Source organism: Dendrobates tinctorius, unplaced genomic scaffold (assembly GCF_039654945.1).
Source record: "Dendrobates tinctorius isolate UK_male_01 unplaced genomic scaffold, ASM3965494v1 ptg000230l, whole genome shotgun sequence".
NCBI classification, from domain to species: Eukaryota; Metazoa; Chordata; class Amphibia; order Anura; family Dendrobatidae; genus Dendrobates; species Dendrobates tinctorius.
In genome coordinates, this window is record NW_027361897.1 from 5,844,663 (window position 1) to 6,133,020 (window position 288,358).

The 288,358-nt window shown below is 44.8% G+C and overlaps 1 protein-coding gene across 8 annotated transcripts; it reads left to right on the forward strand.

Annotated features, from left to right (window-relative positions):
• The first annotated feature begins 4,481 nt into the window (after window positions 1–4,481).
• LOC141059692 (solute carrier family 2, facilitated glucose transporter member 9-like) lies at window positions 4,482–203,313 on the forward strand. 8 transcript variants are annotated; one of them, XM_073555800.1, is made up of 13 exons: window positions 4,482–4,606; window positions 4,726–4,790; window positions 36,912–37,010; window positions 80,204–80,364; window positions 84,066–84,190; window positions 86,852–86,997; window positions 95,071–95,203; window positions 145,390–145,577; window positions 156,656–156,766; window positions 173,403–173,504; window positions 175,289–175,364; window positions 201,143–201,270; window positions 202,872–203,313. In XM_073555800.1, exons 2-13 carry the CDS (start codon window positions 4,746–4,748, stop codon window positions 203,106–203,108), a joined length of 1,551 nt encoding a protein of 516 aa, XP_073411901.1. In that variant the 5' UTR covers window positions 4,482–4,606; window positions 4,726–4,745; the 3' UTR covers window positions 203,109–203,313. The 8 variants fall into 8 exon arrangements, with proteins under 8 accessions (XP_073411901.1, XP_073411903.1, XP_073411907.1 ...); XM_073555801.1 differs by adding an exon at window positions 20,276–20,349 and having other exon boundaries at window positions 4,595–4,790; XM_073555802.1 differs by lacking the exon at window positions 36,912–37,010.
• The last annotated feature ends 85,045 nt before the right edge of the window (window positions 203,314–288,358 follow it).

Sequence of the window (288,358 nt, forward strand, 5' to 3'; positions counted from 1 at the left end):
CAGCAAATCGCAGCATGCTCCGATTTTTTTCTCAGTCCGATTTCGGCTGAGAAAAAACAAAAATGCAAATGAGATGTCACACATTGCCTAACATTGGTCAGAGTGCAATCTGATTTTTAATCAGATTGCACTCATCCGATTTTCGCACCAGTGAGTATGAGCCCTAAGTGTGCAAATTGCATGTGTGCTGGGGGGAGGGGAAGGCGCTGAATCGCGTTCTTGCCCCAGGTGCCAGAGGGCATAGATACACCTCTGGCAGCACTTGCAGTTTTGAACTTGCGATGAGACAAAAAAACACTGCTAGCGGCATTTTTTTTCCGTTGCTGCATTTGCCGAATTGTGGCAAAACCGCAAGTGCCGCACATGTCCGCAAGTTCCATAGGGAATGAATGAGGCCGAACGCAGTGCTGCCGTAAGTGATTTGGTTCGCGGCAGATGCGGAAAAACTGCAGGATTCTGCGGCGAATGGCAAAAATCGCTGATGTGAAAGTAACCTATGTCACTGCTGACATTGTCTGCATTAGTCATACTCGCCAATGGGGGGAGGCAGCACGAAAAGTGCCTAGGGCAGCATAAACTCTAAATACGGCCCTGCGCACGGTTCAATGAACACAGGCGGAATCACCTGCGTTCAGAAGCCAGCAGTGCTTTGGACGCAGCGAACATGTGCTGTGTCCAAAACGCTGCTGATTACTGACCATGGGAACGTAGCCTTAAAGCAAACTGGTGGAACCACTTCAGACTTCTGAACGCAAGTCAAAATTGGTGCATTACCTTGATAAGCTGTGTTCACTGCTTGTCAAAGGGTCCCGGACTCTTGTTATCAGGATCGCTGGTGCATCGCTAAATGGTCGCTAGTGAGCTGCCAAACAGGCAGATCTCACCAGCGACGCAGTAGCGATCCAGCGATGCTCGGCGGTCACTCCTCCCTGTCAGACGGCAGCGATGATGACCACTTCCGCCTGCGTCCATGTGTCGCTAGTCTGACCCAGCGGGATGCCAAAGAGAAGAAAATGGCCCAGGACGTTTGAGCACGATCAGCAATATCCAGCGGGGGAGCCGGTCGGAGGTAAGTGTCACATGTAGAGAGATCGCTAGTGATATTGCTGTTGCGCCACAAAATCGGTGATGCTTTAGCGATATCGCTAGCGATCTCGCTAGCGATCTCGCTATGTGTAAAAGGCCCTAAAGTTTTTCCAGAGCAAACACCTGCTGATTTATGCTCTCTGCTGGGTCAATACTTCCCTGGAAAAATTATAGCTCACAATATGTGGTGATGCAAAAACTATTTTTACAATAAAAAGCGTCTTTTAGCGTCTGACAGCCGCCAAACATAAAAACCGCCATAAATAGTAAATCAAACCCCCCGTTATCACCCCCTTAGTTAGGGAAAAATAATAAAACTAAAAGAAAATGTATTTATTTCCATTTTCCCATTAGGGTTAGGGGTGTGTTGGGGTTAGGGTTGGAGTTATAATTGGGGGGTTTCCACTGTTTGGGCACATCAGGTGCTCTCCAAAGGCAACATGGCGTCTGATCTCAATTGCAGCCAATTCTGCATTGAAAAAGTCAAATGGTGCTCCTTCACTTCCAAGCTCTGCCATGCGCCCAAACAGTGGTTTACCACCACATATGGGGTATCACCCTACTCAGGACAAATTACAAAACATCTTTTGGGGTCCAATTTCTCCTGTTACCCTTAGGAAAATAAAAAATTGGGGGCAAAAATAACATTTTTGCGGAAAAAAATGATTTTTTTATTTTCATGCCCAGGCGTTATAAACTTCTGTGAAGCACTTGGGGGTTCAAAGTGCTCACCACACATCTAGATAAGTTCCGTTGGGGGGTCTAGTTTCCAAAATGGGGTCACTTGTGGGGAGTTTCAATAGTTTAGGTACATCAGGGGCTCTCCAAACGCACATGACACCCGCAGACCAATCCATCAAAGTCTGCATTCCAAAACGTCACTACTTCCCTTCCGAGCCCCGACGTGTGCCCATACAGTAGTTTTCTCCCACATATGAGGTATCAGCGTACTCAGGACAAATTGGAAAACAACTTCTGGGGTCCAATTTCTCCTGTTACCCTTGGGAAAATAAAAAAAATTAGAGACTAATTGATCATGTTTGTGGAAAAAATACGATTTTTTTTATTTTCATGCCTGGGCATTATAAACTTCTGTGAAGCCCTTGGGGGTTCAAAGTGCTCACCACACATCTAGATAAGTTCCTCAGGGGGTCTAGTTTCCAAAATGGGGTCATTTGGGGGGGTTTCCACTGTTTAGGTACATTAGGGGCTCTCCAAAGGCAACATGACACCCGCAGACAATTCCATCAAAGTCTGCATTCCAAAACGTCACTACTTCCCTTCCGAGCCCCGACGTGTCCCCATACAGTAGTTTTCTCCCACATATGGGGTGTCAGCGTACTCAGGACAAATTGGACAACAACTTTTGGGGTCCAATTTCTCCTGTTACTCTTGGGAAAATAAAAAAATGGGGACTAAAAGATGATGTTTGTGGAAAAAATACGTTTTTTTTATTTTCACGCCCAGGCGTTATAAACTTCTGTGAAGCACTGGGGGGTTCAAAGTGCTCACCACACATCTAGATAAGTTCCTTGGGGGGTCTAGTTTCCAAAATGGTGTCATTTGTGGGGGGTTTCTACTGTTTTGGTACATCAGGGGCTTTCCAAACGCGACATGGTGTCCGATCTCAATTCCAGCCAAAAACGTCAAATGGTGCTGCTTCCCTTCCGAGCTCTGCCATGCGCCCAAATAGTGGTTTACCCCCACATGTAGGGTATCAGCGCACTCAGGACAAATTGCACAATAACTTTTAGGGTCCTGTTACCCTTGGAAAAATAAAAATTGGGGGTGAAAAGATCATTTTTGTGGAAAAAATATGATTTTTTAATTGTACCGCTGTACGTTATAAACTTCTGTGAAGCCCTTGTGGGTTCAAAGTTCTCACCACATATCTAGATAAGTTCCTTGGGGGGGTCTAGTTTCCAAAATGGGGTCACTTGGGGGGGTTTCCACTGTTTAGGTACATCAGGGGCTGTCCAAACGCGACATGGCGTCCGATCTGAATTCCAGCCAATTTTGCATTGAAAAAGTCAAACGGCGCTCCTTCCCTACTGAGGTCTGCCATGCGCCGAAACAGTGGTTCCCCCCCCACATATCAGGTATCAGTGTACTCAGGACAAATTGCACAATAACTTTTGCAGTCCAATTTCTCCTGTTACCCTTGGTAAAATAAAGAAAATTGAATCTGAAGTATTTTTTTTGTGAAAAAAAGTTAAATGTTCATTTTTTTTTTAAAAAATATTCAAAAAATTCCTGTGATGCACCTAAAGGGTTAATAAACTCCTTGAATGTGGTTTTGAGCACCTTAAGGGGTGCAGTTTTTAGAATGGTGTCACTTTTGGGTATTTTCTATCATATAGACCCCTCAAAGTGGCTTCAAATGTGATGTGGTCCCTAAAAATAAAATGGTGTTGCAAAAATGAGAAATCGCTGGTCAATTTTTAACCCTTATAACTTCCTAACAAAAAAAAATTTTAGTTCCAAAATTGTGCTGATGCAAAGTAAACATGTGGGAAATGTTATTTATTAAGTTTTTTGTGTGCCGTATCGCTGTGATTTAAGGGCATAAAAATTCAAAGTTGGAAAATTGCAAAATTTTCACCAAATTTCTGTTTTTTTCACAAAGAAACGCAAGTTATTTGAATGCAATTTTACCACTAGCATGAAGTACAATATGTCACGAGAAAACATTGTCAGAATCACCGGGATCCATGGAATCGTTTCAGAGTTATGACCTCATAAAGGGACAGTGGTCAGAATTGTAAAAATTGGCCCGGGAGTTAACGTGCAAACCACCCTTGGTAGTGAAGGGGTTAAATCCGCAGCATGTCAATTCTTTCTGTGGATTCCGCAGCGGTTTGCCACCTGTTCCATTGTCCAGGTGTCAATCCGCAGAGGAAAACCGCAGGTCACTTTACCTGCAAATTCGCACTCAGCCTAATACAGCCGTCTGACTGCACCTTTAAAACCAATGTGCCAGTATACGTGGCCAATTTTCCCATGTGGTCCGATGGTCTATATGGGAAAAAAAAAAAAGAATTGGCGTGTGCACTACTTTGGTCCGTTAGATGAAGCAGAATAAACGCATGCAACGAAATGCTGCTTCGGCGCATGTAGCCACTCACATCCACAATTTGCAGTCGGCACTGGCTCGGTTTTCAGTACGGCTGTCTGAACTCCATTTTTAAATACTCCTATTCTCTTTGGCCTGCAATAACAGCTCTAGTTGACATTGGATAGCATTCATACTCACTCATGAGAGACATTTACGTAAAATTTCTTTATCTTTGACCATCTACTTTAAGCTCCACGTGGAATAACACCATCAGGTACCCTTACATGTGATCCTTCCCGGTATGTTATGTGCAGCCTCCAGTTTAGCCAAAGAAGGAAAAAACAAAACTTCAGTCTGACAAATTGATTCCCATTTCCTCTTTAGAAAAAAAAGAAGCTAACTCATGTGAGCCCTGCTTTTCTCCACAGCTTTCCAATCTGATGAAGACAGGCTATTAATGAGGAGGTGAATGCAGCCACAGTTACCAGCACATGTGCCTTTTTAGTTGCTTTATTTTTTTTTTCTTTTTGGGAAATTGTAAAGTTTAATTTAAGGATATATATATATTTTTTATTCCCAAAAAGTGACAATTTATTCATTGTAAATGGATAACCACAAGAAAGCCTTCGTTGCACAGCATATAGCCGGGGTAAGTCCTCCTAATCCTGCTGAGCGGCACAGTCTGTGCAGATTGTATAATGTGAATGGGTTTATTATTGTCACCGGTGTATTACCGCCTTGTGTTAATGCCTTTATGTATAATAGGATCGCATGAATGGTCATTTTATGTAGCTGTCGCATTTTTCTCCTATTTGACTTGAAATAACCCTGAACATTGTACTTTTTATTGCGACTCGTCGGTGTCGCATGAATATTTGTAATATGGCAATATCGGAGGTAATAAAATTGAAATACTGCATACAATTGTGATTGTATATTGTAGAAAAAAAAAAAAATTCCAACACTTTTGGATTTTTTTTTCCGCCATTGTGATCTAACAAAATAATGCTAGTTGCTCACTGCACGCTCAGCGTTCCTGCAATTTTTTTTTCTGCGGCCAAAACTTTCATGCATAACAGTATATAAAACATTGCATATAAAACACAGCGTTTTGCTACTTTTTTTTAGGTGGATTATATGTGTGATTTCTCTGTTGTACAGGTTAATAAAGTTAGTTTTTATTCACTAAAAATAAGCTTCATAGACGCAGCCCGTGTTATGCGTGCGGCTTTGCACTTTGCTTCCTATTGGTGAAGGAACGCTGAACGAACTGATATGATGCAGATTTTCAAAAACGCTGCAGTTTTCCAATTCAGTATGGGAAAAAAAAGATGTGCCTGAGAATTTTGAAATCACACAGATTTTGCAGGTAAAAAAAGCTTCTTTCCTGCAGAAAAAAAGAGCAAAAAAAAAGCCACCTGCGAACATAGCCATATATACTGTAACATTGCCTTGGGCGACCATTGTCCGAACCTTGCACTTTCCTACAAAGATGCCCACTGCAAAGAAAACATGCTATGCAGATGAAGTCAAAGTGTAAACCTCATAGACCTCCTATGATAGCGGCTTTCTGTACAGGCGCATAACATGGACATGCGCTGTAGTACAGTCTGCTTGTGAGTTTCCTTAGGCTAGTTTCACACTAGCGTATGGAGGAACTGCGGAGGCATGAGGACTTCTTCCGTGAAGCTCCTGTCAGCTCCGCCTCCGTCGGCATGCGTACCCTATCTTTAACATTAGGTACACAGGCCGTGCCGATGTATGCGGATGCCTCCGCATGCGTTGTTTTGACGGTGCGGCGACCGCACCAAAATGTAACATGTTGCGTTCGGTGCAGGTCGCCGCACCGTCAAAACGACGCGTGCAGATGCATCTGCATACATCGGCACGGCCTGTGTACCTAATGCTAAAGATAAGGTACACAGGCCGCATGCCGACGGAGGCTGAGCTGACCGGAGGAGGTGCAGCCATGAGCAGAGCTTCACAGAGGAAGTCAGCATCCCTCCGCAGCTCCTCCATACGCTAGTGTGAAACCAGCCTTATATATCAATATAAACTGTGTCCTAGGATAATCAGGTTACTCCTTATTCACTAGTACGTAGCCATATCATCTGGTTTCTTTAACCTTTCTGGAACGCCATTTTTTTCCTATTGAATTCAATGTGGCATCGAGAGTTTTTATTTATTTTTTTGCAAATGCTGCATGTTGTACCATGGTATCACAGTTTTGAGCTGCATCACAACTCAAAATCTGATCATAGCCCAATAGTATCAATATTGTCTAACAGCCGAGAAAAAGGTGGGCATGTGCCCATATCAATAAAACGGGTCTATATGTGTGTATAAGGTTTGTATACAATATTCTGCGGCTACAAATATTAGTCACTTATGAATGCATCTGAAAGCCACGAACCATAGATTTGAATCTTTTCCTAATCTCCGGATGAAGTTTTTAAAGCAATTACTTGCAGCATGTGGATGTTGTCAGTGCCACAGTACATCATGTTGTTCCTTAATACCATGCATGTGATGTGTAAGGAGAATAACTCCATAATAAGTGACAGTGTGGCCAAAATATATTCAAGCATATTCCAATTCTCTATAAATAGAACTTACTGTATGAATGAAGAGTTCTACAACTTTCTTATATACCGGACTTTGTGTTTCAGTAATTCACCATATTCAACATAGCTGTTTGCTGTCAATGAATGAGGATACTCCTCATGTTAATAATCACTGGTAAAACACATGTACATAATTTGTTCTGATCTCAGCTGAGAAGTGCATAGAATTGTATTTTGGACCGATTCTAACTTTTATTTTTCCTGGGATGAAACTTCAAATGGCACCCCTCCCGGAAGTACATAATAAATCTCAGTGAACAAATGCAATGCTGTCATTGTTCATTACTTTTATGGCATTAATTCATTATTATTTATTGAATCTGTGGTCATCTGATTGCTTATATTATATCAAATTATTGGAGTATACTGTATAAAACAAATGAAAGAATAAATCACCAGAACCACTGTCAATATAAGAATACAGAACTAGAGTTACCATCAGTACATTAACAAATGATCAGCACCACCATCATTACAGGAATATGTCACCAGTACTACAGTCAGTACATGAATACAGAACCAATCAACTGAAATGTCAAGTCTGCTCCGCATTATACATTTTATTACATGAACTTATAACAATAACTCCCAGTATGTTGTTAACAATGGTAAGGAGATACTGGAAGTTTTTTTTTTTAACAGCCATCATCAGACTAAGCACCATACAGAAACAACAGTACTCATGAGACTCGGGCAATATCACAAATAATCATTTATCACCAGTTACCCTACATTGACATTTTCTCTGATTGGAGTCTATTCAATCCCTTTTTTCTCCATCTGGTTCAGATGCCAAGACGACTTTGAAGATCCAGAGTCTTTGCAAACTTTCCATGTCTCTTTTTCTGCACATCCCAACATGGTGCCCTTAAAAAATAATGGTGTCATTATAATGCCCCTAATAAACATATCTTCCCTATGCTGAGCTTTTGAATAATAATTGCCCCTCACTGTGCTTCCTGCACAAAAATTTGGCTCTCACATTGCTCAACTTATTGGGCACAGCCTATAACCTCCTCACTGTCCATCCTTGTGAACTATTTCCTTCACACTGTCCACTCTTACGTACCATAGCCACTACACTGTTCACCCTTCATGTTGTCCCCTCTCCACTGTTTCACTCCACAATGTCCATATCTCCACACTGCCCCTCACATTGCCCCTTCCTGTCTGACCCCATCTTCCGTATGCTCCTTGTCTATACTGTGCCCCTTTTCTATACTAAAAACCTATCGAGATGGACTTTAATATAAGTTGGTGTGTAAGCATATGTTCACACTGGCCACTAAACAGACAAAACCCAAGACAAAAGCAAAATGAGCAAATACACTGCAGTAAATAAAATAGGTTACTTGGTTAACATATTTGTGATTAAAAAAAAAGAAAAACTGTAAAAACTATCCCACCACATCAAGGTGACCCTATTTGGGACAGTCCTAACCTCTAATATTAAAACCTTATCATTTGTCAAGTGACCTGCATGTGGATCAGGGTTGAGGAGGACTGAATCCGCCTAGTGGACACGCAGCCATGGGGAACCACATGAATAAAATGTCCAGCTCAAAGAAAAGGCAGGCCGCACCTTTTGTATGCACTAGGTGCAAACAAACAAAAAACCTGAAGAGATGAACTGGAATATAAGTTGGTGTGTAAGCACATGGTCACAATGGCCACTAAACATACAAAACCCAAAACAAAAGCAGAATGAGCAAATACCCTGCAGTAAATAAATAGCAGTAATGCATGAAAAAATTATAAGGTACTCTGTTAACATATTTTTGATAAAAAAAAAATCGGAAAAGCCATTCCACCATGTCACGGTGACCCCATTTAGGATGGTCCTAACATCTAATAATAAAACCTTACCATTTTGTCAAGTGACATGCATGTGGATGAGGGCTGAGAAGGACTGAACCTGGCATATGGACACACCTTTTCTATACTACCTCTTTGCTATTTTTCCCCAAATATAGTATTTCTTACTCTCAATTTGTAAAATAAAAACAGTCTAGACTATGTTATGCATAACATAGAAAATACATAGATTGATACATTGCATTGTGTAAGGGACTTTAAAGGTGTTGTCTACTTTTATTTTAAAAATAATGACCGGGACATAATTTTGTGGCATTTACTAATATAGAAATATTACAGGTTTTCCTCTTCTTGGTGCAGCCGTCCTCAGAGTCTGTACAGCTCTCCTGTTCTTAAAATGGTTGCTGAGGGAGAAGCATGTGACCAGACCTGTCCATCAGCCTCCTAAAATTGAAATACAGCTTCCCCTCAGTGTTTTTTTGAAGTGGAGGAAACTGTTGACCGTTCTGGTACACGTGCTCCTCCACCATTTTGAAAATAAGACAACTGTATAGTCTAGTCTACCTGAACTAACAAGAGCAGGAGGAGAACGTGTAATACTTATATACTCTCCTCTGCATTCAAATTGCTACACTAAAAAGAAAAGAAGAATTAAAAAAATTTGGGCCTAGATTGATGGCTCTTCCAAAATATCTATCATCCAAAGAAACTACGGAAGCATATAGCCATAAGTTACTATCATTTTATTAGGGTCAATACAAAAGACACAAAACACAAACAGATATGAGATAAAAGGAGATGAATATCCAATTAAACACCACAAGGTATATATGCACATAGACTAGATCAGCAAGACAAGTCCCTATAGAATATAAAGTAAGATACAAGAGTAGCTCCGTACTGGAGCAAAGATTGTTCCTGAGAAATTGGCCATTTATTTCCCCTAGGGAGGTATTAATTCCCAGGCATTAATGCACTGCAGCAATTATCAGCATTTCAATGTTGCTCTAGTCTATGTGTGAACTATATTTGCCCTATCCACCCATTCTAGGTGGAAATATGTAAGACTATACTATTTGGGCCTTATGTTGGCGTGATTTGGCATTATTTACTATCATTCTGTGAATCATCATGATATGCTATGTTTCACAGGTGACATGCATGGTGTTAGCAATGTATGTATCATTTTTATAGTGCATATATACCTTGTGGTGTTAAATTGGATATTCATCTCCTTTTATCTCATATCTGTTTGTGTTTTGTGTCTTTTGTATTGACCCTAATAAAATGATAGTAACTTATGGCTATATGCTTCTGTAGTCTCTTTGGATACTAAAAAGAAAAAGTTGTGGAATTATGATAATCACAGTGTGGATAGACATTTCATTGATATGCAAATGATGAAAAAAAAATTGAAACAATTTTCAAAACATTGAAAAATTATTTAATATCAAGTATGAGCTCCATGTGCAGAATTCCCCGCACTTATAAACCTTGGCTGCTATCAATGAGGTTATTAATGGCTGTCTGAGGAATATTCTGCTATACTGTACTTGGGTATGCAAATATTCAAGAACTCCTTGTTGCTAGCTTTGCAATTGGCAACCAATGACATCCTAGCTGTGCCTGATTGGAGACAAGTCTGGAGATGCTGCATATCATAGTAGCACATTGAGGCCTCCTAGGCTGCTCACTGTAGCATGAGTAACATATAGCCTGGCAATGTCATGTGGAAAAACATCGCCTAGGTTCCTTTTTAGAAAGGGCAGTAACACTGATTCTACACCTGAACCAACCTGGTGCTCAGCTGTTACTGTACCTGCAATGAAGACTAGAGGGGTCCATCTACCGTACATTATACCAACCCACATCATAATCTCATGAACAAAACCGGTGTGATGTTTGCTCATGAAAGCCACTTCATGGCATTGCTGATATAGTAGCTAGACCAATATCCGGCTATCATTGCATCAAAGAGAAAACGGTACTCTTCTCTGAAAATGACAGACCTCCATTTCTGTCTTGCTCTGCACCATTATAGCCTTTGATAGCTGTGATGTGACGTTAATGGAGCACCTGTATGTGGACGTCGGTCTCGTAGCCCAATGTCCAGATGCCTTCTAATTTTTTGTGCAGATGAAACAGAGGCCAGGGGGCTAGTCATGGCTGACAGTGGCAGTACTGGCACAGCCTGGCTCCCAGCCATGTTAACACATTGTTGTCCATTCCACACTGCCGGGGTTCCTTTTCTTTTAGCACCACACAATGATAGTCAGAGTCCAAGTTCATTTTCAGCAAAACAACTTTACTCAGCTCATCCAGTTTAGTCACAGAAACAGCACAAGATTCTTTGCAGAATATAACCACACAGTTCCCTGTACTGTCCCTCACTTCTCCAGAAATATCACATTTCCGTACCGTATCCGCTGGTACCGCAGCTTCCTGACTGGTCAGACTAACCCGCTTCAGGAGTTCCCCGCCCGCTTCCCTCTCCGAAGGTGAAGTTGAAGGATGGCTCTTCCATTCCTTTCCAGGCTTTAGGCCTCGGACGTTAAGGGTTGTCCTCACAAAGTTAGCTGCTACCATTCTTATGCTGCCCTGATATTCCTCCACCACCGTGTGATTGTCAGCTCTTAGGCCCTGGACCGCTGGGCTCCTCTGCTTAAAAGTTCCCCCAGACACGACTGTCCTGTCCTTGCTCCCGGCTCACACTAACTCCAGGAAGCTCCCCCAACTACTCTTTCTTAGCCCCTCCTAAGCGGCAAATCCAATTGGTCTATATTCCCAGTGCATTCTGGGATAAGTGAAGAGTCTCCGTGAGCTCAAAGAACACTGGATTTTGGTCGTTGCAGCTGAAAGGAGGACATTGGTAAGCCAGGGGAGGAGTTCTGAGGAGACAATTAGCATATTCACAGTGCATTCTGGGATAAGTGAAGAGTCTCCGCGAGCTCAAAGAACACTGGATTTTGGCTATTGCAGCTGAAAGGAGGACATAGGTAATCCGAATTTTGGCACGATTTTCACCGCTTTGATATCTCAAACAGTAAGAACATGGAAGCGGCCAGTAGCCATTTGGTGAGCTGCATTTCTTGCTACATGTTCACAGACTTACCAGCGGAAAAGCCAAACTTCACATGCCTGAAATGCAAGCTTGTGTCCCTGTTGGAGGAAAAGTTGCAAAATCCAGAAGAGAGGTTAGCTACATTGAAAATCATTAAGGAAGGTGAAGAGTTCTTAGACAGAACAGAATTATCTCTTTATGTTACAGTAAGAGAAGAAATTCGAAAAAACAGAGAAATGGAAACATGTGACCCAGAGAAGCAGGAGGATCAAGAGACAGTCAGCCCCCATACTGCTCAGGAACCAGTACCAGGATCTCACACAGGAGAATGATGAAGAAATACATCAGGAGAAGACTTTACCCACAAAGAAATGCCTTGTACGCCCTCAGAATCCTCCTGGATGGAGAAAGAAAAATTTGTGAAGAAGAAACAGAGAATGGTGGTCATGGGGGATTCCCTGTTGAAAGAAACAGACGCCACTATCTGCAGACCGGATATAACCTCAAAAGAAATGTGCTGTCTTCCAGGTGCAAAAATTAATGATGTGTCTGACAGGATATCAGGACTCTTCAGACATACAGATGACTACCCATTCCTGCTACTACATGTGGGGACAAATGACACCGCAAGAAACGACCTGGAAACCATCTGCAGTGACTTTGAAAACTTAGGTAAGAAAGTGAAAGAACTGGAAGCGCAGGTGGTCTTCTCTTCCATCCTCACAGTGGATGGCCATGGAACAAGGAGGTGGAATAAGATTCTGCAGGTGAACAACTGACTAAATCTGCAAAATTGTTGCATATTCCCCCCCCCCCCATCAGTAAGGATGAAATACGCTGCCAAGAATTGACATTTTGCAGATTTTAATCTGCTGCAAGTCTGCAACGAAAAATAAACAGTGTGTGCATGAGACTTCAGGGATCTCATTCACTTCGCTTGTATTGTAAACCATGCATATTTTCCACAACAAATCTGTGTGGGAAAAAGCAGCAAAAATGCAACGTCTGCACAGTCTTCAAATGAATTGGGGGAGAGTCTGAGTGACTGAAATTTATACTTATTGAGTGGCGGAGATTATAGTAAATAGGGGGCACAGCGCTGGCTAATAAGTTTATATGTTGAATAGTTTGTGGCTAATATATATTATCATCTATACTCGTGTATAAGTCGACCTGAGTATAAGCCAAGGCACCTGATTTTGCCACGAAAAACTGGAAAAATGTATTGACTCGACTATAAGCCAGGAATGCATTGTCCCCTAAGGCCGGGATCACATTTGTGAGAAACTCGCACCTCAATATCCGGCACTGCCGCCGGCACTCGGGAACGGAGTGTGCAGCTGCATGGAAATACATGCAGCCGCACACTCCAGTCCCAAGTGTCGGCGGCAGTGCTGAATATTGGGGTGCGAGACTCATGCGAGTTTCTCGCAAGTGTGATTCCGGCGTAAGCCCTATTCTGGTATGCATGGCTCCTCATCCCTGTCCTAGTATGAATGACTTCTTATCCCCATCCTTGTATTCATGGCTCCTTATCCTTATACTGGTATGCATGGTGCCTCATCCCTATCCTTGTATGCATGTCCCCTCCCCTTTAGAAAAGCATAAAACAAAAAAAACTCCTACTTAGATTCCCTCGCAGCATCTTGTTGTTCCGCAGTTGAGCAGCTCCTGCAGCCGAGCGATCACTTGTCCCTGCTCATAGCTCCGAATCATCCCGAATTCAGTGAGACAGTCCCATTTTTGCCCTACCCACCCACTGTCCCGCCCAGGATTCTATTTTTCCACACTGCAGGGAGATAAGCCGCACGCCCCCCATGCACCCCATCCTCGCCCTCCCAGAGACCCGGCGCAGGCCCTCACAGCCTGCAATGATGTCGCTAGGCTGTGTTCTCTTCTGTGCGCACAGGACCTGTGGTAAGGTCACAGGAGGGAGGTGTCTACAGGACTCTGCTGTGCTGGTTGTCATTATGCTGGGTGAGAGAAGTTTCTGTGTGGGGTCAGGAGGGGTTTACAGGGTGGATGAAGTAGAGCTGTGTGTACGAGGTGTACGGAGCAGAGATGTGTGTGTATGAGGTGTACGGAGCAGAGCCATGTGTGTACGAGGAGTACGGAGCGGAGCAGTGTGTACAAGGTGTACAGAGCAGAGCCATGTGTGTACGAGGTGTATGGAGCGGAGCCGTGTGTGTACGAGGTGTACGGAGCAGAGCCCTGTGTGTACGAGGTGTAAGGAGTGGAACCGTGTGTGTACGAGGTGTACGGAGCTGAGCCCTGTGTGTACAAGGTGTACGAAGTGGAGCCCTGTGTGTATGAGGTGTACGAAACGGAGCCCTGTGTGTATGAAGTGTACAGAGCTGAGCCATGTGTGTACGGCGCGGAGCAGAGCCTTGTGTGTATGGGGTGTACGGAGTGGAGCTGCGAGTGTATGGAGCAGAGCCACGTGTGTATGAGGTGTACGGAGCGGAACCGCGTATGTACGAGGTGTATGGAGCAAATCTGCATGTGTACAAGGTTAATGGAGTGGAGCCATGTGTGTACAAGGTGTACAGAGCGTGGCCGTGTGTGTACGAGGCATACAAAGCGGAACCGTGTGTGTATGAGGTTTGCGGAGCCATGCGTGTACAAGGTGTAAGGTGGGGAGCATTCATATCTCCCAACCGTCCCGGATCCAGCAGGGCAGGCCCGATTTTGAGTCTACCTAACTGCCCCGGCCGGGAGGCTACTTTTCCCGCGGACACAGGAATACACACCAGAGCCCCGAGGAGCACTTTAAAATTGACATATGACGTTCCACCGGAAGTGACGTGCTAGAAGCTGATCAGAAATTAGGTAATTTCGGGAGAAGATTGTGACGGAACCATGGATGCCCTTCAGGGAATGCTTCAGATCCATCACCGTGTCCTCCTCCGAAAGGCAGACAGCGGGATCGCCTTGGACTCGGGGATGTTGGCCATGTGAGCGGATCATGATATGTCCTGCATCAGGAGGCTCAAGGTGGCCATTACAATGGGAGCTGGGCTGCTATAGTATCTTTATAGAATCTTTCTTTCTCGCTCTTCTTTCTTTCCCCTCTGTCTTTCTCTCTAATCTTTCTCCTTCCTTTCTCTCTTCTCCCTCCTCTTTCTTTCTCTCCATCCGTTCTTTCCTCTCTTTCTCTCTCCGTTTTCATTCTTTCCCCTTTTTTTCTCTCTCTGTTCTTACTCTCTCTCTGTTCTCTTTCTTTAGCCTCTTTCTTTCTCTCAGTTCTCTCTCTGCTCTCTTTCTTTCCCCACTTTCTTTCTCTCTATTCTCTATCTGTGTTCTTTCTCTGTTATTTCTTTCCCATCTTTCTCTCTGTTCTTTCTCTGTTTCTTTGTTTCTTTCCCCTCTTTCTTTCTCTAATATTTTTTCTCTCTCTGTTCCTTCTTTCTCTCTCTGTTCTCTTTCCTTCTTTCTCTGTTCTCTTTCATCCCCCTCTTTCTTTCTCTCTGTTCTCTCTCTGCTCTTTCTTTCTCTCTTTCTTTTGCTCCCTGTTCTTTCCCATCTTTATCTCTATTTCTCTGTTCTTCCTTTCCCTCTGTCTTATTTCTTTCCTCTCTGTCTTATTTCTTTCCTCTCTTTCTTTCTCTCCCTCTCTGTTCTTTCTTTCCCCTATTTCTTTTTTTCTCTCTCTCTGTTCTTTTTTTCTGTCCCTTCTTTCTTTCTCTGTTCTTTCTCTGTTTTTCTGTCCCCTCTTTCTTTCTTTTTCTTTCTTTCTCCTCTTTTTCTCTCTGCTCTTTCTTTACCCTCTTTCTTTCTCTTTCTCTCTGTTCTCTCTCTCTCTGTTCTTCCTTTCTTTCTCTGTTCTCTTTCTTTCCCATCTTTCTTTTTTCTCTCTCTCTGTTCTTTTTCTATCTTCTTTCTTTCTCTCTGTTCTTTATTTCCCCTCTTTCTTTCTCTCTGCTCTTTCTCTGTTTCTTTCCTTCCCCTCTTTATTTCTTTCTCTCTGGTCTTTCTTTCCACTTTTTCTTTATCTCTGTTCTTTTTTTGTCTGTTTTTTCTTTGCCCTCTCTTTCTCTCTCTTTCTCTCTCCCTCTCCTTTCTTTCCCCTCTTTCTTTTTTTCTCTCTCTCTGTTCTTTTTTCTGTCCCCTCTTTCTCTCTCTGTTCTTTCTTTCCCATCTTTCTCTCGCTTTGATCTTTTGTCACAAAGTGACTGGCCCTGTGTAACATGACCCAGCAATCAGTCGGTCACCAAATAGCAAACAAGGGAACACCGGGGACACAATTACAATGGTGGGCCCTTTGATAGGGAACGGGGAACTGGACACCTCCTGAACTCTCCTGAGGCTGTGCCCTGGTCTATCCTGACGTCCCTATATGGCTTCTTTCAACCCGTCGCCGAGCAGGATACCTTAGCCCTCACTTGCCCTGCACTGATCCCTCAGTATTGAATTGGCTAGTGCGGACACTGGTCCCACCGCTGCACTAATACAACACCAAGGAAAAATATAACAAAACATGGTAAGACAAACTACACTTAGCTTTCTCTGCTGCAATGCACCACACAGCAGAGTAAGGCAACAGATCACAGCATTCGGCTGAAGCACCACTGCACCAGAAAGCTCCTGTCTTCAGCTTGGTTGGTCTCCAAAGAGGAAGTGTATCACCAACAGTCAGCTGATGCACCAGGTGACCTTTTAAAGGAGGGTGGGAGTAGTCACCACCTGCATCAGCAAATTGACCAGCCATGTAATTACACCAGCGGCCACCGGGGGAAAAACGGATATTAACCCCAGATGGCCTGAAAGGAAAAAAAGTTTATATATGAGAATCCTAGATCTGACACAGATCCAAAAATGGATCGAGACAGTACCCCTCAATGAGCGGCTTATGAACCCTCAACACTGCACCTCACCAGAAAACAACCTACAATGAGGACGCCTCCATCCACCAGAGTTCACCTTGGCAGTCACCTGACTCTCATGTTTATGGAAAATGTGGACTAATGGAGGTGACAACGTATGCTCTGGAGGCGCCACAAATCTCCTGAGCGCCGAACTGGGGAATGAGTTGTGTACGGGCATTACTGGAGGTGACTCCAGCAAGTAAGTCCCCGGGCCGAGAATGGACGACACCCGATACGGCCCGATCACCCAAGAACTCCAGACCCCAGCAGCACACTTCCACGGGATGTTTTTGGTGGACACCCATACGTACTCATTCACACACAGGTCCGGACCCGAACATTTATTGCCATGTACACATTTGCCACAAGATGATGAATTCTTCACAGAACCGACAACAGAGGCGTCCCCCTGTCTCGTCACCCTCACAGCCCCACCATGCTCAGAAGGAACAACCATCTTCCTCTGACCCTTCCTCCAACGAGGACTCTGACACTCAGGGTTAACATGTGGTGAGGGTTGCGACTTGCCCCTACTCTTTGGCAGCACCTCTGCTGCCCCCACAGGAGAAGAAGGGGATGGTTATAGAATGATGGCAGAGACAGTAGCCCCTGGGCAGCAGCCCTCACACAACTGATCTTAGCTGACTATTTCCCTAGATCGCCACTCTATGACTGGGTTGTGTCTTTTCAACCAAGGGAGGCCTAAAATGATAGGTGATGGCATTCCCCCCAAGACGTAGCATGACAAGGACTCTTCATGATAAGTTACTAAATGCAGATGTATATCATCCATGACTTGGGTCAACCTCCCCTGGCTAAGTGGGACAGTCAATGGCCTGGATGCTTACGTGTTTGGCTAGCGTCCTACACCTCAGGCCATGGGTCTGGACAAAGAGAGCATCCACCAGATTGACTCCTGCTCCACAAGCACCGGTAGTCCCTCAGTTTCTCCACCAAGCACCACTTCCACAGACATGGAGGGGAAGAAATGGAGGAAATATACACTCCCTGGTCGCCTCCCTCCACATGACCAGGGGGACGCGGCTTCTTAGCTGGTACAGATGATTTGGTGTGCGCCGGGCAGACGCCGATGAAATGACCAGTCTGCCAACAGTAAAAACATGCCCCCACACCACGGTGAACCGCAGGCAACCCCGTTTGAGAACCAACTACTAGCACCTACATGGGTTTGTCCATCTGCACTGGTGTGTCCTCCTCCCTAACAAGGACTACAGGGGGCACATTTGGTGTATGCCTCTCCCTGAGGCATCTATCTACCCAGATGGCAAGGGACATGGTAGCCTCCAATGACCTGGGGGCAGCGTACTGCACCAAAGTATCCTGCAACCTTGGGGACAGACCCTTCACAAAATGACACCTAAGGGCAGGGTCATTCCACTGTCCGTCAGTGGTCCACCTCAAACTCTGAGCAGTACTCCTCAACCAGCCAGCCCCCCTGCTTGATTTTATGGAGTCGGGTTTCCGCCAGGGAGACGCCATCAGGATCTCCATACACCAGCGCCAGAGCCACAAAAAAAACCATCCACCGACCGTAAAGATGGCAAATCGGTCAGCAGGGAGAAGGCCCAGGATTGGAGATCACCCTTGAGAAGGGAGACAATAATCCCCACATGCTGTTCCTCACTCCCTGATGAACGGGAGTGGAGCCTGGAGTACAATTTACAGGCCTCCTAAAAAACAGAAATTTATCTCTCCCTCCAGAAAACCTGTCAGCGAGAGATATCTTGGGTTCTGGTTGAGACTGCACCTGAGCCGAGACCCAGAACCCCGCCAACTGCTGAAGTTGCTGCACCACCTCACCCCGCAGAACCTTAAGCTCATCAGTGAGGGTCTGAAGCAGTTGGACAAAGGCCTGCATTTGGGCCATGGCTCACCAGAAAAAAAAAAATGTGTCGGTTGGTGATAATGCAATCGGTCGGTCACCAAACAAGGGAACACCGGGACACAATTACAACAGTGGGCCCTGCGATAGGGAATGGGGAACTGGACACCTCCTGCACTCTCCTGAGGCTGTGCCCTGGTCTATCCTGACATCCCTATACAGCTTCTTTCAAACCGTTGCTGAGCAGGATACCTTAGCCCTCACTTGCTATGCACCAATCCTCTCTCTGTTTCTTTTCTTCCCCTCTTTATTTCTTTCTCTCTGGTCTTTCTTTCCACTTTTTCTTTATCTCTGTTCTTTTTTTGTCTGTTTTTTCTTTGCCCTCTCTTTCTCTCTCCCTCTCCTTTCATTCCCCTCTTTCTTTTTTTCTCTCTCTCTGTTCTTTTTTCTGTCCCCTCTTTCTCTCTCTGTTCTTTCTTTCCCATCTTTCTCTCGCTTTGATCTTTTGTCACAAAGTGACTGGCCCTGTGTAACATGACCCAGCAATCAGTCGGTCACCAAATAGCAAACAAGGGAACACCGGGGACACAATTACAATGGTGGGCCCTTTGATAGGGAACGGGGAACTGGACACCTCCTGAACTCTCCTGAGGCTGTGCCCTGGTCTATCCTGACGCCCCTATACGGCTTCTTTCAATCCGTTGCCGAGCAGGATACCTTAGCCTTCACTTGCCCTGCACCGATCCCTCAGTATTGAATTGGCTAGTGCGGACAGTGGTCCCACCACTGCACTAATACAACACCAAGGAAAGATATAACAAAACAAGGTAAAACAAATTACACTTAGCTTTCTCTGCTGCAATGCACCACACAGCAGAGTAAGGCACCCGATCACAGCATTCGGCTGAAGCACCACTGCACCAGAAAGCTCCTGTCTTCAGCTTGGTTGGTCTCCAAAGAGGAAGTGTATCACCAATATTCAGCTGATGCATCAGGTGACCTTTTAAAGGAGGTTGGGAGTGGTCACCACCTGCATCAGCAAATTGACCAGCCATGTAATTACACCAGTGGCCACCGGGGGGAAAAACTGATATTAACCCCTGATGGCCTGAAAAGTTTTTCCTTTTCCGTTTATATATGAGAATCCTAGATCTGACAGATCCAAAATGGATCGTGACATCTTTCTTTCTTTCCCCTCTTTCTTTCTCTCTCTCTGTTCTTTGTTTCCACTCTTTCATTCTCTCTGTACTTTCTTTCTGTCCCTTCTTTCTGTCTCTCTGTTCTTTCTTTTCCCCCTTTCTTTCTCTCTGTTCTTTCTCTCCCTCTCTGTTCTTTCTTTCTTGCCCTCTTTCTTTTTTTCCTCTCTGTTCTTTTTTCTGTCCCCTCTTTTTCTCTCTGTTCTCTCTGTTTCTTTCTTTGTTTCCCCTCTCCCTCTGTTCTCTTTCTTTCCCCTTTTCTTTCTCTCTCTGTTCTTGTTTTCTGTCCCCTCTTTCTTTCTCTTTGTTCTTTCTTTCTCTGTTTCTTTCTTTCCCCTCATTCTCTCTCTTAGTTTTCTTTCATTTTGTTGTTTTTCTCTTTCTTTCCCCTCTTTCTTTCTCTGTGTTTTCTCTCTCTGCTTTCTCTCTCTTTTCCTCAGTACCAGTCAGTGTGCCAACAGTACCAGCCACCGTGCACATAATGCCAACAGTACCAGCCATTGTGCACATAATGCCAGCCACTGTGCCCTCAGTACCAGTCAGTTAGATCAGCAGTGCTAAATGGGTGCTGTTGGGGCGTGGACATGGGTGTGACTAGTTGTGTAATGGGTGTGGTCGGGGTGTGTCCATAAATTTGCTGCCGCACACGCCGCAGCCTTTGTCCCTCTTTCCCTTCTTCAAAAGTTGGGAGGTATGATTAAGGTAATGAATATTCACCTCTCTCCACTAGACTGGGACTTGTGATCGCCTGACCGCAGGAGCTGCTGGCACTGGAACAAGATGCTGCAAGGGTGCACAGGGAAGGTAAGTAGGAGTTTTGTTTTTTAACAGCTGCTGGAAGCCAGCGGCAGTGGCTATAAGAGAAATTAATATTCATTGCCAGTGCAGTGAATATTCATTTCTCTTTAGCAGTTGGCACAGTTACAGCTGCAGGGATTGTCAGTATGCTGCTAGAAAAAAACGAGCAGCAAACTGACACTTCACATGGCTACAGGAATGTAGCCTTATTATGTATAGCACAGTCCCTTATTATATAGTGTACAATCTTTTTATATATAGCGTCATCTCTTAGTATATAGAGCACATTCTTTTAATAGATTCCTCTGTCCTTAATTGCATAATTTCCTCTTTTATTATGTATAACACTGTCCCTTATTAAGCAGCATCCTTTCTAGTTATGCATGTTTTCATCCTTTATTATATAGCATCCTCTGTTGTTAGCCTCCTCCAACAGAAAAAAAGCTTTATCATGCTCCATCAGCAATCATTTCAGTTTATATCTAACAAAAGAGGACAATATGAAATAAAGACCAGGGCACTATAAATAACAATGCTGTACATAACGAGAGGGCACTGTATAATAAGAGACAGTGTTACACATAACAAGAGAGGGCACTGTATAATAAGGGACTGTGCTGTGTATAACAAGAGAGGGTACTGTGTAATAAGAGATGTTACACATAACAAGAGAGAGGACTGTGTAATAACGGGCAGCAACATACAGAATGAGGAGACTACATTATATATGTATATATCTGTACATTGGTAGCCTTAAAACGAGGGGGGCGCAAACACATTTCTTGCACAAGGGCCCTAAATCGTCTGTGTCCACCCCTGCTTTCAGGGGTCTTCCCCATGCTGTTCTCCTTGCATTCAGCACTTTTTCCATCCAGTTCAACATTTTCACCTCTGGCTACTTCAGAGAAAGAAGTAAGAATCTCCACTTGTCTACCAGCTAATATCCTCTGACTTTGGCTATGGAGGGTACTTCAGGTAGCATGCACTGAAAGCGCTAAATTCATACTAAACTATTTTTTACTGGCAATGTACTGTAATCTAACACCTGGGAGACTTGTTGAATATGTCTTGGACTGATGGCTATAACAGGTTCCCCTCTCATTTACTGCCTGTCACACAACAACATAGCACTGTTCTGCTGGCTGATATAAAAAATACTGTTCCTTGGTATTTCATTTTCTTCTGTGGATAATGTGTTTTGCTTTTTTCATCATCATCTAGTAAAGAGATTCACATTCTATATCATTGGGTGATCAGACAATCCCCTCACACAGGATCTCTGTTACACAACTTACATCATGGACCCCACCAGCATACTAGCAGCTGCGCCCACAATGAATTATGCACGTCACTGGTCTAAACTTGTGTAATTAAACAGCAGTCATTATGGAACAGTATAAGTGCTTTGTTATGTACTAAACTATGTTTACAGCTCCACCTTGGTCTAAAATGTTTTATGAACATATCCTTTGCCAAAAATGGAAACAAAAAGGAAAGGAAGTTGAAAAATGTTTGTGAAAAATGTTTTTTTGTCAACTCTACTTGGGTCAACGACAGAAGTTGCAAAGGTCAAATGCAGCTAGAAGCACATCACACAGAAAATGTTCACATGGGTAAAAATTATTTTTCATCAGCAGTATATGTAGTCCCTACGCGCAGGGGTGCACCTACCATGAGGCAGGTTGAGCACTCTGCCTCAGGAGGCGGTGCCTCCCTGAAGAGAGGGGGTGGCAGATTCTCCTCTCCTGCATCTGCTTGGGTTGCTCATATATTGCTGTTCTGTGCACCCAGGATCTGTGCTGAGGACACAGTAGGGGAGGAGTCAAGTGTCACATGATCATGGGCTCTGCAGGACTTTGCTGTGCTGGTTGTCATGGTGCTGGAGAGGGGAAGTTTATGTGTGGGGTCAGGAGGGGTTTACAGGGTGGATGTAGCAGAGCTGTGTGTGTATGAGGTGTACGGAGCAGAGCTGTGTGTGTACATGGTGTACAGAGTGGAGCCATGTGTGTACGTGGTGTGCTAAGTGGAGTCGTGTGTGTACGAGGTGTACATAGCGGAGCCGTGTGTGTACGAGGCATACAAAGTGTAACAGTGTGTGTATGAGGTGTGCGGAGCCGTGCGTGTACGAGGTCGGTGTATGGTGGGGAGCAGTCATACCTCCCAACCATCAGCTCAGTCCCAATTTTGAGAGTCTGCCCCGCTGTCCCGGCCAGAAGCTTACTTTTCCCATGGACACAGGTGTACATGGCGGATCCCCAAGGAGCACTTTAAAACTCCCACGTTACGTTCCACCAGAATTGATGTGCTGGAAGCTGACCGGAAACGTGGTAATTTCGGGAGGAGATTGTGACGGAACCATGGAAGCACTTCAGGGAATGCTTCAGATCCATCACCGTGTCCTCCGACAACAGCGCCTTCAAATCGGGGATGCCGGCCATGTGAGTGGATCATGAAATGTCCTGCACCAGGAGTCTCCGGTGGGCACTACAATGGGAGCTGGGCTGCTATAGTATCTTTATAAAATCTTTCTTTCTTTGTTTCTTTCTCTGTTCTTTCTTTCCCTCTCTAATCTTTCTCTCTCTGTTCTTTCTTTCCCCTCTTTTTCTCTCTCTGTTCTTTCTTTCACAGTCTGTTCTTTTTTCTTTCCCCTCTTTCTCTGTTCTTCCTCTCTCTGTGCTTTCTTTCTCGCTCTTTTCTTTCTTTCCCCACTTTCTGCTCTCTGTTCTTTCTTTTCCTCTGTACCAGTCAGTGTGCCCATAGTACCAGCCACTGTTCCCTCAGTACCAGTCAGTGTGATCAGCAGTGCTAAATGGGTTCTATTGGGGCGTGCATATGGGTGTGACTAGTTGCAAAATGGGTGTGGTCAGGGGCATGGCCAAAAATTTGCAGCGGGGCAGAATGGAGCACGGGGCCAGAATGGAGAACGGGGGGCAGAATGGAGCACGAAGGGTCAGAATGAAGCACGGATGGGGCAGAATGGAGCACGGGGCAGGATCATGGGTAAAGATGGAGACAGATGGGACAGAATAATGGGGCAGGATGGATACGATGGAGACCGATGGGGCAAGATCATGGGGAAGGATGGATATGATGGAGACAGATGGGGCAGGATCATGGGACATCACATGGGGGTAGCATGGATACTCATGAAGGTAGGAAGGGAGAATCCTCTCTCTCTCCTCTAATATTAGCTATCCCTCCTAGCTTTGTGTCATCAGCAAATGTAATCAATTTACCCTCAATTCCTTCATCTAAATCATTGATAAAGTTGTTGAACAATACAGGGCCCAGGACAGAGCCCTGTGGTACCCCACTTGAGACATTCTTCCAACTGGATGTGCAGCCATTTATGACCACTCTTTGGGTCCGATCACTAAGCCAGTTATGAATCCACCTAACAGTTGCCTTGTGTCCATTCCATACTTAGTCATTTTTTCAATAAGGATTGTGTGAGATACTTTGTAAAATGCTTTGCTGAAGTCAAGATATACTATATCTACAGCATTTCCCTGATTCACCCAGTCAGTGATTCTGTAATAGAACGATATTAAATTAGTCTGATATGACTTATTAGTTACAAACCCACGCTGACTCTGATTATTGACTTCATTCTTATCCAGGTACTTACGTACATGTTGTTTAATAATTTGTTCAAAGATCTTTCCTGATATAGAAGTCAGACTCACAGGCCTATAGTTCCCTGGGTCCACCTTCTTGGCCTTTTTGAAGATAGGAACATTTGCTCTTCCCAAGTCTTATGGGACTTCTGTTCTCCAAGAGTTTTCAGATTATGGAGAGTGGTTAGAAAATGTATTTTGCTATCTCCTTCAGTACTCTGGGGTGTAATTAATGTGGACCTGGAAAATTGAATTCATTTAAGTTAGCTAAGCGTTTCCTCACAATCTGTTTATAGATATCCTGGATTCTTCTATTCCTTTAATAGGAATGTGGGAATCAGTTGATGTTACATTTCCTTTCTGAGAGAAAACAGGTGCAAAATAGAAATTTACAAGTTCAACCTTCTCAACATCCTTTCTTACCATTTCATCATTTTCATCCTGTAAAAATTCTATAGCATCTTTGACTTTTCTTTTACTTTTGACATATCCCCAAAATCCTTTTTTATTGCTTTTGACATCTTTCAAGCCTTAATTCATTGTCAGCTTTAGGATAACTTGATTCGTGCCCTGCAGGTTCTGCAGACAGCATTATATTCTTCTTCACATATGCCTCCCTCTTTCCATTTGATAAACATTTCTTTCTCCCTTTTTAGCATGTGTTTAAGTTCTGTGCTCATCCATCCTGGTTTACTTAAATGCTTCATATTGTTCCCTCTTTTTGGAACTGTTAACGATTGTGCTTTGAGAATCTCATTTTTCAAGATTCCCATCCTTCCTGGACATTTTTGTCCTTAAAGATATCCAGCCATTGGATCCCTCCAATTCTTTTCTGAGTCCCTTAAAATCTGGGTTTCTGAAATCTAACCTTGAAGTCTGAGTCTTCACAGGTCTTCCTCCTCTAGTTATCCAGAATTCTAAAATAGCATGGTCGCTGTCTCCTAAGGTCCCAGCCACTCTTACCTCCTCAACCATTTCCTCCCTGTTTAAAGGGATTAGATCCAAGGTAGCAGATCCCCTTTTTTTCTCACCTACCTTTTAGAAGATAAAATTGTCTGCAAGAGAGGATAAGAATTTCCTTGACCTATTAGTTTGCCTGAGAGAGATTCCCAACAAATGTCTGGATAGTTGAAATCTTCCATGACCTCCATGTTATTTTTTGGAGAACTTGGCAATTTGATGCATAAAGAGTTCATCCATATATTCAGCTTGCACAAGCGGCCTGTAGTAAATGCCTACAATGGTGTCCTTTCCATTGTTCTCATCTTGAATTCTTACCCAGTTTCCACAGAACTCCCAGTCTCTGAAGCTTCAATCTCTGTGCAGATATAACATACAATGCGACACCTCCTCCTCGTATGTCAAGTCTGTTTCTTGCAAATAAGTTGTATTCTTCTAGCCTTGTATTCCAATCATGTGTATCATCCCACCAAATTTCAGTGATTCCAATTACATAATATTTCTTCTCCTGTGTTAGTAGTTCCAATTCTCCTTGTTTGTTGCCCATGCTTTGTGCATTTGTATAAAAACATTTCAGTTTGTGACTGGTTTCCCTTTCTCCAATATTTTTATTATTTAGATTTTTTGCCTTTGTTCTTCCTTTCCAATTCTAATAGCAGAGTTCTCAATAGTATTTGTCAGGTGTATGGCTTTTTCTGGCCTTTTGCTTTCCTTCCCACATTGTTCTAGTTTAAAGCTCTCCTGATGAGTGTAGCAAGGCGACTTCCAAATACATGGTTTTCCAGTCTTCGTAAGGTGCACCCCATCTTTAGCAAGTAGTCCATCGTATAGGTAATTCACTCAGTGATCCAGAAATCTAAATCCTTGCTGACAGCACCCATCGACGTAGTCATAGAATCATAGAATCATAGAATCATAGAATCGTAGAGTTGGAAGGGACCTCCTGGGCCATCTGGTCCAACCCCCTGCTCAAAGCAGGATTCGCTAAATCATCCCAGTCAGATGTCTGTCCAGCCTCTGTTTGAAGACTTCCATTGGAGGAGAACTCACCACTTCTCGTGGCAGCCTGTTCCACTCATTGATCACTCTAACTGTCAAAAAGTTTTTTCTAATATCTAATCTGTGTCTCTTCCCATTCAGTTTCATCCCATTGCTTCTAGTCTTTCCTTGTGCAAATGAGAATAAAGTTGATCCTTCTACAATGTGACAGCCCTTTAGATATTTGTAGACAGCTATTAAGTCTCCTCTCAGTCTTCTCTTTTGCAAACTAAACATTCCCAAATCCTGCAACCTTTCCTCATAAGACAGGGTTTGCAGACCGGTCACCATTCTGGTCGCTCTTTTCTGAACTTGCTCCAGTTTGTTGATGTCTTTTTTAAAATGTGGTGCCCAAAACTGGACACAATATTCCAGATGAGGTCTGACCAAAGAGGAGTAGAGGGAAATAATGACTTCACGTGATCTAGACTGTATGCTTCTGTTAATACATCCTAGAATTGCATTTGCCTTTTTTGCTGCTGCATCACACTGTTGACTCATATTCAGTCTGTGATCTATTAGTATACCCAAGTCTTTTTCACATGTGCTGTCACTTAGCCCTATTCCTCCCATTCTATATATGCTTTTTTCATTTTTATTGCCCAGATGTAGTACTTTGCATTTCTCCCTGTTAAAAACCATTCTGTTAGTTGCTGCCCACTTCTCCAGTTTATTTAAATCTTTTTGAATCCTCTCTCTCTCTTCTCTAGTATTAGCTATCCCTCCTAGCTTTGTGTCATCAGCAAATTTAATCAGTTTACCCTCAATTCCTTCATCTAAATCGTTGATAAAGATGTTGAACAATACAGGGCCCAGGACAGAGCCCTGTGGTACCCCACTTGAGACATTCTTCCAACTGGATGTGCAGCCATTTACGACCACTCTTTGGGTCCGATCACTAAGCCAGTTATTAATCCACCTAACAGTTGCCTTGTCCATTCCATACTTAGTCATTTTTTCAATAAGGATTGTATGAGAGACTTTGTCAAATGCTTTGCTGAAGTCAAGATATACTATATCTACAGCATTTCCTTGATCCACCCAATCAGTGATACCGTCATAGAAGGAAATTAAGTTAGTCTGACATGACTTATTAGTTAGAAACCCATGCTGACTCTGTTTAATCACTTCATTCTTATCCAGGTATTGACATACATGTTGTTTAATAATTTGTTCAAAGATCTTTCCTGGTATAGAAGTCAGACTCACCGGCCTATAGTTGCCTGGGTCCACCTTCTTCCCCTTTTTGAAGATAGGAACAACATTTGCTCTTCTCCAGTCTTCTGGCACTTCTCCTGTTCTCCAAGAATTTTCAAAGATTATGGAGAGGGGTTCAAAAATTTCTTCTGCTATCTCCTTCAGTACTCTGGGGTGTAATTCATCTGGACCTGGAGACTTGAATTCATTTAGGTTAGCTAAGTGTTTCCTCACTATCTTTCTGTTTATAGATATCCTGGATTCTTCTATTCCCTTAATAGGACAGTGAATAACAGTTGATGTTGCATTTCCTTTCTGAGAGAAAACAGATGCAAAATAGGAATTTAAAAGTTCAGCCTTCTCAACATCCTGTCTTACCATTTCATCATTTTCATCCTGTAAAAATCCTATAGCATCTTTGACTTTTCTTTTACTTTTGACATATCCCCAAAATCCTTTATTATTGCTTTTGACATCTCTTGCAAGCCTCAGTTCATTTTCAGCTTTAGCTAATCTGAGTTGTGCCCTGCAGGTTCTGCAGACAGCATTATATTCTTCTTTAGATATGCCTCCCTCTTTCCATTTTATAAACATTTTTTTCTTCCTTTTTAGCATGTGCTTAAGTTCTGTGTTCATCCATCCTGGTTTCCTTAAATGCTTCCTATTCTTCCCTCTTTTCGGAATTGTTAACAACTGTGCTTTGAGAATTTCATTTTTCAAGATTTCCCATCCTTCCTGGACATTTTTGTCTTTAAGGATATCCAGCCATTGGATCCCTCCAATTCTCTTTCTGAATCCCTTAAAATCTGCCTTTCTGAAATCTAACCTTGACGTCTGAGTCTTCACAGGTCTTCCACCTCTAGTTATCCAAAATTCTAAAATAGCATGGTCGCTACCTCCTAGGGTCCCAGCCACTTTTACCTCCTCAACCATTTCCTCCCTGTTTATAAGGATTAGATCCAAGGTAGCAGTTCCCCTTGTTTTCTCCCCTACCTTTTGGAAGATAAAGTTGTCAGCAAGAGAGGATAAGAATTTCCTTGACCTGTTAGTTTTGCCTGAGAGAGATTCCCAACAAATGTCTGGATAGTTGAAATCTCCCATGACAACTATGTCATATTTTTTGGAGAACTTGGCCATCTGATGCATAAAGAGTTCATCTATATCTTCGGCTTGCACAGGCGGCCTGTAGTAAATGCCTACAATGGTGTCCTTTCCATTGTTCTGTCCTTGTATTCTTACCCAAACAGTTTCCACAGAACTCCCAGTCTCTGAAGCTTCAATCTCTGTGCAGATATACGCGTTTCGAACATACAATGCGACACCCCCTCCTCGTTTATCAAGTCTATTTCTTGCAAATAAGTTGTATCCTTCTAGTCTTGTATTCCAATCATGTGTATTGTCCCACCAAGTTTCAGTGATTCCAATTACATCATATTTCTTTTCCTGTGTTAGTAGTTCCAATTCTCCTTGTTTGTTGCCCATGCTTTGTGCATTAGTATAGAAACATTTTAGTTTGTGATTGGTTTCTCTTTCTCCAATATTTTTATTAATTAGATTCTTTCGTCTTTGTTCTTCCTTTCCACTTCTAATAGCAGAGTTCTCAATAGCATTTGTCAGGTGTATGGCTTTTTCTGGTCTTTTGCTTCCCTTCCCATGTTGTTCTAGTTTAAAGCTCTCCTTACAAGTGTAGCAAGGCGACTTCCAAATACATGCTTTCCAGTCTTCGTAAGGTGCACCCCATCTCTAGCAAGTAGTCCATCGTATAAGTAGTTCACTCCGTGATCCAGAAATCCAAATCGTTGCTGACGGCACCATCGACGTAGCCAGTTGTTCACCTGCAGAATCTTATTCCACCTCCTTGTTCCATGGCCATCCACTGGGAGGATGGAAGAGAAGACCACCTGCGCTCCCAGTTCTTTCACTTTCTTGCCTAAGTCTTCAAAGTCTCTGCAGATGGTTTCCAGGTCCTTTCTTGCGGTGTCATTTGTCCCCACATGTAGTAGCAGGAATGGGTAGTCATCTGTAGGTCTGAAGAGTCCTGATATCCTGTCAGACACATCTTTAATTTTTGCACCTGGAAGACAGCACATTTCTCTTGAAGTTATATCCGGTCTGCAGATAGCAGCCTCTGTTCCTCTCAGCAGGGAATCCCCCATGACCACCACTCTCCGTTTCTTCTTCACAACATTTTTCTTTCTCCATCCAGGAGGACTCTGAGGGCGTACAAGGTTGCTGTTTGTTGGCAAAGTCTTATCCTGATGTATTTCTTCATCGTTTTCCTGCGTGAGAGCCTGGTACAGGTTTCTGAGCAGTATGGGTGCTGACTGCCTCCTGATCCTCCTGCTTCTCTGGGTCACATGTCTCCATTCCTCTGTTTCTTCAGGTGCACTTCGAATTTCTTCTCTTTCTGTAACATGAAGAGATAATTCTGCTCTGTCCAAGAACTCTTCACCTTCCTTAATGATCTTCAACGTAGCTAACCTCTCTTCGAGATTTTGCAACTTTTCCTCCAACAGGGACACAAGCTTGCATTTGTGGCATGTGAAGTTTGGCTTTTCCACTGGTAAATCTGTGAACATGTAGCAAGAAATGCAGCTCACCAAATGGCTCCTGGCCTCTTCCATCTTGAGATTTCTTAAAAACGATGAAAGATGAGCCAAACTTCGCGCGCCTATCGGCGTGCGGTTTTTCCGATTTCCTCTTTTCAGCTGCAACCGCCAAAACCCAGTGATCGTTGAGCTCGCGGAGACTCTTCACTTATCCCAGAAGGCACTGGGAATATGCAAATGATCTCCTCAAGACTCTTCCCCTATAAAAAAAACATGGTAAAAACTCATATTTTATGGAGCAATTTACAGAAGAATTTTCTGCTACAAATCCTGAACAAGTGCACATAGCCTCCCTCTCTGTCCTGTGTCCAACCCCCCATATACAAATTCATTATAAGTCCCTGATAACATCTTCTCCCACACCCTAATTAATTATGATGCTATCAGGACCTTCCATTGAATGGGGGGGGGGAATGCTATCAAGTACTTGCCAAAATGGGGACCTGGGACCCCACCTGCATGGTCTGATGTATGGGCCTTTGTAGCGTTTTAGATCCTATAAAGACATGTGTTTACCCACATGTAATGACATTCCTCATCCTTACCAATAAGGGTATGTTTCCACAGTCAGCATTGCATGAGGATTTGCTCAGGATTTGATGCACGTAAAATCTGCACCAAATCTGCACCTGAGGTCACTGGCAGGTCACCTGTGTTTTTGATGCGTTTTTTTGTAAGCTAAATAAAGATATATTATTTAACAAAAAAAAAGATTTGTGATGTCATTTCTAGTCCAACCTCCTCTTTAACATTTGTCCAACCCACACTCCATTACACACACAGATAGACAGATAGATATGGGATAGATAGATCTATAGATCTATCTATCTATAGATACATAGATATATCTATACATGGTAAGAGATAGATCGATTTTTTTTTTTTTTTTTTTTTTTTTTTTTTTTTTTCCCCCCATTTATATTTTGCGTTGGAAAACCACATTACTCAGGAAGCATTGCACCCAAAATCTGCTCAAGTTTGTGCTGCTGTCTGTTTTTTCTATTTAGATAGATCGATAGCTATATCTACAGTTGTGGCCAAAAGTATTGGCCACAATACTGCAATTGGCCGCAATTCTGTCAGATAATACTCAGTTTCTTCCTGAAAATGATTGCAAACACAAATTCTTTGGTATTATTATCTTCATTTAATTTGCCTTAAATTAAAAAACACAAAAGAATTGTCCTAAAGCCAAATTGGATATAATTCCACACCAAACATAAAAAAGAGGGTGGACAAAAGTATTGGCACTGTTCGAAAAATCATGTGATGCTTCTCTAATTTGTGTAATTAACAGCACCTGTAACATACCTGTGGCACCTAACAAGTGTTGGCAATAACGAAATCACACTTGCAGCCAGTTGACATGGATTAAAGTTGACTCAACCTCTGTCCTGTGTCCTTGTGTGTACCACATTGAGCATGGAGAAAAGAAAGAAGACCAAAGAACTGTCTGAGGACTTGAGAAACCAAATTGTGAGGAAGCATGAGCAATCTCAAGGCTACAAGTCCATCTCCAAAGACCTGAATGTTCCTGTGTCTACCGTGCGCAGTGTCATCAAGAAGTTTAAAGCCCATGGCACTGTGGCTAACCTCCCTAGATGTGGACGGAAAAGAAAAATTGACAAGAGATTTCAATGCAAGATTGTGCGGATGTTGGATAAAGAACCTCGACTAACATCCCAACAAGTTCAAGCTGCCCTGCAGTCCGAGAGTACAACAGTGTCAACCCGTACTATCCGTCGGTGTCTAAATGAAAAGGGACTGTATGGAAGGAGACCCAGGAAGACCCCACTTCTTACCCCGACACATAAAAAAGCCAGGCTGGAGTTTGCCAAAATTTACCTGAAAAAGCCTAAAACGTTTTGGAAGAATGTTCTCTGGTCAGATGAAGCAAAAGTAGAGCTTTTTGGGCAAAGGCATCAGCATAGAATTTACAGGAGAAAAAAAGAGGCATTCAAAGAAAAGAACACGGTCCCTACAGTCAAACATGGCAGAGGTTCCCTGATGTTTTGGGGTTGCTTTGCTGCCTCTGGCACTGGACTGCTTGACCGTGTGCATGGCATTATGAAGTCTGAAGACTACCAACAAATTTTGCAGCATAATGTAGGGCCCAGTGTGAGAAAGCTGGGTCTCCCTCAGAGGTCATGGGTCTTCCAGCAGGACAATGACCCAAAACACACTTCAAAAAGCACTAGAAAATGGTTTGAGAGAAAGCACTGGAGACTTCTAAGGTGGCCAGCAATGAGTCCAGACCTGAATCCCATAGAACACCTGTGGAGAGATCTAAAAATGGCAGTTTGGAGAAGGCACCCTTCAAATATCAGGGACCTGGAGCAGTTTGCCAAAGAAGAATGGTCTAAAATTCCAGCAGAGCATTGTAAGAAACTCATTGATGGTTACCGGAAGCGGTTGGTCGCAGTTATTTTGGCTAAAGGTTGTGGAACCAAGTATTAGGCTGAGGGTGCCAATACTTTTGTCTTGCCCATTTTTGGAGTTTTGTGTGAAATGATCATTGTTTTTGCTTTTTACTTCATTCTCTTTTGTGTTTTTTCATTTAAGACAAATGAAGATAATACCAAAGAATTTGTGTTTGCAATCATTTTCAGGAAGAAACTGAGTATTATCTGACAGAATTGTAGGGGTGTCAATACTTTTGGCCACAACTGTATAGATACATAGATCTATCTATAGATCTAAAAATTTGTGTGTTAGGCCGGGGTCACACTTTACGAGAAACTCGCATGAGTCTCGCACCTTAATACCTGACACTGCCGCCGGCACTCGGACCAGAGCGTGCGACTGCATAGAATTACATGCAGCTGCATGCTCCTGTCTGAGTGCCAGCAGCAGTGCCGAGTATTGACATGCTAGACTCGTATAAGTTTCTTGCATCTCTCATCCCGGCCTAACATGTGATGTCCTTTCCTTTTTTTTTTTTTAATAATTTTTTTAAAAAAGTGACGTGGGCTCCCGCGCAATGTTCTGCGCCAGAGAGGCAAATCCCCCCCCCCAAAAAAAAAAAAAATTACGTGGGATCCCCCTATATTTTATAGCCAGAAAGGCTATGCAGACAGCTGTGGGCTGATATTCATAGCCAAGAGAGGGTCCATGGATATTGGACCCCCCGTGGCTCCAAATACCAGTTTTCAGCAACCCCAGAAATGGCGCATCTCTAAGATGCGCCAATTCTGGCACTTAGCTTCTCTCTTCCCACTGTCGTGTTGTGGTGGCATATGGGTAATAATGATTTAATGTCTCCTTTGATGTAAGGTGAAATTAAGTCCGGTTTATAATGGAGAGGTGTCAATAAGACACCTATCCATTATTAATCCTACAGTTAAAGGGTTAAACAAAAGACACAGCCAGAAAAAAGTATTTTAATATTTTAATGAAATAAAATACAACACAGTTTTCCATTTTTTAATGTACTCCCAAATTCAAGCGAAGCCCTTGATCACCTGAAATAAAATAAAATAACAAACCAACACAAATACTCCCTGTCCGACGTAGTCCTTAATCACGAGTGTCGCACGACAAGTCCAGCTCTGCTATATCTGGATGCATGACATCCAGATATAGAAGAGCTTGTAGATGACCGCTGGAGATGGCGGTCACCTACACTGTGTACGTGACTGTAGATAACCCTCGGTCACGTACACGGCAGTTCTAGCGATAAGCTAAGTTATCGCGAGAACTGCAGTGGATGGGAACTTACGGCGGCGGGACAGGTAAGACATTATTTTAATTAGTAGACATGCGTAGTAAGCTGCGTTTACGCAGTTACTAAGTATGTGACTAATCATCATGCGTCACCACATCGTAAACAGACATGCTGCGCTCTGGAAAAACAAGCCGCATGTCCGCTTACGTGGGTCTGCCACCTGCATCTTTTAACGCACAGTGGAGACAGGATTTCATGAAATCCCCTCCACTGTGCTGTAACATCTGGACACTGCGGATTTGACGCTGTGGCTGTACACAGCGTCAAACCCACAGCGCTTCCTGACCATGGAAACATACCCTTAAATGATGCAGATTGTTCAACGCTTAAATACAAGGTAACTTATCCTTGCCTCTAGATGAGCAAAGAACTGAAAAAACAGCCTTGCAACAACACTGCCCCAAATTGTAAGGCTCTATTCACACATAGTTTTGCAATGTCCCAAAATTGTACTGTATATGCCTTTTTAAGATGTATCAGAGCTGTCAGCTAACCCATTACCCTCTCACCGGGTAGTAACTGTGTTTGGATGTGTCTTTGTATTTCTACAAATAAATGATTGAGCCGCCCCTGTGTCATCTCTGGGGCTTCCGACCTTATGCAACAAGTCTGCAGTCACTCTATGTAAATATAAACGTAAATTAGCCTTGTCATCCAAGAAATTGTCCAGCCTGCGCAGTAGTTCAATTAAATCTGTCACTAAAAATATAAGGAATGTCTATGGCATGTCATGTAAATATTACTTAATCCATTGCCAAGATACAACGTAACTAACTGTACGTCATGATTGGGTAGGGATTCTTGCAAATTGACGTACTATTATGTCATGGCTGTCATGCGGGCACATAAGCTGTGCCTGCATGATTGCCACCAGGAGCTCTGCTTAAGTGATAGACAATCTTCAGCTTTCTAATCTTCTAAAAGCACCAATCGATAATGATTACAGCATTTGGTGGCAAGGAGATGGCGGGGGCTCCATCTACCATCTGATCAGCACCTCCATCTCCCACCTGATCGGCACCTCTGCAACGTGAGCGTGGACTGTCAATAATAGTCATGACAGCTGGTGGTCAAATAATGATTGAGCTTGCCAGCTATGGTGACCTCTTAAACCATGCCAGGAGCATTGTCTAAGACTCTAAGAGGCTTCTGTCAGAGTAACACTATTGGCGAACTCAGGAGAAATTGCTTAACAAATTAGTTGACCCATTTTCTTCTAATAGCCCTTCTAAAATTAAAAAGTTGAGACTAAAACAACATTTCAGTTTAAAAAAAAAATAACTTTTCATTTCCACAACCCAATTTTAACCTATTCTTGGAATCAGCTTAGGTTTTAACATGCTCAGTATACCCCTAGATGAATTCCTCAAGAAGTGTAGCTTCCAAAATGGGGACACTTGTGGGTGGTTTCTGCTGTTTGTCTCCTCAGTGGCTGTTCAAATGCAACATGGTGCCCTTCTATTCGTGCCAAATCTACACTCAAGAGGTCAAATAGTGCTCCTTTTCTTCAGATCCCTGCCGTGCACCCAAACAATAGTTTTACTCCAGATATGGGGAATCTGCGAACTCTGGAGAATTTGCACAACATATTTGGTGTTTCATTTTCTTCTGACACCCATGTGAAGATGAAAAATTTAGAGCAACATTTTAGTGAAAAACATCATTTTTCATTATTTTCTTTCACTTTGCTATTTTTCCTGTGAAGCGCCTGAAGGGTTAACAAACTTCATGAATGCAATTTTTTTTTTAATAACTATTTTAAAATTCAAAGGCTGCAAATTTTTCAAAATTTGTTACATTTTCAATATTTTCATAAAAAAACGCTAATCATATAGACTTTACTATCACGAATTACAATGTGTCACTAAAAACAATCTCAATATCGCAGGAATAAAAAGGATCATTCCCGAGTTATTACAACGTAAAGTGACCCTTCAGAAATGAAAAATTGACCTGGTCAGGAAGGTGAAAACAGGCTGTTGCATGAAAGGGCTAAAGTTGTCTGAGACTTTTACATCGATTGACTATATTTAGGTTAGGTCAACAATATCTGTCTGGCAGAGGTGCTGGGCGTTGAACCCCCACCAATCAGATGTTCGTTGGTCTGGAGGGATGTGCTGAATTGTGCTGCACAGCACAGCTCCATCAACTGCATAGTGATCACTGCCAGGTACTGCATGTTCTGTCTTATTACACGTTCTCACAGTGTGCAATCTGACATATAGCATAAACCTTCTCAGTCTTCCAACATAAGCAAACTGTTCTCTGTAGTCTAACTTGTTTATTGGTCAACAGACGGAGTTCTAGAATCAGAATGTATGAATGTAGATGGATGGTAAAACTACAAGAATACAAATAACAAGTATAAGTATTGTGCTTAGAATCTCGCATAACTGTTATAACTTTTACAATTAACTGTGAAAGCCCACAGCAAGGTGGTCATTGAATATGTGAACACATGACCTAGTAACAAACATCAGCTGATATATTAACAGCTCTGAATACACAATACCAAAGAACAGGGTTCCCTTACTAGATATAATTTATCAAGGATAATGCAGTTTTAGTAACATAAACCAGGAGAAAGTTTTACAGAACTCTTCTGCTTGACTGCTTCTAACAAAATGACAGCTTCACCAGAACCTCCTTACCCCAAATGCATTGGTTTCTCCCATAATGCAATTGACATCTGTAAAGAAAAACAACATAATACACTTAATGTAATACAATTAAACATCACCAGACACTGCTATTACCACATTAGACATTACTAACAGAGTGTTACAGCTTAATATAGTGACAATAGTAGTTTTAACAGTCTTTTCCCCTAATGAGCATAACACTACACATCTGTCCACTACTAATTCGAATATGGGGTGGATGTGCAGTACCCGGCCATGGCCATTATTCCATTGATGTAGTTTCGCAACTCTACACATCTGGCTGCTACCGACAACAGGAACAGCTATTTGGTGGGAATACCTAGTATTACAGCCCTATTGATCAGATATTGTTGACCTAAGCCAAAGATAGGCAATCAATATAATAGTCCTGGACAATCGCTTTAAACTCTGTTTTTATAAAAACCATAGGTTATATACTTGTGCAAAATGTTTGTACTGAAGATGGGTGATGACCTTAACTATATGTACATGGCACATCAGTAGATGAAGGGTATGACTGTAATGGGCATGACAGATGTTAAAGAACCTGACGACATAAAGAGATAACCTTTATGGATCCTTCCTTCTGCTAATTGTGGGAGATTTTATTGTGACATCAGCAAATATTTCAGGATGTTCTGACCTATGTTTCTTTCTCCAACCAATGGGATGTTGTATGATAATGCTGTATGAAACACCACCATTTTTCTTATTTCCCATCTCTTCTGCCCTTTTAATTATCACTGTTTTATTGCTATAGCACCTGACGTTTCCATTGTTGGCCGTCTCCCTGCTCTCCTCTTTTGGGTCATCTATGCTGTATGGCTATAACTTAGCAGTAGTGAATACTCCATCAGAGGTAAGAGGAAATATTAATGAGCTATTATACCTGAAGCCTTGTTTACAAGCAGTATATATACACTTACACAACCATGTTGTATTTCTTTAATGTGTTTATTGGAGAGCTCTTTACTAGGGATGAGCGATCCCGTACTGAAAAGTTCGGCATCCTCACCTAGCTGTCTGGTACCGAACCCCTTTTTATTGTATTCCAGTTTCCTGTCTAGATTCATGGATGTCATTGGTTTATAAAGGCTGGATCACATGTGCTGCCACCATTATGCTCTCATTAGTGTAGGGATAGGATGCAGCTGGAGTGAGGAACAGTTAGGGACTGCGCACTCTGTAAAAAAAAAAAAGCGCTGTGTGTACTCGATACCCATATCTGTGGTAGTACTGTGCTTAACTCCTTCCTGACCTGTGACACAATGTATACGTCATTAAACTCTGTACCTTCCCAACCTGTGACGCAACTTATGCATCATGGCGGGATCGCGTTCCTGTGGGTCGGGTCACCAGGGTCACTTAAATGTCACCCTACCTGCAGGTACATGAGGACCTGTAGTTGACCCCGGGGGGGTGGTTTTGCCCTACTGTGGCTACGATTGCTCTGGTGACCTCTGTGTCACCCCCCCCAGATCTGATTGGAGCTAGCGTCCATGTGACGCTCTCCAATCAGATGTGGAGGGGCGGAGTGAACTATGGCTGCCCTCGCTCTTCAGCCTCATCCCATCTGTGGAAGCTGAAGAGCGAGGTCCCTGCCTGTTGCCCTGCCGCCGCCACCAACTGACAAACGCGATCTGCTACTGCCACCGATCACTCCGCTGCCATCCAGTATTCGCTTCCCTCTGCTGCTCTCCGCTCCCCCGCCTCCTGATTCCACCCCTGACCTCCTCTCCCTCCCCCCGCTTCGGTGATCACCCCCTTACCCCAGTGATCACCACCCCTGCTGCTGCTGCCAGCTCCTCCATCTCTTCAGCCCCCTCCTAATTTTCCGTTCAAAAAATCAAATGGTGCTCCTTCCCTTCCAAGCCCTGCCTTGCACCCAAACAGTAGTTTATGAGGTATCCGTGTACTCAGGAGAAATTGCCCAGGCTCTGTTTAATTGTGCACCTGTGTCTGGGCCTGTTTCACCCTTCATCTGTGGTTGCTGGTTAGGCAGTGTGAAGTTTGGACCTGATATGTCTATGTCTGGACCTGGTCAATCTTTATTTGCGCTCGCCCTTTCTGGTGCCATGGGAGTGATTCAGAAACGCTTTAGGTACATTTTGCATTTAATGTGGTCTTGCTATTAATACATTTAGGAGGCCGTAATGGCACAACGAATATAAAAAAACGGAGAGAGGGACTGCCCCATGTGAGAATGCCTTGGCGTGGCAGGGTGGCTCAAAGAATTGATCAATTATTTGCTAAATGTCTCATTTTTGAAGTACAGTTAGAAATCAATATGTGCATTTATGTATTTGCGTTCTGAGCATAGGCAGTGCTGACTTCTCTCTCTTTTTTATTTAACAAATTTTAGGATCCATTTTATCCTGTTGCCCATGTGAAAATGAAAAAAAATGAGGCTAAAAGAACATTTTTGTTGGAAAAATTAAAATGTCCATTTTCTCCTTCCACGTTGCTTTAGTTCCTGTGAAGCACCTGAAGGGTTAATAATCTTCTTGAATGTAGTTTTGAGTAGCTTGAGGGGTGCAGTTTTTGGAATGGTGTCACTTTTGGGTGTTTTCTGTCATGTAGGCCCCTCAAAGGGACTTCAAATGTGGTATTGTAAATTTTGCTGGAAAAAATGAGAAATTGCTGATAAACTTTGAACCCTTTTATAACTTCCCAACAAAATTTTTTTTCCCAAAATTGTGCTGATGTAAAGTAGACATGTGGGAAATGTTATTTATTAACCATTTTGTGCCACATAACTCTCTGGTTTAACAGAATAAAAATTCAAAATTTGAAAATTGCAAAATGTTTAAAATTTTTGCCAAATTTCTGATTTTTTTTTCACAAATAAACTCAAAAATTATAGACCCAAATTTACCACTAACATGAAGCCCAATATGTCACGAAAAAAACATTTTCAGAATTGCTAGAATCCGTTGAAGCGTTCCTGAGTTATTGCCTCATAAAGGGACACTGGTCAGAATTGCCAAAAATGGCCTGGTCATTAAGGTCAAAATATCAACTTAAAAAAATATCCATTGCCAATCGGATATACCTCTCAGGCCTAGAACTACAATCTAAAAACTGAATCTCAAAATATAAGACTGCTAATGACTTTAGATAGGTCAACAGTAAATTTCATGCTTAAATATCATATAAATAAAGTAGAGATATACCACAAACGAGAGAGGATATATAAACAATAACAAATTTTATTGCACATATATTACAGACAAAACTTGTATAAGGTATATACAGTGAGGTAGATAGAATTTAGCAGCTAAAAGATAATGGCATAAAGATAGTTGGAGACACGGGCGTCCCTGCACACATCCAGGATCATGTCACAAGGTACTTATTTCTATATACATTAGCTCTTCTGACGCCATTATCATATGCCTTATATTGACCCATGTAGCCACTAGCCAGGTTTAATCTGATATCCTACAACCTTATTCTTAGGTTATAGGTCCTGCTCCAGAGTATCTTTAGATATTACTAGGACTATTTACCTGACTATTAATCGGGACTAGTCACTATTTGTCCATTCCTTTTGCCCTAGTATTTTCTGGGGTCCCTTTTTTATTTCTGAATTGACCTAATGTACAAATTAGGCTCATGGTCTTTTTTATTATCTCCCTAGTTCTGTGCAGACTTCAGCTCTGAGACACCTTTATTCTGTCTGGCACTATATTTAATATCTTTCTATTATGCCAATATCTTTTAGCTGCTAAATTCTATCTACCTCACTGTATATACCTTATATAAGTTTTGTCTATAATATATGAGCAATAAAATTTGTTATTGTTTCTATATCCTCTCTCTTTTGTGGTATATCTCTACTTTTATTTATATGATATTTAAGCATGAAATGTACTGATGACCTATCTAAAGTCATTAGCAATCTTATATTTCTCTCTCACCCATGACAGCACCACGGAGAGAAGGGATCCGCCCTTCAGGGACAGGAACCTACAGATAAAAAGGGCGGTACCTCTACTCCGCCTTCAGTTGGGTTCCTGTCCCTGACGGAGGGACCCACAGTACGGCGTACCTGTCCATCCAAGGAGTCCGGGGCCGGCCTGTCCGGTAATCGGCAGCGGGGAGGCCCCTGTCGCGGCAGGTGCGGTGCCCGAAGCTGCCACCGCTGGGGACGATGTGGGCTGCCGGGTGAGCGGGGGGGAGAGACGCCGGAGTCGCCGCTCCGGAAAGGAGATCGGGGCTCAGCAGGACCCGGTGGAGCGTGGGCAGCGCCATGGTACGGAAAGTACCAAGATGGCCGCTGCCCCGGAAGTAAAGAGCGACTTCCGGGTCCCGGTACCAGGCGCATGCGCAGGAGCGCGCTCCACGACCAGCGCGTGCAGGGGGAGCGGTGACATCACGGGGTGGTAAATTTAAAAAGGGTGAGGCGCAGAAACTCCTGGCTGGAAGCGATCATGATAATGGAGGATAGCAACCAGCAACAGGAGCAGCATGCCAGGTAGCAGCTGAAGCAGCAGCAGCACCACCAACACCACCACCGATAAAAGGAACGAAACTTAGAGCGCCGTTCCAGCAGTCACTCCACGCGGCGTAGTACGTCAGCGGCAAGGAGCAAAACGCCACCAGGAGATCCGCCTATACAGGACCTGACTCCGTCTCCCGAACCGGTACCTGCAGCCGCGCACCTTTTTGGGGTAAGTGATCTTCGTGAATGTCACCCTTGTAATACAATTCCTCTCCCTTATTAGGGAAAGAAGAAGGCAAAAAAAGAAGAACAGGGAATGTCCCACTTGCACTAAACCCCTACCTGTATCATGGGAGAAAAAACTATGCGAGTCCTGTACGAAAGAAATTGTTTGTCAGGAGACTCCGGATTTCGCATCTGACCTAAGGGCCGCAATTAAATCAGATGTCCATAGCGCCCTCGAATCCCTTAAACATAAGGATAAAACGAGGAAAAAAGACACGGTAGAAACCTCCCAGTCAGACACTTCCACATCGGGAGAAATCTTGTCTAAATCCTCAGAATCCGGCTCCTCATCCTCAGGCGAGGAAACAGGAGGACGCCATTGTTTTCCCCTAGAAGAGGTAGACAAACTAGTGAAAGCTGTAAGGTCTACCATGGGGGTATTGGACCCGAGGCCGGATAAAACAGTCCAGGACATAATGTTCGGGGGACTAGGCCAAAAAAAAAGGAGAGTTTTTCCGCTTAACGAAATTATCAAGGGTCTAATCAAAAAAGAATGGGATAAGCCAGACAGGAAAAATACTACGGTCCCTTCCCTTAAAAGGAAATATCCCTTTGAGGAGGAGGCATCCCGTCTTGGGATAGAGCCCCGAAACTCGATGTAGCAGTCGCTAAGGCCTCAAAGAAATTCGCCCTTCCCTTTGAGGACATGGGCACCCTCAGGGACCCCCTAGATAAAAAGGTGGAGTCAGCAGGCGGTAACCTCAGACCAGCGATAGCGGCGACATGTACCTCAAGAGCCCTAATGGTATGGGTGGACCAACTTGAGAAACAGCTGAGGGAAGGGACACCTAGAGATAAAATCTTAGATTCTATCCCAGTAATAAGGGGAGCGGCTGCATTCCTAGCGGACTCATCGGCCGATTCAGTCAGGCTATCGTCCAAAACAGCAGCACTTTCAAACGCGGCCCGAAGGACATTATGGCTTAAAAGTTGGCCAGGGGACCTACAGACCAAAATGAAATTATGCTCAATCCCCTGTGAAGGGAAATTGCTTTTTGGGGAAATGTTAGATGACATCCTCCAGAAAGCAGGGGACAAGAAAAAAGGATTCCCAAATCTAGGGCCAGCGGCATTTAAGAGGCCCTTTCGGAATAAGAGGTTTTTTCAGAGAAGACCACCAAGGGAACAAAAGTGGGATGACAAAAGAAGAGAGAGAGGCTTTTTCTTTAATAACTCTCCCCGGGACAAAAAGCCCTCCAAGTGACAGTACGCCCAGGGTGGGGGGAAGGTTATCCTTTTTCTTTCCAGCCTGGAGGAGAATTTCAACAAACCCATGGATAATAAACCTAATCCAGGAGGGCCTAAGAATAGACTTTCTCTCTCTCCCGCCTCAAAAATATGTAACAACGCCGCTGAGATCCAGTATGCGAGAACAGGAAGCGCTAGAAAGCGAGGTCCTAGGCCTAGTAAAAAGAGGAGTCCTCCAGGAGGTTCCCCTGCAGGATATGGGCAGGGGGTTCTACTGCCCCCTTTTTCTAGTGACCAAACCGGACGGCACCTTTCGAACAATCATAAATCTGAGAAAGCTAAACAAATACGTCAAGAATCAGAGCTTCAAAATGGAGTCGATCAAATCTACCACCAAAGTCCTGTTCCCAAACTGCTACATGACGGTGTTGGACCTCAGCGACGCTTATTATCACGTCCCTATCCACAAAGACTCCAGGAAATATCTAAGGTTAGCCGTCTCAATAAAGGGCAAGGTGAAAGAATTCCAGTACAGAGCCCTGCCGTTCGGAATATCGATAGCCCCGCAAGTATTCACCAAAATAGTAGCGGAAATTATGGCTCCTATAAGGGAACAAGATATAATAATAATCCCGTATCTAGACGATTTCCTAATAGCAGGCAGCTCGGCTCAAAAATGCAGGGAACAGAGAGACAGGGTGATGAACACTCTACAAGACCTGGGCTGGCTTCTAAATCTAAAAAAAATCAAGATTAGAGCCCAGCAGGGTACAAGAATTCTTGGGCCTAACACTAGACTCAAACATTCAGGAGTGTCGCCTCCCAGACCCCAAAAAGGAGAAGATCGCTCAAATTACAACAAGAGCAATCCAAAATCCCTCCATGACACTAAGGAAGGCTATGTTACTGTTGGGTTCCCTATCCGCCTGCCTGCCAGCAGTTCAATGGGCTCAGTTACACACAAGAGATCTCCAGTGGGATGTATTGGCCAACCAGGCAGTAATAGGGGGACACCTAGAGGGTCGCAATAACCCTAAATTCAAGCACTATTCATTCCCTAGCTTGGTGGGAAAACCAGGAGAATCTGTCCAAAGGGATCCCCTGGGCAACAAAGATAACACACATAGTGACAACGGATGCCAGTCCCACAGGATTGGGAGCGCACATGAACAACGAGGTGACTCAGAGCGTATGGGGAAATCAAGAACTAAAAGCCTCCTCAAATCAAAAAGAGCTTCTAGCAGTAGGCTATGCCCTAACACACTTCCTACCCCCACTCCAGAATCACCATGTCCGCATTCTTTCGGACAATCGAGTCACAGTGGCCTATATAAATCACCTGGGGGGAACCAGGTCCCGAGCCCTATTGGACACATCCACCAAAATCCTCAAACTGGCGGAGGCAAACCTGCTATCTCTGACAGCCCTACACATCCGCGGTACAGAGAATCAAAGGGCAGACTTTCTGAGCCGCACCCAATTACGACAGGGGGAATGGGTACTAAAGCGGTCCATTTTTCGGCAGATTGTAAAAATGTGGGGGACCCCAGACATAGATCTGTTTGCCGACTTCAAAAACAAAAAAGTAGATGCCTTCTGCTCCCTAGATCCCAGGGGGAATCCTCTAACTCTGGACGCGTTTATGCTCCCATGGACACAGAGTCTGAGGCTAGTTTCACACTAGCGCTTTTGAGCGCAGCGACGGCCTGCGCACGGCCGTCGCTAAGCCCCGCCCCCTGCTGCTCCTCTGCCGGTAGCTCCGCCTACCGGCGCATGACGCTGCATGCGTCCTGCGTCCCCTATCTTTATCACTGGGGGGCGCAGGCCGTGCGCAGTATGCGTTTGGTGGCGCATGCATCTTTTTGACGGTGTGCCGACCTGCGCCAAACGCAACCTGCTGCAGTTTGGTTGCTCTTGGCGCACCGTCAAAAAGGCGCATGCGCTGCCAAATGCATACTGCGCACGGCCTGCGCCCCCAGTGATAAAGATAGGGGACGCATGCAGCGTCATGCGCCGGTAGGCGGAGCTACCGGCGGAGGCGTGGCAGGGGCGGGGCTTAGCGGCGGCCGTGCGCAGGCCGTCGCTGCGCTCAAAAGCGCTAGTGTGAAACTAGCCTGACATATGCCTTTCCCCCAATCATGCTCATTCCAGCGGTCCTAAAGAAAGTCCGGGAGAACAGGGCAAGAATGATACTGATAGCCCCCTTCTGGCCCAAAAGAACCTGGTTTTCCTGGCTAAGAATGCTCTCAGTAACCGACCCATGGATCCTACCGGATCTCCCAGACCTGCTATCGCAGGGCCCAGTGCTACATCCTCAGGCACCGAACCTCCATTTAACAGCATGGAATTTGAAAGGGCACTGATGAGGGACAGGGGATTTTCAGAGAACCTGATAACTACACTACAAAAAAGTAGGAAATCGGTTACCATGAGAGCTTACGGCAGAACATGGAAAAAATTTCTATCCACCTCTAGGGCAAAGGTTCAGGACAGGGTTCAGATTGATAAGATCCTAGAATTTCTACAAAAGGGCCTAGAACAGGGTCTGGCGGTCAACACATTAAAAGTACAAATAGCGGCGTTAGGCGCCCTCTATAACCATGATGTGGCAGGTGACCCCTGGGTAGCACGGTTTATTAAAGCCACAACCAGGTCTAGGCCAATAGCCAGTCAAAGATTACCGTCATGGGACCTGAATCTTGTACTTTCAACACTGACAGGCCCTCCGTTTGAACCAATTCACTCGGCACCCCTAAAAATCCTATCACTTAAAACTGTTCTTCTGGTGGCACTAACATCAGCCCGAAGAGTGAGCGATATTCAAGCCTTGTCAGCAGGGTCTCCTTTTACAAAAATTCTAGGGGATAGAGTCATCCTAATACCTGACCCAGCCTATTTACCTAAAGTGTCATCACATTTCCACAGGTCCCAGGAGGTAGTCCTTCATTCTGCCCAAATCCAAAAAATAAGGGGGAAGAAAAATTCCACACTTTAGATGTTAAAAGGTGCCTAGTGCAGTACTTAGAGGCCACCAAAAAATGTAGGAAGGAAGGTTCTCTCTTTGTGTGTTTCCAGGGTCCTCGGAAGGGGCTCAAAGCATCCAAGAGTACCCTGGCAAGGTGGATAAGGGATGCGATTGCCCTGGCATATTCATCCAGCGGGAATAGCATCCCAGAGGGGCTGAGAGCTCATTCCACAAGGGCAATGGCAATCTCATGGGCTGAAAAATCTGAGGTATCAATAGAACAAATCTGTAAGGCGGACACCTGGTCATCACCTTCGACCTTTTTTAGGCACTATAGATTAGATCTAGCCTCTACATCTGACCTGACCTTCGGGAGAAGGGTCCTTCAGGCGGTGGTCCCTCCCTAAGCTACCAATCTCTGAAATTCTCTCTGTGGTGCTGTCATGGGTGAGAGAGAATAGCTTAGTTACTCACCGATAACGGTGTTTCTCTGAACCCATGACAGCACCCGCTTATTGCCCTCCCCTTCACGAGTATGGTGAGCACATTTTTACTGTTAGTAGAGTGTTTCCGTTTAGGCACGGTGCTTTGATAAGTAAGCAGTATTATAATATTGTGTATATATTTCTGTTGTCTAACTAACCTGGAGACCCTCTGATGCTCTGTAACCAACTGAAGGCGGAGGAGAGGTACCGCCCTTTTTATCTGTAGGTTCCTGTCCCTGAAGGGCGGATCCCCTCTCTCCTTGGTGCTGTCATGGGTTCCGAGAAACACCATTATCGGTGAGTAACTAAGCTATTTGAGAGTCAGTTTTTTGGTTGTAGGTCAAAAAAGGCTGGGTGGTGAAGGGGTTAAAGCCACTCTACAACTCCCCCCAACTGTGGGAGTACTGTCCTTTTAAGCAGCTACATGTATTCTGCAAACCATATCTGTGGGAGTACTGTCTTTTAAGCCTCTATGTCTCTTCTCCATCCCCATGCCTGTGCGAGTACTGTCCTTTAAGCCGCTGTGTATACTTTAAACAACTCCACGTGTGGAAGTACTGTCCTTTAAGCCATTGTGTGTACTCTGGACCCCCCCTCCTGTGGGAGTACTGTCCTTTAAGCTGCTTTGTGTACTCTGCACCCACCGCCTATGGGAGTACAGTTAATTAAAGACACTGTGTGTACTCTACACCCCCTGCCTGTGGGAGTATTGCCCTTTAAGCCACTGTGTGTACTCCTCCTATATCTGTGGAAGTACTGTCCTTTAAGCCGCTGTGTGTACTCTGCACCCCCCGCCTGTGGGAGTACTGCCATTTAATCTGCAGTGTGTACTCTGCACCACCCGCCTGTGGGAGTACTGTTAATTTAAGGTGCTTTGTATTTTCTAGAAGTCTGAGAATTAAATAATTGGCATTAGCCATCTCATTGCCATTAGTAGGCAAAATAAATAACTTTTCAGGACCTCTGTGTGTTTTCCAGTAGTTTTGTAAACCAATATACCATATTTTTCAGACTATAAGACCCACTTTTCTCCCAAAATTTTTTTGGGAAAATCGGGGGTGCATCTTATGGTTCGAATGCAGGCTTACCGGGGGGTTAGAATCATAGAATCGGAAGGGACCTCCTGGGCCATCTGGTCCAACCCCCTGCTCAAAGCAGGATTCACTAAATCATTCCAGACAGATGTCTGTCCAGCCTCCGTTTGAAGACTTCTATTGAAGGAGAGCTCACCACGTCTCATGGCAGCCTGTTCCACTCATTGATCACCCTAACTATCAAAAAGTTTTTTCTAATATCTAATCTGTGCCTCCTCCCATTCAGTTTCATCCCATTGCTTCTAGTCTTTTCTTGTGCAAATGAGAATAAAGATGATCCTTCTACAATGTGACAGCCCTTGAGATATTTGTAGACAGCTATTAAGTCTCCTCTCAGTCTTCTCTTTTGCAAGCTAAACATTCCCAAATTCTGCAACCTTTCCTCATAAGACATGGTTTGCCGACCGGTCACCATTCTGGTCGCTCTTTCTGAACTTGCTCCAGTTTGTTGATGTCTTTTTTTAAAATGTGGCGCCAAAAACTGGACACAGTATTCCAGATGAGGTCTGACCAAAGAGGAGTAGAGGGCAATAATGACTTCACGTGATCTAGACTGTATGCTTCTGTTAATACATCCTAGAATTGCATTTGCCTTTTTTGCTGCTGCATCACACTGTTGACTCATATTCAGTCTGTGATCTATTAGTATACCCAAGTCTTTTTCACATGTGCTGCTGCTTAGCCCTATTCCTCCCATTCTGTATATGCTTTTTACATTTTTATTGCCCAGATGTAGTACTTTGCATTTTTCCATGTTAAAAACCATTCTGTTAGTTGCTGCCCACTGCTCCAGTTTATTTATATCTTTTTGAATCCTGTCTCTCTCTTCTCTAGTATTAGCTATCCCTCCAAGCTTTGTGTCATCAGCAAATTTAATCAGTTTACCCTCAATTCCTTCATCTAAATCATTGGTAAAGATGTTGAACAATACAGGGCCCAGGACAGAGCCCTGTGGTACCCCACTTGAGACATTCTTCCAACTGGATGTGCAGCCATTTACGACCACTCTTTGGGTCGGATCACTAAGCCATTTATGAATCCACCTAACAGTTGCCTTGTCCATTCCATACTTTTTGTCCATTTTTTCAATAAGGATTGTGTGAGATACTTTGTCAAATGCTTTGATGAAGTCAAGATATACTATATCTACAGCATTTCCCTGATCCACCCAGTCAGTGATTCTGTCATAGAAGGAAATTAAGTTAGTCTGACATGACTTATTATTTGCAAACCCATGCTGACTCTGTTTAATCACTTCATTCTTTTCCAGGTACTTACATACTGTACATGCTGTTTAATAATTTGTTCAAAGATCTTTCCTGGTATAGAAGTGAGACTCACTGGCCTATAGTTGCCTGGTTCCACCTTCTTCCCCTTTTTGAAGATAGGAACAACATTTGCTCTTCTCCAGTCTTCTGGGTTGTGGCAGTCATGGAGCAGGGTCCCTTCCCCAGGGAGTTGGCATAGGCAGAAGTGTGGTGATGCTGTGGCCCGGTGTCGGCGGTGAGCAGAGCAGATTACATCATTGGTTTCCTGGCGGCCATCTTGCTGAAGCTGTAGCTGCCGGAGACAGCGCGTGCAGATTGGGATCTTGACCCAGCTGAGATCTCAATCTGCGCACTTGATGCCTTCAGCGGCCATTTTCTTGAGACTGTGGGCTCCGGTGGCTCACCGTCCAAATACAACGCCTTCCTCTAGTTCACGCAGGCAATAGGACATTGTGTGTCCCTTTGGAGGCCTGAATACTGCTGCATGAATGGTGATGTCACAAGATGTTGAAAAGGTGTTAGATTGGATGGCTGAGTGAAAGTGTCTCCAGTTCCCTCACATTAGCTTCCACCTGGTCCAATGCAGAAAGTGTACAGCTGGTACCTGGGGACCATGGCCACCCGGGTTCTACCTCACCCCCTTGCATGTCAGTCAAGCAGTCTGAGCCCCAAGTCGTGCAGCAGTCTCTGCTGCTTTTTTATGTCTCCGCTGGCTGGGGTTCCGTGGCCTATCCACCTGCCTCTGCTCCTGAAGTGAAAGAGGCTGGGTGCAATGATACTCAACCACTTGTTACGTTAGAGAATGAGTACATAGGTGGGCTAGTGAACATGGTCAGTGGACAACCGCAACACATGGCAACTGAGTTTCGTCATCTGACAACTGCAGCGTCTTTATGCAATGTACAGACTGGCAAGGAGGGCAGGGTTGAGGAGTTGGTGGATGATGATGAGGTCCTAGACATGGCGCAATGGCCATCATAGGGATGTGTGTAGTTCAGAGGAAGAGGAGGTGGCCACGTTACTACAAGAGCACCACAAAAAAGGGAGCAGAGTGCAAAGGCACAGTGGGCAGCCCCTAGCGAGTACAACTGTTGCTACTGCCCACCGTGCTACTGATATTAGCACACCAAAGACCGCTCAAAAGAGATTCCTGGCTTTGCATATCTTCAGGGAATGTGCTGAAGACAAGTGAAAGCTGCTTTCAGTCTGTGCCATCAGAACCTGAAGTGAGGCATAAATGTTCTGAACTTGAGCACCACTTGTATGATTAGGCATTTGAATTCCAAGCATAAGGGGCAGTGGAGTGCACACCTTAAAAAGCATGTAAGATCTGTGCCTCTTCCTGCTGCCTCTACTGCTGCGGTCTCAGCCTCTTCCTCCCGCTCGCGATCAACAGGAACACCTGCCTCCCCGCAAAGAGAGGATGTGACTGCATCACCACCACCACAAGTGTCACCGAACATTTCCACACCATCCCATAAAAGTGTTCAGCTTTCCATCCTCCAAATCCTTGAGATAGAGATGATGCCAACCTAGCCATGATCCTGAATGATAACATTTCCTAATTACTGGCCTTTGAAATGCTGCCATTCCATCTGGCGGAGACAGACACTTTTAATATGGCCAGCGCTGATTACACCATCATGAGCATTACTACACCAGTTATATTAAATCAAACAATATTCCGGACTAACATAATTTCTATTGATGGAAAAAAGTGAAGAGATCCAGAAAAAATATCTTTAAAATAATCAATTTATTAATAATATATTAAAAACAGAGAAAAATGCCCAAAAGGAGGCGCAAAATACCCTACAGCAATCTTATATGAAACAGGCATAATGATAATAAGGCACCTAATTACCCCAACAAAAATCACACAAATGCAGATATTGCACAATATAAGGGGTTTATAAAAGTTGTAAATAATTCACAACAATCCTCAAAAAGGTGTGCTATATATAAATGGTTAAATACCTAAATAGGTCTAAATCTAAGATTCCTACTGTAGGCGGCACAATGCATGTAAATGGTGAAATATAGCGGCAACATGACGGTGACGTCTAAGTCCTCATATTAATCTACCTAAATGAACCGCTCCAAAATAGACTTAATTAAAGATAGTATAGCCAAAATTGTATGCCTTAAATAACAATAGCTGATCACTGTAAGTTCAAATAGATGTGGGCGCCGCAGCCTCCTCCACCTCCACCAAATTGATTATTTTAAAGATATTTTTTCTGGATCTCTTCACTTTTTTCCGGCAATACATATTATGTTAGTCCGGAATATTGTTTGATTTAATATGTTTAAGAAGTGCCAGAATATTATTCTCATTGGACAATACTAGTTTAAATACACCAGTATATAACTGCGTACTGGAATAAACAATTCAGGCCATGATGGATGGTGTAGTGGCACAGGAGGAAGAGGAGCAGGAGGTGGCGGAGCAGAGCTAATTCACTCTATTATCAGGCCTGTAGTCCACACATGGCTCAGAGCGTGGGTTATTGTGCCAACATCGGCCGGGTACCCAATTGTACAGCCAGGGAAGAGTTTGGGATGACGATGATTATAATGATGATGATGATGAGGAGGAGGTGCGACAACCATGTTCACAGCAGGGTGGCACTCAGGTTAGCTTACGGACATCACTGGAGCATGGCTGGGGGATTCAAAGAACCCAGACTAAATACCTCCCACCGAGGACAGCTTGTCATTGTCTCTGGGCAGCCTGGAACACATGAGCCAATACATTTTGCAGTGCCTGCAGAATGACCACCGAGTTGACGTGTTTTTACTAGTGCAGATTACTGGGTGGGAAAACTGATGGATCCCCACTACAAGGAGAAGATACCATCATTATTTCCATCATTGGAGAGGTGATTGCAAAATGCGTGAATACAAGCACACACTGGTAGAAAAACTACTCATGGCTTTACCACCTGACAGCAGGGGCTCAGTGGAACAACAAGGGAAAGGCAGACTAGGAAGTCGCCAACGCAGCTGGGGCAGTGCCAGCACCTCGGAAGGCAGAGATAGCATGGCCGAAATGTGGTAAGACTTTATGAACACGCCACAACATCCGGCACCACCATCTGACATGGTTTGTATTACATGAGACAGCATTACAACAACATGGTGGAAGAGTACATGTCCACACATCTTTGCAACACCTACTAGGGCTGTGGGGCACTCGGTCCGGGTCGGTCAGTTCTTCAGGGGCTGTCACGGCAGCGGTGGCCCTGGGCGTGCAATAAAATGATAAAGGGAGAAGTTTATGGGGAAATATATTTGTGACGCCACCCGTGGTGTTCAGCAATGAAGGTGATAGCCAACGCTGCAAAAGAAAACCACTGGGGCTGTTGGTGATGCAGCGGAGTTGTTACTGCTAGCCAAGGGCAGAGCTAGGCCCCAGGGAAGTTATAGGTGTTAGAGATGATGATGGTGATTGTGGTGCAAGGCAGGTGATGCAGTAAATAAATCCAAGGTGCAGTTTCCACACTTTTACTCACAGTTCTGATGTTACAATCCCCAGCTGGGGTGCTGTGTCCTCAGGGTCAGTGGTCCAGCCAGCTCTCAGGTAATTTGGGGTACACCGTGTCAGAACCCCCTTCAGATATTCCTTCTCTGGCCGTCTCACTGCGCTGGCTCCCTCCTCTCCTGCCGTGCACCTTCACATATAGTGTCCCAAGCCAGCCGCCCTGGATCCTGTCGGAGGACATACCCTAGGTCCCCTTGTTCCTATATGGCTGCCTTTTCAGCGATTGTGTGTGGATGTGGCTGCATATACTGCAGCCTCCGGTTAGCTAGCTGAGTCCTCAGTTTCTCCACTAGCCTTGGGCCGGTCCCCTACTGTGACGTGGTCCTTCCACCTGACTACAGTCAGCGTGGATTCGGGCACCATGGGTGGATTTCTTACTTCCCGTGCCCCTAGTACCCCTTCTTTCTCTCTTTTCTCTCGTGCTGCGCTAGTCAAGGGACGTGCTCCTCTCTCCTTCCGTCCCCAGCACCAACTGTCTTCTCTTCCTGACTCCTCCTCCAACTGACTCCTATTACCATGACAACTCTCCACTCCCAACTGACAGCTTTCTCTCCAGCTGTCCTACCCTTATCTACTTCCTCCACCCACACCCTCTACCTAGTTCCTCCCTGGCCTAAAAGGATCTGTTGTTGGATGCTAATGTGTGGGTACTGGGTAGTGTCCCCTCCTTACCCAAGAGTGGGGTACCACATCTCTGGCTAAGGTGCAGTACCTCTGTGGTGACTGGACCCTCAGGGGCGCCACATCTCCACGTATTAACAGATGGCTCTGCCCCATTTAACTTGTTGGTCTCCAAACTGGACACATGGCCTGAGCTTTCCCTTTATCCTTTAAAGGTGCTGGTCTGCCCTGCAGCAAGTGTACTGTCGAAATGACTGGTTAGCATGATAGGAGTTGTCATCACATCAACCTGTCTGCATCCAACGTGGGGAAGCTAACATTCCTTAAAATGGACCAGGCGTGGATCCCACGGGACTTGTCCATACCTTTGGATGACTAGACAACTTTAACAGCTGCACCCAATCAATATTCAACTCTGTTTGCCATTTGTTTCATTTGGGGGCTTCCTCCCCAAATAAAACCCCACAAAACTGTTTTGGCTACCTCCTCCTCCGCCTCTTCCACCTGTATCGCCACGTCCACCTCCTCCACTTGGACCTGTTCCACCTGGTTCAAGATTCTTATTTTTTATTTCTATTCTGCTTAGCATAGGGACAGGAAGCAGCTGTAATGAGGGACAGTATTAGGTTTTGCGTGTGTGCAGTTATAAAAAAAAAACAACTGTGTACTCTGCACCCGTGTCTGTGATAGTACCTTGCGTAACTAAAAGTTTTTATAATCTTCAATTGAGTTGGTGGGAATATGTGGGGAAATTTATTATTAGCTTCAGTTGCGAAGTGGTTAATTGGATTGACTACTGCCTTCCTTGGATGTGGTACACGTTTATCAGGTTGCCTCTCCGGAAAAGAAATCTGATTCTCCATTACACGTGTGTACTGTGCAACCCCACCTGTGACTGGTTTGAGATTGGATGGCTGAGAGTGCCTCCAGTTCCTTCACTTTGTGTTCCACCGGGTCCCCTATTAATCATGGCCCCGGTTCGAACAAACAAAAAACTAGAAGCAGAGTAAAATTCCATTATCCCTAGCCTGCTTTGAACAATAACTTTTTCAAAGGAAACTCTTAAGGCAATAGCATTGGAGAGACATCCCTAGGCAAAGTGACTGGGACTGACAGTAGCAATCCTTGCGGCTACCGCCATCTGTATACAGAATCAAATTATGAGCTTTTTTTTTTTTTTACTGTGGCTGCTTTACTGTACACTACTTAAGATAAAAGTTTGGCTCTGTGGGTGAAAGTTGTAAGCTAATAATGTAGGGGTATTCTGCCTTATGCTCTGTGAATGAAATTTGTAAGCAGAGAATGTAGGGGTACTCTGCCCCTTGCTCTATGGGTGAAATGGGTGAAATTTGTAAGCTGTTAATGTAGGGTTACTGTGCCCCATACTTTGTGGGTGAAATTTTTAACTGGACTGTAAGTAGCTAGCCTCAGTCTCTGTGGGGGCACTGTTAAAATTTTTGTGTTATTCATTTACTTCCTATTTTACCATGATTGCTCTGGTGACAGAAGCACTTTAAGTAATTTCCCTATTGACATCTGTTTGCAGGGCAATTGTGGAGAGCCCCCTAGGGCCGGGGGTTACTTGGTAATGGGCCGGTGTCTCAAGGGGGATGTGTCACAGCGGCAGTGACCCGGTCCGTGGCCCTGGGCATCCAATAATTGGGGCAATATTTACAAGGGAGATAACAGTTTGTTATAAAGTGTTCGTGACACCACCTGTGGTATCTGGTCAGAGGTGACCAACGCTGCAGGATAGATCCTCTGGGACTGATGTTGTGATGCAGCAGAGTTGGAATAGCTCTCCACAGGCAGAGCTTTTGTCCCAGGGTGGTAGTGATAGAAGAGATGTATGTTTGGTGGTGGTAGATGTAGCAGTGCTGAGCAGGTGTTGCAGAAAGAATTGAGAGGACACACCTGAGTGCAGTTCCAAAGCTTTATTCACAATTCTCAAGAGCCGGCAATACCCGCTTGATGCTGCGTCCTCCAGGTGAGCAGTTCAGTAAACTCCCAGGCAGATGGAGAACACCTTTCCAGAACTCCTTTCAGTGTGTTCCTTTCCTGGCCGTCTCCCTGTGCTCATTTTCTCCCTCCTTCCTGCATCTTCACAAACAGTGTGCCAAGCCAGCAGACTCGGATCTTGGCGGGAATAACCTCTAGGACCCAGGATCCTATGTGTCTGCCTTTTCAGCGAATAATTGTGGATTTAGCTGCAGCACTTGCAATGTTTGGAGACTCTGGTTTATCTAGCGGAGTCCGTTGTCCACTCCACTAGTTTTAGGGCCAGTCCCTATATTGCGACCTGATCCCTCCACCTGACGTCAGCCGGTGTGAAATGAGCCCCAAAGACAGTATGGTCACTGTACCGTGCCTCTAGGATCCCTTCCCTCTTCAGGGAGCTTCCTTCAAACTTTTTCCTTCCCAGCAGCTCCTCTGACCAGGAGCTGCTTCACACACATCCTTCCACTTCCTCCCCTCAGGGCGGACTCCCCCCTAACTAAGCTCTATTCTCCTGCGCTCATCCTACTAGCTCCACCCACCTCCCAACACCCTTTAACACCCTGACAGGGTTGAGATCACCCTCCTGTAGGGTACATCCAGATGCCCTGCTGCTATAGGGTGTGTGTTGGGTGCAGGTGTTAGAGTACTGTCAGGTGCCTCCATCTTACCTGGGAAGTGGGGTACCACATCTCTGGTTGAGGTGCAGTACCTCGGTGGCAACTGAAACCTCAGGGGCACCACAATTGTCATGCTCTTACTCCCATTAACTTCATTTTGCAGCCCCTAATCCCTGACAATGACTATTTTACAGCCATTTTGAAGCACCGAATTTCGGGTCCCCATACACTTCTATTGGGTTGAGGGCCACAGTCAAGTTTGGACCCGAACCAAACTTTTTACTGTATGTTCTTTGAACCTGGCAAACCTGAGCATCCATGTGTTCGCTCATCTCTACCCTGTATCAGAGAACATCAGTACAGTCTAACATGGTGCCTCTTACTTGACCAAATATTTTGATTTTGTTCTCTTTTTTTTTTCCCCCTCATACAGGCCATAAAATGCCTGCATATTTATAGTCAACAGCTAAAATTCTGGCTGTCTTCAGTCACCACTAGGGGGAGTTTAGGAGCTTACTGCATACTGTTATATTATTGAGTATAACAGTATACAGTATCTCATTATCTCACTAATATAGCAATTATTAGCATGCTGTAGCTTCTAAGCTCTCTCTAATGGTATGTTCTAAGATACAGTAGCTCTCAAGTTCCCTCTAGTGGTGATTGAAGTTGTGCCTAAGCTCTCTCTAGTGGTGTATGCTACCATGCAGTAGCTTCTAAGCTCCCTGCTTGTGTATACTTGTATGCATTAGCTCCCAGGCTTTCTAGTGGTGAAAACTGGGATGCAGTAGCTTCTATGCTCCCTCTAGTGGTGTACACTAGCATGCAGTAGCTTCTATGCTCCCTCTAGTGGTGTACACACACATTAGCATACAGTAGCTTCTATGCTCCCTCTAGTGGTGTACACACATTAGCATACAGTAGCTTCTATGTTCACTCCAGTGGTGTACACACACACACACACACACACACACACACACACACACACACACACACACAGTAGCATGCAGTATCTGCTATGCTCCCTCTAACGGTGAATACTGGCATTTATTAGCTCCCATGCAGCCTATAGTGGTGTATACTACTGTGCATTAGCTTCTATGCTCCCTCTAGTGGTGTACACTAGCATGCATTTGCTTCTATGCTCCCTCTAGTGGTGTACACTAGCATGCAGTAGCTTCTATGCTCCCTCTAGTGGTGTACACTAGCATGCATTAGCTTCTATGCTCCCTCTAGTGGTGTATACTAGTATGAAGTAGCTTCTATGCTCCCTCTAGTGGTGTACATTAGCATGCAGTAGCTCCTATGCTCCCTCTAGTGGTGTACACTAGCATGCAGTAGCTTTTATGCTCCCTTTAGTGGTGTACACAAACACTAGCATGCAGTAGCTGCTATGCTCCCTCTAACAGTGAATACTAGCATTTACTAGCTCCCATGCTGCCTCTAGTGGTGTATACTACTGTGCATTAGCTTCTATGCTCCCTCTAGTGGTGTACAGTAGCATGCAGTAGCTCATAAGCTCTCTCCAGTGGTATATGTTAATGTGTAGTAGTTCTTATGCTCCCTTTTATGGTATTTACTAGAATGCAGTAGCTCCTATACCCTCTAGGGGTGCACACACATACTAGCATGTGGTAGATCCTATGCCCCCTCTAGTGTTTTACAGTAACCTGCAGTAGCTCTTAATCTCTCTCCAGTAGTGTGCAGTAGCTGCTAGGGTTCCTACCATGGTGTATACTAGTGAGCTGTAGCTACTGTGCTCCCTCTTGTGAAGGCTGCACAAATCTGTAAGACTGACATTACGACTAATAAACCCTATTGGTGTTAAAAGTTAGACATGAACTTAACCCCTTAGCGACCGCCGATACGCCTTTTAACGGCGGTAATTAAGTTTACATAAACCACAGCGCCGCTAATTCACGGCGCTGTGGAGAAAGTGACTAGCTCTCCCCAGTGACGGATTTTCTCTGGGGTCTCAGCAGCCGGGGGTAGCCGAGACCCCAGAGAACATGAATCGGTCGGTTTTTACCGACCCCGCTTTTGCGATCGCCGTTATTAACCCTATAACGGCGTCCGCAAAAAAAAGCCGATTTTGCATTAAATTTCTCTTTCCTCTGATGTGATCGCACATCAGAGGAGAGAGAACTAGGGTCCCCGATTCCCCCCCCAGTACCTCTCCATGGTCCAGGGTCCCCTCCCGGTGGTCCCGCTTCCCGCTGGCGTCCTCCGGTGGGCGCCGCCATCTTGGATCTGGAAGAAAATGGTGGGCACATGCGCAGTGTGCCCGCCGGGAATCTGCCGTCTCCGGCTGGCAGATTCCATTCGTTCATTTTGATCACTATGATAAACTTTCATAGTGATCAAAATAAAAAAATAGTACATAACCCCCCCCATTTATCACCCCCTTAGTTAGGCCAACATAACGAAATAAAGAAATTTTTTTTTTTTTTTCAGTTTTCCATTAGGGTTAGGGCTAGGGCTAGGGTTAGGGTTAGGGCTAGAGTTAGAATTAGGGTTAGGGCGAACTAGGATTAGGGTTAGAATTATGATTTGGGATTAGGGTTGGGATTAGGGGTGTGTTGGGGTTAGGGTTGGAGCAAGAATTGAGGGGTTTCCACTATTTACCAACTTTGGGGGGTCTAAAAATTGGGGTCTAAAAAATCACTTTTGTGGAAATAAAAAAGACTTTATTTTCACTGCTCTGCGTTTATAAACTTCTGTGAAGTGATTGGGGGTTCAAAAAGCTCACCACACATCTAGATAAGCTCCATGGGGGGTCTAATTTCCAAAATGGGGTCACTTGTGGGGGGTTTCCACTGGTTAAGGCCATCAGGGGCTCTGCAAACGCAACATGATGCCCGCAGACCATTCCATCAAAGTCTGCATTACAAAATGGCACTCCTTCCCTTCCAAGCTCTCCCATGCGCCCAAACAGTGGTTCCCCTCCACATATGGGGTATCAGCATACTCAGGACAAATCACACAACAACTGTGGGGGTATGATTTCTCCTGTTACCCTTGTAAAAATAAAAATTTGGGGGCAAAAAGATCATTATAGTGGAAAAAAAAAAGGATTTTTTATTTTCACGGCTCTGCGTTATAAACTTCTGTGAAGCCCTAGAAGGTTCAAAGTGCTCACCACACATCTAGATAAGTTCCTTAAGGGGTCTAGTTTCCAAAATGGGGTCACTTGTTGGAGGTTTCCACTGTTTAGGCACATTAATGGCTCTCCGAACGCAACATGGCATCCAATCTCAATTCCAGCCAATTCTGCGTTGAAAAAGTCAAATGGTGCTCCATCCCTTGCGAGAGCTCTGCCGTGTGCTGAAAAAGTGGTTTACCCCCACATATGGGGTATCGGCGTATTCAGGAGAAATTGTTCAACAACTTTTTTGGTTGATTTTCTCTTTTAACACTTGTGAAAATAAAAAAAATTGGTTCTGAAGTTAATTTTTTGCAAAAAAAGTTAAATGTTAATTTTTTCCTTCCACATTGCTTTAGTTCCTGTGAAGCACGTAAAGGGTTAATAAACTTCTTGGATATGGTTTTGAGCACCTTGAGGGGTCTAGTTTTTAGAATGGTGCCACTTTTGGGTTTTTTCTGTCATATACACCCCTCAAAATGACTTTAAATATGATGTAGTCCCTAAAAAAATGGTTTTGTAAATTTTAGTTGTAAAAATGAGAAATCACTGGTAAAATTTTAACCCTTATAACTTCCTAATAAAAAAAAATTTTGCTTCCAAAATTGTGCTGATGTAAAGTAGACATGTGGGAAATGTTATTTATTAAGAAATTTGTGTGACACATCTCTCTGATTTAAGGGCATAAAAATTTAAAGTTTTAAAATTTTCGCCATATTTCCAGTTTTTTCATAAATAAGCACAAGACTTATTGAAGAAATTTTACCACTAACATGAAGTACAATATGTCACGAAAAAACATTCTCAGAATCAGCGGGATCCATTAAAGCGTTCCAGAGTTATAACCTCATAAATTGACAGTGGTCAGAATTATAAAAATTGGCCCGGTCATTAAGCTGCAAACTGACGCTGTCGCTAAGGGGTTAGTTAACCCCTTAACCCCCAAAGGTGGTTTGCACGTTCATGACCGGGCCAATTTTTACAATTCTGACCACTGTCCCTTTATGAGGTAATAACTCTGGAACGCTTCCATGGATCCTGGTGATTCTGACACACTTTTCTCGTGACATATTGTACTTCATGCTAGTGGTAAAATTTCATTCATATAACTTGCGTTTATTTGTGAAAAAAATGGAAATTTGGCAAAAATTTAGAAAATTTCGCAATTTTCCAACTTTGAATTTTTATGCCCTTAAATCACAGAGATACGGCACACAAAAAACTTAATAAGTAACATTTCCCACATGTTTACTTTACATCAGCATAATTTAGGAACTCAAATTTTTTTTTCTTAGGAAGTTATAAGGGTTAAAAGTTGACCAGCGATTTCTCATTTTTGCAACATTTTATTTTTACGGACCGCATCACATTTGAAGCCACTTTGAGGGGTCTATATGATAGAAAATACCCAAAAGTGACACCATTCTAAAAACTGCACCCCTTAAGGTGCTCAAAACCACATTCAAGAAGTTTATTAACCCTTCAGTTGCTTTACAGGAATTTTTTGAATATTTAAAAAAAAAAATGAACATTTAACTTTTATTCACAAAAAAAATACTTCAGGTTCAATTTTTTTTATTTTACCAAGGGTAATAGGAGAAGTTGTACTGCAAAAGTTATTGTGCAGTTTGTCCTGAGTACGCTGATACCTGATATGTGGGGGGAACCACTGTTTCGGCGCATGGCAGAGCTCAGAAGGGAAGGAGCGCCATTTGACTTTTTCAATGCAAAATTGGCTAGAATTCAGATCGGACACCATGTCACATTTGGAGAGCCCCTGATGTACCTAAACAGTGGAAACCCCCCACAAGTGACCCCATTTTGGAAACTAGACCCCCCAAGGAACTTATCTAGATATGTGGTGAGAACTTTGAACCAACAAGGGCTTCACAGAAGTTTATAACGTACAGTGGTACAATTAAAAAATCACATTTTTTCCACAAAAATGATCTTTTCACCCCCAATTTTTATTTTCCCAAGGGTAACAGGACCCTAAAAGTTATTGTGCAATTTCTCCTGAGTACGCTGATACCCCATATGTGGGTGTAAACGACTATTTGGGCGCATGGCAGAGCTCAGAAGGGAAGCAGCGCCATTTGACTTTTTTGGCTGGAATAGAGATCGGACACCATGTCACAATTGGAAAACCCCTGATGTACCAAAACAGTGGAAACACCCCACAAATGACACCATTTTGGAAACTAGACCCCCCCCCAAGGAAATGATCTAGATGTGTGGTGAGAACTTTGAAACCCAAGGGCTTCACAGAAGTTTATAACGCCCAGGCGTGAAAATAAAAAAATCGGATTTTTTCCACAAACATGATCTTTAAGTCACCAATTTTTTTATTTTCCCAAGGGTACCAGGAGATATTGGAGCCCAAAAGTTGTTGTTCAATTTGTCCTGAGTACGCTGACACCCCATATGTGGGAGAAAACTACTGTATGGGCACACGTCGGGGCTCGGAAGGGAAGTAGGGACGTTTTGGAATGCAGACTTTGATGGAATGGTCTGCAGGTGTCATGTTGCTTTTGGAGAGCCACTGAGATACCTAAACAGTGGAAACCCCCCATAAGTGACACCATTTTGGAAACTAGACCCCTAAGGAACTTATCTAGATGTGTGGTGAGTAGAGTTGAGCGAAACGGGTCGAAAAAATTCAAAAGTCGCCGACTTTTGGCAAAGTCGGGTTTCATGAAACGAAACCCGACCCTAGGATGATCAATGTGATGACCTAGGCACGGGTCACCACCATCTTTCAGAAGGGCATGCAAGTGATTGGCTTGCTTTGGTGGGCGTCACAGGGGGTATAAAAGGGCGTGCACGCTGACCGCCATCTTACTTCTGCCGATCTTAGTATAGGGAGAGGTTGCTGCTGATTCTGTAGGTTGAGCGTTAGGCAGGGAAGAAGCCAAAAATCTGCTTCTGCTGCTAGCGATTTGGCCTGCACAACACACAAGTCACTGTGTGTGCAGTGCAAGGGGAGGCTATATTGTGGTGTATCAGTGGTGTTGGTTGTTGGGCTGCCTTTTAAGGCTTCCTGACACGCTGGCATTGCTGTTTACCCACTGCTCCGCAAACTGCTTTTTTAAAAGCAATCCAATCTCCCTTATCCTCTAGTCACTTTTGTCACAGCTGTGCCATCGAGCCTGTCACATAGCGCTCAGATATCAGTGGGCCTCACACAATCCACAAGTGTCCAGTGTCCAAAAGTGTGCGCAGAGATTCAAAATCTCCATTATCCTCTCGTCACTTTGGTCACAGGCAGCTGTGCCATCGAGCCTGTCACATAGCGCTCAGATATCAGTGGGCCTCACACAATCCACAAGTGTCCAGTGTCCAAAAGTGTGCGCAGAGATTCAAAATCTCCATTATCCTCTCGTCACTTTGGTCACAGCTGTGCCATCGAGCCTGTCACATAGCGCTCAGATATCAGTGGGCCTCACACAATCCACAAGTGTCCAGTGTCCAAAAGTGTGCGCAGAGATTCAAAATCTCCATTATCCTCTCGTCACTTTTGTCACAGGCAGCTGTGCCATCGAGCGTGTCACATAGCGCTCAGATATCAGTGGGCCTCACACAATCCACAAGTGTCCAGTGTCCAAAAGTGTGCGCAGAGATTCAAAATCTCCATTATCCTCTCGTCACTTTGGTCACAGGCAGCTGTGCCATCGAGCGTGTCACATAGCGCTCAGATATCAGTGGGCCTCACACAATCCACAAGTGTCCAGTGTCCAAAAGTGTGCGCAGAGATTCAAAATCTCCATTATCCTCTCGTCACTTTGGTCACAGGCAGCTGTGCCATCGAGCATGTCACATAGCGCTCAGATATCAGTGGGCCTCACACAATCCACAAGTGTCCAGTGTCCAAAAGTGTGCGCAGAGATTCAAAATCTCCATTATACTCTCGTCACTTTGGTCACAGGCAGCTGTGCCATCGAGCGTGTCACATAGCGCTCAGATATCAGTGGGCCTCACACAATCCACAAGTGTCCAGTGTCCAAAAGTGTGCGCAGAGATTCAAAATCTCCATTATCCTCTCGTCACTTTGGTCACAGGCAGCTGTGCCATCGAGCGTGTCACATAGCACTCAGATATCAGTGGGCCTCACACAATCCACAAGTGTCCAGTGTCCAAAAGTGTGCGCAGAGATTCAAAATCTCCATTATCCTCTCGTCACTTTGGTCACAGGCAGCTGTGCCATCGAGCCTGTCACATAGCGCTCAGATATCAGTGGGCCTCACACAATCCACAAGTGTCCAGTGTCCAAAAGTGTGCGCAGAGATTCAAAATCTCCATTATCCTCTCGTCACTTTGGTCACAGGCAGCTGTGCCATCGAGCGTGTCACATAGCACTCAGATATCAGTGGGCCTCACACAATCCACAAGTGTCCAGTGTCCAAAAGTGTGCGCAGAGATTCAAAATCTCCATTATCCTCTCGTCACTTTGGTCACAGGCAGCTGTGCCATCGAGCCTGTCACATAGCGCTCAGATATCAGTGGGCCTCACACAATCCAAAAGTGTCCACTGTCCACAAGTGTGTGCAGAAATTCTAAATCTCCCCTGTCCTATAGACACCTTGTACCTTGTTTTACATTACTATATAGTTTGTTGGATTTTGTCTACATTTCTACCAAAAATGAGGAAGGCTGGTGGAAGAGGCCGTGGAATTGGGCGGGGGTTGGCAGCTGGTAATGATGGTGTTGGTGGTGAATCTGATGGTAGTGGCAAGAGCAAAATAGGACCGAATGCAGGATGTGCTGACCCTGCGTCATCGTCTGGCTACATAAGGCCTCGAACGCTTAGTTTTCTAGGAGTTGGCAAACCGCTTTTAAAGGCAGAGCATCAGGAAAAAGTTTTGTCTTACATTGCTGACTCAGCCTCCAGCTCTATCGCCTCCTCTTCTTCAGTTGTAAAAAGTAAAAGCACTGAGTCGTCATTGGAGGCTCATGTTCATGAACCACACCTTTCCTTGTGTCCTTCACCCCAACCAAGATTGAAGGATGACGCAGGCCATACTACTGATTACTCCATGTAGCTGTTTTCACATACCATGCCTGGATTATCAAGTCAAATGGTGAATTACCCAGGCCAAGATGAATCTGACATGGAGTGCACTGATGCACAGCCGCTGATGGATGATTCTGCTGGTACATTCACTCAGAGCACTACATTGTCCTCGCAGTGTACAGAGCCAGATTCTGACCCTGATGAGACTCAGGTGCCCCTTCCCGCACACTATACCACCATACACGGTGACACAGAGAAAGGTGCACATGACATAGAAGAGGAGGTGATGGATGACCCAGTTGTTGACCCAGATTGGCATCCATTGGGGGAAGAGGGTGCTGCTTCCAATAGCTCAGATGAGGAGCATCCACAGCAGACATCGACATCGCAACAGCTGTTATCTGGCAGGCCCGGAGCACTCCAAAGACAGGTTCCAAACATCAAAAGAGTTGCTGGACAGCTTGTCCAGAGGGTCAAAAGATCACAGCGTGCTAGGCCGCAAAATGTCTGCCAAAGTAGGAAGAGTGCAGTGTGGCACTTTTTTGAACAAAATCCTCATGATCAGGCCAAGGTTATCTGTAAGAAGTGCGCAAAGACCTTTAGCCGAGGGAAAAATCTGAAAAATTTGAATACCAGTTGCATGCTTAGACATTTAACCAGCATGCACTTGCAAGCGTGGACACAACACCAAACCTCAAGTGCCACATGTGCAACTGATCACAACGAAGGTAGTCAGCAACGCTACATTGTTTCCCCCACTGTAAGCCCACCGGTTAGCACAGCAGCAAATGTTGAGGTGTCGTTGCAAGACCACAGCAGTCAGGGAATCCCACTGTTATATCAACGAAAGACTGATTCTAGGCCATCAGAAAGAACACCAACTCCATCACCATCATCAACCCTCTCTCAGTCCGCCCTGTCCACCGCTACTTCCACCATATGCAGCTCTCAAGTCCAGCTCACCCTCCCAGACACTATGAGTAGGTCAAGAAAGTACTCAGTCTCTCATCCGCGTACACTGGGTTTGAACGCCCACATTGCCAAACTAATCTCGTTTGAGATGATGCCCTTTCGGTTGGTGGAAAGCACAGCTTTCCGCGAACTCATGGCCTATGCAGTACCACGCTATGACCTACCCAGTCGCCACTTCTTCTCTCGCAAAGCCATCCCAGCCCTCCACCATCATGTGAAAGACCGCATTGTCCATGCACTCAAGCAGTCAGTGAGCGGAAAGGTGCATCTCACAACTGATGCATGGTCCAGTCGGCATGGCCAGGGCCGTTACGTGTCCATCACTGCGCACTGGGTTAATGTGGTGGATGCAGGGTCCACAGGGGACAGCGGTGGTGGGACAGTGCTGCCTAGCCCACGGTATAGGAAACAGTTGGCTGTAGGCGTTCGACCCTCCTCCTCCTCCAGAAGCGAAAGCTCGTCCACAGAGCGCAGTCGTACGAGCACTCCATCTGCAGCTGCCACTGTTGCACACGATGTGTCCCCCTATCGAGCAGCTAGTGGAAAGCGTCAGCAGGCTGTGTTGCAGATGATGTGTTTGGGCGACAGACACACCGCCGAGGTGCTGGCCGAGTACTTGAAGCGACAAACTGAGTCATGGCTGGGCAGTGTACATCTTGAGGCAGGCAAGGTAGTTAGTGATAACGGCCGTAATTTTGTGGCAGCCATAGCCCTTTCAAAACTCAGCCACATACCTTGCTTGGCTCACACCTTGAACCTGGTGGTGCAGTGCTTCCTCAATAATTATCCGGAGTTAACAGCCCTGCTCCAGAAGGTGCGAAGACTGTGCGCGCACATCCGCCGGTCGCCTGTACACTCCGTTCGTATGCAGAAGCTGCAGCGATTGCTCCACCTTCCCAACCACCGCCTCAATATCGACATTGCAACAAGGTGGAACTCCACCCTGCACATGGTGGAGCGGCTGTGCGAGCAGAGGCAGGCCATAATGCATTTGTGGGAGGATACACGGCCAGGCACTTTGAGAGCAGACATGGAGTTGACAGGCGTGCAGTGGTCGAAGCTGAAAGACCTTTGTAAAGTCCTTCAGTGTTTTGAGGAATGCACACGGCTGGTAAGCGCAGACGACGCCATCCTAAGCATGAGCATCCCACTTATGCGTCTGCTCATGCAAACTTTGACGCACCTTAAGGAGCAGGCGTCTGCAGCCAATGTTGATGAGGAGGAAGAGGAGGAGGGAATCCTTGATGACATTCAGCCATTGTCTGCTCAGGGACCTCTCCTGGACGAGGTGGAGGAAGAAGAGGAGGAGGTGGAGGATGATGGGGATGATTACTTAGGGGAGGAGGATGCATCTCGTGGGGCAAGTGAAAATGTTGGCGTGGCAAGGTCTGGTACAGGGTTTGTGCGTGACTGGAGGGATGTGGATTTGCCAGAAAGTGCTCCTCCACCCAGCACTCGCAGTGCATCATTGACACCGGGAACATTGGCCCACATGTCAGATTATGCCTTGCGGATCCTAAAAAGGGACCCCCGCATTGCCAAAATGATGAACGATGACGACTACTGGTTGGCCAGCATCCTGGATCCACGCTATAAAGGCAAATTACAAAACATCATGCCACAGGAGAACCTTGACCTAATATTGGCTAATAAACAAGCAACTCTGGTAAATCGGTTGCTTGAGGCATTCCCAGCACACAGCAGCGGTGATGGTTCTCACATGAGCCGTACGGGCCGGGGGCAGCTTGGCAGAGGTGTTCGTGGTGCACACAGCAGAAGTGGCGTTGGAGACAGGGGTTTCATGATAATGTTGTGGACTGATTTTTCAAATACCGCTCACACAACTGGTAATACTGCATCGATGGAAAGTGACAGGAGACAGCAGTTGTCAACTATGGTTACAAACTACTTTTCCTCCCATATCGATGTTCTCCCACACAGGTCATTCCCCTTTGACTATTGGGCCGCTAAACTGGACACCTGGCCTGAATTGGCCCAATATGCCTTGCTGCAAGTGTGCTATCGGAAAGAGTCTTCAGTGCAGCTGGATCAATCCTGACAGAAAAAAGGACCCGTCTGTCAACCCAAAATGTGGATGATCTAACCTTCATTAAAATGAACCACGCATGGGTTTCCAAGGATTTTGTCCCACCTTCCCCTGATGACACATAGGGTGACAGAAAAATGGCTTGCTTTGGTCCACCTCTTCCTGGTACTTCACCTATTTCGCCTTTTGCATCAGCTGAATGTCCAACATCAACATATGCCACTTTCTAAAACTCCCTAACTGTGCTGCCCCCCCCCCATGGCCGGGGTCACCACCTACCGCACGACACCGTGTGAGTGCCGTTGCCCTGGACAGGTGGGTAGGCCGACTCTTGGGCGCGGGCACTGGCACAGGGTCCCTCATAGTGCAATCAAGTGTCTCTGACGGTGGTGGTGCACACCCGCCGTCAGACACACCGCTGTACTATGAGGGGCCCAGTGCCAGTACCGACGCCCACGAGTGGGCCCCCCTTGCTTGGGCAGGGCCCCAGCATTTGCAATCTTTACCTCTCCCTGCTCCTCCGCTGTGTAATCTGGGCCGTCAAATCCATACTGTGCCTGACACCGTCTGAGCCTGCCTCCTGAGACATATATTTTGAATGTGTACGCTATCCATACATGTTATCCGGGGATACGGTACCCTTTCTAACCTTTGTGCAATCCATACTGTGCCTGACACCGTCTGAGCCTGCCTCCTGAGACATATATTTTGAATGTGTACGCTATCCATACATGTTATCCAGGGATACGGTACCCTTTCTAACCTTTGTGCAATCACGTGCAATCCATACTGGGCCTAACACCGTCTGAGCCTGCCTCCTGAGACATATATTTTGAATGTGTACGCTATCCATACATGTTATCCGGGGATACGGTACCCTTTCTAACCTTTGTGCAATCACGTGCAATCCATACTGGGCCTAACACCGTCTGAGCCTGCCTCCTGAGACATATATTTTGAATGTGTACGCTATCCATACATGTTATCCGGGGATACGGTACCCTTTCTAACCTTTGTGCAATCACGTGCAATCCATACTGTGCCTGACACCGTCTGAGCCTGCCTCCTGAGACATATATTTTGATTGTGTACGCTATCCATACATGTTATCCAGGGATACGGTACCCTTTCTAACCTTTGTGCAATCACGTGCAATCCATACTGGGCGTGAGAACGGCTGGCGAGCTGTTAAGCAAGCTACAGCACCTGTCCAGACAAGTACAGGGATTCCCTAGCGAGGACACTTATTTGATTGTTTTCAATGTTGGGACAGCAATTTTTGGGGAGCACTATACTCTGGAGAATGATAGATGGGGCCCACCATACACTGGAACATTCCAAAGGTGGACATCAGACACTGGAGCAGCATTTACAGGGCCCATTATACACTAGAGCATTAGAAATGGGGCCCATTATGTTTGGAGCATTATTTGGGCCCATAAGACAGTGGAGCTTCATCCATGGGGACCAACATATACTGTAGCATTATGTGGAGCTCATCATATACTGTTTCAAACATTATATGGGACCAATGATTCTGTATGGAGAAATAGATGGGCCTCGTCATGAGATGTAAAAAGTGAGGTATTTTTCATTGTACTATACCGCTATTTATCTGCCGTATCGGAGCATGATGAGTTGTGGTATGTGTTAAAGGGGCGCTCTTTCGCCCAGGGCACATGAAAACCTGCAGCCAGCCCTCCCCCCCCCACAACTTTAGCCAAATAACCCCCATTTTTCAGTGCGTAACTTGTATTATGAAGTTAATTAAGGTTGACAAGCTTAAGTAAGAAGAATTGATGCTTTTGGCATTCAAATGGGCACTGTAGGTGTGTTTCCTGTCCTCCTCTCACTGCCGACTTTTATTCCCCATTGACTTACATTGGGTTTCGTGTTTCGGGACGACCCCGACTTTTCCCTATAATCGGACGATCTTGCTCGACCCGACTTTTGGAAAAGTCGGGTTTCACGAAACGAAACGCGACCCTAAAAAACCAAAAGTCGCTCAACTCTAGTGGTGAGCACTTTGAACCCCCAAGGGCTTCACAGAAGTTTATAACGCCCGGGCGTGAAAATAAAAAAAACATTTTTTTCCACAAAAATGATATTTTTGCCCCCAATTTTTTATTTTCCTAAGGGTAACAGGAGAAATTGGACCCCAAAAGTTGTTTTGCAATTTGTCCTGAGTAGGCTGATACCCTATATGTGGGGGTAAAACACTGTTTGGGCGCATGGCAGAGCTTTGAAGGGAAGGAGCACCATTTGACTTTTTCAACGTAGAATTGGCTGGAATTGAGATCAGACGCCATGTTGTGTTTGGGGAGCACCTGATGTGCCCAAACAGTGTAAACCCCCCAATTCTAACTCCAACCCTAACCCCAACACACCCCTAACCCTCATCTCAGCCCTAACCCTAACCCTAGCCCTAAGGCCTGTTTCACACATCAGTTTTTTGGCACCGGACCGTTGTTTTAACGGATCCGTCGAAGGAAGAATTTTAAAGGAACCGCTGCCTGAGGGGAGAGAGAGAGAGAGAATTTTTTTCAACCGCCAGAACAGGGTTTAGGGTTAAATTTGCCCGAAAAAACGTTGCATTGTCCGTCCAGACATGTCGGCGGATGCCAAAATTTTGGAGGATCCGCAAAAAAACAGATCCAACGGATGGCCATCCATCAAGATCCACCGGTAATGCAACTCAATGGGAAAAAAAACGGATCCGCCAAGCAAAATGGCGGATCCGTTTTTTTTTTTGCAAAACGGCGGATCTTGACTGATTTGAAAAAACTGATGTGTGAAACAGGCCTAACCCTAATGGGAAAATGGAAATAAATACATTTTTTTTATTTTACTATTTTTCCCTAACTAAGAGGGTGATAATGGGGGGTTTGATTTACTATTTATGGCGGTTTTTATGTTTGGCAGCTGTCGCACGCTAAAAGACGCTTTTTATTGTAAAAAGTTTTTGCATCACCACATATTGAGAGCTATAATTTTTCCATATTTTGACCCACTGAGTCATGTGAGGTCTTATTTTTTGCGGGACGAGTTGAGGCTTTTATTGGTATCATGTTCGGGCATGTGACATCTTTTGATCGCTTTTTATTCCCATTTTTGGGACGCAGAATGAACAAAAACCAGCATTTCAAGAATTTCTTTTGGGGGGTGCGCTTACACCGTTTCGCGTGCGGTGAAATTGATAAAGCCCTTTCATTCTTCGGGTCAGTACGGTTACAGCGATACCTCATTTAGGTCTTTTTTTATGTTTATGCAATGAAAACAATTTTATATAAAAAATAATTAATTTTGCATCGTTTTATTCTGCGAGCTATAACTTTTTTATTTTTTCACTGATGATGCTGTATGGCAGCTCGTTTTTTGCGGGACAAGATGACGTTTTCAGCGGTACCATGGATATTTATATGTATATTTTTGATTGCGCGTTATTGCACTTTTTGTTCGGCGGTATGATAATAAATCACTATTTTTTGCTTCGTTTTTATTTTTTAAGGGGTTCACTAAAGGGGTTAACTAATGGGACAGTTTTATAGGGCGGGTCGTTACAGACGCGGCGATACCAAATATGTGTACTTTTATTGTTTTTTTTTTTTTTTTATTTCCAAAAAATGAATTTATTAGGGAATATTTTTTTTTTTTTAATTTTATTTAGCGATTTTTTTTTTTTTTTTTTTTTTATTTTTTTTTTACTTTATTACATTGTCCTAGGTGGGACATCACTGTCCTGTGACAGATCAGCGATCTGTCACAGGCATTAAAGCAGACTTCCTCATGCCTGCGCTTTGCAGGCACTGAGGAAGCCTGCTTCCTGCAGGCCCCAGAAGGTCCCCGTCGCCAGCTTGGATTCGGGGGACCTGCAGGGATGGAGCCCCCCGCAGCAGCGCTGCACATTGTGCTGCTGTGGGGGGCTCAGGGAAGGACGGAGGGAGCCCCCTCCCTGCCGATGCTTCCCTTTAACCCCCGGTACACCGCGATCGTGTTTGATCGCGGTGTGCAAGGGGTTAATGTGTCAGGGGCGGTCCGTGACCGCCCCTGACACATTGTGCCGGGTGTCAGCTGTGATAATCAGCTGACACCTGGCCGCGATCAGCAGCGCTCACCACATGGGCGCCGCTGATCGCTGTGATGAACTATCCCGTCCCTGGGAATTAAGTCCCAGGGCACATGGACGGGATAGTACGTCACGTGACAGAAAGGGGTTAAAAGAAAAAAAAAGCTTCTACCTCAGCAATGTTTTCATTTTGCTTTACCTGAAGCATATTCTAAGGCCGGAGTCACACACAACGTATAAAAAATCGTTCCATTTTTCACGAACCAGAATCGCACAAATGTTTCATGAACAGTGATCCCGTATGTCATCCGATTGTCATGTGAGGATGCGATTTTCTCGTATGTAGCATCCGTGTGACATCTAGGTCGCCCTCCCAGGGCTGTGGGGTACTCGGTACCGGGCCCGATGAACCTCAATGGGAGATGTCACGGCAGCTGGGACCCGGCCCGTGGCCCTGGGTGCCCATTGTAACGAAGGGGAAATGTTCAGTGTGAATGAATAAGTCGTGACGCCACCTGTGGTGTTCGGCAATGAAGATGTTAAGCCGACGCTGCAGACAGATCCTCTGGGAGAGATGGTGTGGTGCAGTAATGATGTTATAGCCCTCCACAGGCAGGGCTGTAGTCCCAGGGCAGAGTAGGTGAAGTGACACTTAGATGGTGTAGTGTCGGGCGCAGGGGATGTAGCAGTGCCGGGCAGGTTAACGCAGGAATAAGTGGAAGACACCAGGGCATGTAGTTCCAAAGCTTTACTCACAGTCTGTTGTGGCACAAGAGCCCGCATCCGTGCCGTGTCCTCCAGGTGAGGAGCTCAGCCAACTTCCAGGCAAGATGAAGTACTCCTTTCCAACACTCCGCCAACATATGTGACTTTTCTGAACATCTCCCTTTTGCGCCTATAGTGAAGTACTCGGAGTACTGAGTTACACTTGAGTTCCTCCTGTCAGATGTTCCTATGAACTCTACTTGTACGGCAGACAGCTGTAGCCTGCTTCGGGGACTCCTTGCTACCAAGTCCCAGCTCACTATTGTTGCTGTTGTGCCCCCAAGTCTGGTGTGGGAATAAAGCGGTGACAAGTTCTATTCCTCCGGTGTCTGCTGCAGGACCATTAGTATCCATACAACCTCGGGGACCGGACCCCGACCTTGCGCTGTGAACTTGAGAAGGGTCCTGCTCTAACCCTAATCCTTAGTCCTCCTCTCCTTATGTTCCATACTAATCCTTCCTTCTTATGGAGAGAGTCAGGCTTTCCTTCAATGTCTCTTTCCTGTTCCAGCGGACCCAGGTCACTGAGGTCGGCTGCAGCACTTCCTTCATCCATCCCACTCAGAGGATCTTCACTCCTCCTCTCACTCTGTCAGACTGACAGAATCCTAAACTCTTCCCGCTCTTTTGATGCAAAACCTAAACTCCACCCGCCTCCCAGCGCGCTTCGTGTTCCAAGAAGGGAGCCACCAAAGGGTGCTTTGCTACACTACTATGTTGTGTGGGATGCAGTTGTTGGAGTGTGGTCAGGTGTCTACACCTTACCTGGATGGTGGGGTACCACACCTCAAGAGGAGGTGCAGTACCTCTGTGGCGACTGAACCCTCAGGGGCGCCACACATCCGTATGGCATCCGTATGATGAAATTTTCTCGACAGCTTGCAAAATGGACAAATAATGGAGCCCAATTACAAGTTAAAACACAAACGAAAGAATAGATATATACACAGAGAATACATAGATATATATATATATATATATATATATATCTATCTATCTATACACATACATGTCATTGAGACAACATATATATATATATACTGCTCAAAAAAAATAAAGGGAACACTAAACAATACAATGTATTGTTTAGTGTTCCTTTAATTTTATGGGCAGTATATATATTTACAGTTCATAGAGTTCTACATAGCATAATAACCGCTAAATCAATTGCCGGCTTCTGTAAAATCAATACAAAACCCGACATGAAATGACACGACGCTGCATGCAGATCTGCTGGGACTGATGGTAGGGTGCAGCAAGGGTGTAAAAGCTCCCCACAGGTGAAGCTATAGTCCCAGGGCAGTGTAGAGGTGGATGGCACGGTGATGTAGCAGTGCCGTAAGGGTAGGAAGCAGGCAAGACACAGCGGGTGCAATTTCTGTACCTTTACTTGATAATTGCAGTCCAGGGTCCTGATTACAGATGGTAATGGAGCAGGTTAGCCTGGAAGCAACTCAGGTAATTTTCTCTCAGCAGACGGGCTGTGCAGTCTCCTTCCCTAGCGCTTTTTTGAATGAAGTACTCCAAGTACAGAGTTACACTGAAGTTCCTCCTGTCAGATGTTCCCAAGAACCTTACTTGCACGGCAGAGAGCTGTAGCCTCTCTCGGGGACTCCTCGCTCTTGAGTCCTGGCTCACTATCCAAGCTGCTGTTGTGCTTCAAGTCTTAGATGGGAGTAGGGCATTTACAGCCTCCTACTCCTCTGGTATTTGTTGTAGGATCGTTAGTATCCGTACAACCGTGGAGACCAGGCTCCAGTTCATGTGCTCACTGTGAGGGAGCTCTCCTTTCCCAGCTCAACCTCCCAGCTTCTCTCTTCACGTCTGCACACTTCACCCTCCGCAGACTAACTGACCACTCTTTCCTCCTGGCCCTCAGAGAGCACTCCTCCCCCCTAATCCTGGTTCAGAGTTCCCCCTGCTGGCCTGGAGTGGAACTGTGTTGCATGTATGGATTGACTGCAAGAGAGACCCATCATTGCCTCCAAGCCTGGCATTACCCTCCCCAGGAGGAAGGCAAAGCCACTGTGGCGGCCATACACCTGGGGGCGCCACATTTACATTAAAGTTCTGGATCATTCAGTGTCCATGATCTCCACAGTTCACTAAGAAAAACGCTGCCAATTAAACTGGGTAGCAAAACTGGAAAACATCATGATAACAAAAAAAAAATAGAAAAACAAGCACAATGGTGCAAATACCCTCCTGGGTAACAAAGTTAGTTATCTTTAGTGTTGGTGGGCCCCTCCTGGGGTACTGGAAGCTGATGACTTGGGCTGCTTCCAGGGAAAAACTTGTGAGCATCCTCTTCCTGTTTACTGTCGACAAATTGCAGGTATTTTTTTTCTCCTGGAGTGAGGTTGGCATCTGCCTGTATAGGTAGCACATCAACTGCTGCTGGTGGTATTTCTGCTGCCAGTGACTCTGCAGGAGTTGCAGCTGGTACCGAAAGATATGGCTCCTCAATTTCAGGTGGTACCACAGTTAGCGGTGCTGCTGCCCTGGTTTTCGGCCTAATGTCTGGTGGTCGCTTATAGGGTGAAACGCGAGGATCGTGAATCTCTGGAAGGGGGAACCCATGATGCATAGTAACACCCATCAGCTGCTCAGACTGCTCTGCTGAGATCAGAAGATGTCGAATGGGGCGCGCCTGCTCCAGCCTTACTCTTTTCAGCAGGGACTTTTTCCATTTCCCCATCGCAGTCAGCTTAGTGCTTTTAAATTGAGAGCACAGCTCATCTAATTGTCCCATGTGGAGTTCAAGCATGCCGGCCTCAGTACCCGAAAACTCAAGAGACAACCTGTTGGGAGGGGTGGTAGTCATACCTGGAGCCTCCCGGCGGTGTACGACGTTCACCAGCGCTGCTGGACCCAAGGTCGGGGATGATGGTGGGGTAGATGGCGGCTCCGGATCCGCAGGGGTCTCCGGTGGGACCTGTGCAGCCGCGACAGGTCCAGGTTGGGGCTCAGCTTCCTCCGCTCCGGCTCCCAGGTCTTCAGGGAGCTCCTCCCGACAGGCCGCGCTCTGCGCTGCTGGCAGCATGCAGGTGGACACAGGCTCACAATGGTGAGGGTACCGGACATGGAGGTACCGATGGTGTGGGCCCCCCCGGGCGTGCTGCCAGTTCAACATCCAGAGCGCCTCCTGCCTCAGCCGTAAACGGTTTGTCAGCTGGGTGATCTCAGCCTCCAGCTGCTGGTGGTCCATCTTGGAAGTCGGATTGGAGCCTTCAGCCATTGCGCCGGGGAGGTTCAGCTCAACCTCCTTGCGCTCTTCGGGCCTCCCTCCTTCTTCTATCATGGCGTTCTCTCCTTCTTCTTCCTGTCTAGACTCTTTTCCCGCCACCGGCTCTCGCTCCTCCTTCTGGGGGCGGCGTCTTCTTCCTACTCCTCCATACCAGACCAGTATACGAACCCCCCGGGGGGTGGGCCATGTTGTAGTTGCATAGACGTTCAGGCAGGGGAGGCCCAGGACAGTTCGCGGTCTTTTCTTAGGACCACCCATATTGTCACGCCCCCTTCTTCTCCGCGCCGGCGGCCATTTTTAGAGACCATTTTACAGTCTATTAATTTGGTTATTCTGCACATTCTCAGCAATGTTTAAGTAGAATAGATCTTAGGCACACAGAACCTGGTGGCACCGGGCTTCGTCGTCCTGTTCGTGACGCCAAAGTTGGGTCGCCCTCCCAGGGCTGTGGGGTGCTCGGTACCGGGCCCGATGAACCTCAATGGGAGATGTCAGGGCAGCTGGGACCCAGCCCGTGGCCCTGGGCGCCCATTGTAACAAAGGGGAAATGTTCAGTGTGAATGAATAAGTCGTGACGCCACCTGTGGTGTTCGGCAATGAAGATGTTAAGCTGACGCTGCAGACAGATCCTCTGGGACAGATGGTGTGGTGCAGCAATGATGTTATAGCCCTCCACAGGCAGGGCTGTAGTCCCAGGGCAGAGTAGGTGTAGTGTCGGGCGTAGGGGATGTAACAGTGCCGGGCAGGTTGACGCAGGAATAAGTGGAAGACACCAGGGCATGTAGTTCCAAAGCTTTACTCACAGTCTGTTGTGGCACAAGAGCCCACATCCGTGCCGTGTCCTCCAAGTGAGGAGCTCAGCCAACTTCCAGGCAAGATGAAGTACTCCTTTCCAACACTCCACCAACATATGTGCCTTTTCTGAACATCTCCCTTTTGCGCCTATAGTGAAGTACTCTGAGTACTGAGTTACACTGGAGTTCGTCCTGTCAGATGTTCCTATGAACTCTACTTATACGGCAGACAGCTGTAGCCTGCTTCGGGGACTCCTTGCTACCAAGTCCCAGCTCACTATCATTGCTGTTGTGCCCCCAAGTCTGGTGTGGGAATAAAGCGGTGACAACTTCTATTCCTCCGGTGTCTGCTGCAGGACCATTAGTATCCATACAACCTCAGGGACCGGACCCTGGCCTTGCGCTGTGAACTTGAGAAGGGTTCTGCTCTAACCCTAATCCTTAGTCCTCCTCTCCTTATGTTCCATACTAATCCTTCTTTCTTATGGAGAGAGTCAGGCTTTCCTTCAATTTCTCTTTCCTGTGCCAGCGGACCCAGGTCACTGAGGTCGGTTGCAGCACTTCCTTCATCCATCCCACTCAGGGGATCTTCACTCTTCCTCTCACTCTGTCAGACTGACTGAATCCTAAACTCTTCCCGCTCTTTTGATGCAAAACCTAAACTCCACCCGCCTCCCAGCACGCTTGGTGTTCCAAGCAGGGAGCCACCAAAGAGTGCTTTGCTACACTACTATGTTGTGTGGGATGCAGTTGTTGGAGTGTGGTCGGGTGTCTACACCTTACCTGGATGGTGGGGTACCACACCTCAAGAGGAGGTGCAGTACCTCTGTGGCGACTGAACCCTCAGGGGCGCCACACATCCGTATGGCATCCGTATGATGATATTTTCTCGACAGCTTGCAAAATGGACAAATAATGGAGCCCAATTACAAGTTAAAACACAAACGAAAGAGTAGATATATACACAGAGAATACATATATATATATATATATATATATATATATATATATATCTATACACATACATACATGTCATTGAGACAACATATATATATATACTGCTCAAAAAAAATAAAGGGAACACTAAACAATACAATGTATTGTTTAAAGTCCTTTAATTTTATGGGCAGTATATATATTTACAGTTCATAGAGTTCTACATAGCATAATAACCGCTAAATCAATTGCCGGCTTCTGTAAAATCAATACAAAACCCGACATGAAATGACACATGGCTTACATACAGTAAACCATTTCATTTAGTTTTTTTATGTCTTTGATTAATAATTAGATTAGGGTATGTGTGTAAAATTTTGGACATGTATGTGTTAAATTAACGGGTAAATTCGTTGAAAAAAATTGCGTGGGCTCCCGCAGTAATTTCTTCGCCAGAGAGGGAAAGCCAGTGAGTGAGGGCAGATATTAACAGCCTAGAGAGGGACCATTGTTTTTGCCCCCCCCCCGACTAAAAGAATCTGCCTCCAGACACCCCAGAAAAGGCGCATCTATAAGATGCACCTTTTGTGGCACTTAGCCTCTCTATTCCCATTGCCTATAGCGGTGGCTCATGGGTTAAGACATATAACAAACTAAATTAAATGAAATGGTTTACCGTATGTAAACTATATGTCATTTCATGTCGGGTTTTGTAATAATTTTACAGAAGCCGGCAATTGATTTAGCGGCTATTATGCTATGTAGAACTCTATGAAATATATATATATATACACTCACTGGCCACTTTATTAGGTACACCTGTCCAACTGTGTGTTAAGACTTAATTTCTAATCAGCCAATCACATGGCGGCAACTCAGTGCATTTAGGCATGTAGACATGGTCAAGACAATCTCCTGCAGTTCAAACCGAGCATCAGTATGGGGAAGAAAGGTGATTTGAGTGCCTTTGAACGTGGCATGATTGTTGGTGCCAGAAGGGCTGGTCTGAGAATTTCAGAAACTGCTGATCTACTGGGATTTTCACGCACAACCATCTCTAGGGTTTACAGAGAATGGTCTGAAAAAGAAAAAAAATCCAGTGAGCGGCAGTTCTGTGGCCGGAAATGCCATGTTGATGCCAGAGGTCAGAGGAGAATGGGCAGACTGGTTCGAGCTGATAGAAAGGCAACAGTGACTCAAATTGCCACCCGTTACAACCAAGGTAGGCAGAAGAGCATCTCTGAACGCACAGTGCGTCGAACTTTGAGGCAGATGGGCTACAGCAGCAGAAGACCACACTGGGTACCACTCCTCTCAGCTAAGAACAGGAAACTGAGGCTACAATTTGCACAAGCTCATCGAAATTGGACAGTAGAAGATTGGAAAAACGTTGCCTGGTCTGATGAGTCTCGATTTCTGCTGCGACATTCAGATGGTAGGGTCAGAATTTGGCGTAAACAACATGAAAGCATGGATCCATCCTGCCTTGTATCAACGGTTCAGGCTGGTGGTGGTGGTGTCATGGTGTGGGGAATTTTTTCTGGGCACTCTTTGGGCCCCTTGGTACCAATTGAGCATCGTTGCAACGCCACAGCCTACCTGAGTATTGTTGCTGACCATGTCCATCCCTTTATGACCACAATGTACCCAACATCTGATGGCTACTTTCAGCAGGATAATGCGCCATGTCATAAAGCTCGAATCATCTCAGATTGGTTTCTTGAACATGACAATGAGTTTACTGTACTCAAATGGCCTCCTCAGTCACCAGATCTCAATCCAATAGAGCATCTTTGGGATGTGGTGGAACGGGAGATTCGCATCAGGGATGTGCAGCTGACAAATCTGCGCCAACTGTGTGATGCCATCATGTCAATATGGTCCAAAATCTCTGAGGAGTGCTTCCAGCACCTTGTTGAATCTCTGCCACGAAGAATTGAGGCAGTTCTGAAGGCAAAAGGGGGTCCAACCCCTTACTAGCATGGTGTACCTAATAAAGTGGCCAGTGAGTGTATATATATACTGTGTGTGTGTGTGTGTGTGTGTGTGTGTGTGTGTGTGTGTGTGTGTATATATATATATATATATATATATATATTAGCTGAAGAGCCCGGCGCTGCCCGGGCATAGTAACTAACTGTGGTTAGTTGTAGCAAATTATAATTATCCTCCATCCCATAGTCCCGTGCCTATATACCCATCACACATCCTCCATCCCATAGTCCCATGCCCATATACCCATCATACATCCTCCATCCCATAGTCCCATGCCCATACACCCATCATACGTATTTGCATCCCATAGTTGAGTGCCCATATACCCATCATACATATCCGCCATCCCATAGGCCCGTGCCCATATACCCATCATACATATCCTCCATCCCATAGTCCAGTGCCCATATACCCATCACACATCCTCCATCCCATAGTCCCATTCCCATATACCCATCATACATATTCTCCATCCCATAGTCCCATGCCCATATACCCATCATACATATTCGCCATCCCATAGTCGAGTGCCCATATACCCATCACACATCCTTCATCTGATAGTCCCAAGCCCATATACCCATCATACATATCCTCCATCCCATAGTCCCGTGCCCATATACCCATCATACATATCCGCCATCCCATAGTCCCGTGCCCATATACATATCCGCCATCCCATAGTCCCATGTCCATATACCCGTCATACATATCCTCCATCCCACAGTCCAGTGCCCATATACCCATCACACATCCTCCATCCCATAGTCAGCCATTATGACATCATAATGAGTGGCGGCGGGGCTTGCGACCTTTGATGACATCAGCGTCGCCATGGCAACCATTGTGACATCATAATGAGGGGCGGGGCTTGATACACACACACTGCTTCCCCAGTATGCAAATAGGGGCATTGTGACATCACAATGAGGGGCGGGGCTTGACGCGCACACACACTTTTTCCCCCAGTATGTAGATAGGGGCAAAATTGTTTGGTGAATTGGAACGCGCCGGGTTAAAATTTCGCCTCACAACATAGCTTAGGACGCTCTCGGGTTCCAGACGTGTGACTGTGCCAAATTTTGTGGCTGTAGCTGTGACGGTGCGGATGCCTATCCTGGACATACACATACACACACACACGCACACATACATACACATATACATACACACTTTGAGCTTTATGTATTAGATGTGTCTATATCTATTCTTTCTATTCTTTATTTAACATGTCAGTGTGATTTTACTGTATCGTAAAGTGAGTTGCCAGCTTTTGTTAAAGGACGCCGATGCGTATTTCTCGCAAAAGGGTCCGTGTGTAATCTGATTTTTTTCTCGCACCGATAGAATTGCATTGACGGATGATGGGAGCTGCCCCATAGATTAACATTGGTCCGAGTGCTATGCGATTTTTTTCTCACACAGCACTCGTCCATATTTCTCGCTAGTGTTACTCCGGCCTAATACAGATAACTGAAGAGCACTTACAGGGAATGCTTCATGCAAAATACCAGCTTATTCTGGGGATTACGTTTAACCTATGTCATGTGTTTTAACCTGATTGTAAAGAATGTAGTCAAATATAATCAGTGTCGGTCAGGATCCCTGCCGTTTCCTGATCACGCAGTGTAACAACCCTGCTGGCATCACTGCATGGCCTCCCATCCCCGCACTCCAATTTACTCACTGCTTCAGGTCATGCGGTGATTTCTGTCTGCTGCCAGCTCCATGCGCTATGCCTCTTGTTTTCCTGCTTTCTGTCTTCATGTTTCCTGACTGTGTGTATAGGGGGGAGGCGCCTGAACTCTCTACTTCTTATGCAGTCAGGGTGCACCGGTCTAAGATGTCCCTGACCAATCACCTGGAGCCCTTTACTATATAGGGTAATCACACCCGCTAACCCTTGCCTGTGCAATGTCTCTACCCAGTTAGCTCCTTGCTACTGAGGAAGCCAGGCCCTGTCCTTTGTCTTGCCTTCCTTGAGAGGCTTTACTCCTAGCTTTTCTTGTACACTCTGAGTGCCCACTAGGAGGCTTATATCCTGGTCCCTGTCTTGTCCTAGCCTTGTCTGAGTAATTGCCTGTTACTTCTCTGCTTGCCCTCCAGGAGGCTGAATATCCTGGTTCCTGTATCCTTTGGTCCCTGTACATTGTCTCATACTGTTTCCCTGTCTGAACTCTGCCTTACCTCTGCCTGTCAGTCTCCTTGTCTGTGGTTCCTTCCCTGCTGTGTCTTTCCCTGTGTCCTCCCTGTCTTACCTTGCACTCTTGCAAGCTCCGCCTACCTGGCACTCTTGCAAGCTCCGCTTACCTGGCACTCTTGCAAGCTCCGCCTACCTGGCACTCTTGCAAGTTGACACGCGGCCACTCTCACATTGTTGCTCATCATGTGTTTTACACACATCTAAGTAGAGCGCTTTTGAGCAGCAGATCCTCACGTGTATTGTCTATTGCCTCCATATCTTATTACAGTCTAGTATACTAAATATTGCTTGTTATAAAACATCTCTTAATCAGGTGATGAATTTGACTCTTATACCTTAACATTAGCTGATTCATTGTGTTCCAGCACATTAAAGCTTTTTACAATAACACCTGGCTCGAAAGATACGGAGAATCTCTTCCATCAAGCTCATTAACCATTTTATATTCCTTGACTGTGTCGATATTTGCAATTGGTGGCATGTTGGGGTCGCTCCTTGTTGGTGTTCTGGTCTCCAGATTTGGACGGTAAGATTTTCCTTCCACTTTCTGCCATGTTTCTTTATACCTTTGTCGGAGTGGTCCCAAAATTGGTCTATATTCTATATTGGCTCATGGCTGATCTATTGATGTTTCCCAATGTTTAGGTCAAGATTTAGCAGGGACCCTTTGCAGACCCCACTGCCTACTGACAATGGGAAGACTAATGCTTAAGGGTCGATTTAATGTTTTCCTCTTCTATCTTCTTTTTTACTTTTCTGTCAAGCAGGCCATATGAATGTTTTTTTGTTTGATTTTTTTTTTGCGAACAAGTTATTTTGATTTGCACCATTAATTTTACAATATAATGTCCTGACAAACTGGAAATAAATTCCAATTCCACCATTATTCGTTTTTTCAAATACTGCAGTGCCAAATTTGTGTGCTTTTATATTATTTTAGCAGCTTTAAAAAAAATTCTGCAATAGGTAAATTTAAAAAAAAAAAATGAATCCCATAAATTAATTTTGGTTTGTGTTGTCATTTTCCCAAGTCCATATCTTATTTTTATTTTAGCATCGATATAGCTGTGTGAGGGCTTGTTTTTTTTCTGTGCTGACCTGTATTTTTAATAGTACTATTTTGGGGTACAAATAGGTTTTCATTGCTTTTTCTTGGAGGAGGTGCAGTGAGTAAAAAAACAGCATTCCCACCCCCCGTTAGGATATGTGCACACGTTGCGGATTCTGGTGTAGATCCGCAGCGGATTTGACCCTGCGGATCCGCAGCAGATTCCGCTGCGGTGTACAGTACCATTTTAACCAATAGAATCTAAAAAATGCTGTGCACGTGCTGCAGAAAATTCCACGCAGATTTGCTGCGCTTTATTTTCTGCAGCATGTCAATTCTTTGTACAGATTCCGCTGCGTTTTTACACCTCTTCCATTATAGGAATCCGCAGGTGTAAAAACGCAGGTGAAATCCGCACAAAATCTGCAGAAAATCCGCAGGAAATCTGCACTAAATCCGCAGGTAAAACGCAGGTCATTTTACCTGCAGATTTAGCAAAATCTGCACAGAAAAATACGCAATGGAATCTGCAACGTGTGCACACACCTTTAAGATATTTACCTTACAGGATAGAAAAATATATATTTAAACAGATCAGACTTCAGACTTTAACAAACATGGGAATATTAAATATATTTTATTAAATTTATTTTAACTAAATAAGGGTGATTTTACATTTTACATTTTTGCTTTATTTTTCCTTTTATTTTTTAAAACTTTTATTTTCCTTTTGAGTGTATTTTTTTTTGTTGAGGTTCTGACTGTTTAATTACTTGTACTATAGTGTAATGCTCCTTGGCTTCGTATGCATACCAAAATGGTATTTTCATTGACTTTCAGCAGTCTACTTAGCTGCAGTTGGCACCACACAATCACGTCAAGGGGGGTAAAAAAAAAAAGTTCCACAGGGATCAAGCCTCTTAAATGCTGTAAATCTTTGACAAAAGTATTTAACTGGTTAAGCAACAGCGATTAGAGCTAGCTCTGATTGCTGCTGCTAGAGACAGGTGTTGGCTGTATAATACAGCAGGCACCTGTCATGTATGGAGAGAGTTCAGCTGTTGAGCCCAATGCATACACCCACACTCCTTCCATGACGTAATACTATATCGTTGAGAAGGAGGAGTTTACATGGAGTCTCTGCTGGAACCCTCAGAAATCACCTGATATTTGGGGGGAAACAATCAGTAAGTGTCTTCATTTTCTTGTAGCACCTCCGCAGGAGTATTTGAGTATTACACTGTCCATTCAAATCAATGGGCTTTGTGTAAAATACAGGACAGGTCATCTAAAATCAGGTATATTCTTAGTAATCACGTTCCTCAAGAAATGTGAGGAGCCTCAGAAGAGGTCTCCCTATTTTAACTCCGAAATCCTTAATAAAAGACATGAAAATAGGTTTTCTAAAAAGAACAACCCCTTAAACGCATATAATATTTGCAATATGTTCCCTTTTGTTAGAGTCCCAACTCTTTAAAGTGTATTTGCATAGGTTGGCTCCAGTCTCTGTTCACAGAAGGGTTAACTAAATGGTGGAAAGAAAAAGCCACTTTATCCTTTATCTCCATAGGATTTATTTGTGGTTTGCCATTTCCTGCACAGGACTGATTACATATAACCAATTAATATCCATGGGATAGCAAAGTTGCTCAGAATGCATAGCCTTGCTCTGTATATGATGGGAACATATTGTGACTACCGGAGCAGAATATAGTTTACTTCGAACCTCATCCAAGGCTGCCTGCTATCTTCCATTCCAGATTAACCACTTTCTCACACTATTAACCCAGGCCTCTTCATTTACATAATGGTTTCTGTTAATGGCAAGAGGTTGCACTCGTAGATAATAACAGTTTATACGGCTTTATCATCTGGCTTTGTTTGTGTTTTATTACCATATTATTGTCAGGTGTCATTTTTTTTCCCCTCATATGTAAAGTAATATAATTTCAAGCCATTGCCATTCATAAAATGTATAAGTAGTTGAGGTCTGATTAAATGTGAAAGCTTGTACAGAACTGTGCGGACATACTGTACCTCCATGTGCTTTTGATTTTATATGCAGGTTTTTTCTGTCCCATTCCAGTAGTTCAACAGGAATAATATCTCCATGTTCCATTAGATGTGGTATTATGGAGATATTCTCTCCTAGTACTGTTGCTTCTGTAGTACAGGGGCCGACTGGAGGTGGTCCCTTTCAGCTGCGGAACAGATGGGAGACAAGACACCGAAATCCATTCAATCAGGTCCAAACTTTATTGGGTGTCCTCTTGACATCCACAGCAGACACAACAGCTTCTGCTCCCTGGCCTGGGTACCTGTCACCTTCCTTCTGCGTCTGTTCGACAAGACCCCAGGGTTCCTTCACTGTGGCTGCCGTTAGGCCCACGGCGCTTCCCCCATCTAAGTCTGCCTGCTGCAACACCTATTCACTCTTCGGTGTCCAGCCGTCCTGTACCCCGACCTCCGTTAGTTACTGCCGTCCCGTACTGCATCTGTCCTCCCAGGGTCACCCCCTTCGAGTCACCGTCTCTTTCTCTTCTGTCTTTCCTGAGCTTCTCCTTCCTCTATCCTCTCCTGAGCTCTTCCCACTTCTCTCTTCCTCCTGGGTGTCTGCCCACCCCTGGGACTCTCATTCCTTATATCTCCTCCTTCTGGAAATCACCTTCTCAGTCCCGTAACTCCGCCCACCAAGACTATGCAGTTTCCCTTGCCTTTGGCTTGCTGTTAAGTTCTTCTCTCACTACTCTATAAAAAACTCGGTACTACACCATCTTTCACTAATTCGAGCTGTTGTCCCACACATCTCCATACAAGTCAGAATAAAGCATTGTATACATCATCTCTTTCACATTTCCCTCTTTATCAGACATGTCCATAAGTCAGTCCACCCCCTACACTTAATTTAAGGCAGTAGACATAATTTTATGCATATTAGTGGTTACCTTTAGCTAATGGGATTCCACTAAGCTTCCATCAGCAATATTCATACTTTTATTCATTTCATACCTACATGATATGCAGTTTGCAGACTAATGCAAGCATCTACAAAATTAGCATTATAAATATGAGCACAAACTTCTTTTGTCAATCCCAGATAAAGTATAAGATAACACAATTTTTCTACAGGTCCATGACTATTTTTTCCAGTGTCCAAACATCTCTTTAATGACTTGCAGAAAAGGAACGGTGATCAAAAGCTCTCCATTGGTTTTCACTGCTGGTGCATTGATGGGATTCAGTCGTATAGCAGGGTCTCCCGAAATGGTGATTTTGGGAAGATTCATCACTGGTATTCACTCAGGTAAGTTTAGAGAACAATCTACTGACAAAGCCATTGAAAAATTACTAAAAATTAAATTTTAAACTTTAGTTCACAAACATATTGTACTTGCTATTACACTGACTCTGTTAGATCTTTTATCTGAGGGCAGAATAAAATAGAACGGGACATACTGTGCTTCAGGATTTGTAAATCTCCTCTGATTTGTGTAACGCAGGTGGGTGTGGACTCACTGCGCCACGAGTGGGTTTACTTAGCAGGGCATAACCAAATGACTATTGGGTATTCACTAAAGCCTCTGGTGAGGATTGGCTTTGCCGCTGGTAGTCACCAGGTAGCACTCCTGGGCAATACATGGGTCTGTAGCAGCTGACCAGATGGTCATAAGCACAGTTATAAGGTACACAGGGGCGAGGCAGAGGCGTAGTCAAATGGTCCGAGGTCAGAGCAGGCAGCACAGGATTATTAATAAACGTAGTCGAGGTCAGGAATGGAGAGGTCAAACAGGACGCGTAAACAAGCTGGGTCAGTAACAGTAAGCGAAATAAGGAGGAACACCGGAACCGGTGCTAACAGTATAGGAACCAATGTTCGGGCGGGGAGTGGTAGACAGAGCTGCCTAATAAAGGCCCTGCTAGCATGGTATAGACCGGTGAACCTAATCTCTGTTGGATCTAGCAGGGTTAAATTCCTGCAGAGACTGGCCATGCCCCTCTAAGGCTAATTGAATGTCACAAGCAGAAATAGCAGTGCAGCATGGGGCAGACTAGTGGAATGGCCTCAGAAACCGCACGGTGCACAAAGGAATCATACAAGTTACCGCCGTGACAATTTCGTTTAGTATTTTCATGTACAGTTGAAACAAGAAGTTTACATACATTATATAAAAAGAAACATCTGTATGTTTTTCTCAATATCTGACATGAAATCAGAATAAACCTTTCCCGTTTTGGGTCAATTAGGATTACCATAATTATTGAATGCCAGAAAAATGAGAGGGAGAGACTGTTGTATTACTTACTGCAAAGTTAAAAGTTGATATACACTAAGATTACTATGCCTTTAAACAATTCTGGACTGCCCATATGAAGTCATGTGCTTGGATGCTTCTGTTTTTTTGGCAACACCTGAGCTGATTAGAGACACACCTGTGGATGTATTTTAATGCACACCTGAAACACACTGCTTCTTTGGGAAAGTCTAAAGAAATCAGCCAAGATATCAGGAAGAGAATTGTGGACTTGCAAAAGTCTGGCTCATCCTTGGGTACAATTTCAAGATACCTGAAGATGCCTCGTTCATCTGTACAAACAATTATAAGCAAGGACAAACAAGATGGGAATGTCCAGCCATCATATCGCTCAGGAAGGAGATGGGTTCTGTGTCCCAGAGATTAACATGCTTTGGTCCGAAATGTGCAGATCAACCCAACGACAAAAGCAAAAGACCTTGTGAAGATAATGCTGGAAGCTGATAAGTGTGTCAATATCCACAGTGAAACGAGTACTGTATCAACATGAGCTGAAAAGCCACTCTGCCAGGAACAAGCCATTACTCCAAAAGAAACATAAAAAAGCCAGATTAATGTTTGCAAATGCACACAGGAACAAAGACCTTAATTTTTGGAGACGTGCTGTGGTCTGATGAAGCTAAAATTTAACTTCTGGGCATAATGACCATCGTTCCGTTTGGAGGAAAATGGAGAAGCTTGAAAGCCTAAGAACACCATCCCAATTGTGAAACTAGAGGGTGGCAGCATCATGTTGTGGGGTTGTTTTGCTGCAGGAGGGACTGGGGCACTTCACAAAATAGATGGCGTTAGGAGAAAAGAAGATTACATGGCAATACTGAAGCAACATCTCAAGACATCGGTCAGGAAGTTAAAGCTTGGACGGAAATGGGTCTTCCAAATGGCCAATGACCAGAAGTATACTGCCAAAATGGTAACAAAGTGGTTTAAAGATGACAAAGTCAATTTTTTGGAGTGGCCATCACAGAGCCCTGATCTCAATCCTATTGAAAATTTATGGGCAAAGCTGAAAAGGCCGATGCGAGCAAGGCGACCCACAAACCTGGATCACTTAAACCAGTTTTGTCAGGAGGAATGGGCCCAAATTCTGACCAACTATTGTGAGAAGCCTGTGGAAAGAATTCCCAAACATTTGACTCAAGTCATTCAGTTTAAGGGCAATGGTACCAAATACTAATGAAATTTATGTAAACTTTTGACTTTGCAGTACATAGGGAAAGCCTGGGAGTCCTGCTTCCTCCGCCAACACATATGGAAAGCCTGAGATTTCTGCTTCCTCTGCCCACACATGAGGAAAGCTTGAGAGTCCTGCATACCAGCCAACACATAGAGAATGCTTGGAAGTTCTGTGTCTCCTGCTCACACATAGAGAAAGCTTGGATGTCCTTGTTCTCCTGCCCACACATAGTGAATACCTGGGAATCATGCTTTCCTCTGCCCACACACGTTTTTTCACATCATGTTTGTTGTCTTCATATTTTGTAGTAAAGGATCTAATGTTATTGTATTGTGTGAAATCTATTTATATAGACTGCAGCTGTAGTCCTTCAAAAAGTCAGTCCAGCTTTTTGTTTTGGCTTGGTCTATGTTGTAAATAATACTAAAACCACGGTCATTCTTATAATTTATTAGATATCTGAATTTTGCTATAGGTATTTCTCTCAGTGTGGTTCCCATGTATTTGGGAGAAATTTCACCAAAGAATTTACGAGGCTTCTTGGGCTTAATGCCAAGTCTTTTTATTTGCCTTGGAGTATTTACTGCACAAGTGCTTGGCCTTCCGGAGCTACTGGGTCAGGTCAGTATTGTATAAATGGTGACAATTATGCAGGAAAAAAACTTTCTAGAAAAAATTGACTGAAAAACATTTTTATGTGTTTGTTGGGTTTAATTCAAGATGGGACTTCTTTTTGAAAGCCTTTGAAAAAAATACATGGTCAAAGTTTACTACCATATATACCAGTTATAAAAATAGCCATTTTAAAGGTAACCTATCCGCATGTTTTTATAACCTAATCAGAGTGTAGCATGATATAGGGACAGAGACCCTGATTCCAGGGATGTATCACGTAGTTTACTGGATGCAGCAGTTGTGATAGAACCTGTTATGCACGTAACTCACTCATACACTGGTATGGATCATACACGGGGGACCGAGGGTGAGGAAACTTAAAACACGTGCACAAAGAGAAAATAAGGAGAATGAGGAGAAAAATAAATTAAATTAGAATAATCTCCCACTAATCTAACTGAGGAGAAAGGAAAGGTGCTGGGAAGGCAGACAAACATACACACAAAAGAGTCATAAATGTTTTTTTCCTAGCAGAGAAAATCACTTTGCTGAAGAGCTGGAACTCCTTAGCACTAATCCATTAGAAGTATAGCCAGCAAGGGAGTGTAGTGAGCACAACCCCCATCTGTGGACGTTGGGCACTCAGACCATCCTCATGGAGTCGGTTTCTAACCATTTGTGCAGACACATGCACATTTGTGGCCTGCTGGAGGTCATTTTGCAGGGCTCTGGCAGTGATCAAGGGGTGTGTCTCATAGGATATAATGAGACTGTTGTTTAGTCACATGATCTCTGTGTTGGAAGGTACAGGAAGAGGACAGGTTTCCTGAAAAGCACATGGTGGAAATCATGCACCTGCAGAGTCTGTGACGGCTTCTGCGTTGGAGAAGCTACGGTCCTTCTGTGGATCTGGAACTGAAGGGGTTAAGCTTGTAGAGAAAGTCATTGTAGGGGTCAGTGATCCCAGTAGAGCAGCTTTCCTGGAAGTCAGGACTGACAAGAAGTCAGCGTGTGGAGCCTAGCTCCTGGAAGGTAACCTCTGACAAGGGGGTTGTATGAAAGGCAGACTGGTGTTTCTACTATTGGAACAGACTGATGGTCATAACAGGTTCCTTTGATGTAAAGAAATGGACTATACTTTACGCGGTTTATGCTGTCTAAATAAACCAAATAGACTGCTTAAATGTAAAACCGTTCCTGTGTGCTTTAATCCTGCTGCTAAGTGAGTGGCCCCCAACACATTCAGTGAGCGCTATCTCACAAGAGATAGATAGTGATATAGATAGATATCAATCCAGAATGTGATCGGAGAACCAAAACGAGACAATGGGAAGCACCTGAGAGGTGCAAACCCAGAAATGAAAAATAAAGCCAATATCCCAGTAATGACACATCTCTAGAATCAGAGTATCTGCCCCTACATCATGCTGCTCTCAGATTATATAGCAAAAACTTGCTGACAGACTTTTTAAGCCTTTCTAAAAGGTACAAGCCCCTGTCGCTTAATTTTCAAGGTAAATGTGTTCCCTAATATTTAAGTAATTTTCATTTTGGGAAGCAAAAATATTTTTTATAGCATTCTCTCCCAATTTTATTTATCTATGTATTCTTTTAGGCATGTGGACATCATAGTGTAGAAGTAGGTTTGCAGTTACCTTACCTTAGAGGACTATAAAAGCCATACATAAGAGATAAATGTCAGCTAACAGCTATTTTTCCATTCTACATGACGGCACCACGAGAGAGGGGATCCGCCCTACGAGGACAGGAAACCTTCAAGATAAAAGGGGGCGGCTCCTCTCTCCGCATCAGTTGGTTTCCTGTCCTCGACGGGGAACCCTCAAGATGAAAGCCTCTTTGAAGATTCCGAAGAAGAGGATGCCTGGACCTGGGTCGGGTGATTAATGGCAGGCATGGGTTTGCTACACCCGACGCCGGGTACCGGTAGTCGCCTCGGGGGCCATATATACCTATGTCCCCCCTGAGCGAAGGCATGGCCACAGCCGGTGGGGCAGATGCCCAGGCGAAGCGGGGTACCTTGGCAGTGGACCCTCCAAGATGTCAGCACACAAAGAAGGTCCAGGAAGGCCACTTATAGTGTTCCCTCCCTGTTGACATACAGTGGCCATGCAGCCCAGGAGACACATCGGTGCCCGGGCAGAGAGCTCCTCGGAGGCCACAGACGGTGTACCCTCCCTGTTGGAGACCAGACACCGGACCCCGCAGCGGAAAATCCCGAGATCTGTAATTCTACAAGCAGGAAGAACAGCGAGGAGTGAGAGTATACCTGCAGTCAGGTCAGGAAGGGATCCATCGCGCAGGTAAGGGGTGTCTGGGGGCCCGAAACAAGCAGGGCCCAAGCGCTCACCCGGCCCGGGTTCGTATGGCCGCACCGGGAGAGGCGCGCGTTGGGAGCGCGCATGATGGCCGATGAACCGGAAGTGGTGCGGCGACCCGGAAGTAGAGCGGCGCGCACAGCACCGCGGGGCCTGGAAGAGGCAGAAGGTGTGCACGGTCCCGGGGGGGGCACGCAGAGGCATGACGCGCGCGCGTCCACACAGCAAGCGGGGCAGGTGCGAGACCAGGTGGTCTAAAAAAAAAAAAAAAAGGGGTGCTATTTAAGATCGCCAGAAAAGGCGAGCAGGCGTCACAGCACCAATTTGGAGTGGAAGTGACTGATTGCAGCCATAAGCAGCATAATGGAGAGCCCTTCGCCAGAGCATGTGCAACCGCGCCAGGAAGCAAAGGAGAGGCGGTCGTGCTCAGAGGAGAAAGCAAAGACACGCCGCAGCAGTAGTGTGAGCCACTCGGGCAGCGCACGGGCGGGTCGTCACCGCAGGAAAGAGGGGTCCATAGTCTCGTTGGGAGACAGTGAAAGGACCAGCCAACCTCCAGATCCGGTACCCGTTCTATGAAGCGTCCGAGTGGTGAGTGAACTTCGAGAAAGTCCAGTAATCTAATGTCTGTTCTCTTTCTCTTTTTCTCCTCTCTTTCCCTCTCCTCCTCCTCTTACATACATTGGCGGGTGGAGTATAGGAGGTCCCTAAGAAATGTAGGGGAAAGTCAAAAAATAAAGAATGTGCTTTATGTAAAAATCCCGTAGAAGCAGCCTGGAACAAAAAGTTATGCCAGGAGTGCATTAACAAGACCATAGCGGAGGAGACACCCTCATTTTCGGATAGTCTGGGGTCCATAATTCAGACAGAAGTTTCCAAGTCAGTAAGGGCATTACAAGCTGTAGATACAGAGAGGAAAACTAAGAGATCAAGCCCCTCAGGGGTCTCTCAACAAGACTCTACAGGGTCAGAGGACGACTCAAATAAGTCGCAGTATTCAGGAAGTAGCTCGGACGGGGAAGATACGTTTCCAGTAGAAACTACGGATGAACTCATTAAAGCAGTTAGATCTACCATGGGGCTAGTAGAAGAGCGGACAAAAAAGACAGCCCAAGATCTCATGTTCAGTGGACTGCAAAAGAAAAAACGTAAGACCTTCCCTGTTAATGAGCAACTAAAAGCACTCATAAAACGCGAATGGGAAAAGCCAGAAAGGAAGTCCCAGATAACGAATTCCCTGAAGAGGAGATACCCCTTTGAGGAAGAGGCATCTTCATCCTGGGATAGGGCCCCTAAAATTGATGTAGCAATATCAAAGGTCGCCAGAAAATCTTCCCTACCCTTTGAGGACCTGGGGTTTCTAAAAGAGCCGCTGGACCGAAAGGCGGACAATTGCCTTAAGGCAGCCTGGGAAACCTCGGCTGGCGCACTAAGGCCCGTCATCGCAGCCACTTGTGTGGCTAGGTCCCTAAAGATATGGACAGACAACTTGGAGGATCAATTAGAACAAGGAGTTCCCAGAGAGACGATTCTGGAATCATTGCCGGCTATTAGAGCGGCGGCGGACTTTCTCGCAGAGGCATCAGCAGATTCGGCCAGACTAGCGTCAAAGTCAGCAGCCTTAACCAATGTAGGACGGCGTGCGGTATGGCTTAAATGCTGGCCGGGGGACACCCAGGCAAAAATGAAACTTTGCTCTCTACCTTGTGAAGGAAGTTTCTTATTCGGTCCGGCATTGGATGAAGTGTTGGAAAAAGCGAGTGATACAAAAAAGAATTTTCCGAAACAACCATTTCAAGCCTTTCGGCGCTCCTTTCAGAGGGGCCGAAAATTCAGAAGGCAACAATTTAAAGATCGTGACAGAAACAATTCTGACAAGCGATACAGAGGAGGAAGAGGCTTCTATTTCAGCAAGCCCCCTAGAGAAGCCAAAAAACCCGCCCAGTGACGGTCCTTCTCAGGTGGGGGGAAGGCTCTCTCACTTCCTCCCAGCCTGGGAAAGGATCTCATCCAGCACCTGGATCCGACAGATAGTAGGGTCAGGTCTGGAGTTAAAATTCCACCACTGGCCACCACAGAAATTCATTCAAACTCCGGTACAATCATCTCAGGAAAGACAAAAGAGTTTGGAAGAGGAGGTATTATCGCTTGTACAAAAACTCGTACTGGAAGAAGTTCCAGAAAAAGAAAAGAAGGAAGGCTTTTACTCCCCACTATTTCTGATAAAGAAACCAGACGATTCCTGGAGGACAATTGTAAATCTAAAAGGCCTCAACAAGTATCTAGTAGTCCCATCATTCAAGATGGAGACGATAAGATCTACAGTGAAACTCCTCTTCCCTCGGTGTTACATGTCGGTCCTGGATCTCAAGGATGCTTACTATCATGTCCCGATCCGGCAGCAAGACCGCAAATATCTCAGGGTGGCAGTCCACATAAAATCTCAGTGGCATCACTTTCAGTACAAGGCTCTGCCCTTTGGGGTAGCAACAGCCCCCCGAGTCTTCACGAAATTAATTGCGGAGGTCACGGCACATCTCAGAGAAAAAGATGCTCTAGTAATACCATATCTGGACGACTTCTTGATAGTGGGGAAAGATTTCGCTCACTGTCAGGGACAAGTCAAGATAGTGATAGAGACTCTTCAGACTCTGGGTTGGCAACTGAACTTCAAAAAATCCAGGTTGGAGCCAACGATGGTCCAGAATTTTTTGGGCCTAACAATAGACTCGGTAATACAGGAGTTTCGCCTCCCAGAGGAGAAAGAAGAGAAAATCAAAAACCTAATCAGAACAACATTAGGAAAGCCAACAATGACTCTGAGGAAAGCCATGTCAGTGTTGGGGTCCCTAACCTCCTGCATACCAGCAGTAAAATGGGCTCAATTTCACACAAGGGAGCTTCAGTGGTACGTGTTACAAAGCGATCTGACGATTCAAGGGCAGTTAGAACAGAAGCTCACCATCCCGGATCCTGTACTCCAGTCACTAAAATGGTGGTTACAGATAGAGTCCTCTCCGAGGGGAGTACCATGGACATATACAGCCTCCAGAGTAGTCACGACAGATGCCAGTCCCTGGGGCTGGGGAGCCCATCTAGACACCCTATGGCTCCAAGATCCTTGGGCTCAGGGGGAAAAAGATCTATCCTCAAACGAGTGGGAACTACTAGCCATCGAAAGAGCGCTGGAAGGATTACTTACACACCTGAGAGGACATCATGTGAAAGTCCTATCGGACAATCGGACAGCAGTCGCATACGTGAACCATCAGGGGGGCACCCGTTCTCGGTCGTTAATGGAAATAGCAAGAAGAATCCTGACTCTGGCGGAACATCAGTTTCTCTCATTATCGGCCCTGCATATCCGAGGCGCAGACAACCTGAAGGCAGACTTTCTGAGCAGGAACCACTTAAAGCAAGGCGAATGGTGCCTAAAAGGGTCCATTTTTCAACAAATTGTGCAGAGGTGGGGAAAACCCATAATAGATCTCTTCGCCTCAAAAACCAACAGAAAAGTTCAAAAATTCTGCTCCCTAAGGCCAGCAGACATGCCACTGGCGGTAGACGCCTTCAGAATGAAATGGACATCAGGTCTCCTGTACGCCTTCCCTCCGATATGCCTTATTCCATTAGTCCTGAAGAAGATCAGGGAGGATCAAGCCAGAGTAATTATGATAGCTCCCTTTTGGCCAAAAAGGCTGTGGTTCTATTGGCTAAGAGTGATGTCAGTGACAGACCCATGGGTGCTCCCAGAGGACCACGACCTCCTAACACAGGGTCCCTTCAATCACCCTCCGAATTCCAGGCTGCATTTGACAGCCTGGAATTTGAAAGGTCACTGTTAGAGAAGAAAGGCTTTTCAGCAAGGTTGATTGCCACCCTAATCAGTAGCAGAAAGCCAGTGACTACAAAAATATACGGGAGAATATGGAGAAAATTTTTGTCCACCTCAGGCCCAATACAGGAGGGGGAAGTACCTGTGAGGGCAGTGCTAGAGTTTCTACAAAGGGGTTTAGACTTGGGCTTAGCGGTCAGCACCCTGAAAGTACACGTTTTAGCCCTGGGAGCATTATTCAACTATGACCTGGCAAGCGATAGATGGGTCGCCAGATTTATCCGGGCCTGTACTAGAGCTGACTCTGTCCCATCTCCTAAACCTCCTCCCTGGGATCTAAATTTAGTCCTATCATCCCTAACGGAAAGTCCATTTGAACCAATAAACGCAACATCAGATAAAGTGTTAACTTTAAAAACAGCCTTGTTAGTGGCACTCAAATCGGCACGTAGGGTTGGGGACTTACACGCAGACCCGCCATACACTCAGGTTATGGACGATAGAGTCGTGTTAAGATTAGATCCAGCATACCTCCCTAAGGTAGTGTCGAAATTCCACAGAGCTCAGGAAATAATCTTGCCATCCTTTTGTCCTAACCCCGGTAACAAAAAGGAAGAGAGATTACATTGCTTAGACGTTAGGAGATGTATCCTACAGTATTTAGAGGTGACAAAACCATGGAGGAAACAGAGGGCCTTATTTGTCTCATATCAGGGGGCAAGGAAAGGCCTTAAAGCCTCTAAGCAAACTATAGCTAGATGGGTGAGAGAAGCCATCATACTAGCATATAGTAGTGCAGGCAGGGCTGTTCCAGAGGGCCTAAAAGCCCACTCCACGAGGGCCATGGCAATGTCCTGGGCGGAGAGAGCGGACGCCTCCATCGACCAAATCTGTAAGGCGGCCACTTGGTCCTCTCCATCTACCTTTTTCAGACATTACAGATTAGACCTATCTGCTGCCTCTGATCTCACATTTGGGAGAAGAGTGTTACAGGCAGTAATCCCCCCCTAAAGAGAATACAAATCTCTGTAACTCTCTCGTGGTGCCGTCATGTAGAATGGAAAAACACGGGTATTACGTACCTGGTAATGTGTTTTTTCATGAGACATGACGGCACCCTTATATTCCCGCCCTATTTTGATCACGTCATTAGTTGGGTGTTTCGTTAGTATTATACACTCCCTTGGTGTTGGAAATTTAGCAGTGTAAAATATGTATTAATTATGTGTGCACTAACCTGCGGAGTTCCTCTCGTGCTCTGTAAAACAACTGATGCGGAGAGAGGAGCCGCCCCCTTTTATCTTGAAGGTTTCCTGTCCTCGTAGGGCGGATCCCCTCTCTCGTGGTGCCGTCATGTCTCATGAAAAAACACATTACCAGGTACGTAATACCCGTGTTTTTCACCCCAACTGCTCCATATAAATAAATGCCGGACTGAATGACTTTCATCTAATGTGTTAGGAAGGTTTAGAAGGATTATCCAATTTAAGAAAGCCTCTGTCACTTGTGCAGTAGATTATTTTAAATGAAAACAGACTCTTTTATTCACCCTCCCCTGGTCCAACACTGAGCCTCCATGGCTGCTCCCAGTATCTGTTTAATATCTGCAGTAGTGATGCCACGTCGACAGCGCTGCAGCCAATAACCGAGAGCAGCGGCTCATGCCAACAAATCGGGCATATCAAGTAGCCCATAGCTTCTTTCCTTGCTCTGATAAAATCTACCTCTGTATAATTTTTTATTGCCCAATTATTGCCCATTCCACTTTGGTGGCAATTACAGGAGCCTTGGGTCTGAAACTTACTTGACATGTGCAGGGATCGTTTATTCAGAAAGTATATGACGGAATACAATGGCTAATGTGCTAATACTTTCCGTCATTCTCATTACATTTACATCTATTCACAGGATGAGTACTGGCCTCTGTTTCTCTCCTTGATTGTGGTGCCAACGTTGATTCAGGTCTCCATGTTGCCTTTTTTTCCAGAAAGTCCACGCTACCTGCTTATAGATAAGAGCAATGTTCATGCTACTATAGATGGTGAGTAATATCATGTTATAAAAAAAGTGGAAAACTAAAAAATTACAGTTTAAGCAAATTAATATTATTAAATATAGAATACAATGAAAATGATTGGAGAGTGCAGGAGAGTGTTGTGGGCATGCTCTGTAGCATGTGCAGAAGTCACTGTGCAGGGAGAGGGAGGAAGAGAACAGTGGCTGTCATTGCTCTAAGCTTTGAACATACAGTGGGGAAAAAAAGTATTTAGTCAGTCAGCAATAGTGCAAGTTCCACCACTTAAAAAGATGAGAGGCGTCTGTAATTTACATCATAGGTAGACCTCAACTATGGGAGACAAACTGAGAAAAAAAAATCCAGAAAATCACATTGTCTGTTTTTTTTTCATTTTATTTGCATATTATGGTGGAAAATAAGTATTTGGTCAGAAACAAGCAATCAAGATTTCTGGCTCTCACAGACCTGTAACTTCTTCTTTAAGAGTCTCCTCTTTCCTCCACTCATTACCTGTAGTAATGGCACCTGTTTAAACTTGTTATCAGTATAAAAAGACACCTGTGCACACCCTCAAACAGTCTGACTCCAAACTCCACTATGGTGAAGACCAAAGAGCTGTCAAAGGACACCAGAAACAAAATTGTAGCCCTGCACCAGGCTGGGAAGACTGAATCTGCAATAGCCAACCAGCTTGGAGTGAAGAAATCAACTGTGGGAGCAATAATTAGAAAATGGAAGACATACAAGACCACTGATAATCTCCCTCAATCTGGTGCTCCACGCAAAATCCCACCCCGTGGGGTCAGAATGATCACAAGAACGGTGAGCAAAAATCCCAGAACCACGCGGGGGGACCTAGTGAATGAACTGCAGAGAGCTGGGACCAATGTAACAAGGCCTACCATAAGTAACACACTACGCCACCATGGACTCAGATCCTGCAGTGCCAGACGTGTCCCACTGCTTAAGCCTGTACATGTCCGGGCCCGTCTGAAGTTTGCTAGAGAGCATTTGGATGATCCAGAGGAGTTTTGGGAGAATGTCCTATGGTCTGATGAAACCAAACTGGAACTGTTTGGTAGAAACACAACTTGTCGTGTTTGGAGGAAAAAGAATACTGAGTTGCATCCATCAAACACCATACCTACTGTAAAGCATGGTGGTGGAAACATCATGCTTTGGGGCTGTTTCTCTGCAAAGGGGCCAGGACGACTGATCCGGGTACATGAAATAATGAATGGGGCCATGTATCGTGAGATTTTGAGTGCAAACCTCCTTCCATCAGCAAGGGCATTGAAGATGAAACGTGGCTGGGTCTTTCAACATGACAATGATCCAAAGCACACCGCCAGGGCAATGAAGGAGTGGCTTCGTAAGAAGCATTTCAAGGTCCTGGAGTGGCCTAGCCAGTCTCCAGATCTCAACCCTATAGAAAACCTTTGGAGGGAGTTGAAAGTCCGTGTTGCCAAGCGAAAAGCCAAAAACATCACTGCTCTAGAGGAGATCTGCATGGAGGAATGGGCCAACATACCAACAACAGTGTGTGGCAACCTTGTGAAGACTTACAGAAAACGTTTGACCTCTGTCATTGCCAACAAAGGATATATCACAAAGTATTGAGATGAAATTTTGTTTCTGACCAAATACTTATTTTCCACCATAATATGCAAATAAAATGAAAAAAAAACAGACAATGTGATTTTCTGGATTTTTTTTTCTCAGTTTGTCTCCCATAGTTGAGGTCTATCTATGATGTAAATTACAGACGCCTCTCATCTTTTTAAGTGGTGGAACTTGCACTATTGCTGACTGACTAAATACTTTTTTGCCCCACTGTAAGTTCATAGATACATTCACAGAAAACATTGGAAAATGAGCTATTTTTCAGACAAAGGTTTCTTATTGACTTGTACAGGAGAGTGTTGTGGGCATGCTCTGTAGCCTGTGCAGAAGCCACTGTGCAGGGAGAGGGAGGAAGAGAACAGTGGCTGTCATTGCTCTAAGCTTTGAACATAAGTTCATAGATACATTCACAGAAAACATTGGAATATCAGTTGTTTTTCAGACAAAGGTTTCTTATTGACTTGTACAGGAGAGTGTTGTGGGCATGCTCTGTAGCCTGTGCAGAAGCCACTGTGCAGGGACAAGGAGAAAGAGAACAGTGGCTGTCATTTATTGTCACCTGGTAATGCTGTGGGGTTTTATTACACTCCAGCTTTATAGTAAATGTGTTAATTAGAAGTGTAATCTTACCTGTGATGTTAAGATGACTACTGAGAAATTATCTCTATAGAATAGGAAGTGTCAGCATCTTGTAAGGGTACCGTTACACCTAGCGACTCACCAGCGATCCCGACCAGCGATATGACGCGGTCAGATCGCTGGTGAATCGCTGGGTGGTCGCTAGTGAGCTGCCACTCAGGCAGATCTCACCAGCGACATCGCTGGGGACGGGGTCGCTACTTACCTGTCAGACGCGGCGATCCTGCGTCCTCCCGCCCGGCTCCACGCGTCGCTCGTCGTCACAGCAGGAAGCGCCGCAGGAAGTGACCGACGAGAAATGATCCAGCAGCTTCTCGCGCGATCAGCGATAACCAGCGGGGGAGCCGGTCGGAGGTAAGTATCACATGCAGCGATATCGCTAGCAATATCGCTGTAACGTCACAAAATCGGTGACTTTACAGCGATATTGCTAGCGATATCGCAGTGTGTAACGGGGGCTTAAGGCTCAGCCAGTGACACTTCAGGGTTGTTATTTTTTTTAATTGTAATTAACATGAAAAATTAAACAAAATGATTGAAAGGATTCATTAATTTCTATGAGAGACTGGTGTGGGCATGCTATGTGTTGTGCAAATGTCACTGCTGGGACGAGAAGAGTTGAGTTGTCTTTTAGGCTATGTGCCCACATTAGCGTTTTTAAACACTCAGGAAACGGGTCTCCTTCCCAGACAATGCGTGTTTTTTCCCCGCGCGATTTTTGCCCGTTTTTTGCGCAAAAAACGCGCGTTTTGATGTGTTTTTTCCGCGCACTTTTTGGACTATAGGAAATAGCCAAAAACGCGGACCTAAGCGGAAATTAATGAACATGCTGCGGTTTTTTTTACCGCTAAGCGTTTCCTTAGCTGTAAAACACGCATCCATTGGCACAAAAAGGCCAAAAAGCATTAAAGTGAATGGGATGCTTCTTTTAAGCGTTTTTGATGCGGTTTGACCCCGAAAAACGCATCAAAAATGCTTAAAAAAACGCAACGTGGGCACACAGCCTAAATCTGTGTTTACTGTTCACAAGGTAAAAAGGATCCGCAGATGAAATAGGCTGGTTTTATTCCAACTTATTGTAGATAGAGTATGCAAAATGTAAAAATGACTCTTACATTTCATTCAGAGCATGACTACTGTATCCATGAATCTGTCCCTGACACCATCCGCCTCGTCCTTTTGTCAGAACTTCCATTGTAGAATTGCTGATGCTTGTTTCATGCTCTTAGGAAGATGAATGGATGATACCACTTGTAGTCGTGTCTGTCACATTCATTGCTTCCCCCGGGTTAAAGAAGATACCTGTGAATCTCTTCACTCTCACTCTTCTCTCTGTCTGTTTGTTGGATTGCCCAGTACACACAAAGCAATGATCATTTGCTATTGAGACAACACTGTTGGCTATTAAAATGACTCATAATCACGAGTCCGAAAGTGCGAGACAAATGGAAGAGGAGGGGTGTTCTGCTCTCGTCTCCACCATTAGGCTACTTTCACACATCAGGTTTTCGGCGTCAGGCGCGATCCGGCGTCGTGCCGGAGCGCCGGATCCGGCAAATATTTCGTAAAACCGGATGTGACGGATCCGTTTTTCTGCCGGATCCGTCTTGTTCTTGACAGACAAAACCGGATCCATCTCATCCGGTTAATCCGGTTTTTGTTCCGTTTTTTGACGGATTACGCCGGATCCGGTTTTTAAAATTGACCCTTGTGGCCTTCCGAACGGGATTGGCTACTGAAAAACTATATATAGCGTGTTCCTACAGCCCTTCTTTGACAGGTTGTAGAGGAGAAAGTGCAGGTTGGAGAGAAGAGCAAGTTACTGGCGAAGATGGATGTTGTGATTGGAAATATTTTGAAGAATTTGGCGGATTTTACAGCGGAGGCGAATCGTTTGAGGGTGATTGTTCTGGAGAAGGAGAGAGCGAGACAGCAGCGCATCAGGCATCGTAGACGACGTTTGTGGATCCACCCCATCACAGCCAAGAGAATGACGCGTGGGGTCTATTCTACACTCTGCATGGACCTTAGACGAAACCCGGATAAATTTTTTGGATATGTTCGGATGAAAATGGAGAATTTTGATTACTTGGTGGAGCGCATTGCACACCTCATAAGAAAAGCAGACACCTATTGCCGCTTCTCTGTTTCACCCGCAGAGCGTCTGATGGTGACTTTAAGGTAAGCCACATTTATTGGATGTGCTCGCATCAGAGCACACTTTCACTGCAATCTTGTAGGTGGTAGTTTGTATCTCCAAGTGTTATAGCTGAGTTTTGGTATGTAATGCTGTGATTTTAAACTAATTGATTGTTTTTTAATTCCCCACAGATTTCTTGCAACTGGAGAATCCCTTTCGTCACTGCATTTCCAGTACAGACTCGGGATTTCCACCATATCTGGAATAGTGAAGTACACATGCCGTGCACTGTGGGACTCCTTAGCTGAAGAGTTTTTACCGAGCCCACAACAGAGAGGTGGATTGAAATTTCAGAAAAGTTTCAACAGATATGTCAGTTTCCGAACTGCTTGCGCGCTGTGGACGGGAAACATATCCGCATTGTAAAGCCAGCCGGATCGGGATCGGAATATTTCAATTACAAGAAATATTTTTCCATTGTCCTCATGGCCATCGCTGACGCGGAATACAAATTTATTGCTGTTGATATTGGGGCCTATGGCCGCTCCAATGACTCTCAAGTTTTCAAACTGTCTGCCATGGGGCGTAAACTGTATGGAAACACCTTCCAGTTCCCACCCCCTAGACCGCTGCCGCAAACATCTGGTCCACCTATGCCATTTATCTGTGTAGGGGATGAAGCCTTCCAGCTGTCAGAACACCTTTTGAAACCGTACTCTAGCAGAGGATTGACAAGAACAAAACGCATTTTTAATTACCGCCTCACAAGAGCAAGAAGAATGGTTGAATGTACCTTTTGGTATTCTGACAGCCAAATGGCGGGTCCTATTGACTGCGATCAACCTCAAGACAGAAACTGTGGACGAGGTGATCAAAGCGTGCGTGGTACTCCACAATTTTGTTATCTGCAAGGAACCCATTTCCATTGAGGACACCTCTGAAGAAACCACCTTGCAAGATTACCATGACATTACCACTAGAAGTTCTGTGACGGTTTCAGTAATGAGGGACAATTTTGCACTATACTTTGTCACCTCAAGGCAGAGTACACTGGCAGCATGACAGAGTGTGAAAGATTTGTGCCCTTAACCAAACTTGTGTACCTTCTGTACCAACAGTATATACCTTTGCCAACCAAAGTTGGCTATCTTGTCATGGTCTCTATTTTTAGCTTTAGGCCACAGGTGTGTACCTGGTTGTGTTTTATGCAAAGTATTTCACCTTGTAACAAAAGTTGTGTACATTGTTAGGAAATCACCAACAATAAACACAACTTTTTAGGTGAAATACTTTGCTTCAAACACAACCAGGAACACAACTGTGGCAAAAAGCTAAAATTTACCCACAGTTATATACCTGGTTTTGAATACCTTTTTACTGCTGGGTAGGAGATAGCATTTCCATGCGCTCCACAACAGACCTGAAAAAGGTGTGGTTTGGCGAAGATCTTGCTTCTGAATGCATGGTTTGCAGAAGTGTCTTCACCTCCAGAATGCTGGAGTTGATCTGCTGAAAGCCTGCGGAGATTTGCTCTGACAAGACTTTTAGACAGTTCTGGAAAGATGCATTCAGATGCAAGAACTCTGGCGCATAAGTCTTTTCCTGACCCCTCTGCCGCTGCCGCCCAGTACCCGCAGGTGTACTAGAGGTGGCAGGGGCAGAAGGGTGGGGTAAAGGGAAAGCGATCTCCTCACCAGCAGCTTCATGTAATGTAGGCAGCCACGATGCTCCTGTGCTGGTTGATGGGACAGATGGGTCGAATGTGTGGGAAGGCTGGGAAGGTGCAGATGTACCGGGGCGGTCGAAGTGTCCCTCGGTGCCGGTCTCCTCAGGGATCGCCTCAGAAGGGTCCAATCGTGCAGGCTCCCGAGTGCTGCTCACCGTGCTGTGGAATAAAGAGAAAAAAAAACAATTAAAATAGTGACATGGTATGGCCCTGGCTGAAAAAAAGTTAAATAGAAACATTTTTTTTCACATGTGCTGTGTAATATTTACCTTCTGGTGACCATTGTTTCCCGGAGGAACGACAGGGCTTGTGCGTACTTGTACTTGCTCCTGCGTCCTCCAGATCCACTCGGGGCCCGCATCTCTTTATTGAACTCCTTCTTGAAACGATCCCTCACAGACCGCCACCGCTTCACAATTCTGTCCCCTGAAACGAGAAAGGAGTGGTTAGTATACAACATCAGTGTTTCCCAAACTCCAGTCCTCATGGTCCCCAGGGGTCATGTTTTCAGGATTTCCATAGTAAATGGAAATCCTGAACACATGATCCGTGGGGACCACGAGGACTGGAGTTCGGGAAACACTGGTTTACATCAAGCAACCGGTACTGTATATACTTACGCTCTTTAATCTGGGCCCGAGCATCGAGGTCCTCCCAGCGGTCCATAAGGAGCGAACAGATTTCCTCCCAGAGTCGTCGGGTAACGATCAGGTCAGCATGGCAGCGGTCAGCCATATTCCATAGCAGCTCCCTTTCTCTGACGAGATTGATGAGGTGGTCCACATCAATCCCTCCATCCTCACCGTCAGAGTCGGGAGCACGCTGTGAAGGCTGTTAAAGAAAAAGACAAAAATAACATAATTAGCCTCCACAAAAGAAATGAAATAAAAAGTGCCAAAAAACAAAGCAAAAATATTTATACTTACACGCTGGTGACCGCCGCGTTGCTGTCGCCGACGACCCTGGGAGGCACTACGAGGACCTCTTGGCCGAGCACCAGATTGGGAAGACTAGAGAAGAAAACAAAAAATGTTATGTCTTTGGATGTAGGCATTTGTTTGCTGTGTGTGGTCTGCAGAACATTGTTTTCTATGTGTTGTGTGTAGTGTGATGTTGTGTTTCTGCGTTTGATGCAAAAAACTTACCAATTGTGAGCCCACTCCAGGTGTCTGTCCACCCCTTCCTTCTTCTTCTGGGAGCTCCTCTTCATATTGTGATTCCTGTTTTGAAATAAAAGGCAATGAATAGACATATATTACAGAGATGATGGATTTTGGAAATAAAAACTTACCGTCAAACGCTGACGATGCGAGGGAGGGCTCCCAGAAGATGATGTGCTGTCTTCCTGCTGGCCACACTCCATGCCTGTGGGTGGTGTTACTGCTGCTGCCAGTGCTGCCACTGTTGCTGCTGCTGCATCTCTTGGGCGGCTGTTGAATAAAGAGAAACAAAGGGCCAATGAATATCTTGATATTCCATGGCCCTAGTTTGGAGGAATGGGGGATTTGATAATTACCATCTCTCATCTGCTGCTGGACTCCCCTCCTGTTCAGCATGCTGCTCCATTTGGGGTGGTGGTGGTGCTGATGGTGCTGCTGCAGTGGTCTCCTGCCTTCTCCTGCGCCTGGTTCCTGTCTTGGGTGGCATGTTGGGTGTGGCTGAGGGTCCCACTGTCATGCTTTTATATATGTGTCTTGTGGGCAGAGCTACTGAGCATGCTCAGACCAAAAAAACCGGATCCAGCGCATTGCGGTGCTCATAGGCTTTTATTGTGTGAAAAAGCCAGACGCACCGGATCCGGCGTGTCCGGCTTTTTCGCCGGAGACAAAAAACGTTACAGTAGCCGTTTTTTCCAGACGCCGGATTGCGACACATTGCCGGATCCGGTGAAAACCGGATGAAACGCATGGCCATCCGGCGCGATCCGGCGCAAATGCAAGTCAATGGGGGGGAAACCGGATCCGGCATTGCATTTCGCCGGATCCGGTTTTTGTCAAAAGCGCCGGATCGCGCCTGACGGCAAAAACCTAATGTGTGAAAGAGGCCTTAATGGTTAGTTGGTCCTCCAAGAAAATAACTGCAAAAGTTATAACTTTTTTTTTCTCCTTTTAAAACTATAATACTCTGGCCACTAAGTGATTTAGAACAGTATTTATCAGTTTTAAATATTAAATAGTGATGAGCGAACGTTCTCGGTTAAGGCGTTATCTGAGCATGCTCCTGTGCTAACCGAGTGTCTTCGGCGTGCTTGAATAATAAGTTTGAGGCCCGGCGGCTGCATGTCTCACGGCTGTTTGACAGCCACGACACATGCAGGGATTGCCGAACAGCTGAGAGACATGCAGCCACGGGGATTCAAACATATTATTCGAGCACGCCAGTGTCACTCGGTTACCACCCGAGCATGCTCATAAAACACCTTATCTGAGTACGTTCACTCAACACTACTATTCACCCCTTAATATCTGTTGACATACATTTTCATCATAGGCCTCATGCGGGTTGTAAGGAGTGGGGTCAGGTACTGAGCTAGCTCAATATCATACAGATGCCAACGATGTTGCCAGCTTCAACAGTGATTGACAGCAGCATTTAAATCGCTTCTTTACTGGTGTCTGCACGTGCCGGTTTTCATAATTCCCGCCGTGAATAAAGGGCTAATGGGTTACCTTAGCAACTATGGGTCTGCTGAGGCCACCATGGCTGCCTTCTTCGTACTTTTAAAAAGCCAAGTAGCATTGCAGTATATAGCATGAGTGATCAAACGATCGCAAGTTCAAATCTTTGCCCTACTGCGCACAGAGCATAAAACATCACTGCGCAAATGCCAAACAATGTCATTCTGGCAGCATGGAGAAAGACCATGAGGGCAAAGGCTTCCGGTACATTGGAGCCGGAGTCATGTTGCTTGGCGCTTTCCCAGTGATGTTTTAAGTTACGCCCGCAGTAGGCGAGAGAAAAGTGCGCCTGCACGGGCCTGTGAGGCTAGTATGTAGGTGGGTCGCCCTCCCAGGGCTGTGGGGTACTCGGTACCGGGCCGGTGTCAGTGGAATGTGTCAAGGCAGCTGTGACCTGGTCCGTGGCGCTGCGTGCCCAAATCAATGGTGATTTGTGATATAGTTTATGCGATAGTTCGTGACGCCACCTGTGGTGTTTGGCAAGCAAGATGTTAAGCCAACGCTGCGTGCAGATCCTCTGGGGCTGATGGTGTGTTGCAGCATAGATGGTGTAGCTCCCCACAGGTGAAGCTGTAACCCCAGGGCAGTGTATAGGCGCAGGCGGTGTGAGGAATGCTCGTACCCAGATGTAGCAGTGCTGACGGTGTTGGCGCACAAATGAATGGAAGACACCAGGGCTTGCAGTTCCAAAGCTTTACTCACAGTTCGTGGTACACACTGGTGCCTGCCTCCGTGCTGTGTCCTCCGGGGTAGAGACTCAATCAACCTCCCGGGCAAGTCAGGATTCTCCTCTCCAACACCCCACCAACATGTACCTCTCCTGAACGACTCCTCTATTGCGCCTTTTATTGTGAAGAGCTCCAGTACCGTGGTACTCTGAAGTTCCTCCTGTCAGATGTTCCTAACAACTCTACTTGTATGACAGACAGCTGTAGCCTCTCTCGGGGACTCCCTTCTCTGGAGTCCTGGCTCTCTATTCAGTTGCTGTTGTGCCCCAAGTCTTGAATGGGAGTAGTGCATTTACAGCCAACTGCTCCACCGGTGTCTGCTGCAGAACCATAAGTGTCCATACAACCTTGGGGACTGGGCCCCGACCTTGCGCTGAGAACCTATAGGCAGGGTTCCTCTTCCAACCCACAACTCCTCTCTGTTCTCCTACTCCTTCGTTCCGCGCTGTTCCTTCTCTCTCTTATGGAAGCTTAAGTTGCAGTTCTACGTCTTTCTCCTTCTGTTCCTCTCCCATGCCAGCTGGCTCAGATCACTGAGGCAGCTGCAGCACTCCTTCTTCTCTCTCGGACCCGTCCTCAGACTCTCCTGACAGACTGTCCTTCTCCCACCTGACCTCCCGTCAGACTGAACTGAGACTGACCTGTAATTCTAAACCTTCCCAACCTTTTATATGGATCTCCACTCCACCCACCTCCCAGCACATCTTGTGTTACAAAGCAAGGACCCACGAAAGGTGCTCTGCCACCCTTAAAGCATGAAGCCGCAATGTGGTCAGTGCTGAACTGTCCTGTGTGTGGGATGCAGGTGTTGGAGTGTGGAAAGGAGTTCCCAACTTACCTAGGTGGTGAGGCACTACACCTTAGGAGAAGGTGCAGTACCTCTGTGGCGACTGAGCCTCAGGGGTGCCACATACCCCCCCCGTTAAACACATCACGTCCGCGGGCTGCAAGACAACAAAGGAGACAGCAAAGAAACATACAAAAATTTTGTAATGCATAACAAACTTTTCTTATACTAATCTTCCTAGTATAGGAGGTACTCATCTTGAACGTTGCAAACAATTCTATCTTAAATTCTATCTAAAATTTTTAATTCTAAGTGCAATTCTCAATTCAAAGTGCTATTCTCTGCAACATATTTTTCTTTATCATTTTACTCTCTTTCCCTAGATGCAAAACACTGACCGCAAATACCTGGTTCGCCATCTGTCACTTTCAATTCTTTATTCATATCACTCATCTCTATATCAGACATTCCTAATTCTTCTATAAAAGCCATTTCTCAGTTACTAATACTCTTATAAAACACATTGTCAACTACTTCACAGTAAAACATTCACCAATTATTCTTGTAAGTGCTGGACACCGCTCCCAGCCGGGATTTCTTGCAGTGTCTTTTGAGGTAGACATCATCTTCGAAAAGTGTCTTCACAAAGTGTCTCTATGTAAAACATTATCTTCACAAAGGGTCTTTATATAAAACATTATCTTCGCAAAGGGTCTTTATATGTAAAACCAAGAGAGGGCACCTAAAGAGGTGCAACTATTTACAGGTAAGAGTTTTTGGATCACTCCAAGTCCATGATCACTAGTTCACATTTGAAGAACACTGCCATTGCAAAAACTAGGCAACAAAAGTGCTACCAGAAAAACAAAAACATGATGAACAATAGAAAAAACATCAAAAGGCACAACTGGTGCAAAAAAACCCTCCTGGGTAACGAGATTTTGGAAAGTTTTCTAATTGTGGTCCCCTCCTGGGGTTCTGGAAGCTAAACTGGAACTGCTACCAGACGTGGTATCATCGTCCTGCTGATTACTTGCTAAAGGGCCTTGAAGCTGTGGCAAATGGAACCCATGATGTATCTCAATGCCCATCAACCTTTCCTCCTCGATAGGTGGTTCCACTGTCCTGGTACGAGGTCTAGCTCCTAGGGCTTCTGCAGCTTGTCGGCGTTGGCAGGCAACTACCTGGGAACTTGGCATTGAAGGAATCCCGAGATCCCCGTCCCAAAACGATCCAGATCCCCCTCTTTCCTGTAGATGTTGGATCGGGCAGGCCGGCTCCAACCGTACCCCTAGCAGCAGGGTCCACCTCCTCCCCATCAACCCATTAGGAAGGCCGGGATATATACCTGGGAGTTCCCAGCGGTGCGGCCTGTGCTCCGGTGCAGGCGTGGGGGCAACGGGCGCTGCCTGGGGAGACACAGGGGACGGCGGTGGAGCCCATGGCAGCTCTGGTTCCGCAGGGGTCGCTGGCGGGACCTGCGCAGCCGCGACAGATCAGGGCAGGAGCTTCTCTTCCTCCGCTTCAGCTCCCTGGGCTGTATACAACTCCTCCGGTATTAGCGGCAAAGAGGGGACAGTATACGCTGCCGATGGCATGGCAGCAGCTCCAAGCTCCGCAAGGTCTGCCAGGAAAAGATCCGGTGCAGCAGCGGCAGGTACCGGTGTAGGCCCCTCCGGGGTGCGCTGCAAGTTCAATGTCCATAGCGCTTCTCGCCTCAGTCGCAGGTGGCGCGTCAGCTGGATAATCTCGTCCTCCAGCTGTTGGTGATTCATCCCTGAGATCGGGTCGGAGCCTTCAGCCATGGCGCCGGGGAGATCTGTTACCCGCACTCAGCAGGCCTCCTTCCCTCACTCTCCAAAATGGCGTTCTGGCATTCTTCTTCCTGCCTCGGCCCCTTTCCCGCCACTGGTTTCTTCTGCCCCTCCTTCCGGGGGTGGCGTCTTCTTCCAGCGCCTCCATACCAAGCCAGTATACGAGCCCCTTGGGGGGTGGGCCATGTATCTGTCACATAGTAATTCAGGCAGGAAAGGCCCAATACTCTTCGCGGTCTTTTCCTAGGACCTCCCATCTCTTCACGCCCTTCTTCTCTGCGCCAGCGGCCATTTCTAATGTCCATTTTACAGTCTATTAAATCAGATCTACACATTTTCAAAAGTATAACATTTCACAAATTTCAGGCACACAGAACCCGATGGCATCGGGTCTCGTCATCCTATTCGTGACGCCAAGTTGGGTCGCCCTCCCAGGGCTGTGGGGTACTCGGTACCGGGCAGGTGTCAGTGGGATGTGTCACGGCAGCTGTGACCCGGTCCGTGGCCCTGGGCGACCAAATCAATGGTGGTTTGTGATATAGTTTATGTGATAGTTCGTGACACCACCTGTGGTGTTTGGCAAGCAAGATGTTAAGCCAACGCTACGTGCAGATCCTCTGGGGCTGATGGTGTGTTGCAGCATAGATGGTGTAGCTCCCCACAGGTGAAGCTGTAACCCCAGGGCAGTGTATAGGCGCAGGCGGTGTGAGGAATATTGGTACCCAGATTTAGCAGTGCTGACGGTGTTGGCGCACAAATGAATGGAAGACACCAGGGCTTGCAGTTCCAAAGCTTTACTCACAGTTTGTGGTACACACTGGTGCCTGCCTCCGTGCCGTGTCCTCCGGGGTAGAGACTCAATCAACCTCCCGGGCAAGTTAGGATTCTCTTCTCCAACACCCCACCAACATGTACCTCTCCTGAGCGACTCCTCTATTGCGCCTTTTAGTGTGAAGAGCTCCAGTACCGTGGTACTCTGAAATTCCTCCTGTCAGATGTTCCTAACAACTCTACTTGTATGACAGACAGCTGTAGCCTCTCTCGGGGACTCCCTTCTCTGGAGTCCTGGCTCTCTATTCAGTTGCTGTTGTGCCCCAAGTCTTGGATGGGAGTAGTGCATTTACAGCCAACTACTCCACCGGTGTCTGCAGAACCATAAGTGTCCATACAACATCGGGGACCGGGCCCCGGCCTTGCGCTGAGAACCTATAGGCAGGGTTCCTCTTCCAACCCACAACTCCTCTCTGTACTCCTACTCCTTCATTCCGCGCTGTTCCTTCTCTCTCTTATGGAAGCTTAGGTTGCAGTTCTACGTCTTTCTCCTTCTGTTCCTTTCCCATGCCAGCTGGCTCAGATCACTGAGGCAGCTGCAGCACTCCTCCTTCTATCTCGGACCCGTCCTCAGACTCTCCTGACTGACTGTCCTTCTCCCGCCTGACCTTCCGTCCTTCTCCCGCCTGACCTTCCGTCAGACTGACCTCTCAGACTGAACTGAGACTGACCTGTAATTCTAAACCTTCCCAACCTTTTATATGGATCTCCACTCCACCCACCTCCCAGCACATCTCGTGTTACGAAGCAAGGACCCACGAAAGGTGCTCTGCCACCCTCTAAGCATGAAGCCGCAATGTGGTCAGTGCTGAACTATCCTGTGTGTGGGATGCAGGTGTTGGAGTGTGGAAAGGAGTTCCCAACTTACCTAGGTGGTGGGGCACTACACCTTAGGAGAAGGTGCAGTACCTCTGTGGCGACTGAGCCTCAGGGGCGCCACATAGGCACGACATCACGTTTGGCTATGCAGATGACACAGGACCCGTCATCCACATCAATCAAAGCTGGAGAACGGCGATTAGAAGCAGACATGAGGCACAGACTACACAGCGAGGACGCCCAGTGGACCAGACCATTTTCATTTACATACAGTTCAGGAGCAATAGAAATTACATTTTCTTTAGTCACCCCCCACAACAGCACCACACGAGGAGATACTCCCCACTATAATAGGGACAGGAAACACAGAGGTCAAATAGCACCTGCCCCACTCTTCCAGTTTCCAGTGTTTTTTCCTGTCCCTATGGGGCATGAGGAGGTCCTCCTGCGGTGCTCTGTTGCTGTGACACTGCTTTCACATACGAGAAAGTTTTCGACTTCTTACATCCCTAGGGTGGCTAATAAACAATCAGAAATCTGAACTGATCCCTTCCACCAAGAAATTCTTCTAAGGGATACTGTTAGATTTGCAGGACCAGATGTCTTGGCTGCTGAAAGAAAAACAAATCCAGATACGATCCAATAAAGCAACTTTGCAAGATCAGAGGAAAATATCACTGAGATTCGCAATGTCAGCCCTAGGTTCCATGACTTTGTACATCCCGGCAGTAGCTTGGGCTCAGGTCCACACAAGAAGCTTACAAACTCACATCTTAACTTGCTGGGACGGTACCCTGGGATCTCTAAGCAGAACTATCCATTTTCCAGGACAAGTAAAACCCTCACACAGCTAGTGACTCAATCCAAGAAACTTGAACAGAAGAGTAGCCTGGGATCAGAATCCCCTATCAACGTCACAACAGACACCAGCATAATAGGATGGGGAGCCAGCGTTTCCCATGCCTCATTCCAAGGGATATGGCCTCAAGACAAGTCTTTGCTCTTCCAATTTTAGAGAGTTGGAAAAGGAAGCGCTAAAAAGCTGCGGTAAAACTCAGACAATATGACCACAGTTACTCATCTACGCCACCAAGGAAGCACGAGACACGAAAGCCTTAAAGTAATTTAGGCAGGATGTTTGCTTGGTCAGATTGACATGTGCTCTCCCTGTCTGCATTTCATCTAAAACAGGGGTGGGGAACCTTTTATCTGCGAACGGCCATTTAGAATTTTATAATAGCATTCAGGGTCCGTATAAAAATATTATCTTAAAAATTAACAAACTATTTTAATTCAAAGACTTAATTAAATTGCAGCTCCCCACAAACACAATATAGTGCAGGCACAGTTCCCCAAACACACAGTATAGTGTAGCTCCTCTACCACACAGTATGGTGTAGCTCCTCCACCACACAGTATAGTGTAGCTCCTCCACCACACAGTATAGTGTAGCTCCTCCACCACACAGTATAGTGCAGCTCCCACAACACACAGTATAGTGCAGCTCCCCAAACACACAGTATAGTGCAGCTCCACCACACACAGTACAGTGCAGCTCTCCCCAACACACAGTACAGTGCAGCTCCCCACCAACACACAGTATAGTGCAGACACACACACACACAATACTCAACCCTCCTCCTTGTTCCCCACTCTACTCCGGTCTCATTGGCTCCACTACTGGTACATCAGTGTGGCGCACGGTGAAGTGACGTCATTGCGTGCCCACTGAGTCACAAGCAGAGGGGGAGTGATGGGAGAGGGAGCATCTGACGCTCTCTCCTCCATCACTGCTTTCAACTGCCGATAAGTTGAATGAGCGATGGGGGCGCTGCTGGGCCACAGAGCAGCCGTCCACTCGCACCTCTGCTGAATTAAACATCCCGAGGCCAATAACGGGCAAAGTGGCTGCGGCCGCAGCAGATAATATCGTGGGCTATATACAGCCCGTGGGCCGGACGTTCTCCACCCCTGATCTAAAAGGTTCCACCATCATTCAGGCATATTTTCTTAGCAGAGAAATGATACACACAGGGTAGTGGAGCATAGTTATGGAAACATTTTGGATGCTAACAAGAAAATGGGGTCTCCCAGAAGTGGACCTGTTTGCTACCCAGAAAGCAAAAGCTGGCAAATATTTCTCTCTAGACCCAAACGATATTTGCCTAGCAGTAGATGCTTTTTATCACCGCTGTGACTTCAAACTGGTGTATGATTTCCCTCTGATTCCTCTCCTGCTAAGAACATTGCAGATAATTAGGAGGGACAAAACAAAAACAATTCTATTGGCACCTCATTGGTTGAGGAAAAGCTGGTTCGTTACCGTGAACAGTTTAAAGATAGATCGTCCCCTGGTTCTTCCATAAACAAGCAACCTTCTCCACCAAGGGCTGATTTATCACCCAGATCCTCAAGCCTTACAGCTTGCGGTCTGGTTTCTGAGTCCGTCATCCTAAGGGCTAGGGATCTCTGGGATAAAGTGATAAATATGCTTAAGAGAATCAGGAAGCCAGTAACCAACTCCATTTAACAAAATATGGAAAACCTTCATATCCTGAAAAGGCTCAGATCCTTGATTTCTTTTTTTTGCAGAGTGGACTGGAGAAGGGTCTAAAGGCTAGCACTTTAAAGGTCCAAGTTTCAGCCCTCAGCTCATAGTTCGATCAAAGTCTAGCAGACCATCCCAGGGTGAGAAGGCTTATGATCGCAGCCTCTCGTTTACAACCATGAGTTTGCAATTTGCTGCCATCCTGGAACCTAAACGTGGCTCTCAAAGGTCTCACAATACCCCCATTTGAGCCTATAGATGTTATAGATTTGGATAAATTGTCCTGAAAAGCAGTCTTTCTGGTGGCAATCACGACAGCAAAGAGAGTGGGTGAACAGCAGGCCCTCTCAAACAGAGAACCATACTTAAGAACTCTAAATGATAGAATTATTTTTCTCCTGGATCCATCTTTTTACCTAAGGTGACTTTGGAGTTCCATTTGTGCAATTAAATCGTGTTACCCTCTTCTTGTCAAAACCTGTCAAATAGTAAAGAAATTAAATTCCATACCCTAGATGAACGAAGATTTCTCCTTCACTATATTCAAAGATCAAAATCCTGGAGGAAGGACCAAAACATCTTCATATAACATTATGGACATAAGTAAGAGAAAAAAGGCTTCAAAGGACATGATTGCATATTAGATAAAGAAGGCAATATGTGGAGCTAACAAAAAACAAAAATTGGTACTTCTATAAAAGTTAACGGCATACTCTACTAGAGCTGCATCGGTCTCATGGGCTGAAAGGGCAAGCGCCTCCATCGGGAAGATCTGCAGAGCCAATGCCTCTTCCTTGGTCCATACCTTTTCAAAACATTACAGGCTAGATCAGATGTCTAATACTGCTTTGGCCTTTGGGAGGAAAGTTCTCCAGGTCATTGTACCTCCCTACACTAATTATTCTTTGGCATTTCTCCTGTTGTGCTGTAGTGGAGTGTGATTAAGAAAAAATAGAATTAGACTTGCCGATAATTCAATCTCTAGGAACCCTCCACAACAACATGGGTAATCACACCCTACTATTTTGTTGTATCATTTGTTTGTTGTAAGTAAATTTTGAAGCATTCATAGTGGTGTGGTCATTTATAAAATCAATGGAGACAGAAAGTAGGGGTTGGACTATTTAAACTCTTCGTGTTTCCTGTTGTGGAGGGTTCCTAGAAATTGAATTACTGGTAAGTCTAATTCTATTTTTTGGGGTCCAGAGATGATAGACACATTTGTGGAATGCAGGCACAGGAGCAGATAAAGGTGGTATTTTTTCAGAGACTCAAACTTGTTCCCTTTGAGATTTGACATTGAAATACCCAAATTATCTGACATTTGGAAAAAACGAAGTTATGTAGGACAGCAATTAAAATTAGCAAAATTTAGTATAACCTCAGCAGTGAATCTAGGGAATAACGTCTCCGATATTCTGGGGGCTCGCTCGGAGCTGTTGTCAGTCAGTTTTATTCTCTGCTATTTTGCAATCATGGCCTCTCCAGATTGGGCTATTTTGCAGTTTCTAAATTGGGAGCACTGTGCCATGATATCGCTGTATCGCACTCCCACAAGACTTCTGAGCTATAAAGTCTGCCATCTGTCAGGCCCCAGGTGCTTTTAGCTTCACCGCTGGTAGGCATTGCCAGTTTTTATTTTTGGTACAGATGGTAAACAGACAATTTTTTATTGTGGTTAATAAGATTGTAGTTATAGGACCAAATGATTTTTCTGAGATATACCTGCTCACAGGATAAGGCTTAAGGAGGCAGCAACTTGAGGAATAAAACTGATGCTTGTCTATAAAAGTCCAGCATGAGAATCATAGAACTTAAAATATTAACCAGATTTCTGTATAACTATAGTTACCAATTCACTACAAATTGGCACCTATGGTACTATAACTTAAACTTACTGAGTCCTGATGCAGCATATGTAGTAATTATCATATCATTGAATGATAGTCAGGTTGGGTGGCTCAGTGGTTAGCAATTTTTTGTTGCAGCATTGAGGCCCTGGATTTTAATCCAACCATAGAGAACACCTGCACAGAGTTTGCATGTTCTTCTGTGTTTGAGAGTGTTTGTTACGGATACCATAGTTACCCCACAAACTTCCATTATACCGTATATAAAAAAATTATTCCAGTAATTGCATTTTTTTGCGATAGAACCGTAAATGCATACTTATTGTTACTATGCATACCAAGTTAAACTTAAACTTTACTTCTTGTACCTTTTTTGTGCTTTTCTTGTCATTTGTCTGCCCCCTTGTGCATCCAGCTTCACAAAACTGAATGGGCGATCCTATTCTTGCACTTCTAAAACTACATTATCCAGCAGCACCCTGCTGTTCCTCAGTGCCGTAGCCCCCTCGCTCATTCTCCTTCGTTTTAGTGGCTAGCCTCACCACTCTGAGACCGAGTACTTTACAGGATCAAACAGTGCACATAAGCATAGCGTGTATTGTAAAGGTAGAATACATTCAATTGAAGTGCAGGAGGCACAAAATGGCTATGCAGGCAGCCAGCTGGGAGACACTGTACTGTGCATGATGGACCAGGAGCAATGGAAGTACAACAAGACAGTTCCAATGGCAACTGGGGGATAAATGGAGCCTTGAGGAACCTTTTTGGGGGTGATATGTACAAAACAGGACAGATTTAAAAATTAGTTTCAAATGAGTAAATATAACTGTACATTATTACAAGACCACATTGTTATTTTGGAAATAATCCTTTAAACCTGTCACCAAGTTTTTCCCACATAAAGTATGGCTAGCACCTGCAAGTCCTTTGTGACCGCATTATAAAATGCTGAATATACAGTATGTCCCCAATTTGCTCTCCATAATAAAAAATGCTGTTACATAGGGCTTATAGGTGCTGGCCCTACTTTATATTGGAAAAACTTAGTGAAAGGTTCCCTTTAAGAGATTAATTGGCTGCCCATGAAATTGACTCTAGTGCACGCATGTACATATTTAAAATAGGAAAAGTAGATGGTCCCTGTCCCCAATATATCTCACAATGTGAAGAATGAAAATCTTTGTGGAATATATTGGTGCCAGATAATCTATGGGTAAAAATGATATCTCTTACACCTTCTGTAGTTACTTATCTTACTAAACCCCCTAGTCTTGTACCCAGTACTCCTCACTTAGGTAAGAAGCTGCAGTACATATCACTAATATTAAAATGTCATGGTACAGTAAAGAGTTAGCCTTTAGATTCCCTGGAGTCTTTTAATTATGTTCCCACAATGAGCTTTTGGTGCGTTTTTGTAACGGCGGCGGTTGTGCCCGCCGCCGTTCCCCCAGCACCGGGTCCCCCCGCGGCTGCTACTTACCCGGCCCGTCGCATGCCGCCGCCTCCTCCTCTCTTCAGCTCACGCGCGCCTCCCCTTTCCTCCTGCTCACGCGTGCCTCGCCTCCCTGGTCTCCCGATGGCTGCTGGCCCACACATACGCATTAGGTCGCGGGCGCGCGGCCGTCGGGTTGTTTAAGCCTGCGGTGGGCGGCGACTGATTAGCAGTCAGCCAATCGCCTGCCAGCAGGGGATATATCAGGCGTCTCCCATAAGGGGAGGACGCCTGATTATTGTGTGTGCCTACCTGCTCTAATTTGGCCACCTATAGCTTGTCTATAGGTCTTCCTTGTCTTGTGCACTTCCTAGTCCCAGTCTTGCTGTCCCTGCTACTGTTGTTGTCCTGTCTCCCTGCCCGTCCTCTGTCCTGTCTGTCCGGGTGCCACTGCCTACGTCCCCCGGTACCCTGTCTCTGTTCCATCCTCCAGTGTCTGCTCAGTTCCCTGTCCTGTACTCCTGCCACTGTCCGTCAGTCGTCCGTGCTTTCTCCTCTCTCCTCCTGCACGGAGTCCCGTCCCTTGGTAAACCTCTAAAGCCTGTAGTCATTCCAGTCCCTCGAGCCGCCCCTCTAGGTTCCAGCTGTCGCGGTGTCTGACCCCTCCGTGGACCTGCCCCTAACGGTTCCTGTATAGGGTCGGCTCCACCTGGTGCGCTCATCCCGGGGGCCTCAGTTCCGCGACCCAGAGGGTCCACTCTCGGACGCAGTCCATACCCCTGAAGCGTCACAGTTTTTGAGGCTGCCTAATTCTGCAGTCTCAAAAATGCAGCATCTTACAATTCCATCAAAATGGATGGGATTCATAGAAATCTCCTTTCCATTTTGCTTTTATTTTACTCATCGTGAACTGACCTACGGTGCGTCTATCAAATCTGCAACATGTAAATTTCTCTTGTGGGTACGCTGAGTTTTCTGTGCAGATTTCCTCCGTAGACTTAAATTAGATGCAGATAAAAAACGCACATGCATTTTAGTGCATTTCTGCAGAGGAAACCCATCAAAAACACGTGATCAAAAAGATGAATATACAGGGGGGGGCTTGTGTCTGGAACATGTAGGACGCAGGTTCAGGGAGCTCTGAGGAAAAACCTCCCAATCCGACCTACAAATCAACTAAAATCAGACATCCAGCCTTCAAACCTTATGAAACAGGCTCCTCTCTGCAGGAAGAACATTTTGGTGCTAAAACCAGTCACCTAGTCCCACTAGAAGGGAGAATACATTTTGAGGCCTACCTCACTAAGCCTCACTTTACGGCCTGGGACTTTCTTAATCTAACAGTCCAGACTGCTGGAGCCGAAGACTCTCCTCTCCAGAGCCTCATCCCCGCTCAGGCGACACTCAGGACCCCGCTCATGAAAGCCCGCTCCGGATAACTTTACAGGGACCATTTAGCTGCCAAGGTGACCGACCGATAACCAACGCAGCCTACTAGGCCTCTGCAGCCTACAACCTAGACTGATTCAGCTTGTGGCGACCTTCCAGGTGGTGAGAATCAGCGACGCAAGCAGCAGGGAGTTTGGACACCTGGATACCGTGAGTGGAATCTCCCGTACTGTCTCCGCAGTCTACCGCTCCTCCCCTCCCTCCTACAACTAATTGACCCGGAGCGCCGCGCCACTTCAATCATCCGGGAACAGAGAGAGGGATGAGACGCCAGAGCCACGGCCAAGATCACAGCCGCCATCCAGGCTAAGAACGCAGCGGAAACTTCAGCGTCGCTGGTAGTGACCGGCATCTGTAGAAAGATAAGCCCCACCGCCGGTTAGTTATAGCCTGCCCCACTGCTCCTGCGGCCCCTAACCGGCGGCTCGTCCCCCTCGCCGCATTTAGGAGAGCGCCTTCCTCTTGCCTGCTCAACCGGTGATGAGCTGAAGATAGCCGCCGGTGGTACCCTCGGTAAAGCTCCTGCAACGCTCGGCCATCCTTAAGATCAGAGAACCGCGACTCCCCTCTGTAATCGGCGCCACAACTGGCCTCATATATCACACATAGTGTCACTGGAGGGTGACAGGAGCGGGCGCCCTGGATTGCCAGTCGCGGCCGTCGGCTTGCTGAGGCTCTGATACTCTGTACCGGACAATCCTCACCGCTACATAAATAGAGCAGAGAAGGGACGGACCACGTCACTGCTGAACAATCTAACAAGCTCAGTGTGCCTGAAACTACACTCTGAGAACCAGTGGTTCTGCGCCCCCCCTCCCCCCTCCTCTCCTGGGCTCTGCCCATACAAAAGGGTCACAAGGATAATCCATAAACCCTGGAGAGAATAAAGTAAACTTATTAGCTCTGTCCGTCCCTATTAACCAAAACGGAAACGCAGGGAAACTTGCTGAGCTGGACTGCTTCTAACCTCCCTGAGCCTCTTCCCCCTTCTACTATTAAGGGAGCATTTACTCTATCAGTGGAAGACACCTACCCACTCCTATCTGTTACTTTAGGTATATTCCACTGTAATACTCTCTGCAGGTTTGGCAGAATATATAAAAATCTCTCAAGATGAGCAATCAAAAAATAAAAGGAAAAAACGCCCTATCTAAGTCTCAGAATACTTGAAGTTCTGAGAGATCATTTGGTTACCATCGGCAATCAAGGGACCAAACAAATGCCATCAGTCCGTTCAAATCACGATCTCCACTGAGAAAGTCCCCGCTCACTAGACTCATATAAAGAATCACAACACTCTTCTAACTATAACGCACGAACAAAAATACCAGGAAACACATCTTCTCCTGACAAAATGGATTCTACCCCAAACAACAAAAGGAGAATCCCAGGGTCCTGGGGTGAAAAATTCGACTCTTCTAGAGAAAACTCCGAAGCTGAAGATAATGATGTTTCCACAGACACTTCCCCAAATATAAGCCCCGCCAAAAATAAAATGAAAATAGGCGCATCCAGACCCACTAAGGGATCAGACACCCCGAACCTTTCACACACAATCGTCAAGGCAAAAGAAACCAGTTCTGACTTTGAAGCCATCATGATCAACCTGCTAAACAAAAACACAGCATCGAGATGGATGCCAAACTGGAAAAACAGAGCAGATTGATCAAGGCTGACATTGACATGTCCTTTCAAAAATATTTTGATAAAATAGATAAGCAACTAACCAGCCATGAAGAAAGGATCAACAAACCAGAACGGAGATCTTCAATTACTTATGACGAACTAGGTCGCTTGTCTTCAGATGTCCACAAACTTAGAGTGAAATTGGCACATCTTGAGGATAGAGGACGCCGCAATAATATAAAAATCTGGGGAATCCCTGAGAGCATTGCTCAGACGACTTGACAAGCCATATTCAAGGCATCTTCCGCTAAGCCTTGCCAGATCTGAATGAACCGGACCTAGCCATTGATAGGGCCCACAGGCTTCCGAGACCACCAAAGATTCCTACAGATTTACCAAGAGATACTATCCTCATGATACATTTTTTTAAAGCAAAGGAGACGATCATGAATTATCTAAAAACCCATGGTTCCTTCCCAGAACCTCATAAGGACTTAAAAGTGTTCCCGGATTTCTCCAAGGATACCCTCGAGGCAAGGAAGCCCTTCGGCAAAATTACTGCAGCCCTTCGCAACAGAAATATCCCCTATAAGTGGGGTTACCCCAAAAAACTCTTGGCCCTTCATAAAGGGAGAACAATTCCAATATTCCACCCGGAAGATGGAATTGATTTAATCAGATCGCTTGGTGGAGTTTCATCTCACAATGGTAAATGAGCCTAAACTTAAACTTGTTTACCTACCTTATTGGCAGGCTCTTCGATCACCACCACAGTTTCGAGGTTTTTCCTCATATTCCCAACGGCATGGAATACTCCCAGTTGTAAGAGGCAGTCCTCTTAAAGCAGACTTCCTGAACAGTTTCTTGTAGTGTTTAATGTTCAATTCTATATCCATTTGTTGAAAGTTGACACTTTCTTTATCCTATAGTCCATATTTCTGCAAAATTGTTTGTCTTCTTAGGTTTACCTTGAAGGTTTTAGGCTTTTGGTGGGCCTTGATGAGTTACATTTCTTGTATAATTTAACATATTCCACTGGTTAACTCATTACTCACACCAATTTGCTAACATGAGTCTTACACTTGTTTCTTATAACATTAGGGGCTTGAACAGCGCACAAAAAAGGCACACCCTTTGGAGAGAACTCTTAAATGCCAAAACGGACATAGCCTGTATACAGGAGACGAAATTCCTGGCAGGCAATCATCCCTATTTCACACATCAGAATTTTCCTCATGTGTTCGAGGCTTGTGGTCCCAAAAAAAAGGCAGGAGTAATGACTATCATCAGTGGATCTACCCCTTTCGAAGCTATGGAAGAATACAGGGACGAAGGAGGTAGATTCCACATACTAGTGTGTAAATTCAATGGTATAGAATGTACTCTAGTAAATGTTTATGCCCCCAACAGAAACCAAACCAGATTTTTGTCCAAGCTCATGAGGAAAGTATCAGAGATAAAGAGAGGAACTCTACTACTGCTAGGGGATTTTAATATCACCCCAGACAGTTCCCTAGACTCTCCTTCCAACAAAAAACCTTCCTCTGGCAACTTAAATCTATGGCTGGACAAAAACGAGTTGTTCGACTCCTTCAGGTGTCTAAACTCAAATTCTAAAGAATATACACATTTCTCCACTGTTCATCAATCCGCCTCAAGAATTGACTTAATCATAACAGACATTTTTTCCCTCACTAAGATCACAAAAGTTTCCATTGGGCACAGATCAATTTCGGACTATTCCCCGGTCTTTGGAGAATTATCCCTAGGTCTCCCCCTGAAAAGAGCCGGTTTGTGGAAATGCAGTTCATATGTACTACACGATCCCATCAACAAAGCCACCTTGAAAACTGCTATCGACAATTTTTTTGCTGAAAACAAATCTGAAGCCACAAATCCAGCCCTGAACTGGTGCGCCCATAAGACGGTCATCAGAGGCGTTCTCATTGGTATGTCCTCTAAACTGAAAAAGGAAAAAAGGGGAAAAATAGTGAAAATCCAATCTTCCATACGTAAACTAGAGAACTCCCTCTTGGGTCTGGCACTCTCTTCCCCACAAAAGCAATCAGAACTAACCCAACTAAGACAAGAGTTGAGATCCATCCTCTATTCCCCATACGAGGCAGCTTTGAGTACCTCGAAATATAAATTATACGCTTCTATTAATAAACCGACACGGTACATGGCAAATCGTATCAGACACAGAAGAATCTATAATAAAATAAACAGAATTAAAACTCTTAACGGCGCTTCTAAACTCTCCCATCCACAGGAGATAGCAAATGAGTTTGCCAAATATTATAACAAACTCTATAATTTGAAACCTGCCCCCTCTTCCCTACTGCTTAATCCTAACGATGTTAACAAATACCTTTCAGAAATAGACTTACCCTCGCTGAATGAAGACGACCTTATAAATATGTCAGCACCATTTACCCCCTTAGAAATAGCTGGAGCTATAAAAGAGTTAAATATACACAAATCCCCGGGACCAGATGGGTTCACCAATGCCTACTATAAGGCTTTTGGCGATACCCTATCACAACACTTGGCTGAGACATTCAAGTACACTTCAAAAAAAGGTTATTTCCCCCCGGAGATGCTAGAGGCGGCAATTACGCTTATTCCAAAACAAAACGGAGACCCCGAATTTTTAGACAGTTTCCGCCCTATATCATTATTAAATACGGACGGCAAATTATTCTCTAAGATTCTGGCCAACAGGCTCAGTCTTCTATTGCCAAAATTAATTAAAAACGACCAGATGGGTTTTACGTAGGGGAGACAGCCGGCCCATGCCACCAGGAGGGTAATTGGCTCCATTAAATTGGCCAATATGACAAAAACGCCAATAGTTCTGATATAAGTAGACGCAGAGAAAGCGTTTGACTGCCTGAACTGGTGTTATCTAAAATATACTCTAAAAAAATTTGGCTTCAATGAAGCTCTGACCACTACCTTTATGGCACTTTATTCAGGCCCTAAGGCAAAAATTATATGCAATAACCATATTTCAGAGACTTTTGCTGTCTCCAATGGCACTCGGCAAAGCTGCCCCCTTTCCCCCCTACTATTCAACATGGCCATGGAGCCATTAGCAGAACATTTACGGCAAAATCCTAATATAACAGGTCTTACCACCCATACCCATCAGCATAATTTAAGCTTATTTGCTGATGACTTAATACTCACCCTTACAAGGCCAGAGCTCTCCACTCCTGAAGCCCTCAGAGAAATTGATAGATTTTCAACTCTCTCCAACCTCAAAATAAATCACCAAAAATCAAACATTCTTCCACTTCATGTACAAAACGAACAAATCACAGCCATCAAAACTGTAACCACACTGATTTGGTGCGAAAAGGAATTCACCTATTTAGGCGTAATCATTAATAAAGACCTATCGGAAGCAGTCAAATCCAACGTTAAAAAAATGGAAGATTTAATACTTAAGGACAGCAGAACCTTCAAAGACAAGGACTTGACCTGGTGGGGGAGGAATCTCATGGTAAAATTTTTCACTTTGCCAAAAATTCTGTATATTCTGAGATTTTTACCTCTACCCATTCCCACCATATATCTCATGAACATCCAATCACAAATAAATTCAATTATTTGGGGAAAAAAAAGATCAAGGACTGACACCAGGTCCTTGTATAAGAAAAAATCCCACAGGGGAATTAGCTTTCCCAACCTCAATGCACACTACCTCACCCTCCTACTAAAGCACAGTTTGTCTTGGCTTTCTAACTCACTGGACCCAGCTTGGCTTGACCTTGAAACTGCTATTAATAATGCCAAACCCCCCAAATTGTTAATACTGGACAATATAATCCATAGGCACCAGACCCAGCAAAAATATCCCGTCTTCCAAGCAATAACCACTGCCTGGCAAAAAATCTCAAAACCAGCTAAAAAAATTTTAAAGACAAAAATACTGCAAAAAATCCCTCTATCCTTATCATATACAATTATTGGTCATACAATCCCCCTATTTGGACAGATTTGAATATCAACAAGTTAGAAGATATCTTCAACGGAAAAGAGTTCTTAAGCTTCAGCTCCCTCAAAAGTAAGTACAACATCCCTTCGTCACTGTTTATGGATTTCTTGATCCTAAAAAACAACTTAAAGCTGTTTCTGAATAAGAAACCCACCTTCTCTGAGACCTCTTTGAAACTGTTATGTAACTGCGGACATCCAAGATTTTGGAGCCATAGTTTTTTATATGACAGTTTCAATTGCAACTCAACTTTAAAAAAAAAAAAAACCCTTATGTGCTCAACTGGGAAAAAACTCTCAATCGCACATTCTCCACAGAAGACTGGGAAGATTCCCTCTCTCTAACCTACAAATCCACTTTATCCATGTCATTGCAGGAGGCGCACTATAAAGTGTCCTCCCGCTGGTATTATACCCCGGCCAGAATGGCCCACTTTGGCTCGTCTAACTCAGCACAGTGTTGGAGAAACTGTGGACAAAAGGGGCACATATTTCACATATTTTGGAGTTGCCCAATAGCACATTCCTTCTGGACTCAGGTTTTTTCTATTCTAAGTAAACTTGTCGGCACAACTATGACTTTAAACCCACAATCTGCACTTCTTTCCTTAGACATTGAAGGATGGGAACCCTCTTTAAGATCACTTTTTCTACACAGCTGCATGGTAGCAAAAAGCTCCTTTGCGTACCATTGGAAAGGGCCTACACTTCCTAACTCAAATGATATTGTGCAATTAGTTTCTCGCCATCGTTCCCATGAACTAAAGTTTGCTCTGTCTAACAATCAGTTCGAATCATTTTATAATAAATGGCAAAAATGGGAACAAGTCTTCCCATTCCCCATTACTTAAACATTATCATATTAGGTTTCAGACCTCTTTGCTTACTAGACTTAATTCTCTCCAGAGACACGTCAGTGCCATATTGTAACATCTATTTTATTCTAAGCTTTATAATGCTCTACTGATTCGCCACTGTGTATTATTTTGTAATATTATTATTTTCTTCACTGCGTTTCACTCTGCAATGCTTTAGTTTTACCCTTGCATTACAATTTAGGTTATAATGTTGATTATATTTACTATCCTAGTGTTGCATCCCTTGTCAACTGATACATATTCCAGAATTCCCTGTTATCCCTCGCCTCCCCTCCCCCCCTCCTCCTTCCCTGCCTTATACCTCCCCTGTTTAAAGTTTAAAACAATAAAATCTTTGGAAAAGAAAAAGATAAATATACAGGGTGGGCCATTTATATGGATACTTCTAAATAAAATGGGAATGGTTGGTGATATCAACTTCCTGTTTGTGGAACATTAGTACATGGGAGAGGGGAAACTTTTCAAGATGAGTGGTGACCATGGCGGCCATTTTGAAGATGGCCCTTTTGAATCCAACTTTATTTTTTCCAATGGGAAGAGGGTCATGTGACACATCAAACTTATTCAGAATTTCACAAGAAAAACAATGGTGTGCTTGGTTTTAACATAACTTTATTCTTTCATGAGTTATTTACAAGTTTATGACCACTTATAAAATGTGTTCAAAGTGCTGCCCATTGTGTTGGATTGTCAATGCAACCCTCTTTTTATAAGTTGGTGAATGTTTTTCCCAGCAATATGCGCTCCTGAAGGATGATGATGGAACTTGATATTTAGATTCAAGGATAATTTTTATTTTTAATTAAAAATAGAATACAACCGGTTTCGACTGCTAAGAGTCTTCCTCAGGTATAATGTCAAGAAATATTGCTGGGAAAAACATTCACCAAGTGTTACTACCTATGAAAGCACTGTCCAGTGCTCTCACTAGTTCCCATATCTTTGCAGGAAACTGAATGGAAAGAGGAATGGAGTGATCCAGGGATTGGATCTAATAATAATAATAATAATAATAATAATAATAATCTTTATTTATATAGCGCCAACATATTCCGCAGCGCTTTACAGTTGAACAGTTTCAAACACAACAGTCATAAGTAACAACATTAACAATACAATAATTAAAGCGAAATAAGACGACCCTGCTCGTGGAGCTTACAATCTACAATGAGGTGGGGGGGATACAAAGCACAGGTTTGTATTTACAATGTATTTACAATTTACAATTTACAATTTACAATTGTATTTACAATGACGGTCCAGCCATCTTCAGGGGGTGGGGGTTAGATGGAGATAGTGAATGGGCTACACACACACAAACATGACTTTGATTAATGAATGTGATAGGCCGCTCTGAACAAATGTGTTTTGAGCGAGCGCCTAAAACTATGCAAATTGTGGATGGTCCTAATATTTTGGGGTAGAGCATTCCAGAGGATTGGCGCAGCACGGGAGAAGTCTTGGAGTCGGGAGTGGGAGGTACGGATTAGGGCAGAGGTTAGTCGAAAGTCATTTGCAGAGCGCAGAGCGCTCTACATGGATCTACATGCAGTATCTCAAGACACCAAATAGGTGAGTGTATTCACACTGAGTATATACCTTTGATAATTAACTACTACACTTAGAAGCTTGCGCTTCCCATTTTTCTCCCTATAATCCCCTCCTCTTTTTATAAGTGGTCATAAAGGAGACACAAGGACTCGACCCATTAAAACCTGGGAAGAAATGGCGGAGTTTCAAGCCCGGCTGCCTTTGGAGTTGCAGCACATGCAGGATCGGCAGACGACGCAGACATCCTCTGTGGAGAAGGCCTCTCCACGTCCTTTGGAGGTGGAACATCGAGGGGAACCATCGGCACAACGTCAGGCAGAGAAACCCTGTAGACTGGAACCTTTGTTGTTAGTTTAGCAGAGATTGGAGCTGGCGTCTGCCCTAGAGGAACCGCTGCCAGAAGCTGAAGACGAGCTGGAGCTATATCTTCCAGCTGAAGACACAGCCACAGAGGGTTCCAACGTTCCCGCGTCCAACGTCTCTGCTTCTGAGTGGGTGAGTGCACCTCAACCTCTAACCCCAGAGGGATGGTCCATACATCGGGACCCTGTCTCAGAGGCCGTCGTCCGGCCATGCGTCTCTGTTGGGGGGGGCCTACGTCTCAACCCCGTCCCTCAGAGGCCCGGCCTGGCTCGTCCCTGGGTGCCTCTCATTTTCTCCCTTCATCGGAGGGCCCTTTTCCTACTACTGAGCAGGCTGCCTGGAATGAGAACGTAATTAAGCAGAAGAAAAAATGGGAGAGGGAGATCTGGGCCAAATTGCGCCAACCTGGAGGGGGCGCTCTGGCCAGTCGACGCACCTATGGCTGGCTAATGGGGATATGGTTTCATCAAGGAAGATGGAACTGGCGCTAAAATCTACATCGACACAGCATCAGTAAAGTTTGGCAAACCCCTGCATGAAGGGGATTATGTTTCATGTAATTTTTTAAAGAGGACTGCCCTCGGGAGTATTTTGCAGTGACAGTCTCCCTCTGCAATGAGGATGACCTGGGACTTGGCCCGGACCCGGAACAGGCTTGTTCACCAATGGATACTCAGTCCACTGCTATGGCTTTGTGGCAGCCAACTACTTCTGCGGCTGCGGAGCTGTCTGCGACCAAAAACCGAGCATGGGATTCAGCCACGTTCACAGCGACACAAGAAACCCGACGCTGAGCCGTTTGAACTGAACTGTTAAAAAAATGTGTGTTGCGCACATTGTGCCATTCTGATAAGAAATTATGGAACTGTTCCGCGTCCCTGCAAGCAAGAAAGCCTAAAAAGGAAACACCCTAAAGGAGGGGTGAAATGCGGCTGGACGGCCTGAAGTGAACTGTGGTTATTTGTGTTTTTTTTTTCCCCTCATTTTTGTTGCACCCGATGTGCCCCTTCTGCTGGAAAGCAGGGGACTACCTTTTACCAAGAGACTGATATTGTAAATTTATGCAGTCTGGTTTCCTCGGGACCTTGCTCTCCTTAAGGGAAAGGGGAGCCCATCTTAGACTTTTGGGCCAAAGTGTAGGTCCTAACTTGTAAATATCATAACTCCTGGAGGACTTTGAGCAAGGGTAACATTTCTGCAACACGGACTGAGCTGCGTCGTGACTCATAATGAGTCACTTTTATAATTGAAGGACTACTGCTTGTTGCCTCCCTGCATGGAGTAAATAATGTATATATTAAAGTTTACTTAAAGGGAATCCGTCACCTCATTTTTGGCCTATGAGATGCGGCCACCACCATCAGGGGCTTATCTACAGCATTCTGTAATGGTGTGGCTAAGCCCCCCGATGTAACCTGAAAGATAAGAAAAATGAGTTAGATTATACTCACCCTGGGGGTCCGGTCCGATGGGTGTCGCGGTCCGGTCCGGCACCTCCCATCTTCTAGCGATGACCTCCTCTTTCTTACTTCTGCCGTGGCTCCTGCGCAGGCGTATTTTATCTGCCCTGTTGAGGGTAGAGTAAAGTAGTATGCGCAGGCGCCGGACCTCTCTGACCTTTCCCGGCGCCTGTGCACTGCAGTACTCTGCTCTGCCCTCAACAGGGCAGATATAGTATGCCTGCACAGGAGCTGCGGCAGAAGTAAGAAGGAGGAAGTCATCACTAGAAGATGGGAGGCGCCGGACCGCGACACCCATCGGACTGGACTGCACCCCCGGGTGAGTATAATCTAACTCATTTTTCTTATCTTTCAGGTTATATTGGTTGCTTACCTACAGCACTACAGGATGCTGTAGATAAGCCCCTGATGGCGGTGGCCATATCTCATAGGCCAAAAATGAGGTGACAGATTCCCTTTAAAGTTTTGTTCAGGGATTACCAAGTTAAAGGGAAGAGGGAATGTAAGGGAATGGAAAATGTTATTGTTTCTTCTTTCACATTTAGTACCGGTACTGCTACACGTTCATGTGTATTACCACTTTTGTGTGTCACGTAAGTACTGCTACACTATTTTGTGTATTACCTTAAGAGATAAAAATGTAATATATGATCCAGTGTGTAGAAATTCAGGGAAAGCGTAGTTTTTAGGATTGGCCAATAGATGGGCATTTTAGTGCCCACATTTCTTAGACAAGATATAATGTAAGTATATGGTTAATTGTAGGAGTGACTGCTGTGTGGTAAGCTAGTTGCGTAGTGAAAGGATAAGTCAGAGGGCTAGGGACGCCCGAACAGTCCACATAGACTATAGGCCCAGGGCATCACAGCAGTCACGCAACTAGAAGAAGAGGGAACTTCAGCCATCCATGGTTACATTACAAGAAAGCAGCGGGTTAGTACAGTTTGGAAAAGCCAGAATGTGGCAACTCGTTGTCTGGGCAAAAACACTTGGAACCGGGGCAAAACGGTCAAGGGACCCCACGGAAGCAGTGAGAATGTATAGTAAGAATGTGGTACAAGCGCAGAAGGCAGAACAGAAGGAGAGCACTCTGTTGTGAATTCTCTTTCTGGGCTCCCTCTGGTGGTTACTGAAGGTAGTGGAGCTGGTCAGATTGACAGAGGTGTTGCGAGTTCTCTTTCTGGGCTCCCTCTGGTGGTTACTGGAGGTAGAGGAGCTGGTCAGATTGACATTGGCTTGCCACTTGATAATGATGATGACGATTGGAGATCTGGGGTTTCTGACTGGAGTGTTTAAGACAGCTAACTTTATTCAATCCCTGCTGGTGATTTTCTTCCTGTGCCTTCTGAGGGCTGATGTCTCCTGCTCTGTTCCTGCATGGTTCAGCTAAGTGGTTCATTTGCTAATCTTTTTGCATTTGATCTGGTTTGTGTATCTCTGCTTTGTGCGTGTCAGCTTGTTCCTGCTGGGGCTGTGCTGGATCACCACCCATATGTTACTGCTTGTGTCAGTTTGTTTTGTCCCCTGTTATATTGGTCTCTTTTTGATTTGCTTTCAGTATATACCAGAGTGCTGATATAGTGGGGGCGAAGTCATGTGACTTCAGTGTTTTTGTGCATCAGACGTGTTGGATTTTTCAGGGTTTTTGCATGTCCTGTCTAGTCAGTTTGGGCCCCATCATTTGCTCAGTCTATTTTACTGCCTGCGTTTGTGGTTTCATCTTGTCTCACCGACAATATATGTTTGGAGGCTATCTATTCCTTTGGGGTCTGCTCCGGGGCAGTTTAGATTTCTCCTTTCTTGCTTTAGGCTGAGTTAGCTCTCCGGCTGTGACGAGGCATTTAGGGCATCGTAGGTACGCTCCACAGCTACTGCTAGTTGTGTGGATAGGATCAGGGGTCTGCAATCCGCTTAGTTACCATCCTCTCTGGTTTTCTGGTTGCTTAGCCTGGTCCTGCTATCCTCCTCGGTGACTCATTCATAACAGTACTCTCTTTCAGTGACTTTATACTTCGAGATTAATGATCTTGAATCTGGGGTGAAACAGACCGAGTGAAGCATACCTGTGGTTTAGCTGCGCAGAGAAATCACTGAGGACCCGTCAAGGATGGTCCGACCAGGGCCCGCACTTTGTGATCAAGAGAGTAATGCAGTGAAAGAAAACGAACGTTGTTTTGTAAAGCCCACTGTAAGGAATGTGAAGTCTCTGAATGTGCTGTGTAACGAAACCTGTAAAGATGTTATTGTTGAAGTTGATTTGGACTGTGTCTCAATTAGTGTAATTTCGCCAGAGAGGGTCCCCCGTGACTTAGGGAAGATCCTGAAGTTGTCGGACCGTGAGACACAGGTATGCTGACCATTGGACATTACTTTTCTGTGAGGGGAGGCCAGGACACTAAATCTCATGTGTCCACGGCTACGACTATGGTCCTGGCCGAACCTTACACTGATGTTATAAAGTAAGGTATTCTAATTTACTGAGATAATGACTTTTGGGTTTTCATTGGCTGTAAGCCATAATCATCAACATTAACAAAAATGAAAACTTGAAATAGATCACTCTGTGTGTAGTGACTCTACATAATATATGAATTTCACTTTTTGTATTGAAGAACTGAAATAAATTAACTTTTTGATGATATTCTAATTTTGTGAGAAGCACTTGTAAAATTCTTTGAAGCACCTGTGGGTTCAAGGTTCTCACGACACATTTAGATAGATTCCTTGAGGGTTCTAGTTTCGAAAACAGGGTCAGCTGTGGGATTCTTCCACTGTGCATTGCCTCTTATTGCATTATATTGCAATGTTGAGGCGTCCAAATAAACGGAATTCTGTCGTTTTTTTTTTTTTCTCGTTATTCTGTGTATCAATTGTATTAATTTATTTTATATTTTGATAGATTTAAATGTAGCCAATGCAGAGATACCAAAAATGCATATTTTCCATATTTTTCATGGGGCTAAGCGGGGTGATTTGCACTTTTTTTCCCCACATTTTATTGCATTTAATAGTCCAATTAGGAAAGTTGTACCTGCGATTGACAGATTGTTTGTGCTATATGTAGCAGTGCATCAGCAATTCTACTAACAGTGGATTGTGAAAGTATTCATACCTTTGGCTTTTTACCTATTTTGTTACATTACAGCCTGTGTTTAAGTATTTTTGTAATCTGATTTGTGTGTGATGCATCAGCACTAAATAGTCTAATTTGGTGAAGTGAAGTGAGAAAAATATAGGCATAAATTTAATTTATAAGCTCAAATAACTAAAAATTGCCATGTGCATATGTATTCACCCCTTTTGCTATGAATCTCCTAAAAGTTTCTGGTGCCTGCAATTACCTTCATAAGTCACATACTTAGTGAAAGAAAGTCCAACTGTGTGCAGTCTAAGCATCACATGGTCTATCAGTATATACACACCTTTTCTGAAAGGCCACAGAGGCTACAACACCATTAACCCCTTAAGCCCCAAGGGTGGTTTGCACGTTCATGACCGGGCCAATTTTTACAATTCTGACCACTGTCCCTTTATGAGGTTATAACTCTGAAACGCTTCCATGGATCTAGGTGATTCTGACATTGTTTTCTCGTGACATATTGTACTTCATGTTAGTGGTAAAATTTCATTCATATAACTTGCATTTATTTGTGAAAAAAACGGAAATTTGGCGAAAATTTTGCAATTTTCCAAATTTGAATTTTTATGCCCTTAAATCACAGAGATACGGCACACAAAAAACTTAATAATTAACATTTCCCACATGTTTACTTTACATCAGCACAATTTTGGAATCAAAATTTTTTTTTGTTAGGAAGTTATAACTTATAAGGGTTAAAAATTGACCAGCGATTTCTCATTTTTGCAACACCATTTTATTTTTATGGACCACATCACATTTGAAGCCACTTTGAGGGGTCTATATGATAGAAAATACCCAAAAGTGACACCATTCTAAAAACTGCACCCCTTAAGGTGCTCAAAACCACATTCAAGAAGTTTATTAACCCTTTAGGTGCGTCACAGGAATTTTTTGAATATTTTAAAAAAAATGAACATTTAACTTTTTTTCACAAAAAAAATACTTCAGGTTCAATTTTTTTTTATTTTACCAAGGGTAACAGGAAAAATTGGACTGCAAAATTTATTGTGCAATTTGTCCTGAGTACGCCGATACCTGATATGTGGGGGGGAACCACTGTTTCGGCGCATGGCAGAGCTCAGAAGGGAAGGAGCGCCGTTTGACTTTTTCAATGCAAAATTGGCTGGAATTCAGATCGGACGCCATGTCGCTGTCACGGGGGCTTAGTTCAACTAAGGCTGAAAGACCCGGGGCCCCTGTGGTGTCCCTTTACTAGGGGAAACCCTGTCTGACCCTCAACCCAGGGTTTTTGCTGAAGGTGCAAATGCCTGAGCCTCCGACCTTTCCTTATCTCCTGCTCAGCCCTGCACTTAACCCTCCACCCTCCACCCAGTGAGAAGTCACCACCAAAGCTCCCACACAAATAATGACAGACAGGGAGAACTTAAACTGCACTGCGCCGCACACACACAGGAATAAACAGTAATGTGAACAGGGCACAACTAAACACAAATATGGGAAGGAGAAAGGATAACGACGGATCATACGACACCAGATATGAATCTCTCTCTCTTGAACACCTCCACTCCAGACCGGAACCACTTGGTATGAAACACAAGCTATAATCGGCGACGCCCATAGGCCAGCATGACTATTTAAAGACCGTGGGCGTGACTAACCATCCAACCTGGTCTCCAGCGGGATTAACCCCCGAGAGCCTGAAGATCAGGCCGGCGCCACTGAGGCCATAGTGGCTGGAGGTGGAACTACCTCTGCCTGCCGGATGCTGTGGTGTGAACAGCGTCCGACATGACAGTACCCCGTCTTCTACGAGGGACCCCAGGGCCCTCAAGACTCATAGGACCCGGCTTGTCCGGATGACGACGGTGAAAAGAACTGACCAGCCGATCCGCATGTATGTCTGAGGCTGGAACCCAAGACCTCTCCTCTGGACCATACCCCCGCCAGTGCACCAAATACTGAAGAGTACGGCGTACTACTCGAGAGTCCACTACCTTGGCGACCTCGAACTCTAACTCGCCATCCACCATGACTGGAGGTGGCATCGGCGTTGTGTCCACAGAGCCTACCACCTTTTTCAATAAAGCCCTGTGAAACACGTTGTGTATCTTGTACACTGCGGGAAGTTCCAACCGATAAGCCACTGGGTTAATGATGGCAGAAATCCTAAAAGGCCCAATAAACCTTGGACCCAGTTTTAAAGAAGGGATTTTGAGTTTTATGTTCTTCGTAGCTAACCACACCCATTCACCCACACACAGGTCCGGACCTGGCACGCGTCTACTGTCAGCCACCCGTTTGTACCTGGCACTCATGCTCAACAAACGCTGTTTCACCCACCTCCAGACTGATGACAATTGGGCTCCTAGCTGATCCTCCTCCGGGACACCCCCGGAGTCACCCTGACGTAAGGTACAAAACTGAGGATGTTGACCGTACACACAAAAGAATGGAGACTCTCCTGATGACTCTTGGCGGTGATTATTTAATGCGAATTCGGCCAGAGGAAGGAAAGTAGACCACTCCTCCTGGTTGTCGGACACAAAGCATCGTAAATACTGTTCAAGATTTTGGTTCATGCGCTCAGTTTGTCCATTAGACTGTGGATGAAACGCCGATGAATGTGACAACTTGATCCCCAACCTTGAGCAAAAAGCTTTCCAAAACCTCGCCACAAATTGCGTACCCCTATGAGATACTATGTCAGACGGTACTCCGTGGAGTCTGACCACCTCCTTCACAAATACCTGAGCCAACGTCTTAGCATTGGGCAAAGAGGACAACGCCACAAAATGCGCCATCTTTGAAAAACGGTCAACCACCACCAGGATGACCGTGTTCCCTGCCAAGGCTGGCAAGTCAGTGATAAAATCCATGGAGATTTCTGTCCATGGCCTATTGGGTACCCCCAGAGGCTGTAGCGTGCCAACAGGACGGGTTCGGGGTGACTTAGCCCTAGCGCACGTGATGCAAGCTGCCACGTACGAGACCACGTCCTGCCGGATTTTGGGCCACCAGAAACGACGCGATACCAGCTCTAAGGTGCCCTTCACCCATGGGTGGCCAGCCAGTACCGAATCGTGGTGTTCCTTCAACACCTTAGGCCGAAGATGCAGGGGTACAAATGATTTGTTGGCGGGAAGTCCTGGTGGTACCTCCTCTTGGGCCTCGGCAATCTCCGCCTCTACCTCAGTCGTGAGAGCCGAGACCACTACCCCTTTCTGGAGGATGGGTACCGGCTCTTCCCGAGGTTCTCCCCCCGGAAAACACCTAGACAAAGCATCCGCCTTGGTGTTTTTAGCCCCGGGACGGTACGTCACAAGAAAATTGAAACGAGTAAAAAACAATGCCCAGCGAGCCTGCCTAGGAGACAGACGCTTGGCCGACTCCAGGTAGAGCAGATTCTTATGGTCGGTGATAACTGTGACCTGGTGAGCCGCCCCCTCCAAGAAGTGTCGCCATTCCTCAAAAGCCAGTTTGATGGCCAACAACTCCCTGTTGCCGATATCATAATTCCGTTCGGCCGGCGACAACTTCTTGGAGAAGTAGGCGCATGGATGCATCTCGCTCAAGGACGAGCCTTGAGACAGTACTGCCCCCACTCCCACCTCCGACGCATCAACCTCTACCACAAAAGGTTTAGACACGTCTGGTTGCACCAGAATGGGGGCTGAAGCAAAACTATTCTTCAGACGCTCAAATGCACGTATAGCCACCTCAGGCCAGTTCGCCAGATCGGCACCCTTTTTTGTCATGTCCGTGAGCGGTTTGGCGACAGTCGAAAAGTGTTTTATAAATTTCCTATAATAATTCGCAAACCCCAGGAACCGCTGGAGTGCTTTCAGACTCTCCGGCCTCTCCCATTGCAACACCGCTTGCACCTTAGCGGTGTCCATTTTAAAACCAGCTGCGGACACAATATATCCCAAAAAGGGCAACTCCTGGACAAAAAATAAACATTTTTCCAGCTTAGCATAGAGCTGGTTCTCCCGGAGCAACTGTAACACCTGCCTAACATGCTGCAAATGAGTGTCCCGATCGCTAGAATAAATGAGGATATCATCCAGGTATACAATCACAAATCTCCCCAGGACATGAGCAAAGACATCATTAATAAAATGTTGGAAAACGGCAGGCGCGGTGGTCAACCCAAACAGCATAACCAGACTCTCAAAATGACCCTCAGGAGTGTTAAACGCCGTCTTCCACTCATCCCCCTGACGGACCCTTATGAGGTTATACGCCCCCCTGAGGTCCAGCTTGGAAAACCATTTTGCCCCCGCTACCTGGTTGAACAAATCCGGGATCAACGGCATTGGGTAGGGATCACGGATAGTATTCTGGTTTAACTCTCGGAAATCCAGACACGGGCGTAACCCCCCATCTTTCTTCTTAATGAAGAAAAACCCCGCGGCTACAGGCGAGGACGAAGGCCGGATGTGACCTTTGCTCAGACTCTCCGCGATGTAGTCTTTCAGAGCTTGTCTCTCAGGACCAGAAATATTAAACATCCTGGCCTTAGGTAATTTGGCCCCGGGTTTTAGCCTAATAGCACAGTCATAGGCTCTATGTGGAGGCAGTTCTGAGCAACCCTTCTCAGAGAAAACATCCGCGAAATCCTGCAAAGCCGCCGGCAGGCTGGGCGTCACGGCGGACACACATGTGGCCAAGCAATTGTCTTGGCAGAAACCACTCCATTGTACTATGTCCTGAGTTTTCCAATCAATTACCGGGTTGTGCCTGGACAGCCATGGAAAACCCAGGACCATTTGAGCTGGGAGATTACGGAGGACCCTACATGTAACCGACTCAGAATGTAGGACCCCAATGTGGAGTTTCACCTCTGCCACAAACTCCGTAATCTCCCCTTGAGGGAGGGGAACAGCATTAATGGTCACCACCTGTATGGGGTGAGGAAGTTTTTCAATCTTAAACCCGGCGGTGTGTGCAAACTCCTCATCTATGAGATTGGTGGCGGAACCGCTATCCACAAACACTGATATAGGTAGCTCTCTGCCGGCGACAATAACCTTGGCAGGGAGCATACATTGAGATACCATCATGGAGGATATGCATACGCTCAGTAGGGTCTCCTCCATACCCTCTGAGCTTAACAGTTTTCCGCCGGTGTGACCCTCTTAGGTAGTACCGGGCAAACGTTAACATAATGACCACCTTTACCACAGTAGAAACATGCTCCGGACTTCCGGACTCCCGGAGCGCGAGGCTGAACCTGTGCCACGCCAGCAATCTGCATAGGTTCAGGGGACTCATCTACTTCAACCACACCTGCACCTCTGTTTTCCCCCAGAGGTAGCGTCTCCTGTGCCCCCTGACGAAAACGGCGATCAATACGTATCACCAAACTCATGGCAGACTCCAATGATGCCGGAGTCTCATACATCAGGAGGGCTTGTTTCACCCTCCCTGATACCCCATGAATAAACTGGCTCCGCTGTGCTGGGTCATTCCACTGTGTGTCTACAGCCCAGCGGCGAAATTCTGAACAATAGTCTTCTGCCAAGCGCTCCCCCTGGCGGAGGGCGCGGATTTTAGATTCCGCTAGAGCCAGTCGGTCAGGGTCATCGTAAATGAGCCCGAGGGCAGAAAAAACATTATCGACCGAATGAAATGTAGCAGAGTCAGGTGGTAAGGAAAATGCCCATGCTTGGGGGTCACCACTCAGTAATGACAACATCAGCCCTACTCGCTGGGCCTCATTACCTGAGGATATTGGCCGCATGCGGAAGTATAATTTGCAGGCCTCCCGAAATACGACAAATTTGCTGCGATCGCCTGAAAATCGTTCTGGCAGCGGAAACTTCGGCTCTGCACCGATACCTGCAGATGCCGTTTGCACCTTTGCTACTACCAGGCCCTGCTGCTGAACTGCCCCATTCAACTCGGAGACCTGTATGGACAGCGCCGCCAACTGGCGGGTTATGGAATCTAATGGATCCATGGACTCCTGAAAAAATGTGGGCCGATTATAATGTCACGGGGGCTTAGTTCAACTAAGGCTGAAAGACCCGGGGCCCCTGTGGTGTCCCTTTACTAGGGGAAACCCTGTCTGACCCTCAACCCAGGGTTTTTGCTGAAGGTGCAAATGCCTGAGCCTCCGACCTTTCCTTATCTCCTGCTCAGCCCTGCACTTAACCCTCCACCCTCCACCCAGTGAGAAGTCACCACCAAAGCTCCCACACAAATAATGACAGACAGGGAGAACTTAAACTGCACTGCGCCGCACACACACAGGAATAAACAGTAATGTGAGCAGGGCACAACTAAACACAAATATGGGAAGGAGAAAGGATAACGACGGATCATACGACACCAGATATGAATCTCTCTCTCTTGAACACCTCCACTCCAGACCGGAACCACTTGGTATGAAACACAAGCTATAATCGGCGACGCCCATAGGCCAGCATGACTATTTAAAGACCGTGGGCGTGACTAACCATCCAACCTGGTCTCCAGCAGGATTAACCCCCGAGAGCCTGAAGATCAGGCCGGCGCCACTGAGGCCATAGTGGCTGGAGGTGGAACTACCTCTGCCTGCCGGATGCTGTGGTGTGAACAGCGTCCGACATGACAGTCGCGTTTGGTGAGCCCCTTATGTACCTAAACAGTGGAAACTCCCCACAAGTGACCCCATTTTGGAAACTAGACCCCCCCAAGGAACTTATCTAGATAGGTGGTGAGAACTTTGAACCCACAAGGGCTTCACAGAAGTTTATAACGTACAGCGGTACAATTAAAAAATCATATTTTTTCCACAAAAATGATCTTTTCACCCCCAATTTTTATTTTTCCAAGGGTAAAAGGACCCTAAAAGACATTGCGCAATTTGTCCTGAGTGCTCTCATACCCCACATGTGGGGGTAAACCACTATTTGGGCGCATGGCAGAGCTAGGAAGGGAAGCAGCGCCATTTGACGTTTTTGGCTGGAATTGAGATCGGACACCATGTCGCGTTTGGAAAGCCCCTGATGTACCACAACAGTAGAAACCCCCCACAAATGACACCATTTTAGAAACTAGACCCCCCCCAAGGAACTTATCTAGATGTGTGTTGAGCACTTTGAACCCCCCAGTGCTTCACAGAAGTTTATAACGCCCGGGCGTGAAAATAAAAAAATCGTATTTTTTCCACAAACATGATCTTTTAGTCACCAATTTTTTTATTTTCCCAAGGGTACAAGGTGAAATTGGACCCCAAAAGTTGTTGTCCAATTTGTCCTGAGTACGCTGACACCCCATATGTGGGAGAAAACTACTGTATGGGCACACGTCGGGGCTCGGAAGGGAAGTAGTGACGTTTTGGAATGTAGACTTTGATGGAATGGTCTGCAGGTGTCATGTTGCCTTTGGAGAGCCCCTAATGTACCTAAACTATTGAAACTCCCCACAAGTAACCCCATTTTGGAAACTAGACCCCCCACGGAACTTATCTAGATGTGTGGTGAGCACTTTGAACTCCCAAGTGCTTCACAGAAGTTTATAACGCCTGGGCGTGAAAATAAAAAAATCATTTTTTTCCACAAAAATGATATTTTTGCCCCCAATTTTTTATTTTCCTAAGGGTAACAGGAGTAAATGGACCCCAAAATTTGTTTTGCAATTTGTCCTGGGTAAGCTGATACCCCATATGTGGGGGTAAAACACTGTTTGGGCACATGGCAGAGCTTGGAAGGGAAGGAGCACCATTTGACTTTTTCAACGCAGAATTGGCTGGAATTGAGATCAGACGCCATGTTGTATTTGGAGAGCCCCTGATGTGCCCAAACAGTGGAAACCCCCCAATTATAACTCCACCCCTAACCCCAACACCCCCCTAACCCTAGTCTCAGCCCTAACCCTAGCCCTAACCCTAACCCTAGCCCTAACCCTAATGGGAAAATGGAAATAAATACATTTTTTTAATTTTATTATTTTTCCCTAACTAAGGGGGTGATAACGGGGGGTTTGATTTACTATTTATGGCGGTTTTTATGTTTGGCAGCTGTCACACGCTAAAAGACGCTTTTTATTGTAAAAATAGTTTTTGCATCACCACATATTGAGAGCTATAATTTTTCCGTATTTTGACCCACCGAGTCATGTGAGGTCTTATTCTTTGCGGGACGAGTTGACGTTTTTATTGGTACCATTTTCGGGCACGTGACATTTTTTGATCGCTTTTTATTCCGATTTTTGGAACGCAGAATGAACAAAAACCAGCGCTTCATGAATTTCTTTTGGGGGGGTGCGTTTACACCGTTCCGTGTGCGGTACAATTGATAAAGCGGTTTTAGTCTTCGGGTCAGTACAGTTACAGCGATACCTTATTTAGGTCTTTTTTTATGTTTTGGCTGTTTTATGCAATGAAAACTATTTTATATAAAAAATAATTATTTTTGCATCGCTTTATTCTGCGAGCTATAACTTTTTTATTTTTTTGCGGATGATGCTGTATGGCAGCTCATTTTTTGCGGGACAAGCTGACGTGATCAGCGGTACCATGGATATTTATATGCATCTTTTTGATCGCGCGTTATTGCACTTTTTGTTCGGTGGTATGATAATAAATCATTATTTTTTGCTTCGTTTTTTATTTTTATTTTTTAAGGGGTTCGCTAAAGGGGTTACCTAATGGGACAGTTTTATAGGGCGGGTCGTTACGGACGCGGCGATACAAAATATGTGTACTTTTATTGTTTTTTTTTATTTTCAAAAAATGAATTTATTGGGGAATTATTATTTAGCGATTTTTTTAATATTATTTTTACACTTTTTTTTTTAACTTTATTACATTGTCCCAGGTGGGACATCACTGATCACTGACATCGCTGATCTGTCACATCACAGATCACTGTGACAGATCAGCGATCTGTCTCAGGCATAGACGCAGACTTCCTCATGCCTGCGCTTTGCAGGCAGTGAAGGAGTCAGCTCCCTACAGGCCCCCGAAGGTCCCTGTCGCCATCTTGGATCCGGGGGCCTGTAGGGAAAGAGACCCCCGCAGCAGCACTGCACATTGCGCTGCCGTGGGGGGCTCAGGGAAGCACGGAGGGAGCCCCCTCCCTGCCGATGCTTCCCTTTAACCCCCGGTATATCGCGATCGTGTTTGATCGTGGTGTACAAGGGGTTAACGTGTCGGGGCGGTCCGTGACTGTCCCTGACACATTGTGCCGGGTGTCAGCTGTGATAATCAGCTGACACCCGGCCGCGATCAGTGGCGCTCACCACGTGGGCGCCGCTGATCGCTATGACGTACTATCCCGTCCCTGGGAATTAAGTCCCAGGGCACATGGACGGGATAGTATGTCTCATGGCAGAAAGGGGTTAAACAAGAGGCTCCAAACACCATGAAGACCAAGAAGATCTCCAAACAAGTCTGGACAAAGTTGCTGTGAAGGGCAAGTAAGGGTTACATTGTAAAAAAAAATCCCAATCTCTGATGATCCCTCGCAGCATCATCAAATCCATTATCATCACATGGAAAAAATATGGTACAAACAGAAACCTGCCAAGAAAGGCCTGCCCACCAAAACGCTCAGCTAAGGCAAGGAGGGTATTAATTAAAAAGGCAACACAGAAGCCAAAGGTAACCCTTTGAGAGACTGGAGTAACTGTCCATACGACCACATTAAGCCTTACACTCCATAGTGGTGGCCTTTATGGAAGAGTGGGCAGAAATAAAGCCTTTACTTGCACAGAAAAATTGTACTGCTTGTTTTGAGTTTGCCAAAAGACATGTGGGAGACTCCACAAATATATGGAGGAAGGTGCTGTAGTCAGATAAGACTTTTTGGCCACCAAGGTTAACACTATGTCTGACTTCAAGCCAACATAGCTAATCACTCCAAGAACGCCATTCCCACAGTGAAACATGGTGGTGGCAGCATCATGCATTGGGGATATTTTTCAGCTTCATGAACAGGCAAAATGGTCTGAATTTGAGAGGAAAATGGATGGTGCGAATTACAGGAATATTCTTGAACAAAACCTGTTTCAGTCTGTCAGTGATTTGAGACTGGGACAGAGGTTCCCCTTCCAACAAGACAATGGCCCAAATAATACTGCTTAAGCAACACTCAAATGGTTTAAGGGGAAAAGCGTAAATGTTTTGCAATGGCCTTGTCAAAGTCCAGATTAATCCAATTGAGAATCTGTGGTCAGACTTGAAGATTGCTGTTCACCGGAGGAAAAAAATCTAACTTGAAGGAGCTGGAGCAGTTTTGCCTTGGGGAATGGGCAAAACTCCCAATGGCATGATGCGGAAAGCATCATAGAGACTTATCCAAAGCAAATTACAGCTGTAAGTGCAGCAAAAGAAGGCTCTACAAAGTAATGATCGTAAAGGGGTTGAATAGTTATTTTGTCCTATTTGTTGTTTGCCTCACAATAAAAAGAAAACCAAATGTTCTCAGTAGTAGTCATGTTCTTTACATCAACTGATGCAAACTCTCAAAAAAAAATTATGAAATTCCAGGTTGAGAGGTAGCAAACACGGAAAATGCCAAGGTGGGTAAAGTCTTTCGCGTGCCACTGTATGTATAGTGAAAAATCACAACAGTCTATGAGCACTAGCTAAACACTGGTTTTCATAGAAGAATTGTTATAACAAGCTGGAGGTCTTCAGCAGACCCCCAACTGTCATGACGATGCATTGACACCCTGCGATCATGTCACAGGTGCAGGGAATGACGTGACCCCCTGCCAAAGTATGTTACATGCCAGAGACTGACAGCAGCATTTAACATGTTAATAACAGAGGGCAGAGCTCTGCTCCTCCCGCTGTTGTTAGAGCAGTGTTTCCCAAACTCCAGTCCTCACGCCCCCAAACATGTCGTGTTTTCAGGATTTCCTTAGTATTTCACAGGTGATGGAAGTATCATCTAGGCATCAGGAATTCTCTCACATGTGTAACACTATGGAAACCCTGAAAACATGACATGTTGAGGTCCGCGAGGACTGGAGTTTGGGAACCACTGTGTTAGATGGTTGATCAAAACAGCCATTATCTGTTGGGAAAGATAGGGGCTTGGCGTGCGAGCCCGCATCAAAGTCAGGGACACAATGTAAGATATAAAATGATTATCACAGCTGAAACCCGGCACTATGTGTCAGGGGCGGTCACGGACTGTCCCCGACACATTAACCCCTGGCACACTGCGATCAAACACGATCACAGTGCACCGGGGGTTTAGGGAAGCATCGGCAGGAAGAGGGGGCTCCCTCCGTGCTTCCCTGAGAACCTCGCAGCAGCGCAATGTGCAGCACTGCTGCTGGGGTCTCCTTCCCTGCAGGTCCCTGGATCCAATATGGTGGCGGGGACCTTCGAGGGCCTGCAGGGAGCCGGCTTCCTCACTGCCTGCAAAGCGCAGGCATGAGGAAGCCTGTGCAGCGCCTGTGTCAGATCGCTGATCTGTCACAGCGATCTGTGATGTGTCAGATCAGTAATCTCACACATGACAGTGATGTCCCCCCTGGGGCAATGTAATAAAGTTAAAAAAAAAAAAAAAGTGTAAAAATAATTTATAAAAAATCGCTAAATAAATTTAAAAAAAAAAAAAAAATATTCCCTAATAAATTCATTTTTTGGAAATAAAAAAAAAAACATTAAAAGTACACATATTTAGTATCGCTGCATCCGTAACAACCTGCCCTATAAAACTGTCCCATTAGTTAACCCCTTTAGCAAACCCCTTAAAAAATAAAAATAAAACAAAGCAAAAAAAATGCTTTATTATCATACCGCCGAACAAAAAGTGCAATAACGCGCGATCAAAAAGACAGATGTAAAAAGCCAGAGTACCGCTGAAAACGTCATCTTGTCCCGCAAAAAATGAGCCACAAACAGCATCATCAGCTAAAAAATTAAAAAGTTATAGCTCGCAGAATAAAGCGATGCAAAAAAAATTATTTTTTATATAAAATTGTTTTCATTGCATAAAAGTGCCAAAACATAAAAAAATGACATAAATGAGGTATCGCTGTAACCGTACTAACCTGAAGAATAAAACCGCTTAATCAATTTTACCGCACACGGAACGGTGTAAACGCACCCCCCAAAAGAAATTCTTGAAATGCTGGTTTTTGTTCATTCTGCGTCCCAAAAATCAGAATAAAAAGCGATCAAAAAAATGTCATGTGCCCGAAAATGGTACCAATAAAAACGTCAACTGGTCCCGCAAAAAATAAGACCTCGTATGACTCGGTGGGTCAAAATATGGAAAAATTATAGCTCTCAAAATGTGGGGTTGTAAAAACTATTTTTACAATAAAAAGCGTCTTTTAGCGTGCGACAGCTGCCAAACATAAAAACCCGCTATAAATAGTAAATCAAACCCCCCGTTATCACCCCCTTAGTTAGGGAAAAATAATAAAATTAAAAAAGAGTATTTATTTCCATTTTCCCATTAGGGCTAGGGTTAGGGCTGTGATTAGGGTTGCGGGTGTGTTGGGGTTAGGATTGGAGTTGAATTGGGGGGTTTCTACTGTTAGGGCACATCAGGTGCTCTCCAAACGCAACATGGCGTCTGATCTCAATTCCAGCCAATTCTGCATTGTTAGAAAAAGTCAAATGATGCTCCTTCCCTTCCAAGCTCTGCCATGCGCCCAAACAGTGACCTACCCTCACATTTGGGTTATCAAAAAATTGGGGGCAAAAATATTTTTGTGGGAAAAAATGATTTTTTTATTTTCACGCCCGGGCGTTATAAACTTTTGTGAAGCACTTGGGGGTTCAAAGTGCTCACCACACATCTAGATAAGTTCTGTGGGGGGTCTAGTGTCTAAAATGGGGTCACTTGTGGGGGTTTCCACTGTTTAGGCACATCAGAGGCTCTCCAAATGCGACATGGCACCCACAGACCATTCCATCAAAGTCTGCATTCCAAAACGTCACTACTTCCCTTCCAAGCTCCGTGTGCCCATACAGTAGTTTTCTCCCACATATGGGATATCAGCGTACTCAAGACCAATTGGACAACAACTTTTGGGGTCCAATTTCTCCTGTTACCCTTGGGAAAATAAAAAAATTGGGGACTAAAGGATCATGTTTGTGGAAAAAATATGATTTTTTTTTTTTTTTTTTTCAAGCCCGGGCATTAAAAACTTCTGTGAAGCCCTTGGGGGTTCAAAGTGCTCACCACACATCTATATAAGTTCCTTGGGGGGGTCTAGTTTCCAAAATGGTGTCATTTGTGGGGGGTTTCCACTGTTTAGGCACATCAGGGGCTTTCCAAACGCGGCATGGCGTCCTGTCCCAATTCCAGCCAAAAAAGTCAAATGGCGCTGCTTCCCTTCCGAGCTCTGCCATGTGCCCAAATAGTGGTTTACCCCCATATGTGGGGTATCAGCGTACTCAGGACAAATTGCACAATAACATTTGGGGCCCTGTTACCCTTGGAAAAATAAAAATTGAGGGTGAAAAGATGATTTTTGTGGAAAAAATGATTTTTTAATTGTACAGCTGTACGTTATAAACTTCTGTGAAGCTGTTGGGGGTTCAAAGTTCTCAACACACATCTAGATAAGTTCCTTGGGGGGTCTAGTTTCCAAAATGGTGTCATTTGTGGGGGGTTTCTAATGTTTTGGCACATCAGGGGCTTTCCAAACGCGACATGGTGTCCGATCTCAATTCCAGCCAAAAAAGTCAAATGGCGCTGCTTCCCTTCCGAGCTCTGCCATGTGCCTAAATAGTGGTTTACCCCCATATGTGGGGTATCAGCGTACTCAGGACAAATTGCACAATAACCTTTAGGGTCCTGTTACCCTTGGGAAAATAAAAATTGGGGGTGAAAAGATCATTTTTGTGGAAAAAATAAGATTTTTTTAATTGTATGGCTGTACGTTTTAAACTTCTGTGAAGCCCTTGTGGGTTCAGAGTTCTCACCACATATCTAGATAAGTTCCTTGGGGGGTCTAGTTTTCAAAATGGGGTCACTTGTGGGGGGTTTCCACTGTTTAGACACATCAGGGGCTCTCCAAACGTGACATGGCGTCCGATCTGAATTCCAGCCAATTTTGCATTGAAAAAGTCAAATGGCGCTCCTTCCCTTCTGAGCTCTGCCATGCGCCGAAACAGTGGTCCCCTTCCCACATATCAGGTATCAGCGTACTCAGGACAAATTGCACAATAACTTTTGCAGTCCAATTTCTCCTGTCACCCTTGGTAAAATAAAAAAAATTGGACCTGAAGTATTTTTTTTGTGAAAAAATTAAATGTTCATTTTTTTTTTTTAAACATTCAAAAAATTCCTGTGAAGCACCTGAAAGATTAATAAACTTCTTGAATGTGGTTTTGAGCACCTTGAGGGGTGCAGTTTTTAGAATGGTGTCACTTTTGGGTATTTTCTATCATATAAACCCCTCAAAATGACTTCAAATGTGATGTGGTCCATAAAATTAAAATGGTGCTGCAAAAATGAGAAATCGCTGGTCAACTTTTAACCCTTATAACTTCCTAACAAAAAAATTTTGGTTTCAAAATTGTGCTGATGTGAAGTAAACATGTGGGAAATGTTACTTATTAAGTTTTGTGTGTGCCATATCTCTGTGATTTCACGGCATAAAAATTCAAAGTTGGAAAATTGCGAAATTTTCAAAATTTTCACCAAATTTCCGTTTTTTCACAAATAAACGCGTTATTTGATTGAAATTTTTCGACTAACGTGAAGTACAATATGTCACGAGAAAACAATGTCAGAATCAGAAGCGTTTCAGAGTTATTACCTCATAAAGGGACAGTGGTCAGAATTGTAAAAATTGGGCCCGGTCATGAACGTGCAAACCACCCTTGGGGGTAAATGGGTTAAAATCATTTTTCAAGCTGGTGTTATAAAGTATTCTAATTTACTGAGATAATGACTTTTGGGTTTTCATTGGCTGTAAGCCATAATCATCAACATTAACAGAAATAAACACTTGAAATAGATCACTCTGTGTGTAATGACTCTATATAATGTTTGAGTTTCACTTTTTGTAATGAAAAACTGAAATAAATCAACTTTTTGATGATATTCTACTTTGGTGAGAAGCACCTGTAGTTTATTTAAAAAAGCAATTCAACGTTTTAGTTCCATCAGATACTTGAGTCTACGATTGTTCAATTACTTATATTATATACTGAAAAATTATAGCATTGCAGTATAAAGTCAAATCGAAGTTCTCCAACGGTTCACCAAGTTCACATTGTGGGGCGCACATGGGAGCTGGTGTGCTTACCCATCAATAATGGAATAATTGAAATATTAGTGATTGACAGAAGCATTTAAATGGTTAATCTGCAGAGACTGGAACTAGTTCTGCTTGCCTCAATTACAGGCAGATCCAGGCTGTGTAATGCAGTCTGCATTTGTCAGGTTCCTGTGCCTACTTTCATAGTCCTTTGTGACCTATGATGAAAACATACATAGTTTGTAAAAGAGTTAAAGAAACTTATTTTTAAGTCACAATTAAAACTGAGAATGTTTGGCAATGTTTGACCCGTTGAAGCGCTCGAGCAGCGCGAAACGGCCGTTGTCAGCCTTTCTTGCACTCCTTATGTCACTCCCCCGACTTGACATGTTCATGATATGTCAATAAATCAGTGAAACTTCCATCTCGATGAGTGCGACCCTTTCTCTTTGCATGGATTCCCAGGATTGACTGTTTCCAGGTCTGGCACCCGAGATTCCCAGCTGCTGGGCTTCTGTATGCCGCACATCATTTGAAGTCACACGGTAACAGCGGTGCCGTCCGCTTTTTATCTTGAGTTTTGTGAAACTTATTTTAAAGTCACAATTAAAACTGAGAATGTTTGGCACAAGTCAGATGGTCCAAGGTAGCGCATTCCTACGAAAAAGTACAGCATGGGAGAAGTTCTACAGACAGGAGCGTGATGATGCAGTAATCATTTTTTTTCTATGTCTGATGTTAATTGGAGATGAGCGAACACGTGAATATTCAGGTTCATTGGGTTTGGCCAAAGCCCATTCAAGTCAGTGGTGGACCCCATCATTTGACGGTTCACATTCTGTGCTCTGTGTGACAGTGTGGGAAATAGTGTCTCTAACCAGCAGTACTGAAGATTAGGGATGAGGGAACCTGAACTGCAATCTTTTTTTTAAGCATTTTGTTATGGCCTAGAATCCTCATTTTATATCTTTTTTTTTTGTTTTTTTTAATTACAGCTCTCCAGTGCTTTCGTGGAGAGTATGATGTCCATGATGTTATTGAGGAAATGCAGGAAGAGCAGCAGTCTCTAACTTCAGTGGAGACTGTTTCTGTGTGTCAGCTATTAAGGGACCGCACCTTCTTCTGGCAGATTCTATCGGTGATTGTGATCAATATGGGTATGCAGCTGTCTGGAATCGATGCAGTAAGTATCACATAATAAATACGGGGGGCCAGACCTTTACCTGACAAAATGATCACAATCAAGCATTTATTTATATATGGAATGGCCAAATAGTGTTTGTTATAGGATAGTCTGGACCCTGATGCAATGCATATATCACATGGTTACCTTATTACTAGGTAAATTTCATTCTTATGTTATATGCTATGTGTCATAATATTTTATATTGATTGTATCTAATCTTTACCGCCCGCTGTATGCAAACACTAGGTGGTTTCACACCCTTTTCATTAATGTATGCACTCTTTTGCTATATGCCTGAGTTTTTACAGATTTACAATATAGAAATTGCCTCCCCAGAGAGAACTTGAACTCTAGTGCCACCTATTGGAAGCAGTAATCCTAAATGTCAATATCAACCTTTAATTAGCATTGCCCCGTGACTTGGGATAAAAGCCAAACCAGAGTCTCAATCTGCAGACATGTGTTTCAGGGTGTTGCCCTGACCTCAGTGCACAACAGAAGATCTGATTTGGCTGTATTAGATGCCTCTGACTGAGGTCTAAATGGTAAGTCAGAAGCCTCTCATATAGCCAAATCGCATCTCTTGCTTTGCACTGAGAAGGGGCAACACCCCGAAACACGTGTTTGCATATTGAGATTCTGATTGGCTTTTATCCTAAGTCATGCGGCAAGACTCATTAAAGAATCAATATTGACTTTTAGGATTGCTCTAGAGTCCAAGTCCTCTTCCTCTCTGAAGAGACAGTTTGCATATTTATTTCCCCATATGAGCATTGCAATGGCCTTTAAGTTTCCTTACACTGGTGTGTCAGTCATGTCACTCTCGACAAGGAGAGACATTACCCCTTAGACGACAGAGTTATAAAAACTTGAGGGTTGCAAGCAACTGGAGTTAATGCTAACAATCTTATGACAGATAAACCCTGGGTAAAATAATGTGTAAGCAGGGCGACACTGGGTAGCTGTGATGTAGTCCAAAGAGCTGCTTATGAAGAGTGAGAGTTACATGGTGTCTTTTAAAGAGTTAATTTATTGATTTACTAGTGACATGGCTGGGTTACGGTGCAGTGTAGAACCAGTGCCATTACAGCTCTGCCCTCTGATAATGTTGAAGAGAGCATAAACGTTCCTTTTTTCCCCTAGTAGAGGTCAAACCCATATAATGCAGGAGGAAAAGCTATGCAACAGGAAAGAAACCCTTCCACCATAGTGCTTAGCACTCTATATTAACTGCCACAAGGCTTTAGAGCAGACCACAGAAATGCATGCAAAAAACTCCAGCCTGAACTACAGTCTATGTAGCCTTCTCCAAGTAACAGCCCACCTGTGTGAAAATACCACTATTGGAGCAATAGAGAGTGAGGATTGCCAACACAAAAGTGAGCCAAGAAGCCTATTCCAGTATCTGAAGACTGCATCACCCAGTCAAAGAGTGAAAGTATGAATGCTGATGCATGTGAATAAAGAGGTTTGCCACTACAGAGGCCACAAATAGATTAGTACCTGTATGTGAGGACTTATATATGGTAACAGTGAGACTAGGCCACAGGATGCACTAGTTCCTAGATTAGTTACAGGAATGCATAAAGGGCTAGTGACAATCGCTGACAGTGTGCTGTGCAGCATTGGAGTTACAGAGACTGCTGGATTGAAGGAGGTGCTGCTGAAGAAATTGTCAGCAGGCTTTGTATAGTAATGTAAGTGTTGTTTACTGTTGTTACCTACTTCTGCCTCTTGTAAGATGGTTTAAATCACTTTGAGATTCTGTAATGATCAAGCACATAGCCCCTTTGTAGGTCACACTGGTATTAAACTGTAGAATAAGTCACACTCCTGCAGCTCTCACCAGTGACCTATAAACTGTATTTTTTTTTTCATAGTGGTAATCGCCCACCACCTTTTATGTATACCACTAGAATAACCTCTCATATATGTCATTAGAATAAAAATACTGGAAATAGAAAAAAAACATTTATATTGTATTGGTAAGAGCCACAAGAGTGAGACTTTGTACTGCTTTATTGCTATACAGCTGTGGATTAGCCTCATTTAATCTAGATGTTTATCCACCATATTCATGGACATTTGCAGGAAGATCTATATGTGGACCTGTAGTATATAAGTAATAACCTTTTCACAATTATTTAAAAAGTATTATTGAACTGTGTATCTATCTTTCTTCCACCATTCCAGATTTGGGGGCCACTACATCCAATATAATATTTAAAGGGACTCACAACCACTAAAAAAAATCCTTACAAGCAGATTTCTCTTTATCATTTCATTGGAGGACACAGGAAAACCATGGGTGTATGCTGCTGCCAGTAGGAGGGCTGACGCTATGCACAAAAAAAAATTGCTTCTCCCCAGCAGTGTACACCCCACCGATGGACACTGTTAATCAGTTTAGCTTAGTGTCAGTAGGAGGTGGACACAGGTCTTTCACTAGACCCATATCTACCTTGGTTTTCGTCGTTTTCCAGTAATTTTTTTCCCTTTTTCTTTTTCAGAAAGTTTTCCTCTTCATATCACTTGGAGGGAAACGGCATAAACAGTCACACAGTGGTCCCACCTAGAGACAGTGAGTAAGGGCGTGGAATGACACACTGTATCCTCATCTGTCTATCTGGCAGGACTCCAGCCACTAACACATCAAGAGTGTCCAGGTGATCCGAAGATTGGTCCTGGTCTCCTCTCCTTCCTTCTCGCCCACCAGAGTCTGATTTTTTTCAGGAGGTACCGATGTCCTGCAATCGGAGTTCCCCCCCTTTACAGTGAGGCCGGATCGTATTTCTGGACGAAGGGATGAAGAGGTTCCCCCTCTGGCAGCTGGCAGGAAGATCTACACTGCAGGATGTGGGAGTCATCCATGACATCATGACTTTTTATTATCATACTACACAGGGATATGGGGGTCTTTTTTTGTTTGTGTGTTTGTGCGTCTGCTCAAGGCCTGCCCTTCACCTTTCTTTTAGACCTCTGCACTGGTCCCTCCATCTGTGTCGGCCACTTCTTCTACTTTAGGCCCCTGGCTTCTGTGCGGCCCCGCCCGCCTTCTCCTTCCTTATCATGCAGGCTTTTCTCTGCCTGGTGCCGACACGCTCCCTCTCCTCCCTCAGTGGCGTGGGAAAACTGCGCACTTTTCTCTCACCGTGGGCCTTTTCCTCACTGTCGTCGCAATTTTCCGGCATCTAAGAATCCAGCACCACAGGTGACTCTCCAGTCAGCCTTCAGATCCTTCAGCACTGCTAAGCCCTGGTTCAGTTCTCTGGGTGCCCAGCACTCCTTTAGGTAAGCTCTGCTCTTCAGACAGACACTCTCCTCAGCAACTCTTATTTTTTTTCTATGCCCTAACTATTAGTTAGTGAGTCTGCCTGTCATCTGTCATGTCTAATTCTAAAGGAAAACATTCCTCTGGCCTCTACCACTCTTGTCAAACACTTTGTTCTTCCTGTAAATGCAGACTACTTTCAGGTCAGTCTTCTTCTCTCTGTCAGGATTGCAGCAATCCCTCCATCCTTACTACCCAGAAGTCCTCCACCGCATCCAAAGAGAGTGGACCCCTTTTCCCAGTGTTGAAGTCTTTACTGTCTCCATCCATTGTGGATCTTACCAATGTGTCTCAGACCCTGGCCATGCTGGATAGGTTATCTATCTATCCCCCCGCTGTTGCCAGCGGACTCCATGTCCTATCCTTTCCTTTGTCGATGACTACTAGCAATGGTCGTACGAGGGTTAAGTTGGAGAGTCGCTCAAGATGTCCCTTTCGCTCCTAGTCTCCCCCTGGCCCCTCTCGGTGGGCGACTTCTTCCCAGTCACCCTCCTCAGATATGCCAGTGGAACTGGATTCGGATTTTGGTTCTGAAACCGATTCAGACCTGAATTGTGACCAGGCCTCTAACATGAGAGACATGGTTGGGAGTCTTATTGTGACGGTTAAACAGACCCATAATATCGAGTATACCCCTACAGCACCTGCTGAACAGGCGGTGTCCTTCAGATGGACAAGATGAACTCCTAAAATGTTCGCTCCCCATAAGGATTTTTGAGGGGGTCCTCACCAGAGAGTGGAAAAACCAGACGAGACGCTTCCAGAGAATGAAGCGGCTTGGTGTCCTTCAGATCTCACTGAAAATTGGGCTGTTTCTCTTGCTGTGGATTCTCCAGTCTCCAGACTTTACACCAACATGGTCCTCACTCTTATGGATGGGGCATCACTCAAGGACCACAATTACAGACTCATGGAGTCCTTTGTCAAGTCAGCCTTTGAAGCGACAGGTTCCAACCTATGTACTGCCTTTGCAACCACATGGGTGGCAAAGTCTATATCTGCATGGACTAAGCAACTCCGTCAAGGCTTACTTGCGGGAGCCATGTCTGATGAGTTACAGTGGGGGAAATACTTATTTGATCCCTTGCTGATTTTGGAAATTTTCCCACAGACAAAGACATGAAAAGTCTATAACTTTAAGGGTAAGTTAATTTTAACATTGAGAGATAGAATATCAAAAATAAAATCCTGAAAATCACATTGAATAAATTATATAAATGTATTTGCATTTTGCAGTGAGAACTACAGTTGTGGCCAAAAGTATTGACACCCGTGCAATTCTGTCAGATAATACTCAGTTTCTTCCTGAAAATGATTGCAAACACAAATTCTTTGGTATTATTATCTTCATTTAATTTGTCTTAAAAGAAAAAACACAAAAAGAATTGTCCTAAAGCCAAATTGGATATAATTCCACACCAAACATAAAAAAGAGGGTGGACAAAAGTATTGGCACTGTTCGAAAAATCATGTGATGCTTCTCTAATTTGTGTAATTAACAGCACCTGTAACTTACCTGTGGCACCTAACAGGTGTTGGCAATAACTAAATCACACTTGCAGCCAGTTGACATGGATTAAAGTTGACTCAGCCTCTGTCCTGTGTCCTTGTGTGTACCACATTGAGCATGGAGAAAAGAAAGAAGACCAAAGAACTGTCTGAGGACTTGAGAAACCAAATTGTGAGGAAGCATGAGCAATCTCAAGGCTACAAGTCCATCTCCAAAGACCAGAATGTTCCTGTGTCTACCGTGCGCAGTGTCATCAAGAAGTTTAAAGCCCATGGCACTGTGGCTAACCTCCCTAGATGTGGACGGAAAAGAAAAATTGACAAGAGATTTCAACACAAGATTGTGCGGATGTTGGATAAAGAACCTCAACTAACATCCAAACAAGTTCAAGCTGCCCTGCAGTCCGAGGGTACAACAGTGTCAAACCGTACTATTGGTCGGCGTCTGAGTGAAAAGGGACTGTATGGTAGGAGACCCAGGAACACCCCACTTCTTACCCCGAGACATAAAAAAGCCAGGCTGGAGTTTGCCAAAACTTACCTGAAAAAGCCTAACACGTTTTGGAAGAATGTTCTCTGGTCAGATGAGACAAAAGTAGAGCTTTTTGGGCAAAGGTATCAACATAGAGTTTACAGGAGAAAAAAAGAGGCATTCAAAGAAAAGAACACGGTCCCTACAGTCAAATATGGCGGAGGTTCCCTGATGTTTTGGGGTTGCTTTGCTGCCTCTGGCACTGGACTGCTTGACCGTGTGCATGGCTTTATGAAGTCTGAAGACTACCAACAAATTTTGCAGCATAATGTAGGGCCCAGTGTGAGAAAGCTGGGTCTCCCTCAGAGGTCATGGGTCTTCCAGCAGGACAATGACCCAAAACACACTTCATAAAGCACTAGAAAATGGTTTGAGAGAAAGCACTGGAGACTTCTAAGGTGGCCAGCAATGAGTCCAGACCTGAATCCCATAGAACACCTGTGGAGAGATCTAAAAATGGCAGTTTGGAGAAGGCACCCTTCAAATATCAGGGACCTGGAGCAGTTTGCCAAAGAAGAATGGTCTAAAATTCCAGCAGAGCATTGTAAGAAACTCATTGATGGTTACCGGAAGCGGTTGGTCGCAGTTATTTTAGCGAAAGATTGGGCAACCAAGTATTAGGCTGAGGGTGCCAATACTTTTGTCTGGCCCATTTTTGGAGTTTTGTGTGAAATGATCAATGTTTTGCTTTTTGCTTCATTCTCTTTTGTGTTTTTTTCCATTTAAGACAAATTAAATGAAGATAATACCAAAGAATTTGTGTTTGCAATCATTTTCAGGAAGAAACTGAGTATTATCTGACAGAATTGCAGGGGTGTCAATACTTTTGGCCACAACTGTAAAGTGTTGAAAATAATGTTCAAATTAACCTATCTTTAAAATTATGGACTGTTCATATCTTTGTCAGTGGGCAAACTTACAAAATCAGCATGGGATCAAATACTTATTTCCCCCACTGTAGCTGATTTGGCAGACCAGATCTCGCATGCAGGAAAGTACGTGGTGGCTACCTCTAGGGACGTCGCCTCCTGCGTAGCTCAAGTGTCCAGTAATTTTGTAGCCATCCTCCGAGTCATATGGCTTAAGGCTTGGCAGGCAGACTTCTCCTCGAAGAAGTCTCTGACCAGTCTTACTTTCCATGGATCACGACTGTTTGGAACCAGACTGGACCAGATTAGAATGGAGGCCACCGGAAGGAAAAGTTTTCTTCCTCAGGCCAACCCTCGGTGTCCTCCCCTAAACAAAAATTTCATCTTTCATCCTTTTCGGCATTTCTCGTCTGAGGAAGATTCTTCCCTCCAGAAAAGGCTGCAGGCACATAAGGAAAGGAGAATGCCATCTTCCAAACTGATTCCCTCCTGGTGTCCTCGCAATGTGCAAGGCAGATCCTCAAGGAGCAGGCTTAGCAGATTCTCCTCCGCATTACTCGTCTCTGCTACCCAGAGAGTTTCCCATGGAGGACGGCTGTCTGCTGTCGTTCAGGGATGCCTGGAGAGCCTCTGTCCAGGACACCTGGGTCAGAGAGGTGGTATTTTCAGGATACCAAATATAATTCATTTTGTGTCACCTAGACCGTTTCTTTGAATACTGCTCCACTAAGGGAGCCATCCCTGATTCCAGCTTCTTCGCGGCCATTGCCTCCCTTCTCCGAACAACTGTCATCATTCCTGTTCCACGTCAGGAGCATTTTACAGGTTTTTATTCAAACCTTTTTGTAGTTCCAAAGAAGGACAGGTCTGTTCGACCCATCCTGGATCTGAAGTTGCTGAACAGGAGAGTCCGTCTATGACATTTCAGGATGGAGTCCCTTTGTTCAGTAATAGCTTCCATTGGGTTGCAAAAGTTCCTGTGTTCGGTGGATATGCAAGACACTTATCTCCATGTCCCAATTTTCCCCAGTCATCCAGAGATTCCTTCAGTTCACGGTACGGGAGGACCATTTTCAGTTCATCGCTCTTCCTTTTGGTCTGTTAACTGCACCCAGGGTTTTTTCAAAGATAATAGCAGCGGTGATGGCCATCCTACGAACCAGAGGCCTAGTAGTTATAACCTACATGGACGACAGCCTTGTAAAGGATCTGTCCTTTCCCTCAGCCCAGAAAAGCCTGTTGATCACTCTTGACACCCTGTCTGGATTGTCAAAAGGTCCAACTTGGTCCCGACCCAGCATCTGATTTTGCTGGGCATGTTTTTCAACACACCTCCTTGGGGAGAAAAACCCTCACCTGAAAGGATATGAGCTCTTCAATGGGGGTAGTTCACTCTCTTCAGGCCCTAAGATCTGACCCTTTGATCACCCATGGTGGTTCTGAGCAGGTTGGTAGAGACTGCAGAAGCCAGGTCTCTGCAGCAGACCATCCTGTCCCAATGGAACAGGTTTGTTTTTGCTCTGGATCTCCCAGTCCGGATCTGGGCATCCCTAAACTAGCGGCTGTCCTCCCCCTTATTCGTCTGGGTTGCTCCTTTCTTCCTATCCACTGGCAAGTGATTGCAATGGATGCCAGTCTCCTTGGCTGGGGAGATGTCTTCCGCAACATCACGGTCCAGGACTGTAGGTCGCCAGAAGAGACTCCACTGCCAATCAGTATTCTTGAGATCAGAGCCATTCTTCTGTCTTTTCTCCACAGAAAACATCATGGCGGTGGCATATGTCAACCACCAGGGAGGAACCCAGAGTCCTTTGGCCATGACAGAAGTCTCCAAGATGGGTCTTCCGGCTGGGAGAATGGTCTCAACATCAGAACATCTTCCATTTGTCTATGGTGGGGCATGACGGATGTAGATCTCATGACCTCCAGGAGTAACAGACAGCTACCGCAGTTCCTCTCAGGTGCTGCGATTCCCTCGCAGTGGGAGTTGATGCCCTGGCGATACCCTGGTCATGGCTTACTTTTCCTTATCTCCTGCCACCTGTTCCCCTGCTTCCCAGGCTGTTGAAGAAAATCAAAGCGGAAGGGGTGCCAGTCATCCGAGCTCCAGATTGACCCAGGAGGGCCTGGTATGCAGAGGTCATTAATGTACTCGCAGACGTCCCTTGAAGTCTTCCAGACAGACCAGATCTGCGGCGTGGCTGTTGAGGTCACTGTTCTAAGAGTGTCCGTGTTCTCAGAACGAGTGATTCAGATGATGATTTGGGCTCACAATCAGGAATCATCTTGAGTCTATTATTATACCTGGAAAGCCTTCTTCCATAGGTGTGAGACCAATCACACCATGCCAATGGTTTTCTCTCTTCTATTTGTCCTGGCCTTTCTTCAATCAGGGCTTGATGCAGGTCTAGCTCTCAGTTCATTGAAGAGCCAAGTTTCCTCGTTGTCCATTCTTTTCCAAAGGAGCTTATTCTCATGTTCTCAAGTCAGAACTTTTCTTCAAGGTGTGGCTCATGCAGCTACTCTGTATCATCCCCCTGTAGATGGCTGAGACCTCAACCTGGTTCTGGATGTTCTCAGAAGTCCCCCCTTTGAGCCTCTCAGAGAGGTCTCACTGTTCTTTTTATCTAGGAAGGTGGTTTTTCTTGTGGCCACCAATTTCATCAGGCAAGTTTCGGAGCTGACAGCCCCTTCATGTCGCTCAATCTTTCTTATTCTACACCAGGACAACATGTTTTTGTAGTCTGTTTCCTCCTTTCTTCCCAAGGTAGTGTCCGCCTTTCATCTCAATGAGGACATCATCCTCCCAACTTTCTGTGAATCACCAGTTCACCCTCTGGAATTTTCTCTGAACAAGTTGGACCTGGTCAAGGAAATTCTCATCTACCTTCCCAGGACCACCTCTTTCCGGATAACAGATTCTCTCTTTGTGATACCTGAGGGTTCTCAAAAAGGTCTTCTGGGGTCCAAGGCTACAATTTCTAGCTGGATCCGGGACACCATCTCAGAGGCGTATCTGGTTTATAGCACCTTCCCTAAGATCAAGGCTCACTCTACCTGAGTGGTGGGGACCTTATGGGCTGTTGACCATTGGGCATCTGTTCTACAGCTTTGTAAAGCTGCGGCATGGTCTTCTATACACACGTTTGCTGAGTTCACAGGATCCATACCTATGCTTCGGCAGATGCCAGCCTAGGCAGGAGAATCCTACAAGCGGCAATGGCTAGTTCTCCGACCTGAATGGATTTATGCGGTTTCCATCACAGGGACTGTTTTAGGATGTCCCAAGGTTGCCTGTGTCCCCCAATGAAGCAATAGAGAGAACAGGATTTTTGATAACTCACTAAAATCTGTTTCTCGGAGCCTTCATTTGGGGAGACAGGACCCTCTCATGTTTAATAGCTGTATTAAATGTTATTTTCTGTTGTTACAGTTTGATTTTTGTGGACTTCTTTCTATGTTCTTACTCCACACGTTGCTTCTCCTACTGCTTTCTCACTAACTGATTAACTTGGTGCCAGTTGGTGGGGTATACACTTCTGAGAAGGAGCTAATATTTTTGTGCATAGTGTCAGTTTCCTAGTGGCAACAGCATACACCCATGGTCTCCTGTGTCCCCCAATGAAGGCTCCGAGAAACAAATTTTACTGTGAGTAGACAAAAATCCTGTTTTACTTTGGTCATGGCTACTCTAGCCATTCATTGACCTCATTATTAATGCCTATATGTATAATTCAAGACAACTGAAACTAGTAATTTGCTGCAACAGTCACATAGATGTATGGCACAAAGTGAACAGAGATCTGTGGGGTCTACAACATTAGAGGGAGTGGAATGGTGGGCAATTTAACTGATGTTAAAATGTCTTTTTATTTTGAAGTATCTTTGCTGTTAGAAAACAATTAATCCTGGATAACCTTTTTTACTATAGGGTTTGTCCAAGAGGGTATAATATTGATGAACTATCCTAATGATAAATTCATCAAAATCATTGGTGTGGGTCCAATACCCAACACCTCCACCAGTCAAGTGTTAGCAAGTCACACGGTGAGCAGACATCCAGGACAATACAGCTCTGTACACTGCTTCAAGTGGCAACTTTTAAATACTGCAGTTCAGCTCCTAGTTACTATTCAATGCTGCAACTACTTCATGTTGGAAGAAGATTTAAAGGGTATATTCAAGACTTTAAGGAAAAATTATGCCTAAGCACCAACAGGCAGGTTGTTCCTAACAGAGGCAACTACCTGTCTGCTGTACCCAGCATCGGTCATTGACTGCTCCTCGGCGGATGTGACGTCAGCGAATATCTGTAATTGCAGAGAATGTAGCCAGGCACAACAGGTAGCAACAACCTCCCTGTTAGTGCTTAGGTTATATTTTTTAAAACATCCCGGATATCCTCTTTAAGCAAATACTTTATATAGCCAATGTCTAATTTTCCATTCATGTCTTACAGTCAAATAAGTCATTGACTGATCGGAAGTATTGTTCCAGCAACTTTGCAACACCTCAGGAAGTCGCAGAACAATCCACACATTGGTGCACTGATATTTAACATTAGCACACATGGGTATTCTTAATATCACTTTTTCATGGCTTAGCTAAAAGATCTCTTTACCCACTTTTATGAGCGGTACAGAAGAGTCCAAACAAGTGGGTTAGGGATCCTGTTTTACCACATAGATGCAGGTGCCACCTCTGGGTCCACACCATCAGACATTTATGCTATATTCTCTTGATAGTCCACAAATTTGCTTGAAACCCCCTTGAATTAATGAAATATGGTGTCCAGAAGGTCTGATTGAAAGCATAAAATTCTGTTTGTTTGCAGATTTGGTTCTATACGAACTCCATATTTGAAAATGCCGGTGTCCCTTTGGCTGAGATACCATACACAACTGTGGGAACCGGTGCCATTGAAATAATTGCAGGTTTGATTGGGGTATGTGCAAATTCCTAAAAATCTATTGAAAGTTCTTAGAATTTTGCTAGATATTCTTAAGTTGCAAATGTTACAATCTTATATGATTAGTTTGTGCCCTCAAGCTCGGTGTCCAGAGTAAGCTTGAAATTAGCAAATATGTTATAATTGTGATCTGAAGCAAATAGTGCAAATATTGAAAAAATGCACTTTTTTTTTAGTATATGTCACTGGTTATGATCTAGTTGGCAAATATTTAAAATGCTGTAAAATAAAGGAGATATTATGGTTTTGCAGCCTGGTCTAAGGTCCAGATTTTTCTCTTGTTAGAGTATCCCAGTAAAATAAGCTGCATGTGACCTCCATATGTATCCAGGGTGCTGCTTTCTTCATTAGCTCACGTATCCATAGTGTCTTCACTTGCTCTCCACCTTTTACTACTTTGCCCTCCCTCAGTCTGTACATGTTTTCTCCCCTCTCCACTGGATTTCTGCTGATATCTCTATGGTTTCATTCACACTGGCGATTAGCAAGCGTATAACTCGGACGACTGCTATCTGATGTATCTCACTCCAATGTTATATGGAGCAATGCTGACTATTGTTTTTTTCCTCTCATACATAATAAAGTCTGTGGATATGTGCAAAACATCGGACTGCACGTGAATGTCATCCGAGTGCGGTTTGATATATGCCGACTCACACAATGGAGAAGGTGGAGAAATTAAGTTCTTCTCCGCACCTGTGATCCTATTCTCGCATGCAAAAGAACTGGATCAAAGTAAAATCAGCTAGATAAAAGACTTACAGAATCTCTGCGACAGCAAAATGGTAGAACATTTTAGAACAAAGGAGACCACCAGTTTTTAAGAAACGATGCTTTATTAAACAGCCATTGCGTGGCAACTTTGTACACAGGAGACCGGGTACACAACTTCTCGCGCATTTCGTCATCAATACAGAGCATCTCAACACACAGTCTCATAATTTCTCATCTCCTTCACCACTGCCCAGCTTAGCACCACAGTACAGTCCATGAAAGTAATTTCCACTTCCCGTGGTTCCGCGTCTGATTCTCGTTGCAGAGAAGAGGGTTTGCCAATATGGCCAGACTCAGCTTTAATCTCTCCGATGCTTGGGGAACTGCGGCCCAGGGCACTCATTTCATCTCACGTTCTATTCTGTCCTGGCCCGTTACCTTTAAGAGCAGTAAGCTACTCGGAGCCGTGCAGCTAGGTGCCACTTCTCCGGTCCCTTCTCACTTGGCCACTCTGCTCTCAAATAAAGCACACTCGGACCAATGTTGTATCATGGGGCAGTGCAAATGAGGGATTTTTTTCACCAGCCAAGTCTGCTTGTGAAAAAATTGCAGTATTCACTAGTTTCTTCCATAAATGAAACTGATCGGTGACATAGGAAACTGTAAACGGTCTTGGAAATATTAATAGCTGCTGCAGTAAAAAAAAGAAATATATGGACTGCTCAAGGATGACAAATGGGGGAAAAAAAATTGTCAGACTTTTCTGGGTGACAATTTGAACAATTTATTATACCCTCGGGTGAACCTACCCTAATGTAATGTTAGCCGGCTGGGCCAGCATGCCAATTGAAAAAAATTTAATGTATCAGATCAATATTATTTTTTCTTGCCTTGCGTGGAGCCTCCAAAAGATGAGGGACCCATAGGCCAGTGCCTACTTTGCCTAATTGGGAACTAGTTATTATGGCTGCAGAAGTAATAGTTACATCCTGGAATCTGACCTGAAATGTCCCTATGCCAAAGTAGACCCCACTAATGTAAGGGGGTCACAGTAGCCCTCTTAAACCCCTGAGCATGTCCCCCTGCCAAAAGTGTAAATACTGTTTATGTAATAAGGTGTTGTAGAATGTGTCATACGTGGAAAGTGTACTATTAGTGTTAGGCCACTAGATGTAGATAGGGAGCATAATGTAGGCATGATAAGAGTGTAAATAGTTAACTGTAGGAGGGGTCATTGTGGTTAGTAGAAGGGAGCTTCCTGAATAGAGGCAGAAGGGCAAGGACGCCCATAGAGCTCGGATGGGTAAATAGCCAGGGCAACTTAGATACTCCGTAACATTGTGATCAAGCAAGAAACCAGACATTCAGAGCGAGTGGGACAGTACAGTCACAGCTGCAGGAGCTACAAGTTGTGTAAGCTACAGGAGAAGACATGGCAGGACAGGCGGGCAGGTCGTTGACCATGCGGCAGGACATAGCATGGGCTGATACCCTCAGATACAGGGCGAAAAGGCTGAGGGAACACCCAGTGGCAGTGAGTCTGGAAAGGGAGGATGCTGAGAAAATGTACAATATAGTACAACCCGATCTCAAGCCGTGTGACAGGGAGAGAAGTGAAAGGGAAGCTGGAGTGATGTGTAAAGTGAAACCTGCTGAAGATGCTGTATTGAACCTGGATGTGCTGCGAAAATATGAGTATAGTTTTATGTTTTGAGTTACTGTGGCGCCCCTGTGGTCTGTCGCCACAGGGTGATGCACTTCATCCAGAGATATGGTACTCTGCTCTCAGGTAAGGAAGCAGCACTGCCAGAACTTGCACACCAGCACCCAACACTAGTACTCATCTGTCTGGGGGGAGTTAACTAGAGGGTGTGGGTGGAGAAAGTAGAGACGGGGCAGGGCTTAAGGGAATGACAGTTGGTGGGGGGAGTTATTGCTGAGGTAAAGAGATTTGACTGACTCTTTCCAGAACGTCAGAGAGTAGTGTGAGAGGACAGAAGTCAGTCAGAAGGGAGAGAGAAGGAGTTGCTTGTGGAGATTGAAGCTGAGTGCAGCTTGTCTCCAGGCTAAAGAGAGTGAGTTAGAGAGACAGAATAAAGATAGAGGAGAAAGGCAGGAACGCTCCAGGAGGAGAGGAAGAAGACGTCTTAGGGGCACGGATAGTGAGCAATCCATCGATGGGACCCGCATCCACTGGCGTGGTCGGTGGAGGGACCAGGTCGCAGTTAGGGGACCGGCCCCAAAACTAGTGGAGAAACTAAGGACTCAGCTAGGAAGCCGGAGGCGGCAGTATCTTTAAGTGCTGCAGCCGACCCCACACTCATTCACCGAAAAGGCAGACATATAGGATCCAGGGGTCTGACCAACGTCACCCGACAAGATCCGAGTCTGCTGGCTCGGAACACTGTGTGTGAAGACGCAGGGCAGGAGATGTGGTAGCCAGCATAGTGAGACGGCCAGGAAAGGAACATCAAAGGGAGCCCTGGCAAAGTACGCCCTATTTTTGCACCGCTTTGGATTATTATTTTTTATTCTTTATTGCTTCTCTCTTTTAAGCCTGAACTCTGCCTTAAGCTGGTGACACACATATAGATGTGTATGAGTTTGTGCATATATATTAATATATAGGTATTAGTATTTTGGATTAATTATCCATATTATTTTTCCATTTTTTCACTGTATTCCATATAAATCTGTAAATGTGGATGATAAAAGAAAAAAAAAAACAGTCTGATGCCGGCGCTCCCGAAAAAAGTGAAATGTGAGAGATCAGTTTATTTAAAAAAAATGTAAAAAAAAATTTTATTGTAAAGTATAGCAGTAAAAACAAACCGTTTGTTTTTACTGCTACACTTTTAGAATAAAAATTTTTTTTAATTTTTTTTTAAATAAACTGATCTCTCACATTTCACTTTTTTTGGGAGCGCCGGCATCAGACTGGATTTTTTTTTCTTTTATCTTGTACCTGCGGACGACTGAGGATCGCCCCGTTGACCAGGAGCCATGCAAAAAACAGATTAATTAGGATCTTGGTTTGGGATGTGGCGCCCCTGAGGCTTCAGTCACCACAGAGGTACTGCACCTTCTCTTAAGGTGTAGTGCCCCACCATCCAGGTAGGGTGGGAACTCCTGACCATGCTCCACACCTGCATTCCACACACAGGATAGTTCAGTGGGGCCTCCTAACAGCTTTAGGCTGGGGGTTAGCAGAGCACCCCTCGTGGAACCCTGCTTCGTAACACGAGATGTGCTGGGAGGCGAGTGGAGTGAGATGATATAAAAGAGTGGGAAGAGAGAGGTTAGGGAGAGAGTTGGGTGGTTAGTTGGAGAAGAGAGAAGATGGGTGTCTGAAGGACATGCTGCAGCAGGTCCCAGTGATCTGGGCTGCTGGCACGAGAAAGACCACAGAAAGAGACTGATAAGATTGATAACCTAACCTTCCATAAGAAAGAACAGAACAGATCGAAACGAAGGAGAATAGAAGGACGGTTGGAAGCAGGTTCAGAAAGAGAGAGAACCCTTCCAGTCCAGAGAGCGCAAAGGCCGGGGCCCGGTCCCCGAGGTTGATTGGATCTTTATGTCCGGCAACAGACACCGGAGGAGTATTGAGCCGCTAACGCTTTGCTCCCATCATAGACTTGGGACACAACAGCAACTGAATAGAGAGCCAAGACGCAGTGAGGAGTCCCCGAAGCAGGCTACAGCTGTCTGTCATACAAGTAAAGACTAGGAACACCTAGAGAGAGGCATTCCAGGGTAACTAAGTACTGGAGTGCTTCGCACCTAAAGGCGCATTGGAGGAGTCGTTCAGAAAGGTACATGTTGGCGGAGTGTGGAAGGGAGAATCCTATTCTGCCTGGAGGTTGGCTGGAGCCCTCACCTGGAGAACACAGTACGGAGGCAGGCAGTTGTGTGAATTGAAAACAGTGAGTAAAGCTTTGGAACCGCATACTCTGGTGTCCTCCAGTTATTCCCGCACCGCTACACCTGGGTAACAACATCTATACCATTCTGCGCTTCTCCTCATCCATTGCACCTACACTGCCCTGGGACTACAGCTCCACCTGTGGGGAGCTACACCATCTTTGCTGCACCACACCATCAGTCCCAGCGGATCTGCATGCAGCGTTGGCTCAACATCTTACTTGCCAAACACCACGGGTGGCGTCACGAACTATCCAAATAAACTATTATACCATTAACATCACCGCCATTGATATTGGGCACCCAGGGCCACGGACCGGGTCACCGCTGCTGTGACACATTCCCACCTTGACACCGGCCCGGTACCGAGTACCCCGCTGCCCTGGGTGTGTGAGGGCAACCCAATTTTGGCGTCAAGAACAGGATGACGAGACCCGATGCCATCGGGTTCTGTGTGCCTTGGATTTAGAACTTTTGAAAATGTGAAGAAGACCAAATTTAATAGACTGTAAAATGGACATTAAAAATGGCCGCTGGCGCGGAGAAGAAGGGCGTGAAGAGATGGGAGGTCCTAAGAAAAGACCGCAAAGAGTATTGGGCCGTCCCTGCCTGAATTACTATGTGACAGATGCATGGCCCACCCCCCGAGGGGTTCGTATACTGGCTTGGTATGGAGGTGTTGGAAGAAGACGCCGCCCCCGGAAGGAGGGGCAGAGAAAGCCAGTGGCGAGCAGAAGGGCGGAGCAAGGAGAAGAACGCCAGAACGCCATTTTGGAGAGTGAGGGAAGGAGGCCTGCGGAGCACGGGGAAACGGATCTCCCTGGCGCCATGGCTGAAGGCTCCAACCCGAACTCCGGAATGAACCGCCAGCAATTAGAAGATGAAATCGCTGAACTGACTACCTGTCTGCAGCTATGAAGAGAAGTGCTGGAGAAGCTGAGACGGCAGCGCGCCCCGGCGGGGCCTACATCAGCGGTACCACCCTCTCCATCGGTACCCGCTGCTATCGCACCGGACTGTCCCCGGGAGGCGCTGACCTATACATCTACTTTGACCGTGCAGTTGAGCACCACCGGCCCGGAGAAGTTACCGGAGGACCCGGGAGTGGAAGCAGAGCTCCCTCCTGGACCTGGCGCGGCTGCGCCGGTCCCCACAGAGACCCCTGCGGATCCAGAACCCGCAACTGCTCCTTCATCATCTGCACTGGAGCCGAAGCCGCACCGCCGGGAGACCTCAGGTATGTCCGGTGCCCCTTCACCCGAGAAGACCTGAGGTTGCCCCACCGTTGCAACGGCCGGCCAGGTTGTGTTAGACCTGGTCTGGGACCGGGAAGCCAGTCCCCGGGGGGAGATACCGGAACCCCCAATGGTGGTACCGCAGGCCCCAGTAGGGCAAAGCAGGTCCCGGGAGGAGCAGAATGAGGCCTATTGCCGAGCCACCATTAAAAAGCTGGCAGATGAGTACCGGGAGAGGGAGCAGAGGAGATTGGCTGTACTGGCCCGGATTTGAGCAGGAAAGAGAGGGTCCGTGCTGAGCATTACGGTTCCCGGGATGCAGCCAGTTGGGGGCAGGTGCTGAATGTGAACAAGGGGAAGGGTTTTGGATTCATTGCGGACCCTAAGCGCATTGGTGACCTGTTCTTCAACCGGCGGGATGTGGAGTCCCATCTGAGGAGAGGGCATCCAGATAGAGACCTGCAGCCTGGAGAATATGTGACCTTTACCCGGCATGAGGGACTCAGGGGATGGTACGCCCTGAATGTACAACGTATCCCTGCAGAGTTCATTGAGGAGTACCTGCCATCAAGACCAGTCAATGCTCCATCCACCGGTACCCCACAGACTGCTCAGGTACCTGTTGCCAAGAACCAGGCTGCTATTGTATCACTTCCAGTTCGGCGGCCCAAACCAAAGATCTCTGGCTTGACACCATGGGAAGAGGAGTACCTGCGGATTGCTAATGACTACTTGGAATCTGGTAGCCGTTAAAAATAATTTTCTAAATCTCGTTACCCAGGAGGGTTTTGTTTGCACCAGTTGTGCCTTGTTTGCTAACATGTTTTTTTGTAGCACTTTTGTTGCCTGCTTCTGATTGGCAGTGTTTTTCTACAAATGGAACTGTGGAGATCATGAATGCTGTGTGATCCAAAACTTTCTTGTAAATAGTTTGCACCCCTTTGGGCGCTCTCTCTTGGTTTTACATATAAAGGCTCTTTGCGAAGATGATGTTTTTGCATGGACACTTTTCGAAGAATGATGTCTACCTCAAGGGACACTGCAAGAAATCCCGGCTGGGAGCAGTGTTCAGCACCTTACAAGAATTTTGAATGTTTTATGAAAAAGTATTTGATAATGTTGTGTCTAATGAAAAGTAAATGTCTTTTATAGAATATTTGATACAGAGAATTAGAAAAGTTTTGAGATAGAATGTGAGAATTGAATAAAGACTGAAGAATTGAAAGTGACAGGTGACAGGCCAAGTGTAGATGGTCAGTGTCTTGCGTCCAGTAGACAAAGAGAATAATTGATAGCAAATGTAATAAAGAAAATGTGTTGAGTAGCACTTTGAATTAAGAATTGCACTTAAGTACATTTTTGATACTAAGATAGGAAGTTAGTCTGTTTGTAACGTTTAAGAAATGTACCTCCTACAGTAGAAAGATTAGATAAGTATTATTAAACAGCATTTAAAAATTTTTGTGTGTTCCTGTATTGTATTTTTGTTGTCTTGCAGCCCGCAGACATGCTGTGTTTAACGGGGGGATATGTGGCGCCCCTGAGGCTTCAGTCGCCACAGAGGTACTGCACCTTCTCCTAAGGTGTAGTGCCCCACCATCCAGGTAGGGTGGGAACTCCTGACCATGCTCCACACACAGGATAGTTCAGTGGGGCCACCTAACAGCTTTAGGCTGGGGGTTAGCAGAGCACCCCTCATGGAACCCTGCTTCATAACACGAGATGTGCTGGGAGGCGGGTGGAGTGAGATAATATAAAAGAGTGGGAAGAGTGAGGTTAGGGAGAGAGTTGGGTGGTTAGTTGGAGAAGAGAGAAGATGGGTGTCTGAAGGACGTGCTGCAGCAGGTCCCAGTGATCTGGGCTGCTGGCACGAGAAAGACCAGAGAAAGAGACTGATAAGATTGATAACCTAACCTTCCATAAGAAAGAACAGAACAGATCGGAACGAAGGAGAATAGAAGGACGGTGGGAAGCAGGTTGAGAAAGAGAGAGAACCCTTCCAGTCTAGAGAGCGCAAAGGCCGGGGCCCGGTCCCTGAGGTTGATTGGATCTTTATGTCCGGCAACCTACACCGGAGGAGTAGTGAGCCGCTAATGCCTTGCTCCCATCATAGACTTGGGACACAACAGCAACTGAATAGAGAGCCGGGACACAGTGATGAGTCCCCGAAGCAGGCTACAGCTGTCTGTCATACAAGTAAAGACTAGGAACACCTAGAGAGAGGCATTCCAGGGTAACTAAGTACTGGAGTGCTTCGCACCTAAAGGTGCATTGGAGGAGTCGTTCAGAAAGGTACATGTTGGCGGAGTGTGGAAGGGAGCATCCTATCCTGCCTGGAGGTTGGCTGGAGCCCTCACCTGGAGAACACAGTACGGAGGCAGGCAGTTGTGTGAACTGCAAACAGTGAGTAAAGCTTTGGAACCGCATACTCTGGTGTCCTCCAGTTATTCCCGCACCGCTACACCTGGGTAACAACATCTATACCATTCTGCGCTTCTCCTCATCCATTGCACCTACACTGCCCTGGGACTACAGCTCCACCTGTGGGGAGCTACACCATCTTTGCTGCACCACACCATCAGTCCCAGCGGATCTGCATGCAGCGTTGGCTCAACATCTTACTTGCCAAACACCACGGGTGGCGTCACGAACTATCCAAATAAACTATTATACCATTAACCTCACCGCCTTTGATATTGGGCGCCCAGGGCCACAGACCAGGTCACCGCTGCTGTGTGACATTCCTACCTTGACACCGGCCCGGTACTAAGTACCCCGCTGCCCTGGGTGTGTGAGGGCGACTCTGGGACATTCCCCCAGGGTCAATACGCTGTTCCTTCAACCTCAACTTGGTGAGTGCATCAGCTTTGTATTTTTATTTGGGACCTTTTTAATATTGCACTTAGATCCTGCGCGGTGCTGTCCCTTTTATATCCCCTATCCTCAGGGTACTATATGATAAATGTGGATGATGGAATCCCCATGATTGATTGTTTATTTCCTTTTACTGATGTTGTTTTTTGCCTTGAAAAATTTTTTTCTTTACTGTATTAGTCATGTATTCTATGATGATACGCTTATTATGTTATTTCCGTTTTGTTTTGGTTTAGATAATTCCCTTGATAAAGGCCATATTGGCCGAAACGTCGGCGACATTGTGTGACTGATGCATGTTTTGAATAAACTTCTATCTGCAATACATATTTTTGCCTCAGGTTTCACATGATTGTTGATATTTGTTTCCTGACGGCATTGGCTGGCTTTCCCCATTTTTTTGATTAAAGTACACCCTAAGCTACCTGAGAGCTGTCTGGACCACAAGCCTGGAGGACACAGCACGCCGGCTGGGGACTGTTACGATAGAACTGTGAGTAAAGCCCCTTTCACACATAGCGAGATCGCTAAAGCGTCACTGATTTTGTGACGCAACAGCGATATCGCTACATGTGACACTTACCTCCGACCCGGCTCCCCGCTGGATATCGCTGATCGCGCGAGATTATCCTGGTCCATTTCTTGTCGTCGGCTTCCTGCTGGCACCGACGAGCGACTCCATGGACGCGGGCGGAAGACGTCACCCTCGCTGCATGTGGCAGGTAAGTGATGACTGCCGACAGCTCCTGCATCGCTGGTGAGATCTGCCTGTTTGGCAGCTCACTAGCGACCATTTAGCGATGCAACAGCGATCCTGACCGGGTCTTATCGTTGTCGGGATCGCTGGTGCATTGCTAAATGTAACGGGACCTTAAAAGTGTAAAGACTGCACCCTGCTGTGTCCTCAGTTTATTTGCTGTGTCATCTGCCATCAGCTAACACCTTATTTGCCGAGTACCACAGGTGGCGTCACGAATCTTTAATGAACTTTAAACTCCTTTTCATCATTTTTATTGGACGCCCAGGGTCACGGACCAGGTCACTGCTGCCGTGACACATCCCTTTAAGAACCAGCCCGGTATCGAGTATTCATATGGCCCTGGCGGGTGCTCTATTACAACTGGACTGTGTCTATTTTATTTCACAAATGGCCAAAGGTGACCTTAGAGAGCAAAGGAAGAACCCTGACAGCACAGAGAATGGAGAGGCAAGCAAGCTGAAAGTGAAACGTGATTTTTATGTAAAGGGAGGCCAGGGCCTGTAAAACCCGATAAGCTCAACCATGACTACTGCCCTGGCCGACCTTTACACTATCATGAATAGCACATGTTAGATGTGGGACCCTATCTATACAGCAAAAGCCCTTATACACCTCATGTACAGTTGTGAAGGACTTGGAGCTCCTCTTTCGTCTCCGTGTATACATTTCTAAGACCTGTGCTCATGCAGTGCTGCTCGGAGCTCACTCACCGTCTTAAATTTGATGTAAAAATTGTATTTATTCCAGACTTTAGGTATCCTTCTGCAGCATTCAATGAAACAAAGGAATTTGCTGTGTGCGCGCCTGAGACTGTAGAACTGAGAAGGGTGTTGGCGGATTATCCTTCCCTATAAACATAAAGAAAAATGGCCACCTAACAAGCTGATTACTTTCATGTCGCTGTCTTGTCCCCTTTTGATCCTGTCCTCGACCTCCCCCATCCGCAAACCATTTATAGTCTCCTTATCCGAGAGTTACCTCAGCGGAGATGAAATTTATAACCGAGCACGCGTTCCATATTTTTAACCCAGGGCTGGCCAGTGCTACATAACACTAAATTAGATTTTTGACAATTAGAGAGACTAATGTGAGCCATCGACTCCCAGGAGCAAAATCTCACAGCACGGCCTTCCTTTAATAAACACATCTCCTCGAAGAAGTGAAATGCAGAATCCCCCTCTGCCCACCCATTCTGCTTACTTACCCCTTTCTATCTTTCTCAAATCCCCCTCTTTATTCATCCATACTCTGACCCGCTAAATGGTCCTCGCTTTTGCCGTCTACTATTGAGCAGTAATAAAAGTGCTTGAAGAGGTGCAGGAGGAATGGGTTTGCAGTAACCGGCTCACATTCACTCAGGCAGACTCATAGCTCTGTAAGTCTGATTGGTCCTGAGTGGAGACAGAAATGGCACCCGATGGACACTAGGAGATTGGTTATAAAATTACAAGCATTTGTTCTGCTGTCAATATTTTTTGCTGGTTTTGCTCAAAGCTTTTTTTTTTTCTCTCATTTTGCCTTTCGTCTTCCAAGGGGGAGAAAGAAAGTTGAAGCTAATGCAGCTTTTAAACGATTCTTTGTTATGTGTTTTTTTTATACGCCGCAATATCTTTTGATCAATTTATACTATGGAATTTAGAACGTTGTATATTTATTTCGTATCATATTTGAGATTGTTTTTGAAGCTTTTTTTTTCGATTATAGCATGAGAACGTAAGTGTTATCCTCGGCCGACTGTAAAATGTATAGGGCTATGTAATATGCAGTAGATTGTTGGGTACTGTGTTACTTTATGGAAAAGTAATCAAATCTGTACTGCAATGGAAGCCGAATTACTTTTTTATACTATTTAGCATTGCATATGTAAGAAACTCGTTTGCATATTTTTTCGGAAATATGAAAAAAACATAGCCACTGTATTAAAAGGGTTGTGCACTACAACCTCTTCTCAATCACTATACTTTCCCCATGCAAAATAATAACAGATCCTCCAGTGCTGGCGCCATTCCAGGGATGCTGGCACCTGCTCTCCCCGTTGCTCCGCAGCCAATCAGCAGCTGCTTCACTATTGCCTCCTTTGGATGAAACTGACACTCGGAAGACATGAGCTGCTGCTGCTGCTGCTCTCTGACTTCTTTCGATGTCACATGCATCCAAATGAGGCAAGAATAAAGCGGCGCTGATTGGCAACAGCGTTCGCATGACATAACAACATCACATGAGCAATGGAAGAGCAGGAGCAGGCATTGCAGGAACTCTGCCCTAACTGGAGGGTAGTATAGCTTCATCTAGTTTTCTAGGCAAGTATCATGCGCCGCATGCAAGCTGCCTGCTATAAAGTTTGTAAGTGCGCTGTGAAGCTAGTCGGCTCCTTGAATCCAGCCATCTTCAGTATCTCTATACTACTCCGATCCTGCAAAGACAAAGCTTCCTCTCCTGGCAGCATGGGAGCATGACCAGCGGCTGAGCTATACCACCAGCTCAAACTGTCAATCACAAATAGCGTAACGCCCCTAAGACAACCAGGAAAGCAGTGCAAATCTTAAGATATGTTTCTGAGACCATACCTGTCAGCATGATTTTGTAATGTAAAGGAAAGACATGGCTATAATACAGATTAAATTGATACCTTTAGTGAAAAAAATCCGCTTTGTGGTTCCTGTTTAATCAGCATTCAAAGTTTTCTGCTAATTAGATTTCGATACACAGGGGCTGGACTGTGCACTGGGTCTTCTCCTTCCGTTTTGTGATTTTCCTGTCCCCCTCCGCCTGCCTCTGGTCTGAGAAGGATCTGCCTTCTCTGTTTGAAATCTCAGCAGTGACCTGTCATTCAAAGACCAGAGGCAGATGGTGTAGCCAGGGATTTACAGACAAAGAGAAGACAATTCATTTTAACATACAGTGGCATGTAAAAAGTTGGGCACCCCTGGTCACAATTACTGTTATTGTGAACATTTGAGCAAGTTGAAATTAAAACTATCTCTAGAAGGACATTTTAAAAATTACAAGAAGGAAAATGGGCAGATGCAAAGGTTTGGGCACCTTTGGAGATTTGTGTGCTTAGATAACTTTGACCAAGGTTTCAGACCTTTATTAGCCTGTTAGGCCAGGTTCACATTGCGTGAACCAAGCCCGTTCAATGCATAGTGCTGACGGGCTGCATTAACGGTATAGCATAACGCGATCACGTTATGCTATACCCGCTATCGCAGATGATTCATCTGCGCTAGCGGTGATGGAGCCTCAGACACTGCAGCCCACGTCCGAAGCTCCGTCACTGAATGACGGCACATCGCGAACGCATGCCGATTTACGGCATGCGCCGCGATGCGCCTGACAATGGGGGTCAATGGCAGCATTAACGGATTGCTTTACACCGTGTTATGCCGCGGTGTAACGCAGTCCATCTAATGGACTGCCATAACGCAATGTGACCCCAGTCTTAGGGTTATGGCTTGTTCACCATCGTTGTTTAGAAATTGTTAGGAAATGCCAGGTGAAATGTCCCAGCTTTATAAAAGCCCAACCTCCTCTTGTGCCAAAAAACTAACCCTCAGAAAATTAAAATGGTGGAGGCCCACAAAGCAGGAGACGGTTATAAGAATATAGCAAAGCGTTCTCAAGTTGCCCTTTCCTCAGTTTGAAATGTAATTAAGAAATGGCAGTTAACAGGAACAGCTAAGGTCAAGATAAGGTCTGGAAGACCAAGCAAAATTTCAGTGACAGCTGCTCATAGGATTGTTAGAGAGGCAAATTGGAACCGCCGCTTGACTTGAAAAGACCTTCAGAAAGATTTAGAAAATTCTGGAGTTGTGGTACATTGTTCTACAGTTCAGAGACACCTGCACAAATATGGCATTCATGGAAGAGTCATCAGAAGAAAACCTCTGCTGTATCCTCAACATAAAATTCAGCATCTCAGCATCAGAAGTATGCAAAACAATATCTAAACAGGTACAAAAACAGAAAGGGAGCACCGCGCTAAAGTTGCTGCTGCATAAGCCAGAAATGCCTGGTCAAAATATTTAGTCAGATAAAACAGTGGCTAAAAAGATAATGAAAATGTGACGTATAAATGATAAAATGTCTGCCTACCTTGAGGTGAAATAGTGTTCCAGCAAAGAAATGACAATGAAGTGGATTGAAAGGTCATGAAGGGTGAGCTTCTGAGTTGCATACTCACAGGTTAATCCACGAAAGTAACTGCAACAGGAGGATCCTGGGCGCTAGAGCAGGGAGAAGTGAACTGGGCAGTTCACCGGTGCTCGCGCAGATCACACCGGCACATGAGATGTAATGAGTGCACCACTGTTGTGAGTTCATCTTTCCCTTCACCGTTGAGGTCTGATGAACTCCCTCCTCTGGTGAAGGAAGGTAGTGAGGCTGATTATCAAATACCTGGGCAGCTAGATGATGACTGGGTGGCTGGAATTGAGGACTGGATATAAGGCAGCCGACGCCCTTCTGCCATGCTGGTGATCCTGCTGGATTCTTGGAGACCAGTCTGATTCCTGCGTCTCAAAGCTAAGTTTTTCTGCTCTGCTTTGTACACTTCAGTTTTGTTTTGCCTTGTTTTTTGGGAGTTCTGCCATCCCCGGCCGGGGGTGAGCTGAATTCCATTTTTGTCTCTGATCTGTTGATCTTTTGCTCTGTCTTCAGAATATACCTGAGTGCTGATATAGTCTTTTGAAGCCTTGCGACTTCAGGGCCTGTTTTTCCTATCAGTCGGTTGGCACATTTTGGATAGGGTTTTTGCGGATGGCAGACAGCGGCTTTCCTATCGTGTCCTATTTAGTTAGCTTGGGCCCCATCATTTGCTCAACCTATCTTTCTATCTGTGTTAGTGTTTTCATCTTGCTTCACCGTCATTATATGTTGGGGGCTGCCTATTGCTTTGGGGTCTGCTCTGGGGCAGTTTAGTTTTTCCCCTTTCTGCCTTTAGGCTATGTAGTTCTCCGGCTGTGATCAAGGGGTCTAGGGCACCGTAGGAACCCCCCATGGCTACTGCTAGTTGTTGTGGATAGGTTCAGAGGTCTGCAATCCGATAGCTGCCAACCTCTCTGGTTTTTCTGGACTTAGCTAGTATTTTGTTTTTTCCTCCTTCGGTGACTCATCATAACACACCATGGTGGAGGGAGGCTGGGGACCGGAGAGCGTCCTCCCCTGGATGGAACCCACCTTGCCTTCACCAGAGACTGGAAGCACAATGCGTGCGCCGGCCTGGAGACGCCGCTGACAGTGCCGGAGTGTGGAGGGCCTGGTCTGGGTGACATTAAGTAGAGCAGAGAGCTAGAAGCTGGGAGACGGAGGCTGAGAAGGGCCAATCGCCAACGCGTTTTGAAGGTGCACTGACCTTCTTCGTCAGGGCTGCTGGCCTGGCCACCATCATAACCATTAAATAGGGAAGCAAGGTACCTGCCCCTCTGCTAGAGTGCCCTCATCTACCTATAGGATCCTTGAAAGAAACTCCCTAGTAATCCTGTTGCACTCAACCCGAGGATATTTGATAAGGTGCAGAAATATGTGTTATGAATAAAAAATTGTAAAACACTTTATTAAGATTAATTATATTAAAATAAGAAGAAAAAGTCACCCTAAATCATGCCCATATATTATAAGGCATAAATTTAAAACGTATATGTATATATATAAAAATATTACAAAAACGTGCGCACATATGAGTAAATAAATAATAAGAGGGGGTACTACTAGGTACTAACCATGCAGGGTGCCCAAAACTTTTGTATCTGCCCATTTTCTTTTTCTTGTAATTCTTAAAATGTAATAAATGATTTTTTTTTTTTTTTGTTTCTAAAATACAAAGGAAACTTGTCATCTTTAACTTTCGGACTTTTAGAGATCATTTAATCTCTAATTTGCTTAACTGTTCACAATAACAGTAATTTTTACCAGGAGTTGCCCAAACATTTACATGCCACTGTATAGTATCTGGAAAAGAGGAAAAAAATCCAGGTGCTGTAAAATTGCAAAAAAAAAGTACAATTCCACATTTAAGCTGTTCACTATATGGTAAAACTGACTTGGCAATGTGATTCTCCAGGTCAGTACAAGTACTGTATGCAGATACCAAATATATATAGTTTTTGTTTTCCTAAGTTATTAAAAAAAATTCCAAAATTTGTAAGAATACAAAAATTTTCTTATGTCACCATTTTACAAGACCTGTAGCATTTTCATTTATAGGGATCTGGGGCTGGGTGAGAGTTTATTTTTTTGTGGCTTGAGCTGACATTTTTATTGATATCATTTTGGGTGTAGAGAAGATGTTTTGATTGCCTCTTTTTGCATTTTATTGCAATGTTGCGGTGATAAAAAAAAAAAATGTAAATTTGTTATTTTGAGTTTTTTTTCATTATGGCATTCATCGATTGGATTTATTGTTTTATTTTCTTTAATTGTTTTATTTTCAAGGGGGCAAAGGGGGTGATTTGAACTTGTCATTTTTTAAAAAAAATCACGCTTTTTACTGACTTCAATATTCAATATTTGAAGCTGCGATCATCCAATCGCTTGTGCTATACATAGCAGTAATCAACATCACCTATGAACGCTGGCCATGAGCCAGCGTTCACAGGATATTCACAGTTACAGATACGAGGGTCTTCTGTAGACCCCTGACTATCATTACAACACATCAGCGCACCCGATTACGTGACAGGGGCGCAGATTAGCAAGATTAATTACGTGCTTCCAGCCAGTGCATGTTAAATTCCGCTGTCCGTGATTGACAGCAGGATTTAACAGGTTAACAGCCACGGGCGGAGCAGTGAATCACCCGAGGCTGTTAAAGGCACTTGATAGCTGATCAAATCGACCATCAAGTGCGAGGAATTATGTGGGCTTGGTATGTGGGCGCACATCAAAGGCAAGACACGACCTTTGACGTGTGAAAGAGGAACCACAAAGCAGATTTCTTCACCAAAGGTATCAACTTAATCTGTTTGGATCTCAAAGAGAATAATTCCACTCCTATAGACATTGACCTTCATATGAAAGCAGACTGCTGAAAAAAATATTATATAAGTAGCAATTATGCAGCAACAAATATTTGAGAATTACTGCTATAAACTAAAACGTTTTGCAGTGTTTTACAGTGGAGAAGTTGGGAAGGCGGCCTCTTATCATCAGTGGATTTAGTTTTATGGGGTTCTGTTGTGCTGGAATTACTGTAGCCCTTGTATTTCAGGTAAGTAATATTAGGACAATGGTAGGACAAGACCTCAATGCAGGATACCAGTCTATTGTAATGTATAGTAAAAGTAATGAATCTTTAGTATTAAACTTAATTAAATATTTCCGAACTCCTTATCGGAGCCCCACAGGCAGAGGAAAATTTAAAGTACAAATATGGAGCTCCAACAGTGCTTTACCTGGAAGAAAGACTACTTACATTTCATCAGTTACTTTTCAAGATTATGTCCCTGTTTTATTTTTCATAAAAGTCATGTTCACGGAGGTTAGCTGTGGCTTTTAGACTATTGATTGAGTTGGTTCTGTTATGTTGAGGTTACCTCACCAACAGCACTTATCACATATCTACAGGATTGATGATAACTATATTGTTTGTGGGAGTCTGACTCCTGGAACCCCTATTGATCATGAGAATCGGGTCCCATATCCCTCATGTGAATAGTGGTAATGTGCATGTGTGACCAGTGACCACGGCTCCATTCACTGTCCAGTGAAGCGATGGTCACACATACTCACTTCCATTCCCATTAGCCTCTGGAAATGAGTGGAGCTGCAGTTTTTCATGGATACCACCATTTCTTTTACACAGGACTTTGGGGCCCCCATTCTTGGGATCAATGGGGGTACCAGAGGTTGGATCCTGAAAAGCTATATGTTTACCACTTGTACTGTACACAGGTAAGAAATGTTAGTGGCATAACCCCTTACCTAAAATACTCATTTGCTGAACCCCTGAGGACTATCCCCGACTGCTCCAAATACATGAAAGCCCAGAAAAGCGGTCATGTAGGAATAAGCCCCTAACTCATGAATGAAATTAAGACACCAATACATTTTAATTAGGAGATCAAAATTGTAGTCTCTTAGGCAAGGATCTGGCAGATGGTGTTGCTATTAACCGGTGGGTTGGTATAGGTCAGGAACCCAGCAACAATGAAGACCAAGTCAAATAAAATTAGCCAGGCTGATGACAAACGGTAAAATAATAACACTTATACTAACCTCGGTAGCCACCGCCGTTCCAGTTGTGTCGGCACTCGCTCTCCCGGGGCTCGTATGACATGATATTCGGCTCTGGCTTCACTCTCCTCTCTTTTAGACAAATCAAGACATCTGGAGGAAGTGATAGACTAGCCGCAGTTCTCACTTCCTCCAGATGTCAATTACGTCTGCAGGGGAGGAGAGTGAAGTCAGCGCTGATTTGTCGCAGGTATCATGTGATAGAACAATGTTAAGCAAATCTTGGGAGAGCCAGTGTAGACACTGCTGGAAAGGTGCCAGCACCCGAGGTTAGTATAGGTGTTATTTTACCGGGGGAAAAAATAACAACACCTGCATCATTGTAAACGGGCCTCTCCTGCCGCCATTCGCGAAATAAAGGTGCTGTGAATGGCACTGATGGTTTTACGTTTGGAGCCTAGTGGAGTATCAGTGGAAAATGTAAATTCGATTTTACCAATTTAATACCACTTTGTGTCATAGAGGGAGAGATTCAGGTAACAGATATGAAATAGGAATTACCATAGATGCAATTGATTAATATGTTAAAGTAGCGCTAAAGGTAAAGCTGAACTTTGTTAAAATGTGGCATATTAACCCAAGTAAAAGGGCTATGCTACAATACCTGTCAGGCCCAAGGACAGTGTTCCTGAAATTCCATTTTTTTTTTTTTTTTAGAGTTTAAGATAAACTGTTTAAAACATACAATATTAGCTTAAAAAATTGGAAATGTATTTGGAAAACTGAGCAAATATTTCTGCTTTCTCTGCCCTCTTCCAGGCACGGATCCCTTTGATGCATTATGCCAGTGTCATTTTTGTGATTGGAATCATTGCTGGTTTTTGTATTGGGCCCGGTAAGTATTACCTATAGACACAAATTCATCTCTTTTCTCCTATCTTCCAGACATCCATGTTTCACTTGTATGTTCTCTCTGCGTTTTTCATGGCTGGAACACACACCCTTTAGAGTCTACGTGGTTCTTCACATGACCGTATTTTTGCGAATTGCAGAAATGAAAAACGGCAGCGTGCCCAATTTTGATCAGATTTAGGGATCAAAAATACACACTCAAATAAATGCGTCCATAAAAGAAAAAAATAAGCACCAAAATGCTATATGTGTGTCACCAAAAGCAGGGGTTTTTTTTGTTTTTTTTTGTTCAGTGGGTAGTAGAGGTTTGGACATTTTTTTTGCATCGGAACAAGAATATTCCCCACTGATAAGAAAAAAAATACACAGAAATGGATGACTATTGATTTCAGCTCACTGAAGAAAAGAAGGTCTATTTTTTTTTTCTCAAATGCAAAAAAAGTCGTCTGAGTGAGGCCTAAGCTACATGTTTATATCTTGACTAGGCCTCATTAGGCCCATAGATATTACTAAATATTAAGGAACCATGTGCACCTTCATCCTTTCAAGTTCATATCGTGGGTAGTCTGCTGCTGCCCTGTTGTCCAACTTTAACTCCTCAGATGGGTGGCAACTGATGGGGTCCACCTTAAACAGGTAGGTTGCCATTGGACGGTTTACCTTGTGAACCACTGGTAGCCACAAATCGGCCTGGTGGCATCACTCATCTGGGGTGCGTAGACTAGTCTATTGACTACGGTGGTCAATTGCTGACATGTGAACACTAAAAGGTTGTCAAAATGGAGGGCTACCGAAAGCATTTCATCTCCTAGTACGGTGCTGAGTGAGTTCTGTATTATTAAGGTAATTTGCATAAACCTGTTTATTAATGTGGTGTTTGCTAATTTATAGCTTGCTGCTGATTTCTGCTTTGAGAAAGTAGATTATTAAGCTAATTAACTAGGTCATCAATAATGTCAGCAGCAATCATTAGGCAAAGGGCAGCAGTCAATGTGACAATTTATTGATGGAGGCTGATGATCACAAACAAAAATTCCATCCAGACCTCGGTCTCCATCTGACGGCAGAGCCGGGTCCACAGGCCAGTATGGAGAACCACAGAATTTTTTTTTTCATACCTGTATGAAATCTGAGGCATATGGTGGTACAGCAGAACCTGATATAATTTCATGAATAAAGCGTTGTGCATCTCATAGTCTAAGAGTCATATTACAGAAGTGTGCGTGAGACCTTAGTGGTGGTCTCCACTGGATCTTGGTCCGTTAGCGCCATTACTGCCTTGGTTATTCTATTGTAAAGACAACCCACATACTTAATTTTATGCTTATGACCCTCCTGTTGACTTTTCCCAGCCCGTGCCCCTTTTGTAGCTGTGCTTTATTTCCAGTCTGACTATTTCCAGTGAGTGGTAACTACATTTCGTCTAATTCTTAGCTCTGGCATCTGAGCCAATGTTAGGAACCCCCACTACACTTTTTTAGAATCAGAGGGTGATTTTGCAAAAAAAAAAAACCCTTCCACTGAGAATTCATGACGCCAAACCCATTGACAGCAAGCCACACATCTTCAGTACTATCATCGGAAGTTGTCACCGCTCCTTTATGAAGTCAGGTGTGGTGATTTGTATTGGGGGGATACGAAGAGAACATCATTGGAAGCTCCGGAATATCACAGAGCAGTATTGAATGCCGTTAATTATTAGGTGGTGGATTCTCTTGTCTTTTTATGTGTCAATATGGATTAACTAAATTTAAAGGGGTTGCCCAATACATTGGTATATTGATGACCTATTCTCAATTGAATAGGAGCTGAGCTGCAGTTCCCAAAAATGGCTACTAAATAGTGAATGGCACTGTGCTGTTTAAACTTTGTACATGGTGTATACATCCGTCCACCGCCGGAGCTCGTAACAGATGATTGGTGCAGATGTCGGATGTCGGACCACCATCAATCTGATAATGATGGTTACCAATATCAAAGTAGTGGACAACCCTTTTAATTTTTATCACAAAGTGCATTTTCTGTACTAACAATAAGCAATTTACATAGCAATTTCCTTTCCATACCAAGGTGAAAAATACACCGTACATAGTAGTTACATATAATGAGCTTTAATAAGGCGCAATACCATCATCATCTTCATTTAGTTGAACCCATAAGGAGTTAAAACCATATTAGCTGCTTTGCAGACTCTATCTTAAAATGATGGATGAAGACTGTGGTGGTTTATCCCATTGATATATTAACTGTGCCTCCAACAAATCTATAATTCATTTTCAGCTAAGAATTTATTCAGTGTAATTACATCTTTAATTAGGATTTTTATGGCTCATTGTTCATAAACAATGATGAATATGACTTTTAAAGCAACCAGGATTAGGGAAAAAAAATCTGCATGAACACCACTCTATATACTCCGTGTTCTGCATGATTTTATCTGCATTAAGAGTTCTATATGTGGCATGGTGTGGAAATAATGAACTGGTGTCTAAACCTTCTTCGGAAGCACATTAAACTCATTACACCAACAATGGGCTGAGTGTAGACAATGTTCTATTAACGTTGGACTATAATCAGTTGGTGTTCTCCGAGTTGATTAGAATCTCAAGATTTGTAACCTATGGAGGCGTCTGTTGGAACCACAGATATTTGTAGCTTGTTTAAATGGAATGATACTTAAAGGCATACGAAGCTAAAAAAAAACACCTAAAATACAAGACGTGACTTTACATGATATCTCCTTTTGCTCAATATTTTTCTGTCCTATATTAAAAAAGGTATTTTATGTTTTCCAGTGTACAACATGACTCACTCTTTGTATACTTTACTCTGAAATACTGAGGGAAAACATACTTTGAGAAGCCAACCATGGACTATGTGTCTTCCATGACTAGTCAAAGAGGAAGGTCTCCGTCCGGCTTATCCCTACCCCGTTTCCCATGACAGACAGTCCTCTACCTATACACACAGATAAGAAGCCACTAGGGACCGTGCTTGGACTAGTCATCAGAATCATAGTTTCTGCCTGGCCTTTCAAAGTATGGTATGTTTTCTCTGAAATGCCACAGCGCTTCTGAGTGCAACCTTCCAAGTTGCCACAATGCAGCCAGTGTCTCATTCATATCAAGTTCCCTTTAATTTATAAACACATAATGCAAATAAGCGAACAATGGAAGAAAAGAAGTCCCTTAACAAAGATGGCAAAGATCAAAATAAGACCACAATTGTTGTAAAGAGCATCTTGCTGCACTAGTTTTCTGGAATGCACTACCCCAGACAACCCAGTTAATTTCTAGTATCTACAGTTTCAAGTGTGCCCTAAAATCTTTACACTTGCTTATCACCTCACCTTCAGTAGGTACGGAAAGTATTCAAACCACTTTAAATTTTTCAATCTGTTTTGTTGCAGCCATTTGGTAAATTCAAAAAAATTCATTTTTTTCTCATTAATGTACACTCTGTACCCTATCTTGACTGAAAAAAAACAAATGTAGAAATTTTTGCAAATTTATTAAAAAAAAGAAAAACTGAAATATCACATGGTCATAAGTATTCACCCTTTGCTCAGACACTCATATTTAAGTCACATGCTGTCCATTTTCTTGTGATCCTCCTTGAGATGGTTCCACTCCTTCATTGGAGTCCAGCTGTGTTTAATTAAACTGATAGGACTTGATTTGTAGAGGCACACACCTGTCTATATAAGACCTCACGGTGCATGTCAGACCAAATGAGAATCATGAGGTCAAAGGAACTGGCCGAGGAGCTCAGAGACAGAATTGTGGCAAGGCACAGATCTGGCCAAGGTTACAAAAGAATTTCTGCAGTACTCAAGGTTCCTAAGAGCACTGTGTCCTCCATAATCCTTAAATGGAAGAAGTTTCTGACCACCAGAAGTCTTCCTAGACCTTGGTTCATTCTGCCAAACTGAACAATCATGGGAGAAGAGCCTTGGTGAGAGAGGTAAAGAAGAACCCCGAGATCTCTGTGGCTGAGCTCCACAGATGCAGTAGGGAGATGGGAGAAAGTTCCACAAAGGCAACTATCGCTGCAGCCCTCCACCAGTTGGGCCTTTGTGGCAGAGTGGCTGGACGGAAGCCTCTCCGCAGTGCAAGACATATGAAAGCCCACACAGAGTATGCTAAAAAACACATGAATGACTCCCAGACTATGAGAAATAATATTCTCTGTTCTGATGAGATGAAGATAGAACTTTTTGGTGATAATTCTAAGCGGTATGTGTGCAGAAAAGCAGGCACTGTTCATCACCTGCCCAATACAATCCCAACAATGATACATGGTGGTGGCAGCATCATGCTATGGGGGTATTTTTCAGGTGCAGTGACAAGATGACTGGTTGCTATTGAAGGAAACAAGAATAGGGCTAAGTATAGAGATATCCTGGATGAAAACCTCTTCCATTGTGCTTTGGACCTCAGACTTGGCCGAAAGTTCGCCTTCCAACAAGACAATGACCCTGAGCACACAGCTAAAATAGCAAAGGAGTGGCTTCAGAACAACTCTGTGACCATTCTTGACTGGCCCAGCCAAAACCCTGACCTAAACCCAATTGAGCATCTCTTGAGAGACCTGAAAATGGCTGTCCACCAATGTTCACCATCCAACCTGACGGAACTGGAGAGGATCTGCAAGGAAGAATGGCAGAGGATCCCCAAATCCAGGCGTGAAAAACTTGTTGCATCATTCCCAAGAAGACTCATGGCTGTACTACCTCAAAAGTGTGCTTCTACTCAATACTGAGCAAAGGGTCTGAATACTTATGATCGTGATATTTCAGTTTTTCTTTTTTAATAAATTTGGAAAAATTTCTACATTTTTTTTTTCAGTCAAGATGACGTGCAGAGTGTATATTAATGAGCAAAAAAATGAACTTTTTTGAATTTACCAAATGGCTGCAATGAAACAAAGAGTGAAAAATTTAAAGGGGTCTGAATACTTTCTGCACCCACAGTATATAACTATTCCGTGATATCCCTTCCACGCATTCAGTACCACTTTGTATTTGTACTTATACAGATACTGGCTGGTGACCGGTCATCCTAACCTGATCTAACAGCTCCACAGTGTCCCTCCTGCTGCTGAGGTCTCGCACTGCTCAGTACAAGCTGGAGTTGTCAGTCTGAGCAGGTGAAAATTGAATAAATTTGGACTCAGCCTACACTTAATATCAGGATTATACAGACAAGCTGATAGGGATTTTTAGAAAAAATACTCCAATGTCTAAGGGATTTAGTTAATAATCTATATAACATATAATCTGGTGACTGCTCCGCATTAAAGATATGCTACACTGAAAACAAAACCTTAAAAGCAAGACTTTGATATTTCCTCTTTTCTGTCCCATATTGAAATAAAATGATAAAACGTATTTTATATACATCTCAGCTTAATCGTTCTCCAGTGTTAGAGTGTGTGGAGAAGCGATACTGTAGATGTGTCCTTACAACTTATTTTTTATTCTATGGTACCCTAAGTTTTTAACACAAAATAAACAAGCAAACGGTGACATTCAGCGTAGAGCGGATGCTCAATTGCAGCAAAAAAAAAAAATAGGCTTGTACAATTCTGGTGCAGGGTTTTGCCATCTCCATGACCCTTGAGTCAATTCCTATAGTTGTTAACAATGCTGTTCTGGAAAGAGGGTCCTGCTTAGGTTTTCGGTCTTCACCAGTCAGTAGCCAAGGGTAGGTAGCCAGCAAAATGCTAAGCCTATTGTCCCAGAGGCCGGCATAGCAGCCACATAGTCTGATAGTATGTTTGACAGTGATTTTCAAATTGATTTGATGCAAATCGATTTCTTATTGAATTCTAGGAAATTCCCTTTACCCAGCAAATTTGAAAAATGTTTGATTTACAAAAAAAAAGAGAGAAGGATCACTTGACCTAATTCACTGCTCCGCAGGCTTCCTAATTGTGCTTTGCAGCTATCACATCCCATGGAATATTGCAGCTAATCAGGAGGGATGATGATAGCCTATATAAAATTAGATGGAGGAAATGCAGCTGCCGTTTTTAGGTGAATATGGATAGCGAGAGGACATCACACTTAAGCATTAGAGATGGGTAGAGAAAGTCATAAAATACTGAATAACAGAGATGAACAGATCGCTTCGTTCAACCCCGGTCCACAATCCAGGTCAGTGCTCTATAGCTTTGAAAAGGAGCTGCTTGAATTTATTTACCCTTCAGGACCTCAGGTTGGTTTATGAATAACCAGATAGCAAGGCACCACGTGTGTGCCGCACAGCTTGTGGTATCCCGATATCCATTCTATTGCTTATAGTGTTTACAGTGAAACTACGTCAGAGAGTGGACCCTCTGGATCGCGGATCCGGAGCCCCTGGGCCGAGCACGCCAGGTGAAGACCGACCCCTATACAGGGATCGTTTGGGGCAGGGCCACAGAGGACGGAGGCGCGACAGCCGGAACCAAGAGGGACGGCTCCACGGACCTAAGGGGGCTCGGGAGACGGAGGACTGAGATACAAACAGGGACCGGAGGCACAGGGGGAAGCACAATACGGGAGATGGCAAAAGGACGGGCCAGGACTGGCAGGGGCCAGAGGAGAGGGGCACAGAGGATAGAAAGGAAGCAGCGCCTGGACAGGCCGGGGAAGGGCAAGACAAGGGGGCCGAGTACGGCAGGGAGGCAGAGCCTGAGAGCCCTGGCGGAGAACAAGGCAGAGAACAAAGATCTACAGGGATACTGTAGTGGCCAGAGGGTGCAGATACTACATAATCATCAGGCGTCCTCCTAACAGCGAGGACGCCTGAAATATACTAACCCCCGGAAGTGCGTCCTCAGTCCAGCCCCTCAGCGCCGCCCACCGCTGGAAAGAGAGAGCGGGAGGGGGCGTACACGTGGTAGGGGGCGGGTGCCAGGAGCCGCAGTGAGGACGAACGTGCGACGGGCGCGCACCCGGACGGGAGCGCGCAGGTAAGGGAACGCTGCGGCGCGTGCAGCCGCAGGAGGGGCATCGGCGGGCATAGCCGCCGATGTTACAGTACCCCCCCCTTACGTCCTCCTCTACTAAAATTGGCCAAAAATCTTTTCAGAATCCGGGGAGCGTTGATGTTTTCTCGAGGCTCCCAGGACCTCTCCTCGGGGCCGAAACCCTCCCAATCGATAAGAAAAAGGGTCTTACCCCTGACTCTTTTCATAGCCAAGATGTCCTTGACCTCAAAGACGTTGTCCGAGATAACCGGTGAAGGAGGGACGATGGAAACTGGTTGGAACCGATTCAGGACTACGGGTTTCAAGAGCGAGACATGGAAAGCGTTGGGAACCCGGAGCGAAGCAGGCAACCTCAGCTTATAAGCCACTTCATTAATGCGTCCAATCACTTCAAACGGCCCAATGTATCGAGGACTCAACTTGTAGGAGGGAACTCTCAGGCAGATATGTCGAGTTGAAAGCCAGACTTTGTCACCTGGATGGTATGGAGGCACATCCCTTCGTCTTTTGTCTGCATGTTTCTTGATTCGGTTGTTGGCAACCTTGAGTGCTTCCCTGGTCTCCCTCCAAATCCGGGAGAATTCCTTTGCGAGGGAATCAGCTGCGGGCACTCCCGTAGACGTGGAAAATGGTAACGGAATACCTGGGTTTTGACCGGTTACCACGAAGAAAGGAGACTTGGAGGTAGATTCGCTGGGGTGGTTATTGTGTGAGAATTCAGCCCAAGGTAGGAGCGCGACCCAATTGTCCTGATGGGCGTTGGAGAAGTGGCGTAGGAAGGTGGTTAACACCTGATTAATTCGCTCCACTTGCCCATTGGTCTGAGGATGGTATGCGGAGGAGAAGTCGAGAGATGTACCCATAAGCCGGCAGAGGGCCCTCCAGAAGCGAGAGGTGAATTGGACCCCTCCGATCCGACACAATCCTCTGAGGAAGGCCATGCAACCTGAAGATCTGGTGGATGAAGATCTCAGCCAACTTCGGGGCGGACGGCAGTCCCGGTAAGGGAACGAAGTGGGCCATCTTGGAAAAACGATCTGCTACGACCAAGATGGTGGTACATCCCGCTGAGCAGGGTAAATCAGTCACAAAATCCATGGTGATCTGTTGCCAGGGGGCCTCAGGAACTGGCAAAGGGTGGAGAAGACCGGCGGGCAGAGCCCTAGCCACCTTGTTCTGGGCACAGATTATGCACGAGGCTACATAGTCCGTCACATCCTGGCGAAGCGTGGGCCACCAGTAGTACCGGGACAGCAGCAAGAGAGTCTTCTTAGCCCCAACGTGTCCAGCAACTTTGGAGGAATGCCCCCAGCGCAATACCTCTGTACGTCTGCCTTGAGGAACGAAGGTTTTACCAGGCGGAGAAATAGAAAACTTCACAGGGGCCACGGTGATCATCTTGGTAGGCTCGATAATATAGGATGGGACTTCATCCCTCTCCGATGACTGTAACGACCTGGAAAGGGCATCGGCCTTGAAGTTCCTATTACCAGGTCGAAAGTGAAGTTGAAAGTCGAAGCGGGAGAAAAACAGGGCCCACCTGGCTTGCCGGGCATTGAGTCTTTGGGCAGACTGCAGGTAAGCCAGGTTCTTGTGGTCCGTGAGGATGGTGAAGGGATGTACAGCCCCCTCGAGTAAATACCGCCATTCAGCCAAGGCCATCTTAATGGCAAGTAGTTCTCGGTCTCCAATGGAGTAGTTGCACTCCGCAGGCGAAAAGGCTTTAGAAAAGAAGCCGCAAGGAACCAGCCGTCCGGATGAAGCCTGCTGGGACAGGACCGCCCCCGCTCCAGTGGAGGAAGCATCTACCTCTAGGACGAAGGGCCTGCTGGTCACTGGCCGATGCAAAATGGGTGCCGATGCAAAAGAATGTTTCAGTGCCAGGAAGGCGTTTTCCGCTTCGGGGGACCAGCTGTTGGGCTTCGTTCCCTTGCGAGTTAAGGCCGTGAAGGGTTTGGTAACCGAAGAAAAATGAGGCACGAATTGCCGGTAATAATTTGTGAAGCCAAGGAACCGCTGGATGGCTTTTATCCCCACTGGACGGGGCCACTTGAGAACCGCACTGAGTTTTTCGGGATCCATCTTCAGACCGGAATCGGTGACGATATAACCCAAGAAGGGCAGCGACGTCTGCTCAAAAAGGCATTTCTCAATCTTGGCGTAAAGTTGGTTCTCTCGAAGGCGATGCAAGACCAAGCGTACGCTCTTGCGATGGGAGGGCAGATCAGGCGAAAAAACGAGAATGTCGTCTAGATAGATGACCACACAGGAATAGAGTAGATCCCGGAACACCTCGTTGATAAATTCCTGAAACACAGCTGGGGCATTGCAAAGGCCGAAAGGCATGACTAAGTATTCGTAATGCCCGTCACGGGTATTGAAGGCCGTTTTCCATTCATCCCCAGCACGGATCCGGACCAAATTGTAGGCCCCTCGCAGATCTAACTTTGTGAAGATTCAAGCTCCTCTCAGCCGGTCAAAGAGCTCCGGAATCAACGGAAGCGGGTATCGATTTTTAACGGTGATACTGTTTAGACCCCGGTAATCAATACAAGGCCGCAGTGATCCGTCTTTCTTCCGGACGAAGAAAAAACCTGCGCCCGCAGGAGAGGTGGACTTCCGGATAAACCCCTTGGACAGGTTTTCATGAATATATTCCGTCATGGCAGAGGTCTCGGCAGGAGAAAGAGGGTACGTTCTACCTCTGGGAGGAACAGCTCCGGGAATCAGGTTGATTGGACAGTCATAGGACCGGTGCGGAGGCAGGGAATCCGCTTCCTTCTTGCAGAAAACATCAGCGTAGGCGTGGTATGGGACTGGAAGACCCGGGAGATCCGTTGGTCTGGGCTGAGAATGGGAACGAACAAGGGTACGCAGACAGTTTGCATGGCAGGTGTGCCCCCAGCGCAAGATCTCCCCGGTACGCCAGTCGACAACTGGCTCATGCCGCCTAAGCCAAGGTAGTCCCAAGAGAATGGCGTGGGAAAGTTGAGGCAGGACGTAAAAGGCAATCTTCTCGGAGTGAAGTGCGCCAATTTGTAGCTTTACTTCAGTGGTAACCGTGGTAATGAGTCCAGGCAGAGGTTTGCCATCGACGGAGGTGATAGCTCGGGGATTACTTAAAACGACCACAGGAATCCGGAGTTTGTCAACCTCTTCCTGGCGGATGAAGTTGCCTGCTGCGCCCGAGTCCACATACGCCTCCACGGAGCCACGCCCCCGACCTGTAATAAGCAGAGCTGAAAGGGTAAGTGGAAGAGAGGGGGTCTGATCACCTAGGGGGCCCTCTCCTACCTGGCCTAGGCGGATGCATTTCCCGGTCTCTCAGGACAAGTGCGTACGAAGTGATTGGCCCCTCCACAATATAAACAGAGTCCCTTAGTCATCCTCTCCTTGCGCCGTTGTTCGGATAGCTTGATGCGATCCACCTGCATAGGCTCGGGAGCAGAGTTACTAGGGGGAGCAACAGCGCAAGGAATGGGAGCTTGGTATAATCTAAAGGGCCTCCTCTCCCTGGCTGACTCTCTCGCGCGTTCCTGAAAACGCAGGTCAATACGAGTAGCCAGAGAGATGAGATCTTCTAGGGTAGTAGGGGGATCACGCCCGGCCAACTCATCCTTAATTTTACCAGAAAGACCTCTCCAAAAGGCACCGACCAGGGCTTCATTATTCCACCCCAGCTCCGAGGACAAGGTCCGGAACCGGATGGCGTATTGCCCTACCGTAAGGGACCCCTGACAGAGGTTAAAAAGGGCCTCTGTAGAGGAAGCAAGACGTCCGGGTTCATCAAACACCTTACGGAATGTTTCCAAAAAACTCTGGATATTAGTCACCACCGGGTCATCCCTCTCCCACAACGGATTCACCCAAGCCAAAGCCTCTCCCTCAAGGTGGGACACTATAAAAGCCACTTTAGCACGGTCCGTGGGGTATTGTTGGGGCAGAAGATCAAAGTGCAATCTGCACTGGTTTAAGAATCCCCTACACAATTTTGGGTCCCCAGAGTACCTAGGCGGCTTTCCAAGACGAGGAGGAGGGAATGAGAAGGCGTCCCGAGCTTGGGTAGAAACGGCCGCAGAGGACTGCAAAGAAAGCAGCCGATCATCCACGGACGCCATATACCCCAAAATGTGAGATTGCGCATCGCGCTGCTGCGCGAGCTCCTGCTGGAGGCTGACTAAAAGAGGTGCATGCGCTGGGTCAGCGGTTTGCAGAGCAGAGAGCCGGGAGTCCATGGACTTCATGAATGACATAATTCGGGTCTGATTCTCTCTTAAGAAAAGCAGTTCTTTTTGGGTGGCAGCAGTGGGATCGGCGGGGTCCATGGCCTGATGATACTATAGTGTTTACGGTGAAACTACGTCAGAGAGTGGACCCTCTGGATCGCGGATCCGGAGCCCCTGGGCCGAGCACGCCAGGTGAAGACCGACCCCTATACAGGGATCGTTTGGGGCAGGGCCACAGAGGACGGAGGCGCGACAGCCGGAACCAAGAGGGACGGCTCCACGGACCTAAGGGGGCTCGGGAGACGGAGGACTGAGATACAAACGGGGACCAGAGGCACAGGGGGAAGCACAATACGGGAGATGGCAAAAGGACGGGCCAGGACTGGCAGGGGCCAGAGGAGAGGGGCACAGAGGATAGAAAGGAAGCAGCGCCTGGACAGGCCGGGGAAGGGCAAGACAAGGGGGCCGAGTATGGCAGGGAGGCAGAGCCTGAGAGCCCTGGCGGAGAACAAGGCAGAGAACAAAGATCTACAGGGATACTGTAGTGGCCAGAGGGTGCAGATACTACACAATCATCAGGCGTCCTCCTAACAGCGAGGACGCCTGAAATATACTAACCCCCGGAAGTGCGTCCTCAGTCCAGCCCCTCAGCGCCGCCCACCGCTGGAGAGAGAGAGCGGGAGGGGGCGTGCACGTGGTAGGGGGCGGGTGCCAGGAGCCGCAGTGAGGACGAACGTGCGACGGGCGCGCGCCCGGACGGGATCGCGCAGGTAAGGGAACGCTGCGGCGCGTGCAGCCGCAGGAGGGGCATCGGCGGGCATAGCCACCGATGTCACATTGCTGCTCAAGGCGGCAGTTGTCGTGTGGCAGTAGATTTGTTCCAGTGTGTCAGAATTAGTTTGGGCGCTGTGAGTTAGAAAATGTAATACATTGCATTGTGTACCGACGACTCATAAATGTGCTTTGCTGCCATCTACTGGCCAATGTGTATATGAAGGTTAAGTGGTTATTCTCCTCACAACAAGCTGACATAGAAACGGCTGGGAGGCTCACAGTTCCTGAGGTAACTTCCAGTTCTGGGTGGTTCTAGCTGCCTGAAGGAGCAAACGCTACTGCTCCCATCATAGTTTTCCATGCGAGTCCATGCTGAAGGGACATCTTTCTCCACATAATCTTCTCCACAAAGGAGTGAAGTCTTCTACTCAGGAGAGATAGCGCTGTATATTATTATTATTATTATTATTATTATTTATATATCGCCATTAATTCCATGGTGCTGTACATGAGAAGGGGGGTTACATACAAAGTTATAAATATCGTTAACAGTAAACAAGTTTCCACAACAAATTTACAATGACAGACTGGTACAGAGGGGAGAGGACCCTGTCTATGTGGACTTACATTCTACGGGATAGCGGGGAAGAGACAGAAGGTCGGGGGTGCAGCAGCTCTGGTGGTGATGAGGCGGCAGCTCAGTCGGTGGTGAGGCGGCAGAATGGTTATTGCAGTCTGTAAGCTTTCCTGAAAAGATGGGTTTTCAGGTTCCGTTTGAAGGATCCGATGGTGGTGAATAATCGGACATGTTGAGGCATGGCATTCCAGAGGATAGGGGATATTCAGGAGAAATCTTGGAGGTGGTTGTTTGAGGAACGAATAAGTGTGGAGAAGAGTAGGAGGTCTTGGGAGGATCGAAGAGTACGTGAGGGAAGATATTGGGAGATTAGTTCAGAGATATAGGGAGGTGAAAGGTTGTGGATGGCTTTGTAGGTCAGTGTTAGTAGTTTGAACTGGATTCGTTGGGGAGTTGGGAAACAATGGAGGGATTTGCAGAGGGGAGAGGTGGATTAGTCGGGCAGCAGAATTGAGGACAGACTGGAGTGGTGCAAGAGAGTTAGCAGGGAGGCCACAGAGGAGAGTGTTGCAGTAGTCAAGGCGGGCGATGATGAGGGCATGTAGAAGAGTTTTAGTAGATTGAGGACTGAGGAAGGGACGGATTCTGGAAATATTTTTGAGTTGGAGGCGACAGGAGGTGGCAAGAGATTGGACATGCGGTTTGAAGGACAGGACAGAGTCGAGAGTTACTCCAAGGCAGCGGATTTCAGGTGCGGGAGAGAGCATGATGCCATTTACCATAATAGATAGATTGGGTAGGGAAGATGCGTGAGATGGAGGAAAGATAATGAGTTCAGTTTTGTCTACGTTGAGTTTTAGGAAGCGAAGGAGGTGAAAAAGGAGGATATGGCTGATAGACACTCCGGGATTCTGGACAGCAGAAAGGTGACATCTGGGTCAGAGAGGTAGATCTGAGTGTCATCTGCATACAGGTGGTACTGGAAGCCATGGGACTTTGAGTTGTCCTAGGCCAAGAGTATAGATGGAAAAAAGTAGGGGCCCCAGGACAGAGCCTTGGGGGACTCCAACAAAGAGGGGGCGGGATGAGGAGGTACTGTGGGAGTGGGAAACGCTGAATGTGCGGTCAGAAAGGTATGAGGAAATCCAGGACAAGGCGAGGTCTTTTATGCCAAGGGAAGAAAGAATCTGTAGCAGTAGGCAGTGGTCAACTGTGTCAAAGGCAGAGGACAGGTAAAGGAGGAGGAGGATGGAGAACTCTCTGTTAGCTTTGGCTGTGAGTAAGTTATTAGTAATTTTGGTCAGGGCAGTTTCAGTGGAGTGGTGGGGGCGGAAGCCAGATTGCAGGATGTCAAGGAGGGATTTAGATGAGAAGTGGGAGTTTGGAAGCAAACGGGAGCAGTGATATGGGGCGATAGCTGGGCAGAGCAGTTGGGTCAAGGTTTGATTTTTTGAGGATGGGTGTTATGGTGGCATGTTTGAAGGCAGAGGGGAAGGTACCAAAAGTTAGGGATAGGTTGAAGAGAAGGGTTAGGGCTGGAAAGATCATGTTAGTGAGGTTGGGAAGCAGGTGGGAAGGGATGGGGTCAAGTGCACAGGTGGTGAGACGTGATTTGGAAATGAGATGAGTAAGCTCTCCTTCAGTGATGTTGGAGAGGGAGGTTATTGGGGAAGGGCAAAGGTCTGGTATGTGGAGCGGTTGGGGTGGTGGAGCTGTAAAAGTTTGCCTTGTTTGGTCAATCTTGTTTTTGAAGTAGGTGGCAAAGTCGTTAGCAGAGATGAGGGGAGTTGGAGGTGGCAGTGGTGGGCGGAGGAGAGAGTTGAATGTGCTGAACAGTTGTTTTGGGTTGTGGGATAGTGAAGATACAAGGTTTGTGAAATAGGTCTGTTTAGCAGAGGTGAGGGCTGATTTAAAGGCAAGAGTAGCTTGTTTGAAAGCAGTGAAGTCGTCTGGCAGGCGTGTTTTCTTCCAACGCCGCTCTGCAACCCTGGATGCATGTCGAAGTTTTTTGGTGAGGTTGTTGTGCCAGGGTTGCCTATTGGATTGTCGCACTTTGCCATGCATGAGAGGGGCGACAGAGTCTATGGCTGATGTGAGGGTGGCGTTGTAGAAAGCGGTGGCACTGTCCGTGTTGTGGAGTGAAGATATGGAGGACATAGGTAGAAGAGAGTCTGAGAGTCTGTGAATGTCTAGGTGTGCAAGGTGAGAAGGACAAGGATGAGAAGGTGAGTAGATGGTGGTCAGATAGGGGAAAGGGAGAGGTTGTGAAATTAGATAGGGAACAGAGGCGGGTGAAGATGAGGTCTAATGTATGTCCATCTGTATGGGTGGCTGTGGAGGACCACTGAGTAAGTCCAAAGGATGAGATAAGTGACAGGAGTTTGGAGGCTGCTGGCTGGGGGGTGTCAATGGGGATGTTGAAGTCCCCCATGATGATGGTGGGGATGTCAGCAGAGAGAAAGTGGAGGAGCCAAGTGAAAATTGGTCGATGAAGGTAGTGGCTGAGCCCGGTGGTCGGTATATGTCAGCCATTTGGAGATTAGAGGGAGAGTAGATATGGACAGAGTGAACCTCGAAAGAAGGGAGGATAAGGGAAGGTGGGGGTTGGATAGGGTTGAAGGAGCAGTTTTTAGAAAGGAAGAAACCCACTCCTCCACCATGTCTGTTGCCAGGGCGAGGAATGTGGGTAAAGTGGAGGCCGCCATAACGCAGTGCAGCCAGGGAGGCCGTGTCAGGGGATGTCAGCCAGGTCTCAGTGAGGGCCAGGAAGGAAAAGGTTGTGGGAGGTAAAGAGGTCGTAGATCACATGGCTTGTTGCAGATGGAGCGAGCATTCCAAAGTGCTACAGAAAGAGGGTGCGGGAGGAAGGGGGGTCAGTGGCACGGGTTTTATGTGTGAGGGATTGCGGTAGCTTCTCTTACTGTGAGAAAGATTGGGGTGAGGATTAGTGGGATGTATGAGGTGGGGGGGCCAGGATTGGGGGATATGTCACTAGCAGTGAGAAGAAGCAGAGAAAGGGAAAGCAGGTGGGTGAAGGAGAGTGATTGTCTTGTATTGTATGTTAGGAGATGTCTGAGGTTAAGGAGTATGTCTGCAGAAAAAGAGAGGTGGGGGGTAAGAGAGAGGGGAATTTGGTTCGAGGGTGCAGGGGTTTGAGGATAGCGAAGGAGAGTGAAGATTAGTGGAGCAAAAGAGGTGATAGCAAATATGAGCATGTTTAAAGAGGAGGGTAAAAAAAAAAAGTAAAGGAAGAAAGCAATGGTTAGTCTTACCGTCTGACCGATTTCTGGACTATTTCTGATGTAACACTTTAAAGATGTTACACTTCAAATGATGTTACATCTGACCAAAGTCATATCTGACCTGCTCTTTTCAAATTAAGGGCCCATTACACATAGCAATATCGCTATAACGTCACTGATTTTGTGACGCAGCAGCGATATTGCTAGCGATATCGCTACATGTGATACTTACAGTACCTCCGACCGGCTCCCCCGCTGGTTATTGCTGGTCGCGTGAGAACGTCCTGGGCCATTTCTCGTCGTCTGCTTCCTGCTGTGGTGACGAGCGACGCGTGGACGTGGGCAGGAGGATGTCTTCATTGCCTCGTCTTACAGGTAAGTAGCGACCCCCGACCGCTGCTATGTCGCTGGTGAGATCTGCCTGTTTGGCAGCTCACTAGTGACCACTTAGCGATGCACCAGCGATCCTGACCGGGTCATATCGTTGTCGGGATCGCTGCTGCATTGCTAAGTGTAACGGTACCCTTAGACCATTCAAATGTCCATGAAATGAAGCCAGGTGAGGGAGGGAGGAGGAGAAGGGAGCTGGAGGACGGTTCACAGCAGGGGGCAATTAACAGATTGCAGTTAATAGGACATTTGCCTAGCATCAAAGCTGAAGAAAGAGGTAGGACAGGATGGACAGATAAGACTAGATGTGGAGGAGCATGGCTATATAAATATGCATATAGTCAATTTGAAGTATGATACATGGAATTAAAGTCAGGGAAAAAAACAGAGTACAGGCATAACAGTTAAAAACAGAGGGTGAACAATGCATGAGGGTTCAGGGGTGCAGTGAGTATTCTGAAGCTGGTTCAGCAGACATACCTGTGGATGAAAGCAGATGGATCCAGAACATGGCAGCATGAAGGAGAATATGCCATGGTGTATTAGTCTGGTAATATTTCTGATGTAACACTTTAAAGATGTTACACTTCAAATGATGTTATATCTGACCTGCTCTCTTCAAGGTATATGTGCTCTCTTGTGTAAGGGTCGGCCAAGACAGTAGTCATGGCCGAGGATTCTGGGGCAACGGTGTCCTGGCCTCCCCTCACATAGACATGACAGCTTCATGTCAGAATACCTGCAGCTCCATTCTTCTAAGGGCTTTCTGTAATGCGCTATACTTTCTCCTCAGATGATGTGGAACAAAGAGTCACAGTCCCGTTCAACTTTAACAATAACAGCTTTACTCCTTTTGTACACAGCACATCCATTTTCTTTACAGCGGTTACCTCAGATTTGACAGTGCACAATTCTGTCACTTTCCCTAAACTCTCATTTTCTTCCTTCAGCATATCTTCAGGATGTCCTGTCCCGTTCAGAATCACAGCATCCTCTAAGTCCAGCTTCACCATTTTTGGGAGTTCCCCTGTCTGTTTCACCACAGACAAAAGGGTGTCTGCCCACATAGCAAGCTGCCTCATAATCAGCGATTTGTGCTGCCGTACCGCTGCCAACTGTCTCACTACCATCTGTAGTGTAGTCATATGTTCTGCACTGCTGTGAACTGTGCAGCTGTGATCTGCGCTGCTGTGTTCTGCAGTATTGTCATCTGTGGCCCTGAGGCCCTGGATGGCTGGGCCCGTGTCTTTAACGTTACGGAGCTGACTGCCCTGTCAGGGCGCTCCCGCCCAACTCATTCAAATCTCGGCTGTTCCCCCTCATAATGGCCGTTAGCTACTCCTTCTTTAACTATTTACAGGCTGAGTATGCGCTTCACCTCCATCTAGTGTCCTAACTGAGGTACTACGCTTTCCCTACAACTATATCAATAGTTATACATAGCATTAACATAAATATACATTACACTTTTATCCCTTAAGGTAATACACAGAATAGTGTAGCAGTAGCTATATATGACACACATAATGCTAATACACATGAACGTGCAGCAGTACCAGTAAAATAGGTGAAAGAGATACAAGATAGATCAGTAACAGCCTCCATTCCCTGACACCTGCATGCTGGTTATCCTATTTGCTTCCAGCCAGGACCAGATCCACATGGCTGCCATGCCACTGACTTTGCTTAACCTACCCCCTGCAAAAGGGAACAGTAGGCTCAAAACTGTGAGTACTTCCACACCTTAGTGTGCTTCCACAGAAAGCCAATCTGTGAAGGTCCCTCCATCCGTGTAATATTTCTTGGACTGCACAGAGCACTTCCTCTAATAGCAAGTGACTAGATCTCTGCTCCAGCCGCCCTGAGAGGCCATAACCTCACTTGTCTCATGAGAAGAGAATCATTACATTCATACGCACAATATACTGTGAACTTTGCCCCGCTACCTCTTTCAGTAAAATTCCATTGTTTACAAGTTCACCTACATTTCTGGCTGTTGGAGATTGCACAAACACCAAAGGCGCTCCAAAACCTGCACCCAGACACCGCCGCTACAGGAGTGCCCCCAGGGGGGGTCCTATACCATCCACAAGTGCCACGTCACGCTATTGACAATTGTTGTAGACACGAGGGAAGTGTTGAGGGGTACAGCGACCCACTTTAGCTACCGTGACATCATTATCTGCTGCCAGTGGGACTACATGCCCCAGGTGGCCCTTCTGTGCCTCCCCAGTGGCCCAGCAGAAGATGACATCTTACCAGACTGTTGAATTGAATGCAGTTTTGATGAGCTCAAGAAATTTGTGTAGCTCTTGTCCACAGCCAGAGCGCAGTGACCTGGACCATGGACCAGGGTTGTGTGAAGTGATCCACTCCTACTAGTCTGCAGTAATTTTATCTGCGCGCTGTGTTGATTCTCCAGAGCTGGGAGCGGGCAGTCATGTGACCACCAGTATGCGATTTGCATACTTCCACATTATATCCAGCCTGACTTAATACATTTGTATTGATTGAGGTCACGCCCAGCTAGTCAGTACGTGACCGCATGTATACAAATAATATACTTGCGGTCACGCTCCCCACATCTGCACCGGACAATCCTCACAGTGCACAGTGTGTGTGCTCTGAGGATTCACAAGTCTGCAGTCTCACAGAGTGACTGTAGACTTGAAGCCTAAGGCTGGACATCCCCTTTAACCCCTTCCCGACATTTGACGTACTATCCCGTCCACGGTACCCGGGCCCCTATGACCGGGGACGGGATAGTACGTCATAGCGATCAGAGGCACCCCCCGTGGGGAGCGCCGCTGATCGCGGCCGGGTGTCAGCTGATTATCACAGCTGACACCCGGCATTATGTGTCAGGGGCGGTCACGGACTGCCCTCGGCACGTTAACCCCTGGCACACTGCCATCAAACACGATCTCAGTGTACCGGGGGTTTAGGGAAGCATCGGAAGGGAGGGGGCTCCCTCCGTGCTTCCCTGAGACCCCCACAGCAGCGCAATGTGCAGCGCTGCTGCGAGGGCCTCCTTCCCTGCAGGTTCCTGGATCCAATATGGTGGCGGGGGCCTGCAGGGAGCCGGCTTCCTCACTGCCTGCAATGCGCAGGCATGAGGAAGCCTTGTGAAGCGCCTGTGACAGATCGCTGATCACATGACAGTGATGTCCCCCTGGGATAATAAAGTTAAAACAAAAAAAAGTCTAAAAATAATTTATAAAAAATCGCTATATAAATTTTAAAAAAAAAATATTCCCTAATAAATTCATTTTTTGGAAATAAAAAAAAAACAATAAAAGTACACATATTTAGAATCGCTGCGTCCGTAACGACCCGCCCTATAAAACTGTCCCATTAGTTAACCCCTTTAGCAAACCCCTTAAAAAACAAAACAAAAAATAATGCTTTATTATCATACCGCCAAACAAAAAGTGCAATAACGCGCGATCAAAAAGACGGATATAAATAACCATGGTACCACTGAAAACGTCATCTTGTCCCGCAAAAAACGAGCCGCCATACAGCGTCATCAGTGAAAAAATAAAAGTTATAGCTCGCAGAATAAAGCGATGCAAAAATAATTATTTCTTATATAAAATTGTTTTCATTGCATAAAAGCGCCAAAACATAAAAAAAATGACATAAATGAGGTATCGCTTTAATCGTACTGACCTGAAGAATAAAATCGCCTTATCAATTTTACCGCACGTGGAACGGTGTAAACGCACCCCCCAAAAGAAATTCTGGAAATGCTGGTTTTTGTTCACTCTGCGTCCCAAAAATCGGAATAAAAAGCGATCAAAAAATGTCACGTGCCCGAAAATGGTACCAATAAAAACGTCAACTCATCCTGAAAAAATAAGACCTCACATGACTCGGTGGGTCAAAATATGGAAAAATTATAGCTCTCAATATGTGGTGATGCAAAAACTATTTTTACAATGAAAAGCGTCTTTTAGCGTGTGACAGCTGCCAAAAATAAAAACCGCCATAAATAGTAAATCAAACCCCCCGTTATCACCCCCTTAGTTAGGGAAAAATAATAAAATTTTAAAAAAGTGTTTATTTCCATTTTCCCATTAGGGTTAGGGCTGAGATTAGGGTTAGGGGTGTGTTGGGGTTAGGGTTGGAGTTAGAATTGGGGGGTTTCCACTCTTTGGGCACATCAGGTGCTCTCCAAACACAACATGGCGTCTGATCTCAATTCCAGCCAATTCTGCTTTGAAAAAGTCAGATGGTGCTCCTTCCCTTCCAAGCTCTGCCATGCGCCCAAACAGTGTTTTACCCCCACATATAGGGTATCAGCGTACTCAGGACAAATTGCAAAACAACTTTTGAGGTCCAATTTCTCCTGTTACCCTTGGGAAAATAAAAAAAAATTGGGGACTAAAAGATCATGTTTTTGGAAAAAATATTTTTTTATTTTCACGCCCGGGCGTTATAAACTTCTGTGAAGCACTGGGGGGGTTCAAAGTGCTCACCACACATCTAGATAAGTTCCTTAGGGGTTCTAGTTTCCAAAAAGGGGTCAATTGTGGGGGGTTTCCACTGTTTAGGTACATCAGGGGCTCTCCAAACGCGACATGGTGTCCGATCTCAATTCCAGCCAAAAAAGTCAAATGGCGCTGTTTCGTTCTGAGCTCTGCCATGCGCCCAAATAGTCGTTTACACCCACATATGGGGTATCAGCGTATTCAGGACAAATTGCACAATAACTTTTGGGGTCCTGTTACCCTTGGGAAAATAAAAATTGGGGGTAAAGATAACTTTTGTGGAAAAAATATGATTTTTAAATTGTACGGCTGTACGTTATAAACTTCTGTGAAGCTCTTGTGGGTTCAAAGTTCTCACCACATATCTATATAAGTTCCTTCGGGGGTCTAGTTTCCAAAATGGGGTCACTTGTGGGGGGTTTCCACTGATTAGGTACATCAGGGGCTCTCCAAACGTGACATTGCGTCCGATCTGAATTCCAGCCAATTTTGCATTGAAGTCAAACGGCACTCCTTCCCTTCTGAGCTCTGCCATGCGCCGAAACAGTGGTCCCCCCCCCACATATCAGGTATCAGCGTACTCAGGAAAAATTGCACATTAACTTTAGCAGTCCAATTTCTCCTGTTACCCTTGGTAAAATAAAAAAAATTGGGCCTGAAATAATTTTTTTGTGAAAAAAAGTTAAATGTTCATTTTTTTTAAATATTAAAACATTCCTGTGAAGCACCTGAAGGGTTAATAAACTTCTTGAATATGGTTTTGAGCACCTTAAGGGGTGCAGTTTTTAGAATGGTGTCACTTTTGGGTATTTTCCATCATATAGACCCCTCAAAGTAACTTCCAATGAGATGTGGTCTGTAAAAATAAAATGGTGTTGCAAAAATGAGAAATCGCTGGTCAACTTTTAACCCTTATAACTTTCTAACAAAAAAAAAATTTTGGTTCCAAAATTGTGCTGATCTAAAGTAAACATGTGGGAAATGTTACTTATTAAGTTTTTTGTGTGCCATATATCTGTGATTTAAGGGCATAAAAATTCAAAGTTGGAAAATTGCAAAATTTTCAAAATTTTCGCCAAATTTCCATTTTTTTCACAAATAAACGCAAATTATTTGAATGAAATTCTACCGCTAACATGAAGTACAGTATGTCACGAGAAAACAATGTCAGAATCACCAGGATCCATGGAAGCGTTTCAGAGTTATTACCTCATAAAGGGACAGCGGTCAGAATTGTAAAAATTGGCCCGGTCATGAATGTGCAAACCACCCTTGGGGGTAAAGGGGTTCAAGATACTGTGTGTTATATCACAGCAGTGAAAAAACAGCTACCGTCTGTTCATCTATAGCCATAAAGGTTGAGGTTACTTCGAAATTGCTAAGACTGACACAGTCCAAAGAGACCTTAGAGTATTACACGTTTTCTCAGGGCAATGGGAGACTTTTCAGTACTTGCAATTTGAGGTGAGTAAAATAAATTTTTTGAAAATTTTATGAAGCTGGCAAATTTGAATTTCAAAAGATTCCGTCATCTTTCATGTTCTGTTGTCTGCAAATACAATAAACGACATGTTCTTACAGGAAAAATGACTGTGTGCCCTGGCAGGAAGGTGCAAACTTTCTTTGTCAATCTAGCTTGTTGAACAGAAGTCTATTTTTGTTGGTCTGACTGGTTAGCAGAGACCAGACCAGGAGGTGACAAAATTGCCAAGAAATTGTCATGATACTTAATCTCCTGTCATCTCCATTCAGTTTTTTTCCCAACATGACTATAATGTGAAGCCTCCAAATAAAGTGTAACCACCATAAGACTTCTGTTCTAGAGATCTGAGAGGGTCACGTTGGTCAGAGCCCTGCAGATCAGACTTTGAAGGCATCTCCAATTACAATGCCACCAATGCCGTTTCTGAGGCCATCCTTCTAAACCCCAGGAAGTGTCGGCATTGATTCCTTTATGACTTTTATACACAATAATATGTCAAGAATTTAATTATGTTTTCCAGCAACAATTATATTAGGAACATATGTCCATAAAAAAATCAGGTTGAAAAAGACGACAAAACTAAAACCTTCTACTTTGAGTGAAAAAACATCAACTGTGGTTGCCTTACTAAAAGGAAAGTTGGGAGGGTCTCCAAATAGGTGTTATCCTAGTCTTATTAAAGGGAATCTGTCACCCCATTTTCGGCCTATGAGCTGCTGCCACCGCCATCAGGGGCTTATCTACAGCATTCTGTAATGCTGTAGATAAGCCCTCGATGAAACCTGAAATATGAGAAAAACACGTTAGATTATACTCACCGGGGGCGGAGCCAGTTGCGGTGGGTGTCGCGCGACGTCCGGTCCGGCGCCACCCATCTTCATACGATGATGTCCTCCTCCTTGCTTCTCCCTCGACTCCTGCGCAGGCGTACTTTATTTGCCTTGTTGAGGGCAGAGTAAAGTACTGCAGTGCGCAGGCGCTGGGAAAGGTCAGAGAGGTCCGATGCCTGCGCACTGCAGTACTCTGCTCTGCCCTCAACAGGGCAGAGCAGTACGCCTGCGCAGGAGCCGAGGGAGAAGTAAGGCTGGAGTCACACTGCCAAATTTCTCATGCGATAATCGCATCGCATAGCACGGACTGGCTGGCACCTCTCCTGACCTGAGCATGACAGCGTGATGGATTACTATGCAGCTGTCAAGCTCAGGTCAGGAGAGCAGACAGCCAGTGCGAGTTTTACGATGCGATTCTTGGATGAAAAATACGCCAGTGTGTCTCTGCCCTAAGAAGGAGGGCAGAAGATGGGAGGCGCCGAACGGGACGACGACACCCATCGGACTGGCCCGAATGCCGGGTTGAGTATAATTTCTTTCTTTTTTTCTTCTCTTTCAGGTTACATTGGGGGCCTATCTACAGCATTACAGAATTCTGTAGATAAGCCCCTGATGGCGGTGCAGGCAGCTGATACGCCGAAAATTGGGTGACAGACTCCCTTTAAATAATTTTATATAACAAACATTAATAAACAATATTGAGAAGTTTAAATATTTCTACATGCATAAATACTACATTTTTACATATCGTCTTCTGAAATAATTTGCAAAGTGGGATTCAAACCAGGAATAGAGACATGTTAAGTTTTAGGAATTGCCTTGTATATATGCCGTAGCTGCTAATGAGATTACACTTTAAATCAAAATAAAATATTAAAATTTTATATTTTAATTTTCCTCTTCTATTCTACAATGATTTCAGTAATCTCCGTAATATTAAACTTGTCTTACCTCCTCCTAGAATCCTAAAAGCTGAGGGTGTCTGCCACCTCCTGGCCAAGATATATGCCAAAAGAGACATCCACATGATAACGTACTGCAATAGTGCACTGTGACATTGTAACGTTTCTGTTCTGATCCATATCCATTATTTTTTGGTTAAGTAAATTGCTTTAAATATAGAATCCAAAGAACCCACTGAATACTGATACTAAATAGTCATACAATATCTGTTTTCTGTCCTCCGTTATAAATATTAGGAATTATTATCATGCACAAATATAGCTGCTTTTATTGTGTTTGGGTCCAGTGATCAGATGTGTTTAGTGTTAATGGTAAATCCCAACCTTTTTATCACAGTGGACCATCTGACAAAAACAAACTAACTCCTATTTTCAAGGTAATGTATGTTGCTATTTTTTTCTGGGTGACTTCATATAAGGTTGCAAGTATGTGTCTTCATATAATAATTATTTGTAAACTGAAAAATGGAAAACATAATTATAATGGAAGCTTGTTTAGTCTCAATAAATTCCCTTTCCCTCTTCCCAGGATAAAGACAAGAATCCATACACATTACACCATACACAAATATGCCTAACCCCCCAATTTTTGAGTGGCACGGATCAACTAATGGAGGGGGATGCAGTAGCGCCTAGACTCTTGGCGACTCAAAAACTCACTCTGGTCCCTATGAGAAGACCAATGTTATTAAATACCTGTGAAAGCTTGAGGCACTGTTGGAGATTTTATATTGAGGCTCACAAGCTTTAAAGGTGATATCCACTTTCGGTAAAGTGGTCCCTAATGTGTGTAGAGCACAAAAAAATACCAAACTTATCAGGTACTTGTCCTCCCTGAGTTCAGCGCTGGCTTCCTGCTGCTGCAGTCCTATGACTAGAATGCTGACATCATGTCAACAGCACATGTCACTGCAGCAGCGACGGAACGGCGTCGAAGGACCCAGGGGTGATGAATATCTGACTATTTTAAGTGGTTAACATACGTTAGGGGCCACTTTTCCTGAAAATGGATATCGGATCAGTCAGTAGGATTAACCCTCCTCGGCCATCTATATGGGCATGTAGGTCATAGAAAGTTGAATAAAATGACACCTTGATATCTGCGATCCGTTGTCTTATTTACGATTAATCCACTTTTTTCTTACATGTAAATGAGCTATTAAGATCTGTGGGCCGGACACAGATCTCCCTGAGAATTTATCTCCAGAACTTATTGTAAATGGAAGGGGAAGTTACCAGTGTGAGACCTGTAACGACAGACAGTCTGCTCTCCTGATCTATATGTCTCACACTGGTGATGCCCCCTTTTATTTAGAATAATCTCTGGAGGCAGATTCTCAGGGAGATCTATGTACGGCCCCTAGATCTTAACAGCTCACTTACATATTAAGAAAAACATCTATTTCTCTGGTATAAAACATTTGATCGTATATATCAAGGTATCATTTTATTCATCTTTCTGTAATCCACATGTCAATGCAGACAACTTAGGAACGTTGACCCTACTGACAGCTTCCCCTTAAGGTGTTTTGGTAGAGTTTGGTAGTGTTTATTAGTGGCACTCTCTCCTCACTGAAAGCACATGTACGATCAGTCAAGTCGAGAGTGCATGCTTAAACAAGTGATTGGCCAACAGGGTATTCATGGCTAAAAAGACTAATTTAAAAAAAAACAACCCTCACCTGGAATCTATGGTTGGAGGGTTATATACAGTATATCAGTATTGTATCCTGCCTCAGATTCTCGTGCTCCGGCTCATTATTTGTTCATTGACTGGTCAGTATCTGAATTTCTGTGCTTTCTTTTCAGCTGGACTTCCATTTATAATGACGGGAGAACTTTTCATGCAATCACATCGCCCCGCAGCTTACATTGTCGGAGGAACACTCAACTGGCTTTCAAACTTTACAGTTGGTTTTGTGTTCCCTTTTTTACAGGTAATTGCCTTTATATTTTTTCTTCATGGCATTTAACAGTATGCCTTGTTTCATAAGTAAACCCATAGTACTTTAACTAAGTGTTGAATTAAAAGAACTGGTCTATAATAAACTCAACTGACAGACATTCCTGTTAGCCAATAAATCAATCAATCAGCAGTATAAAAAAAATGGTGTTAATGGAATGGAAGTCTGGAAGCAGGCGCAGGTGCACAGTGCACCCTTGGTGTCACCAAACAGTTCAGGGAGATGTCTCAAGTACTTGTTGTAAATCTCTCTCTGTCACTTGTAAAGCTAGAGCTGTCAATCAAAGAAGAGGAGGGCAGAGATAGATACCAAACATGTCAGTGGAAAGGAGCAATGAACTGAACGGCCACACCAAGGGTTCACGAGGGTTTGTGCTTGGTTTACGCACCCAAATTCTCCACTGACTACAAGCCAACAATTTGTATCTCTAATATTTTGTGTTTTGCTTTACCTCTTTGCTAAGCTAATTTTTAGCAAAAAAGTTGCAAAAAGGGCTAGTCCTTTAATTTGGTTAGTAGATAGGTGTTCATTCTAGCTCATGTAGGGGAGTGGGGTTTTGGAGGGAAACCTACTCTATTATATTCATGTGCTCTAATATGGAGCTTTTACCAAGGTTATCCTTGTGAGACAACACCGTCAAAACTCAAAGTTACAGAAAATATGTTTTTCCCCAAATATTGGTGTAGCTTGGGTTCCTAGTATTGGGCAAGGAAAGTATTTTGCATGGAAACATTCAATCCCTTTCCACCTGTCCAGTATTAAACACCTTATCCCGCAAGCACATGTATTGTAATTTGAGAAAAATACTCATATAATTCTGGATTGCACAGGGATCTATTAGTTTTTTTATGCTTCATGGAAAAGTTTTACATTGCTTATATGTAATATTACATAGATATTTTTTGCTTTCTTTCATTATTTTTAACTGTAAAAACTATATTGCCATAAGCCTAACTCCAGGCTTAATCCTAAGCCTTACCTTACAACAATCCCTAGCCCTAACCCTAGTGTAATAAAAGCAGCTTTTAGTAATGAATAAAGACAGTATCACATTATATGTACAGCACTTGATTCAATTCTGTCTTTGTTTTTTAGCTGTTCGTCTTCTGCCATCTTGATTGTTGCCTATGCAGAGCACAGCAGTAGAGAGAAGTTTGCCACCGGATTCTGCACTCTGCATAGGCAGTGAAAGAGATGACAAAGATCACTTCTTTATACAAATTGACTTTAGAATAGTGTCAGCACGGGGAATAAGATGGGGGTGAAATTTTGCACCCCAATAGACTTTGGTGCCCAGGGCACCCACTATTCGCCCGCATTTTCCCCTGCACACTACACCAGAGTGCTAATTCTATCCCTAGTAGGCTGTGGGCTAGATCTGGTATAATACTCATAAAACCACATTTTTCAAAACATACAATATATCTGACCCATTTGAAAGTAGGTGAGTGGCAGTACCAAATAGATAGCCCATCAAAAAGTTCAGTTTCTTAAGTGCCGGACAATTCTTTTAGTTCTGTATGAATACTCAGGATTGAACTTGTAAACTAAAAATGTTGTAATTTTCCTTGCAGATGTCGGCAGGAGCATTCTCCTACCTGGTGTTTTGTGGGGTTTGTCTATTTGTAGCGGTCTACGTCTACTTTATCATTCCAGAAACAAAGAATAAAACCTTTTTGGAAATTAGTGAAATGTTTTCCACAGAAAAATCTTTTTCGAAGCCAGTAATACCTGTAGATTATCTGAAACTAAAGAAATTCGATGGCTATGGAGCATTAGAGAGCAGTTCACTGGAATACTCCCTACCATGAATATGACTAAAATTACAATCAAGTGGAAGATTCCCAGTCAGTGGTCCAATGAGCCAATGTTGGCGTGTTTAGGGTGTACTGGATTCTTGGTGCTGTCCAGAGCCCAAATTAGGGCGTCCAGTTATTTTCATTTTCATACTTGTCATAAAAAGTGTTACCATTTTTGAAAATGATTTCTTAAATAAATTTCATGATGACTTCATAATTAGTAGTCGATGTTATTTCTATGTAAATACCTCACTCAAAAAGAGTCTTCAGAAGTTGGAGATTAGAAGAAAGGACACCATTCATGAAAGAGTTCTTACCAGAATTTTGGGAGAGCTGGTTAGAATTAGCGTAGAAACGTCAATGTAAGTGGAGCTGTGGTTCGACTGGGTATGACTGAGCATACCCGACAAATTCAGCACTTGGCCGGTGTAACATTTTTCATGAAAGCGCACAACATTCGTTAGATGTGCCAAATTCATTAATGAGCCATGTCCAAGTTGTTTAGACTTGCAAAATTTTGACCAATGTTGGACAAGTGTTTCAAGGCACAATAGGGCAAAAATGTGCAGCAAAGTAAAATTTTACAATGAATAATAATAATAATCTTTATTTATATAGCGCCAACATATTCCGCAGCGCTTTACAGTTTAACAGTTTCAAAACACAAGTCATAAATAACAACTTTAACAATACAATAATTAAAGCGGAATAAGACGGCCTGCTCGTGAGAGCTTACAATCTACAATGAGGTGGGAGAGATACAAAGTACAGGTGTGTATTTACAATGGTGTATTTATAATGATGGTCCAGCCATCTTGAGGGAGTGAGGGATGGATGGAGATAGTGAATGGGCGACACACGCATACTTACACATAGAATGACTGTGATTAGTGAACGTGATAGGCCACGCTGAACAAATGTGTTTTGAGGGAGCGCCTGAAACTATGCAAATTGTGGGTAGTCCTAATTTCTTGGGGTAGAGCATTCCAGAGGATTGGCGCAGCGCGGGAGAAGTCTTGGAGTCGGGAGTGGGAGGTACGGATTAGTGCAGAGGTTAGTCGAAAGTCGTTTGCAGAGCGCAGCGGTCGGTTAGGCCGATTGGCAGAAATGAGGGAGGAGATGTAGGGGGGTGGTGCACTGTGGAGAGCTTTGTGGGTGAGAACAAGTACTTTGAATTGGATCTTATAATGAATGGGCAGCCAATGTAAGGACTGGCGAAGAGCGAAAAGTTATGTTAGAAAAATATATAATTGTCCTCTACTTTTGTATAACTACTGAAGTGTCTTCTAAAGCCTCTGGGGAAAAATGGAATAGTACAAACCTTGAAAGCCTAAGCTTTCTATTGAATTCATGTATGAGCTCAGCCAGGAAATGTGCCATCTTGTTTGCTGAGCTGCTCACCTTTTGGGGAAGGGGAAAAGTTTTGAGCACTCGCTGGAGTTTTCAGGACTCTGACCTCTACAATTCTGTCTGTAATTATACAAGCACTAAAATGTAAAAATACCTTAAAAATAGTTATTTTAGTAATATCTTATGCAGATAATTAATTTTTTCTTGGACCAAAAAGTGTTCATATGCATATTGACTCAATGACATGACAAACAAACAAGATGGATCTTCATGTGATTTAAAAAATTTATGGTGGAAATTAATAAAATTGGTCCATAACCAAACTCCATTCTTCAAAGCGGAGATGTCACCCAATCTTTGATAAAGCAGGAACCAGAGTGATGTAAAGTATCATTCTTATTAGTAAAGTCTGTGCTGCAAAGAATTGAGGTGGTTGTATATTACTTAAAATTTGCAAAATTTATTTTTTCTGCATCAGATGGATTAGAGTGCAAAAAAGGGTATTCACACTAACTTTTGGAATGAACTGCTAAGCAAATGTTTGTGGGATAACCCTTTTGGTATCACTACTGCAACTTGTATACAGAAATTATTTTTTGTGTCAAAATCTAATATATAAAGCTCAATGTGGGTGTGTATGTATGTGTGTATATGTGTGTGTGTGTGTGTGTGTGTGTGTGTGTGTGTGTTTGTCCGGGATTGGCATCCGCACCGTTGCAGCTACAGCCACAAAACTTGGCACAGTCACACGTCTGGATCCCGAGAGCGTCATAGGCTATGTTGTGAGGCGAAATTTTAACCCCGCGCGTTCCAATTCACCAAACAATTGTGCCCCTATCTACATAATAGGGAAAAAGTGTGTGTATCAAGTCCCGCCACTCATTATGATGTCATAATGGTTGCCATGGCGACGCTGATGTAACCATAGGTTGCAAGCCCCGCCCCTCATTATGATGTCATAATGGTTGCCATGGTGACACTAATGTCATAATAGGTTGCAATGGCGAAGATGCTGTCACAATGGTTGCCATGGTGACGATGATGTCTTAATAGGTTGCAATGGTAATGGTTATGTCATAATGGTTGCCATGGTGATGATGTCATAATGGGTATATGGGTACGGGACTATGGGATGGAGGATGTGTGATGGGTATATGGGCACTGGACTATGGGATGGAGGATATGTATGACGGGTATATGGGCATGGGACTATGGGATGACGGATATGTATGATGGGTATATGGGCACGAGACTATGGGATGGAGGATAACTATAATTTGTTATAACTAACCACAGTTAGTTACTATGCCCGGGCAGTGCCGCGTTCTTCAGCTAGTGTTTAAATATTTCTTAACAATAAATTATTCACTAGATTGTATTTCACTCAATCTAGATTGATTACACACCTGTTCACAAACAGTTGGATTGATGCTGGAGGAACTGAGGAGATCTAGGTAACTTCTTACTGGTAAAAGAAGTTGAAGGGGCTCACATGGTGAGGTGTATCGTCTAAGTCCAAGGTCCAGGTGGTCACACTGACCCCAGGCGTCGGTGCAGCAGGTTGGTGAACAGCAGGACTGAAAACCTCTCTTCTCTCTCTACACGGCCCCAATTGGACAGACCATCAGCAGATTTGGCTTTCAGTACCATCTTTATGCTGATGACACACAACCATATACGTCATTCCCCGACCTTACCCCCGCTGTACTAAAGAACGCCAGTGACTGTCCGCTGTCTCCAGCATCATGTCCGCTCTCTATCTGAAACTCAACCTCTCCAAAACTGAACTTCTTCTGCTCCCACCGTCTACTAACCTCCCTAAATCGGACATTTCCCTCTCCGTTGGTGGCACTACAATAACACCCCGGCAGCAGGCGCGCTGTCTGGGTGTTATGTTTGACACCAATCTCTCCTTCACATCCCATATACAATCCAGTCATTCTATGTGTAAGTGTGCATGTGTAGCCCATTCACTATCTCCATCCATCCCTCACTCCCTCAAGATGGCTGGACCATCATTGTAAATACATGATTGTAAATACACACCTGTACTCTGTATCTCCCCCACCTCATTGCAGATTTTAAGCTCTCATGAGCAGGGTCGTCTTATTTTGCTTTCATTATTGTGTTGTTAACGTTGTTACTTATGACTTATGTTTGGAACTGTTAAACCGTAAAACGCTGCGAAATATGTTGGCGCTATATAAATAAAGATTATTATTTATTATAAAACCGCAGGTAGACAGGTGGAATGATGGAAACCACAGGCAGGAGAGGGATGTCAGGAAACTGCAGGCAATCAGGTGGAGTGCAGGAAGCTGCAGGCAGGCGGAGGATGTCAGGAAACTGCAGTCAAGCAGAGGATGTCAGAAAACTGCAGGCAAGCAGATCGAGGGAAGGAAACCGTAGGCATTTAACAGATAACACTCCAGAGTAACCAGAAAGTCAGAAACCAAGGAAGTCACACACAGCCCAGAAGTCGTCCTAAAAACCACAGGAAGACGGCCAATAGACCGGGTGACAGGTAGCCAACAGAACTCTAAAGTCACTAGAAGCCATAGACTAGTAGGAAGAGGCACTAGAAGCTGATGGCATACAGGAGATGACTTGCAGCCGGCAGTCAGGTTACTGTGCACACACAAACTTCAAGTATTGTCTCAGATTCAATAACAAGTCCCGGGGGGTTTCTTAGAAGCCCTTAAATAGGCCCAGGCCATTCTTCACATGGGAGCTGCCAGGCCACCTGCAAAGCATGACGTGGAACACCGAAAAGTTCAACGGACCGGGCAAGATGGAGCAGAGCCCAGACCAGCATCAGGTGTGTAACACTTACACATATTTTAGCAGTAGGCAAAATGAAAAAAACTTTTGAGAAGAAATTTCAGCAATAATTTAAAAAAAAAATCCAAAACCAACTATACAGCATTTTTAACCCTCCATGATGTCTTAATATTTTGTCATGAAAACTACATCTATACCACTCTCATGTGATTAAATGCATTTCGGTGCACTGCTGCAAAAATTCTGTGTAGCCACAGTGTTATGAGCAGCTTAACAGTTAATATGAAGAAATGTTGTAAAACGGTCTTGTGATGATCGGAACAAATTATCCTGTTGAATCCTGTTTCCTAAATGTTACTTTTTTATAACAATATAATTCTCAAGTGAGCAAAAACGGATGTCATGGAGGTGAGATGAATTAGACGGCACATCTGATGCGGTAAGGATAGGTGATTAATGGCACAACAGCAGTTTCATTGAGTTGACTGCCATCCGTGAATTGATTAAATGCAATGTGTTATGCAGTTTGTATAATGATGAATAGGAGCAGATACTTTTACCAGCCTCTGGCCTGAACTTTACCAGACTTTGCTACAGATATGAAAAAGCTAAGAGAGCGTAACACATGGCCCCAAATTCATCATTAGCGGGGTTTTTTGTTTTTTTTTTTTACACATTTTTCTTTTTTGTACTATTTGCCGTTAAATCAAATGATTCAAAATGGCTCATGCAGATTGAATTTTGCACAAAAGCAAAGATGCTCCTTTGTCTTGTTTTTACCTTTTTTCGAGCAAAAAGTTGAACAATCCTTTAAAACATTGTATGTTAGTCTTTGACTAGACAGATTTTGGATTCCTGTAAGTTACTGGAGTCCAACTGTGTATAAAAAAAATGTTGCGGCATTTTGAAAAGTTACAATGATGAATTGGGTTAAAATATCTGGATAATGAAAACTTCACCGCAAACCAATTAACGTTAACTTAAGAAAGTTACTACTAGAACTAGTTTTACTTGAGAAAAAAGGCCCAAAGACAATGAAGAATCGGAGGACAATGTGTTTTATATCCTTCAGCCATACTTGACGACTGTAGTTCCTTTTTTAAGTTAGACTTAAGGCACAGAATATATTCTTTGCAAGATTTGAGGGGGTGTCTCCAAATTTGAGCATGTCATGATTTTTCCACATTAACTGTTGAATCGCTGTAGCAACCAGTGGAAACACCTTGATTACTAAAAATGAATAGTCTGGCCACTTACGAGGAGGAGTTTAAGTGGAGCAATAGTAGAGCATGCCGGTGAACCGCTCATATTCTCTGGTCGAGCAGAGTTACTAGGGTCATCTGTTTAACCCCCACCAATCTATTCTAATGTCTAACCTATGCAGTGTACATTTCATTGCTTGCTTCCAAACATGCCATATTACCTGATTATTCTGGTCTACAAGATTTGCTGATCCCTGGCGCTGATCTGTCCTTCCACACATCCCTTATCTGGTCCAGTTGTCTTCTTAGGTCCAGTCACCTGTAGGGTCTTCATTGGGCCAGTGTCTTTAGGCACTCTGCATCTTTGGTGTCTCCGGCACAGACTAGGCCATAATGCTATGACTTTGTAGCTTAGTCACAGGAGACACCAAAGATGCTGAATGCTGAAGATGGACGAGTGGAGATCTCACCAGTGACCAGACCAAAGAAGACGTGAGGGCTGGGTAACTAATAGGTGTGTTTTTTTTTAAATGTTAACCAATTTTTCAACAAAATGATGGCTGGCCGTCTGGGTTTGTGTGAATCGAGTAGCAAAAAATGTTGGATTGTGGCAAATCTGGTTTTTTTTTTTTGGTGGAAATGTGAAGTGAATTTGATTTGCCTTGAAGCAATTAATATATCTCTATAAAATTTATCTCTGTGTTATAAATTTTAAATTTCAGACCAAAAAAAAAATCATCTATCCATATACATGTATAATGGCACTTATTCTTGTTCTCTTCCTATCTCTCTGACCGCTTCTTCAGTGTTTTGCTCTCTGGCTCCACTTCATCTCCTCTTCCTCTTGCTGTCGGGGTACCTCAGGGCTCAGTCCTTGGCCCCCTTCTCTTCTCTCTCTACACAGCCCCAATTGGACAGACCATCAGCAGATTGGCTTTCAGTACCATCTTTATGCTGATGACACACAACTATACACGTCATTCCCCGACCTTACCCCCTCTGTACTACAGAACGCCAGTGACTGTCTGTCCGCAGTCTCCAATATCATGTCCTCTCTCTATCTGAAACTCAACCTCTCCAAAACTGAACTTCTTCTGCTCCCGCCGTCTACTAGCCTCCCTAAATCTGACATTTCCCTCTCCGTGGGTGGTACCACAATAACACCCCAGCAGCAGGCGGGCAGTCTAGGCGTTATGTTTGACACTAATCTCTCCTTCACATCCCATATACAATCTCTTGCCCACTCTTGCCGCTTACACCTAAAGAACATCTCTAGAATCCGCCCTTTTCTCACCATGGAAACAACAAAAACCCTCACTATACCATTGATCCACTCCCGCTTGGATTACTGCAACGCTCTATTAATTGGCCTCCCCGGCACTCGACTATCCCCTCTCCAGTCCATACTTAATGCAGCAGCCAGGGTTTTCCATCTGGCTAATCGGTACTCGGACATGTCCTCTCTTCGTCAGTCATTACACTGGCTGCTTATTCATTATAGGATCCAATTAAAAGTACTTGTTCTCACCTACAAAGCTCTCCACAGTGCGGCACCCCCCTACATCTCCTCCCTCATTTCTATCAGCCTAGCCTAGCTGCGCTCTGCAAACGACTTTTGACTAACCTCTGCACTAATCCGTACCTCCCACTCCCGACTCCAAGACTTCTCCCGTGCTGCTCCTATCCTCTGGAATGCTCTACCCCAAGAAATTAGGACTAACCACAATTTGCATAGTTTTAGGCGCTCCCTCAAAACACATTTGTTCAGAGCGGCCTATCACGTTCACTAATCAAAGTCATTCTCTGTGTAAGTGTGCGTGTGTAGCCCATTCACTATCTCCATCCATCCCTCACTCCCTCAAGATGGCTGGACCTTCATTGTAAATATACAATTGTAAATACACACCTGTACTTTGTATCTCCCTCACCTCATTGTAGATTGTAAGCTCTCACGAGCAGGGTCATCTTATTTCGTCTTATTTTGCTTTAATTATTTTATTGTTAACCTTGTTACTTATGGCTTGTGTTTTGAAACTGTTAAACTGTAAAGCGCTGCGGAATATGTTGGCGCTATATAAATAAATATTATTATTATTATTATTATTATTATTATTATTATGTGCTGAGAATGTTCATTAAGGAGGTTGTCCACGACCACTACTTTTAAAATTGATGGCCTATCCCTAGGACAGGTCATCAATGTCTGATCGGTGGGGGTGTGACATCCCTGCCAATCAGCTGTTCTTGGTGGCGGCGTTGGCCGGAAATGGCCAGATACAGAGCTGTACAGTGCAGCTCCATCTACTGCGTAGTGCCCTCTGCCAGGTACTGTACATCTTCCCCTAACCGATTAGAATAGAAGGCTGGATGTGTAGTACCCAGCCACGGCCACTATACAGTAGACGGAGCTGTGGTCAGTTCCGACACCAAAAACAGTTGACCGTGTGTCGCACCGTCGCCAATCAGACATTATTATTATTAAGGTCCTGCCAATGTAAAGATTTGTGGACAATATCTTTAATTTACTCAACAACATGGCATGTTGGTAGTTCTAGTCCCCTTTCTTATTAGTCTTGGATTTTCTAATGATTGTCTCCCATGATAAAAAACCTTAATTACCCTGCGATTTAATATAGCGCAGTTTGCAAACTGTTTAATTCAGAACACTCTATAAAAAGAAAAGAGCATAGTTTGCATTTAGATAATAAAAGTACAGAGTTTTCTGTCCTACAATTTACCCTAATCTCCATTACATGGGTATTTTGCCTTCCTCCTCTTCTGCAGACTATTGTAATAGTATATTACATAGATACAACCGAGTGTAAATAACTAAAAAGTGTATTGTAAATAGATTCCAAGTTTATTCTTTATTAATGAGGCACTGAGTACCCCGCTGTTTTACAGCACAGAGACTTCCATAATATCCAAACCTAAATTACACTTCTGTTGCGTTGGCAAAGCACGTGGAGCAGAATAAAATGCCGAGCTTTGCTCTATTTAAACTTCTGAAACAAATCTCTCTCTCCTATTTAAAGCTGCTCAGAATAATACGAATCTTAAGAAATAAATTACATTATAATAGTTATTTCTCACTGAAGTGATTGGGAAGTTTATCATGCAGCAATTCTTTCCCTTTGAGTGTGATATATATTTTGATATCACGTGTATCTGTGCGTTTTATAGTACATATACCACGCTGAATATTGTTTCCAGCAGATGGTAAATCACATTCCGCATTGTTTTCCTATGGATATCGTTTTTTGACCACAGCACATTTAGAAGTTTGAAAGCGAAGATTTCCGCCCCACAAGGACCGGTTAATCACTGAACATTACACTGTATGCAGCGCTTAATGCCTTTTTGTGCACTTTGTGTTGGAATGAGCTTTAGAGGAATCTCGTTAAATAATGGGTAAATATATGCGTAGATGCTAACACAGCAAGACTCCATTAAACTAGATCCAGTAGTTGGAAATTTCTGCCAATTCATCATCTAATAAAATAGTTCTCCAGTATTGGATTTGTACGAAAATTGTTAATGTAAAAGCTCCTTTTACCATATAAATAGTTACTTTACTAATTTTATATTTATCTTAGGGCGAAATCAGACGGCCATATAAATCGGACCGAAATCGGAGCTCAGTGCGTGGACTGGCTGGCGGCTCTCCCGACACAAAAGTGACAGCTTCATAGAAATGCATGAAGCGGTCATGCTCAGGTCGGGAGAGCTGCCGGCCGGTCCATGCGCTGCGGACCAATCTCGGTCCCATTCATACCGCCGTTTGACTGGGCTCTTAGGATAGAACATGAATATCAGATCACTAATGGTCCAACACCCGGCATCCCCATCAATTAGCTGATAACTGTTCATGTGGCCATTGGAAGTTTACAGTGTATGGAACCAAGACATCACAGGTCCTATACACTTTCTAGCTGACATTCTGATTATTTTTAGTTCATTAAATTCAGTAAGCGATCTTCATTTTTTTTTTTATTCAGTGTCGGACCCCTTGATATGCAGATTCCAGTCTGATCCAAAGATCAGATTTTTCTCTTGTGGGATTGTCTCTCCCAGTAATATAGGTTGGTAATGAGGTCTGTGTGTATTCAGGGTACTACCGTCCTCATTAACTCCTATATCAGCACAGCTTCTATCCTGTACTTACTTTCTCATCATTTGCTTTCTACCTTTACTACAGCCTGTTTCTTCTGCTTTCCATGACACTGTAGATATTGCTCGTCTCTGCATTCTGTAGAGATTTGTTTACAATCGCCTTTCCCCTTTCTGCTGTCTGCACAAGGGAGACAAAAAGAGCTACTAAGAGCAGGAGCTCTGACAAATTTACAACATTTTTGAAGAGCACTAGGTTAGATAAAGGACTTGCAGAGATTCTTACACAGAAAAATTGTAAAAAAAAACATTTTGTTGAAGGCTATTTAGAAAGTTGCTTAACTTTGCATTTAGGAAAAATAATGAACAAAATAAAATCTTCTATGTGAAGGTCACTGGAGCTCTTAAGGAGAAGCAATGATTTTTTTTTAAATGCTAGGTAACCCCTTTAAGTTAAAGTGTGTCCTAAAAATATATTGTTTAACTTTTTTAAATCTATGTAATGTTTCTATTTAAAAGCTGCTAAAAACGATGTGCTGTAGAATTAGGACTAGAAATGAGCGCATCTGACAAGTTTCAAATTTGTCAAATTTCACAGATTTTTTAAAAATTTGCAGTGAATTTATTCTTCAATCCTATCTTATGCTGCTTACTTTCCCTGTGCTATCCTTACTGCCTCTTCTTACCCCCGCTGCATGCTGAAACCCCACTGGGACGTATTGGATCTAATCACAAAGGGAAGCCCCGCCTAGAATGTGTGTCTTAAGGTTGCAACATATGTTGTGACAGCACAATATAGCCATGACTTTATGTGGAGACACCGGGGGTCAGTGGGTGCTCTAGTCCGCTGGCCCAAGGCTGCATAGACTAGGGCTCATCCCACTGAAAGCCCATTCTCCTTTTTACAGTGGTTTTCGTACTACTCAGAGTACAAAGGGCGAGGGTAAAACAGTATGGCAATACTTTATTGAACCACAATAAGGCTGGTTTCACACTAGCGTTTGGAGGTGCAGCACACGCTCGGCGTGAAGCTCTGCCCCCTGCCGCGCCTCCTCCGATCAGCTCCGCCTATGGGCGCATGACGTTGCATGTGACCTTCGTACCCTATATTTAGCATTGGGTACGCAGGCCGTGCGCAGGTATGCTTTTGCCGGTGCATGCGTCCTTTTGACGCTGCACCAGGCGCACCAAAATGCAACATGGTGTGTTTGGCACTGGTCGGCGCAGTGTCAAAAGGACGCATGCATTGGCAAAACCATACCTGCGCACAGCCTGCGTACCCAATGCTAAATATCGGGTACGAAGGTCACATGCAACGTCATGCACCCATAGGCGGAGCTGATCGGAGGAGGCGCGGCAGGGGGCAGAGCTTCACGCACGAGTGTGCACTGCGCCTCCAAGCGCTAGTGTGAAACTAGCCTTACATATAGAAAAGTCCCAGCAAAATACCCAAGATGATGCAAAATTACAAAGTGTCACCCTTCTGCTGACTAGCCAGGATTAGAGCAGCTGCAGCTCTGAGGCTTCCAGGGCCAACTACCCCCGCCTGTGACACCCACAGAGAGGCAGTAACGACAAGCTTAGGAAGCTGATAGTCCATTGAGACTTATAGCAAGGTGACCAGATGGTCACAATCTGGCTTATCCAAGCGTATCTGTGGGTTCAGTGATGGTCAGTGGAGCAGATCTGCATTATTTCAGCTGGGGCTGTGGTCTCCTAAGCTGGCATCCTGTAGAGCCATAATATTGTGGCTGCTGTCCTGTTGAGTGTTACTGGCTGTGGTTTTGTAAGGAGTCTCTGATTCTTTCAGAAAGATAGAAAATCCCTTTTTATACCCACTTCTGTGGCTCAGACCATCATGCACAGCTCAGGGGGGAGGTGGGATGAGTTTAACGCTCATTGTTTGAGTATTTAATCAATTTGCATAGTTTGTCCTTTTCTGTTTTGCTTGTCAATAAACCAACTTTCCTGGTACAATGTGTGCTCAACATATTAACAAACATCTATTGCTCAATTACTCTGCAACCCTGTCATCCAAGATAACAGACAATAAGTTACAACAAACATCAACTCAAAAGTCAACATTAAAGGACCCTATGAACAATAGTCTGTTTCCTGACCAACCATGGTCAGATTTATGCATATTTATCCTCTGTTCACTAGAAAGAAGCCAATAAAAATAGCTTTCTGTCAGTAAAGCAACCCAGCCTCTTACTGTACTATGGCAATGTACCTAAAACTACTTCTAAAAGTAAGTAAAAAAGGGCTATAGTGGCAGCTACCAGAAGAGGAAGGAGACTGATTTTGTCCAGAGCCCAACCCCAGAGCCGTACAGAGAAGAAGCACCAAGTAGGCATATGGAAGGACTCGAGAAAGGATAAGAAAAGGAACTTGGCAGGAAACAGCCTTTATCACATCTTGGATTATTAAGTAGGGATGAGCGAGTAGTGAAATACTCAGACTTGCTGTACTCATTACGAGTAGCTCCTAATACTCGGGTACTCGTGACGAGTCCAATGTATGTCTATGGGAAATGCGAGAAATGGCGGAGACTGTGTGCGGGGGTCTGTGGAGCTGTGTGTGTGCGGACTCTACTGGGCTGATTGGGGGTCTGTACGGGCTCTGCTGAGCTGATCGGAGGTCTGTGCGGGCTCTGCTGGGCTGATCGGGGGTCTGTGCGGGCTCTGCTGGGCTGATCGGAGGTCTGTGTGGGCTCTGCTGAGCTGATCGGAGGTCTGTGCGGGCTCTGCTGGGCTGATCGGGGGTCTGTGTGCAGACCCCCGATCAGCCCGGCAGAGCCCGCACAGACCCCCTATCAAGCCCGGCACAGACCCCTGATCAGCCTGGCAGACCCCGCACAGACCCCAGTACACACACACACGACGCTGCACTGCCAGCCAATCACAGTAATGCCACAACAAAGAAGGCGGTTAATTTACTGTGATTGGCTGACACATGCTCGGCGGGAGATCCGAATATTGCGAGGCGAGTAGTGAAATTTATTCTCTAGGATTCGAGTACCACGAGTACTTCACTACTCGCCGAGTACCAAATCCTAACGAGTATACTCTCTCATTCCTAATTATAAGTTTCTAAGAATGATCAAAGCACTCACCTCTGTAAATGCAGTCTTATGCTTTTTGCAAGTAGTCACATCCAGCAGTTCATAGTCTTCTGTCTATTCAATAAAATTACAGACGTGAAAATCAGGGAAATGTTAGCCCTCTGGGATCTTTCCTTTTTTCAAATATATCCAGTAACTCCTATGTACATATTCCCTTTTATAAGTGTTGGACCTTAGGGCTCTTATGTACATCTTTTTAGAAAGTCAGCCTTAGATGGTATCTAAATTCAATTTGTTTGTCCTGAACCAGCTAAACTGTCCTAAGATCATGCAAGGAATTGTAAAATAATAACGTAAGCCTCAAGGCCTTGATTAGATCATCAAAAAGTCACAGGACAATTCCCAGGCCCTTCAGCAAGCCTGGCATGAAATACGTCATTTCATGCAACACATTAGAACGTTTAGCCTCAGAGCTGGCTGTTCTTCTAATACCCAAATATCACTGGTTTGGTTCACACAAGATAAGCACTTGTCAGATGCTGGAGGGTGCAATGTCAACAGTTGCCCTTAAATCTCTGATGAAAGGGTATTTACATAAAAGTATTGCCTTTGATGTATCCCCAAGGTTGTGTACCAGCAGACAGCATTAAACAATTTATGGTTACAGCAAGCTGCCTCTCGGAATTCACTCATGTAGTGGATGTCCTATTATATGGACAGTTGAGTTTAATAGTCATTGTGTATTTAAGCACAGCAAAACAACAATGTGAAAAAACAACAACAAAAAAACCCTTTTCCTCGACTTTGAAGTCCTATGTGCCTGGATTGCCAGTTTATTTGTACAGTAAATTAAAAATATGAATCACATCTCGGCTGTCTCCCCAAACACTCGTGTTGTCAAGCTTTGTGTTGTGTTCATTTGTATTACCTTAATTTAATGTTAATTATGTTCTTCATTTACAAAGTACAAGCAATTCAGTTCACATCTGGGAATTGTCTCTCCAAATTTTGCACTGCATTTTCCTCGCGTGCAACTATTTTTTGTTTATGGGTGCTCGAGTCTTTCCTATTGCAAAGGAAAACTTGTCTGCTCGCTGACAGGTAATTTATCATCCTCTGCTTTTGCATTAAATGTCCTTTGGTAGTCATCAGATTAGAAGCGAAGGAAGAGGTGAGAGGTATTGTTATATCCTTTGCAGTGCATTATACAGTATGTATAAGGGCTTGAAGGATATGTTGGTGGGGTAGCGAACTCTCCAGAAATTCCAGGACAGTCTGTAAATATAGGGCAATTTTTTTACCCTGTCCGTAAAAAAATTTGGGGCTTCTATTTTTGTTTTAATCTGAAGAAATTTATACATATTTTGATTATAATTATCATCATTTTGCAGTTTACAGTGAATACAGCAGATGTCTTTGTCTCAGAATTATGGGCTGTAGACCTGGATCTAAATATTATTTTCTTATGGCAACTCAAAAATGAACAAAAACGAAAATGTAAAGTAGAGATAATCCTAATTACATTGTTCTGCATGTTCCTAAAAGAGTCTTGTGGTAATCCTATAAAAAATACAGGAGTTGATCTCCTGCTGAATTGTTCCAGTCAATATCAACCCTTTAACAAATCTTGTCATATTGGTTGATATTAAGGCCTTAATACGGAAGCTGGCAAACTGCGTCAAAGTTCCTTACACTTGCCAGTCCTACTCTAACATAAAAACCACAGAAAGAGGAAAAAATTCTCCAAAACATTCAGGAAAAAACAGACAGGCCTAAATGCATCTGCACTATAACAGGGTGCAGCGGACCCAAGTAAAATGGCAACTGCACAGGTGCAATAATAACAAATGAGACAGCCAGCCTACAATCTTGTCATATGACTTAGGATAAAAGCCAAAACCGGAATCTCAATTTGCAGACACTGTGTTTCGGAATACTGCCCCTCGTCAGTGCAAAGTGTGAGATCTCGTTTGGCTGTGTGAGAGGCATCTGACCAGGATCAAAGGTGTAACATTTCTCCTTGTCTTGTTTCTCCACAAGGAGAAATGTTACCCCAGTCGGCAGCTCTTCCTTCTGAGCTATTCAGCTCACTGGACAGTTCTGTGTTTATCCAAATACATGAAGCTATGTTGTTGCTGATGTATCCTCCCTGAGTTTCTTGTTGGTTACCTCCCTTAGTTCCTGATTGGTGATTATTGAGCAACCTGCCTTTAGTCAAGCTTTAGTTTTGGAAAGGTTGAGTTTCAGATAGAGAGCGGACATGATGTTGGAGACTGAGGACAGACAGTCACTGGCATTCTATAGTACAGCGGTGGTAAGGTCTGGGGATGATGTGTATAGTTTGTGTCATCAGCATAAAGATGATACTGAAAACCAAAGCTGCTGATGGTCTGTCTAATTGGGGCCATGTAGAGAGAGAAGGGGGTCAAGAACTGAGCCCTGAGGTACCCCAACAGTGAGAGGAAGAGTAGTTGAAGTGGAGCCAGTGAACAAAACACTGAAGGAGCTGTCAGAAAGATAGGAAGAGAACTGGGAGAGAGCAGTGTCCTTAATGCCTAGTGACTGGAGCCTAGAGAGTAGGAGAAGGTGGTCAACAGTGTCAAAAGGTCGAGAAGAATGAGAAGAGAGTGGTCACCATTACATTTTGCTGTCAGAAGGTCATTGGTCACTTTAAGTGCAGTTTCTGTTAAATGTAGGGGGTGGAAGCCAGACTGTGAAGGGTCTAGGAGGGAGTGAGTAGGGCAGGTGCTCCAAGAGTTTAGAGATGAAGGGGAGATTGGAGACTGGTCTGTACTGTAGTTGTTTGTGCAGAATGTCTAGAAAGCCAGTTTCTTTAATAATGGAGTAATGATAGTGTTTGAAGGAGGAGCGGAAAATGACCAATGAGACGGAGAGATCAAAAATTGTAGTTTGGTGAGTTGTAAAGACTGGAGAGAGAGACTGGAGGAGATGTGAGGGAATGGGGTCAGTAATGCGTGTAGTTGGACGAGAAGAATAGAGGAGCCTGGAGACTTCTTCTTTGACGGGATCAAATGTGGAGAGTGAGCCAGGGGAAACGCAGGGAGGGATGGGAGTCGTGTCACCTGGTTTCTGGGAGAGGATTGCCTGACTGATATTATCTATTTTCTCTATAAAGTGGGAGACCAGGTCATCAGCACAAATGTCTGTAATAGGGACTTGTGCTTTCAGCCTGAGGAGGAAGTGAAAGGTGTCAAAAAGTTTTTTGGAGTTGTTGGATAATGAGGAGATCAGGGTGGTGAAGTAGGTCTGTTTGGCGAGGTGAAGGTCAAAGTTATAGGTTCTTAACATAAATTTGAAGTGGATGAAGTCTTCTGGTGTGCAAGTGTTCCTCCATAAGCGTTCAGCACTCCTTGAACATCGCTGGAGAAATCGAGTTTGCGATGTGAGCCAGGGATGTTTTACTCTGTGCTTGGAAGTTCTAAGGGTGAAGGGATCTACGTGGTCAAGGGTGTTTCTGAGAGTGTTATTGTAGTGGTGTACAGCCAGATCAGGACAGGAAAAAGAAGAGATTGGGGGCAGTGATGAGTGTAGGGGGTCTGAAAGTGTATGAGGGTTAATGGTTTGTAGATTTCTGAATGTGTGGTAGGTAGGAGTGTGCTGGGGTGGGAGAGGATTTGTGAGCATAAAAGAGAGAATGTTGTGGTCAGAGAGGGGAAGCAGTGAGTTATCAAGGTAGGAGTTTGAACAGAGCCGGACAAAGATCAGGTCAAGGGTGTTACCGTCTTTTTGTGTTTGAGAGGTTGAGAGTTGTGAGAGGCTGAGAGAAGTGGTTAGTGATAGAATATGGGATGCAGATGTGGAATTGGGGCTGTTAATAGGGATGTTGAAGTCTCCCAGGCAAAGGGCTGGGAGTTCTGAGGACATCAAGTGCGGCAGCCAAGCAGAGAAATGGTCAAGGAAGTGGGTGGGTGAGCCTATGGGCCGGTGTATGACCACTACTCTGAGGGAGAATGGACATAAGAGCCTGATTTGTGTGGACCTCAAAAGAAGGGAATGAGAGTGATGGAACTGGGGGGGATGACCTGGAAAGTGCATTGTGGGGACAGGAGTGTACTGACTCCACCACCAAGTCTGTTTGTGGGTCATGGGGAATGGAAGAATTGTAAGCCATCATGGGAAATGGCAGCAGGGGTGACAGTTTCAGAATCCTGAATCCAGGTTTTAGTGCAGGCCAACAGATTAACAGAGTTGTTCAGAAAGTAATTGTGCAGGAAAGGAAGTTTGTTACATACAGACCATGGATTCCAGAGGGCATATTTAAAAGAAGGAGATGAGGGAGTTCAACTAATATTAATAAGGTTAGTAAGATTTTGATGTGAGGTAAGGTAGGGGTTGAGGGATGCTGTACCAGGGTTGGTGGAGATGTCCCCCGAAATCAGTAGGAGTAGGAAGATAAAGAGCAAGTAGTTATTGGAATTGTCAGAAGTTTTTTTTGTGCTATGTATTTGGGCAAGATGAGCTGAGGTTTTTCAGGAAGGTGAGAAGTGCATGGGAGCTGCATATGGGAGAGGGAAGTATAGAGGGGCTGATGTGTATGACTCGTGATGGAGGGGGGATGGAACGGTGAATGTGGATGGCAAGGGAACACAGGAGGATAGAAATAAAGCACATGGCTAAAAAGGGAGAGCAAAGTGTGGGTTACCTGACTCCTGCCCTGACTATCTGCCATGGAATAACACCTTCTTCTAGATGCTTAGCTAATGGGATGCTTTGCTAAAGGGATGCGTGCACCACACACTGCGTGCACCACTTAGAATGCTTCTAAATTTATTTGCCACGCAATATGGTGTAGTGCAACGCTTACTGCGTATGTAGGGGACAGTCGCTTGGCAACAGGATGAAGACATGCAGGCACGTTTTGCTCACATAAACAGTCTATGAGGTTTATTTTACACAGCATAAACCACACAATAGGCCCTGTTGCACGTCACAGGCCTACCACCATCCATAATATTTCAACATATGGCTTTAACTTGTAGTCCCTTAACACGCTGGACCTCTCTGTCCAGTGACCGTGGGCAACCGCACACCAAACGATTAATGTTCATAGAACCTAACAAGCACCAACAGTCTGTGGTGGTACCTTACAGTAGCTGCTGCTCCAGACGCCAACTCCTTGTCAGTTCTCTCTCCCGGGAAAGCTGCCTTGCTGGGATCACCGTCCTTGTGACCAGGGCACTCCTGACAGTCCAGACCCTCAGAAGGTCAGTAGCTCCCCCAATGCAGGGCCATGACAGACTCTGCTCACATTTAGCCTTACCGGGTGCTATTCAGGAAGTCCATCAACTTAGCAACTTTCAACACACAGGCTTCCAGGTCCAGGGCCTCCCCATTCGCTCTTCAGGAAGTTAGCAACTTCCAACACACAGGCTTCCAGATCCAGGACCTCACCATGTGCTCTTCAGGAAGTTAGCAACTTCCAACACACAGGCCTTCCAGGACTTTGCACTCTGACCACTCAGTTTCACACACTCCACCATGTGACCAGACCTCAGTCACATTATATATCCGAAACCACCCCCATATGTGGGCGATGTATGTGTGGCTAGCCGATCCCACCCAGCTCTCCGACTAGCTTTATAAGCCCCCCTTATAGGTAAATAAACTACAAGTTCCAGCACAAAAACATCATTTTTGAGTTTACAGCCCAGAGGACCTCTGCGACACATACCAGCCATTTACAATCACGGCGGTCACTGTTTCACCATCACAATCAAGGAAACGCCTGCATGCATATCCTGAGGAGCACATACAGAACCCCCTAGCTGTAACAGGGGGCACTGCCTTACAATGGTCAGGAGAAAGGGATTGTGGGAGCTGGATTGGGATAAGTTAGCAGCTGCTCCAACACACCAGTGGGTGTTTAGATGATCAAAGACACTAGTCCCGGCTTCATCTCTAAGCTATAACACCTTTCCCAAGATAATATCTACAATAACCCCAGACCTGGATATACAGCAGTGAGTATTGAGTACAATGCAATAGATGAATTATAGCAATAATTCAGCAGGCAGAGTTCTATGTTCTATACCATTAAAGTTGCTGCAGTATAACAAGGCAGTAGTTGATAGACAGCAAGCAGAGTTCTATGTTCTATACCTATGTGAAGAGAGAAGACGGAAATTAATTCCTTGCCATGGATTAACTGCTTAGTCTAGATGCTCAGCTGCTGGGATGCTTTGCTGAGGGGATGCGTGCACCTCACACTGCCATAAATGGTTACTCTCCACAGGAGAGAGAGGACCATGCTCACCATAAAAGCTTACACTCTACAGGAGAGAGAGAGGACCCCACTGGCCATAAGAGCTTACATTCTACAGGGACTTATTTACCCAGGGACTTTGGATATAGAAACTGACTCTACCGTACAAACTGTGCTGTGATGGCCCAGGTATTGACCACTACTGTACAAGGTATTTGTTAGGAGTGGCGGAAGGCACTAAAAAAAAAAAATAATAATTAAAGTGCCTTCGCCACTCGGGGTCCACCGTGCGGCAGGTGATATGACCGCTGCTAGAGAAGCAGAGCACTGTGGCGTTAATGTGCACGGGGTTAACTGCACCCAGAGAGCACCAAAGCAAGCTCTGTTGAGGACACAGAGCTGCAAACTTAAAGCACACAAAAACGCTGTGTCTGTTTAACTCACAGAACAACAGCGATATAGACACGGTATTAAAAAGTCACAGGAGTAGCCTTAAACGTCAGGACTACTCCCAAAAAGACCTACCGTGAAAAAGAGGTGCGTGGCATCGCAACTGCGAACGCTCGGAAAACTGCAATCGCAGCGCTGTGTGAACGAAGCCAAAGAAGAGACTCCGCAATATCGCTGGCGCGATGCAGGAAGCTAGCTGCTGAGACAGATATAGCTGGAGCACGCTGGCGCAAGCGCTGCTACTGGCGGCTGCCCAATCACTCACATATTCGTATTATCCGAGGAAAGGGGTTTCATAATAAGTCAGCCACCAGTCCAAGCATCCGTCACCATACATACAGCAGCAGAACAGTCATGCGCGCTTTTTATACCAAACGGGACCTTCCGGAGATCTCCCAAACTCCAGAAGGAGCCAATAGGATTGGACACAGGACCTGAGCATGTGACTCCCGAACTCCAATGGGAGCTCGTCCCATGAGCATGCTCAGTGGAGGGAATAGAGGACTTAGCCTCTGGAGAGAGTTGCCGCAAAGCACTCTCCTCTGCAATCTCCTTTACTGCAGATGAACCGCAGGAGACTGCAGCATGTAAGCATCTAGATTTCACCATAGAGAAGGGAGAAATCAGACTCCTAACAGTATTATAGTTCATTAGATGTCATAGTTGCAGGACATTATGGGGAGGTCTGCGCAGCCACACAGAATGATTGCCTGCACACTGATGCCTCAGCAGTGTGCAAAATGGTGCCGGGCAAGTTTTTTTTTTTTTGCAAATCAACTCTCAAAATGTTTAAAATTTGTGTGAAACCACAAAGTTTTAGGAAATTCAACTCAACCTTTATTTTCTCTCTGATGCAAACCTCTATGCGTAACATAGCAGCAGCAATTTTAGGCAAATTCCTAAAAATTCGACACAAATTTGTTTTGACTGTACCGGCTATCCAAGTATTGATCCTGCAACTCTATTTAAGGTTAAACTCTGTAAGGTTAAAGGAAATTTTCTAAAATTTAGATGTTGTCATCTGCCCTATAGTCTTTGAGTGGAGTGGCTGGTTACATGCTAGACTGCCCCTCAATTCAAGCTTCCCATTATGATTGTGTAGTTAGTAGGAATCGAGGGTTCTCTATATCGTGGATTGATCATAAATGTCCAAGGTGGCATGGTCCCGTTGTAATTGGAGAAGGGGGCTCTTATAGGCCTTGTGCTTTGTGGTAGATGTTGTATTTTTCTATAAAACCTGTGTTCTTCACAACAAAAAATGCAAATTGTCTCTTTAGAGAGGAAGAGGACTAGAACTCTAGTGCCACCTATTGGAAGTAGCAATCCTAAAAGTCAATGTCGACCCTTTAACGAGCCTTGTTACATGACTTCGGATAAAAGCCAAGTCCTAAGTCATGTAACAAGGCTCGTTAAAGGGACAATTTGCATGATTCCTAAAGGAGCATTGGGGCTTTAAATCTCCTCATCTTTGCATGCTTAGCATGTCATTCTCCGCAAGGAGAAACAATACTTTATGGATATCACAACAAAAAGTCATGCCATTAATGTCAATGAGAGTTCTCAAAATCACTGTCACATAGTAGAAAAATTTAGATTTGGGGACATCCTGTAGATATAAATTTCACAAAAATACAGAAAATTTGACCTACTATTTTTGTGAACTAAGGCATTATTTAGGAATTGTATACACTAATGTATTTCTTTTTGGGAAACCTTTTAGCCTTTTGCTTTGAGACCCTGTGATTTCTATGTATGTCTTTTATGGGGATGTAGCGATATTGTTAGGGGGGCTATATAATATCCTGAAAAGTAATGAAGCTTTTAACCTTAGAATATGTGGTATCAAGAACAGAGCGAGTCTATTTGATCCAAGTAAAATTTGTGATGAATTTTTTTTTAAATTTGCTCGTCGATTCTAATTCAAACAATTTGTAATTCTACTTGCAAGGATCTCCCCCCAAAAATTAGTGCCATGATTTTACATACAGCAACAGCCAAAGAAAGCTCACATGACCTCCGGGTAGACTGCGCAGTCTTCCCCACAATGCCTTGCAGGTAACACATTGAAAGTCATAAAGCAGTCTATCAGAAGAGTCTACCATAGCCTGCAAAAAAGTTGAATCAGGGATGCAGCAGCCATTAAGAGTAATTCAGGATAGAGAAAAGGTAAAAAGGCAGCAGAGCTCAGCTTACAGCTCAGCAATGGAGATAGGGAGAAAGAGTCCTAAAACATTGGAAAAAATACTACAGACAGTGTATATTTTACAACTACAGCACTGAAGTTGATTAGAGTTGATTGCAAATAATACATAAATATTCACTTGATAGGGATGCAGATAAGAGAGATGCCAGCTGTAGTGCCAGTGCAATTAAGGGTACCGTTACACGTTGCGATGCACCAGCGATTACGACAACGATATGACCTGGCCAAGATCGTTTGTGCATCGCTAGTAAGCAGTCATATTGGACGATCTTCATAACGACGCATCAGCGATCAGCGATTTTACAAACGACCACGGCGATCGTTGGTACCGTGTCACACGCTGTCCATAGTAACGATTCAGACTTTGTGTAGGCGTCCTTCAGCGCTCAGTGCCGGGGTGATGGAATCCCCTTTTCTTCTTTGCCCCTGATGAACCCTCAGTATTTAGGAGGGGGAAACACGTCGGGCTGGGCCTCATATCTTCTGATGGCTGATAAATATTAACAATTTCATAACGCTGACAGACTTATTGATTGATGAATGGCAAAGTGCTTTTTTGTCTATTAGGGCAACCTGTTAATCAGGGAATGCTTCTTTTTTTTGCCGTCATTGTTTACATGTAGGACTACTATGTCCACTATTCATGATTTAATAAGCGTTTTGTACATTATTTTCCTGCCATTAACCTCCATCTTGTGGATATTTTTTGTGGTTATTTAACCTGAAGTGCTTGGATTGTGCATTATTGTGGCTGCACTTTTTATGGTCTACTGTATAAACTATTTCCTTTTTTTTTTTTTTTTTTTTTTTGGGGGGGGCTTTATCTGGTCTGTCATTTTTTGCAGCATAAGCCTTTTTTATTACGAGATAAGTCATCAAAAACTGCTATATATCAGTATTTTTTACTACGAGATATTATTCAGGGTGGGCTTATATGCCCATGATTCCAGTACGAGATAAGTCAAATATCTTAGAGACGTTATACAGTCTCTCCACCAGGGGTTTTCGGGTGTTTATTGTGTGTTTGTGTTTTTCTGTGTATCCTCGCCGTGGACTAGGGTCTCTCAGGGTGTATTAGGGTCACCGACGTTGAGCGGGGGCGCCACTATCGTCTACAATTAGGGTGCCAACCTCCGCGGTTAGGAAGGGACGTGCTAGGGCCTATCAGGGCGAGTATAGTGGCCCGGAGTATCTATTATTATTCTTTGTCTGGTGTCTGTTTAAATATTACCATAGTCCCTATGAACTGGGATTGTCCAGATTTTAAATATTGATTAAAAGTGAAGTTTTAGGGGTCATTATTCTTGTTGCTATCTTGGTTTTCTTTTTGCATCACACTGTTTACTCATGTGCAGTCTGTGATCTATTAGTATACCCAAGTCTTTTTCACACACTGTTGCTTAATTCTATTTATCCCACTCTGTAGATGTAATTTTCTTTTTTCTTGCCCAGATGAAGAATCTTGCATTTCTCCCTATTAGCCTAAGTTCACAATAGCGTATGTGTGTGAGGCATTTCTTCTGCATGCGCAAATGCATGCCAAAACTCATTTAAACGCATGTTTACGATGCGTTTTTTTATCCGTATCAGCTTATGCATGACGCCAAAAACCCTCTGCATGTGCATGCGTTTGTATGCGTTTTCCAAATGCGTTTGTGTTGTTTATGTGCTTGCATTCAATATTTCCAGGGGAATTTGGGTATGTGGACAATGCTTTTCCAGTATAACAAGCCACACATAATGGGTGTGTCTCATAGTGTTTGTATATATAGACCCTGCACAGATGTAATCCTCGTCTTTTGCTGCTGTATACAGCTTCAAGATGGATCTTGGCATGGAGAGCTTCTATCGTAATCTGGATTTGGCATTGATATTGGCTTTTGCCTTTGCTGTTGCTTGTGAAGAAGAAAAGAGAAAGACTGAGAAGATGTCGTCGTCGTCGCTATTGGCAACACCAAATTGTTGACGTACTAAAGAGCCTTGGAGCCTACCACTCGTTGTACACCGAACTGCGTGAAAACCAGCAAAAGTTTTTTGACTACACAAGGATGTCTAAACAGAGCTTCAATGACTTGCTGCTACGTGTCCGAGGATCCCTCACCAGGCAGGACTCACAACTACGTCGAGAAATTTCTGCTGAGGAACGTCTCTTGGTGACCCTAAGGTACGTAATTTTGAAAAAGAAATACATGTCATTAGTATTATTGCTATAAAAGCCATGTACTGATTTTTTTTTCCATTTTCTGTTTGGCAGATTCCTGGCTACTGGAGAGACCTTAAGATCTTAACATTTTCAATTCCGGATTGGTGTGTCCAACCTTTCTGGGATAGTTGCAGACACTTGCCATGCTTTATGTGACGTTCTGCGTGAAGAATTCCTCCCCCAACCCACAAATGAACTCTGGCAGGAAAATGCTGCAAAATTCCAGGACATTTGTAATTTTCCAAACTGTTTGGGGGCTGTGGACGACAAACACATTTGGATTCAGAAACCTGCTGGAAGTGGATCTGAGTATTTCAATTTTAAAAAACACTTTTCGATTGTTCTCATGGCGATTGCAGATGCTGACTGTCGATTTATCGTCGTGGACGTTGGCTCATTTGGACGAGGAAATGACTCTCAGACTTTCAAAGACTCTGACATGGGCCAACAATTGTATGGGAATAATTTCAATTTTCCAACGCCATGACCTCTTCCGAACACTGAAGGACCGCCAATGCCGTTTGTTGTGGTTGGGGATTAGGCGTTTCAAATGTGTGCCAACCTCATAAAACCGTACTTGAGTCTGGACTTGAATCACACAAAAAGGATTTACAGCTAACGATTGACAAGGGTACGAAGGACTGTGGAGTGTGCCTTTGGATTGCTGGCATCTAAATGGTGCATTTTGGGAACAGCCATTAATATAAAAACTGAGACAATTGATGAGGTAGTAAAAGCATGTGTTGTTCTGCACAATTACACCCTGGTGAAAGAGCAACACCCCTTAGAACTTGAGGAACCAGTTGCTAGCACATTGCAGGATTACCAAGATCGCCCTCTGAGGACAACAGTGGAAGTTCTAAAAATGAGGGATAACTTTGCTGCTTATTTTGTTTTGGATATTGGACGTGTGGCTTGGCAAGACGAAATGGTTTAATCCGATTGTAAATGTACCTGTATTATTTGCTGACTTTAATAATAACACCGCCACTATAACACCCGTTATACAATACACACGTGTGCGTTTTCAAATAAAGAGATAAACACAGTGAAAAGATTTTTTATTAAAAAAATAAAAACAATTTTTAATTTAACAAACATTAATTTGAAAACAATAAATAAAAATTGTGTTTAGGATCGTGGTCTGTTCAAAGGTGTGACATTGTGGACCTGGGGGGTGTTGGGCTGGGATAATTGGGTAGGAGTGGGTGAGGAAGTGGTTACAGGGGAAGTGGCAACAAAATGGAGGATTGGGTGATTGGGGGAAGAAGACACATTAGGAGTGGAATACAAATTGGAAGGGATAGACACATTGGGAGGGAGAGACTCAAGAGAAGGTGTAGACAGATTGGGAAACAGAGACACATTAGAAGGGGAGGGTGTAGGTGGAGGGTATTTTTTTGTTTGCAAAATTTCCTTTTCCCTTTTTTCCCTGGATTTTGTTTTGGGTGCTGAGTGGGCCCCTTTTTTCATGTTCCCTTTTTTGGCTTCCAGTTCCTGAGGTGCTGCACTTGGCGGTGCAATGGGTGCTGCATGCTGCAGGGGTGCTGCACTCAGCTCTGTGGTGAGTTCTGCATGCTGCAGGGGTGCTGCTCTTGGCTGCGTGTTGGGTGCTGCATACTGCAGGGGTGCTGCACTCGACTGCGTGGTGGGTGCTGCATGCTGCAGGGGTGCTGCACTCGGCCACCTGGTGGGTGCTGCATGCTGCAGGGGTGCTGCACTCGGCTGCGTGTTGGGTGCGGCAAGCTAGAGGGGTGCTGCACTCTGCTGCGTGGTGTAGCTGGGAACTGTAGGAACTGCCTTAATGTCCAGCGGTGGTGTTGGAGGATAGTTCAGTTGCTGGTATCCAAGTCCTTGTGGTGCTGGCGTATTCTGCCGCTGGTGCTGTGCTGGCCCTTGTTGCCGTGTAGGAAAAGAACTGTGTGGCAGCTGGTCATATCTTGACTGCAGTTGGGACTGCTGCATGGCCTCAGTGTAAGCAGCCTGACAGGCCTTCATTACGTACAGCTGGAGGTCAGGCAGCAGGTTTTCCGAAACACCCCGCTCTATTGCGGAAAAAAATGTCTCGCCAGTCCCTGAAGGTCGGCTTCCAGGTAGCCAAGGCGTCTGAGGACTTCCTGGAAAAGTGTGTTCACATGAGTGAACCCACTGTCCAGTCTTTCTCCAAGCACTTTCATCCCATCCTGGAAGATCGAGCTTATGTGAACAAACTCGGGCATGACAGACCTCTCCCAGGCCTTCTGCCGCTGGCGAGCAGACCCAACAAAACCAGTGGCAGAGGGCTGGGAGAGGGGAGAACTTGATGGACTGGCTGCCTGTTCCCCATCCTGTGAAGCCTGCCTGGTTGCTCCATCGCTGGTGGATGATTGGGACTGTTCGGTGGCTGGTCGATGAGGGGCCGCTCCATCTGAGGACGATCAAGGTTCTGTGTGGAAAATTAATTACAAACATTAGTAAAAAAAAAATAAAATACATTAGATAATAGTAACACAACACAAAAGATACTCATGAGCAACCGCAAGCCTCAGAAAAGGCAGCATATGATGGTATTTATATTTTGAGACCTTTGGAGCAGCACCACTTCGAACACGAATCTCCTCTCTCATATCCTTGTTGAAGCGATCCTTCATCGAACGCCAGCGAACTTTTACTCTCTTCACTGTGAATGTGGAAGAAAAAATAAATAAATTGTAAAAAGGCACCTACATTTACAGGTAAACAGACGCATCAGACCAGATTGAAATACTTACAAAAATCATTTCTGTCTTGTGGAGTGGCATAGTCCCAATAATCCAATAGCGATCTGGCCACTTCTTCCCAGAGTCGTCGAATAAATCCTGAGTCAGAATGGTGACGATCACGGTTGTCTCACAACGGCACTCGCTCTTGCACAAGAGGAATGAGCTTGTCATTGTCAATCATGGGTTTGCCTTCCTCACGTTGTGGAACCTATAGATAAAATAAAAAGAAAAAAAATACAAGTCATATAGTTTTAAAGATGCAAAACTGAAACCAAATTCAATTACAACTCTGATAATGAAAAGACTACTTACACACTGTCTTTCCTCCCCAGGAGCTGCTCCTGCTCTTCCGCACTGGAAGGTTCCTGCTAACAAAATACATGATTTACCACATGTCTATTTTCAGTCAATACATACCAATCAGTATATCAAAAGTGATTACATAATCACTGTCATGTCCACTCTGGGAAGAATTCTGGTCTTCACTAGAGGACAAGTTGGAATAGCAGGCAGCAGTTAAGTGAAACACTAGACAAGCAGAGATAAGAAAAATTTAACTCAAGCTAACAACAATGAAGCTAAAGAAAGAAAAAAAAAATAAAAACACAATGCACGGCTAAATTACAGGCAGTAGTCCAACAGCACAGCAGTCAGGCAGCACAGAACCAGGGCAGCAGCACAGCACTAGGACAGCTGTACAACTCCATGACAGCAGCACAACACCGAGACCACAGCACAACCCTGAGATGGAAGCACAACACCGGGACAGCAGAACAGGGGAAATCCGGAACAGGAGAAATACGGGACTGGATTATTATGGGACTGGAGAAATCCGGTACTGGAGAAATCCGGATCAGGCCTCAATACAGGACACCAGCAAGGCACAGTCTACAAGGAACAGAAAGAAAAATATAAGTGACGAAGACTGTGAGACTGGACAGAGAAACATAGTAATTGAAAAGTATAGACACTCATACTTACATTAGGCAGCTGAAAGGGCCAGTACCACACCACCGGACAGGAGAAATCCGGGACTGGAGAAATCCAAGACAGTAGAAATTCGGAACAGGCCTCAATCCAGGATACCAACACGACACAGTCTACAAGGAACAGAAAGAAAAACATAAGTGACGAAGATTGTGAGACTGGGTAGAGCAACATATTAATTGAAAAGTACAGACACTCATACTTACATTAAGCAGCTGAGAGGGCCAGTACCACACCACAGGACAGGAGAAATCCAGAACAGAAGAAATTTGGAACAGGGATCCAGGACGCCAGCACGGCAATGTTTACAAGGAAGAGAAAGCAAAACGTAAGTACAGACTGCAGTGAGAGACAGACAGACATTTTAAAAGCTTCTATACTTACATACAGAGTCTTAATATCCCATCCACAGTCTTGAGAGTTCTGGACTTCCTGTGTCCACACCCCCTTTAATACACCTGGGATTTGGGAGATGATGAATCATCAGTGTCTAGACATTCAGTCTGAAGTACGCATGCGTATCAAATGCATCCATGCACATATCCATACGTACCAATGCGTTCCCATAGACCGTAATCCGTTGTTTTGATGCCCTCATCTGCATGCCTGCACATACTTGACGGATCATAAAATGCAACATGTTGCGTTCGGCGTGCACGGCGAAACGACGCATGAGGACGCATCCACACCCAAACTGATGCAAATGCATGTCCCTGCGTACACAATGTTAAAGATAGGTACGCAAAACGCATGCAGATCTGTATGCAGGCATACGCTGCGCACAGATACGCTAATGTAAACTTAGCCTTAAATACCATTCTATTGGTCACTACCCATTGTACAAGCTTATCTATATCATTCTGAATCCAATCTCTGTTTTTTTAATGTTAGCTATCTCTCCAAGGTTTGCATCATCTTCAAATTTAAACAGTTTACCTTCAGTTCCCTTATCTAGATCATTTATAAAAATGCTGAACAACACTGGGGTCAGGACAGAGCCTTGTGGTACCCCCTTGAAACACTCTTCGAATTGTATATGCAACCATTTATTACCACTCTTTGAGTATGACCACTGAGCTAGTTATGAATCCACCTATCCATAGCCTTGTCAGTCCCATACTAGGTCATTTTTTTCAATAAGGATAGTATAAGACACTTTATCAAATGCTTTGCTGAAGTGAAGATATACTATATCTGCTGCATTTCTCTGATCCATCCAGTCAGTGATTCCATCCTACAATGAAATTAGATTAGTTTGATATAACTTGTTTGCTACAAACCCATGCTGGCTCTGGTTAGTTACTGTATACTTATCAAAGTACTTTCATATATGCTATTTGATAATTTGTTCAAAGATCTTTCCTGGTATAGAAGTAAGGCTCACTGGCCTGTAATTTCCTGCCTCCATCTTCTTTCCTTTTTATGAAGATATGGACAACGTTTGCCCTTCTCCAATCTTCTGGGATGTCTCCTGTTCTCCACGATTTTTCAAAGATTCTGGCTAATGGTTCTGTAATTTCTTCTGTTAACTCTTTCATCTTTCAGATGTAATTGATCTGGACCAGGAGATTTAAATTTATTTAAACAAGCTAAGTGTTCCTGCACTATCGCTCTGTTTATAGATAGTGTGAATTCTTTTATTCCTTCGATGGCACAGTGAAGAACAGTTGATGTTACATTTGATTTCTTAGAGAACACAGATGCAAAATAGGAATTTAAAAGTTCGGCCTTCTCAACATAATTTTTGACCACTTCACCCTTTTTATCCTGTAATATTCCTACAGCATTTTTTACTTTTCTTCTGCTTTTGACATATGCCCAAAATCCATTTTTTTATTGCTTTTGGTCTCCCTTGCAAGCCTCACTTCATTACTGGCTTTAGCTCTTCTAACACTTGCCCTGCATTCCCTGCAAATAGTATTATATATTTCTTTAGATATGCCCCCCTCTTTCCATTTGATATACATTTCTTTTTTCCTTTTTAGCAAGTGTTTAAGGTCTGTTTTCATCGCGTTAAATGCTTCCAATTCTTCCTTCTTTTCGGTATTGTTAATGATTGTGCAGTGAGAATTTCATTTAGCAAAATCTCCCATCCTTCTTGGACATTTTGGTCCTTTAGAACAAGGCCCACCAACAGATCATGTTTTCAGGATTTCCTTTGTATTGCTCAGATGAAGAAATTATCACCTGAGCAATACATAGCCTTAAAGAGTTTGAAAAGGGTTGGATACAGCTCTAGGACACCTCAGAGTGGTGCTCATGTGTTTTCAGGCAATTGGAGCCTTTGCAGTACTTCGATGTAAATGAAAGTTTTCGGAAATATTTATCGAAACTGGCGAATTGGAAATGTAAAAGATCTCTAGTTGCACTGTATGTGGCAAACTCGTCTACGTTAAGTGATTTCTGCTTTTAATCTGTCTCTCTTTAAACAGGTACCAGAATGTGTTTCCATTTACTTAGAATACCCCTATCTCATAAATAGATACAACTAATGAGTGTGGACCATCCATTTCTTACTTTGTGAGCTGTAAAAGCCGTACTTAGCACATAATATGAATGTCACAATTGTGTGCAAAATACTTCTAAGGTTTCAAGGTACAAATTACAAAAATGCTTAAAAGACTTAACTAATGGACCAGAATAAGCAATGATGTTAATTTAACAAGTATTCATTAATGAAAGAATTCAGCTGGAAAATGAAAACTGGTGTAGTGGCTATGTTATATGATCCCAAAATAAGGGAAATACAACAGCTGCTTGTACAAGCAGATTTCTTAAATAACAAGAAATACATGAAATGTTTAACTCCTAAATATGTAAAAACTGAATCTAAAGCGTTTAAATGGTTTCCTAAAAGTTTTACATATCTATTTATTCCTGTGAACAGACCCCCTTCATCATCCTTGGATTTTTTAAAGGGGTTTTCCGATAAATAAATATTGGATAACTGCTTTTATGTATATCTATCTTAAGCTCTAACCACTTTATTATTTTTTTATTTTTTTATTTTATTTTTTTTACCACTTGCTTTATTTAAAAAATTCCTACTGATGATGTCTCATTTTAGTAAAAGAGGTGGCGATGATAGTGTGGCGGTGGTGATAGAAACTGCGGCACTGCAGTCACTTATCTCTCCCTATATCACTTGATTGATGATTCCGGGTGTCAGCAGGGGACGGTAGTGACAGTAGTTATGGTTAGTGTCCGCAGCACAGCCCCTGGATGACAGAACTGTATTGGGGGTAAGTGAGAGAAGCTGTGGGGAAGAGACTGGAGGTCCATCCAAGTATGAAATTCCATTTGAGGAAAAAAAAAACAGATATTAGATTAGCTGTATAGGGAGAATAGTAGGGAAATGTAACCCCTTCACGATCTTTGACTATCCCATACTGCCAACTACTGCCCTCTGCTGCTCACAAAGCTTTGCCAACATATGTAATGTTCAGCTCCTATGCGTGGTGACATCACACACCAGTTGGTGAGCTTGGAGATGCAAATGCTGCTGCAGCACTGCCTGAGCAGCAGCAGTAGTAGCTGACTTGTGGAATTGGGCATACATTCACAAAGTAGCTCAAGCAGATCTGCGTAGATTTTGAGGAACCGCTGAACCACTAAGTTGAGCACATGGGCCCTGCTAGGATATGTGTGCCAAGCTTCAGAGCTGCCACCAGGTTACATTCATTGTCACACACGACCATGCTTGGTTGTATGTTCAGGGGTGAGAGCCACAGATCAGTCTGGTCTCTAAGACCTTTCAACAACTCTGCAGTGTGCAGTTTGTCACCTAAGCAGATTAGCTTCAGCAGAGCTTGTTGCCGCTTGGCAGAGGCAGTACTGCAGTGCTTCCAGCATGCGACTTATGTTGACGTTTCTGAGATGGAGGGTGTGAAGAAGGAATTCCAGAAGACTGGAGAAGAGCAAATGTTGTTCCTATCTTCAAAAAGGGGAAGAAGGTGGACCCAGGCAACTATAGGCCAGTGAGTCTGACTTCTATACCAGGAAAGAGCTTTGAACAAATTAAACAACATGTATGTCGGTACCTGGACAAGAATGAAGTGATTAAACAGAGTCAGCATGGGTTTGTAACTAATAAGTCATGTCAGACTAACTTAATTTCCTTCTATGACAGAATCACTGATTGGGTGGATCAGGGAAATGCAGTAGATATAGTATATCTTGACTTCAGCAAAGCATTTAACAAAGTATCTCACACAATCCTTATTGAAAAAATGACTAAGTATGGAATGGACAAGGCAACTGTTAGGTGGATTCATAACTGGCTAAGTGATCGGACCCAAAGAGTGGTCGTAAATGGCTGCACATCCAGTTGGAAGAATGTCTCAAGTGGGGTACCACAGGGCTCTGTCCTGGGCCCTGTATTGTTCAACATCTTTACCAACGATTTAGATGAAGGAATTGAGGGTAAACTGATTAAATTTGCTGATGACACAAAGCTAGGAGGGATAGCTAATACTAGAGAAGAGAGAGAGAAGATTCGAAAAGATATAAACTGGAGCAGTGGGCAGCAACTAACAGAATGGTTTTTAACATGGAAAAATGCAAAGTACTACATCTGGGCAATAAAAATGAAAAAAGCATATACAGAATGGGAGGAATAGGACTAAGCAAGAGCACATGTGAAAAAGACTTGGGTATACTAATAGATCACAGACTGAATATGAGTCAACAGTGTGATGCAGCAGCAAAAAAGGCAAATGCAATTCTAGGATGTATTAACAGAAGCATACAGTCTAGATCACGTGAAGTCATTATTCTCCTCTACTCCTCTTTGCTCAGACCTCATCTGGAATACTGTGTCCAGTTTTGGGCACCTCATTTTAAAAAAGACATCAACAAACTGGAGCAAGTTCAGAAAAGAGCGACCAGAATGGTGACCGGTCTGCAAACCATGTCTTATGAGGAAAGGTTGCAGGATTTGGGAATGTTTAGCCTGCAAAAGAGGAGACTGAGAGGAGACTTAATAACTGTCTACAAATATCTCAAGGGCTGTCACATTGCAGAAGGATCATCTTTATTTTCATTTGCACAAGGAAAGACTAGAAGCAATGGGATGAAACTGAATGGGAGGAGACACAGATTAGATATTAGAAAAAACTTTTTTGACAGTTAGAGTGATCAATAAGTGGAACAGGCTGCCACGAGAGGTGGTGAGTTCTCCTTCAATAGAAGTCTTCAAACAGAGGCTGGACAGATATCTGTCTTGGATGATTTAGCGAATCCTGCTTTGAGCAGGGAGTTGGACCAGATGGACCAGGAGGTCCCTTCCAACTCTACGATTCTATGATTCTATGAATTCAGGAACTGCTGTAGAAGGTGGTGGAAACCCTGATTGAACCACGGTGTCGGTAGAACCAGGGTCCGGGCTTCCACAATGTTCACCTAGTGTACCGTCAGGGAATTATAGTGTCCCTGGCCCCAAGCACTTGTCCAGGTGTCCGTGGTTAAGTGAATCTTTCAAGTAACAGCATTGGTTATGGTACGGCTGATGCTATGGGACATGTGCTTGTATAAGGTGGAGACAGCACACCGGGAGAAATAGTGGTGGCTGAGGGCCGAGTACCGAGGGATGGTCACTGCCATAAGGTTGCGGAAAGCTTCCATCTCCACATGCCTAAATGGCAACATTTCCAGGGCAAGTAGTCTGGAAATGTGGCCGTTCAGTATCGTGGCCTGTAGGTGGGTGGCGGCATATTTATGCTTGTTTTCCAACAACTGTGGTAGGGACAACTGAATGCTGCGCTGGTACAAGGACGTGGTTTATGATGGTGGTTGTAACGACAGGTGCAGGGTGGGAGGCATCTTCACCTACATCATGGACAAGGGATGGGCGTGCACATAGAACAGGGGAAGAGGCAGTGGTGTTACCCGCAGACACTGTTTCTGGACCCTGGCGTTCTGCCCTAGTAGTCAGGTTGCTTGGCTTTCATTTGCTTGAGCATGCTGGTGGTGGTCAGGCTTGTAGTTGTGCTGCCCCTTCTGATGCTGGCATTGAAGATGTTGTAAATAGCCTTTTTTGGGTTAACTAGACTGTCTTTATAAAAGCACCAGATTCGGAAACACCTATTGCTTGGCAACTTCACTACAGATGAGCAAATATTTCAATGTTCGGTTTGGATTATGATCGCAGAATTTGCAATATTCGCAGATTTATTCATTGAATATTTGCCGAACACAGCCGAATGCCATTCAAGTCAACAGGAGGTAAAAACAAACACATACTAAACACCTTCAAACGAGCCCAAAAGCTGCCAAAACACATCAAACGAGGGGCAGACACCAGGAAAGTGGCCTCAACTTAACCAAAGTACAAATTTCAGCATGGCACTGCAAAAATCAGCCATGCATGAGATATCGGGGTCTGGGCCAGCATTTACAGCTTTAATTGAACGTCAAGTTAAGATGAGATGCGTGAGAGGTCAGTGTAGGCTTGCTGTGCTGGGAGCCCTGATACTACATGCAACCACTCAACCTGCTTTGATGTTCAGACACACTCGGGTGGCACAAATGTCAGTTTTATAGACTACTATTGTTAGAAAAATCTAAGAATAGTAGCACGGGTAGTTGACTCAAAGGAAGTGGAGGCCTGCCGTTCTTGGAGACTTACTGCTACAGGCAACACGCATTAAGGAGACCCAACCAGGAGTCTACACATTTACATAAATTAGTGGCAGACACCAACAAAGTGGCATCAATTTGACCAGTGTAGAAATAGTATAATAGGGACCGACACCTCTTACACTGCAGCCAATACAGCAGAGTGAGAGAACCAATCAGGACAGTTAACAATTCAAACAATTAGGGCCTGACACCATCGAAGTGGAATCAGTTTCACGAGAGTATAAATAGTATAATAGGGACATACACGTCTTCCACTACAGCCAACCAAGCAGATGGAGACCAACCATGACTGTTCACATTTCCACAAATTTATGTTAACATCAGCAGCAGCCACAGCAGGCAAGGAAGCCACACCAGGGGTAGACACTGACAACTTGGGGCCCCTGTGCAAGAAATATGTCTGGGCCCCCTCCCTGCCCCGCATGTCACTTATGATGAGTGGAATCTGGCTATGGAACCCCCCGGAGTTTCAGGCTCTGAGCAACAGGCCAGAATGCCCTTATTATTGCCGCCCTGCAAGCAGGGACGTACTTAGAGTTCACACGGCACCCACACCTAGAGATGAGCGACTTTGCCATTTTTCGTGTCGAGTCGGGTTTCATGAAACCCGACTTTTGCAAAAGTCGGGTCGAACGCAATCGGCCGATTATCGTGAAAAGTCGAAGGCCGACTGAAACACGAAACCCAATGCAAGTCAAAGGGGAAGAAAAGTCGGCAGTGAGTGGAGGACAGGAAACACACCTACAGTGCCCATTTTAATGCCAAAAACATCAATTCTTATTACTTAAGCTTGCTGTCATGATCAAGGACGGGGTTTCGCTTTGGCCCGTCCTGATCTGACTGGAGGTTAATTGTTCCGCCTCTCTCTGGCAGAGGGCGGCTATTTAATGCTCACTGGACCTAGGTCCGGTGTCAGTTATACTCCTGCCCTCGGCTGAGTTAGTTGACCTTGTGCGTACGTGTGCCTTGTGCCTGATAGCTTGCTTGTTTGGTTTTGATCCGGTTCTGTCCCTGTTACGAGTTCTTCCTGTCCCTCTTGTACTGCGCTACCTCTCGTGTATAACTCTCTGCTTGTGACCCGACTTCTCTCTGCTCGTCCCCTTGGTACGTCGCCCAATTGTGTATGACCTTTGGCTTTGTCTGACCACCCGTCTGTTTGTCCCTCCTGTGCCTCGTTTGCCCGTACTGTGTGTGACCTCCGTTTTGCCTGACTGAGTTGTTGTATGGTGTCCTATCATCTCTGAAAGCAGTACGCCAAGCCCCTCCCCCTTGCAGTCACATGACCATAGGTCCTGTGCCAGCTTGCTAACTTCAGTGTCCTCAGGTCCTGTGCATCTTTACTTTCCAGCTCTGACAGGATCCTGACACTGATAGTTTGAAGCACGCATTGTCACCTGTTATGAGCTAATTTTCTCCTTCACCTTTGATGTCCGATGAACTCCCTCTGCTGGTGAAAGGAGGTAGTGAAATTTATTTAAATGGGAAAAACCTGTCATCTGAACAGGTGGAGTGTGATTGGACATCCGGAATCTCTGAGTGGATATAAGGCCGCCGACGCTCTGCTGGGTTGCTGGTGATCATCTCTGCTCTGAGCTCTGGCCTCCAGTTTAGTCCTGTCTACTAAAGCTAAGTTTTTGCTCTGCTATTGTTCCATGAGATTTTGTCTGTTTACTTAGTGTTTGTGTTCAGCCAGCCCTGGTTGGGACTGGCTGAACTCCATTTTTGTCTCTGATCAGTTGATCTCTTTGCTCTGTTTTCAGAATATACCTGAGTGCTGATATAGTGATTTTGAAGTCTAGTGACTTCAGGGCCTTTTCTATCAGACGTGTTGGACATTATTTTTGGCAGGGTTTTTGCGTGATTGCAGACAGTTGCTTTTCTTTCCTGTCCTATCTAGTTAGTGAGGGCCCCATCGTTTGCTCAGCCTGTCTTTCTGTCTGTGTTTGTGTTTTCATCTGTTTTCACCGTCAATACATGTTGGGGGCTGTCTATTGCTTTGGGGTCTGCTCTGGGGCAGTTTAGATTTCCCCTTTCTTTCTTTAGGTTTATTTAGTTCTCCAGCTGTGAACGAGGTGTCTAGGACCACCTTAGGAACACCCCATGGCTACTGTTAGTTGTTGTGAATAGGATCAGGGGTATGCAATCAGCTAGCTACCAACCTCTCTGGTTTTCTGGACTTAGCTTGTATTTTTGTTTTTTCCTCCTCCGGTGACTCATTCATAACAGTCACCTCTGCTGCCCTGCTTCACAGGTATCTTTTAGCACTATTTCTGTACTCAGGACACATGCACTGGCTCAGTGAGCGAGTGTAGTGTGGTGTTCCTGACATTATAACTGACCATTACCATTTTTTTTTCTCTGCTCCCCTTCTCCTGTGTATGTGATGGATTCTATGCACGCTCTTTCTGAGCAGGTAAAGCAGCTGACTCAGATGTCTCAGAAACAGAAACTCCTTGGAGAACAACGAGTCCTGGCTCAGTCTCAGCAGCTGATCGCTGACACTGTGCAGGGGGTATTCTAATCGGGGGCTCGGGATGTTACATTAGTTTACCCTGAGTCTCCGGTCAAGTTACCGGATACCTTTTCTGGAGATAAAAAGAAGTTCAGAGTTTTCAAGGAGGGCTGTAAGCTTTTTTTTCATTGAGACCACACTCTTCTGGGGATGAAGGTCATTATGTCTCTGTTAAGGGAAGCCCCCCAAGCTTGGGCTTTCTCCCTTTTGACCATGACCCCTGAGCGTATGAATGTGGATGCATTTTTTGAGGCCCTGGGGCATATTTATGATGAGCCTGACCAGATTCGTATGGCTGAGGACATGCTGATGAGTGTGTGCCAGGGGAAGCACTCAGCCAAGTGGTTTTGTTCAGAATTCAGGCGCTGGGCTGCTGAGGTCTGCTGGAATGATGCCGCCCTCCGGGGTTTGTTCCGTAGAGGCCTGTCTGAACATCTGAAAGACGCCTTGGCTCTCCACCCTCCGCCTGATTCCTTAGAGGAGGCTATGACACAGGCCGTCCGAATGGATCGCAGGCTACGGGCGAGGGGAGTGATGCAAATTGAGACACCGTTATTCTCCCAAAGAAGGGGAGCCTGTCCTACATTGGAAACCATGGAGATGGGAACCATCGACCTCAAAGGGAACGAAAGGAGACAACGGCGCGTGGGAAAATGTTGTTTTCACTGTGGTGATGCTGGACATTGGAAAAAGGATTACCTCTCCCATCCACTGGCCAACAAGCGACTGAGCCCGGGTGATTGTCGTGGAGGTCACCCAGGCTCTCAGGTACCCTTTTCTGCCTTTTCAAAAATGTTGTTGCAAGTGGAACTTTGTTGTGGGAGTGTCTTTATATCCACTTCTGCCTTCGTGGATTGCGGATCATCATTGAACTTTATTGACTCTGACTTGGTGGCCAGGTGTAAGTTAGGGACAGTTAGGTTGGAGACTCCTATTCACATTGTTGCCATTGACAAAACACCACTTGTTAAGAATAACGTTATGCTTCGTACTGAAGAGTTTCTCCTTAAAGTGAGTTCCTTACACCAGGAACACATTTCATGTTTTGTGATGGACAACCTGCCTGCGGGAGTGGTGTTGGCGTTCCCCTGGTTACAATTGCATAATCCTGTGATCAATTGGGAATCTCGGGACATTGTTAAATGGGGTCCCTATTGTTCTGAAAAATGTCTTGTTACGGTGTCTGTGTCGTCCGTGGGTCTGGAAGGTATTCTGGAGTGCCTGAAAGACTATACGGACGTTTTCTCAGAAAAAGAGGCTGAGGTTTTACCACCATACCGCCCATTTGATTGTGCCGTTGACCTGGTTCCAGGTGCTAAATTGCCCAAAGCCCGCTTGTATAACATTTCGGGTCCAGAACGGGCCGCGATGAAAGAATATATTTCCGAGAGTCTCCGTAAGGGACACATTCGTCCTTCTGTTTCTCCCATGGCGGCGGGGTTCTTTTTTGTAAAGAAAAAAGACGGTGGTTTACACCCATGACTCGATTTTCATGAGTTAAATAAGATAACTGTGAGGAATACGTATCCCCTTCCACTTATTCCTGATTTATACAACCAGTTGTCCGGAGCTAAGTGGTTTTCAAAGTTAGATCTACGGGGAGCGTATAACATTATCCGAGTCCGGGATGGAGATGAGTGGAAAACCGCTTTTCTCACTACTGAAGGGTTGTTTGAAAATTTGGTCATGCCTTTCGGCCTGACCAATTCTCCAGCGGTTTTCCAAAATTTCATTAATCATGTGTTCTCTGATTTCATTAGACGTTTTATGGTGGTATATTTGGATAACATATTGATCTACTCTCCTGATAAACAGGATCACATTGGTCATGTTCGGGCAGTTCTCCAAAGGCTCCGGGAGAACTGTCTCTTTGCTAAATTAGAAAAATGCTTATTTTTCGTCCAAGAACTGTCTTTTCTGGGGTTCATCTGTGTCTGCTGAAGGGTATCGCATGGATCCTAATAAGGTGCAGGCCATTGTTGAGTGGGTTCAACCTTGTGATTTGAAGGCTCTGCAGCGTTTCCTAGGATTCGCCAATTACTACTGTAAATTTATAAGGGGGATCTCACAGGTGGTTAAACCACTCACAGAGGTGACTCAAAAGGGGGCCGATATCAAGAATTGGTCAACCGCAGCGGTAGCGGCGTTTCAGTTTTTAAAAAAATGTCTCATGTCTGCCCCGGTTCTTATTCAACCGGATCCGTCTGAACCATTTATTGTTGAGGTAGACGCCTCAGAGGTGGGGGTGGGGGTGGTATTGTCCCAGGGACCCGCCACTTTGACCAATTTGAGACCTTGCGCCTTTTTCTCGAAGAAGTTCTCCCCTGCGGAGAGAAACTATGATGTGGGGAATCGAGAACTTCTGGCCGTAAAGTTGGCCTTTGAAGAATGGAGGCATTTTTTGGAGGGGGCTGTCCATCCTATAATTACGGACTACAAAAACCTAGCTTACATTGAGTTAGCCAAAAGGTTGACTTTTTTTTTCCCGATTCAACTTCTCGATCACTTTTCGGCCAGGATCTAAAAATGTCAGAGCGGATGCCTTGTCACGCAGTCTAGATCCGGTGTCCCCCCCCCCCCCCCGAACCTCCATCCTCCATTCTTCAGCCTGGGGTGGTGTTGGTGGCAGATATTTCTAATATGTTGGAACGGGAGATTCGGGAAGCTCAGTCTCTTGCACCTCCGACTAAGCCGGTGGATAAACTTTTCGTGCCAGCTCAGTTTCGCCTCAAGGTCCTCCGGGAGTTCCATGACTCAGTTCTGGGTGGACATCCAGGGATCTCGGCCACCCGGAAGGCCATTGCTAGAGTATTCTGGTGGTCTGCTTTAGCCTCTGATGTTGGGGAATATGTGTCTGCTTGTGATGTTTGTGCCCGTGCAAAAACCCCCCATAACTGGCCAGCCGGGGAATTGGTACCACTGCCAATTCCTGAGAGACCATGGACTCATTTGTCCATGGATTTCATCACCAACCTTCTCCCCTCCAAGGGTCATACCGTCGTTTGGGTTGTGGTGGACAGGTTTAGTAAGCAGGCACATTTTGTACCTTTGGTAGCTCTACCTAATGCGGAAACATTGTCCAGATTGTTCGTTGAGCGTGTGGTGCAGTTGCATGGGGTACCCTTGAATGTGGTGTCTGATAGAGGAGTGCAATTTGTTTCCAGATTTTGGAGGGCTTTTTGTAAGAGGTTGGGTATTGGTCTGTCCTTTTCATCCGCTTATCATCCTGAGACTAATGGGCAGACCGAACAGACCAATCAGTCTCTGGAGCAAATTCTGCGTTGCTTGACCTCAGCCCGACAGGATGATTGGTGTTCTGTGTTACCGTTGGCCAAGTTTGCATTTAACAACCGCATTAACCAGTGTACGGGTACATCTCCCTTTTTCTGCAATTATGGGTTTCATCCTCATTTTAGAGAATTTTCTCATTTGAATTCTGGGTGTCCTGGGGCAGATGAGACGATCCAGCAGTTGGGGGAGGTATGGCGGGAAGTCCAGAGTAACATTACGAAGGCCCAAGACAAATTTAATTTTTTTGCGGACAAAAAATGATCCACGGGACCGGTGTTTCAGATTGGGGATAAGGTATGGTTGTCCACCAAGAATGTAAGGCTCAAGGTCCCCTCTGCGAAGCTTGGACCCAAGTTTATAGGTCCCTATGAAATTACCGAAGCAGTTAACCCGGTGGCTTTTCGTTTGCGTCTCCCGCCATCTCTGCGGATTCCAAATGTTTTCCACAGGGCCCTTTTAAAACCTGTGAGCTCCGGTGGGGAGGGATCATCAGCTTCCCCAACACCGGTTTTGGTAGACGGGCAGTCGGTGTACGAGGTGGAACGAATTGTCGACTCCAGGTTGGTCCGTCGTGCTCTTCAATATCTGGTACATTGGAAAGGCTACGGCCCTGAAGAACGGTCGTGGGTTCCTGCTCGATCGGTCCATGCGGATCGGTTGGTCCGGGCCTTTCACGCCAAGTACCCTGAGAGACCTGGGGGTCCGGTGGCCCCCCATTGAGAGGAGGGTACTGTCATGATCCAGGATGGGGTTTCGCTTTGGCCCGTCCTGATCAGACTGGGGGTTAATTGTTCCGCCTCTCTCTGGCAGAGGGCGGCTATTTAATGCTCACTGGACCTAGGTCCGGTGTCAGTTATACTCCTGCCCTCGGCTGAGTTAGTTGACCTTGTGCGTACGTGTGCCTTGTGCCTGATATCTTGCTTGCTTGTTTGGTTTTGATCCGGTTCTGTCCCTGTTATGAGTTCTTCCTGTCCCTCTTGTGCTGCGCTACCTCTCATGTATAACTCTCTGCTTGTGACCCGACTTCTCTCTGCTCGTACCCTTGGTACCACGTCGCCCTCTTGTGTATGACCTTTGTCTTTGTCTGACCACCCGTCTGTTTGTCCCTCCTGTGCCTCGTTTGCCCGTACTGTGTGTGACCTCCGTTTTGCCTGACTCTGAGTTGTTGTATGGTGTCCTGTCATCTCTGAAAGCAGGATGCTAAGCCCCTCCCCCGTGCAGTCACATGACCATAGGTCCTGTGCCAGCTTGCTAACTTCAGTGTCCTCAGGTCCTGTGCATCTTTACTTTCCGGCTCTGACAGGATCCTGACACCGATAGTTTGAAGCACGCATTGTCTGCTGCCCTGCTCCACAGGTATCTTTTAGCACTGTTTCTGTACTCAGGACACGCGCACTGGCTCAGTGAGCGAGTGTAGTGCGGTGTTCCTGACACTTGTCAACCTTAATTTACTTTATAATAATAGGCATTGTAAACTGGCGGTTATTTGGCTAAAGTTGGGGGGGGTAGGGCTGGCTCCAGATTTTCATGGGCTCAGGGCCAAAGAGTGTCACTGGGCTCCTTTAACACATGCCACAATTCATGATCCTCTGATACTGCAGAGAAATAACGGTATAGTACAATGAAAAATACTTCACTTCTTACATCACATGACTGATATCCTTTTTAAATTCTCCAATAGCTCCAAAAATGGACAGTATATTACTCCATACAGTATTATGGCCACCGCATAGTGCGCCATACAGAGTAATGAGGCCCATATATTTCTCCATACAGAATCATTGGTCCCATATAATGTTCGATACAGTATATGATGAGCTCCACATAATGCTACAGTATATGTTGGTCCCCATGGATGAAGCTCCACTGTCTTATGGGCCCAAATAATGATCCATATATAATGGGCCCCATTTCTAATGCTCCAGTGTATAATGGGCCCTGTAAATGCTGCTCCAGTGTCTGATGTCCCCCATTTGGAAAGCCCCAGCATATGATGGGCCTCACGGATGATGCTCTAGAGTACGATTGGTCCAAATAATGCTCCATATATAATCTGCCCCATTTACAATGCTCCAGTATATGATGGGCCCCATGGATGATGCTCCAGTGTCTTATGGGCCCAAATAATGCTCCATATATAATGGGCCCCATTTATAATGCTCCAGTGTATAATGTGCCCTGTAAATGCTGCTCCAGTGTCTGATGTCCACCTTTGGAATGCCCCAGTGTATGGTGGGCCCCATATATCATTCTCCAGAGTATAGCGCTCCCCAAAAATTGCTCTCAACCTTTAAAACAATTAAATAAGTCTCCTCGCTAGGGAATCCCTGTACTCTGGACCCCTCGTCGTCCCCATCTTCCATCTCTCTGCACTTGGACTGTTTAGGCAGAGGGCGTACAGATGTGATGTCATCGCGCTCTCTGACCAGAATGTCGCTGTCAGGAAACACGGAAGACGTCACGGCGGTGGAGCAGGGAGAGGTGAATATTTCAACTTTGCAAGTGCTGTGATCCTGAGCAAGCAGGGGGGGCCCACTTGTTGGCGACGGCACTGGCACAGGGTCCCTCATAGTATGGTGGTGTGTCTGACGGGGGGTGGGAGCGGTGGTGTGTCTGACGGGGGGTGGGGTGACGGGGGGTGGGGTGGGCCCTGGGTGGGGTGGGGGTGGGCCCTCCCCTCCCCTCCCCTCCCACCGGCAGAGACACTTTTGCATACTATGAGGGGCCCTGTGCCAGTGCCATCGCCCATGAGCATGCCCCGCCACCTGCTCAAGGAACCTGCAGTTTCATCTGCACCTTCCTCTTTGTCACCGTGTAAGGTGGTATAGTATGCGGGAAGGGGAACCTGAGTTTCATCAGGGTCAGATTCTAGCTGTGTATAGTACGAGGGGAATGTATTGGTCTGGGTCAATGTACCAGCAGAATCATCTAGCAGTGGCTGGGCATCAGTGCACTTGTGGTGCCCCCAAGAGTACGGTCGCCACAGTGGCATTACCTTCCTCCTAGGGAGTGTGATGTCATGCTTGGGAGCAACGAAAGATCTCTCTAGCAGTTAAACCAACACACAACACAGTTCCCACTCCAGGCCAGCAGAGAGAGCTCTCAACCTGACTGCTGACGAGCTGCTCTCTGAGGTCAGGAGGAGGAAAGTTAGGGCAGTCTGTTAAGGGAAGGGGAACTGTGTGGATGTGAGAAGGGGAGCTGGAGGATGAGCAAAGTTAAGGCTCACTCCTAGCTGGAGCGCATGGTCGGGATTCCAGTCTCCAAGTTTGTAGGGGCACAGACGGTCCTGCAGCAGAAACAAGAGGAAATAGCAGCTGTAAATGCTCTGTTCCCAACTAAGGCTCGGAGGCCCCAGCAGCGATGTGTGTAAGCCAGAAGGAAAAGGCTACGGCTGCCTGCCATACGAGAAAGTTCCAAAAGAGAGTCAACAGGGGGAACTTCAGTGAACTCAGTCCTGCGAGTACCTCAGATAAGCGCTAGAACGGAGGCCACACTACCTACAGTCATGGCCAAAAGTTTAGAGAATGACACAAATATTATATTTTCACATGATCTGCTGCCCTCTGGTTTTTATGTGTGTTTGTCAGATGTTTTTATCACATACAGAAATATAATTGCAATCATATTATGAGTAACAAAAGGTTATATTGACAGTTAGAATGAGTTAATGCAGCAAGTCAATATTTGCAGTGTTGACCCTTCTTCTTCAGGACCTCAGCAATTCTCCCTGGCATGCTCTCAATCAACTTCTGGATCAAATCCTGACAGATAGCAGTCCATTCTTGCAAAATCAATGCTTTTATTTTTTCTGAATTTGAAGGTTTTTGTTTGTCCACCCGTCTCTTGATGATTGACCACAAGTTCTCAATGGGATTAAGATCTGGGGAGTTTCCAGGCCATGGTCCCAAAATCTCTATGTTTTGTTCCCTGAGCCATTTAGTTATCACCTTTGCTTTATGGCAAGGTGCTCCATCATGTTGAAAAAGGCATTGTTGATCGCCAAACTGCTCTTGGACGGTTGGGAGAAGTTGCTCTTGGAGGACATTCTGGTACCATTCTTTATTCATGGCTGTGTTTTTAGGCAAGACTGAGAGAGAGCCCATTCCCTTGGCTGAGAAGCCACCCCACACATGAATGGTTTCAGGATGCTTGACAGTTGGCATGAGACAAGACTGGTGGTAGCGCTCACCTGGTCTTCTCCGAATAAGCCGTTTTCAAGATGTCCCAAACAATCGAAAAGGGGAGTCATCAGAGAAAATGACTTTACCCCAGTCCTCAGCAGTCCACTCCCTGTACCTCTTGCAGAATATCAGTCTGTCCATGATGTTTTTTCTGGAGAGAAGTGGCTTCTTTGCTGCCCTCCTTGAGACCAGGCCTTGCTCCAAGAGTCTCCGCCTCACAGTGCGTGCAGATGCACTCACACCTGCCTGCTGCCATTCCTGAGCAAGCTCTGCACTGCTGGTAGCCTGATCCCGCAGCAGAAACCCTTTTAAGAGACGGTCCTGGCGCTTGCTGGTCTTTCTTAGACGCCCTGGAGCCTTTTTGGCAACAAGGGAACCTCTCTCCTTGAAGTTCTTGATGATGCGATAGATTGTTGACTGAGGTGCAATCTTTCTAGCTGCGATACTCTTCCCTGTTAGGCCATTTTTGTGCAGTGCAATGATGACTGCACGTGTTTCTTTAGAGATAACCATGGTTAACAGAAGAGAAACAATGATGCCAAGCACCAGCCTCCTTTTAAAGTGTCCAGTGGTGTCATTCTTACTTAATCATGTCAGATTGATCTCCAGCCCTGTCCTCATCAACACCCACACCTGTGTTAATGGAGCAATCACTGAAACAATGTTAGCTGGTCCTTTTAAGGCAGGGCTGCAATGATGTTGAAATGTGTTTTGGGGGATAAAGTTAATTTTCTAGGCAAATATTGACTTTGCAAGTAATTGCTGTTAAGCTGATCACTCTTTATAACATTCTGGAGTATGTGCAAATTGCCATTAGAAAAAATGAAGCAGTAGACTTTGTAAAAATTAATATTTGTGTCATTCTCTAAACTTTTGGCCATGACTGTATCTGCAAAGAGAGAATTCCTAATTTGCTTCCAGTCTGACCAACGCCTTCTCCATCTGTACTCTGGGTCCTGGACGGCACTTACCAAGTACAGGTAAAGGAACTGCATGACTGTGTCTGTCATCTTTCTCCTGCACCTGGCGCACAGCTCGGCTACATCCTGCACTGCACACCATCTACCAACTCTTTCATCAGCCCTGCGACTACGGCCCTACCTGTGCAGGGCTTCTACATCTTAGCTGCACCACAACATCTGTGACAGAGAAGCGACACTGCAGCGCTGGTCAATCTGATCAGAAACCACAGTTGGCGTCACGTATCATTCACCTATAAACGTTATTCACCCCTTTGCATGGACACCCAGGGCCACGGACCAGGTCACCACCACCGTGACACATCCCTCTGAGACACCGGCCCGGTACCGATTAACCCCACTGCCCTGGCTGGCGACCCACACTTCATGTCAGATTCATCTTGGACTGGGGAATTCACAATTTGACTTGATAACCCAGGCATGGTATGTGAGAAAGAGCTACATGGACTAATGTGAAGTGTGGCCTGCTGCATCATTCACTTTTGGTGGGGTGAAGGACACAAGGAAATGGGTTCTTACTGACCAGGAGCCAGCACTTGATGAATCAGTGCTTGCATTCTTTGAAACTTCAGAAGAGGAGGGTGTTATGAATGAGTCGCCGTAGGAGGCAAAAACAGAAATACTAGCTAAGTCCAGAAAACCAGAGAAGTTGGCAGCTATCGGATTGCAGACCCCTGAACCTATCAACAACAACTAGCAGTAGCCGTGGGGGGTTCCTACGGTGCCCTAGACCCCTCGATCACAGCCGGAGAACTAAATAGCCTAAAGACAGAAAGGGAAATCTAAACTGCCCCAGAGCAGACCCCAAAGCAATAGGCAGCCCCCAACATATAATGACGGTGAAGCAAGGTGAAAAAACACTCACACAGATAGAAAGATAGGCTGAGCAAATGATGGGGCCCAAGCTAACTAAATAGGACAGGATAGAAAAGCTGCTGTCTGCAATCCGCCAAAAACCCTATCAAAACAAGAGCCAACAGACTGATAGGGAAAAAAGCCCTGAAGACGCTAGGCTTCAAAAAGACTATATCAGTACTCAGGTATTTTCTGAAGACAGAGCAAAAAGGAATTCAGCTCACCCCAGCAGGGAATGGCAGAAATCCAGAAAAACAAGGCAAAACAAAACCAAAACACAAATGCAAAAAGCAGAGCAGAAAACTTAGCTTTTGAGGAGCAGGAATCAGACTGGTCTCCTAGAATCCCTCAGAGAAATCACCCGCAAGGCAGAAGGGCGTCGGCTGCCTTATATCCAGTCAGCAATTCCAGTCACCCAGTCATCATCATTCTGCTCATGTGCTTGGTAATCAGCCTCACTACCTTCCTTCACCAGAAGAGGGAGTTCATCAGACCTCAATGGTGAAGGGGAAAATGAACTCACAACAGTCCCTCCCCCTTGAGGAGGGGTCACCGAACCCTCATCCACACCACCAGGGCGATCAGGGTGAGCCCGATGAAAGGCATGCACCAATCTTTTGGCATGAATATTAGAGACAGAGACCCAGGAATTATCCTCCTGACCATAACCCTTCCACTTAACCAAATACTGGAGTCTCCGTCTAGCCAGACGGGAATCCAGTATCTTCTCTACCTCATATTCCATGTTACCTTCAACCAATACAGGGTCCGGAGGTGCCACCCCAGGAACAACTGGTTCAACAAACCTCTTCAACAAGGACTTGTGAAACACATTATGGATTTTAAATGTGACAGGAAGAGCCAAACGAAAAGAGACCGGATTAATAATCTCCAAAATCTTGTAAGGTCCAATAAATCTAGGCTTAAACTTAGGAGAAGCCACCTTCATAGCGATATTTTTTGATGATAACCAAACCATATCACCAACCTTAAACTGGGGACCAACGGTCCTATGTCGGTTGGAAAACCGCTGGTCCTTTTCCTGGGAGAGAGATAACTTATCCACCACTTGGTCCCAGATCTGGTGCATTCTCTCCACTACAGTGTCAACACCTGGGCAGGCAGAAGGCTCCACCTGCCCTGAAGAAAATTGAGGATAAAACCCAAAGTTACAAAAAAAAGGTGACATCAAAGTGGCAGAACTAGCTCTATTATTTAAAGCAAATTCGGCCAAGGGCAAAAATGAAACCCAATCATCCTGATCAGCGGAAATAAAACATCTCAAATACGACTCCAAGGTCTGGTTTGTTCTCTCCGTCTGCCCATTGGTCTGAGGGTGAAAAGCAGAGGAGAAGGACAACTGAATTCCCAGCTTGGAACAGAAAGTCCTCCAAAATCTAGACACAAACTGAACTCCTCTGTCAGATACAATGTTCTCAGGAATCCCGTGCAAGCGAACCACCTGTTGCAAAAACAGGGGCACCAACTCAGAGGAAGATGGCAACTTAGGGAGTGGTACAAGATGAACCATCTTAGAGAACCTATCACAAATCACCCAAATAACAGTCATTCTATGAGAGACAGGCATATCAGAGATGAAATCCATTGAAATATGGGTCCATGGCCTCCTGGGGACCGGCAAAGGCATCAACAACCCACTAGAGCGAGAACAAGGTTTAGACCGGGAGCAAGTCCCACAGGACTGCACAAAATTCCTGACATCACGAGACAAGGTGGGCCACCAAAAAGACCGACTCACCAGATCTCTAGTACCAAAAATACCTGGATGACCAGCCAATGCAGAGCAATGAACTTCAGACATCACTCTCTTCTTCCACTGGTCAGGAACATACAACTTTCCACTGGGACAACGCTCAGGTTTGTCCTCCTGGAACTCTTCCAGAGCACGTCTCAAATCGGGCGAGATGGAAGAAAGAACTACCCCTTCGCCTAAGATGGTAGCAGGCTTGGTCACCACAGGAGAATCCGTAAAGAAGCTCCTAGAGAGGGCATCTGCCTTAACATTCTTAGTGCCAGGAAGAAAAGAGACCACAAAATCAAAATGTGTAAAAAACAAGGCCCACCTAGCCTGTCTAGGGTTCAAGCGTTTGGCCGACTCCAGGTAAATCAAATTCTTGTGGTCAGTGAGGACCACGACTTGATGTTTAGCTCCCTCCAACCAATGTCTCCACTCCTCAAATGCCCATTTCATAGCTAACAGTTCCCGATTCCCCACATCATAGTTACGTTCAGATGGTGAGAACTTTCGGGAAAAGAAAGCACAGGGATTCATTTTAGATGTTACAGGATCCTTTTGGGACAAAACAGCTCCTGCACCAATCTCAGAAGCGTCCACCTCTACCTGGAATGGGAGTGAGACATCAGGTTGCCGCAAAACCGGGGCAGAAGTGAATCTTCGCTTCAGCTCCTGAAAGGAAGAAACAGCCTCCGGAGACCAATTCAACACATCAGCACCCTTCTTAGTCAGATCAGTCAATGGCTTGGCAATACTAGAAAATTTTGCTATAAATTTCCGATAAAAATTAGCAAAACCCAAAAACTTCTGGAGGGCCTTCAAAGAAGTGGACTGAACCCAATCATAAATGGCCTGTACCTTGGCCGGGTCCATTTCAATAGTTGACGGAGACAAAATAAATCCCAAAAATGAAATCCTCTGTACCCCAAAAAGGCATTTCGATCCTTTGACGTACAGGGAATTCTCCCTCAAGATCCGGAACACAGTCCGAACATGTTCCACATGAGAATCCCAATCCTTGGAGAAGATCAAAATATCATCCAGATAGATAATCAAAAATTTATCCACAAAGTCTCGGAAAATGTAGTTCATGAAGCACTGGAAGACAGAAGGGGCATTAGTGAGCCCAAAAGGCATCACCAGGTACTCAAAATATCCCTCCGGAGTATTAAACGCCGTCTTCCATTCATCCCCATGCTTAATGCGGATAAGATTATACGCCCCCCTGAGGTCAAGCTTGGTAAACCAGCAAGCACCTTTAACTCTGGAGAATAGATCCGAAATCAGGGGTAACGGATACTGATATTTAATAGTAATTTTGTTGAGGGCACGATAATCAATACAAGGCCTTAATGAACCATCCTTTTTGGCCACGAAAAAAACCCAGCACCTAAGAGTGAAGAGGATGGTCTAATATGACCCTTCTCCAACGCCTCCTTAATATAGGATCGCATAGCCTCGTGCTCAGGTACAGATAAATTGAAGAGCCGACCCTTGGGAAATTTACACCCTGGGCTCAGTTCAATTGCACAGTCATAACTCCTATGAGGAGGCAAAGACGCAGACTCATTCTCACTAAATACATCATAAAAGTCCGCCAAATAGTCAGGAACATCATGCGACTGAGGAGAGGTGGAAAAAACCGGAGCCTCACTAAGGGCACACTGACAACCCCAACGCACCACAGACACAGATTTCCAATCCAAAACTGGATTATGAATTTGCAACCAGGGAAACCCCAGAACAATGGTATCATGCAAATTATGCAACACCAAAAATCTGCAATTTTCTTGATGGTCTGGGGCGACCCGCATTACCACCTGGGTCCAAAACTGAGGTTTATTTTTCGCCAAAGGATTAGCATCAATCCCCATCAAAGGCATAGGCGTCCGCAGAGGTGTCATAGGAAATCCACAACGTTTAGCAAAATCCAAGTCCATTAGGTTCAGGGCTGCTCCCGAATCCACAAAAGCCTTGGTGGAAAATGTGGACAGGGAGCAGATCAGAGTAATTGCCAGAAGAAACTTAGGTTGAACACCACCCACAGAAAATGTGTGCGCAAAACGTTTCTCTCGTTTAGGACAGACAGAAATAATATGTGAGGCATCTCACAAAAAAAACACAGCTTATTACGCCTTCTGAACTCCTGACGTTGCTCCCTGGACAAAACTCTATCACATTGCATAGGTTCAGACACTTGTTCAACAGGTGGCAACACCTCTCGTGCAGTCCTGCGTTCACGTAAACGCCGATCAACCTGAATGGCTAATGAGATAGAATCGTCAAGACCAGAGGGAACAGGAAATCCCACCATAGTATCTTTTACGGCTTCTGACAAACCCTTCTGAAAGAGAGCTGCCAAGGCATTATCATTCCAGGTAGTTAGGACCGCCCACTTTTGGAATTTTTGACAGTACAATTCTGCAGAATCTCGACCCTGGCTCAATGCCAACAGGGTCTTTTCATCCTGATCAATAGCATTAGGTTCGTCATACAACAACCCCAAGGCTTGAAAAAATGCATTCACATTAGTCAGAATAGGATCATCTGGTTTCAAAGAAAACACCCAATCCTGGGGATCGCCACACAGCAAAGAGATGACATTTTTAACCTGCTGCGCGGAGCTCCCTGACGAGTTAGGCTTCAAGGCAAAAAATAATTTACAATTATTTTTGAAATTCAAAAATTTAGACCGATCCCCAAAAAACACATCAGGAGTAGGGATCTTTGGTTCAGCAGCATGTGAATGAGCAAGGTAGGCGGAAATTCCCCGCACTTCCGCAGCGAGCTGCTCCACACGATCAGACAATTGCTTTATCTCCATTGAGAGAAGAAAAAAAAATTCCCCCTACGGCCTCAGAGATATAGAGGAAAAAATATAAACTTTTTTTTTTTTACAATTCTTCCCTGCTATGGAGTACCCTAGGATCTGCGGTATGGTGGGTGATTCTGTTATGAATGAGTCACCGTAGGAGGCAAAAACAGAAATACTAGCTAAGTCCAGAAAACCAGAGAAGTTGGCTGCTATCGGATTGCAGACCCCTGAACCTATCAACAACAACTAGCAGTAGTCGTGGGGGGTTCCTACGGTACCCTAGACCCCTCGATCACAGCCAGAGAACTAAATAGCCTAAAGACAGAGAGGGAAATCTAAACTGCCCCAGAGCAGACCCCAAAGCAATAGGCAGCCCCCAACATATAATGACAGTGAAGCAAGATGAAAAAACACTCACACATATAGAAAGATAGGCTGAGCAAATGATGGAGCCCAAGCTGACTAAATAGGACAGGATAGAAAAGCTGCTGTCTGCAATCCGCCAAAAACCCTATCAAAACAAGAGCCAACAGACTGATAGGGAAAAAAGCCCTGAAGACGCTAGGCTTCAAAAAGACTATATCAGTACTCAGGTATTTTCTGAAGACAGAGCAAAAAGGAATTCAGCTCACCCCAGCAGGGAATGGCAGAAATCCAGAAAAACAAGGCAAAACAAAACCAAAACACAAATGCAAAAAGCAGAGCAGAAAACTTAGCTTTTGAGGAGCAGGAATCAGACTGGTCTCCTAGAATCCCTCAGAGAAATCACCAGCAAGGCAGAAGGATGTCAGCTGCCTTATATCCAGTCAGCAATTCCAGTCACCCAGTCATCATCATTCTGCTCAGGTGCTTGGTAATCAGCCTCACTACCTTCCTTCACCAGAATAGGGAGTTCATCAGACCTCAATGGTGAAGGGGAAAATGAACTCACAACAGGAGGGCATATTAGCTGGAGTCTGTTTCAGCAATGTAAGCCAAAACCAGTTCCTGATGCTCTGGCTTTAAAAGCGGTTAACCTACTCCCAGAAAAGGTAGCCTTCCAGGCCTTCCTGAGCCAGACCATGATGCAGGCTCAAAACCTCCTGCCTTAGCTGCTATTGTGCTTTTGCCACTACCAGCAGATGCACCACCAGCACCATCAGTACCAGCTGGCAACCCCCACCCACTTCCACGGCCTCTTCCACCATACTCATACATTTTCCCTCATTTTTGGGAAAATGTACCCAAAATACCACCAGCTATATTGTACTGTAAAACAAGGTACAAGGTGTATATAGTATTGGGGAGAATTTGAATCTCCCTTGAGATTTTAGGAGGCAGAACTATTATCTCAGGCTCACTATAGATTACACCTCAATGTAACAGGCTGAAATTGGCTGGTGTATGACAAGGTACAAGGTGTGTATATAGTATTGGGGAGAATCTGAATCTCCCTAGAGATTTTAGGAGGCTGAACTATTATCTCAGGCCCACTATAGATTACACCTTCATTTAACAGGCTGAAATTGGCTGGTGTAAGACAAGGTACAAGGTGTATATAGTATTGGGGAGAATTTGAATCTCCCTAGAGATTTTAGGAGGCTGAACTATTATCTCAGGCCCACTATAGATTACACCTCAATTGAACAGGCTGAAATTGGCTGGTGTATGACAAGGTACAGGGTGTATATAGTATTGGGGAGAATTTGAATCTCCCTAGAGATTTTAGGAGGCTGAACAATTATCTCAGGCCCACTATAGATTACACCTCAATTTGACAGGCAGAAATAGGCTGGTGTATGAGAAGGTACGTACAAGGTGTATATAATATTGGTGAGAATTTGAATCTCCCTAGAGATTTTAGGAGGCTGAACTATTATCTCAGGCCCACTATAGATTACACCTCAATTTAACAGGCTGAAATTGGCTGGTGTATGACAAGGTGCAAGGTGTATATAGTATTGGGGAGAATTTGAATCTCCCTAGAGATTTTAGGTGGCTGAACTATTATCTCAGGCCCACTATAGATTACACCTCAATTTAACAGGCTGAAATTGGCTGGTGTATGACAAGGTACAAGGTGTATATAGTATTGGGGAGAATTTGAATCTCCCTAGAGATTTTAGGAGGCTGTACAATTATCTCAGACCCACTATAGATTACACCTCAATTTGACAGGCTGAAATTGGCTGGTGTATGACAAGGTACAAGGTGTGTATATAGAATTTGCATCTCCCTAGAGATATTAGGAGGCTGACAATGATGCTCTCAGTCCAAGTATGGCAGCAAGCAGCCTAATAAGCAGGACTGCTGCACACAAAAGTGTGGAAAAATGAACGCTTGGTAACTGGGCAGAAAAGAGGAAGAAGAGTATTTTTGCTTTTAAAAAAAAGCAGTTTGCACAGCCTTATAAGGCAGCCTAATAACCAACAGAGTTGATGCACAAAAATATATCCTCCCCTTGCACTGCACACAAACTGTTGTGTTGTACAGTGAAAATCGCTACCAGCAGAAGCAGTTTTTTTTTCTTCTTCCCTGCCTAACATTCTCCCTTATTCAGAATCAGCAGCAGCAACCTCTCCCTATGCTAAGATCAGCAGAAGTAAGATGGCGGTCAGCGTGCACGCCCTTTTATAACCCCTGTGACGCCACACAAAGCTAGCCAATCACTTGCATGCCCTTCTCAAAGATGGTGGTGACCGCTGCCCATGTCATCGCGTTGCCCACAATGTGCGTCCTCCATCATTGGCTGAAAAAGGGCGCTGGAATCCTCATTTGAAACGCAACTTTGGAGCTCTGGTCGCCGACCTCGTAGCCGACCTCACACTATGGTCGGGTTTCGTTTCATGAAACCCGACTTTAGCTAAAGTCGGCGACTTATGAATTTGACCGCCCCGTTTCGCTCAACTCTACCCACACCTCAAAAAATAAGTATATTTATATTTTGTTACTGAGATGGAGAAATTTATCTCCATTAGTATTCGGTTCTGCTGTGCCCAACCATGTACATACAAGGTCAAAATTGTTGGTACCCCTTATTTAATGACAGAAAAACCCACAATGGTCACAGAAATAACTTGCATCTGACCAAAGTAATAATAAATCAAAAATCAATGAAAATGAACAAATGAAAGTCAGACATTGCTTTTCAACCATGCTTCCGCAGAAGCAAAAAAATAAAAATAAAACTCATGAAATAGGCCTGGACAGAAATGATGGCACTCCTGAAAATTATGTGACAAAAGGGACATGTTAAATCAAGGTGTGTCCTCTAATTAGCATCACAGGTGTCTACAATCTTGGAATCAGTGAGTGGGCCTGTATAGAGGGCTACAGATACTCACTGTGCTGTTTGGTTACATCGTGTGTATCACACTCAACATGGACCAGAGGAAGCGAAGGAAAGAGTTGTCTCAGGAGATTAGAAAGAAAATTATAGACAAACATTTTAAAGGTAAAAGTTTTAAGACCATCTCCAAGCAACTTTATGTTCCTGTGACTACAGTTGCACATATTATTCAGAAATTTAAGCTCCATGGGACTGCAGCCAACCCCCCCGGACGTGGCCGCAGTAGGAAAATTGATGACAAATCAAAGAGACAGATTATATGAATGGTAACAAAAGAGCCCAGAAAAACCTAAGCAGATTAAAGGTGAACTTCAAGCTCAAGGAACATCAGTGTCAGATCACACCATCCGTCGTTGTATGAGCCAAAGTTGACTTCATGGGAGACGACCAAGGAGAACACCATTGTTGCAAAAAAATCATTAAAATGCCCGAATGGAATTTGCCAAACTACATGTTGACAAGCCACAAAGCTTCTGGGAGAATGTCCTATGGACAGATGAGACAAAAATGGAACTTTTTGGCAAGGCACATAAACTCTATATTCATAGACAGAAAAGTGAAACATATCAAAAAAGAACACTGCCCCTACTGTGAAACATGGAGGAGGCTCTGCTATGTTCTGGGGCTGTTTTGCTACATCTGGCACAGGGTGTCTAGAATCTGTGCAGGGTGCAATGAAATCTCAAGACTATCAAGGGATTCTAGAGAGAAATGTGCTGCCCAGTGTCAGAAAGCTTGGTCTCAGTTGCAGGCCATGGGTCTTGCAACAGGATAATGACCCAAAACACACAGCTAAAAACACCCAAGAATGGCTAAGAGAAAAACATTGGACTATTATGAAGTGGCCTTCTATGAGCCCTGACCTAAATCCTATTCAGCATCTTTGGAAAGAGCTAAAACATGCCGTCTGGAAAATGCAACCTTCAAACACGAGGCAACTGGTTTGCTCTTGAGGTGTTGGTGAAAATACCTGCCGAGAGGTGCAGAAGTCTCATTGACCGTTACAGGAATCGTTTGATTGCAATGATTAGTTGTGCAACAAAATATTAAGTTAAGGGTACCATTATTTCTGCCCAGGCCTATTTTATGAGTTTTATTTTTTAAAGGGAACCTGTCACCATTTTTTTGGCCTACTAGATAAAAATATCATTTAATTGAGTGTCAGCTATGCGTTCCACAACTAGTTCTGAAAGCCCCTGACTCCCTATGTATCACCCATAAAAACCTTTTATCTGTATCTGTTCGGTCCGGTCCAATAGGCGTTGCCTCTGTTCCGTCACTCCACCCCTCGGCTTGCTGTACGCATTCTTCGCTGTGAAGATCGCAGATTGCGTACATATTTCGCGTGTGGGCATTGAAATGTGACCTCACATATGTGCAGTTGTTTCTTATGTCCCAGAAGTATTGATTTTCAGCTTTGCCCTCAGTTGGGCAAAGCATACTGCACACGCACGAGTTCACATTTCAATGCACGCAATCTGCGATCTTCACAGCGAAGAATGCGTACAGTAAGCCAAGGAGGGGTGGTGACAGGTTCCCTTTAAAAAATTCTGTGGATGTCAGGCACTCAGACCTTCCTCATGGAGTCGGTTTCTAACCGTTTGTGCAGGCAAATGCACATTTGTGGCCTGCTGGAGGTCATTTTGCATGGCTCTGGCAGTGCTCCTCCTGTTCCTCCTTGCACAAAGGCTGAGGTATTGGTCCTGCTGCGGGGTTGCTGCCCTTCTACAGCCCCCTCCACATATCCTGGTAGCACCTCAAGCCTCTGGACACTACACTGACAGAAACAGCAAACCTTCTTGCCACAGCTCGCATTGGTGTGCCATCTTGGATGAGCTGCACTACCTGAGCCACTTGTGTGAGTTGTGGAGTCCATCTCATGCTAACACGAGTGTGAAAGCACAACCAACATTCAAAAGTGACCTAAACATCAGCCAGAAAGCATTGGTACTGAGATGTGGTCTGTGGTCCCCACCTGCAGAACCACTCCTTTGAGTGTGTCTTGATAATTGCCAATAATTTCCATCTGTTGTCTATTCCATTTGCACAACAGCATGTGAAATTGATTCTCAGAGAGTGTTGCTTCCTAAGTTGACAGTTTGATTTCGCAGAAGTTTGATTTACTTGGAGTTATAATCTGTTGTTTATGTGTTCCCTTTATTTTTTTGAGCAGTGTATATAAACATCTCTACAGGGTGGGCAATTTATATGGATACACCTAAATAAAATGGGAATGGTTGGTGATATCAACTTCCTGTTTGCATGACAGCACGGCAAACACGGGCTCTGATCAGCAGTAAGTTCATTACCACCGGTCAGAGAGCTGTAGTTTCCATGCTGTCAGATGACGGCATATGAGCCAGCAGCTGTAACCAGCAGTAAAAAGGTTACCGCAGGTCACAGGCATTGGCTAATATGTATTACTGCTATCATCCTACACCTGCTCTCACTGATAGCAGCGAGAGCAAGCGAGGCTGAAGAGAGTATTAATCAGCCTGCGCCTGTGTAATAAATAGATTAAAAAAAATTGGGTCACTTCTATTTTTGATAACCAGTGCAGGCAAAACTGAGTGCTGCGGGTTGCAACCCCCAGCTGTCAGCTTTATCACAGCTGGTTAGTTATCAAGTATAGAGGGGGTCCCAAGCCGTTTTTTAAAATTATTTAAATAATTTTAAAAAATGGCATGGGGTCCCCACATTTTTAAAAACCAGCCAAGCTAAAGCAAACAACTGGGGGCTAGTATTCTCAGACTGGGAAGGGGCCATGAATATTGGCTCTCAGCAGCCAAAAAATTGCAGCCAGCAGCCACCCCAGAAAAGGCGCATCTATTAGATGCGCCAATTCTGGCGCTTTGCCTAGTTCTTCTCACTTGCCTTGTGGTGGAAAGTGGGGTAATAGGTTTGGGGTTGATGTCAGCTGTTTTATAACCATTGACATCAAGTCCAGAGGTTAGTAAGAAAAGGAGACATTTTGTGTGCATCAGTGTTTTTTCTAGAAAAACTGAAGGATCAGGTAGGAAACAGCCTGAATTTCTTTAAAAGAGAAACCAGAGCCTCAGCTCCAGACAGCTGAGTGATCATGACTTTGCATATAAGCAGAAGTTGAGACTTAATGCCCCGTCACACACAGCGAGATCGCCAGCGAGATCGTTGATTTTGTGATGCCACAGCGATCTCACCAGTGTGTGACATGTATCAGCGACCGCCCCCCCCCCCCGCCGGGTATCGCTGATCTAGCTCGAACGTCCTGGGGCATTTTTTGATCATTGGTCTCCCGCTGGCCAGTGCGCATCTCTGCGTGTGGCAGCGGGAGGCCAACGATCAGCGACGCTGAGAACTGGTTTCCAATATAAACAGCGGGTATCTAAGAGCCGCGCAGCTCTTAGTTACCCACTGTTTACCTTGGAAACCAGCGTGCACGCTGGTTTCCAGGGTAAACAGCGGGTATCTAAGAGCCACGTGGCTCTTAGATACCCGCTGTTTACCTTGGATACCAGCTTGCTCGCTGGTCCTGATCGCTGGTGGGTCTGTCTATGTGATAGCTCACCAGGGATCAGCTAACTATGTCCCAGCGATCCCATCCACATCAGATCATTGGTGGGATCGCTGGGACATTGATGTCTGTAGCGGGGCCTTTAGGAATCACTGCATCATTGTTATATATGCATGACTATACTGGAAAGTAACTGTGATTGCTGAGTTGAAATTGAATCTCTGTTAAATAATCATTTATCTGGATGTACCTGTGTTTTCGTGCAACAGCTAAAGCTTATTTAACAGCCTCTCTGGCCTCCCTGTTTTCTGGACTATTTGGAGTCCACCACATAACATCACACTACCTGGAAGCAGAGTTTAATTAAGTGTATCTTGGCATCACTGTTTGTTTTCTTTTATTCTTTTATCCTTGCCATAGTGAAGAGTTAATATCAGCACACCATATACAATGTGACCCATGGCACAGTAGTGCATCACTGCATTACACAGCATTACAGTTTGTTTTCCTTCAAGCTAATCTCATCCAAGAGATTTGTGCTGATTATGCAAATGGACTCTGATCAAACTCTATTCAGTGTGTCAGGATAGTGTGATCCTATTCTCTCAAATGTGAGAATCAGAGCACACTGTTGAAGATAATAATAATAATAATAATAATAATTTTTATTTATATAGCGCCAACATATTCCGCAGCACTTTACAATTAAGAGGGGACATGTACAGACAATAAATTCAATACAAGTTAAGACAATTCAAACAGTGACATTAGGAGTGAGGTCCCTGCTCGCAAGCTTACAATCTACAAGGAAATGGGGGGACACAGTAGGTGAGAAATGCTTGTTAATTCAGGTCTGGCAATTATAATAGGGATTTTCATATAAAGCTGCATGATCCGGTCATCAGCCCGTGTGTTTAAGTGCAATAGACAAGTATCAAGTGCAGTTATCATGTGCATGAAGGGTGTGGAGACAGATGAATAGTAGGGTGCAGATTCAGAATAATATTTGGAAGGAGGGAACAGGGCAAAGTTAGCTTGCTGAGTAGTTGATGTGGTAGGCTTGTTTGAAGAGATGGGTTTTCAAAGCGCGCTTGAATAGGTCAGGGCTAGGAATCAGTCTGATCGTCTGGGGAAGTGCATTCCAGAGAGCTGGAGCAGCACGAGAGAAGTCTTGGAGACAGAGGTGCGAGGTTCGGATTACGGGGATATTAGTCTTAGGTCATTTGTAGAACGGAGGGCATGTGTAAGGCGATAGACAGAGACGAGAGAGGAGATATAAGGCGGTGCAGAACAGTGGAGAGCTTTGTGGGTGAGAGAGATGAGTTTATACTGGACCCTGTAGCGAATAGGTAGCCAGTGTAATGACTGGCACAAGATGGAGGCATCGGTGAAGCGGCTGGACAGAAATATGACCCTGGCTGCCGCATTCAAGATGGATTGGAGAGGAGAAAGTTTGGTAAGAGGGAGACCGATCAGAAGAGAGTTGCAGTAGTCCAGACGAGAATGAATAAGAGCGACAGTAAGAGTCTTAGCAGTTTCAAAGGTGAGAAAAGGTCGGATTCTGGAGATGTTTTTAAGATGCAGGTGACAAGAGCGACTGAGTGATCGGATGTACGGAGTAAAGGAAAGTTCAGTGTCGAATATGACCCCAAGACAGCGGGCATGCTGCTTGGGAGTTATAGTTGAACCCTCCAGGGTTATTTCGATGTTAGGTAGAGTGAGGTTAGTAGAGGGGAGAAACACAAGAAGTTCAGTTTTAGAGAGATTTAGTTTCAGATAGAGGGAGGACATGATGCTAGAGACAGCAGACAGACAATCCTTGGTATTTTGAATTAGGGTAGGGGTGATGTCAGGGGAAGAAGTGTATAATTGGGTGTCATCAGCATAGAGATGATACTGGAACCCAAATCTGCTGATTGTTTGTCCAATAGGGGCAGTGTATAAAGAGAAGAGGAGGGGGCCTAAGATAAAGAACAAAATGTCTCCATCTTCTCCATTGTGTTAGTGATTTGAAATCAGACTGCAGTCATATGTCATCGGGGTGCAGTCCAATGTTTCTCACGCTCTCATGGACTTGCATGGCCAATTCCAATCCATCAGATCAAACTCTGATTTTTCATATAGGAGAAAAAAAAATTGGACATCTGCACAGCCCCATAGATTATTGGTCCCAGTGCAATCCGATGTTTTGTTGGATAGCACTGGGATGGAAAATACGGTGGTGTGAAAGAGTATAGAGAAACCCCGCGAGTTGGAGAGTCCATGTGCTATTGCACTGTGAATAGGGTTATCCCAACTAAGGTCTTATTTACCTATCTTAATTTTCCTAGTTTCTGTGAATATGAACAGGAGAACCCTCTATATTTGAGATAAAGGGGACAATTCTCTTGTAATGGAGTGTGTTAGTTGATACATAATTTTTTACATTTTTTTTAATGTTTCCTATGGGATACAATAATGTGCAATTTTACAAGTAATATCCACTTTACCATCCCATGAAGATGTGTATTCATGACATTTCTAGACCTATCTGCTTGGATAACCTGTCCTTTCTGTGTGGCTAAGTAAATGTGCATTAGTTAAGCAAATATGTTAATTAATCCCAAATGTATATTCAATTTATCCCTGCCACCTTCCTTAAGTACCTCCACCAAAGGCTCTACTCTATTTATTCTTTGTGCCTTTCAAGCCATAAATTATGCTGCAGTAACTAGTTCAATAAGAAGCCGTTATGTTTTTTTTATTATTTTTTATAACATCGTTGCATTACTCTCAGGCAAAATATAACAGTTTTCATGTTTCTCTCAGCACTGCTAGAAAAAAAAATTAACAAAATCTGAAATAAACAGGACAGTAATTCTTATCAGACATCTCTAGATAATTCGCCTGTAACGATCTGCACAATTTATTTTCTTAATTACAAGTCGACAGATTTTCTTTGGGGCATTTCATAACTTATTCTTGGCACCTCTTCTCCTAGATAGACTAGTGGCTTTGGCCCTGGGTGACTAATCTTATGTATTCTTGGATTTAAGAATTTGCCAGCGCTACGAATGTGTTAGACAAAAAAAACCCAGCAGATTTGCAGCCTTTAATTATTTTCTTTTTTGATGGGTGCAGCTTTCTGGTTTCATAAAAGATGAATATTTTGTTTGGGCACATTTTCTAGTGTTGAGAATATTTTACTTGTGGCCTGATATGAAGTATTAGACATTAGCGCAAATGTTTTGTTAATATGCGATAGTGAATTGGCTCAGGGGTCAAAATATTAGCAAATATGGAGGTAGGAGAATATGTTTGTTTTTATGCATCTTGGTCAATCTTGAGCTTTTTCCTGCGATCTTGCAAAGTCTTTTTGGCCTTCTATAAGCCATGTAGAACTCGTGTTAGAACAGTCATATTGTTTCTTCATTTAATAGCAGCATTGAAGAATTCATTTAAATGGAATCTGTCACCCCATTTTTCGAGTATCAGCTGCTGACACCACCATCAGGGGCTTATCTACAACATTCTGTAATGCTGTAGATAAGCCCCTGATGTAACCTGCAAGAGAAGAAAAAGGAGTTATATTATACTCACCGGGGGCGGTCCGGTCTTGGTCCGATGTGTGTTGCAGTCTGGCGCCTCCCATCTTCATACGATGCCATCCTCTTCTTTCCTTCCTGTTGTGGCTTCGGCGCAGGCGCACTGCTCTGCCCTACAGAATGCTGTAGATAAGCCCCTGATGCCAGTGCCGGCAGCTCATAGTCAAAAAAAAAAAGGGTGACAGATTCCCTTTAATGCAATAACTCTTGTGAAGTCACTCTAATGCATTTCTCATATTATTTGTGAGTTTTCTCTTTTGTCCTGTGGCATTTGTTGCCTTTTTTGCCCCAAATTGTACAAAATAGGGAATGAATTTTCAGCAAAATCCATTATGCTGTTTTTGTCTTTTATCTTTTCTCCACCTTTTTGTAGCAAAAAATCGTGTAATTCTTCAAATATGTTGAATGTTAGACTTCAACTGTGCAAAAATAAAATACAAATACAATTGTGTAAGACTTTTGGGACATAAGGAAAACCACTGACACTTTGTCGAATAAAAAAACAAACAAAAGTAAGGACGACTTTAACACCTTGCTGAAATCTGCCGTACAAGTACGGCACAAGATGTGGCCAGTTGTATGGAGTTGGCTCAAAAGATGAACCTGCATCTTATTTGGCAGATAATGGCTGCGTTTCACTGCCAGGCACTGTCTAGCTGTAGGTGGGGTGAAGCTCACCCGTGACTGGTAACTTATAAAATGCTGCAGTCTAACTCGGACAGTGTCATTAACATCTCGCTGGCATGTGTGTGTCATTATTTGCTCCCATCAGACACCCTGCAAAATGATCGCGGGACACCAATGGGTTACTATGACTGCTGGGGGTTTGTTGAAGACCCTAGTGATTGTCATCACGGAGCTCCGATGAAAACCAGCCTGTGGTTAGGCTTCCAAGCAGACCTCAAGTTTTACTATATGCACCAATACTGTGGTAGTGCTGTATACAGTATAATCAATCAGTCACCCACAGGTACTAGTCCCCTAAGGTAACTAACAAAACAGTGAACAAAATTTTTTTATAGGATTTGAAAAAAGAAACACATAACACCCTTCTTTCCCCTATTAGAAAATGATATATAAAAAAAATACACATACAGTGGGGCAAAAAAGTATTTAGTCAGTCAGCAATAGTGCAAGTTCCACCACTTAAAAAGATGAGAGGCGTCTGTAATTTACATCATAGGTAGACCTCAACTATGGGAGACAAACTGAGAAAAAAAAATCCAGAAAATCACATTGTCTGTTTTTTTTTTCATTTTATTTGCATATTATGGTGGAAAATAAGTATTTGGTCAGAAACAAGCAATCAAGATTTCTGGCTCTCACAGACCTGTAACTTCTTCTTTAAGAGTCTCCTCTTTCCTCCACTCATTACCTGTAGTAATGGCACCTGTTTAAACTTTTTATCAGTATAAAAAGACACCTGTGCACACCCTCAAACAGTCTGACTCCAAACTCCACTATGGTGAAGACCAAAGAGCTGTCAAAGGACACCAGAAACAAAATTGTAGCCCTGCACCAGGCTGGGAAGACTGAATCTGCAATAGCCAACCAGCTTGGAGTGAAGAAATCAACTGTGGGAGCAATAATTAGAAAATGGAAGACATACAAGACCACTGATAATCTCCCTCGATCTGGTGCTCCAAGCAAAATCCCACCCCGTGGGGTCAGAATGATCACAAGAACGGTGAGCAAAAATCCCAGAACCACGCGGGGGGGACCTAGTGAATGAACTGCAGAGAGCTGGGACCAATGTAACAAGGCCTACCATAAGTAACACACTACGCCACCATGGACTCAGATCCTGCAGTGCCAGACGTGTCCCACTGCTTAAGCCTGTACATGTCCGGGCCCGTCTGAAGTTTGCTAGAGAGCATTTGGATGATCCAGAGGAGTTTTGGGAGAATGTCCTATGGTCTGATGAAACCAAACTGGAACTGTTTGGTAGAAACACAACTTGTCGTGTTTGGAGGAAAAAGAATACTGAGTTGCATCCATCAAACACCATACCTACTGTAAAGCATGGTGGTGGAAACATCATGCTTTGGGGCTGTGTCTCTGCAAAGGGGCCAGGACGACTGATCCGGGTACATGAAAGAATGAATGGGGCAATGTATCGTGAGATTTTGAGTGCAAACCTCCTTCCATCAGCAAGGGCATTGCAGATGAAACGTGGCTGGGTCTTTCAACATGACAATGATCCAAAGCACACCGCCAGGGCAACGAAGGAGTGGCTTCGTAAGAAGCATTTCAAGGTCCTGGAGTGGCCTTGCCAGTCTCCAGATCTCAACCCTATAGAAAACCTTTGGAGGGAGTTGAAAGTCCGTGTTGCCAAGCGAAAAGCCAAAAACATCACTGCTCTAGAGGAGATCTGCATGGAGGAATGGGCCAACATACCAACAACAGTGTGTGGCAACCTTGTGAAGACTTACAGAAAACGTTTGACCTCTGTCATTGCCAACAAAGGATATATCACAAAGTATTGAGATGAAATTTTGTTTCTGACCAAATACTTATTTTCCACCATAATATGCAAATAAAATGAAAAAAAAACAGACAATGTGATTTTCTGGATTTTTTTTTCTCAGTTTGTCTCCCATAGTTGAGTTCTACCTATGATGTAAATTACAGACGCCTCTCATCTTTTTAAGTGGTGGAACTTGCACTATTGCTGACTGACTAAATACTTTTTTGCCCCACTGTATGTGGTATCACCATAAAAGTCTGATCAATCAAAATATAGAATTAATTAACTCGATCGGTAAATACCATAAATAAAAAAACATTTTAGAAACAACAAAATTCCATTTTTTTTTTTTATTCCTGCATTGCCTAAAAACAATGCAGTAAGAAGCCGTCCTCAAATCCAATCCACGCTATGTGGAAAAATGAAGGGTGTAATTCAAAAGCACAACTCCTTCAATGACAAACAAGCCCTCATACATCCGTGTGGCCAGAAAAATAAAACAAAGTTATGGGTTTTGGAAGAAGGGGGGGGGGAAAAACAAAATGCAGAAATGGAAATTGGCGCCATGTTTGGAAGGGATTAAAAAAGGCCCAAATTAAAAAATGAATAAGAGGCAACAAAAAAACTCATTATTAGAGTAATACAATGATAAATCAGGGTTATAGATTTCCCTCTGGTTCAATGCCAGAATGTCCATTATCTTACTGTAAACATACCCTTAGAACATCATTTAATGATGGCCAATTGGCCATGACTAAGTCAAGACCTTGAAAGAAGAAACTGGACAGACTGAGAGCCCCCTTACAGACCCCATTACAGTTTTTATCTCATGTTCCTCACTTAAGGGGTGTTTAACTGCTAGATAGTAGTGAATGAGCGTTGCTAAAAACGCCCGTTTCATGAGTATCTTACCACAGATAGTTCATTGAGTGAAATGATATTTAATGCAGCACAAAAGATCATCGTTCTCAGTGGTGCATGATCCGGTGTAAACAGGCATTCAAACTACCGTCAATTACCAAATGGCGATCATATTGTGCCACCGGTCATTTTGTGTAAACAGCCCTTTAGAAGCCTGATTTAAAGACTGATAATATAGTGTGTACTGTACCTTTGAACTATAATATCTTTACTTTTTGAAAAACAGATTAAAAATAAAAATACAACTGATTTAAGTTTATGGAAAGTATTTACTACTCAGATTTATTTTTGGTCTCTGGATCTTGAGTCCTCTAAATTGTTGAGTCAATAAAGGGAACCTATGATCTGATTCATGCTGCCCATACCACAGGCAAATCCTGGCTACAAAATGGTCACTGGGTATATTTTTGTCTGAAACGCTCCAGCACGGGACGATTGCCAGTGATGAGACTAGTCCAGTGCCGGCCCCAACGGGGCTGGTGATTGACAGGTCTCTTACTATGGGAGAGATCTTTCAATCACTTCTACCAGCGCTGGGAGAAGATGGTCGTGGTAGTAGACTACTTTGGTCTCTGGATATGATCTTTAAATTATACTTTCTCTAAATCACTGAAGTATTTCAGCAAACAACATACCTAGCTGCAATCACACAGCCAGGGTCTGATTTATGCTGCTATGTTCCTCCCAAAGAAGATGGCCGATATGTTTAAGTTTTATTGCCCTGCCTCAACTGGAACAGTGTAAGAAGGTAGTGGTTTATGGCTGCAAAAACGCAAACCAAGGAAAAGCAATTATGTTCATTTAAGAGGACCAGGTGTGGATATATAATTTCTGCAGTCTATGCAGCCGCACATGGGCCCTAGAGGTAAGGGGGCCCCCATCTAGCTTCAAAAGCCATTGACATTGTGCATTGTGATGAGCTATTGGACTGCAAAGGGCCCGTATAGTGTTGTTGCTCAAGAGCCTTCTCCTGTCAGTGTCAACCATAGAAGAGGACCAAGATTTTGGTTGATTACCCAATAAGTCATGGATTCCATGTGCGAAAATGTAAAATAATGTTGAATGGGATGACAACATACTACTCTTATAACAGTAGGATATACCACATGAACCTAATCAAAGTTTTTCCAGTCATTTGAAACCCTACTATGAACTGAAAAAGGACTAGTTTTGATTCTGGACTTGGTGATTATGTAGAAATGTCCTTTGGCATGACTTAGCCATCTTCATAGACCCCATGAATAAAGGTTATGGCCCTTATTGGTAAGTGATGGCCAGCTTTGTTCCTTAACCAGATACTATCATTCTTCATGGCACGTGTATCTGTTTTTTTCACCATGGTTTATTTCAATCACACTCTTGTGTTTTCGAGCATTTAGAGGCTGATTATGACATCAGAGAGTATTTTACCGGTGTAATAAATCATTAGCTGTCGTTCCTAAACTAGCTTTCTACACCATTAAAAAGACCCTGCAGCATATCACTAATCAGATCATTCTATGCACCTGTTATCTTCGGCGCAGTTGTTTCTTTGTGCAGATGAATGGCAATCAGATTGTTCCACTCTGTGAGGCATGCTATATTCACTATCTTAACTTCATTAAAATGTAAAGTAAAGTGATTATGAAACACCTGCTTGCATGAAATAGGTATTTTCTAGTACACCACAGTCACGTCAGTCTTCAGTCAAAGGTGATTTTTATTCATTTTACGTTATTCTGTTTTTTGTTGTTTTTTATTTTTAATGCGCTCGTGTGTTTCAATAAAATATGAGAAGATGTTTAGGACGTCTCACATTAACATCTGTGAGGCCGACGTATCCATAAAGGGCTAAACTAACAGGATAAAAATACTTCCAAAATGGAGTCGGGAGGTGATATATTCTAGCTGTAATGATCATGTAGGTCGCAAAGCACAATGAAGGAGAAAACCTGCCTATGTTATACCCAAAGATATACATCTTTCCTGTATGTCATACCCAGGCATTTAAGAGTCGCTTAAAGGGGTTCTACAGGAATAGGAATAAAAATAACTAAATGACATGTCATTATAAGTTCATGAATAGATTTACCGTAAATAGCAAAGCTAAATCACTTTTTCTAGAGAGGTAATCACTATAGAATTAAAATGGCAGCAGCTTTGTTACACTGACAGTAATCTGTCCTAGGATGTTAGGACAGGAGTCTGTGAGATTGTGAAGTATGAAGCTCCTGTGCTGTGACCTGGTGAAACTTATATTGTTATTCAGCAAGACAATGCACACAGGAATGTGAGTGGCCTATTCTTACCTCAGCACTTCTGGTATATTCAGTATTAGACAGATAGGGTGGACAGCAGTGTGAGCAGCCTCTTCTTCCCTTAGCACCCCTGGTATCTCCAGTACTAGTTCAGTATTAGATCAGATAGACAGGGTGGACAGCGGTGGGCGCAGCCTCTTCTTAAGGCCGGGGTCACACTAGCGAGAAATACGGATGAGTGAGAGGCGTAGAAACCACGCATTGCACACGGACAAATGATTCTCTATGGGGTTGCTCCCATCAGCCGTATATTTCTCGCTCGTATTTTACAGTCCGTGCCAAACGCAGCATGCTGCGATTGTCAGCGTACTACGCCCATAGTACGCCAATGCAAGTCTATAGGTGCGCAAAAACAACGTATTACACATGGACCACACATGTGACTTGCGAGAAATACGCATGACTTTGGCAGGTGACAGGAAATGGGCCAACCAAAACTCAAGAAGCTTAGACATGCTAATTAGCTCAAAAAGTGCTCCAGACATCCAGGAAGTACGCCTCCAGGAGTACAGCATCATGCCACCCTACTACCTCAATGTTTGCTTATTGTATTAGTGCACGAGCGGCCGGAAATCTGGGACCAACGTGATGCCCTTTATGCCAACCGGGCAAGAAAGGAGACATCATGGAGGCGCATATGTCACCAGATGTTCCACGATTTTGGTGATCGGCCAGGTGAGGAGCAGCAGTACAACCAAAAAAAGGGTTGAAAATTACCTCACTTCAAAAAAGGCTTTTGGAATAAGGCCCCCCTTCCTTCCTGTGCTTTGCCTTTTTGCCTCTTGAGGCCTGTAGAACTTTATTTAACCCATTGTTTTACCCTGACATAATTGGTCCCTGTCCACAAGCTCCTCATCCTCCTAGGCAACCAATTTAAAAGTACACTGTGTTCCAAATTATTATGCAAAAAGAGTTTAGGAGTGATAAGGTTAGAATTTTTTTGTTTGTCATTTAAACTCATTGATGGTGATGTGTGGTCAGGGCTCTTTATATCACTGAAATCAATTGCAGATACCTGTGCAAATTAGTTTGGCAGGTGTGTCCAAATAAAGGCAAGACTACTTACGAAGGCTGTTTCACATTATTAAGCAGCCTACATTTTTTGCCAAAATGGGAAAGAAAAAGGATGTGTCGGCTGCTGAGAAGCAACAAATTATGGAGTATTTAGGTCAAGGCATGACTACAATCAACATTGCCAAGACACTTCATCGTGATCATCGCACAATCAAGAAGTATGTAGCTGATTCCCAGCACACACGTGTGCGTGCTGATAAGGAAAAATTGAGGACTCTTTCCAACAGGCAATTGCGTCAGGTTAAAAGAGCAGCTGCAAAAATGCCTTGTCATAGCAGCAGACAAGTTTTTGAAGCTGCTGGTGCCTCCAATGTCCCCCGAACAACAAGATGCAGGGTCCTTCAGAGGTTTGCAGCTGTGCGTAAGCCATCCTGTTGACCACCTCTATCCACTGCACACAAGCAGAAATGGCTCCAGTGGGCCAAACGATACATGAAGACTGACTTCCAAACTGTTTTGTTCACCAATGAGTGCCGTGCAACGCTCAATAGTCCAGATGGATGGAGTGGAGGATGGCTGGTTGATGGACACCCCATGAAAACACGGCTTAGGCGCCAACAAGGAGGAGGTGAAGTAATGTTTTGGTCTGGAATCATGGGGAGAGAGATTGTGGGCCCCTTTAGGATCCCTGAAGGGGTAAAGATGAACTCCATAATCTATGTGGAGTTTCTAAACCAGCACTTCCTGCCATGGTTCAAGAGGAAGAACCGTGCTTTCTGCAGCAAGATCATTTTCATGCATGATAATGCACTGTCTCATGCTGCAAATAACACATCTGCATCTCTGTCTGCTATGGGCATAAAAGAGGACAAACTTATGGTGTGGCCACCATCTTCCCCTGACCTCAACCCCATTGAGAACCTCTGGAGCTTCATCAAAAGGAGTGTCTATGATGGCGGGAGGTGTTATGAATGGGTCACCGAGGAGGAAAAAAGCAACACACGCTAAGTCTCAGAAAACCAGAGAGGTTGGTAACTATGCAGACTGCAGAGCCCTGATCTTAACACACAACTAGAAGCAGTCGTGGAGCGTGCCTACGGTGGTCCTGGACGCCTCATCACAACTGGAGAGTTAAATAAGCCTAAAGTAAGAAAAGAGGAAAACTAACTCCCGAGAGCAGACCCCAAAGGAAAGACAGCCCCCCACATGTATTGACGGTGAAGCAAGATGAAAACATAAACAAAGGCAGAAAAATAGGCTGAGCAAACGATGGGGCCAAACTAACTTGAAAGGACAGGAAAGAAAAGATACTGTCTGCAATCTGCCAAAAAACCCTCCCAAAAATAATGTCCAATGCATCTGATAACAAAATTAACCCTGAAGTCACTAGACTTCTCCCACAATATAAGCACTCTGGAATATTCTGAGACAGAGCAAAAAGAGTCCAATCTAATAAAGGACAAAAAGGCAAATTGGCAAATAGAGATAAATAAGAGTGGAAATTCAGCACAGCCCAGCCAGGCTGGCTGACCACACAAAAACTGAGTTAACCAACAAGAGCAAGTGTGAACATTAGCAAAAAACAAACTTAACTTGAGATGACTGGAGCAGAGCTGAAGTCCAAGACCTGAGAAACAGACTGAATCACCAGCAACAGGATAGGGCGTTGGCTGTCTTATATCCAGTCTGATACTCCAGAGATCCAATCACTATCCTCCTCGTCAGGTGGCAGACCATTACCAATTAAACTAACCTCACTACCTTCTGTCACTACCAGAGGGAGAACGGAAGGAGAACTCCCAGCTGGTGGAGCAGAAAATGAGCTCATAACAGGGAGGCAGTTCACATCTAAGCAACAGCTCTGGGAGGGTATTCTGTCCACATGCACAACAATTGAAGCACAAACCATCCAAAAACTGACAAATTCAATGGACGAGAGCGTTCAGAAGCTTCTTTCGAACAAGGGGTCCTATGTGCAAATGTAACATTACCTAGAATAAAGTTTTGACTTGAAAACTGTTTGATTTTGTTTTGTAATAAGCTGATAATGCTTATAATTTCACAATTGACCATTTTTTTGTTCAAAATAAAAAGGTTGAAAACTCTGCTGTGCATAATAATTTGGAACATGCATTTTGAGTGTTTATTATTTTTAAAAATATACTGTTTTCATAGGCAGTTTGTTCAAATACATTGCAATTATACTAGAATAGTAGATGACTGGAAAATAACAATGACTGCAATTCATATAGGTAATTTAGAGAAAATATGAGGAAATATTTTTTGCATAATAATTTGGAACACAGTGTAGTTACTTGACCCCTGAGCTATTGTGACCCTGTGTATCTGGCCTGGATGCCCCAATTATATATGCCACCCTGGGTAGAAAGCACACCCTAAAAGGCCACATGACTATGCAACTTTTAGCAAATTTTATATAGCAAATATGTGAAATTTAGAATATTTCCTGTCACATTGCAGTGGAAGATGTGATGAGACGCCTCTCCTTCCTCGCTCCAATTCTGGATCTGAGACCGTAAGTAGATACCTCACACCACATTACACAGATACTTTACAGGGCTAAAACTAATGTTTTTAATTTTGGCTATGTTATATTTCATAACAGAACTCAGTCAAACCTTACGGAAAGGGAAACTGGCTCATATACAGAGCCCATCATCGATCCTGTGGCTGTAGGGGAAGAGCCCGCTGGCCCATCTTCTCCCCCTCCAAGAAGCATGAGTCATGTTTCTTCTCCTGATAACCTAGCGCCTGCCCTTGCATGTGGACCTGCACCACAAACCCCACCACCACAAGTAGGACCGTCTGCTGCAGCACCATCCGCCATATAGGATGATTTTGTGAGTTCATTTTCCCCTTCACTACTGAGGCCCGAGGAACTTCCTCTTCTGGTAAAGAAAGGTAGTGAGCCTGATTATCAAACACCTGAGTCTGATGATGATGACTGGCTGAGTGGAGTTACTGACTGGATATAAGGCTGCCGACGCCCTTCTGTCCTGCGGGTGATTTCTCTGTGGACTTCTAGGAAACCAGTCTGATTCCTGCTCCTCTAAAGCTAAGTTTTCTGCTTTGCCTTTTTGAATTAGTGTTTTGTTTTCTCTGCTTTTCTGGATTCTGCCATTCCCTGCTGGGGTGAGCTGAATCTCCTTTTGCCGGTTGCTCTGTCTTCAGGATATTCCTGAGTACTGACATAGCCTTTTTGAAGCCTAGCATCTTTAGGGCCTTTTTCTCTGTCAGTTTGTTGGCTCTTATTTTCATAGGGTTTTTCACGGATTGCAGACAGCAGCCTTCCTGTCCTTTCCTATCCTAGTTAGCTTGGGCCCCATCTTTGCTCAGTTTATCTTTCTGTCTGTGTTGTGTTCTTTCTTCTTGCTTCACCGTCATTATATGTGGGGGGCTGCCTTTTGCTTTGGGGTCTGCTCTGGGGCAGTTTAGATTTCCCTTTCTGTCTTTAGGCTATTTAGTCCTCCGGCTGTGATCGAGGGGCCTAGGGCATCGTAGGAGCCCCCCACGGCTACTGCTAGTTGTGTTGATAGGTTCAGGGGTCTGCAATCCGATAGCTGCCAACCTCTCTGGTTTTCTGGACTTAGCTAGCATTTCTATTTTTGCCTCCTACGGTGACTCAATCATAACAGGATGAGCAGGACAACATCAGCAGCGGCCCAACTGCCCAGCTACAGGGCTCCCCACAGCCTGCTGGACCATCCCGGCAAGAAGGCGGCACCAGATCCCTGCCCAAGATAGCCATATCATTGTTGACACAGGGGTACTCAACTATCTTGCTAGAGTGAATAATGATGATGGTGAAGAGGCGTACTCATGCAGCCTGGCCCGTTATCTTCGGTCCCTTCCCCGTAAGGTGAGGCTACGTATTCGAGGATGTTTTCAGATCCTGCTTGACGCAAGCACACACCCCAAAACCCCATATGAGTTATTTGAATATCTGGAGAGATGGCAGCTTTCCCCAAGGAATCTAATGCGCCTTAGACCCCCCACACACATGCTTGCTCAATCAGGCTCTGAGGATCCTCAAACACGTGGGCCTACACCTCGCCCCCTTCCTCCCCCTACCCAACCTTGCCCACAGCAGCCACATATGTCTGCCTCTAGCCAACCTCACCAATATGGCCACTTCTTCCCACCCAGTGTTGGAGACTGGTCCCAACCTGGTTGGGGACGACATGGCTATTTTGGTGGGTATAAGCCATGGGCCTACCAGCCCCAACAAGAGACCCCTCACCAGTTTCAGTCAGCCCAGTACCCACCACAATCACAGGATGCAGTACACTACCCACATCGTGGGCAACAGTATGCCCCCACATAGGGCGATGGCCAAGTTGGGCAAAATAGCCAGCAGCAAACACAGGCTGGTCTTCCACCTTCTCCTCCCCCGACCTACCACCATTTGTAATGTTGGAATATTGTTCTTGCATTATTTTGTGGTTTTGTTTTTTTGGTTTCAGCAAATGTGTTTGTTGTAACTTTGAAAATCTGCAAAAAGGCAACTTTGGGCCATTGCCACATTTACCATATGGCAATAATGGGTTGAAAAAAAACAATAAAAAAAGGCAAAAGTAAAAATTTGTCAACACAATTTTATGTCTCTGTCTCAATTATGAAAAAAGTTCACAACATACTAACATACGCTTACCAAGGCAATTACACAGTGAGAGAAACATAAGGGTTTGAAATATATATATTAACACAGACAAAAAGCAAAAATTTATAACATAGACACAGCATGCTCTTGCCAAGAAGTTTCCCCCTCAGGTGACATAAAATAATTCGTGAAAATATCACTCACTTTGAGACCAGAGAGCGGTCTACCTTGAGGGTTGACATGTGGTCTCGCCCTAAGCACATTGTCCGACCCACATACAACACCAGCAGAGGAGGAACAATCATGTATCCTGGTGAAGTTATAAAGAACGACACATGCTTTGAATACTTAATTCACATTTTGTTCACTCAGCTGAATGGCAGACTGGAGGACCCGCCATTTGGCACAAAGAATGCCAAAGGAACACTCCACCAGTCGCCGAGAACGTGATAGGCGCAAGTTAAAAATTCTGCGCCGGTGGTCCAGGTTGAGCCGGGGATATGGCCTCATTACATTACACGGGTCCGTGGAAGCGCTAGAACAGCGCGAAACGGCCGTTGCCAGCTTGTGAGCACTCTTGTATTTCCACTCTGACCTGACATGTAATTATATGTCAATAAATGAGCCACATTTTATCCTGTTGAGTGCGACCTTTCCTCTACATGGATTAAATATATCTGAACTAAGATGAGGCCAAAAAAAAGCACCCAAATCCAAAAATACACATACTTTGGGCAACACATCATGAAAATAGAGAATGTGGTTGTATAGTACATACCGTAATGTGAGTAGAGGTCGCTCCTCTGCAGATATAGCTTTGCGTATCCTTTTGTCCTGAAAGGTTATCCCAGAACGCACTGTCTCCAAGAGTAGATCAAATGTTGCAAGGCTTATGCGACAGTATTGAAAAAATTTTTACGGATGATCCCGCAAAGAAGTATAGAGCCGGTGGAAATGACCTCTTGTGAGTTGTTGCCTCAAAAGTGGATGGATCCACATGCGTCTCCTCCTCCGCGAATTCACTATCACTGGGTATGGCTGACCAAAGCGGCGTGACAAAAGCCAGTTGAAGAGAACCTGCTCAGTTGTGTTGAAACTCAGACTATCTGTCATGTTGGCCATACAACACCAACACACCTAGTCAAGGCAAGGTTAAAAGTCGACAGAATGGAGGCAACCACCTGTTACAGAGGCAATAAATAGGGTGTAGGCCTCAAAACTGTTAAATGTCCATTTTGCAAGCCTGCGAGAAAATCTCGGCATACGGATGCCATACAGATTACATATGGATGCTTACATGCGCAAAATACGTGACCACACCTTGATTACAGATGACATACGGAGCACTATTTAGGGGACATTTCTCCGTATTACGCATGTAAACTACGGACCGTATTTTGCGTCGGTTAGTGTGACCCCGGCCTAACTCTGCACTTCTGGCATCTGCAGTATTAGACAGACAGGGTGGACAGAAATGTGAGCAGCCTCTTCTTACCTCAGCACTTCTGGTATATTCAACATTAGACAGACAGTGTGGACAGCAGTGTGAGCAGCCTCTTCTTAACTCTGCACCACTGATATCTCCAGTATTAGATCAGATAGACAGGGTGGACAGCAGTGTGAGCAGCTTCTTCTTACCTCAGCACTTCTGGAATCTGCATTATTAGACAGACAGGGTGGACAGCAGTGTGAGCAGCCTCCTCTTACCTTAGCACCCCTGGTATCTCCAGTACTAGTTCAGTACTAGATCAGATAGACAGGGTGGACAGCAGTGTGAGCAGTCTCATCTTAACTCTGCACCACTGGTATCAACAGTATTAGGTCAATAAAGGTGTGGTTATTGAATGTGAACTCAGCCAGGGGAAGAAAATCCACCTAATCCTCTTGATTAGATATGACAAAACATCTTAAATATTGTTCCAATTCCTGGTTCATTCTTTCTGTCTGACCATTAATCTCAGGATGATAACCTGAGGAGAAAGATAGCTTAATTCCCAATCTAGGGCAAAAGTTATGCAAAATGCTAGCCACAAAATGACCCCCCCTATCAGAAATAATGTTTTTAGGAACACCATATAGTTTAAAAACGTGGGAGATAAACAAAGTAGCTAAAACATAAGCAATAGGCAATTTTGGTAAAGGAACCAAATGAACCATCTTGCTAAAATGGTCAACTACCACCAATACCACAGTATTATCACCATAATTAGGCACATCTGTGACAAAATCCAGACAAGTGGATCTAAAGTCAAGACTAGAGTTGAGCGAAACGGGTCGGTCAAATTCAAAAATAGCCGACTTTAGCTAAAGTCTGGTTTCGCCGATCGAAACCCAACCATAATGTGAGGTCGGCCATGAGGTCGCCGATCAGAGCGCCAAAGTTGCGTTTCAAATAATGCTTCCAGCGCCTTTTCTCAGCCAATGATGGAGGACGCACACTGTGGGCAACGCAATGACATGGGCAGCGGCCACCACCTTCTTAGATAAGGGCATTGAAGTGATTGGCTGGCTTTGTGTGGCGTCACAGTGGGTATAAAAGGCTGTGACCGCCGACCGCCATCTTACTTCTGACGATCTCACAATAGGGAGAGGTGCTGCTGCTGATGATGATTCTGAATAGGGAGAGCGTTAGGCAGGGAAGAAGAAAAAAAATCTGCTTCTGTTGATAGCCCTTTTCACTGTACAGTTAGTGTGCAGTGAAAGGGGAGGATTTTTGTTATGTGCAGCAGCGCTGGTGGTAATTAGGCTGCCTTTTAAGGCTAGCTGCATTGCTGTGTGCACACTGCTGTTCAAACTGCTTTTTTCAAAGCACTCCAACTTTTATTATTTTGTCCTGGTGAGTAACTGAGCGTTCATTTTTTCACACACCTTATAGCGGTGTACGCTCCTCACACACTACCATGTACCGGCTGGTATCATGGACAAATAGAAGCTATCTGGGTGTGACTCTGGAAGAACAAGCCGAGGAGTTTTTCCATTTTTCCAGACCTACACCTTAGAGAGCTGCCCGTTTTTCAAACCGTTTCGTATATCTGCTGTTTGATTACGGTCAAAACAAGACAGAGACAGCATGTGTCAGTCCGTATACAAATAGATGGAGATTGACAATTTTCCATACAGACACCGTACAGCGGTGTACGCTCCTCACACACTACCGTGTACCGCCTTGTATCACGGACAAATAAAAGCTATCTGTGTGTGACTCTGGGAAAAAAAGCCGAGGAGTTTTTCCGTTTACCAGACCTACACCTTAGAGTTCTGTCCGCTTTTCAAACAGTTTTGTATATCTGCTGATTGATTACGGTCAAAACTAGACAGAGACAGCGTGTGTCAGTCCCTATACAAATAGACGGAGATTGACAATTTTCCATACACACACCATAGAGAGCTGTCCGATTCTCAAACAGTATTGTATATCTGCTGTTCGCATTACAGTCACATCTATACAGAGTCAGTGTGTGTGTGACACTCCATAAATACATATACGGAGATTGTTAGTTACACAAAAACATATACAGCTGTACACTTCTGATACAGTTCCGTATATCTGCTTGTTGGATTACGGTCAAATACATACTGTGAGAGCATCTGTGACTAACAAAATATATACGTAGATTTAATTTTTTTAATACACCTTACACAGCTGGACGCACCTCATACAGTACCATCTCTCTGCTGGTATTTTTGGTACATTTTCCCAAACATGAGGAAGTATGGTGGAAGAGGCCGTGGACGTTGGCAGGGAGGCACAGCTGGTACTGATGGTGGTGGTGCATCGGCTGGTTCTGGCAAAAGCACAATAGCAGCTAAGGCAGGAGGAGTTGAGCCTGCGTCATCGTCTGGCCCAAGAAGGCCTGTAAGGTTGCCTTTTCTTGGAATAGGAAAACTGCTTTTAAAACCGGAGCATCAGGAACAGGTTTTGGCGTACATTGCCGAAACAGCCACCAGCTCTATTGCCTCCTCTTCTGAACGGTCGAAACCTGCAAGCACGGAGTCATCAGTGCAGGTTTCTTGTCAGGAAAAACACCTTTCCTTGTGTCCTTCACCCCCACCAAAAGTTAAGGATGCGGCAGCCCACACTTCAAATTACTCTATGGAGCTCTTTTCACATACCATGCCTGAGTTATCCAGTCAAATCCAGAATTCCCCAGTCAAAGATGAATCTGACATGGAGTGCACTGATGCACAGCCACTGCTAGATGATTCTGCTGGTACATCGACCCAGAGCACCACATTACCCTCGCAGTCTATTGAGCCAGAATCTGACCCCGATGAAACTCAGGTGCCCCTTCCCGCATTCTATACCACCTTTCACGGTGACACAGAGGAAGGTAAAGAGGAAGGTGCAGATGACTTTGAAGAGGAGGTGATGGATGACCCAGTTCTTGACCCGGATTGGCATCCATTGGGGGAGGAGGGTGGCGCTGGCAATAGTTCAGATAAGGAGAAGGATCCGCAGCAGGCATTGACATCACAGCAGCGGTTATCTGCCAGGCCCGTAGCTGTCCAAAAACGTGGAACAAAAACTAAAAGAGTTGCAGGACAGCTTGGCCAGATGGTCAACTTAGCACAGCGTGCAAGGCCAGAAAATGTATACCATAGTAGGAAGAGTGCAGTGTGGCACTTCTTTGTCCAAAATCCTACTGATGAGGCAAAGGTTACCTGTAAGAAGTGCGGAAGGGCCTTTAGCCGAGGTAAACAACTCAGAAATTTGAATACCAGTTGCATGCTTAGACATTTAATCAACATTCACTTGCAAGCGTGGACGGACTACAAAACCTCAGGTAGCGCATGTGCACCTGCTCCGACTGAAGGTAGCCAGCAACGCTCCATCGCTTCCCCCACTGTAAGACCACTGCCACCGTTAAGCACACCAACAGCACTAAATGTGGAGGTGTCGTCGCAAGGCCAAAGCTCTCAGGGAATCACAATGGTTTTGCAACACAACACTGAATCTAGGCCATCACCACCAATACCATCACCAACCCCCTCTCACTCCGTCCAGTCCACCGCTACTTACCCCATATGCAGCTCTCCAGTCCAGCTCACCCTACCAGACACTCTGAGTAGGAAAATAAAGTACTCATCCTCTCATCCGCGTACACTTTGAACGCCTACATTGCCAAACTAATCTCATTAGAGATGATGCCCTACCTTTTGGATGAAAGCAAAGCTTTCTGCGACCTCATGGCCTACGCTGTCCCACACTATGACCCACCCAGTCGGCACTTCTTTTCTCGAAAAGCCATCCCTGCCCTCCACCGGCATGTGAAAGTCTGCATTGTCCATGCACTAAAACAGTCAGTAAGTGGAAAGGTGCACCTCACAACAGATGCATGGACCAGTAGGCATGGCCAGGGCCGTTACGTGTCCATCACTGCGCACTGGGTTAAGGTGGTGGATGCAGGCTCCACTGGGGACAGCGGTGGTGGAACAGTGCTGCCTAGGCCACGGTATAGGAAACAGTTGGCTGTAGGTTTTCGATCCTCCTCCTCTATCAGCGAAAGCTCGTCCACAGAGCGCAGTCACACGAGCACTCCATCCGCAGCTGGCAGTGTTGCACATGAGGTGTCCCACTGTCGAACAGCTAGTGGTAAGCGTCACCAGGCTGTGTTAAAGATGATGTCTTTGGGCGACAACTGACACACCGTGGAGGTACTGGCCGACTACTTGCAGCGACAAACTGAGTCATGGCTGGGCAGTCTACATCTTGAGGCAGGCAAGGTACTCAGTGATAATGGCTGTAATTTTGTGGCAGCCATAGCCCGTGCAAAACTCACACACATACCTTGCCTGGCTCACACTTTGAACCTGGTGATGCAGTGCTTCCTTAATAATTATCCAGAGTTAACATCCCTGCTCCATAAGGTGCGAAGACTGTGCTCGCACATCCGTCGCTCAAATGTCGATTCCACTCGTATGCAGAAGCTGCAGCGATTGCTCCACCTCCCCAAGCACCGCTGTTATGAATGGGTCACCGAGGAGGAAAAAACCTAAACAAGCTAAGCCCAGAAAAAAAAAGAGAGGTTGGTAACTATGCAGATTGCAGATCCCTGATCCTAACCACACAACTAGCAGCAGCCGTGGAGCGTACCTACGATGAACCTAGACGCCTCGTCACGGCCGGAGGACTAAATAAGCCTAAAGCAAGAAAAGGGGAAAACTAACTGCCCCAGAGCAGACCCCAAAGGAATAGACAGCCGCCACATATGTAATGACGGTGAAACAAGATGAAAACACAAACACAGGCAGGAAAATAGGCTGAGCAAATGATGGGGCCCAAACTAACTAGAAAGGAGAGGAAAGGAAAGACACTGTCTGCAATCTGCCCAAAACCCTACAAAATAATGTCCAACACTTCTGATAACAAAATTAACCCTGAAATCACTAGACTTCTTCCACTATATCAGCACTCTGAAATATTCTGAGACAGAGCAAAAAGAAGCCAATCTAATAAGGGACAAAAAGCAAATTGGGAAATACAGATAAATAAGAGTGGAAATTCAGCACAGGGGGCTGGCTGCCCCCACAAAAAACTGAATAGAACAACAAAATCAAGTGTGAACATTAGCAGAAAAACTTAGCTTGAGCTGACTTGAACAGAGCTGAGAACCAAGACCTGACAAGCAGAAGGAATCACCAGCACCAGAGTAGGGTGTCGGCTGTCTTAAATCCAATCTGAGATTCCTGAGGTCCATTCGTCATCCTCATTATCAGGTGGCAGATCTCTACTGATCAGCCTCACTACCTCCTGTTACCACCAGAGGGAGCCTGGAAGGAGAACTCACAACTTGTAGACCAGAAAATGAACTCACAACACACTGCCTAATCATAGACGTTGCAACAAGGTGGAACTCCACCCTGCACATGGTTGAGAGGCTGTGCGAACAGAGGCAGGCTGTAATGCATTTGTGGGAAGATACATGGGCAGGCAGTTTGAGGGAAGACATGGAATTGTCGGGTGTGCAGTGGTCAAAGCTAAAAGACCTCTGTAAAGTCCTTCAGTGTTTTGAGGAATGCACACGGCTGGTAAGCGCAGACGTCGCCATCATAAGCATGAGCATCCCACTTATGCGTCTGCTCATGCAAAGTTTGACGCACATTTAGGATCAGGCATCTGCAGTGGAGGAGGAGGAGGAGGAGGGAAGCCTTAATAACAGTCAGCCATTGTCTGGTCAGGGAACTGTCCTGTACGAGGTGGAGGAAGAAGAGGAGGAGGAGGATGAGGGGGATGATTATTTTGGGCAGGAGGATGCTTCTCTGGGGGCAAGAGAAAATGTTGGCGTTCCAAGGTCAGGTACAGTGTTTGTGCGTGACTGTAGGGATGTGGATTTGCCAGAAAGTGCTCCTCCACCAACCACTGGCAGTGCATCATTGACACCTGGAACATTGGCCCACATGTGCGATTATGCCTTGCGGATCCTAAAAAGGGACCCCCACATTGCCAAAATGATGACGGATGCTGACTACTGGCTGGCCAGCATCCTCGATCCATGCTACAAAGGCAAATTACACAACATCATGCCACAGGAGAACCTAGAGATTATATTGGCTAACAAACAAGCAACTCTGGTAAACCGTTTGTTTGAGGCTTTCTCAGTACCCAGCAGCGGTGCTGGTTCTCCCACGAGCCGTAGTGGGCACAATGGAAGAGGTGTTCATGGTGCACACAGCCAAAGTGGCGTTGGAGCAGGGGTTTAATGACCATGTTGTGGAATGATTTCTCAAGTACCGCTCACACGACTGCTAATACTGCATCGATTAAAAGTGACAGGAGAGAGCAGTTGTCAACGATGGTTACAAACTACTTCTCCTCCCATATCGATGTTCTCCCTCACAGGTCATTCCCCTTTGACTATTGGGCCTCTAAACTGGATGCCTGGCCTGAATTGGCACAATATGCCTTACAGGAGCTCGCTTGCTCTGCTGCTAGTGTGTTATCTGAAAGAGTCTTCAGTGCTGCTGGATCAATCCTGACAGAAAAAAGGACCCGTCTGTCGACCCAAAATGTTGATGATCTAACCTTCATTAAAATGAACCATGCATGGGTTTCAAAGGATTTTATCCCACCTTCCCCTGATGACATATAGGTTGCCAGAAAACTGCCTCGCTTTTGTCCTCCTCTTCCTCGGACTTGCCCAATTCCGCCCTTTGCAGCAGCTGAATGTCCAGCCAACACATCAACATATGCCATTTTTTAAACCTCCCTAAGTGGGCTGCCCACCCCTCCCCCCAATGGCTGAAGTCAACACCTCGCGCACCCAGGCAAGTGCCGTTGCTCTGAACAGGTGGATGGGCCCACAAATGGCCGTCGGCACTGGCACAGGGCCCCTCATAGTACAATACAGTTTCTCTGACTGTGGGGGGCCCACTCGCCGTCAGACACACCAGCGTACTATGAGGGGCCCTGTGCCAGTACCGTCGGCCACGAGTGTGCCCCCCCTGCTTGGTCATGGCCACAGCACTTGCAAGTTGCAATACTTACTTCTCCCTGCTCCACCGCTGTGTAGTCTGGGCAGTTAAATCCTTCACAGGGATGGCCACTAGAAATTTGGTGTATTGATCGGTAATGCTTAAGATGTAGCTATGCCCTGTCCTGCTGGCCTCTACCTTCAGATGATCAATGGCTACCATTTGTAATGGACACCAACTTATAAGATAAGATAAGATAATCCTTTAATCGTCCCACCATGGGGAAATTCAGAGCATTACAGCAGCAAGGCAGGAACAAGTACAGATACAGATGCATAAAGGCATTACATTGACAGTAGGTAGGTACATATACGAAAAAAAAGATATAACTGGACTATCACAACTTTGGATCTATCAGTTCACTGTTTGGGTCGTTCTCTGTTTTGGACATTGCTGGTTATACAGCCTAACTGCAGCAGGAAGGAAGGACTTTCGGTAGCGCTCCCTCTCACATTTAGGATGAAGTAGCCGGTCACTGACAGTACTGCACATCTTTGTCACGGTCTCATGCATGGGATGGGAATCATTCTGCACCATGTAGCTCACCTTGGCCAGTATCCTCCTGTCGCCTACTTCCTGAACTGGATCAAGGTGGCATCCCAGGACAGAGCTGGCCCTTCTAATCAGTTTGTCCAGCCTATTCCTGTCCCTGGTTGATATGCCACTACCCCAGCACGCCACACCAAAGAAGATGACTGATGCCACAACAGAATTGAAGAAGGATGCAAGGAGTGCCCCCCTAACGCCGAAGGCTCTCAGCCTTATGAGCAGATAAAGCCTACTGTGGCCCTTCCTGTACACTGCATGCAAGTGATGGGCCCAGTCAAGCTTATTATTGAGGATCACACCAAGGTACTTATAGGTGTCGACTATCTCAAAGTCATTTCCCTGAATGTTCACCACTACTGGTGGATTTTTTCCCTTGTGAAAGTCCACCACCAATTCCTTGGTCTTCCCGGAATTAATCCTAAGGTGGTTCCTCTGATGCAACTCCACAAAAGCTTGGTTAGTATCTCTGTACTCTCTTTCATCTCCTCCTGTGATGAGGCCTACTATTGCAGAGTCATCAGAATACTTCTGCAAGTAGCAGCTAGATGAGTTGCACTTAAAATCCGCAGTGTACAGTGTGAAGAGAAAAGGGGCAAGAACTGTACCTTGAGGTACAGCGGATAAGATATAAGCGGATGCAGTGGTGCTTTATGATCACCTTTCACAGTTGTGATAGTCACAGACGTGTGACATTCCTGCCACCATTTTTCAATGTCTCCTCTCATGCTAATCCAATAGAATCGCCTACGGTCTGTGGCTTCTGTCTTTTGCACTCCAAAATGACCAGACACATCATGATAGGCAGTGAGGACCATGTCTACATCTCTCCCTGTGATCACAATTTGATGGAGACGAGTAACGGTGATGTGATCCACGCTACTGCGATAAAGCAATCCTTTCTTCACAAAGAACCGTTTTCACTGTCTCTAGAGACACAGTAATTGAGGGTCTGCATCGCCTCTGCAACATCTACCGGGAGGTTTTCCAGCAATGAGTAATTCCCAAATTTCTGCTAACACTCGACTTACCACAACACTGTATACTACTGTACGCTTTGACTACCTTTCCCTTTTTCTTCTTGTTAAATTCTGGTGTAAGACATACTGAGCCTGTGAGTGTCTGTGTCTGACTCCGGAAGTATAGACGGAAATTTACAATTACCCCTGGACAGGATACACCTGGTATGTGCTGATACAGTACATTTGTTCAAAATTTTGCATTACGGTATCATCCATAGTGAGTGAGCGTGTGTGGTTTACGCCTTCTATATATACGATGAATCGGAGATACCAATTTTTACCCTATACTCGATACAGCTTGTATCTTGTTATACAGTACCTTTGTTCGACATTTAGTATTACGGTCAAATCCATACTGAGTAAGCGTCTGAGACTGACTACAGGACTATGTATATGGAGATTTCAATTGTACCCTACAATATATATACTTGCTATCTTGTTATCCAGTACCTTTTTTGCAACATTTTTTTATTATGGTCAAACCCAGACTGAGTGAGCGTCTGAGGGTGACTCTGGAAATATATACCGAGATTTCAAATTTGGCCAACACTGTATACAGCTGTATGCTTGTGCTACATTACCCATTTACAGCTTTTCATATTCTTGTGTAATCCATACTGGGCCTGAGAGCGTTTGAGTCGGCCTCCTGAAATGTATACAGAGATTCAGAATGTTTACACTATACTATATATACCTTGTATCTGATGATACTGTACTCATGCCCCTCTCAGATCCAGTTTAGAAAACCACTTGGTCACCACTAGTTGATTAAACAGATAAGGAATAAGAGGTAACGGATATGAGTTACTTACAGTAATCTTATTAATCTCTATTAAATCCAAACAAGGACCCAAACCTCCATCTTTTTTCAGAACAAAACTATCCCTAGGCTAAATGTAGAATCTGATACAAATAGCAAAGCACAAGATTAGCACTTAGAAGGACTGTTAGTAAGCTATTTCAGCATCAGCTCCAGTATCAACACGAGAGGACTCTGCACACACAGGCCTGGACAATTGCTCTCTCCCTAAAATCCCAACTGTCTCTGAACTGTGCAATGACATCTGTGAGCAAAGTATGGCGGCACCCGTCCTTTTATAACCTCTGATGAGGCAAGGTGGCCAGCCAATCACAGTAATACCACTACCAAGATGGCTATTTAATTACAGTGACTGGCAGGCAATCCCCGCATGGTTATTGGCTGTGTAACAGGCACCAACCATGTGGGGTCGGGATTTGAGCTTTAAATTCGAGCACGAGCCAATGCACATCAGGTGCGGAGCACATCCGAGCACCCAGATACTGGAATGATATCCATAATACCAAGCACATTCGCTCATCCCTAGTAGTCACATATGGAGAAAAGTGTACTCTACAGTTTGGTGATGCACCAAAGTTAAAGGGTTTTGCTACTCCTTTAGAAGCTGCTTTCAGCTGCTGCTCAGTAAAGAACCATGCATGAAACAGAGTATGAGACAACTTTCCCTGTCTGAGTAGGGAGAGATTTTTGGAGCATAGAGGCTCAGACAGGTAAACTCCCATACACAGACTGAGTATAGTGTACAAATCTTTGCTGAGCAGTAGATAAAAGGACCTTTAAAAGGAGCATAGACTTGGAACTGAAACAGCATTGCAGTATAGTGTTTTGGCAAGAATGAAGCAAAATAAAATAAAGTAATGAAGTATATTACAAAAATTCATAACTGTGCAAAGCCTGGAGATAATGGAATATTATTATTATTATTATTATTATTATTATTATTATTATTATTATTAAAAAGTAATAGTAAATTAAAAGTTTACATAATATTTAAAAGAATACTTAATTATTTAAAATACACTGTTTGGTTTTTTTTTAGGGTAGATTGGGGTCTAACCTAGGGTGATTTTTTATTTGAGTAAATTCCTTTTACTCCATTTCCTCCCAAAATATCATACCGTTTCCTCCAATGAAACAGCACATTAAAAAGTGCTGCTGATAAGATATCATAATGACTGTTTTAGTAAGTCTACCCTTCTGAACGCAGGATCAGTTGAAGTGGGTGACACACTGGACATGATAGGGGAGGAAGGGAAACCTAAATGTGATTTACCCAGTGCCCCACTTTCTATAAACATGACAATTATTGGTTGTCATTGATATTGACCATTGATCCATATTAATTTGTTCTGTCATACATCATTCTAAAGGCAAATTAATTCCGCTGGCATCCCTTGACAGGCTGGCACACGGCGCTGGCATACACTGTGCATGAGTAACGTTCGAAATGTAAAATCTCATCATCCTTCCTGAAGATGCAAAGTAGATGTAAATATGTTTGATACATTTTGATGCTTTCTTAGATTTTTAGATTCCTGGTCTAGCGGTGTCCTCCGAGGATTTAGCAGAGGAATATGCAGATCAGTGCGCGGTGGTTAACACCCTATCACTCCTGCTCCCTGTTAACTGAGCAGAATCTATGCATGTGCCACACAAGTCTTCACGAACATATACAAGGCAAGGACTGCTATGGCACACACTAACATTTTAATTAATGACAAGACATTCTTTTTTTTTTCATAAGTGCTTTAATGTGTGTTCATTGCAGCAGCAGTCCCCACAGTCACGAAAATATTATGTTGACGGATGTGCTCTGTCGCCAGTGTTCCCTCGACGGGGCCAGCTGTCAGCTCGAGATGATGACATTAACACGGAGAGAAAGTGATGACAAATGCCCGTTATCAGCGAACGAGGCCGGTGACAAATCGAATGGAGGCTCCCGAGCAGCCCCATTACGCTGTAATAAAAAAAGATGGATGGCTCTCTCTGGCGGGGCCCTGCGTTAATGCGATTTTGGCTGGTCTCTCTGGGTTCCAATTAAGGAAGAAAACAGAGAGAGAACAGGAGTCTTAAAAAGGGGGGAAAAATCCAGCCACGCAAGCTGCACTAATTGAGTCTGAACAGCCAAAGGCAATCCCTCACCTATAAGCCGCAGTCAAGTAGTCAAGTCATACCGCTAGCCACCACGTTCCCAAGTCCCACCGCACCTGACAGTCATGTGTCTGGCTGCTGTTCTATATAATATAGATCGAAACATAACACACAGAAACATAATGAGACACTTAGCCTTTTTCATGCTGTTTTTTTTTATTACTGAGTTGCTGTCCCATT

Coding starts and splice junctions, on each gene's coding strand:
- LOC141059692 (XM_073555800.1), top strand. CDS start 4,746: ATGGATAACCACAAGAAAGCCTTCGTTGCACAGCATATAGCCGGG. Junction 145,578..156,655: donor AGCTGTCTGGAATCGATGCA/GTAAGTATCACA, acceptor GTTTGTTTGCAG/ATTTGGTTCTATACGAACTC. Junction 201,271..202,871: donor TTGTGTTCCCTTTTTTACAG/GTAATTGCCTTT, acceptor TTTTCCTTGCAG/ATGTCGGCAGGAGCATTCTC.